General features: G+C 35.0%; 1 protein-coding gene across 1 annotated transcript; it reads right to left on the bottom strand.

Annotated features, from left to right (window-relative positions):
* Positions 1-129,579: 129,579 nt before the first annotated feature.
* LOC150107729 (zwei Ig domain protein zig-8-like) lies at positions 129,580-270,998 on the bottom strand. Its single transcript, XM_090392178.1, has 5 exons — positions 270,749-270,998; positions 246,778-247,007; positions 149,015-149,225; positions 135,441-135,737; positions 129,580-129,704 (listed from the first exon to the last, which is right to left on the bottom strand). Exons 1-5 carry the CDS (start codon positions 270,996-270,998, stop codon positions 129,580-129,582), a joined length of 1,113 nt encoding a protein of 370 aa, XP_090248304.1.
* Between the last annotated feature and the right edge of the window lie 17,360 nt (positions 270,999-288,358).

The raw sequence follows: 288,358 nt of genomic DNA, 5'->3' as shown, positions 1-288,358 counted from the left end.
GCCAAGCTATGAAGGAATGAGAGTACTTAATTGTTCTTGATTGCCTAATTTAGGTAAGATAGGGTTGTGATCGGAGGACAGCTCATTCAGTGATTGTACCTGGTATTGGTATGTGACGTATTGTTGTCCTACAGAACGTCTAAATCATCTGATCTACCAACAGGACTGTGATGAGTAGACTCAGTAGGATCAACCATTATAAAAAATGACAAATCACCAACTCACCAACCAACAGTAAAGTTTTAGTTGGTGAGTTATAAGCAGCATAGAATTTGAGCTTACCATCAGTGTTGGTGTAGACTTCAATGACTGTAATCTCTAAATTTGTGGTTGGTGGGTTGGTTATTGAATTGTTTAATGTAGTTTTTAATAAATAAAAAAACGGCAATGCCACCGCCACTGTAATCCAGTCTGCCATTTCTATAGGGCAACTATCCTCTCAATTTCGAATTATCTGCAGGTCGTAAGTGAGTTTCATTTATTAGAAAAATATCTGGATTGTATCTTGGTGAAAATTCTTGAAGTTCCATATCCAACGGCCTATCCAACAAGACTATGGATAGTCTTGTTGGATAGGCCGTTGGCATTCCAAGCGGCAATTAAAAGGAAGTTGGGAAGAAATTTATTTCTAATCATAAGTAAGTGCTGTTGAGATAAGTGAGTTTCTTGAAGGAGTCTTTTTGTAGAGATTACTGATAGGTTTGATTTACTGAAATCTTGACGCATAATAGCTAGAGAAGCAGTAATGATCGCAGTCAGGTTAGGGTGTGTTTGATCCTGGCATGTTGCTTTCATGAGGCGCTTCACTTCGGCGTATGTTTTGTTCTTTTGATGAATATCTGCTTGCTTTTTTAATTTTGTTTGAGTTTGAGGAAACGCTGCTTCCTTTAGTTGTGTGCCAGATTCAGAGGACGTTTGATTGTTTTTATTGCCAATCTGTTTTTTGGACATTAGCTACATCCTTTGTAATGCCGGATGAGGGCTATTGCAGTTGTTGCAATTGGCTCATTTGGCTGGTGTGGTTCTAGACTTGGTACAGGTGTTGGTGGCGTGGTTCTCTCCACATTTCAAACAACTGTAATCAGCTCTACATAATATTTGAGCATGGCCATATTTTTGACATCTGTGGCACTGTCCTACTGATGGTCTTTTTCTTAAAGGTTCAAGCGTTATGCTGAGCCCACAGATCGATGTTAATTCATAAATAGCTTATGGGAGTTGTGAATTTCGACCACGTGGTTTCGGTCTCTTTTCAGTTCTAAACATTCTGCTTACTTTGACCGGAGACAGCAGAGATCTGTCGCTATCTTCGGTACTCCCCTCTTTGAACTACTTTCTGAATTTATTTCGAGCTGAGGGAGAATGTGTGATATTGCACGTTGAGGTTGTCCATTACCCTGGTTAGATGACGATTGTCTCCCACTGTGGTGGGACGAATCTTTATGCTTTCGTCTGTATTTTTAACCCATGAGTAGGCAATATTTTGATCTTTTATGATCGATATGAGCATTGTTCATTTGCTTTTGTCTCATAGATGATTGGAGTCACATTTTCTTGAACAGTAATTCAAAGGGTGTCACCATCCATTTTCTCATCTCTGGGCACCTCTTCAGTTCTGCGATTTTTACACGCATGTACTTCTTTAAATTCTTTAGGTGGGGGAAACCACCAAGTCTACCTATTCGTCGTCTGTTCTCGTGCCATCACCTTCTTGGTCCCTATTTTTTGTCACTGAGTAAAGGTTAAAGTAACCTGGCCACTCGATTTCAAATTTCTTTAATAGTTTTCGAAGCAGCTGAAGTGCTAGGTTTTTACCCAACATTTGGATTAAGCCATCAGTATCAAGATTATCCATACTCCAAGTAAGCAAGTTATCTGTGAAACAGCTACTACTCCTTCCCACAAAAACTAGAGTAAAAATATCGACGGTCAAATCTCCACTTAGTAGTTAATCATTCAATAATGAAATCACTATTCACAATCCATCACCTAATTTCGTTGATATTCACAGAAATACCCGAGCCTCAGTTAGAACTTCATTGTCTACAGCACTGCCAACCATTACCCTCCAAGGGTATTAATTACCACATCTCAGGGTCGATCTCTTCAATCACCTAATTTCGTTAATAGTCCTTATAAGGTCTGGCTTAAAGGTGCAAAGCAAGAATGCTTTTCATCTTCCCCGTTATCTGTAGAGGACAGGGTAGGGATAAGGTGTTATTGAGCTATTAAAGCTCTGATCATGGCAGGAGAGTAATAGCAATAGCCAAGCCTCAGTTAGAACTTCATTGGCTACAGCATTGCCATCCATTACCCTCCCAGGGTATTAATCACCGCATCTCACACACACACACACCACTTGTCCTAATTGCGTTAAGTAATAAGACAGATTATATAAAACAAAACCCAATAAAAGTAAAAAGGGTGTAGAATTTCTTCCTTAGTAAATTCCTTATTATAATTGAAAAATAACTCTGAATTTAAAATTTAAATGGATTAATTAATTTATAGGTTATTTTATATAAATCGTTGCCTCGTATAACGCTTTATTATTGTTACTTGAGGATAATTAATGATAGCATATTCTTCGCTCTATATCGTTCATTTCTCTGACTAGTATCCACTAACGTATAAAAAGTTATTGTAATTTTGCGGCGAATTTTTCTTTGATTTGCAGTGACGACTTGTGTGCTTGTAGTATTAATTATTAGATTTTGATTATTTCTACTTGTACTTTTTTCGTGTACTTTGTCTTTAGAATATACATAGGATAATCTAAGGGTGAGGCGGGGGAGATCACTGAAAATGACTAATTATTATTATTACGTGACACCTCCAGGGAGTCCAAAGACTCATCGAGGGAGGGCACCCACTCCACAACTCTGTCTCCACCGCCCAATCCACGAACTACAACGCCATCTACCGCCCATCATCATCGCTAGTATTTTCACAGACAATTACAAACATCCATGCCCACGGCGAGATTCGAACCCGCAGCCTTTTGGCTGGAGAGCGGATACGCTGACCACTTTTCTTAATAGTGAATGAGAGTTCGCTTGATTGTACTAGAAAATATTTTGATCTTGATATTAAACAAGATAAAAAGGATCTAAAGTTCAATAAATCGAATTTTCGACAAACAAAATATTTGTAAGCTTTACAAATTATATATATATATATATACACATCCTCCGAATTCCATGGAGTTATGCACTCTGATAAGAGATGTTCACCGAGCATCCGCCACACCAGTCTATCTGCTCGGTAGAGGGTATAGCGTGATTCATTGCTTACCCTCTACCGAGGGTAGAAGCTTTCCAAGTTTCCACTTCCACTGTACATGTTCTTTGCACCACTCAAGACGATGCCACATGTTATTTAAGGTAACGTGGGGATTGCATATTGTGGTCCTACCATGGAAACCCATGTTGCGAGCCCCGATTCTAAATATTTTTGTACAGATTTCTGTTTCAGTAGATGCGCAGAACTCCGCATTCTACGTGTTGGTCGAAGAATGGTGGATTTTTCGTATTATCCTTCATTGCACACTATGGTCACATTCGGTGAGTGTGGTGGGTCTTTCACTGTGGGTAGCACTTGCAGTTGACTCCCTGCGCTTCAATCTCAGTATGTTATCATTACTTATTGACTTGGGATGGTCCAATTTGTCAAACATTTGCCGAACAGATAGGCCTGCAACTTGACATCCTATCATCACGCTTCTTTCAAACTCCGTCAGTTCCCTTCTCGCAGCGATTTCATCTGGACACAGTTACACTGACTTGGAAGCATAGTATTCATCCAATTTATACTGGCTACAAACACGTGATTCGTTAGTTGCACAATCTACTTTTCTCATGTGGGACTGCCCGTTGTCTTCTTTCCAAGCAGTGTATATAAGTCCTACACACGTGCGGTCCTAAGAGCTATGACATCGATTCGTGAGGTATAAATGGTTAGAAGGAAAAGGGTAATTTGTTCATTTGTCTTATTGAAAACCCGAAGGTCTTAGTCATTGGGTGGAGCAGACTTCCTCATACTGTTTTACCTGACTTTGACCTGTTTTCATGATTTTGGAATTGACCTGTAAATGAGTGACTGAAAGCTGCTTGCGTTCGTGTGTGAATACGGGAAAGTGGAGAGATGGTAATGGGCAGTTCAGAAGAGAAGCATCCATGCAATACGTACAGTTTTAATTGATTCTCACTCACAAAAACTTGTAAGCTTATAAACTTGTAAACTTGTAAGCCCATTAGGGTACATTAGTACCCTAATGGGCTATGGTTTTTCTATTTTTTAAATTTATTTTATATAGTCCGGAACTTATGCTCTAGCGACGAAGCATGATCTTTTTACAAGCCACTTTAGGAAGTGGCGTGTAAAAAAGAAATTCCTCCAATAAACAGGGTGGGGGTCTCATAACGGGCAATGAAATTCCTCTCCCACGTAAAGATAATCCCAAACATCCATGCCCACGGCGAGATTTGAGCCTTTAACCTATGGGTTGGAAAGTAGATACGTTAACCACTCAGCGAACCAAAATAGCAATTTCTCTCTCTCTCTCTCTCTCTCTCTCTCTCTCTCTCTCTCTCTCACACACACACACACACACACACACTCACTCCGTGTCTGTCTGCCTATCTGTCTTTCTCTCTGATTCTGCTTCAAATCCGTTCCATCTACTATTGACCATCAACATTATTCAGTGCGTGTTGAAGCAAATCTCCCAAAGTCATTTTGTATTCTTCTCTTGTGTTCTAGATACTTGAGCATATCTATCGTTTTCTTACTTTCGTTTCTACAGGTAGTGTTACATGCATGAAGATTTCTTATAATCCATTCAATCACTTCCTTGTCTTCTTAAACTTGATTGATTTTTATGAAAAACTTTTCCGGTGCGATCACCAGATTCCCATCAAGTCAAAAACAACAGATTGTAGTGGATCTCCATATGCACGCACGACACACCGGGGATTGGATAGCAATGTAATAACGTAGATAAGATCTGACAAGCCCATCTCTCTTCCATCACTTCCCTAGAGTAGCCGTCAACGATGTTTAGTCAGACCAAGTACTACAATTACTGGCAAAGAAAGCAAACACTCCTTAAGACAGCGCCAGGATGATCAAAGGATACATGACTCAGTAAGATCCCAAAATATGCACTAGCAAAACAAGCAACATCTGCGATACAAGACCAACGCATTGACACTTTTTGTGACGTATGTCTCACATATGTTACTATGGAAACCATGAACATTTCACACGTGAAAAACTCGTTGACAGATGATAATAAATTCTACTTTGTATAAACTGATGTGTTTTCAGTCAGCAGATACCAGTAGCTAGAAAAGAGAGAGAGAGAGAGAGCTTTAGTCGATAGATGGCTTTATTATTATTATTATTATTATTGTAAAACACAGTTTCAAACACGGATTAGAATACTCGGTAAACAAAGAAATAGTTGGAAAGTTATTTTAAGGTCTTCACATCCAATATTAACAAGATTAAATCTTCTCAATTCTCTTTCCTTCTACGCAGCACTAATTCATTGTAGATGGAATAATCTCACGTTTGGAATTACATAAAAAGGGAAGAAAAAAATTAAAACATTACGTAAGTCATCTTGGCAACATTCTGTTGTTATATTGTTATTCATAAAACAAATTTAATGCAGTTGATTGAAATTATTCACAACACAATACGTAATTTTAAGAATAAATTATAATCTAAATTGCTTTTAAGTTGTAATTGAACGAATCGTGGATCATGAAATTATCGCAAACATTACATAAGTTAACAGTTACAAGAACTAACCGCAAACAGTTTGAATGAGATATTTTTTCCGGTACAAAGCATGTTTATTATTATTATTATTATTATTATTATTATTATTATTATTATTATTATTGTGTGGGTGGGTGGGTGGGTGGGTGGGTGGGTGGGTGGGTGGGTGGGTGGGTGCGTGCGGGCGAATTTCTCAATCATAGATTATCTCAATCGTAGCTTCCCGACACAGCAAAAAACAATACATAATAACCAACTGGTGTCATCTTCAGATAAGCTTACATTTAAGCTTCGAGGATGAAAGCAAAGAAATTAGTTCTCATCCAAGATGTATCATATGTAACCAAATGCATGTAATGTACGTATTACATGTAAACCAATCTATGTAATGTATGTATTACATGTAAACAAATGTATGTAATGTAAGTATCATATGTAATCAAATGTATGTAATAGCTGTAACAAAAGTATGCAATATAGAGTGATTATATCCATTGATATTGTATATATAGAGTGTAAAATGGCAAAAAAACATCTGTCATAATCATCATTATGAATATTATAATAATATACGTTGTAAACAGTTATTGTTATTATTATTATTTTAAAAAAAACTTTATGTACGAGAAAGTATTTGTTATGCATAATTGTGTTCATATAATGTATGTAATTTATTTGAGAAATAATAAAATGTTAAAAAAAAATATTTTATTATTACGTTACACCTCCATGAAGTTCAAGGCCTGATCGCTGGATCTATAGTCTACATATGCACGCAGGACATTCAGAGGTTTGAGTAGCAATGTAATAATGCAAAGTAATCCACACCATACGTTCGTTAACAGTATTTTTGTTAACGTGTGTTCTTCGGCCGATTTTCCTGTATGTGAGAGATGACAAAATCTGAGTTTCTAGGAGAAAAAATCTGCTCTCTCCATATAAGATAGGCTATCCCACGTTTAATTGCTATTGTAAAATTGTAAATATAAGATTCGTCTCCTCATGATAAGAATTGAACTCAAGGCTTTTGGAATCTGGCGAAAAACATGATCAAAACAAAACAAAGAGCACTTAAGCATTAAAATGACTGTAGAGGAACTAAAACCCAACGGAAAAAATATAACATTAATTCCATTTGAAATTTGGAAAATGTTGGAAGCATGCACAGATATCAAAGAAAAACCAATAAAAATTGACATAAAATCTCCAAAACTTTCCATAAAAAATGGCAACAGACAGACCTGATCGTCTATGGAAAAATGCCTGAAAAAATCAAAAAACAACGTTTTGCATCTTACTTGGATTTTACTTTAAAAAGACACCCCCACCCCTCTCTAGCTGAGCATTAGCAAGTAAAGTGGCCAGTCCTCTGCCAGGGAATTCATGAAAAATTGTAAACAATGTCCTTCTCCAACTACAGTAGAGCATATTAGCATCTATTTTTTTATGATTATGTGATTCCACGGCAATAATGTATCCCATCCTGTCTTTGTTAAACTTTTAGGCCTAACAGTTCAATAATTTCACTTTCCTTAAGCTTGATTAACGCTGTGGCCTTTATTCCTATTATTATTATTATTATTATTATCATTATTATTTTCTCTCTCTCCCTCACACACACACACACACAAAACCTATGACAAATCCGTCTCAAAAAACACCACTACAAGGATACAAACAAACATACCATGTTCAAATCCAACCCTACTTGCAAAAAAAAAGAAAAAAAAGTTAAACTGTAATAGCAATTGAAGCTTTTCAAGCACGTACCAACACACAGTAAAATCAACACCTGGCTTGCGACCAGTATAGAAACATAACCACGAAACCACCACCATCTATTGTCTTCCTCAGATAAGCTGTGCAGAGTTTCGAGGAAGAAATCAGGAATGCCTCCCAAACTATTATTATTATATTAGTTATTCACTTAAAAAAAATCTGTATAATCATCACTGTTAATATTAGAACACTCGTTATAAATGCACAATACAGAGGCAAAGAGTGTTATTAAAATTCTTAACTGAAATCCAATGTAGAAACATTTTGTAAAATTATACTCAAGATAACTATTGTATATATATGTGTAAATATTTTAGCAACGAACAAAAATATTATTTATTTTTAAAAAAAATATTATTTCAACGTGACCCCTCCAAGGAGTCCAATGGCTCATCGCAGGAAGGCACTCTCTCTCTCTCTCTATTCCACTGCACATCTCGCTGTCATACTACTTAATTCTCCAATCACAACACCACGATACTATTACCATCAACGCCAACAACAACAGTATTTTTTTGTCTGCAAACTGGGTGTCTTCTTAAGGCCGATTTGCCTGTACACGGGATGAAAAACTCCAGAGTTTCCGGGAGAAAAACCCTACCGCCTCCATATGAGATTGGCCAACTCACCTTCAATTGAAAAGTCCATACAAAGATTCCTTTCATCACGACAAGAATTGAACTTAGGTCTTTTCCAATCGAAGGGTTCAGTTTATCTTCCAAGTGCGCCAGGGAGGCGATACAAAGTCTCCAAACTCTTCTTTTCTCACGTTCCTGTGTGCATATGTATACATATAAATATTTAAAAATCAAATCACACAGAAAACAAAAGAAAACATTTTATATAGCCTTTACGTCAACAAAACTCTCCACTATAAACTATACCTAAAAATTGTCCTTCATGATAAATGAAAATATTTTATATTTTGTTTTCTCCATATCTTAATGGTCTATTGTGATTGTAGATAAATTTGGCCAGCGAACCGTTTCACTTTTACCCTGCATAGTACATGTAATTTGCTTTCATAATTCAACTGTATCTTCTAAAGTATGATAATTTTCCATTTAGTTAATATAATATAAAAAATAAATTATATTAATTTATTAAAACTGCTAATATACACTATCATTATTAGTATTCAAAAAGTATGGTTATACTGAAAGATTCGTATCAGAAGGATAAATATACAGAAAAAGAAATAAGATACTTAAACATCTTTTGAGAAAAAAATGTATCTTAAAAAAATAAATTACCGGTAATTATGAAAAATACCAGGAAACGATTATGCGTTTTATACATAAAAGTATTGAAAAAGAGTACAGCAGTCTTTATAAACAATGTAGCCAAAAAATTAAAAAGTATTGAAATAAAAAGTGGTGGGAAACCTGGTAGGTTGAATGGTTAGCATATCCGATCAACCACTTACAGGTTCAAGTCGGCAGCGGACATGGATGAAAGTCTAAAGGTGCTTTTTAAAAGTTCCGATTAAAATGGATTCCCATATTATATTTCATCAAAATTCGTAAATTATTTTGCCACGATTTGATACTGCATACATATGTAAAGAATTTCCCCATTTTAAAAAGACTTACAATCAAATAATCACGTACACCATCCTTCCAATATTCCTAAAGTTTCAACCAGACTAAGAAGATAAATAATGTGGAATACAACTCGGTATTTATCTAAAGATGTTGTTCGAGCTAGACACGTATTCAGATGTGATGGGAATTCGATATTTGTATTGTGTTTTGATGTAGACATGTCTGGATTTCTCTGGTTTTAGAGCATTTCGATAAACACGTTATACAAGAAGCAATTTAAAATCGGGCAATTCCTTCTTATCTCACAAGACTAGTAATACACAAATGTAAAGAACGTAATCCGTTTTCACTCAGACAAATTACATCAGTTAGAACGAATATCCCATGGTAGTATCATATACTAAGAACAATCCCATTCGCTTTATCTTAGGAAGGTAAACAAATTTTAGCAAATATCCAAAAGTGGTTACGCTTTCATATCCATTTATCCATTATCCTTTTAGTTTTATATCTTTATATGATATCTTACCTTTTTTTAATACTCTTTTACCATATTGTAAAAGAGTATGAAAAAGCTAACATAAAACTAAAAGGATAAAGGGATTCATGGAGATAGATGTACAATAGAAGGAGGAGAATTACAGTAGTATTTACATTTTTTACGATGAATGCTCATATTTCTGTATCCATGTTTATTATGAAAATTCTAAGCCTTTCTTCGACCTGTTCCCGAGTTTGTTGATCTCTGGCACGGGCAAGTGAGTTTATCCCTCCTGGAAACTCGGGTTTTTTCATCCCGTAGACTCAAGAAAATCGACCGTAGTACCCACATTATTTTTTCAGACAGTGACATATCTTGTTAGGGTTAGGTACCAAGAGATGACAGCACTTGTTTGGCAGCCTCTTCATCGGTGGCTGCTATAATTAGTTATAGACATGGGCAAGCTATCTCTGATTGGCTTCCGGTGGAGATTGAACTGCCCACTCAGTCTCCAAAAAGAGCTAGATAGAGTATAAAGGCCTCGTCTACTAACTATTTTTATTCCCTATAAGGGAATAAAAGGCGTTAGCTGCTTTTTTTATGATTTTTTCATATTTATATTTTCTTCTTTTTTTTTATTTCAATTTGCCTCTAATATTTGTTACTTCTTCATTTTTATGTATTTTTTTTGCATATCAACATTGGACAAATGTGCATATAAGCGGTTGGTAATTAGATTCATCTGTAATGGAGAATTAATTTATATTTTTAAATATGTGATCAATTCAATAAAGGTTCCGAACTGGATAGATTATAACGATGTCAATCGCGCGTTCATTGTAACGACGTTGTCCAACATGTCTGTATATGAATAATTAAGCAAGCAAAGCTACAGGATTAACTATGTGTACAATTAATGTGTTGTGGTGAGCTAATTGCAATGTGGAGATTTTCGATGTCTGTAAACCGTTGATTTCAATTGTTTTCTGTTACCATGGAAACAACTAATGCCAGAAAGCCAGGTATCTCGTTTCCGTAAATCAAATGTATTCTGTCCCATTTTGTCTTTTTTATGTAATGAAAATCTCGAGTTTTAGGGAGGAAAATCAAGCCGCATGAGACCTTCTATCTCATATTTAACTAGAAATCCATTATAACGGTTATCCTCTACCTAGATGACATTCAGACCCAATATTTTCCATCAGTAGACATCTTTATTGCCGATTAAGCTAAAGGATCCCATGTTAGAATAACTGATATATGTGGTATTAAATTTTGTGTTACAATTGGAAAGATTCCTGACTACATATCCAGCACTAATTCTTGTACTTGTCAGATTTAGGTCTTCTTGCTCTTTTTAATTTCCGAACTTCAAAACAATTTAAAAGCTGGAAAACCGATAACATAAGTGATTAAACAATTGCTATGATTACATTATCTTTAAGAAAAAAAGCATTGCGTACGAAGCAGCTGGCAAGTGTGAAATGTGTGGTCATCTTACACGGCAATATAGCACAAAATAAATAAATAAAAATATTACATTCAGTTGAAAAACAAGCAACCCTAATAGCAATGAAGACGCATGAAGTTCGTCAAATTCATATGCGGAATAAATAAAATATATGAAAAAGTAACTGCTCCTATCCTTATATAAGAACAAAGCAATCCGTTCAATAAATAAATAAATACGTCAAGGAGATACCATTTCACCCAAGTTATTCAATGCAGTATTAGAATATGTCCTAAGTGAACTAGATTCGATTGAAAAAGGAATTAATATCGATGGTTAAAAAATAAAATAATAAATCCTTTACGATAACGCTCGCTGGCCTTAATAGCACAATCCACACGCAAAATGATGCGCGCCTGATTTTCAAACATGTTTGAACTTGTTGCAGCATTTAAAACCATTCCAGGCTCATATTAATTTTAACTGGTGTTTTGCGGAATGCAATTTGGGAAACGCTGTCCTATACGAACACACAGAAGCTTGAAGATGACTTAGTCGAGATGTTGGCTCCAAAAGTCTTCAACAGAGGAAGATAGAAACAAATGGGGAAAGCTTATAATCAAAATTGCTTATAAAAATGGCTTAGAAGACAGGGAGCAACTAATTCGATGAAAAGTACAAACAAATAAAGAACATTGTAAATAACATTATAAATAGCATTTTTATACAAATCAGATTATTCGTGCAGTAAAGAATGCTAAGAGAATTGGTTGTCATGGCAACAACTCGAGCAGAAACGTGCGTGTTCAAGTGCAAAATGTCTGTCTTTCTTTAGCATTTTTTTAGTATATTTTTTCTTTTCGATTCTCTCTCTCTAAATCCACCGTTGTTTTCATTTCCTCCAGATAATTCTTTTATTGCGCATTTTTGTATCTTATTAGGAGTTACTTCAGTTTTCTATCGTTATAAAAGGATCAGTAGAATCGATTAATCTCTTTCATTCATCAAAAGCCAACTGAAGTTTATTTAATATTCGATCGTATATATTAACACCTTAAATGCAAAATTTTAAATTTTCCCCTCTGACCTTTCCGCTACATTTGTGTTTGTTCTTTTTCACGAGCAACACAAACCCGCAACTTTTACTTAGAAAGAGAGAATTCGTACATTCAAAAAAACATTCTTTTGAAAAACAATTCTTTTTTTTTTTTATCGAAGCAAACTTTGTTTAGAAGTGCTCTTTTGTAATTTTAATGGTCTTATAAGAAAAAAAAATGAGTTTGTGGATCTGTGCAGAATCACTTACTATGTTGGTGCCATGAAAAAACAAGGGGGGGATGGGGGGAAGAAAGAAAACTATCATAAAGATGTGTTAAGTATCTTTTAATCTACACTTTTGAGTATTTTCAACTTAGTGGACTAACTGGAAAACACTTAGAAATTTACGATGTATCAAACTCATAGGCGTGAGATGCAGTTAATGATGTTTTCTTGTTTCATAGGAAGAAAAAATAGCACGAGTATGTTTTGTTTCATCCATCATCTTGTATGAAAGCGGATAACGAGCCTACACATCGCTTGCCAGTGTAAGATTTGGCATCATTCGGACCATAGGATGGTTTTTGTCATTCTATACCCGGAATTAACGTGCAGGCGAGATATGTGTCTACTAAACAAAAGGAGTTTGCCAACGTTGGATTTGTTTCTAGACATGTACATAGTGATTTATTAAGAGCCGATCGTATTTTCCTTAGTAGAAAAAAATGGACAAGTCGTGCGAATACTGAAACCTGCACTGCTCGATATATTAAAGCAGTCATGAAAGATAATATTCTTAGAGTCAATAAAAGCAAACATTTTGTTCGTATTTTAGTCTCAAAGGTTAGTTACTGATTTTCAGATAAAATCATAATTACGATTGAAGCATCACTAACAAAAAGTTTCTAATTTGTGATGATTGTTTTTTCTTTTGTTTGTGACATATAATCCAACCAATGAAAGGCTAGGAATCCATGGCATATTTAGTTCGTTGATGTGCTAAGGGATCCTAATACTTTTACAGACCTATCTTAGTTTTTAAGTATTTTAGTCTAATGATGAGGTTAATGGTTCCATACCGAACGGTTTAAAATTATTTATGACCAATTGTTTTTAATTATTATTATTACTAAAATCAAGGGAAGGGGTTGTAGACTAAATATATGAATTCTGTCCAAGTGTAACTGGGATTAATCGTGATTAGGAATGGAAAACCAATTCGTTAATACCTTTCCATCAAGGAATGAGGAGCCAAAACATTATCTCACGCATAAAATGATTACCAAGAATCTTGTCCAAGTTAGACACCGATTGGACAGTTCCCGATGGCATTTTCCGACTGCCATGAAGATTATGCTCCAAAGTTGACTCTTGTCCTATGTCGCTTTTTGTGTCATCCAATAAGGAGTGACATAAAAGGCGTACCATCAAACTATCGCTCTCTCAACTGAGATCTTCCAAATATCATCCACACCCAACTCCTACTCGTCTTTGAAGGCAGCAGCATCCAATTAATAAACTACCACCAATAGTGTTTCCACCTCTGCCAAAGAACAGGAGATTTGCTTACAATTATCACCTATCTCTGAATTAGTTCCATGGAAAGGCTTGGCGAATCGCAAGTTGCTGCATTCCACATCTGCAAGGCAATTGATTGGGTCTGGCACGAAGGCCTATTTAGTAAGTTCCCAAGTCTATCTCACGACTTCTGCAACTGGGTTGTCAGCTTTCTGAATAGGCGTACACGATATATGTGGGTGATAAAGGGATCCTTATTCTCCAGCTATGCAACTAATGCTGGAGTTTCAGAGGGTTCTGTTCTCTCTCACCCCACTCTATTTCTGTACATTAACAACCTACTCTATGTCACATCCCAAGCGAATACCCATTACAGAGCGCATTATTCTGATTTCTTCTGATCTTCAAAGTGGCTATGATGACCTTAGTTATACAAATCACTAATCCACCCACTTTCAGGCATTTAATTTGTACTACATGCACTTCTATAAACACTTCCATGGCAACTGCTTAACTAGGGCCAACAATTCTTCACGTGCTACTAAATCCAATGAAAAGCGTGCAGTTACCACCAAACAGCCCTTCACAGTTTCAACTCGAAACTCACAGAATCATTTGCTTCTCTTTAGTTCCTTCTACTGCTGAATTCTGAATTCAAAACAAGGTATCCGGTCAACCAAACCTGTTATCAACAATGCTGCACGTAGATGATTTGATTATACTGTATTACAATATAATGAAGACGACTTGCAAATATCAGTTTGTGAATTAAATAAAATAAGCCAACAATACAATTTAAATATTTCACAAAAGAAAAGTAATGTCGAGATCGCATTAGATCAAAAATAGTCATAGAGGAGAAAAGGATAAAACAAGTGACACGGTTTAATTGTTTAGGTGGTTGCATGAGAATGCATCTAAAAGACAAAGATATAGTTGAAAAATAAATAAATTTCAGAAATCTGAAGAACAACTAATCGGTTTTGATCAAAACTGAAGATCAAAAAACATGATGAGATACCCATAAAGTAATAGTCATTCTCACGTCTTTATATTGTTCATAAATATGGACTCTCAAGAAAGAAGATTTTTGAGAATGTTTTAGACCATACAAAAATGAAGACATTGGATTATAAAGATAAAGGAATAACGTTTAAGTAGGATGAATGTTTTTAAAATCGTTATTTTATTTCTAATTTATTATAATTGAAGTTTAATTGAATTCAAAATATTTGGAAAAAATCTTTATATTTTTATTTTCTCCTAATAAAAAGTATAATAAATTAATACACCTTAAAAAAATTAGATAATAAGAATATTATAACACAATATTTGAACTTGGAGTAATGCGGTGATCAATATCCTTGGAGGGTAATGGATGACAATGCTGTAGCCAATGAAGTTCTAACTGAGGCTTGGCTATTACTGTTACCCTCCTATCATGATCAGAGCTTTAATAGCTCAATAACACTTTATCCCTACACCTCTACAGATAACGGGAAGATGAAATGCAGTCTTGCTTCGCCCCTTTAAGCCAGTCCTTATAAGGGCTATGGAGTAGTTTTTTTTTCTGAATATAAAATAAAATAAAAACTTAAGAGAAGTGTTTGATGTCTAAGTAGTTTTGTTGCTTAACACAAGAATTTTCATTTGCATCTGTAAAATGATAAGTAGAAGTAACGGAAATGTACTCCCACAGCATTCGTTGTTTTTTCGCAGTTCACTGTTTCTTTTTTTGGGGTGTGTAGCAGCCTAGAATTGGGTATGTCCTGGGGGTACTGTTGGGGTACTTGGGAAATAGAAGTCTTGTTTGTCATTTGCGATAGTGGTATGACAATTCTGATTGCATGGCACCTTGAGGGAGCAAACGAACAAGGTAATTGTCTTTATACGGACTGTGCACGGTGCAATATTCTGCTAAAAACAACACAAGATGTGTTTCGTTCGCTCAACAAATAGATAATACAATTTGTACCGCCTCTTTGCACTCTAAATAACGAATTTCGATCTTTTTATTTATATTTTTTTATTGCGCTTTGTGGAAGGTGTTCTCAATTGACAACTGAGCTCGGAGTTTGCAAACCAGATTATTTAAACGAACGCTATCGAAAAAGAATATCTTCAGGGACGGGGAACAAGGAAAGGTTTTCCGTTTAGTTGTAGCTGTTCTAGAATTACATTCTCAAAGTGGAAAAACGCGACTATGTTCGGAGACATAGTAGCAGTCACCCCCCCCCCACACACACACACAGAACTCCAGCCTATTACATCATCTACAAGATGTATTGATAAATACTACAACGCTTCACCTCCATAAATTATCGAACCAGTTTAGTTAGAAGTTAAAATTTTAGTAAAGAGCTTTAATGTATGAATCATCAGTTCACTCCAACATGTATAACACAGAAGTCAGCATCAGTTATAAGGAAACTGTAGGATGAATGTTTTTAAAAAACTGGAATTTTATTTCTAACTGATTATATAGGATTAGAATTTAGGTTTAATTTAATTGAAAATATTTGGAAAAATTTTAATATTTTCATTTTATTCTAATAAAAATTACAATAAATTAATACACCTTGAAAAAAATTAGATAATAAGAATATAATAAAGCAATGTTTGGAATGTAGAGTAGCTCCTTTTTAGTAGTTCTTTCACTTAGTAGTCTTAGTAGTCCGCGATTGTTTTATTAGTCTCATTTTGAAAATATTTATTAATTGTTTATTTTTTCATTATTATTGTTTTTTATTAATTGTTTATTTTTTCATTACTATTGTTTTGTGTAGCAGCTTAACATTGTATGAATTTGGGTAGAATGAAGAGTATAATAACCTAAAGTTAGCTCATATTAATCCTACATAACATTGAAAAAACGGAAAAAAATTGCTTGTTTTAGACAACATGCGCAACTTGCTTCTTCCTTTTCACATGTATTATTATTACACTATTATATTACACCAACAGGTCCCCCAGGATACACGCAATTCTAGGCTGCTCTGCAACCCCCCCCCCCAAAAAAAAGAAACAGGGAACTGCGGAAAACAACAAATGCTGTGGGAGTGCCTTCCCGTTACTTCTACTTATCATTTTGCAGTTGCAAACGAAATTACATCAGATACCAACAGAACTCAACAACCTACCAAGAAATTTAAAACACATAGATAACTACAGAACATTAAAAAACGAACTCTGGAAAATATACTAACAAAGTTAATACACCATTAACACTAATATCTTTTTCTTCTTCTTCTGCAGCTTTCACCACTTAAGTAGGGTCGCTGTTTGTGGTGAGTCTCCTCCACAACCTCCTGTCTTGGGCTGTAGCCACATCCAAGTTCTTCATCCTCAAGTCCTCCTCCACCATCTCCCTCCATCTCTTCTTTGGTGCTTCCTCTTCCCATACATCCATCTGCATGACCTTTCTTCAGACATATTCTTCCTCCCTCCTCATCACATGACCAAACCATCTCAACCTTGCCTCCTGTATCTTTGCTCCTAAGTTAGTAACTTTCACCTTTCCCCTTACATAAACATTTCTCAGACGATCCTTTCTAGTCACACCGCACATCCACCTAAGCATTCTCATCTCCACTACCTCCATCCTGCTGATGTTATTTTTCCTCAGGGCCACAGTTTCCATAACATACGTCATAGCTGGTCTCACTACTGTCCTGTAGATTTTGCCTTTTAGATTGATCGACACCCTCTTATCGCATAGCACTCCAGCCATCTCTCTCCAGTTCCTCCATCCTACTTGTATCCTGCATCCCACTTCCTTCTCAGCCTCACCATACTCTTTCATTGTTGAACCTAAGTATCTAAAGTCAGGGACCTTCCTGATGACATTTCCTTCCAGCTCTGGATCTGTCTCCTGGCTGCCATCCACTTTGCAACACATATACTCTGTCTTACCTCTGCTCAGTCTCATACCTCTCTCTTCCAGTACTTTCCTCCAACTTTGCAGTTTAGCTGCCATTCTTCTCTTGATTCTGCACACAGCACGATGTCATCTGCATACAACATAGTCCAAGGCGCGTCTTCTTTCACCTCCTCTGTCACCACCTCCATCATAATATTAAACAGGAACGGACTTAATGCTGACTCTTGATGCAAGCCAGCTGTCACTGGAAAACTTTCTCTCCCCTAGGCAAGTTCGAACTCTTGTCTTCACATTTCTGTACATCTCCTGCACCATCCTAACATATTTCTCCGGTACCTTCTTCTACCTCAAACACCTTTAGATTTCTTGCCTTGGCACTCTATCATAAGCTTTCTCAAGATCAATAAAAACCAGATGTAGCTCCCGTTGCTTCTCTCGAAACTTTTAACACTAATATACACATCACAAATCACCAGGATCCAATGCCTACAGCCCATGCATAAACAGAAACAACAACATAAATAATGAAGGGTAAATCCCACTCTCTTCGTAAAAGTTAACCCAAGCTTCGAAGCAGGTGGGATTAACTTGCCTCACCCATCTACACGTAATCCTTATAATCAAAGAATGCAGATTATGTAACAAAACAGTCAGTAAATTACATAACAATAAAGAAGATACTGTAGATACTGTTTATTATGTGATAATATCATTAATATAACATTACTATGTAACATGAAAAAATAATGTAATTAATTATTCTTATTATTAAAAAATTATGTAAATAATGAGTTTACATTGTAGTATGCTTGTGAGAATTAGGAAATATAATATTTTAATTGCATATGTGTAAATACTGTTGTATAATCACACTTTCTCAAACTTTGAAAAAAAAAATAGTAAACTACAACATATAATTATATAACTTGTGTAACTCTGAACTATATAATTTTAAATTATTACTGTAATTGTTATTGTAAAAGATAGCAAAAAAAACTATGTTATCATCATTATTATTATTGAAATTTCATTATATGTAGCACTTAGTGCTGAACCTTGTAAAATAATATATGGAATGTTACTCAAGATGATAATTGTATATATGTAAATATTTGAGAGATGAATAAAAAAAAAATAATAAAACTTTTGATACCCTGTACTGAGGAATAAAAGCAGTTTTTGGATTTTAATATCAAAAAGTGATGATTCAAAAGGTGTTGTCGACTCTCTTTTGGGGAAGTCACAGGATTTATTTATTTATTATAGTGAAAATATGGTATTAAAATATCAAATCCTTTGAATGCTCTAAATGCTTGTATGAAAATATTATAACGTTTCTGACCTAATGCAAAAGAAAACCGTTATGTGCTCAAATTCTAGTAGTAGCAGAGTAGACAAACTTTTCGAGTTTTCTTTTTAACTGGCAATGAGTTATATAACGTAGAAAAGATGGATTATTTCCTCCTGGAAGCTTGATTTTTAACTGCATACTTAAAAAAATCAAGTAGAATACACTTTTTATATAGTATGAGCAGCTAATATTTACGAAGAAGAGATGCTAACAAGTGTATTTTGCTCTCTCCCTGTAAAACTCTTCAAAATCAATAGTAGTTATGAACTCAACAATCAATTACAATAGTTATAGATTGAAATCAACTACGCACGGATTTTCAAAACATTTAGTTACAATTTAAAAATAAAAGTGTTTTACGTAGTAAAAATTTAAAAATAAAAGTGTTTTATTTCCTTAGGAAATAAAAATGCTGGTAAATTTATTACATTTTATTTATTCAAAACATTTTAATGAAAAGTGTAAGTATTGTTTTTCTTGTATTGCATTGCTAAACGGATATGCTGAAGGAATGACGTTTGTCTATAAAATTCCGTTGCAAATTTGTAAAGGCAATAAAATCTTATAAAATATTAAAACATTAAAACAAGAATTTGGAGAAACAACGTGGAGTAGATCTACGATCTTGTGAGCTACAATCCCTTTTGGAAAAAAAGTCAGATCCAAATGTCTAATCAATGCTGTTTTCTTTCTTTGTTGCTGAACGTCTGATAATCAAAAAAATCTCTTGTACTCGAATCAGGATGGCACGTTGCAATCCTATCTGTTCGGCAAAACTGTTGACAAATTGGGTCATCCCAGGTCAATCATCAGTAATACCATACTGAAATGGAAGCACATGGAGTCAGTTGCAAGTGCTACTGGACAATCCACCATACTCAGAGAACGTGACTGTAGTGTTATGAAGGATGATATGTATAAACCGACTTCGTCGGTCGATACGTTGAATACGAAATTCCGGGCATAGAATGGAAGAAGAATCTACACAAAAACATTGAGAACCGAGACTCACAAAATGGGTTTTCACGGTAGGACTGATGCAAGATCCCCTACATTACCTGAACCAACAAGGAGCTTCGCTTCAGTAGTGCAAAGAGCGTGTACAGTGGGACAGGGAAGCTTGGAAAGCTGTGTTGTGGAGCGAAGAATCACGCTTCACCCTCTACCGAGCAGATGCACGTCGACTGTTGTGGGTGTGTAGCGGATGTCCGGTGAACGTCTATTACCAGAGTGCATAACTCCAACTATGAAATTAGGTGGTGGTTATGGTGGTCCTGCGTTTCCTAGTTTGGCCTCAGACCTCTGTTTCTGGTGCCACCAATAGTGAGCTGCAAGAGGCATCTGAACATTCTGGACAATGCAATGCTTCCTACTTTGAGGCATTTTCTATGGAACTGAACCATTGTTTGTTTCAACAAGACAATGCACCTGTCATAAGGCTGCTGTTGTAACTGCGTGGTTTGTGGCCACGACAGAGCACTGATCTCAGCCCAATTGAACATTTGTGGAATGAACTGGAGCTCCTGGTGAGGTCAAGGGACGTCTGCCCCTCAAAAATTCAGAAAACCTTATTACATGCCTACAGGAAGAATGTTCCAAAATTCCCATTGAATATATATATATATATATATATATACAGTAAGGCCTCTCCCCCTGCGAAGAGGGGAGAGGCCTTCACCTCCTTGTCTTCAGCTTGTCTTTTATCTCCTGAATTTAACCAGGAAAATAAATGGGATTAGTTTCGAAGTAAGTCTGGTTAGAATAATGGCCAGAATTATTGCTGAGATTAATCAAGGCCATGAGATCGATATCAGCATTACATCTTGTCAACAGTGTTTATATCGAAGTCGGTTTCTTTATTCTGTTTGGGAGAAAAAAATTCGAGTTTCCGAAAAAACAACTAATTCAAAAAGTCAGTAATTTAGTTTGGTCTGTGAGTAGCTTATTAAGTAATAATAATAAATAAAAATACAGTCGCACTCAATTATGAAGATTTGAACATATTTACTTGTAACAATTAATACTAGTTGAATTTCTTGACAAAAAATATACCTACAGAAAACATTTGTTTACTGTTGTATTTTTGGTTTACCTTGAATTTATATTTATTTTTTTTTAAAAAAATCTTACTAAAAACTTTCTCGGAAACTCGGGTTTTTCATGCCGCATACAGGGAAATGACCAAGAGAATACACGCAGTCAGTTTACAGAGAAAAATCCTAATAGTGAAGAGCAGATGGAATGGTGTGTAAACGGTGGTAGTGCAATAGAGAATTAATAATTGCGTATTAAGAAAATGTGTGGAGTAGAATGCTGTCTGCGATGAGTCCTTATCACTTAATAATAATAATAATAATAATAATAATAAAGATTTTTGAAAAATAAATAAACTAATATTTTTCCGTTCTCAGTTATGATGTCCGTACGTCGCAGTGCATCTTACAGATTTATTGGACACGTCTAATCCCCCCTAAAAAACACATTCTTCAGAAGTAATTATTGACATTTCAAGAAAAAGTAAGAAAATAAAGATAATATTGATATTTTTCTCACTATGTAATTAAATATTTTTCTCCAAACATTATTTATATTTTAATATTATTTAAATTTCACTTCCCATCTTCCTCAAAGTATCACCATAAATACCTTGTTATTGCAGAATAACTTGACTTCTTTTAATAATATATTTTTTAAAAACAAAATTAGGATACGACTGTAATCCTATATCGATACTCTGCTCTTTCGATTTAGATGCATGCTCTATAGCCGGTGTAATGTTTTTTGTGAATCGAAAACAGCAGATTGGGAAAAACTACAGATCTCGACAGTCTGTTGTATGAGTCTCGTATAATATGACTAGAATATTTAAGTGTTTGCAACTCTAGGTTAAAAAAAAGTTTTGTTTTTTAATCCAAATCTTCCATTCTACTATGGTACCTTGGCTTTTATTGTATTCCAACATTAAATTGACGGCCTTGGTCCAGTGATTAGCGTATACGCTCTCAAGTCAAAAGAGGTCGAATCCCGCGTGGGCATGGATGTTTGTGACTATCTGTGAAAATGCTAGTGGTGGTGGTAGTGGTGGGCGGTAGATGGCGTTGGTGTAGATGATAGTAGTTTCGGTTTGTTGTAGGTGGTGGAAACAGAGTTGTAGAGTAGGTGCCCTTCCTCGATGAGTCTTTGGAATCGTTGGAGGAGTCACATAATAATAATTAATTTACGTGTTTTTTTTTAAACGAATATTTTTTCTAACATGAAAATTTATTTGTTAGGTTTTAAGGGTTTTCTAATATAAGAATAACATGCTAGTAGACATTGCGAGTGCGTCTGTGTAAATACCCATATAATAATAATAAAACTGCTTATTTTTTAAACCTCTTTAATTTTCAAAAATTATTAGAAACTATCTGGCGCACACGTTCTTAAACTTTTCTATCCGAAATCTCTTTTCAAATGAACTCACGTTTATTAATGTTTACTAGAACTCCCAGAATTTTTTTCTCAAGTCGCAGTTAGAGAATCTCTGATGAGAAGAATCTGATAAGATTCTTCTCATCAAGTCTATCATGCACTTCTAAAAGTGTGCATTTACTTTTCGACCATACGTGTAATGTGAATACTGTTACGTCTCGGGTAATGTAAGTAAAAACAAATATTTAATTATCAAAGCACATAAGTAGGGCATTTAAGTTAGGTAATAAGCAGGCAACTACACTCAATCATTGATATATTATGGATTCAATATCGTGTATTAATTACCCTTTTTAAGCTAAAAAAATATATTATCAAGTATAATGATTTAAATATTACACTACTCGTAAAAGACAATAAATTATAATAATAAAAGTTACTCTCATTATTGCAAGACTAGTTTCACAATGCCTAGAACTGGAATCTAACAAAAGTTTTAGACTAAAAAAATCTATTCGTAATATTTTCTTACGAAAAAAATAATAATTTCTACGCGTTCAAAATGATGAGTTCGGTCAGGTAACTTTTCCAGACACAAAACAGAGCTTGAGATATTTTTAACAGATGCCCAGATAGCACTGAAGTAGCCTGCAGCGCCTAAGAAAACCAATGCATTCTTGGTTGGCGTTAGAGATATGAGGTGTCATTTGCCAGGAAATGGCCAGCATTAAAAACGAAGAAGTCATAATTCCTTGTCTTCGAAGACACTATCCAAGAGTCTGCAGGGTTTTTGTAAAATTTAAAGGCATAGATCAATATTTGATAGCTCCTGGGCTAAAGCAGAAGTTAGGCTGTTGTCTATAGTGAGGAATGAATATGTGCTTTAGCCTTCAAGTACCGACAGTACCTCTATCAGAAGTATGTAATGAGAGATTCGTGTAAGTATTATGTCTGTCTCTCTTTCTCTATATAGAAACAAAGAAAGTATATACAGACATCGGAAATGTATAGAAACATAACATATATATATGCTCTTTATCACCCCAGCGGTATTAGGTGGAAATAAACAGATATTCTGTTATATGGCTTTGGTTAACATTTCAGGGTACAATTTATATCGCCAACATCGATAAAACTTTATTGCTAGCACTATTCAATTGCACTGAAATTTTCAGTAATAACACACCAGCTGGCGATAAGAGCAGTCGAACGAAAATAACTGACATGTTCTTCTTCTCAATATTATTATTATTATTTTGCTTAACGAAACTGACTTCCAATTATTCAAATAATAATAGTGGATGACAATACTATCAATTAATAATTCAAATAATGATATTTAAAAAATAATCATAATATACTTATAGTAAAGCAGCTATTGTAAACACTTACGAGGGGGGGGGCAGAACCAATGATAGAAGATGGAAACCGATGAAAGAAAAAATTATTCCACTATAAAATGTCTACTCTGAATAAAAACATGATTGTTATTACCCATTTTCAGACTAAAGTATTACTTTAAAATAACTATTATGATAACGTAACATATAAAAAATTAGGACAGTCACATATATTCAAAATGAATTCCCAATTTTTTCTTCAGATTTACAATGGTGATATCAGTCGTGATAAACGCATCACAAAAATTTTAAAAATAAAATGTTCTTAATTTTTTCCTAATAATAAGTTAATTTATTGTTCGATCGTCAGTTGAGTGCTTATCTTAATGTTCAGCCTGAAGGTAGATTTACTTTCCAGAGACCTTTTTGATCAATATTTGAATTTTTAATTGCCTCCAAATTCGGTTTCCAACATTTTAATCTCTATATTAGTTTCCAGATATTATATCTAGCCACCAAATCCAGGTCATACCTCATACCATCCTCTCGATCCAGATTCTACTTTAGACAATCTTCTCAATCCATCTTTAAGGTAGAAGCTGGAGACAATTGAGAGGATTGTCTCAATTTCAATCCAAGTTACCAATTCCTGGACTAATTTAAACAAATCACGGAACCTCATATTCTTATGGACCCAATGCATACGCTGAGTTTGCCACTCTAAGCAACGGACCGGTTTGTCTGTTTTGACGTATAACCCTGATTATCTGGAAGGAACATCCTGCCACTCTAAGTGAGATCGGCAAATTCATCATTGGTTCATATGGTTCTTTTATCTCAGATAAATATTTTCCGCAAATTAGCGAACGTAGGTCTTTTTAGTCAAAGGAGTTTGCTAACGGAACTAAGAAGTATCAAAGTGTGCTAGTGGAAATTACAATATTTTTTTTTTAATTTTTAAAAAAAAATTAAGCATTTTTATTAAGTTCTTAATGAAACTTTCGAACTTTTCACTGATCACGAAGTTCATAAAGTAGTAATTAAAAATAACAGTTCATATCTTGTAGCATTGGTAGTTGAGCATTACTTTTACATTCAAATCGCAGCAAGTAAGTTCATAAGTGTCACAATAATGAGTGCAGTATTTTTCTTTAATTTAGTTAAACTAAATAATTCATTACTTAAAGCTCAGAAACTAGTTTTAATACTGAATTCATTTTTCTTTTTGTTTGTTTCTGTGAATGTAACTATTTTAATCAGATGTTCTCCAAGTAATGAAATATTAGGTAGGGTTCTGCTAGACTTCCTTGTTAAATATGACGTGCTAGTCTATAGAGAGGAATGGCGAAAGACAAAAGGGAGTCCGTTGTTCTTAGTATTCTATTAATCTTGCTAATCTCGGGTCATCAGCTGAATTCTTCTTGAAGGTAAATTAACATTTCGACTTGTGGATTTATTACATGTGTAAAGATGGGCTAATTTTATTTCAACTTTGTTTATACCTTTGTAAGTAATGGGATTTTAACTTACGGATTTGAGAGCTGGGTCAGAAGTAAAACACTTGGCCAAAGACTAGAGACAGCAGCCATGAGAGTTCTGAGAAAGACTAGAGACGTGAACAGATGGCATCAATGGCAATAAAATATAAAAAATAATAATTAGGATATTAGGAAAGAACTTGACATTGTCAGCATCCAGGAATGCGTTAGCAGAGCTAATCTCAGGTGGTATGGTCACTTAAACAGAATGGGCGAGGAAAGATTAGCAAAACAAGTTTTCTCAGTAAGGTTGGCAGGAAAACGACCCAGAGGAAGACCAAGATATAGGAGGATTGATACTAAAAAGTGCCGAAGATAGAAATATAAAATCTGATAATGTTGGAGTCTTGACAAGTAACAGACTGATTTGGAGGAAAATTGTAGATAGGACGTTAGTAGTGATGTACGTTTTTTCATGAAGTTCTATCATATCCTGTACACCCCCTCGGACGGTATATATCAGGAATTTGATAATGAAGTAATGTGATTTGATTAAGTAACCAAAAATATCTGTTTTTTTTGTACGAAAAGATTGAGTTTTGTATTCTTATTTAGTCTTTTCCCAATCGTTTTGAGTTAGGAATGTTAATTTTGATTTGGTTCTGCTAATTTGGTCACTCACTGCTCAATATTAAAAAAGCCACTTACTAGCCAATGGACAGTTACATGTATTCTCACCTTGCCTGGGAGAGCGTGTGTTTGGGGAGGGGGGTAGTATTTAGATAGTAATTATAGCTATTTTGTTGGAAGGAAACAAACTTCAAACAGAATCAACTGATAGTACCCTACAACATTACATTTAAAATTCACTTCCGAGCTATTCAGTACAGGGATAGAATTTGAACTCGTGCAGCACACTCCTTATTATTTTATTATTATTGTATAAGTATGTATATAATAATTTGGTAATATTATGTTAGTGTTGAAAAATAAAGTCTATAATTCGGTAATTTGGTCATAAAGTATAAAACATTGAGAATATTATAAATCCTTTGTTATTTTATATCTTTATAGCTTTGAATTCAATTTTTGGTACATAATTTGGTACATGGAGTACATATAATTATAATATAATTATAATACATACTTGGTACATATATTAGTTACATTGTACTCTTTATGAAGTACTAAATCTTTCAATAAAAAAATTGTAAATCAGTGGTGAGCTATTAAGCACTCTTCTAGTTAAATTATTAGAAAAGTAATATTAGGTAAAAAAAATGTAGAACATTATCTATGAGTCGGGTATTTCTGTTCAAGTAAGTAAAGGTGTATAAAATTAATGGGGTAATTTAAAAAAATAATAAATAAAATAAAAATTTTAAAACTCATTGATAGCTAACAATCTGTGGTCAGTAAGTGTCACCGAGCATACCCTAGTTCACTGTTTCCCAAACTTTCTGTATTCGCTTATCCCTTTTATAATTTCAGTAACACAGGCGTACTCCCTCTCAGATGAAGGTAATTTGTATGTATCAAAAGTTCGAATTCAAATAGTTGGACCACGCTGTCGGAACTTTCGGCTAAATTTAAGATACGAATGATTCCGACATTTAGCGAATCAAATTAAAGAAAAAAATCAGGATCTTGTAACCCCAAATACCTTTCGTGTGCCCCTTGGGATACGCGTACCATACTTTGAGAAACACTGCCCTAGTCGTACTATAATTTAATATTGCTCAAATTACAATACTCTTAAATTATTTCTGTGTTAAATGAATCCATTCTATGTCACAATTACAAGACAGAATGGAGGAAGAATTATTTTTATGTCCTCTTTATATACTCTTTATGTATTCTGTATTTCCAACAGAAAATGAATATAGATCGATTAGGCTGTAGTTGAACTGCATAGAGATGGTGAAAAAATTTCAGATTTCATAGATTTTGAGGAGTGCAGGGATTATGGATGAGAGTTCAGTTGGAGTGGCAAGGAGCTATAAAAATACATGAAACGGAAATGAAGACTCCACATGGAGTGAAGCAGTAAGCAATGAACTTGTAGTTAACAATATTTCTGTCCTCGGATGAGAATTAATGATTTGATTTTTGTGGCTGATTTTTTGTACGTTGCTTTAAACGTGTAAATAGTATTCTTCTGAGATATCGGGCACATTTGGGATTTATACCTGGGTGTTTATGTAGTAGCTCTTTTGAACAACGCCCATTGTAAGTATTTATTCAAAAGTAAAACGAGTCCAAGCATTGGAATCGTTGTTTTACTTTTATATATTCCTCCTCTTGGGCGATTTAGAGTATATTTTTATAATACTTTTGGTACTATCATAACAAATACTCTCCAAGTATTATAATGACAACGGCATAAAATATATTTTATTATTAATTTTAATTATCTTTAACTTCTCTTATTTATTAAATCTATCTTCTGACAATTCGTTTGTCTATAATTCCACAGCAACAGCTCTGTTTATCAGAAATGTACACGTGATGGCCACTGAATTAGAAACCTTTATGTAGATGTCAGTAAACGTCACTCATGCAGCGTATATAAGCAAAATAATTGATCAAGTGCGTCACCACGTGTTTTCTAGGCAACTATTTAAGAATGCTGTTGGCCAGTAACAGTCAATAGCGTTGATCAAAATGGGAAAACATCGTTTGAAAACAGCAGAGCTAACTGATTTCTGAAAGGGAGAGATATCCAGGGTGTTTAATCAGTGCAAAAATAACCTACACTGGTTGCCTAAGAGCCGCAACTGTAGTCCCAAGACAGTCTGTCAGGAATCGCAGTTTTCTGAGAAGGCTTGTACGGACAAACAGAACTTGTTGTGTGCAGCAATTTACCGAAGCAATTAATGAAGGCTGTTCCCGATCCATATCTTACCGAACTATGCCCAGAGAATTGAAGAAGATCGCTATTGACAGTCACATGCTACGGAAATCACTGTTTTCTGCGAAGAACCGGAAAGTACAGTGGTGTTGGGAACACCGTTACTGGACACTGGAAAAACATCATGTGATCCGACGAGTCACGGCGCAGTTTGTTTTCTACTGATGGTTGGTAGAGAGTTTAGCTGGAGTCCCCCCCCCCATGAAGCCACGAACCCAGTATTCCTTGTCAATACAACTGTAGGTTCTACAGGCAGTGTCGTGGTGTGGGCATCTTCTGTTGTTTTAGAAGATCGGGCGTTATTCAAGAGATATCTGAACATTGTTACCGATCTGGTCCCTCCTGCAACGTTGAATTTTTAACCAGCAGGTGCCAGTTGTTTCATGGACGACAATGCTACTGTCCATTGCTCAATACTTGTTCAGCAGTGGTTCAGCGAGCATGACAGCAACTTCCACCATCTTCCCTGGCCACCAGAAAGCCCAGATCTGAACCCCATTGAGAATTTACGAGACATGTTAGATAATTAGATCAAGGAGCAAAGTCCTTTGCCGTCAAATCTCAGTCAGTTAAGGACTGTCTGCATGGTATGTTGTAGATTTAGATGCAATCCAATATCTTCTGGAATCTATGCCAAACGGCATGTGAGCTACAATTCGGGCTAAAGAAGGTCCAACACAGCATTAAATAAAAATTTTTAATTCAGTGTCCGGTATGTGTACTACTTAGCACACTTGTATTCTCGCAGTCCATAAGTATATATAAATTCATCTGGACAGATTTTCGTGAAATTTTATTCAGATATTTAATAAAATTGGCTGAGCCATAGTACTAATATCAGGTCAACAGGCAAATATGAAAATCCTAGGAACATTGCTCACCCCAAAAATCAAACAAACAAAAAAAAATTCTTCTGTGATAATGAATCACTTCGCTATATGAGAAGGATTAATTATTGACCCAAGTTTTGTTTATCATTCACTTAATATTAAACTATGAAGAAACATTTTGGAATAATTAAATGAATAATCAAATCACGTGGTTGACTCAACAGATAAGTTTTGTTTTTTTGTTTTTTTTTTATTTTACTTTTATATATAACATTTTCAAGATTAAATCATGAATAACAAATCTTAAGTGCTGTAGGTGTGTTGCAAGCATTGGCTATACAGCATTAGTGTTTGGACATCCTCCTTATTTTTCTACGAGCTAAGGAAATGCGTAGCTATCGAAGCATTTCTGCAATGTATTTTCGGCGGTTGCCATGAATATAGTTCATTTACATGTTAATGAACTCGAAAGTGACATTTTGATGAAAATTTATCGAGAAAAGAGGCAAATTGAGGAAGCAAAAAAAGATCTCCGAAAGTGGAATACTTATCAGGTCCCACTCGGGGCTCGACATTGAGAAATCCGTGATAACATCTTAATGCAATGAGAGCAAATGAGAGTGATCACACCCAAGAAAGCAGTGCGAGTACAATTCAAGCATGCAGCGGTAGGCAGGTGATTAATGTCGTATCATGCAACTAATGGGGTCCGTGCGCTTTGTTTTATGGAGCAAAAATACCCTGAACATCGTTAGTGTGAGTTCAGAACGCTTCTTGGGTGTCACATGGAACAATCCCTTGTGATTGAGAATTTCGGGGGTACGCTATAATGGCCCCGCAGAGAGAGAGAAAGAGAGAGAGGGGGGATAATGTATGCTCCTGGCTACAACTTAAGGTTGATGATGGCAGTCGGAGTAAACACAAAACTCTGTTTACAAGGACGTGATGGGAGGGTGATAATTATAATAACCAAAGGTAGTTAAACCCTACCTCGAGGGAGTTTTAATCACTTGTGAATATGTCATTCATCTCGTTCCACTTACAACACAACCTTTTTATCTCGGAGATTCTAATTGGACTGCTCTGCTTCTCTGCTATTGCACGAATGATTGCTTGGAGAGAGTCTACTAATGAATACAATCTGTGTGATTTATGTTATATATGTTATTCGGCCTTTCTTTTATTCGTTCTTTTTTATTCAATCATGCAGTATTATTTTGGATTGCATTTCCTTCTATTTTATTTTCTCTATCTCTCTGCATTTATCTGTTATTTATTCTGTTCATCTTTCATCTTTCGTTCGCTTTGTCTTTTTATTTCACTATCACATTTTTTTGCTAAAAATCTTTCTTTTTTCTTTCTTTTATTATTGCAATAATTTATAAACGATGTAACTTTCACTCTTTTTTCTTTAAAATTCTTCATTCCCTCTCTCTTTCTATCGTTTACCCATCCTCTTTATTTTATTTTAGTCATCTACTTTTGCTCGTATTTTCTCTAGCTATTTATCTTCTTTTTTTTTTCTTTCATTCTTGCTTTTAATTTCTTTTTCTACTGAAGTACGTTACTGTTTGATACACATTCAGTTCTTTTGTTCTTTTTTTTTAACCTGAAAAGAGTTCGTTAACTATTTATTCTTCGTGTGGAAAAACGTAGGTTTAAATCGTGCTTGAGAAGACGAGAATCTCGATTATGAGTTTTCTAACCGAATTCGAATTATTCTGATACACAGATGGCAGATTTGGCTTCTTGATATTCAAGGTTTTCATCAGGTAAAACAGACGAACGAATTTTTACTAGATGTTAGAGTTCGCAGAGGATATGAAATAAGCAGTGACAACTTCCTTGTTAAAATAAATATAAAAACGTTACTAAATGCAGCAGCAAATGAAAGCTTAGGAAAGACCAAAAAAATTCAATAAAAGGAAACAACTGAAGATCTGGGATGATACAATCAAAGAAATAATCAAAAAGAAAAGAGAAGCCTATCACAAATGGTTAAGCAGTAAAAGATTAGAAGATGAAATAGAATATAAAAGAATAAGAGCCATAGCTAAAGGAAAAGTCAGAAAAAGACATAGAGAATCATGGAACAAATTTGTTTCTAATTTAGAACATGATTTATATAAAATAAGACCCAATGCATATAAGATTTTGAAACACTTAAATGCAGATACCAAAGAAAACACAAAATTAAACACCGAATTGAAATTAGAAGAATTTCTAAATTACTACACAGAATTGTGGACAGATAAATATTTTAACAAACAAAACTGGCAAACAATTAACGAAAATGAAAAGGAAACAACTAAAGAAGAATTAGAAATCAGCCTGAAAGAAACAAGAAACTTTAGAAAAGGTAATAGAGATGACCCTAAAAACTATAGAGGTATCAGTATACTAAATTCCTGTTACAAAATATATAGTAGAATCTTAAATAGCAAACTAATGAAATATTCCGAAAACTTTATTTTAGAAGTACAGAATGGATTTAGAAAAGGACGATAATGTATAGACCCGGCCTTTTTTGCCTAAAATTAATAATAGAGAAAAGAAAATAATACAATTTAGAAACACATATTGCATTTATTGACTTTGAGAAAGCATTTGACAAAGTTAAAAGAAACATATTATTTAACATACCAAATAATATCCTAAAAGCTATCACAAGTATATATGAAAATAATCAAATACAAATAAGATTAAATTACGAGCTATCATATATGAGAGAGATAAACCAAGGGGTCCGACAGGGATGTCCCCTCTCAGCAACTCTTTTTAATATTTACTTAAATAAAATAATAATAAAATGGAATAAATTTTACATCAAGGAATTAAACTTTTACCTACAGTTAACTTAAACACTCTCCTCTTTGCAGACGACCAAATAATAATTACAAATTCTGAAGATAACTTACAGAAAGCTATTTTAGATCTTAATGAGATATCCAAAGATTATGGTATGATAATATCAACAAAAATATAACACTATGGCCTTTAAAGGACAAGATCCAGCAAGAACTAAAATAGTAAGAAATAACAAGATCTTGGAACAGGTGAATTCATTTAACTACCTAGGATGCATGATCACATATGAAAATGAAAAAGATATAAACGTAAAAATTGCAAAAAAATATTTAAAAATAACAGGTGTAATTAACTCTATATTTAAACCAAACCTAGTTCAAAAACAAAACAGACTAAAAGTATACAATACATTAGCCCTACCAGTCTTAATGTATGGAAGCGAAATCTGGACAATAAAACAAAAAGACAAACGAAGATAACAACAGCAGAAATGAAGTTTATGAGAAAAACTGCAAAGTATACCCTATTTGATCACAAAAGAAACGAAGAAATTATGAAAGAATTAAACCAAGAACCAGTAATAGAAAAAATTAAAAAATATAAACATAAATGGATGGAACACGTTCAAAGAATGAAAACAGAAAGATTACCAAAACAAGCCTTAAAGTACAAGCCATTAGGAAAAAGAAAACCAGGACGTCGTCTTAAACGATTCAACGATGACTTCTAAGGCCGGAACAGGCGACGCTAGGCCTAAATCCTTGATACGCATGATGATGATGAATTACAAAAATAGAAAAAACTTTGCCCACTCACGATACTAATGTACTTTAGGCTTACAAGCTTTGGAACAGTTGCAATGTGAAACTGTATAGTTGCATGAAATTCTTTTACACTTCCCATCCTCTCTCTCTCTCTCTCTCTCTCTCTCTCTATGTATCCATTCTTTATTTATTTTACTCTTTCCACCTTCGCAAACCGAACTCCTGTCTTTTATGTGCAACCGCTGACACTGACACTCGGCGATCTTCAAAGAAGAATTTGTTGACGAATGAAAATGAAAAGACAGCCCTGCTTAAGACTAAATTTATGAGACAACTGAATGAATCCGCTCTGCCAGTTGAGTATGGCTGAAAAGTGCTTGCTGTTCTGTAGCCAAATAATTCATTCTTAGTGGCCCGGAAACAATTGGAGATAAGAACAGCGGACCAATCGATAGCTTTTCAAGAAATGGGTGGCGTTGATGGCTCGGAGCCCCAATAGAAAGTTCTACCTTCGGGCACATTCCAAATGCACACTAACACACAAGCAGTCACAGACGAACGAAATTCTTTGATAAGTCAACCGAATAAGATATGTAATGTTCCTCATGAACAACCCCTTAACGTGAGGTTTCACTTAGATTACGTCCAAGAACAGTGTTATGGTGTGTGCTTGTGTGTCGTATACATCTGTTTTCTTTTGGAGTTTGTCCATTAATTAATACTTGTTGTGTAACCATGGAAACACTCGAATTGTTTGCTTCGTTCTGAATCTACAGTGCGATAAATTCATTTTGTGTATTTTTACGAAAAAAAAAAGTATTTTATTTGCAAATAAATTTCTTAAATAAAAACGTGCTTATTGAAGAGAGCATCTCAGTCGTAAACTTCGAGAGAATCATAAAAATCGGTACGTGTTTCGAAGCTAAACGCATTTTCAATAAATTACTTATTTATCCTTAAATTCCATTATGCCATATCTAAAATAGAAATAATAGAGTTGTTATTAGTATTATTATTAACTACCTTAGGAGATGATGAAAATATAATGATACAGAGATCGAGAAAGAGAGCGTCGGTTAGTAACCTGAAAAACAAATTATATGTTCTAAAAGTAATTATATAGTTATAAAAGAAATGAAGTAAATTAGAATGCTCCCACACGTCGATTTCTAATCACTAATATTGTAAGAAATGAATTAAATTAGAATCGTACCAAACTTATTGATATGCGGAATGCACGAAAGTTGAACTGAAAATCCACTATTTTTAAGAATAAATTAATAATTGATTACTAAATTGAAAATCCGAACCAATCTATTCCCATTACCAACATACAATTTCAGAAACTCGCAAATTAACAACTAAATTTTCGAATGAAAATGACTATAAACATAAATATCCTTATCCTTATAAGTACTGGCTTAAAGGGGCGAAGCAAGAATGCTTTTCATCTTCCCCGTTATCTGTAGAGGACAGTGTAGGGATAAGGTGTTATTGAGCTATTAAAGCTCTGATCATGGCAGGAGGGTAACAGCAATAGCTGAGCCTCGGTTAAAACTTCATTGGCTACAGCATTGCCATATGTTAAAGTAAAGCCGTCTCTAAAAATTCGGACGATCCCTAGGCCACTCAATCGTGGGCAAAAGACCGTCCATCTCAGCGTTGGCTCTACTCAGTGATGGCCTTCCACCCACACACCACCACCGAGCAGAACCGCTCATATTCCGAAGAAAAGCATTCACCGACAAAGCCCCTCACCGGAGAATACTTTACCCGGAGACTTAAATTGCTTACTTAAGACAAAAACCTTAAGAGAGCGAACTCAAACTCTCGAATCTCAGCGCCCCTGGGGGTAACAGCAACAGCCGAACCTCAGTTAAACTTCATTGGAACAGTACTGCATTCCATTACCCTCCAATGGTATGACGCTCCGCTCATATTCATATTCATATGAATATGAGTAGTGTGAAGAAGTTTTTCATAAAATTCTGAAAACTTTTTTCTGTTTTATTAAAATCTCATATATGATTAATTATATAAATATATATAATTAAATATATATATAATTTAATTAAATGTATCGATTTTGCTATTCGTATGATGAAATTCTCATGCACACCAATAATAGTTGGTACGAAAACGTTTCAAGCATAAATATATGTGTTATGTTTACGTGACTAGACGGTTTTCAGTACACTAGTACAATGGTGTCCAAAAGCTAAGGACAAACTATATTTTTGCCTACATGCAAAACACTGCTCATAACGATAGTCAAATGTGGACGTAAATTTCTTGCCGGCATACTAATAAATTATATTACACAAAAATTGGATGTTTGTGATTGTCTGTGAAAATACTAGTGGTCGTGATGGGCGATAGATGGCGTTGGTGTAATTGCGGTTCGTTGTACTTGGTGGATTGAGTGGTGTAGAGTAGGCGCCCTCCCTCGATGAGTCTTTGGACTCCCTGGCAGCTGTTACATTATAATACTTTTTTTTAACATTTTATTATTTCTCAGATAAATTACGTACATTACATGAACATAACAAATACTTTCTCGTACATAAAGTTTTTTTTTTAAATAATAATAATAACAATAACTGTTTACAACGCATATTATTATAATATTCATAATGATGATTATTACAGATGTTTCTTTGCAATTTTACACATATATATACAATATCAATGGATATAATCACTCTATATTGCATACTTTTGTTACAGTTATTACATACATTACATACATTTGATTACATACGATTCATTACTTACATTTGTTTACATATAATACATACATTACAAACATTGGTTTACACGTATTAGGTACATTACATGCATTTGGTTACATATGATACATCTTGGATGAGAACTAATTTCTCTGCTTTCATCCTCGAAGCTTATATGTAAGAAAACTATGCGGAGAGACATTTCAGTATGGAATATGTCCACGCCGAACTGCGATGCAGCTCTCACAACGTTTTGCCATACTTAGCAACACGTTTTCAGGCAAACTGGCCGACTCCTCCATCAGAGCAAGGATAACGCTTTGTTTGGTTTCTGGAGGGGAATTTCAAGCAGCGATGTGTCTCTCTATTGCGTCCCAAACGTGTTCTATGAGATATTGAGAGTGTGCTGGCCTCTCGATTTGATTAATACCCTCGGTCTCCAAAATATATTTCACTGCTTGTTTAAGATGTGGTGTGACATTGTCATCCATAAAAATGAATTCACCTACAGCACCAAGGAACAATCGAAAATGACGAAGAACTTCGTTGCAATATCTCCCAGCAGTCATAGTTTCTTTTTCTGGCACTTGGAGATCGGTGCGTACATTAAGTATAATGCCTCCTCAAATTGTGATCCCAGCACCACTGTATCTATCCCTTCCAAAAACGTTCTCGCGATGGGAAGCAGTATCACTTTCAATCCAGATCAAGTGTCATATAGAATCGGCGAAAGACTAAAATGACTCTCTCATCTATAAAGAGTACATTAACCCATTGGTGTCTTGTCCAATTTTATGGATATAACACCACGAAAAGGCGCTCTTAGATGAGCTCTGGATAAAGGGATGCAGACCACAGTCCTTCTGGCGTATGGGCCTACTTGTCGCTGAGATCTTGCCACAGTTTGCCCAGATATTCGCGCACCTGTGCTTGAATGGTGCCGACTTGCAAACTGACCTGCCGTGGTGCTTCGATTAACATGTTTTTGTTATAGCCAAAAATATATCTTCATGCTCCGTTTTAGAGCGAAAGCTACCTATTAGCATACGTCTGTAACACATTCCATTGGTTTGAAACGCTGCCCAGGGACTGGATACAACGCTATATGAGATTCCAAGTTCTCTGGCAATATCAGTAATTCTGGGGTCTTCTTCAAGATTTCCAATAATTCTTCCCAGCGTGAAATCATCTAGACCAGGGGACCTCAACCTTTTCCAGTGGAGTAACACTATATTTAATTCAAGATATTAGATGTAACAGTAAGCAAATCTGTTTTCGTACCACCCAGCAGTGGCTCACGTACCACCAGTGGTACGCGTAGCATAGGTTGAGAATCCCTGATCTAGACCAATTACAAGGCATCCAATTTTCCAACTTTGTTCCTTCACGAAAAGAGCTTCTTTCAAACACAATCAGATGATGGCCGACCGAGAAGGCATCATCTTAACAAATGCGTATAGCTGGACGGTCAATAGATGGCACCACCTCTGAAAAAAAATATTAAATACGTATACTATGATAACATTATCATTACGTGACACCTCCACCATTTACCGCCCGCAACGACCACTAGTACTTCTACAGACAATCATAAAAATCCATGTCCACGGTGGGATTCGAACCCGCAAATTTCGGCTGAGAGCGGATACGCTAACCACTTAGCCAACCAGGCCATATGAATATAGCTATATTTGAGCAAATAAACTATGTTCAAACTTTATTCCTTCTTTTTTTTTCGATTCAAAATAATATTCATAATGCGATTTGAACCCGAATGTAGGATAGAATGTATAATACTCCAAAATAATGTAATGCACTACATTGACGCTTGTTCCAGTACATTCTCCTACCTACATATTAACGGAACAACTGTTGTCATGGTAACATTCCTTCGTATCCATCTTTGAAGCGAACCAAACGAAAGCATATTATTATATAGAAAAAGTTTGAATATTGACAATTTCTGTAGTTGTTTTCAGTAATATAATTGAAAAGTACATTAATGAAAGTATTATAATACTTTCATTACTATACTTATTTGTAGTAATCTGCCATATTTCTTGTATAGAAATCGCGAAACATAACATTATATATTCAGTCGAATTTCTTGTACATCACTGAAAACGAATACATTGGAATTCCTCGAATTTGAAAACGAATAGTTTTCAAATTCGAGGAATTTCAGTCGCTGGATATTAGTAAGTCCTGTTGTTTGAAATGGAATATTGGAAATCCTGGAATAATAATTTTCCTGTTGTTTCAGTTTTATTCTAATAGCCGTCATAACTGTACACAAGAGAAGGCTTCTCCTGCTTCATCTTCCGAAATATGTCACGTTTTTTGACGGCATCGAATTCTAAGCGAAACTTACCCGAAGAAGTTTGAAACGAGAACTTAGATAAGGTTCGTATATTTTATGCATGAGATCGGATTAAATGTGTTATTGCAGTAAAGAGATGGAGAATAGTAAGCAGCTACTGTCCAGACGTAATGCATGTACATAAATATCTTAAGATGACAAAGCCACGTAAGCCTGTCTCTTTATTGCGCATGCAAATAGAATTACCAAAAATTAGTGCACAGAATAGTAGGAAAGGTATATGAAATATTCAGTCGTTCCATTTGTCAAATAATGAGCAACCACATGCGGATCCTCTCGGGAAGCGATTTATTGTGTGGAGAATATCTTTCGTACTACTGTGAGAAGAGGAGAATGGATCTAAGTGAATGCATAAAATTCCATATGAGCTTGTTATGAAAGAGCATGTTCAGTTGTATACGGAGGTCACCAGATACGTCTATCAATCCTCCTAGGATTTCTATTTTGTTGTTTGGTCATATCGGAAAGGAGTTTTAACAGTAATAATCCATAATAGTCCATGTGCTGAATAAAATGTCATTTGCTCTCATAAATGTAAATATTTTATTATCGAACTTCGTCTATGGTAGTTTTCAGTTTAGATATGAAGAACAAACATAAAAGGAGTTTGTGTAAACATCCGTCTACAGTTATGTAGACGGATGTTTCACACTCTTCGGGTGATTAAAATACTGTGTGTGTGTGTGTGTGTGTGTGTGGCACAAAATTCTTCCTAAGATCTGATGACTCAGCTATAGTTTGAAAAGGCCCGATATTGGATTCAATTCCACGTTTTCAAAATCGAGGGATGTCATCAAGGAAATTACTATGAAAGTAATGTAGTATCATATCGCTATCGTGTGAGCATTTTCTTTTTTGAAAATTGCAACTATCCTTTGAGATTGTTTTCGTTCTATCATAAAAGCATTTTTTCTTTCATGTGTGAATGAGTTATATGCACTATCTACCAATAATTGTTTGGACACTCTAGCAATTTACAACTGATATCAGTGGGTGAATCCTATTATCGGGCCACCTTTGGCTTTAATCACCTCCAGCACCCTTTCAGGGAGGCTTTCCACAGGTGTAATTTCTCTCCATTCCTCGATCAGAGCAGCACTGAGTTCAGCGACAGATCGAGGACGTGCTGCTCTGGACATCAATCGCCGTTTCGTGCCACAGATGTTCGATGGGATTGAGGTCAGGACTCTGCGCAGGCCTGGGCAATCGTTTAACACCAATCTCTTCATACCATTCCATAACAGCTGCAGTTTTTTGGCATAGGGCATTGTCGTCTTGATAGCAACACGGGTCCGTTCCATAAAACTCTACAGTGTAGGCAGCATAAGGTACCGAGTTACCTTCATGGAACCACGGACAACGACCAGTTGTCCATGGTTCCATGACTAGCTAAATGCACCCCACACCATTACTCCTCCATCACTAAACTTTACTGTGAGTACAACATACTATGGTAACAAGCGTTCACCAGGCTGCCATCAGACTGAAAACCGGTGAACCTTGATTCATCGCTTCAGAGTACCGTTTTCCACTGGTCAATTGTCCAGTTCACACACACACTTTGCACCAAACCAGAAGAGCTGCCTTGTTCTTTGTTGTTATATTAGGCTGGTGTGTGCGCTGCTATTCCATGGAAACCCACTAAGTGGAGTTCTTTTTGTACAGTATTAGTGCTCACCATGGTGTTCCTGGAGCTCTAGAACTCATCACGGATGATCTGTGCCAATTGTAGCAGGTTTTTTCATGCCACCTATTTTAACCACGTGGCCGTCAATATGGATAAAATATACCACTCCTTTACACTTCGTATCCATCATATATTTCAATGTAATATCAAAGGTATTACAATTTTAATATGCACTTCGCATCCATGGTAACTGGACGTATATATACGTCTTGGCCGGTTGGGTAGTTAACATCCTCCTGTCCCTTTCAGTCATTTTCGGCGATCGCCCTGGTGCTTTCCTGCACTAGTGATACCAGAACGTCTCTATTAGTTGATCACATCGGACCCATCGATTTTGGATGCTCCAGTTGAGAGGAAATGGGACGTATGGGCATGCCACTAGTGTGGTGGCCCACAATGACACCTCTCTCGAGCACCCCGTGAACACACATGGATTATAGTTATGAATACGTCCAAGCCATATGCCGGTCCTGAGCCCAGATAAAATTGGGGGGGGGGGGGAACAATGGTGAACTATCCTCTAAAATTCTCACCAAGAACACTTTGTGGCCAATGCCTACAAACTGATCTAGGGTCGGAAACGACTGAAGGGATAAACTACCATCTGTACACCGGTTTTTATGTTATTAACAAACCTGGAATGTTCAATAACTACAATTATTGGTAGTAGTGTACGCTCGTAAACACAAAACAACATAGCTTCATTGCACAGACGAAAGGACTTCTATGAATTGATTAAAAAAACTGGTTCGAATGCTATTTAAGAAGTCAGAAATAGAAGGTTTTTTCACATATGAAAATATTAGAATTTTTTTCCCTTTCGCCAATCAGACCAACCAGCAGAAGAACACATCAGTAATCCATTAGTTTCAGCTGTCATTGCATGACGAAGAAACAAAAATAAGCGATTTTTTAATTCTTATGGACCATCCTTCAGCTTGCCTGAGATCCAAGTTCAGTTTTTCGGGCATCTTTAAAAATCTAAGTAACGTAATCATCCACTAACTCAGATTAAAATTTTGTGAATAATCCCCCCCCCCCCTCTTGATGCACATCCCAGTTCCTTAGAGTACACAAAATTAGATGCTTGAACTTGAATTGCTGTAAATCAATTTATTTTATGTCGCAATTTTGTTAAGTGTCCTTTACTAGAGGTCTTCATGTATGTTTTTCTGCTTCCTTTATAAAAAACCCAAACTTCTGAGAATTAAAACAAAAAAAGTCATGCCGCTGCCATACGAGATCGTATAATTCACCTCCAGTTGGAAAAAGCGTTTGATTTCAGATAAATGTTATCACATCATTGATAAGAACTGAATTCAATATTTTCCAAACACTTATTTTAAACTTTGATTCAGTTTTTCTAAAAAGTTTATTTTCCTCCTGGTAAAAATAAACTATGAGCTTCTGTTGCTCAGCTGGTATAAACAAGCCCTTGGGTCGAAAGACCCGGGTTAGAATTCTATGATGATGACGTGATAAGCGTTTATCGGGTGTTTTCTCATACAGAGGAAGAGGGTTTTTCCCTCCCGGAAATTTGCGTTTTTCGTCCCTTAGAACAGGCAAACCGCGTCCCCACGAACAAACAGATCTACAACCATAAATATTTGACCTTAGAGGATGCAACAGAAGAGTAACAAGCCTGCTGCATTAATTCATCGTGAGCCCTTAATCAAGGGACTCTACCCGTCCTAAGGGACGGACGGATAAATTCTGATTTGGGCATTTAAAAAAAAACAATCATTATCATGCATTATAACTTAGAGCATTATCATCTTGGAAAACCATCCTCTCACTATGAGAAGAAGAAGAAGAAGAAGAAGAAGAAGAAGAAGAAGAAGAAAGAGGAACTGCATCGCGCAATGCCGAGGATCCCTTACGAGAAGTCAGTAGTGTAGCGCGCTTGTATCCTTTGCATTTCTTTATTCAGCTTGAAAATTGTTTTTCATTACACTTGGTGAGATCTAATTAACCATTCCTAAATGTTTTTTTCGTTTTTTTAAAGAAATTTTATGATTTTTTGCACTGAATGAATTGAAAATGATTCTAATTAAAGTCGTTTGTTATAAACGGTGTTTTTACTTACACCGATTAAAAATAAAGAAATGGGTTACATACCCAGCCATAAATGACCAACCACTGGAATGTATTTCACAGATGCATAACCACAGTGGATCTCCTAGCCGATTGGCGAAAACAATGATTCAGAAGAGTTTGAGCATCAAAGTGAAATGGTTGTACGTAAGAGGCTTACTCATCAAAGTCCTATCTATTTTTTTCCTTCTTTGCAGTTCAGTTGAGAGTTTCTACGATGATAAGTTACTTTTCGCCCATCTTATTTCTCCCATATTTCAATGCCGTTTGCTCCCAGAACGCAAATGGATAAAATTTCAACTCAGTCCCTATTCTTGCTAACTCATGTAACAAACATTGCTGTGCCGAAACATCCCAAATATCAAACTATGTGTTATTTTCGGAAATAAAGACATTTTAGTTCACTTCCTTTACTTTTTAGTTTTCTTCGCGATAAGCTCTTCAGCATCAAAAATTTGTTCTCTCTTTCAAACTTCACATCAACTACACTGAACACATCCCAAATTTGTTCAACTTTAGAATCTTGTTCTCCCATTCGTATTCTGCTATTCTTTAGATTCACGCTCATACATTCATTTTAACAATTATCTCACCGACGTTTGTCTATTTTCTAAATTCCACCTTTCTGTACCATCATTTTGAGTTATGTAGACCACTGGAGACATACATATGAGAATCCCGAGAAAGATTAGAGGCGTGAACAGATGAAATCAATGGCAATATCATATTAAGAACGAAGATATTAGGAAAGAACTTCACATTGTTAGCAGAGATAATCTCAGGTGATATGGTCACTTAAACAAAATGAGAGAGAGAATAGATTAGCAAAACAAGTGTTCTCTGCCAGGTTGGCAGGAAAAAGACCCAGAGAAAGACCAATATATAGGTGGAGTTATACCGTAAAAAGCGCCTTAGAAGATAGAAATATAAGATCTGGTAACGTTGGAATGTTGACAGATAATCTGTAAAAATTGTTTATAAGAAGTTTGTAATGATATAGTACTATCATAAGGTCCTGTATATCCTCCTAAGAGTGTATATCACGAATTTGATGATGATGATGATGTATTTTTAAAAATATTTCCGTCGGTGTTATTCCACTATCTATAATCCATACCCTCAAATTTCTGCTTCGTCTACAATAATGCGAACAGTAAATAAAATCCTTTTACATCCAACTAGAAACCTATCTAACCTACTTCTTCTTGTCTTCACTCATTCTTCTCCCCCGATATTCTGTGGCACACTTCTTTTTATCAGTTGTTCCCAGTCCTTATAGTCCTTATAAGGACTGGCTTAAAGGGGCGAAGCAAGAATGCCTTTCATCTTCCCCGTTATCTGTAAAGGACAGCGTAGGGATAAGGTGTTATTGAGCTATTAAAGCTCTGATCATGGCAGGAGGGTAACAGCAATAGCCGAGCCTCAGTTAGAACTTCATTGGCTACAATATTGCCATCCATTACCCTCCAAGGGTATGGTGGTTCTGTCCAGTTGTTCCTAGTCCTTATAAGGACTGGCTTAAAGGGGCGAAGCAAGAATGCTTTTCATCTTCCCCGTTATCTATAGAGGACAGTGTAGGAATAAGGTGTTATTGACTATTAAAGCTCTGATCATGGCAGGAGGGTAACAGCAATAGCCGAGCCTCAGTTATAGAACTTCATTGGCTACATCATTGCCATCCATTACCCTCCACAGGTATTGGATTGGATGAATCCTTCATCCCTCCTCCAGTTGTTCCTATTGACTGTTACAAGCTATTCAAGTAGAGAATATCTGAAACATTTCTTGGGTGGATTGATACAAAAATCTTATCAATCCCTTGCAGTGCACTGAACCGTAAACGAGTTGGGAACTGAAAACTTATATAAATATGTTGCCTTAACTTATTTCCAATGGGTCAATGGAACCAGTCCATATCAAAAGAGTGAACATCCAAAAAACACTAATGGGTTTAAAAATCACAACTCCTACAACGATTATCCTGCATTTTAATATAACCATTTACACAGCGAAAGAATTTCCACAAGATATCTTAGGTAGCCATATTTACCTCGTTTCCATATCCAATGTATATATGTTTATATACATTATGTTTCCAAACACATTGGTAATCAAATCCAAAATAAAATAAATAAAAAATAAAAAAAGTAATAAATACAGAATAAAATCCCTAGTTTATCCACGGTAGTAATGTACTACATGTTTACACAAAATCTTTTGTGGATAGGAGCCAAATAAAAAAAAAAAATATATATATATATATATTTATTTATTTATATAGTAGAAATGGATATTTTGTTTGCTGGTCGCTTGTCCATTAGAAAGCGTCGGCCTATGCCAATCATTTTCCGATAATACTTCCTCCATATTCGTGATGCATTGCAGAGAAAACGCTCATGTCGTTCTTTAAGTATAAAAATCGCTTACTTCGCTCCTAATTGAAAGTTTACAGATCGGACTGCGAAAATTACCATAATTCGGAGCATCGTTTGATCTCTTGTTAGTTTCCTGGATGTCTCTCTCTCTCTCTCTCTCTCTCTCTCTCTCTCTATATATATATATATATATATATATATATATATATATATATATATAAAACGAGAATTTCCCAATACGGTACATTTCAACGTCAGGTATTTCTCATCATAACACATTAAATTACTTCCGTCGAATATTTACATTAAGTCAATAAATGTAATAAATAACAATTTTGCTTATAAAAATTGAAATAATAAAATATTCTAAATAAATATTCAAAAAAAAATAAATAAATGTTTTAAACTTTTTGAAAAAATTTATAAAATTATTGCATACTTATTATTAAATTATATAATTTTTATATAAGAAATACGTTCGCAGGTGTATGGAGCGTAAAGGTGACAATGTTAACCCATCAATACTTCTGAAATAGTCTATTCTATTTAAAGGAAAAGTCCTAAGAACGTAAAAATATTAAAACAAAGGTTAACAGTAGAAAATAACATCGCAATGTGGATACTATGTGGATAATGTCGCCTTATATATACAACTGAATATACACCTGAATACAGTTCCGGCAGGAACTGTATTCATATTCAGTTGTATATATAAGGCGACATTATCCACATTGCGATGTTACTTTCAACTGTTAACTTTTGTTTTAATATTTTTACGTTCTTAGGACTTTTCCTTTAAATAGAATAGACTATTTCAGAAGTATTGGTGGGTTAACATTGCCACCTTTACGCTCCATACGTCACTGATGACAGATTTGAATTTACAGAAAAGTGTGTCTCTACACCATCCATCTTCTCATCAATAGAAACCGTATGGTCACTCAGATGCTTGGTGATGTGCCACACCAATCTTCGCCATGTAGTCCTGTTGTCTGCTTTTCTGGCGGCCTCAACTCTCAGAAGATCAGTCACTTCACACACACACACACCATCCATCCATCTCATCGATGGTCTACCCCTTCCTCTTTTTCCAAACCACACCATCTATTACTGTTCGGAGAGGTTTTCCTTCCATCCTTCATATGTTCAAAGTATTTCATCTTTCTTCTGTGAATATCCTGAAGGTGCCTTAAAGTTCTACTGATCATTTGTATCATCCATCCATTTGTCGGCCTTTTAGTATATGATATCCTCAACAGCCTAAGCTAATATGATTGAGCTAATGTGTGTACACAAACTTATTAAATTGTTTTATCAATTACACTAATTAACAGGTCTTTGTGGTTAATTATATAAGCACACACACACACACGCACACACCTTTAAAATTATTTCAAATAATGAAGACGGGAAATAACAACCAATTCATAAAAAAATAACTAAATTAAATTTAAATTAAGAAACTAAATAAGAAATTACAGAAATAACTTTTAGACACTAACTTGGTAAAATAACACAGTTCTCATAAACCATTTATTGTAATTACTATAATTCCAATAAGAAAAACCTCTGCAGTCCATATTTGGAAAGCATCAAAACAGTTCATTTTTATTATTATTTTATAAATACAAGTTTATAAAAAAACAGACTTTTTTGAAGAAATGTCAAATTCAACTTCTTCAATGTGCTATGTACAATTCGTAAGAGTGCACTTGCTCTCCATGATTTAACTCCTGCTGGAGTATTCTACATTGATTGCAAATGTAGTTTTATTGAACAAATGTTATGATTGCAGTTCAGTCTCATCCTGTAAATTATGTTAAGATATACTGATAAAAAATGTAAGAAAAATAGAGAGAGAGAGAGTGAAATAGATGAATATATACGTTGAAATAACTGGACAGAAATGGGAAAGTGCACATGATGTTTTTTATAAACCGAGAACAAATCCTCAGTTTATAAAGAAAGTGTAGTTTCAACCACATTCGATTAAGTTCGTATCCCCACAAACTTATTCCTCTTTAGAAGATACAAACAGCAGACATTCCTTAGAGAAGAAGTATTTTTAAACTCAAGTTGGCTGTCACATTTGAAGGACCATCGGGCACGCACACATACGCACACTCACACTAAAAAGAAATAGAGTTTAAGCCATTGCAGTAGACATTGTGGTATGGCATACGAGACATGCACTGCTTCCTTGGCTAGTCCCATTGGGAAACCCAAGCTAAAGTAACACGAATATATTGTGACAGGTAACCGCAGTCAAACTGTGGTGGCTACACTGCATCAAATAGCTTCCTTTTACTGAAAGTGGAAAATAAATTGTTCTCATGGATAGTTCGAATGAGATTGAATAAAAAAAAAAGATACTTGGAGGCAAGCAATGACTTTATTCTGCACTTTTGAATCTGGAGAAGTTACAGGAATTCCAATACTGTTCATTCGTATTGCTTGCTTGTCAATATATATTTAATCTTAGTCCAGTTCTGTAACCGTGGATCAGAAACATTACAGAACATCACAAACATGTAAGTTTAACACACACGTATTTCCATAACACAGTGATAAAGAGAAGTCCTCCTTTATGTAAAAAATTAAAAGTTCGTACGTTAATGTTATATTGAAATAAGCGAATTAAATATCAAGTATACAGTAAGTAGGCTTGTGATCGAAAAATATATTAACCATGGCTTTTTGAGCCCCATTTTGTAAACCACAGTCATAACAGATAATGAAAAATTACTTCGAACTTAAATTATGTGGCTAAATTAAGTCAATAAATAAATTAAATTAAATATTTTCTATAAAAAAATAAAATAACTTAATATCTTAAAATAAATTTCTGAAGATTATTGGTAGACTTTTATAATTGTTTTAAATATTCCAGAAAGTTTTTATAATCATTTTATTAAAATATATAAGTTTAAAATAAGAATGCTACATCTAGAAAAACTGTCGAACTTTATGTGTGAAACGTTTCCTGCAGCTTTCTGCTAAATGCGACAATAAATGTTTAGTTGGGAATTTTGTATAAAAAGAACTCATACATAAATTATTTTGGCATCACTGGATGCCTCAAGTAACAGTAGTTGCATTCATGATTTGTTCTGTAAATATCAATAGTCAAAAGATGTCAAGCAACGGTTATCTATAGTAGGATTGCCAAACTTAGAAATTCATAAATTGGGACATTATTTTCTAAAGTTTCTTAAAACCTTGAAGAGGAAGGGCCATAGATAGAGCGAGTTTGTGCCCTTGTATTGGTACTTGAGGGCATTTCGTTATATTTTTTTTTCGTGCAGAAATTAGTGCGCTGCAGCCAGAAACAACAGCTGCCATGTAGTAGAAAGGGCCCTTTTTTGAGTGAATCCGAAATGGAAGGTATTTAGAGAATTTGGTTTTTCATCAATAATAAAAAATCTCCAGGTTTTGTGTTTCATCGTAACAAAGAAAGAATAAAAATAATTAATAAATAAAAAATTATTAAATGAGTCACCCTGTACACCAGCTTAGTTCTGCATTTTTACACATAATTCGCTCAATCGTCCATTCGTAGAAATTAATACCTTATTCACAATTTTATTATAGGTCCTAGTTTACAAAATTCATTTTATTTAACTTTTTTTCTTGAATAAAAAAATCCATTAAATAAAAATTTCCAAATGAACTCTGCATCATGCTAACCACTGCAGTGAGAAACTGTAATATTTAGCTCCGAAGAGCATCTTCATTCACGTGCGTAGTGTCGAGTTCACACTAATGAGGCAAAAATACTGTGGAATTGAAATACAAATATTTATCTCTTTAAGAGAGATCAACTATTATAATGACATCGCATGCAGATATCCTAGTAAGAATACACTCAAAATATTCCATTTTGGTGATGAAATACCTGTGCGTAAATTACCAAAATCAAAATATATATTATTTAATAAATATCACAAATAAATGGAGAATAATGAAGTTATGGAAGTGCTAATTGTGAATGCTTTGCAAGCAGCTAACCGGCTTTGATTCAATATGCGATGTTTTTCTGCAATACAGTTAGTGAGAACCGCAATCAATCCCACCCCCCCACACACAGACTAAAAATAAATAATAAAATAAAATAAATAAATAACTTACTTTTTACTTAGTTTATGGTCCACTCACACTACTATTATGCTATCGTTTCTGGACCTTTGGATGAATATTACTATGAAATGAATCTCTTGTTTTATCAACAAGATATCCAACCCCTTTTTTCTTCTTTCTTTACTTCTACAATTTCTTATATTCTTCTCCTTCTTTCCTATTTTAATGTCTATTTTTATGTCTCTTTTCTGTCCCCTTCTTTCTTTATACTTTCTTTCTTGTTTTTCGTTCTTTCTTTATACTTTCTTTCTTGTTTTTCGTTCTTTCTTTCTTTCTTTCTTTTTTGTCTTCCCCATTTTTCTTTCCTATTCTTTATTTCGGTTTATTCTTCTATCATTTTTCCCAGACTGCAAAGGCATATACCAATACATAACATAATTTTTTTTTGCTTTTCGAAGTATATTTGGTCTTCTAAGTTTGCCAATTTAATGAAAAATAAAAAAATTGTTAATGAAAACAATGAAATTCTAATTAAAAATAAACATACATATGAAAACGAATTCTTAATTAAAATTACAAAATATCTTTAAATAGTAATTAACGAGGAAATGGGAGGAAAAACTCCGAATAAAACTAATGACTCAAGAAAAAAAAAATCTATTTGTAGCAGAAAATTCCGATTGTGAATCGTGGGATGTAATCTAAAATTTGCCGCTTTTAGAGAAGAGGTGAAGGAGGGAGCTTGGATGGCGGGAGGCGGGGGGGGGGGAAATAGCAAAGATTACTTCATATTTTCGATGATAGCGTTTTCTGGGATTGAAGAAATTCGCTTCCACGAGTGAATCACCATAGAAAAGAGCGCGCGCCTACACAGCTACAAAACCCGGGGATATGTTTTCCAGTGGTGTAATTTAATTTGAAAAACCGAAGGTGGTCGTCTACCGTAACGATAAGAAACACTCCGTTGTGATTCCCAGCAGATGGGAAAACGGCAGATGAATGAAGCCATCGGAGGAGATTTCATTTGGGAAAAAATTCCCGCACATTCGCCTCTAAATATCCTACTTTATTACCTCTTCTAAACGTTGCGAACCACAAGAAACAAAAACTTCATTTGGTTGATCTATCTCACAGTCAGAACACACACACAGACACACACACACACACTAAAGGGAAAGAAAGAGAGAAAGAGAAAGAAAAACACCTTTTTACTTTAACAGACCCGTCTTACAATTAACGAAAGCCTTGAATCTCCTTTGTTCAATGAATTTTCTCTCGCAGGATGAATTCCCGCTTCTGGGTAAAGATAATTATCGGGGTCGTCTTGTTTAACGCGGTGTTTTCCAGCCCACCAATAAAGTATGTCCTTCGGTAGGACGTTGTTGTTACCCTAATCTCCCTTCTCCGGTTTAGTAGAAACCCAAGTGACTACACCAACGCTATACTCTCGTTCCCAAACTCTCTCTCTCTCTCTTTCTTTGCTACGCGCGCACACACACACACACACACACACAGACACACACACACACACTGTTACAACCGTTTATTCCCTCTGACACTGCTGACTCTCAATGATAAAGTACCTGATTTCAGAGCGAAATGGACTTTAAGCCATCTGAGGATTACGGTTTTTTGCCTACCGAGGTTCGTTTTAGGACTGATTTCTTGGGAAATGAAAACGGACGTTTCTTGTGTGAGCTGTTTGGAGATTCAGGCCTTTCATTCTCGCGGAGTTCCAGATTACACTTTTTTTTTAGAGATGCTTCTTGAAAGACTCACTGTTTTTTTTTTTCTCCTTTATGACAGAACTTTGCTATCATATCCAATCTGTCTTCTGAAAAGATAATTGTAATATTATAATGTCGAATTTTATCGCATTTACTTGTGTTAAAAAAAAGCAACAATGATAACCTTATCATAATCCATCGTGCGTAGCTGTGGCGCCATCTACCGATAAAATATTAATTCGTCCAATTTAGTACTCACGAATAGAGGCAACATAAGGGTTGTATTTTTTTTTATACTGCCTATAAAATTGCGAACACTCATTTTAGTGGAAATCAGTTTGGTGAAATAATGAATTTAATTAAATATAAATAGTGTTGCTCTTGAAATAAAGCGATGGCTTTATATTATATTATGGTTGTTAACCATTATATTATGGTTGTTAACAGGCCAACCTAGCAGGCCTGATGGGCCGATTGATGATTGAATGAATGATAAAGGCAACAAATTAATTATAAAAAATGTAAAGAAATAAAACAAATAAAGAAAAGATAGTTCAGACTCCGAAGGAAAAAGTGTGTGTGCGTGTACAAAAAGGACTTCTGGACGTACTTAACATTGTTCATCCTTCTTTGTTTTCTGAAATATTATATAAATAGTTCATAAAACAAAAGAAATCGGAGCTCAAGCACTCTGGTCGATAATATCTGGGTCAAAATTATTAACTTCCCGTAAATGCAAATAGTGTCAACTACGATTCTTGTGCTTTTACTGTGGAGTAATAACAAAGGGTCTGTTAAGATCTACCTTTATGTTGAGAGCCCGCATTTGGATTGGGACTGCATCAAGGCGAAAGATAAATGTTTAAATAGGGGTAATTGCTTTTTCCTTTAAAATTAGGTTAAATGCCAATTCGATTAATCATACTAATAATCTTAGGAAACTATTTATGTGATCAATGATCAACAAGTGAGAGATCTAAACTCTAACCGGAAGTACTCCTTGCGAAATAAATGCAAGGAGTACTTCCTCTCAATTCAAGGCCAACGAATGTGTCGGAAAATGAAAAACCATCGTACTCGACTCGCAAGCACTTGTTCTATGAACTCTCTCTCTCTCTCTCTCTCTCTCTCTCTCTCTTGTCGATTTTAATTAAATCGAATTTGGTAAGTTTATAGTTAATTGATCACAAATGGAGGGAGACTGGATATTTCCTTCTGCAAACTTGAGTTTCATTCGACAAAAGAAGCAGAATAACGTACGCAGTTAACAGACAACATAAATTGGCCTTCTTTACCGTGGTTATTTTCGGAATTCAAGCCGAAACCAGTTGATCAAACTGAAATCTAAAATAGGCCAAGAAAAACTGTAACATCGATGAGCTTCCAGGCTCACTGAAACCATTTTTTAAAATTATCAATAATGCTCGATTTGAACCATTTTTTTTAAATTATCATAATGCTCGATTTGCTTGAATCTTTTTAATATAAATCTATCTAAAAGTTAAAAGAAAAATGCTTACTAAAGACTTCATTATTAGGAATGTTTTTCTTAGCATTTAGGTCTGGAACATCCCTGATTAGGGTCCAGAAATAATCTGCCTTCTTTTTCCTTAATAAGTTTTTTTTTTTTTTCATCTGGATACGCCTAATACAATTTCACAGTGATTCTCACTGACTACATTCAGATTCATCTAAAAGAAGCGCAAATGGTAATTCAAAAATGTATCTTTTATCTCATATTACGTTTCATTGACTTCATTTCCTGATCAGTGTTCTTCAGCAGGAAATCATTCGGTTTAACATATTTTTAATTAAATGCTTTTTTCCCCTAAGGAATTCTCCCATTTACTCTTCCAAAAATTCCTCCATGCGGTCTTTCGACGCAGTTCTGACCCCCCTTCATTTTTTTATGTTTCAACATTTTTCTCATTGTCATCTTTAATTTTACTATCGCGAAGTCTTGGAAATTTTATTCAAGTAAATAAGTCTTCTTTAATCATTGTCCGAGTTCCAGTTCGTGCAATGTAAAAATAGCAACAGAAAAACTTTTTGTAGGCTTACCACAAACTGATTTATCACACTTTTTTTTTTTTACTCCTAGGACAAAAGTTTGGTTTAGCGGCCATTTTTGACAAAATAATGAATTTGATTGGTTGACATATTCATCCCCAAAAAGCAACATAACTTTTTTAGTTTTAAAATGCATTTAGTTTATTTAGTTTATTTTAGCTAATTCTTAGTTTATTTTTTACTCTTAGTTTATTTTATATTTAGTTTATTTAGTTAGTTTATTTTTTGTAACTGGGTCATTAACTTTAATTTCAACTTTTTTTTTAAAATCAATGGTAAAAATGTTTATTTTGATTTTATTTTAAATTCTCAGTACGCATAACATAAAAATCGGGACTGTATACAGATGTGTGTGAGACACTTATATGTGTTTATATAATAATGATAAAAAAAAATCCACAAATGTTTAGACCATGTCGACTAAATATGTTACAATTTCTCAAATACGATAAAAAAATAATAATAAAAAATAAAAACCTGAAAGCAAAGCTTGTAGTATTGCTTCCAAGCAGATGAATTTAGTTATGAAAACAGCTAATTATTTCGACCAATGAAAGAGTAGTTCAGATATACTATTTACGTCAGCTGTTGTTTTTACATTTTTCTAAAAGATGATAATTTAAAATTCCTAATACAATAATAATTTCTCTATAATAATTATATAATAATTATGAAAAGAGTTCTTTTGAACTAAATTATTTAAATTTTTATTTTAATCTTGATAAAACTGCTTAAAACATCCAACACCATTTATAAATAAAAATTATTGTTAAATATAAAACTGTGTGTGCATATTTACGAATGTATCAATGGTGTCAATGATATCTCATCGGTTTCAGGTTTATTATTGTTCAATGAACAAATCCCTGTGCAGAAATTTGTATTTCTGATATCTGATACGACGAAGTCATTTTTTTTTCTCTAAATCAACCATTGAAAGTAATCATTTACACTCATCTTCATTTCTAATTGTAATAAAAAAATGATTTCTGACTGATGGTATTTCTACACATATAGTAATAATGGTGTAATTTCTTTCTCAGTGATAAAGCTTAAGTACTTTTCAAAGGACACCCACTCGATTTCTTTTCTTCCAAGCCAAATATATATATTAAAAAAAAAAAAAAAAAGAAATCTTTCATCGCTATGAATTAGATGAGTATGAAGACAAGGTTACAATGAACCGAAATCCAACGTGACACTCTAATCCTTTGGAAAATTCTATAGAATAACGGTGTGTTGTTGGTAAAAGATAAAATCCTTACATTTATATTAATTTCTCTCAAGCTTGGTGTACTTCACTCCACGAAAAACCAAACTGACTTAAACGAAAAATATGATTAATGATGGCAGTGTCATTTTGAAATATGGCCTTCATTTCTATGATTGCATGTTTAAAATATAATAACTTGCCATCTTAATAAAGGTGAAAAGCACTTCATCCTTCTCTCTCTCTCTCTCTTTCTTTCTCTTATCCACTGTTTTTGTGATTAAAATTAATGAGTTTAAGCTTGCTTTTCATACCATACTGTAAACACCAAGGAACTTATTAGTTTTGCTTTGTTTTACACAACAAAGGCCCCCGTATACAATTAGCTGAAAGTATTTGGCGTTACATATAAAATATAGTTTACAAAAAAACACACTTTTCAAACTCATCCAATTTAATATAAAACGATGCATTAAAAATCTGTAAAAGTTTTCTACTTAAGTAGACTTCATATGAGAACAGGATCTGATTTTTATACCATAAGTATGCTATTAATAAAATATATTGCCTAAAAACGAAAGGTAAGTAAGCAAGAAGCTGGATTAAAAATATAATGTTGGCATGCAAATATAAGTATTTATTAAGATTTATAAGATTTAGTAAAAGAGGAATGAATAGGCTTTAAAAACATGGTGGATTCAAGCATTTGGGTGTTTTGAACCAAATTAACGTGAACGATCATATTGATAACGACTCAACTAGTAAAGTTCAGAAGATTTTAAGCTTAATTTAAAATAATACTTCATTTTTTTTGGGGGGGGGGAACAAGAAAGTTATGCTATTGTTATAGTCTCTGATCAGGCTAATACTGTATTATGGCTTTTTTAAAAAAAACAAATCCACCTTTTTCATACATAACCAAGGCTTTTTAGAGCAGGATCATTCACTTTGTACAAGGATTGCACAATATTTATAAGTATCGGTTGGTTAGTCGTAATCAGATGCATTTATCTAAACTAAGATCGTGTACAAATGAATATATACATATTTGATAGCGAGAGATATTGCACTTAGAGGAACCAAGCACTGCTGTACCAGGTCAATGAAGAACATAGTTGATAAAAACGCAAGTTCATTTTTTTTCTTAGAATTAAAAATTAGTGGAATGGTCTTCTTAAATCAGTTAATCAAGCTATGAATTCATGTAACTTTAAGAAAGAATGAGATGCAGGTAGCTTTATTGGACTGAATATATATCAGTCCAATAAAGAAATAAAAATAATATACGATAGAAATTTAGTAAATGGGGAACATATGGAAGGAATGTGTGTACACGCAAAAACCAATCTATAAAATATGGTGACGAATCTTGTTTTATTCGTATTAGTTTGGCCGTTGTAGGAATACAGATTGAAAGAAATGCGATCGTTGTCAGGCATCAATAAACTTCATTCTTTATAGCTACTATCTGCCTGTCTGTTGGCAACACATTGTTGCTAGATCAGAGCGTTCGCAACTCCAAATTAACAATATATATTTTAATATATATATTGTTAATTTGGAATTGTAAATCACGGAAGCTATCCATGAATAAGTTCGGCATTGAAAATTAGTTGGAAAAATCAGTTAGTGCAATACTGAGGCAACTCGTAACAAATGCAGGAGAAAGTCCATAAGCATGTGTAAGATTATAACAATGGGAAACTGTTAGCTTCTTAGACCAGATATTTCTTTGCTTGGTTAAAATATTCGGTTAAATATACGAATAGTTAACATTTTAAGAATCTTTTTTCTTTCAAAAATGCGAACAATATTTTTACTCAATAGGGTATTAACCAATCTTAGACAGCTTAACCTCCATAACGTTTTCATTTCACCTGAAGGTGAATTAAGCGGTCTCAAACGGAGGTGGAAGGTTATTTTTTTCTCCCAGATTCGAGATTTTTCGTCTAGAAGAGTGCACGTAATTTCCAACTATAATACAATAGGTTAGTAACCTCGGTTACTTCGGACATAATTCCAACAATAACAACATTTGAAAATCTTAAAAGTTCTTCATATTCTGCACATGAATTAAAACCCAGCTCTTTTAATCCAAAGTAGAAAACAGTCTCAATTCACGTTATTGTATCACTCCATTAAAAGCCTTTTGCAGGTAGTGAAATATCCAAATAGGAATATTTCACGGCTGCCAATAATTATCGACAGCCGTCAGATTATTGAGCTTATCGGGAGGGTTCAGTTAGCGAAAGAAACTTTGTAAAAATGAGCAGTGGCCGCTCGTGCATAGACACTGCTGAATTGCAGCACCCCAAGTTTTTCTCGATATATAAATATATTTATTAATCTATTAATATTTGCTTGTAATATTTAATTTTATCATCAACAATCCCATACAATTCTCTTATGTTGCATAAAAAAATAATAAAAATCCATCTTGTAGCACTTAGCAGGGCGAAAGACGCCAGCAGCACTGTGTTTATCACAGTGTCATATTGCTACGCGAGTAAACATATGCACGTCATAGTGAGATGCGAGCTATTAGCTTAATGCGGCACTGTCCGTCGCGCAGTTCCACTGTTGTTTATATGCAGTTTGGGCTAGGAGTAGAGTGTTCGTAGTGCTTATCGTGTTTACTCCGTCTCTTTAAATATTTGGGCATTACAATTAACGACATAACATTTGTTATAGTTTTTATTTTAGAACATTATTGGGGTTATGATAATGGATTTTATTTTTAAGTAATTGTGAATTATACCAAACTGTGTAATTTTATCGATAATAAACAATATTTTTTCATGTTTATTTTATTTTATTTTTTTAATTTTACCATAATTTTGATATTTTATCCAAACACATATACACTGTACTTACAGTGTATGTATATTTCGAAAGTTGCAGCACCCCACCCCCACGATTTCAAGCCACGAACGGCCACAAGATGAGTCAAACCACTGCTGTCATAAGAATTAAAACCTGATTTGAAAATAAATCACATGTTTCTCTTCCATCATTTGATAACCTCATTAATCTTTCGCTTTATTTTCTTCTGTCTTTAATTTTTTTTTTTTATTTTGAATCATTCTCTTTCATCTTAGCTTCCTTCCTTCTCTTTTATTTTCACTAATTTTCTTCTATCTTTCTGTTTTTATTTCTTCGTTGTCTTCTTCTTTTTCTCTCTCTCTTTCTCTGCTTCTTCCTCCGTTCCTTTGTTTCTGCTACTTTTTTCCCGCTTTCTCTGCTTTTTTTTTTTATTTTCTCTTTCTGTCTTTCACTGATGATCATTCTTTTTTTATTTCATTTATTTATTCTCACCATTTGTCTAATTTCTTTTTTCCCTTCTTTTGCTTTTCTTCTGTCCTTTCAATTTTCTTCCGATTTCTTTTTTACCCCCCCCCCTCTCTCTCTCTCTCTCTTTTCTTTTCATTCTTTCCTACTTATCCTATTGCGAAAAATGTGACAAGACCCATCTTAGCAAAAGATAATTGCACGTTAAATTTTCCTGATCCATAAAGGAAAAAAAATTCTCGATTTTTTTTTTAATTTGTAACACCAAATGTTATTAGAAATTCGAAATGGAAATTTTCCACATAAATATAAAACGTGGATCTATTAGAATGGATCATGAAGCTCGCACTTTTGAATATTATAATTTTTATAATAACGAAAAACAACAACAACATTGAAAATTAAATTCATCGCATAAAGGAATTTTATTTTATTTTGATTTGTATCATTCTAAACCCATTAAAATGACACCTGGAGAAATATTCTGAATACGAGTCAAGTTTTGCCAAATTTTCGCTTTCTTATTACTTTAAATCAAATGTTCTTAAATTAAGAGATCTTAAGTTTATTCTTAAAATTAATGAAATATATATATATTGATATTTGCGAACTTAAAATCTTCATTTTCTTGAGAATATGAATCAAATTTCTATAAATATTAAGCTGAATAATTATTCTTATAAAACAAAAACATATATTTAAGAATTGCAAAAGTATAATTAATTTATGGGAAGCGATTTAAATGCCGAATAATTTTAAATAACTTCAGTGTGTGTATGTGTGTGTGATTCATGTGGATATTAGCTGATGAGACCCAAATATCAAAACCAAATTTATCATAACGATGCCTCAAGTATCATACCTCTGTTTGTCATAACTATACCTAATGCCTAAGGTATTGTTGTATTTTCTCTTCCCTTTTTTATTTTCCTTTGATGAGGTACCAATATGCTACTATACTAGGGATGAAGCAAGGTAGTTTCCCGTTTTCTTCCTTGCCATACTGTAAGTATTTATGACTAGCAGCGTGACCGGTTTTTTTGAGGGATGAAAAACCAAGTTGCCGGCAGAAAAAACCCTCCACCTTTGCACGAAACCGGCTAAGTCACCTTTAGTCGAAAGAGACTAAATAAAGATTCCTCACATCATGTGACGGGAATCGAACCCAGGTCTTTCCGACCAAAGGGCTTCGTCTATACTGACTGAGCTACGGAGGCTCCAATGTATTATACTATATTTATCATTACTCTGGTTCACTCCTTCTTCTGAAACGAAGAAGGCGCTTCAATCATAGGTGTGATAAATATACCTTACAATTATCCTGTTGTTGAGGTTATAGCCTTTCGGCTGTTTAGGGGAAGCTATATATGCACCACCACAAATCAGGGCCGGCGCTACCATTTAGGCAAACTAGGCAACCGCCTAGGGCGGAAGCCATGAAGGGGCGCAAAACTTCAAGCTATGCTTTATTCATACTTTACTGAAATATAAAAATTAAATAGTGATATGTGATTTAGGTATCGATTCTTTTTCCTTATCCCTCACACATCACACTATTTTACTATTTAACTCTTGGTTCTTTTTTGCTCCTTACCTAAATGATTTGAACCCCCTCCTATCCCGAGATAAACTAATGGAAAAAACCATGCTGTCCACGCCCAAGACAGGATAACTTGGCTATGGCTGAGGAAGATCCTCATGTCGACGACTGGATTCAAACCTAGGGCACTCCTTCCCCAGGTTGCGAAGAACATAACCACTAGGCTAACGTCGTGGACAATTATCCTGTATCTACTTGCAAATAACCGACATTTAGAGAAGTTGGGTTACATTTATGAAAATAAATAAAAAATAAATAAACTTGTAATTAAAATATTAAAATATTAAAATATAATTAAACTATAAAATATTATTAAAATATAAAAATACATAAATAATTAACATATAACGTATTTTTATTTTTAATTCGCTCTGAACTATAAACAAAATGCTTATTACTTCTTTATTAATGTCCATCCCCATACAGCTGAAACATGGCTAAGAGTTATTCTAGAAAAATCATTAATGTTGTTGTACGAATATGAAGTAGTCCAACCATCGTTATTGCAATACGCAGGTCCGGAATTCTTCAATGCATCGCAATCCAGTTCCCTATACAATGAATCAATCTTTTATATACACAAAGGACCCCAATATAAAGTCCGTGTTATTCCCTATCGAATATTTGAGTAACTCGGCTATACTCAAACAGTTGTAAGGGTGAAAAGGCAGCATCAGATGATCTCTGAGACTTCATTGTGAGTTGTGTTGACCTTATTGCTCACCCATTCATGCATCTCCCAGCGGATGCGTACTTCATCGGTCTACCGAACTGATCTCTTTTGCTAGATACATGGCATCCGGGTCTCCAACAGTACACAAAGAAGGGAACTAGAAAGACGTAACGTTGCACTTCCCTTATATCTCTTCTCCACCCCACCCCCAATGCATATCTTCCTTCCCTACTCTTTCAGTTACATACATCCTTCATTTATCTTACACTTATTGTCTTAAGTTAAAGGTGCACTTATACGAGGCTTTGCCAAATAACAGATATAATAATTTCAGCTTCTATAGTCACCGGACCACAAACACCCACCCACTTAACTCTATTCTGATATTGTCCAGACTCTCTTTATGTCCGTATTAATCTCGTCTCTTAGTTCAGGTCGATATAATAGAACTCCCTGGAGTACGTACTCACAGAGAGGGAAAGAGCCAGAGAAAGAGATCCTTTTCTCCATCCATAATAATGAAGACTGCAGTAGATTAATGTAAGTTCGTTTGTTGTCACAAGCCTAATATAAATGGACGAGTTCCATTCTCATTTCGAAATTACATGTTGAAAATTAGCAACGAATTGTTTCCTTAATTCTTGTTTTGTTCAAGCTGCCGTATTACAATATCCAGGTCTCTTGACAGCACTCATAGTAATGAAAACAATATGTTTTATTTTAGGCTAGATAATAATCGAATTATTTAGAAAATTAAATGAAATTGTATAAGCATGTCAGCGCAATTGGTTATGTTCAAATAATGAAATAAAGTGAGAATTAAACCAGGTGGCGCAACTTGTCTGATTGGAGATAAAGCATAATCATTGAAAGCTATGAGTTTCAGCTGTCACATTCCAAATCGTTTTTTTCGTTAGTATGCTTTTAACAAAAACCTGACCCGTCTTCTTGTGGAAATAGAGGAAACCTATATGGCAAGAAAACTGTTCGATCAGTTTCTTCTTTCTGTCTTGTTTTCCGATAAACCATCAAAACGTATTCTATTCTCTGAGACTTTTATCAATTTACTCGTGGCGCCATCTGTGATTAAATATTAAAACTATTTTATTAATTTATTAATTTATTCAAACTCGTAGGCAAAATCCATTTTAAAATAATTACAATAACATTATGTTGATAATACGCTTGAGTTAACTGGAATAAAAGAAATAAAAAATCCAATTTTTCAAGCCGTAACGAGATCCTTTGGAAAACAGAGAACAGTACACTTGTGTGTGTGGGGGGGGGGGATTATGGAAGAAATGAATGAAAATACAGAAATAATAAATAAAATATAACTACTTAAGAATAAAATTAATGACCCGAATCTTGACACGAAGAGAGAAACAGAGATATAAAGAGAGTAAAAGAAATAACGAAAGAAAAACATAAATAAAATATATAATAGATTTAAATTTTTAAAAAGATAAAAGGAAAGAACACAAGGGGAAAAAATAAGAAAAAGGATAAGATGCAGAAATCATTGGAAAGTAGCTAGTTACCCTGGTTTATCCTAGAAGTTCAGCAGATTCATAGTCGGAATAGTCAAACGAAAAGTGACGCCAAAATACCGAAGACAACTGCTGCCATCTCGTGTTCCTAATTCTAACTGGTTTTATATATATCTATACTATGTATTCTACTGATTGATAATTTTGATTTGTGGATTTAAAGACTTTAATTTAAAGTCTCAAGTTTGTTCCGGAAAAAAAATAGAAAACCCCTTTCCCTGCGCCGAAGTGTGATAAACCCAGAAGCTTGCAAAAAAGTCTCTTAAAATTTACTGTTATTAGAATCGAACGATTAATTCTTGCTTCCACTTAAGGCCACATAAGCAACTAAAGTAGAAAGAGAAAGAAAAAAAAGAAAAAATAGGGAAGAAAGTCAGAGAAAGAAACAAAGAAAGTAAAGAAAAGAACGCATGAAAAACATTATTTCAAGAAAGCAAAATTAAAACGGAAAAAAATAAATAAAATCTAGCTAAGGAGGGGGGAAAGGAAGAACTCGGTGGTTTCGTTCAGGGTTCAGAACGATGGAAAAGGGACTTATCGTATAATGTCAATTATTCAGATGATGTTACCGTGGATACGAGATGTGTGCCAAGAAAATTTACTTAATTTACGAATAAGAAGTGCGGGACAGGTACGTGGAGTGGGTATGTTTACGCAGGAAGAGCAGAGGAGGTTTCAGCTAACATCGAAAGTCAGATCACGTTCGGAAGATTTAGAGTTAAAATCCCAGGACGAATTTGTCGGTAATTCCACCGTTTCGAAGCAAAGAGACAATTGCTCTGCCACACACAGCTGGAGAGATAGAAAGAGAGAGAGAGAGAGAATAATGGGTGTAAAGGTGATGGGATTCTTGAGTGAGCTGATGGGCCAAGAATGGATGTCGACGAAGGAACAAAAAAAAAAAAAAGAAATCTTTCCCGTCGCATTCCAGTCCAACATACACTCACGCCTAAGAGACTTCTAAGAAACGGCAACCTCCTAACAGACAAGGATTTTCTCACGGCACTGAACGCATAACTGTTGTTTTCCACACTTGGAACAAATCACAGGCGTTCTTAAGCAAGCGATCACGACGCGTTCGTGTCACTCCAGGACGGACTCCATCTCGATCAGGTCAGGCTTAGAGAAGAGGCATCCATGGAAATTGCTCGCCGCTACAAAGCGCGTCATATAAAGATAGAAGTCGTATTACGATGTTAACACTGCGCGCGAAAGGGCTTTTCTTTTTCTTTCTTTTTTTTTTTTTTCTTTGTCTGTTTGATACTACAGGATGCAGGAGAGCTATATAAAGTCCATTTGCCATTAGCACACAGCTCGGGGTATTTTGCCAGCATCACAAGTGACACAAGTTTGCACCGACTTATGGAATGTTTTGGTAGCTATCCCGAAATGGAACCAACTTTCATCGGACAGAAAGAATCCATAAGAGCATACTATAGTTAACATTTGCTGTTAAGAATCTATTCTATATATATATAGAATAGATCCTTTTTCTTTTGTTGTGTTTTTTCTTCCTTGTATTTGTTAATGTTTCTTTTCACGGTTTCATTCATATTTTCTTCTTATTTCTTAATTTTGTTCTTATTTTTCACTCCTTTCTTTTTCTTTCCTTCGTTCTTATTCATTTTTTTTTTCTTAAGAAGATTAAAATCGCATCTTGAACATGAACATAGACATTTGCGGATGTCTTTGTAGGAGATAAATTCAATCGTTCTATGTACGACCAAAATTCTGTTTATTGGAGATCAGAAGTGGCTTGATAAAGTTCTATTTGGTTCCTAGAGAACTGTTCCTATGTTAAAAATAAGTAAAAATAAATAAATTACTAAAAAAAAAAAAAAGACTCAAAAATTCCTGAGCTCTCTCTCTCTCTCTGTATACTAATGCACTATAAGTATAAGATGTTTTGCTGTGTGGAAAACCTTAATAAAAGAAACATTTTAAAGGAGATATGAACACAGTTCCTTCTAGGGTTTAGTCCCTATTTTAATCAGCTAAAAAAGAAATCAGCTAACACCTTTTTTTTAATTCCCGTATAGGGAATAGGCGAGACCGTTTTTAGCCCTATCTAACTTTTGGAGACTGAGTGGGCAGTTCAATCTCCACTGGTACCAATCAGAGATAATTGGCCGAAGTCTGTCACTAATCAAGCACGCAGTGAAGAGACGACTCAACAAGTGCCGCCATCTAGTGGTCCCTAACCCTAACACAATATATTTAATGTCTAAAATAATGTGGGTTCTAGGGTCGATTTTCTTGAGTTTACAGGACGAAAAACCCGAGTTTCCGGGTGAAAAAATCCCCTACCTCCGGATGAGATCGAAAAAGGTTCTTCATGTCTTGGACAGGATTGGAACTCAGGACTTTCTGACCAAAGGACTTCGTCTATACCGACTGAGCTACGAAAGCTCTTATAATTTGTCTACGGATATAAATATTTGAGTCTCGGGTATCTCAGTCTGTATTGACGATGTTTTTTGAGCAGAAATATCTGGGTTCGAATTCCATCTAGGACACGAAAAACCGTTATAAGGATTTTCCACGTGAAGGTGACTTAGCTGGTCTTATACAGAAGTTTCGGGGATTTTCTCCTCCTCAAACACTCGTGTTTTTCATCCCACAAAATAGACAAACCACCCTGAAGAATATTCTCATCTGACAGCCACAATTCACTGAAGCGCCCATCAGTGTACATTTCCAAGAAGCGAATTTTCTTGTCGCTCTGAAAGGCCACCAGAGCCTAACGCCAAAGGGAAACTACGATTTTTAGGACTATTTTCAAGTGAAACATTTTCACATGCATATTTCTGTACTAGTTATACGCTGTATAAGACACCGATCTCTTACAGTCCACTCTACCTCTGTACACGCTCAATGATAGTATATGGAAAATAACTTATGGACTTGAAAAGTGTGGTATCAAAAGATGACAATGGCTTATTAGTTGGTGCTATTGATAAAAGCCAATGTTGCCCAAAATCAAGGCAATAGGATCAACTGACAGGGAAGGGAGAATGACAACTCAGCCAAAACCACACAAGATTATTACACTAGTAAAAAGCAAGAACGTCTACCAGGTTCAAGTATGTAGAAGAACAATACACATGTGAAAGTGTTAAGATATTTCTCCTGGTATGAACTAGAACCTTTCGTTGTAGTGACTGGAATTTTTAGGGAATAGACCCCATCAACGCGGCATGTAACATTTCATGCTGAAGCTACCAATGTGACACGGTCTAAGGAAAACGATGCAGGAAAAACTAACTGAGCTGCAGTTTCGATCTCAATATCTTTTGGAGAATCTATCATCTTCAGTGTTGGACAGAATAGTACTCTCAACAATACGACATGAATATTTCGTGAATATTATCACCAAAATATCAGAAAGTGGTAAACAATAGGTCTAGAAAAGTGTGGTCTTGTCCAGAAGTCGACCCGCTGATGTTTCAATTTTTCGTAATATTTTCTAAAAGTCATTGACTATGATCAGCTGAACTGGCTTGTTCGCTGGATAAATTTGAAATGCAAAAGGTTTTGAAAACAACCGGTCATGAAATACACTTCTTGGACCAAGTATGACCAGAACAAACTCTCAGAACTAAAGTCTTTCAGTCCTTTTTGAAGTTCATTATAGAACTGAAGAAAGGGTAATTATTCCAATACGTCCTAATCAAGGATTATTACACCCAATGCTACTATATTTCGTATAATCCAGTACACACATCTAAACAGGGTGGTGTTATTAAATGCACAACCATTTCAGATAAATGCTGAGTAGATGCTCAGGAAAAATGAGTATATAAGTTACAGCCAGCTATAAAATGAGCTCCAATTAGCCTTATAAAATCCAAGTAGTAGTCTACAGGTACTACATTTAAACATAGCAGTATTCCTCGAAGTCACGCAGTCAGAAATCCCCATTCAGATTTCCATATAGAGAAGGACAACTTCAATTTACGGTGATAGACTCTTACTCTATCATCCTATGAGTATTTATTTATTAATCTGACATATAACTGATTTACGAAATATTTCTGTGAGCAACCAGCATCTCTTGAATGGACTAAATAAGCTAGCAATGACCTAGACCAGGATAGCACTTTTTCACCTTTTTTAAGTAAACTGTTGTGCTGAAAAACATTTTAACTGCTGTATCCAAATAATCCCAATTTTCAACTGAGATATAGTGCTTGAAGAATCACAGATGTCTTTGTGCTGATGACTCCAACCAATGGAACTGGCTTGTACTCAAAGGCGTAGCTAGTGGGATGCGGAGGGATAGGTCCGTCCCGGGCGGCACTTTGAACCTTTTTGAACTTTTGCAGTTAATTCTAAAATACAGTCTCGAGAACTCATTTCCAAATATTGTAATACTACTGCGAATTTTCCTCACAATTGCTCGATTGCTGTAAGTGTTACTAGTTGTGAGAGGAGTTTTTCTAAATAAATTAAGAATTACCTACATTACTATGAAATCGACTTCGCCAATGTCATCGACGATTTTGCTAACAGAAAAGCAAGAAAAATAACATTTCAGAATGTTGAAATTAAAGTTTTACTTCAAAAATAAATATAGTCTTTTAATTTATTTTTTTTGTTTTGATAAGTTGTGTTAATAAGTTTTGACTTTTTGTAGTATTTTTGATGTATATTGAGAGGGGCAGCAAACTCAGGGATCGTCCAGGGCGGCAAAAGCTCTAGCTACACTACTGCTTGTACTTCACTATCATGATAATCTCATGATAGTGAAGTACAAGACATTAGGAAAAAGAAAACCAGGACGTCCTCTTAAACGATTCAACGATGACTTCTAAGGCCGGAACAGGCCACGCTAGGCCTAAATCTTTGATATGCATGATGATGATAATAATGAAGTCACATACGATGGCTTTGTCCTCCCTTTCGAAAAAGGAAATAAGTCTGAACTTTACACTGAGCCCACAAACTTTTGCTGTGAAATAAAATCAGTCCCATCGTTATCGAAATCCATTCTTTTGAGAATACATAGCGAAGGAGAAGTCTGCCTAGACTAATGCTTCAGAATATCCATTACTTTGGAATCTGATCTTTCTTTTCATATATTTATGGATAGCAAAAGAGTCTCTGTTTGTGTCTGCATTCAGAAAGAAATATCCTTTATGGACTACGGATGAGTCCAATTAATGAATCTATGAAAAAATAAATCCGCGAGTAGATCAAGCACCTTTTTGACAATCGTGATAATATGCAAAGGAGCTTCATGTTCGATTCCCCATTGCCTTTCAGTGTAAACTAATGTGGATCCAGTTTGCCCATTGTTTCTTTATGAAAATGGCTTACTTTTTTATTATTTTTTCCCTAGTGTCTGCACCCTCTTTCGAGTTCATAAATTATAATTCGAGCTTCTATAGCTCAGTTGATTTTGACGAAGAAAGGTTGGAAAATATTGAGTTCGAATCCGTCTAGGACACGAAGAACCTTATTTAGGACTTCTCATCTGAAAATGAGTTAATCGATCTCATATAGATGAACATGGCAGGGGTTTTTCTCCTAGAAACCTGGATCTTTCATCCCACGAAATAGACAAATTGACCAGTAGAATGCATGCAATTTACATATAAAATATTTTATTGCCATAGGGCTAACCACTCTATCTTGAAATAACGGTTAGGAAATTCAAAAGTAATTCGAAGCTTATGGGCACTTCAGGGTCTACTAAAATCATAAGAAAAATGCTATCATTTGTTAGATTTTGATTTTTGTCACACAATCAATTATCAAACGCGTACCAACAAGCTTATTTTTATAACTTTACCGATTCTCTTATCCAAGATTGCATCGCATTCAATTAGAAGTCCTATTAACATTACAATCACATAGCCCAAGAGATCTCTCAAGGACCTATATGAAGTAAGAAGATGGGTGGTAGATTGACCAATTCTATCGATGATTTATAGAAATGGTTTCTATTTCATGACGCTGGTATTCTAAAACATCGCTGGGTATGTTCAAATAAAATCTAAAAATTAATGTGAGCACCAAAAAAAAAAAGTTATACAGTTGGTCATGGCTTGTGCACAAGGAATTCATACCATTATACATGAAATGAATAAAAATCCGCTAATGTCTTTTATTTCCCTATAGGGAGTACATGAGACCATTTTATCCCTATTAAACGTTTCTGGCGACTGAGAGGAAGTTCAATCTTTACTGGTAGCCAATCAGAGATAGCTTGCCCTGGACCATCACTAATTATTGTCATCCGGCGAAGAGATCGCTGACAAGTGCCGCCATCTCGTAGTCTGACTTTAACACTAATTCTAACTTTAACACTAATTATTTATTTTTGAGATGGTGTGGGCTCTAGGGTCGATTTTCCTGAGATGAAATAACGTATATATATATATATATATATATATATTTTTTTTTTTATCGTAAAAGAAAGAACATATAGCAGCAGCAAATGTAAAATAAGTAGCATCCTTTCACATTTAAGAAATAACGTTCCTTTTCTTCTTAAACATTTCTTTCATTGTTTTTTCGACTGCTTCTATAGCCTTCTGGAAGTTGCGTTTCCATGTTTAACGTTACACCACCTAAATAAAAAAACAGTTACAGTGATAATACAAACATACTTGTTACTGATTAAAATAATCTCGATTGATAAGACCTCACTTGGACTATTGTGCGCAGGTCTGGTCTCCTGGTTTCCGTTGTGATTCTGATATATCGGAGAGAGTGCAAAGGCGAGTGTTAAAAATGATATCAGGATTGTACAATACTGATTATGAAGTGCAGGTTGAGAATTTGTAGATTGCAGACACTAGCAAACAGGAGAAAGAGGGGTGATATGATTGAGAGTAAAAATTTTCTGAAAAGGTCGTACAGGATTTCAATTGATGGAATTTTTCAATTTATGGAGGGTGGGGAAAGGACGAGAGGTCATCCTTGGAAGCTGAGAATGAAGGCCCCCTAAGAAGGGATGAAGGCTAGATTTTTCTCTCAGAGGGTGGTGCTTGATTGATTGGAATTTGGTTGTTGTGAGTGCAAGCAGTGTGATTGAATTCAAGAATAAATATGATAGCTGGTGTGCGTTCCCTCGATGAGTCCCTAACTTTCTGGAGGTCTCTAATAATAATAATAATAATAATAATAATAATAATAATAATAATAATAATATTTTTTTAAACATTTTATTATGTCTCAGTATAAATTACATACAATAATAATATTTACAATATTTACAATAAGGTTTATACAGAATTTTTGAATTTAGAATATAATAATAATAATAATATATTTTTTTTTTTTATAAACGACTTATTTGTTTTTACAATGAAAATGATAAGGTTTACTATCACACAGAGTATCTGCACACACACAATGAAAAACATATTATCTTTTCTGTACAGTACGAAATTTCGATATACAAAATGCAGAGTACATTTTATAAATATGAATATACATTTTTTTAAACTAGCTAAATATGGATTGGCACCAATGTGCACACAATTCACGATACAATACAGTAATGCAGCATACACACACACAATTCAATAATTCAATAATAATAATAATAATATATATTTTTTTTTTTACATTTTATTGTCTCAGTATAAGTTACATACAATAATAATATTTACAGTATTTACAATAAGGATTATACAGAATTTTTTTTATGTCTCAGATGAATTGCATACATAGTTGCTGTAGTAATTATATGTATATAATATTTATAACGCATTACAAGTGTGTATAACAGATACTTGCAAGTTAGTCATTTTCTTCCTCGAAGCCTAGCAGAGCTTATCTGAGGAAGATAATAGATGACAGAGGGTGGTGGTTTCATGGTTGTGTTCCTATAGTGGTCACAAGCCAGGTGTTGATTTTACTGTTTGTTGGTACGTGCTTGAAAGACTTCGACTGCTATTACAGTTTAACTTTTTTTCTTTTTTTTTTGTACAAATAGGGTTGGATTTAGACATGGTGTGTTTGTTTCTTTGTGTTCTTGTAGTGGTAGTTTTTTGAGAGGGGGGGTTGTCGTGGTTTTCTAGACTATTCTTCGGCTTGTTCAAGGCTTAGTCGATCTTTGGCGTAGACAAGAATGGATTTAACTCCAGGAAACTCGGATGTTTAACCATGCAACTTAAAAATTAATTAAAAATAAATAAATAACAAATAAAAGTACTTAAACTTTATTGTCCGCACGTTTATTTTCTTAATTAGACAGGACTTTAAGAAAGATGTCTCAACTTTTCATTACTGGACTTTTTTTTTTTTTAATTATGTAAGAATCTCATTAGTAATGCGTGTCTGTGTTTTGTTATAAGACACCCACAGTGTTTGGTAGGAAACAGTTGAATTGTGTGGATTCTAGTAACTCTAGTAATGACAAAGTTCAAAGAAGACGAAGGTGATAATAATAAAATAAAATAAAATAAATATATTTTATTTTGTTTTATTTTGAAATTACAGATCATTCGGTACATAGTAAACCATAATAGAAGATATACATATGCTGCCATCTATGATTCAACAGCACAACTACTTTTGTTACCTTCAAAATCAGGGTATTTATAAATTACTATTATTACTATTACTATTATTACGGGCAACTCCAGGGAGTCATTAGACTCATCGAGGGAGGCCCCATATCATATTCATCACAACTATCTGACATTCATACAGTATCTATCATACCTCGCCTTAAATTCATTCACTGTCACAGCATCCACTACAGACTCAGGGAGCGCATTCCACTCATTCACTACTCTAAATGTAAAGAACCCAGCTCTAACACCTTTACTAACCACACTTTTGCCCAGTTTCCATGGATGTCCCCTAGTCCTCCCACAACTAGCCCTGTTCTCAAAAATATCTTCTGAATTAATTTTATAGAAACCCTTCAGTAATTTGAATGTCTCAATCATATCTCCCCTCCTCCGCCTATCAACCAATTTTTGCAACCCACAAATCCTCAACCTGTTCTCATACGGTTCATTCCACAGACCTGCTACCATCTTGGTCACTCGCCTCTGGATCCTCTCCACATCCTCCCCATCAAGAAGAAACCTAGGTGACCAAATCTGAGCACAGTAGTCTAGATGGGGTCTTATCAAGGCTCGATAGAGAGGAACAATAACCTGCTTGTCTCTGCTTGTCAACGTATTCTTCAGCAACCAAGTGATTTGATGAGCTGTTTTGGTCACTTTTGCAATGTGTCCCCTAAATTTCAATTCCTTATCCACCAACACTCCTAAATCTCGTGCCTCATCAATTTCCTGGAGCAGGGTTCCACCAATGCAGTAAACTGCCGCCAATCTTTTCACCCCAAAATGCATAACCTTACATTTTGCCACATTAAACTGACATCCATTCTATTATATAAATATATCATTATTGAACATTTTTGCTACATACTTTAAAAATAATTGATTGCATTCATGTTCACAGAAAATTAACTATTAGTCTCTGCAGTTTATAAAATCTATTTTGACAATACTTTTGCCCACAATACAATATAAAAGCAGATTACAATGAAAGATTCGCTGTGCTGCCATCTATGCTTGGATAAGAAAACTTCGCACTTTTTTGCACAAAGGAAAACATTAATCATCACACAATATTCATAATTTATTAATAATTTTTTGCACAAGGAAAAACATTAATCATCATACAATATTAATAATTCAGTACTTAAAATATCAATAATTTATATAAATATTTTATAAAAATATTTTCATCAACCATCTTCATACTATTATAATAAACTTAATTTATTTTAAACATAAATGATGAAATTTAGTAGCTAGGATAGCACCATAATAATAATAATAATAATAATAATAATAATAATAATAATAATAATAATAGATCCATTTCCACTCCTTGCTACTCATACCAAGATTAGAAACAAGAAATTAGAAATTTATATGCTATCTTGTTAGATGGCATATAAATAATGAATTGTGCTGCCATCTATAATGTGAAAATCAAACTAGTAAAACAAATTTTGAAAATTTATATTGCAATATCGAAGTATTATTTTCGCAATGTCTTTTTTTTATTATTTCATATGTGCGTTTTAGTTATTTATCTTATTAATTTGTAAAATATCGCAACAGAATTTAAATATTAACTATCATATCATATCATATTACCATTTTCCTTTTTTCAAAACATTTGTAGAGAAGACGTTAATTCTCTTTCTTGAGTTCACCCACACACAGTTTCTCTCTATTTTAAAACGCAAAAGATGTCAGATGAAACTACCAATTAACTAAATAGAAGGTCGCAGTCAACATTAACATTAACATTTCTGGCTAGATGGGGTGAAGCAAAATTGCTTTTCATATTCCCCTTTGTCTTGTAATGGAAGAACTTTGAATGGAGTGTTTGTGAGCTATATGCTCGCCCATTGAGGGCAGTGAAGTTAGTTGTGTTCAGCTGAACTTAAGATAGACTTTGGTCTTTTATATTTGTTAATTTCTGCTTCATTACATTCCGAGGCTTCCTTCATTAACGGGTTAGGATGAATGCTTGTCTTGGTAAAGAACTTCTCAGCTAGATTTTTGAGAAGGGAAGAGATATAAGGGATATTAACTTCTCTATGGATCTGGGTGTTTCTTATAAACCAAGGGGCATCCAGAATCATCCTCAGTCACTTATTATGTAATCTCTGAAGTTTCAGAATGTTTGTATTCGCGGCTCCATGCGGGGGATGCGTAAGTGATGACCGGTCGAATTACCATCTTGTAAATTGTTAATTGTGTTTGCGTGTTCAATTTACTTTGTCTGTTGATCATAGGGTAGAACTCTGCTAAGACTTTGGATATCTTTGAGGTAATGTAACTAATATGTTTGCTGAGTAGGAGTTTACTATCCAGAATCACTCCAAGATATTTAACTTCAGTCAGTCTTCCATGGAATCTTTACTTCCAATAAATAAATATCCTCCATGGTATGGATTTTCTTTCTAGTAAACAATATAGCTGAGCTTTTCTGGGGGTTAACTTGGATCCTTCAGTCTGCCATCCACTTTTCTAAGATGTTTATGCTAGTTTGGAGTCTTTTAGTTGCCAGTTTTAGGCTCAGTGATCTTGCCATCAGTGCAGTATCATCTGCATATAATTCAGTGAATGTTGTTCTTGGGTTCAGAGGGATGTCCGCTACGTATATTGAGAACAGGAGAGGTACCAGAAGAGATCCCTGAGGTACGCCTGCTGAGATCCTGCGTCTGGTCCTTTTCGCCGACCCAGACTTGCATATATCTGTCTTTCAAGTAAGAATGTATTATTTTTATTAACTTGACTGGCAAGTTAAATTTTATCAATTTGTAGAGAAGACCTTGATGCCATACTTTTTCAAACTCCTTCTCTGCGTCGATGAAGACGGCAGTTAAAGCCTTTAGTAATGCTTTCTACCAGCCGGTACACTTGTTAAGCTGTACTATGGGCTTTACGGAAGCCGAACTGTTCATTAGGCAAAATTCCTCACTTATCTGTTTCTGCTTGAAGTATTGAGAAGATCACTTTCTCTGTCACCTTTCGATGCTGGACAATAATCTCATGGGTCTGTAGCTTTCGGGAAGGTGAGAATTTTTTCCTGGCTTCTTCAGTAGCATGATGGTGGCTGTTTTCCATGTAGTAGAGAAATGCTGGAATCTAAAGATGGCATTTGTAATGTTGACGAGATGGACTATGGTCTTTCTTGGAAGTAGTTTTACTATTCTGTTGGTTATGCCATCCGGTCCTGGAGCTTTTTTACTGTTTAGATGAGAGATGATATTTATCATTTCTGCCGGATTTGTAGGAGTGATATGTTCGGAGTTAACACTGTTCTGTCTTAAGGTTGTCCTAACATGACGATGAATCTTTTACATAAGGTTGATATTTAGATTTGTATGAGATGGATTGCACTGAGATTCTAGGTTATCTACTAGTGCTTCGGCTTTCGCTTCATCTTTGTTAACTGTCCCTTTCTTGGTTTGAATAGGGGGTATGAGTTGCTTTTTGGTGCGAATTGCTCTTAAGAATTTCCATACAGAATGATCTTCAGTATTGATGTTAGCTAATTTGGTTTCCCATTGATGGTTTCTGTGTTTTTGAAGAGCTTCCCGGACCTGCCTGCTTAGATTGTTCAATACTGTTTTATCTTGTGGGTCTCTGGTAATGTGGTATCTCTTTTTGGCTCTATTTTTTGCTCTGAAAAGCTCCATGATTTCTTCAGGGATACGGTTGGTTGGGTGGAATACAGTGGATTGTCTGACTGATTCTATTGCTTTCTGAATTTGTATGGTTAAGTTATTTATTGCTGTGTCAATCTCTTCCTGTTTACTGATATTGGGCACCGGACCAATATGACCAGGAAGAACTTTGGCTAACTTGTCCCATGGTATGAATGTGTGCAGAGGAGAGAATTGATTTAATGAACCTAGATTAAGCACTATGGGACTGTTGTCAGAAGATAATTCGTTGACTGATTCCAATTTGAATTGGTATCTTAAAATTTTAAAGATGACAATGTCTAGTACATCCGAGTTACTTAAAGGGCTGAAGTGGGTGGGCTCGGTAGGACCGGCCACAACAACAGAGTTGAGCATTGCAAAGTTGAATAGTGTGTGGTCTTTGGTGTTAGTTGAAGAGCTATACCAAGCTGTGTGTTTGGAGTTGAGGTCTCCTGCTATCATTATGGAGTCTTTCGGACCAAGTATGGTGTCCAGATCTGTTGCCAGCAGAGGAATGCTTGGAGGGTTATAAGTAGCATAGATCTTGAGACTCCCAGCATTGAAGGTATGTACCTCCACACAGGTCACCTCCAGGTTTGCTGTTTTGGGCTTGTCTATTGTATTATGATTCAAATAACTCTTAATATATATGTCTGTGCCTCCACCTCTTGTGCCAATCCTATCGTTTCTGCACATACGTATCCACTGATGTTTGGGTTATTAGCTGGTCTTAGGTGTGTTTCACCAATTAAGATGATATCAGCACTGAGACGGGTTGCAAATTCTTGAAGTTCCAAAACCTTGTTCATCAATCCATTTGCATTCCATGCGATTATCTTAAGAGCTTTTGGTTTGAATTTATTACTTATGACAGGTGGCTGTTATAATGTTGTGAGTGCCTTGCAGTAATCTCTTTCTGGAAGATGTTGAGAGGCATGTCTTGCTAAATTCCTGCAGCATAGTGGCAAGTGAGGCTGTTAATATGGATATTATGTTGGAGCTTTATAGCTCGAGAGATGTAGGAGGCTTAGTTCTTGCAGCTTCAGCATATGTTTTGGTCATGGTTGTTCCTTCCTGTGAAGTAGAAGGCGATGTGTTTTGGACTGGAGGACGATTTGTTTGGTTGCTAAAAACGTTGTTACGTGGAGGAGCAAGATTGACTTTCTCGATTTTTTGGATTGGAAAGGCATCCCTTGTAATTGGCGGGGTGAGGTCCTCTGCAGTTTGCACAGCATGCTGGAGTTGAGCGTGGTTTGGTGCATGTGATGGTCTAGTGTCCCTCGCCGCACTTCAAGAACTGAAGGCTGCCTTACATAATTTTTGGGCATGTCCAAACCTTTGGCATCTATGACACTGACCTGCAGATTCTCTTTTTCTAAGAGGCTCAGTTGCAATCTTGAGTCCGCATACTACAGTCAGTTCATAGATCTGCTTTTGTGTGTTGCTTTTTTCCACCAGCACCAAAGACATTGGTCTTTTATCAGATTCGAGCATTCTGCTCACTTTTACTGGGGACAGGCCCTGTCTGGAGAGAACAGTGCTCACATCTTCAGGAGTGATGCCTTCGGCTATCCCACGTAGAACTACCTTTAGGTTCTTTTCACTAGGTAAAGTGAAGGTGTGATATGGGACGTTAGCATTGTCTATAAATCTGGTCATCTGTCTGTAATCTGAGACAGTAGTGGGTTGTATTTTAACTCCCTCATCTGATTTTTTGGCCCATGAGAATGAGATGTTTTGTTCTCTGAGGGCTGACGAGACAGGAATCCATTTTTCCTTATCCCTTAATATGACTGGTGGTATCTTTTCTTTAGAACGATTGAGTATTTCTATCCCTGTTGTTTTGGGTTCTTCCACATTGGTGGCGATTTTCCTCTTCTTTTTGACCATTTGGAACTCTATATCTATTTCCAAGATATGATAATTACTGTCTTGGGATGTAGTATCTTCCATGCTTGGGGAATGTGCAAAATCTGATTGCGTCAGAGTTATGGGCTCTTCGCTTATGTCATACACATTGTCTCTTTGTGACTGCTGTGGATGGGAATGTGTCAACGAGCTTGACTTTTCCTGGCCAATTATCACTCAGCAGCTTTCCTAGTCTGAGGAATTCCATGTATACTTCCTCTAATTTGGTCTCATTCAAAAGTTTTGCCATTAGAATAATTTAAAATGTGTTAAGACACAGATGGAGAAAGAGTAGCGATTTCTCAGGTGTCCCAAGCAGGTAAAGATAATCCTGTGGACTTTTGAGGATCCACTAGCAAATCCCGTAAACATTCTTAGGAGTCTACCAGCAATAAAATGTCACTATAAGAAACAATGGCGATACTAGCGGAAGTAGGCCTAGCGTATCGCCCTTGTAATTACAAATGACTTACCTGGATAAACCACTATGGAAAATAAAGTGTCTGTTTATGGTAGCAAGCAATTAACTACTATTACTAATGAATAAGCATAAATCGCTAAAAAACATATCAATCAAATTCACAATTCACCATCAATAATACACGACACGAAACACTAACACACGAGCCGCCATCTTCCACCGATCAAGTCTTTCGCAGTCAACTCTAAAGAGGAATTTACAAATATAGAGTTTCTTGCTTTTATTTAATGGTGTATAAATTAAAATTATTCATTTATGTAAATTAAGGGGATATTAAATCCCACATTGTTTTATAATAAGACCTGACATATAAACCAATTGTTTATATCGCAGAAATGAAGCCTATTGGCTCTTTATATTTAAGTAAAATTATTATTATTTTAAACCAATAAAAATTGAAATAAAATAAATTACTATAAAACACACTAAATTATTGTTACCCTTATCTTATTATACATTTATAATAATTTAAGAGAATTAGACATTTAAATATACTTCTCAGCACTTGAACGATCGTTATAAATAATTCTACAATCACTACCTTCTAAGATTGAAAAGACTTTAATTTATAAACATTGGTTGTTTTAGCATCCAAAACTTCGGAGAGGAACAAACAACCTTTCTGCTTCTTTCTGCTTTTTTTGAATTTTTAAAATTCAAAAAAAAAAAAAGCTTCAAACATAAAAGCTACTTCTTGAACACTGTTGAAAAGCTGTGTATTTCAGTGTATTAATTTTGAATCATTCAAAGAACTACTTCATTCATTAAAGGTTTGTATATGAGGTAGTGCTGCCATCTAGGAATCATTACAGAAAATATAATACTTACAATCAGTATTTTTAAAATTCAAATAGTGGTTTCAAAATAACATTGGTCTGAGGTTACCTTGAGGATAATAAAAATATTTGGGCCTCAAAACGTCAAAAACATTTCAAATGTGAATTTATTTTTCATGAAATTCTTGTTATCATCATTATTATGATCATTTTCTGTATAAATGTTAAACTCTAGCAATATTAATTTACATTTTATGACTATTTTCTGACCAATATCTTTTTTTTTTTAAATTGGTCTCTATTTGTCTTATCTGATTTGATAATCAACATTTCTATCGATTTCTTAAGACACTCCTAACTTAAACAATTACCTTAATATCTTCAGTGACGATCTAAGCTGACTGCACCACTTGGGTCTAATCGAACCACAAAGCAAGAAATTTAAAATGCGATAAAATTTTGAAAGATATTGAATTGAAAAGCTAGAAAAATTCTTGGTCATCTTCTGGGTGTCCGCGCGGTTAGCCTAGTGGCTTTGCGCTTCGCAACCATATGCCTGGGGAAGGAGTGTCCTAGGTTCGATGCCTGTCAACGACGTGAGGAGCTCAAGGATCTTCCTCAGCCATAGCCAAGTGTTTTGGGTGTGGACAGCAGGGTTTTTTCACAAGTTTATCCTGGGGTTTTTCATCCCGTAAACACGCAAACCGGTCCGAGGACACACACGGATTACAGTCAGGAATACTGACCCAGCCATAGGTCTGATTCGTCAGCCTATGCCGGTTCCGGAGCCCGGATAAAATAGAGGATTAAACACAATCCTCTACACAACCAGGAGTTATAATAATTTGTGTGGAGCTGCCCTGAGGAAGCATATTATCTCCACATAAGATGTGGAGATAAGATGCCACAACTTGACGTATAATTCCGTAAAACGTAATTGCCAGAGCAACAAAGGCTAACAATAAGAGCAAAAGTGAATCGTTAATGGCATTGCTTCCGAAAAGCTAACTCTAGCTTCTAAGTCAGTGGGATTACTTCCCCTCATCTCATTATCTGTTTACTACTAATATTAGCGCCCACTCATTTTCATAAATATATCATTTTCATTCCTTTACATTATTCAGGGCCCGTTTAGCTCAATGGAAATGACATGTGCCGTCCAGAGCGCTAGACTGCTAGAAGAAAGAGCACCGTAAGTTCTCTTATAGTTACCTAAAACAGAAACTTTTACTAAGCCTTTTTTGACCGGTTCCCCGCAGAGGTACGCGGGTTTTTTCTCTGGGAAACTCAAGTGTTTCGTCCCGTAAACTCAAGAAAATCGACTGCAGAGTCGACACTATTTTCAGACAGTAAACAGAGTCTTAGGATTAGGAACCAAGAGATGGTGGCACTTCCATGAATTACGTCTTGCCCAGATAAATTACTTCTCCATGCTCCTGATGCCAAATCCTTTCAAGTGTACGCCATCTCTCTCTCTCTCTTATCCAAGTCATTTTTACTATCAAACACAAACGCATTTCTTCCACACAGCCTGCCTATCGATTTATTTGCTATCATATCTCGGTAAAAGAATAAAACTTTTCATTCTCTTCTTCCCGTGATATTTTCACGTCCTCTCTCAAGAATGCTGTCTGAATATTTATTCAGACTAATAATAAATCAAGAATAAATCTTACCTGGAACACTTACTAGGGAAATTTCTCTAAACGTCTCTTTATATAAATTGGTAAGATGAGGATTTTACTCCATAATTTGGCTAGAGTACGCCCACAGATACGAGACCCTTCGACACTTCTGCGCATATCAACAGAAGGAGAATCCATTCCGATAAAAGGGTAATCAATTCGTATTGTGCGATAAGGTTATTTATTATTACACGTTGGGAAATTAACTTCTCTTTTATGACAGTTGGAAAATTTTACCTACAAAGCACGCGAATTTGCGTGTTGTTGACCAATTCGTTTATCGCCCTATTTCTTTCTCCCCTTCAACATGAATTGACTCTTCTTGGCAGTCTGCCAACGAGAGCTCTCGCTTATGTGGTCGGACTATAAGACCTCGCGATCTATTGGATTACTTCAACATCCAGAATGTACTAATCTTTGGGTTCATGTTTTATATTTTTAATGATATTTGATTCATTCTATAGCACAGACAATGTCCCTTTTTTTCTCTATCCCTTTATGAGCATTTCAGTCGCGAAAGAATTTTACAGCATTCCTAATATTTACCTCATATTATGAAGGCGGTAAGAAAGGTAAGAAAGTTACGTGTAAAAATAGCATAACTTTTGCTGTCGTTACACGTCACTTTCCTACTTCTGTATTGTGTATGAACACATAGTAACTTACTTGCCAAGAACTTTCGACATGACTCCCTCTTTTTTCCTGTATTACTCCTTTTATCTTCCTGAATCATGGAGTTCTAATTTTTCTATCTTTACGCAAAAGTTCAGCGCATGCCTGTCTGGTTGTCAATGACAATCAACGTAGGCTAAGAAGTGAGAGACGGGTTTCGTTCTTATTTTAAAATTCCTTCGGATTTTTGTGAATAATCTTTGTGTATAGATCACATCTGAGGAAACATATCACGAGGCACACGAAAACTGACAGAGTTGAAAATAACAGAAGCCTTAAAAATAAAAAATAAAAAATGCTATTTTCTGCCACTATAACAATTATATTTGCGTGGCACGTGTTTGTGATTTTTGACATGTCGATTACAAATTTTAAAGTTCAGAAAAACATTTTTTTCAGAAGAACAAACATATCTGTGAGATTTAGTTGCTTTTAATATTTGTTTTGTACATCAAAAGCCACCTTCATAATATTTATCTCATAAAGGTCGACACCGGTCTAGATGGTAGCCCTTCCCATAATGCATAGCATTATACATATCTGTAAGGATATGTGCGTTGCATTATGGGATACTAAGGCAATTGATGTGAAATCATTAGCCTCTATATACAAGATGTCCAGTTGTGAAGTTACTTCACGCTTAGACTGTTGGTCCATCCTTTGCTACTAGAATACCAACCTTCAATCTTCTGGAAGGCGTTCCATTATATTTTTAGGATTCGTTCTGACTCAACTGGTGTTCACATTCATCCCATGGTGTTCGTTAGGGATCAGGGCTGTCTTCAGTCCAGTCAACTTCTTCAACACCCCCTTTTCAAACGATGTTTGCACACACTTTGCATTGTGGACTGAGAATTATCATGTTGATAATCTTTACTGAACTGTTGCCTTAAATTTGGCAATTTTAAATTTGTCTTGAATGTCATTGTAGGCTGCAGCGTCGTTAAGATTCCCCTTCACCGAACGAGGTAACCTAGCCCGAAACATGAAAAACAGCCCGTCCATGATGCATCTTTCAAGAAGCTGCACAGTTGATGCAATAAGATTGGAAAAGGTAGTTTTCTCCTGACCTCTGCTAAACCCAGATTGCCCGATGGCAAAGCATGATTCATGACTCCAGACAAAGTGCTTCCACTTCTCCACAGCCAGTGTTGGCTAGCTTAATCCACTCCGCTTGTCGTTGTCCAAATTAGGCTTACGTATGGCTATGAAAACGCATGTTCTTCAGCTCCCGACAACAGCTACGGTAGTGCCGTTGCTTTTAGAGGCCATCAGGAACTCGATAGCGAATGCTTCAAACTCGACAAGCAATTTTTCCTGCTACGCGACTCGATGGTCCCGTTCTGTGATTTTTAGGTCGTGATTGCACTCTTGATACACCTGGGCGTTTCCACCTTCTCAAAAACCTCACTTACTGAGTTGTTGTAGCGATGGCATTCCATGAAATTAACCCATACACAGTACTAATGTGCTATAGGTTAACCTACCAACCACTCTTGTATGGGCTCAACACAAAAAAAAAAATTAAAAAAAAAAAAAAAATGAAAGTGTTAAGTCGAAAGCCACTATTTTCAGTATGGCCATTTTATTACTGCTAGTGTTCGTTTGAAGATTGTAAGACCAAGTGCTTCGTTTTATATTTGTATAACACACATATACATTATTATTATTTGTTCATATTAATTTGTAAGCATTAAATCAATAAATAATTTTATTCTACATTATCCTTTTTAAAATTTCTTCATTTTTCTTGTCTATTTTTAAATAGCCTGTTTGGTGGAATCAATTTCGTTTGTCATTTCGTGTGTAGGTCTCTCTCTCTCTCTCTCTCTCTCTCTCTCTCTGTTTCTCTAACTTATATGTCTAAGAAGAGACTTCTCACTTTGTTACTCGTAATATAATATACACATTGACCATGCTGTATATTTTATACGCACTTTTATGTTTACAGGAAGTTAGTTTTATGTTATTATATATTATTGTATGATCTACGATCTCTCGTACTTATTTGTGTTTTGTCATTTCCGGAAAAAGTATGCCTGTTATTTTCCAAACTGGTATTTTTCGAAACCAGATTGTTCAAGGTTACTCAACTTAAGATAGTAACTAACCTACTGAAGCAGTTCATGCACTTCTACACAAATTTATTTCCAAGCACAGTAAGAGTCAAAATGGTCGACAGCTCATCAACGAAAGTTTGGTATTTTACTGAACACAAGATTTGAGAAACTGATTTGTGTGTGTGATAAGCATTTAATCGATGGGGTTACGTGGGGGGAGCATTGCAGGGAAGACCTCTGCAACCCTCTTGACGACCAAAAAAAATAAAAAAAACGCGTTTTTTTATTTTTTTTCCTAAAAAGTTATCATAAAAAATGCGTTTTTTTATTTTTATTTTCCTAAAAACTTATCAGTATCAGTTGGAGGTGACATCACTAAAAGATATCCGCAAAAGATGAGCTCGCTCATCTCCACTAGGCTGAGCAGATATCTTCTGGAAGAGAGGGGCAAGAATAGGGGTTGATGGGGTTAGGTGGGTGAGCATTGGAGGGAAGACCTCTGTCACACTCTTGACAACCTTTTCACTTCCACCACCTAATGCTATTTTTCCCATCCCAATCATTTCAGACATTGAGTGAGAGAAATAGTCACATGGTCTAACATCAAAAACACTTTTTGAGGATAAAATACTTAACATAACAAGGACAAATAATATAGAATACCCTTCGAGCCACAGAGATAAGATTTGCCCTATGATGTCTCAAAGTAAGATAATCTCACATCAACATCATATCCAACAGCATGTAGAAACATGTCCGTGAATCACCTGCACGAAAGTTTCATTTTGGAAGGAACAGTCAGGGTTAAGGGTCAGGTAAACAGTACTATAAGGAAAAACAAACGAGTCAAGTGTCTTTGCAGTTATGGCAATTGGTTCATCCCATGCTGCTATCGTATTGTGTTGTGGTTTCGTATCTATGAAAGTAAAGTAAAATGATGGGTGAGCCACAAAAATCATTGAAATTTTCTTTCTTCAGGAAAATAGCACAAGACAAAACTCTTCTCCTAGCTCTAAAAGGATGGAAACCGATTATTATTTTAGAAGACACGTACATTGTGATGTATTTATCCAGGACCACTTGGGAAAAATTACGCAGGACGTGGTCTGATATCCTCGGCTACTTGAAAGAAGAGTTGACTACGAAATGGACCTCAGTGAGTGTTATATTCTGAAATGCCAAGATGGGGAACTAATGCTTGATGATACAGGAGCTGATGGAAGTAAAGTTTTTTCTATTAGCTGTGAAAAAGCTGAGAGATTTTCACCAAAAATGTACGACATTGATAATCATTTACTATTTTTGGAAACTGAATTACCATCTATTCGTATCATGGGGAAAATTATCCCTAATCATTAAATTCATGGATGGTAAAATTAGACTTTCAGGATTTTATCCAATTTGATAAAGTTTCTTTATTTTGGGACATTTATGAACATTTTACGAAAACTGTTTGTGTATATTTGCTGACAAAAGAATACACGGAACGTTTAGGGAGGCATAGTGTCATTTCCAGACTGACACAATATCAAATGTATGGAAGTATGGTTACCATGGTATCTGATTTAAAAACTCTTTTGCATGACCAGCTATTTTGATGTAACCAAGAAACAGTGAGTAACAAAAATTTTATTCATTGAACTCTTTGGAAAATGTTAAGAGTCTAAACTAAATATTGTGAAATATTTTTTAGGTAATTACATGTTTCGAATTTTTCTCAGTGAATATACTTGTAAATAGTATTTCAGCAAAATGAAATTTGCATTTGTAAACTTAAATGAACAAAGATGTGTGCTTTTGTTGTTGCGTTTTTCCACAGTGAATTTTTTACTCGGTTATGCTGATTAGAACTTGATATTTAAATCCACAACTTTATATCTTAATGCAATTCTGTTTAATTATTGTAAAACAATCACTACTGTGAAATTAATGCCAGGAAGAGGGGAAACAAAAAGTGTTTAAAACTGATATCCATGTATTGATTATTTTAGAAATTGTCTAATGCTACCTATTGACATTATTTGAGTTATCTGAAAACAATTCGTTCACATAATCGAAAATCCAAACTGTTAGAATTTGATTGTTTTACAGAGAGAACAGATAATTAACCCAAAACGTGGTATAGAAAAATGATTGTACTCTCCAGATAACACATATACAAATTTTACCTTTCCCTACACAAAGTAAGATAAAAACAGACCAACAGTATATCCAGCAGCATGTGAAAACATGTCATTGAGTCATCTGCACAAAAGGTTCATTTTTGAAGGAACAGTCAGGGTAGGGGATGGTAAGTGTAAACAGTACTATAAGAAAATACCATAGAGTCCAGTGACTTTGGACTTAAGGTAATCCTTCATCCACTGCAGCTGCTGTTTTGTGTTGTGGTGTATTGTGTTTCATAATGTAAAAATAATGGGAGAGCCACAAATTCTTTGAAAGTTTCTTTGTGAAAAGTTCTAATTGTTTAGAATTTTGTAACAGAAAGTTAACATAAAATATATGACCAGAGCTAATAATCAGTGAAATAATAATAATAATAATAATAAATAACTATTTATTTGTGGTGCCATATGAAGTAATCTAAGAAGAAGAAGAATGAAGGAAAACGATTATGAAAAATCGACAGTGGGGTGAAAAATACGAATTTTCAGTTATCATTGAATAATTGATTGCCAATTTCTTTTGAATAAGAGTTCAAATTTATTTCCTAAAGAAATTTGTGTTTCTAGTGGAATTATTGTAAGATATGCATTGACAAAATCACCTTGTAGTTGGAAAGAATTACCTGAAAGAGTTAAAAAACAGAATTCTTGGTTAATAAAATATAACCATCAGCTGAAGTGGGAAATTGGTTCTCTATCTCTGGACAAACTAAGAAATTGGATGATAGAATCAACATGCAATATCAAATATTACTCGTCAAAGGAAGAGAAAAATCAAAAATGTTAGCGAGGTTAAAAGTGAGGCCTGTTCTTGATTTAAATGAAATTGGATGTCCAAAACGTGAAAACATGACGTGTACTTTTAAATGCTTTTGGAAACATAATGAAAGATTCTGTGCTTTTAATAATTCTCAGAAGTATATATATTGGCTTAAAAAAATAAATATGCAACCCAAATATGCAACCCTTAATTTTACTACACTAATAAATTCGCAACGATCACCAAAAAAAAATTAGCTTTCAGATGAGAGTCACATTGTCAAAAACCACATGATGGCAATTCCACAAGCATGGGAAGAACTTTTGATAGTTTTTTCAATTTATTTATTTTCTGTATTGTTAGATTCAGTAAATACAATTTGTAAATAATATTTCATTCAAATAAAATGTGTAAATTTAAATGAACAAATTGGGTGTCGTAGATGTGGTATACAAATTTAAGAAAGACGATAACATTTTTTATTTATTTTTTCCTTGTGAAATTTCATGCCACAAAGTAACCAGAGACTTTTTTTTGATTCATTGAATTAAAAGTCTTATTTGTTCATGCAAGCCCTCAAATATTTCATGAAACTGTCAACTCTTGGAAGCAAAAGGAATAATCAGGTACTAAATTAATAGCCAGAATTTTAGTGGGGAAGATTTCACCTGAAAAATCACAATACTGTTAGAATTTGGTTATTTTACAGAGCCATTAGATATTTAAAACCAACAACACGTTACTAAATCTCTTAAAAAGATTGCTGTAGAAAAACGCTGCAGAGAGTTCAAAACCTTGTTTGTCTCATATCTGTTACTTAAAATTACTAATGCTAAAGAAAAAATAAATAAAATAAATAAATTAGAGTTACAGAAATAGGTTAAGAGCACAAGGAATCGAAGGTAAAATTAATAGTCATATTGGTTTTTTTAAAAAAATAAATGTAAGCATTAATTTACTACAGAAATAATTTCCCACAGGAACCAAGAGTTCGAAACTAAACACACGATTTCTCACCTATGTACAACAATTTGGCGACCAGATAAGAGAGATATCTTTAAGATAAGACTTAATGAGAAATCTACAGTGTTGGAAAATAAATTTACATACATTTTATATATTTATTAATTTTGCTAAGTTATTCTGTTAGAATATCAATTTTAAAAGTAAAATACAAAAAATAACCAATCAATTTGAAAAAAAAAATAACAATAATTTCACTTGTCAGAATTCCATACTCTAACAGCATTCGAATCCGAAACCGGAAATAACACTTACCCTAAACTAACCGGCGCACAGACTTTTCCACCAAGCTTGGGAAATCATAGCATGAGAAACAGTGGGAAAGAATTAATACAGAGAACCAATCGGATAGTAATCTAAATTAAGTAGTCCACTAGCTTTTCTGGTTATTTACAGAAATATCTTTCAACTCCTATGTTTTGTGTGTTTTGTGGTGTGAATATATGTTAGCCACAGTAACGTATAATGAAAAAGTGAACTGCATTTTAAGACTTGTGTTTGTGTTCTGTGAATAAATATTAAAAATCAACAATTAGGAATATTCAGAAAACCTAGATAGTATCAAGATGTTCCCATTCTGAAAAGAAATGTAAGTTAATTTTTTTTTAAGTTGAACATTCCAATTGATAATTGTAATTTCAATAATCACTGCTCCTATGTTTTGAGAAGCATAATTCTAATACTGAATAGTTTTTTTTTCATAAAAATAATCATACGGTACATATTAGAGTATCAACATGGATACATTAGCGATTTTTCATGTCTAATGTGTGTGTGTGTGTGACACCAGCATATAATTAAATTATTCAAAAAACCTCGAAACAGTGCCGCCATCACGACAGAAGTGTCCCACCAATCACGACACGATTCCTTATCCACTAATATATCTCCCTTTTCTATTCAAAACAATAATGTCACTTATTTACAACTAACAAATGACGTCACTTATCTTCATCTGATAACAACAAACATTCACGTCACGATTCCTTATCTTATCTTGATCTTCATCTGGTTCAAAGTGTCCCACCAATCACAACACGAATCCTTATCTCTACCATCACCCATAATTCCATACGCGAACCAAAATACAAGAACTCACATCACTCACACATACGCCCCCAGGGAAATTCCAAACATTCCAATCTCATGGCGTCACGATTCCTTATATTATCATGATCTTGATCTGGTTATTAGTGACTACACTACTACTGATGTTGACTTAATTGTTTGGCTAATTCTTTTAAGTCTTCATTGGAAAGCGGTTTATCATGGCTCTTTAAGACTTCTTTCACATCTTCAGTTGTAATATCGTCAAATCCCACCTCTCGCGCAAGCTTGGTAACGTCTGCAATAACTCTTGCTCTAGTTCCTCGAAGTCATGCATAAATGCTGGAAGAAATTTTCGCCATGCACCTTTTAAACACTTTGCTGACACTTCATTTCAAGCTGACTTGATGTTGTTAATGCCCTTCAAAAATATCGAATGATCGCCAATAGTTTTTAATATTTTTTTCTGAAGTGTCCAAGACTCTTACCGTTTCCATAAATGTTATACGGAAGTAATAGGCTTTGAAGATCGATATAATACCCTGATCCATCGGTTGCAAACGCGATGTTGTGTTTGGGGACATGTAACTAACCTTGACATCCAATGGGGTTCTTATTTCAGAAAGATTTTGAGGATGTCCAGGAGCATTATCCAAGAGAAGCAATGCCTTGGCTGGCAAATCATTTTCTTTACAGAAGCGAAGCACGGTAGGACAAAAATAATTGGTGTACAAATCTATAAAAACGTCTTGTGTAACCTAAGCTGTCTTGTTCCATTTCCAATAGACTGACAGCATGGCCTTTAGACCCTTGAAGGCACGTAGTGTCTGTGAATGGTACACCAACATTGGTTTAAGCTTCAAAGTTTCGGAGACATTTGCACCCAACCAAAGCTTAAGTCTATCTTTTTCAGCTTTAAAACCTGGAACTTTCTTCACAGGAAATGAAGGTGCGTAACTACAATTTTTTCCAGTAGAGCCTAGTCTCATCAACATTAAAAATGAGATCAGGAGGATAACTTCCTTGTTCTACAGTCTTGAAATTCTTTAGGAAAAGCAGCTGCTGCCGCAACATCTGCACTTGCTGCCTCACCACATAGTTCAAGAGACTTAAATCTCATGAACCAACCTTTGCTTCCTAAAAATGTTTCTTCGCCTCCATCAGTCTTTTTAAGGTCCTCAAAAATTGTTTTTGCTTTCTCAGTTATAACAGCCTGCGTCAGAGGAATGTTTTTCTGATTCAAGTCATCCACCCATAATGATAATAATTTTTCCATTTTTTCATGAAGTTTACCCCTGCTATAATTCTCATGTTTTGCATTTAGTACTGCTGTAGAGGGTTGCTCAGACTGTTTTATTCTATCTGCAGTTTTCATGATTGTAGTAACAGTCGATGGAGGTAAGTTCATAATACTACAAACATTAGCACGTATCTGCCCATCTTCCATTCTTCTAATCACCTCCATCTTCTTTTTCCAAGTGTGATTGATTTCCGTGACTCCTTAACACCAAGTTCTGCTAGCTTATCTGCACTTCTTTTATCATATATGGTATGTAATTACGTACTTTATCAATTTAAATGTGTAATGTATGTAAAAAAAATTAAATAGAAAAATTAGGTAGATTCAACAGTAAAATTAGGTTTCATACATATACCGTCGTAGTCAGTGGCGGCTCATGGCTTGAAATCGTGGGGATGCTGCAACTTTTGAAATATACATACACTCTGTAAGTACAGTGTATATGTGTTTGGATAAAATATCAAAATTATAGTAAATATTTTTAAAAAATTAAACATGAAAAAATATTGTTTATTATCGATAAAAATTATAGTTTAGTATAATTTAAAAATACTTAAAAAATAAAATCCATTATCAAAACCCGAATAGTGTTCTAAAATAAAAACTATAACAAATGTTATGTCTTTAATTGTAATGTCCAAATATTTAAAGAGACGGAGTAAACACGATAAGCACTATGAACACTCTACTACTGGTACAAACTGCATATAAACAAGAGTGGAACTGTACGACGGACAGTGCCGCATTACGCTAATAGCTCGCATCTGACTATGACATGCATATTGTTATGTCCCTATCTTACGATTTTTGTTTGTCTTACAAATTGCCTTCGTCTATATTCTTCTAAATTCTACTTTCAAGACATCACCAAAATTTCTACGAATATCTGAGCTATTGTTCCCCGTAGTATCCCTAGTATTTGTATTTTAACTGCGCCCTTTGGGATATTTAGTTTAAGATATTTTATACATAAACAGAGAAAAGGAGCTCAAATATCTGAAAGTGTAACTATTGCAGTCGTGACACTATTTCTTGTTACTCAACATTAATTCCTTAAACTTCCCGTTTCTTAACATTAATTCCCAGCGTGATTAGGCTCGAATGTTTCTAAGCGGTGCATTGGATTAGCAAATTCAGACAACTATTTTATCATTACACATAATGTTTATTATTTCTCTAAGCATGATACATATCAATCACTGAACTAAATTACTTACACACTAAAATTTGCTTAACACAAGTAGTTGGGCTATGATTCGACAAAATTTACTACGATCATGCCGCCACAAAATTTCATACAAAACATAAATGCACTTAACATGGACAAATTAGATTACCACACACTATTAGATTATTCAACTTCAAGTACACTAACGAAATCATTAACTACTCTAGCACATACTTATGACAATTCCGATTTTTTTCACATCGCACTAGGCATTCAAATTCCTCAGCTACTTAATTACGCAATTCACACTAATCAAACTCAATATTAACAAAACCATTTACTTCATTAACACACAACTATGTCATTAACTTTCCTTTTGCAATGTAGTAGGCACTCAATATTCTTAGGATAATTAAATATTCACAAATTATCAACACTAGCTAGCTTACTTTTAACACTCTCTATCAAATTCTAAAGTCCTATTATAATTTCTCCCTGATCACCTTAACAGTTCCGTATTATGACAATGGTACCTATCACAAACAACTTCTAGTTAACATAAGACAAAATTCGCAATACCTTTCTTTAGCTTCATTTACGGGCCTTTACCTTCTACTGAACGAACTTGCTTGCATAACTTCTTGCAATTCAGGGCTATATAAACATCTGCGCGGTCGGCTGTACTATCCGAAACGAGGATATCGATATATCTTCACTGCTTCCTATGACTCTATGGCATATTTCGCTTTCTACATAGGAATACAGGAATAGCTTTCCCGCTCACCTTCGATTCTTTGTTGTGGCATGAGGATATAAGCCATATCTCTCCACTCAGGAACACTGAGAAATCCACTAGAAAACCAAACTAAAACCACCGCGACTATCCAAACGTTTCCTCTCCTCTCGCAAAAGGCAATAAGGCCTCAAGCCTCCTTGACTCTCCAAACGTCTTCCCCAAAACCCAAAGGAGCCTACTCTCTCCTCGAAAAAAAAGCCTCGAAGGGGGGGTTACCAACCCTTTTATAGCTGCTACCCTAACGGCGCCCTTTCTTACTTCTTTTTCCCGCCTCCTACTTATTTTCCGTCTGTCTACCAATTGGGTAGCATTTTGCCGCCATACGTCATTTTGATCGGCAACTCGCAACGAAGTTTCTATCTGGGTACAGGCCCTAAGCGATATTCCGTTATTTCTCTTGTTAGCCTCTACCTTAACCCCCTTTTAAATCTTTTCTCAGAATTCTACTTAATGCTTAATCTGTAGCCTCTCACATAGCGTATTCCAAGACTCATTCCTTTCCACTTATGTACTTAACTCTTTCATTCTTAATCGCATTACTATATTAATTCTTAGTTAGCTACTTATTTAATACAAATTCCTTGTTTAGTCATAATACATCTTAATACATTCTTTTCTTTTGTTATCTTAACTAAACAATAGACCTTTACATTTTACTCAATTTATACTGGATGCAAGAATATTATATTAATTAAATTATTCCTTTTATGCAGGGGTTTTTATTTATGTTATTTATTTTTCATGTTACACCATGATAACTGAGAATATTATATTCTCAAGATATCAGGTGTAACAATATGCTTGCGCACGTGGCAATATGACACTGTGGTAAACACAGTGCTTCTTGCATCCTTCGCCCTCCTAAGTGCTAAAAGATAGTTTTTTATTGTTTTTTATACAAGATAAGAGAATCGTATAGGATTGTTGATGATAAAATTAAATATTACAGCAAATATAAATAAATAAATAAATATATTTCTATATAGAGAAAAATTGGGGTTGCTGCAGTTCCGCAGTGCCTATGCACGAGTCGCCCCTGGTCGTAATAGCTCACTGAACACTCAAACACTAGAGTGCCTGCTAGCGTCGTTTCTTAGTCCGAACACACTACAGTAAGTAAGCACGTGCAGGCATCCGGCGTTATTGTGAATCAGGTAAATTGAACCGTCGTAAACCGAGGGCTGTCCATACAATACAACATGTTAAATCAGGAGTGTCAAACTGGCGGCCCCCAAAGCAATTTTTTGCGGCTCCCGACGCCTCAAGGAAAGATTTTAAAAAAGGGATGGTTGCTTTTTATAATAAAACAGAAATAACGTATTTACTCGAATATAACTCTCCCTATGATTCACACACACCCCCGTACCCTGATTTTACTTTATGAAAAAAGAAATTAAAAAGTTTTGCTTCGCATACAAAAATAAAGTTTAACCACCTTCACGTCGGGACGATAATTGGCTCCCCACGGTAAACAACATGTTTTCCCCAACTGCCACTATACGGCAGATGCAAGAAAAACAAGTAGTTTTATTGTGCTACTGAATAAAATACAGAGACATTTGCTGTCTGTGTAATATATTTCTAAAAGATTTGGAGAGTGAATTTGAAGGGCTACCTTATTACACAGAGATTCGTTGGTTATCTTATCATAAGATTCTAAAAAGCTTTTTTTTACTTTTAGAGGAGATAAAATTGTTCCTAGAAATGAAAAATCATGATGTTACATTTCTTAATGATCAGACATGGGTACAAGATATAGCATTCTTAGTTGATATTACAAAACATTTGAATGATTTAAATGTCAAATTCAGGGGAGAGTTCAGTTAATAACACACATGTATGATGCACTGACAAGAGAATATTCTAAATTACTTTCCTATGTGAATCAAAGTTTTACCTTTTCTCAATATTGTCCCAAACTAGAAAAGATAAAAGAAGAATTTGATAGGCGATTTAAAGATTTTAAGGCGCAAGAAGTTTTTTCTCTTTATACAGATCCTTTTTCCTTTAATTTCGAAAAAGCTCCTATTTCTATTCAAATGGAACTTATTGATTTCCAAAATGATTCCTTTCTAAAAGCGAAATACCAAGAAGTTGGTGTACCAAAAATATACAATCATTTAGGTCAAAAATAGCCGGAAATAAAAAAGTCTGCAGCAAATATTCTATGTTATTTTGGAAACACCTATTTATGAGAACAATTATTCTCATGTATGAAAGGTAGCAATACAGCCCACAGATCAAGATTATCGACGTCAACCTTTCTGCCATAACGAAGGTCGTATGCTCACAATCTTTCAGTCCAAATTTTGACAGGCTAGTTAATAATAAATGTGGTCAAGTGGCGGGAAAAAAATAAAATACTGAAATTAAATTATTATAATTATATTATGCAAGTATATATATATATATATATATATTTTTTTTTTTTAACCAGAAAATATTATAATTTTTCCCCAAAATATTTTCAGTAACATTTAAAAAATTTCCCAAAATATAGACCCCCCCCAAAAAAAAAGAAGTATTTTATTTCAACACAAACACAAAAAAATTTCAAACTGACAGGGGGCTCTGTAAATTTTTGTGATGGTTATTAATAAGTGTTTGTACTTTTTTTAGAATGTATGAATATATAAAATATTTGATTTATTCAAATAAAATTTTATTTCGGTTTAATATGGATTAAATGCTATCTATTGTAAATATTAATATAATAAAAATATTATTTACATTATTTTTTTTTGAGTTGTCATAATCATTATACTATTATTTTATGTCTTATAATGACTTAGAATAAATAAATTTTTTCTAATTAATTTCCAAATTTATTTATACTCATTTTTTTCACTTCTCTTCGATTTTAATTAGTGCAAATGGTTTTTTTAGCGAAAATTTTTTGCGACCCACTTGAGATACAGTTTTATAGCAAATGGCCCGCAGTCCAATTGAGTTTGACACTCCTGTGTTAAAGGTTACAGTTTATGTTTCGACATTGATTGAATAGTTAATAATTGGAATTGTTCGATTAACGCTTTAGATTACGAGAAAAATGCACTGCGATCTAACGCAGTGTCGGAATTATCATGTTCGGTCAGTTACGGCTAGACTCGCCTATATTTGTTTGCACTTGTCACTGTACGTTAACAAGTGAATCCGACACTGTTCATTGATCAGTGTCGCTACAGATAAATTGTATTCTTGCGCGCGTTATTTCTGTGAGATACGAAGCTTTTATTATTGGTGTGTGTTCTTGGTGAGGGTGAAATATTTTTAATGAAGCAATTTTAATATGTAAATTTATTTATTAATAAATTGGTTACTGATTAGGAAAAAAATGAATTATTTTACTCATTTTGTATATGCAACTTCACCACTTAAAATTTTCGCCGGCCGCCACTAATAAAATACAAGGTACATTTACTGCATCTTAAAGACATCAGAAGAGAGATAAATAACATCTACTCTAAACATTTTGGAGCGTACATGACAAGTGCTGAGTTATTAGTTGAATATGTTTAAATAATAATAATAAAATATAGTCTAACACTAAGCTTGACAATCCCATATTAAAATTTTTACACTTAAAACAGAGTATTTTAAAATTTTATTTTATGCATTTTACTTTGAATATTAATTAAATAAATTAATTTCCTGTCATTCTTTTGTGATATCCTTGAGTATGGCAGATATGCGAATTTGAAATGAAGTTGAAGACGTACGACATGTTCCAATCGAATTCAGTAAGTTCAGAATAATAAACTGACCTCTGGATAATAACGACTGGAGTCTAGCATTCTTGAGACAACTAAGGATAGGATATCGTCTGCAGTTTACTAGCTAGATTTTTCTTTTTTTTCCCCAAAAAAACCTAGTTTCTTGTAAAAAAATCCCTGATGATTCTGTATGTGAATATTAATTCATTTTGCATTGACAAACATCGGTGCGAGGTCGAGTTAAAATGCGATCTCAGGTCTTACAGACCGAAAGCTACGCATACGCCAAGGAACCTTTTACAGAAAGTCTACAGAAATCTCTCCGTTTGTGGGTGGGAAGATGAAAATTTCGGTCTATCTCGAGGAGAACTTTTAGTTCTTGCATAGAGTTAATCACGAATTTCAACTTAATATTAATTAACAGTCGCCTGTGTAGTTGATTTTAGTTCTGAATTTCTACACTCTAATTTTACTAATTATTCAATTTTTCTTTTAATATGACTTCTTTTATCTGCTAACAAACGGATTTTTATCGAGCACAAGGAGTTAAATAAATGTAATTGGTATATGGTGTTCAATATATTCAACTTGACTCCCATCTGTCAAGATTTTTCACTGGAAAAAAATGAAGACGTCAGGAGAATTTTGAAATGTTGTTGTTCGGACAAGGAAAATTTCTCTTATTTTATTCTTTGCTATTTTTATTTTATTAATTTTTAAACTTTTTTTTCTTCTACATCGTCCATACATAAATAGGACTTAGGCAAGGAATCCAAATCAATACGATTAGTTACCACTTTCATTGAAAACAACAACAATAATAAACATAACACAAGACTCTGTCATTTGGACATAATATTTCACTTTTGGAACTTTCCAAAAATTAGATTACTTTTACTAGCTATTAAAGTAGGTTTCAATATACGCTATCTAGCAATAATTGTCCGGACACCCCTGCTGTTTGAATTTATGGAACATTCCAGGTTTGTTAATAACATAAAAACCGGTGTGCAGATAGTGGGAAGCAGTATTTCATCATAGTAGTTGAATACGGGTGATATGGCACCACGACGTGAACTCAGTGACTTCGAGAGAGATGTCAACGTTGGCTGTCACATTGATGGCATGTCCATACGTGCCATTGCCGCTCAACTGGAGCATCCAAAATTAACGGTTGGCGATGTAATAAACAAACGGAGATGTTCTGGCATCACTAGTGCAGTAAAACACCCAGGGCGGCCGTCGAAAAGGACTGACGTGTTGAAACCTGCAACAATCGACACAGGCCACCCGTGATGAGTTCCAGAGCACCAGTAGCATTGCACAAAAATAACTCCATTTACTGGGTTCCAACGAAAGAGCAGCGGCATCACAAGCCGAACATCACAACAACGAACAAGGCGGCTCGTCTGACCTGGTGCAAAGAGCGTGCGAACTGGACAATTGACCAGTGGAAAACGGTACTCTGAAGCTATGAATCAAGGTTCACATGTGTTCTAGTCTGATGGCAGGGTGTCGGTGTGGAGGCAGCTTGGTGAACGCTCGTTACCACAGTGTGTTGTACCCACAGTAAAATTTGGTGGTGAAAGAGTAATGGTGTGGGAGTGCATTCAGCTGGGGAACTGTAGGGAAAACCACTAGTCAACGTCCGTGGTCCCATGAAGACAACTCAGTACCTTGATATTCTGGATAATCAAGTGCTGCCTAAATTGTGGAGTTTTCATGGAACGGACCCGTGTTACTATCAAGACTACAATTCCCCATGCCACAAAGCTGCAGCTGTTATGGAATGTTATGAAGAGATAAACTACTGTCTGAGCTTGCACAGAATCCTGACCTTAACCCACAAATTCCACCTGATGTCCGTCGCACATTGATGGAAAGCCTCCCTCAAGTATAGGAGGTGATCAAAGCCAAAAAAGGACATACCCAATATTAGGATTCACCTGCTGGTATTAATTGTAAATTGCTAAAGTGTCAGGACAATTATTAGTAGATAGTGTAAGTAGAACAAAAAAATTAAGAATTTTGTTTTGGGTAAGGTTTGTGGTATATTTACGGTAAATTATTGAATTGCCGAAGTACAAAGTATGAATATATCTTAAAATAATTTTTGTAATGGATTCGAAGCAAGTTGGAAATGTTTGATAACTTCTAATCCAAAAATTTGCATTACTAATATTGGTTTAGAAAATGACCATAATGTACATATACATGTACACCCTACCTGATATTTTGTCTTAAGCAGACATCATTCAGTTACTGTATAGTGCTGCCCTCTATAGTTGGAAATGTAATATTATGTATCGTACATACAGAAGAGAGAAATACTCTCTCAATATTAAATTTTATTATTAAGCCTTAAAGCGTTATTTAATTCATTTAAAATAAAAATTAATGGAACAAATATTAAAACTAGGTAAATGATATAATATATATATATAGACATGCATATGTAAACACGAAAAATAAGATTTAAGGTCTATTATGCTGTTTTTTTTTCTCTGTATTGATATTTTATATTATTAAATATCGTCGAATATTCGCTTTATATTCTAAATTAGTCATTTTACATTAAAACAGCATTTAATAGAATTTATTTTAAAAAATCGTTTCATAATCCAGTTCACTATGAATATAAATGTCATTAATTTTACGCATGAAATTATAGCAAGCAAACAATGATCAAATATTAACAATTGAATTTTCAATACAAAGTAATTTTTCATGTGATTAAACACAATTTTCTACAATCCAAAACCCTTAAAATGGATAGCCGCAGCAAATACAGCGATGTATTGTGCTGCCATCTGTAGTCAATTAAGAAAGTTACTTTTAAAAGTGTTTAGTTCGCTAGTCAACGTTTTCTTTTCTCAAAATAAAAGTTCAGTAAAAGACAATGAAGCGTGAAAAAATTCATTATTGTTAGAATAACATTAAAATATTAATATTTTATTAACAAGACTTAATCACTTATTAATATATCCACTAGTTTCGAGATTTTTAAAACGAGACACTTTTTTGTATGTACATTAAGAATAAATAAAAATAAATAAATCGTTTAATGCCTTTTATCCGCTAGATGACGTTGGCAAAAGTGTTTTAGAAATAACAAACATTTTGGGATTCTTCGTCATCATCGTCACCGATAGTTGAGTTTATGACTATCACTGATTTCGAAGGTTTTCGGGACTGCAGGATAGCAAATAAATTTTGCTGTCATATTTATATGAGTTTATGAACTGGGATTATTAATTGTGAGTAACAATTAGAAACTGGAACTCCCGGATGAAAAAACTTACCAACCTGGGATGAAGGTCGCCTCTCTGTCGAACAAGAAGTAAAAAAAAAAGCCTAAAAGGTTTTTATAGCGTAAAAAGTGCCTACAGATGCCTTCAGTAAAATTAGAAGCAGTCACTTTTTTCCTACAAATACCTTATTTACATATGTAATTTAATTTGTATTTCAATTACTTTATTATTATATTTTCATACTTATATGTGCACGCATGAAACCAGATTGGAGAGAGAGATTAGCCAATAGGACATGATCACTGGTCGATACTTCACGAGACAATAATAATGTTGCAAAGTTGTTCAGAGAACTGATAATCCGATTAAGCTAAAGGTAAGTTGTAAATTGTCTGCGACTTGATGGTTCATTAGTATACCATTAAATGTCTTGAGTGAGACCATTAGAAAGGAATCCTGATGCTTTATGGTCGCATTTCAGTTAGATTATAATGATTTTCACGGAATGTGACATCCAGACAATCGTGCTGGACTTTGACCTGGCTATTATGGTTGTTCCATCTACGGAGGAGAAGCACTGGCCAAAAGATCTCACATTAATTAACACATACAATCAATTATCAGTAAATTTAATTAATTACGATACTGCTGGAAATGATACTGTAATCGCATTACGATATACCGTTTTAGGTGGTAAAAATTAAACAACAATGAAGGTGCGTGGAATGCAAAGGAATCTCTCCTTTATACGCAGTCGCGAGACAGCCAGCTCAAAACGATACTATTAGGATCAGTTGAAATGTGCGTGAGTGTGATTTTTTTTGCCTTCATTGTTGTATAATTTTGTTAATTTCTAACTGTATTACTGACGATGATACACGTTACGTGAATCGAAATATCTGTAGTTAATCTATTTTAATGAAATATTTTCAACTGTGTCTACCTGTTACTTATTTAGAATAAATAACGTGCAGTCTTTGAGCGAAAAAACTACATAGCGGAAGCAAAACATATGAGTGACAAGAAAAATGCTTCAAATCTGTTCGAGTGAGCGATTGGTTAATCTCATTTGGTTTCTTTTGAACAGAGTGAAGAAAGGGGAGAATAACATGGAATAGGTTTGAGATTTATACAAGTTTAATAGCCATTTCGAAGTCAAGTAGTGCCTGAAGAAAAATAGATGGAAAAAACAGCTTGGATGTTGACATGATGAAAAAAAAAACTAATTTCCGAGAAAGATTAGAATTAATATGGGCGGTAAATTTTATCTCGTGTTAACGTTTAGGTGTAATTAATAATAGGAATATGTGAAACCATTATTTCGCACAAGAATACGAATCGAAAGACGAGTATGGTTTTGTGAAAAGGCATATGCATGAACAGCTCTAGTCTGCCACTAAATTCAATTGTAGTCGCCGATTAGAGAAACTTTTTCTAAGCCTTTCTTTGATAACTTCTCGAGTTCGTCGATCGTTAGCATGGGAAAGTAGTTTTCAACTCCCACAAAGTGGGTTTTCCATCCCGCAATTCAATAAAATCGAACGACCAACTCACTTTTTCAGACAATAATGCGTGATGTTAGCGACAATAAAATGGCGCCGTAGCCAAATCAAGGTTATCAAGTCACAGCTAGTCTTGGGACAGCAATCTGTGATTAATTTTTGTTGACAGTGCAATAATTATCAATGATTCCAAAACAGAATTTGAATGGGCAAAAAGCAGGAAACTTGCAGCCTGTCCTAATGACAGTCATGCCTTTTGGTCTCTTGCGAAAGTAATTGGTCGCAACTTTTGTCCTACACTATTCCCACCTCTATCATACCCAGATGGCTCAAATGCAACATCACTCATAGAAAAAGCTAAGCTCCTGGTTTCACACTTTGCCTCTAATGCACGCATAACTGACAATGGCAAATGTCTCCCCGTCATTCCAACTGCCCAACATACAATGCCCCCTGTATCCTTTTGCCAGAAAGAGATCAAAAACCTGTTGTCAAAATAAGACAAAAAACAAAAGCTCCTGGCCCTGATGGCATTCCTCCAATTGTCCTGTGCAGCAGAACTGACTATATTCAACTCATTCATGGCCTATATTCAACTCATTCCCAAAAAGGGTAACAAATCGCTGCCATCTAACTATCGCCCTATCTCACTCACATCAATCCTATCTAAAGTGATGGAGAAAAACCATCAATTCTCAACTCCTACTCTACCTTGAAAGTACACAGCTATTAAGCGACCACCAGTACGGATTCCGTCGATGTTGATCAACAGGTGACCTGCTCTCATACATCACCCATCTCTGGACATATGCCATGGAAAAATTTGGAGAATCCCAAGTAGTTGCACTTGATATCTCCAAAGCCTTTGACCAGGTCTGGCACAAAGGCTTACTAAGCAAACTTCCATCATTTGGACTGTCTCAGATGGATTGCCAGCTTCCTGTCTGGACGCACACTATGTGTGATGATATATGTGATGATAGCATTAGTTGGGCTCCTACCTTGTGGGAGTCCAACTAATGCTGGGCTCCCACAAGGTTCAGTTCTCTCGCCGATCCTCTTCCTTCTGTACGTCAATGACCTACTTCAGTTGACCTCCACCCCAAAACACAGTTTTACAGATAACAGAACATTGCACTCCTCCCTTTCATTTGATAAACCTTACCCTACACAACTCACTTCAACCCACAGAACATCAACCACAAATTCCCTTAATTTCGACTTCCAAGACATCCTCCGATGGGGCTCAGACAACCTTTTCAACTTCAACGCTTATTTCTGTCTTATTTCCCACAAAAAACAACCATTTTCCCCCAGTATTATTTTTGATAACACTCAAATCCCCAGACAAGATGAAATTTCTCTTCTCAGAATTACCATGACATCAGACCTCTCCTGGCATAAACACATCACAACCATTGCATCCTCAGCTTCCAAAAAACTAGGATTTTTCTTTCGCTCAAGACGTTACTTCACCTCAAAACAGCTGTTAACCTTAAACAAATCACAAATGTGCACAGCTATCGAATGCTGTTCTCACATTTGGAGTAGGGCTCCTAAAAGCTCCCTCAAAATGCTCGACTCAATACAGAGGAGAGCAATTAGACTGATAAATGATCCAAAAAATATACAGAATAAAGAAATCATAACTTGTACAAACGAATATATTTTAAAAGAAAAAAAAATACCCCTTATTAATTATTTTAGAATTAAATTTATATATTTCATTGTATCCACTATTATTAAACTTTGAAAAGAAATAACACTAAGAAACAAGTTTATTCGTGTGACCCTGACAAGTGACACGTAACAGACACTATAGTTGTATGCAGTTACTTCGCTTTCTCGTCTGCTACTAGAGGGCGGATCAATCGCCCTTCCTTCTCAATTGATAATTCCGGTTTTGCTACTTTCTGCTCAACTGTTTATTAAACCCATTACATTATTACATCTACAACATGATCGAATATAGTTTTTTCTTTTTCTTTATTCATTTTATTTTAATTTAATTAACTGAAAAATGTATATAAACAATATTTTTGACACTGCTTGTCAAATTGCGAACGATAGAAAGCGTCCAGATTTTTAAAGACGTTTCGTTTTCTTTAGTCAACCAGAAAAGGAAGTTATATATGTAGCATTTATTAATTAAATATCATAGAAAATATATTTTAATACTTTTTAAAAATGAATAGGAAATTTTTAATAAGAAGTATTATAAATTTTATCTTTTCTGAAGATACACCTTTTTTTAACGTACGTGATTAAAAATAAATAGGCCTTGAGTTAGAGAATTAGCTTTGTGATCTCATATGAGAGTCGTAGTATAGTATGTCGTGAGGCTGTTTGACTTGATTCGAATCCTGTCCAGCACGCAAAGAACATTTATCAAGACTTTTCAACTGAAGGTGAGTTATTCGGTATCATATCATATCATCATGCGGTGATGGCAGGGTTTTAACTCTGGTTTTTCATCGTACAATCAGGAGAACATACGCAATTTTTACATACAAAAATACTTATACTTATAGGCATAGGGCTAACTACTTTATCCTGTAATTATGATTACGAAATCCAAGATTACTATGAAAATGGGTGTGTGCGCTTAAATGCCCCGTTAGAGCATTGATGATGATAATCATATGATAGCTGCGTATCAAATTCATGCCTGTAGCATGAATCTGATAATATGAAAAACGATAAACTGGTAGAATGGAAACAAATTTCGCCCGATGGTTTGGATCTAACTTATCCACCCGTCACTTGCTTCTAATGCTCAGGAACTGTACGTTAATTTTATCATCACTTTGATGGACAACAATAGTATCGAAGGGAAATTTCACATTAGATATCAGTAAAGATGCTAAAAACACCCGAATTTCAGAAAATTGTGTCTGAGTACAGCGTTAATGAGTTGTTGCATGTTGCTGAGAATCAGAAATAAAAATAAAATTTTATTTAATTGTAGTATATAATTTTGTACGATTTCTAACCTTTCAACAAAAAAAAGGGCAATCTGAAACAAAAATTGAAAAGAATGGGCGAAGCTTAGTGTCGTCGTGATATGCCAAATTTCAGCAAAATCTGTCCACTTTAAGAAGGATAATAATAAGTATGCATACAAACGGATAGAATATAGAATAGACTGGAGGAAAAAATATTATAAGCACCCACATATTCCGTGAGAGGACCTAAAATTCTTCTTAGCTCATAGAAAGTTAATTTATAAACCTTATATTACTAGACATTAACTTATAGAAATTTTTTTCCGAAACTAAGGCACTGAAAATTATGTAAAAAAAAAAAAAAAAAAAAACTTTTGGAGTTTTAATAATCATAAAAATATTTTTTCTCACTCAAAAACATATTCAGAATTTTAAAATTCATTTTAGAAATTCAATAGGAAATATTAAATTTAACATACTCTATATGCAGTTATAATCCATGCATGTTATGTGGCAATAAAACAGTTTCTCCTTTTGCCGCTAGAGGACAGGTCGACATCAATTGAAATTTAACAATTCAGAGTTCGCTAGCCAAGCGAGCGAAATGGATAAAACTGTCTTCAAATGTTGTTTTAATGTAAATGTGCAATCCATCCTTAACTTTTAAATAATTTATCATAATTTTCAGATTTTACTGGTTGCTAGCATGTAGAGACTTTGGAACTTTTATTTATCATTGCATCAATACTTAATAGAGCTGTAAATAAATCATTGCCACATTACAGAAAGGCCCCGCTGTGCACTGATTTTCAATATTGCTACACCGGAGACATTCCATCATTGCTTGATGGATTACATTTGCGAATAGTTTCCCAATATGCCAAAATGTCTATAAAAGTGAGAAGCAAAGTTATCGAGCAATATCTTATGCACATGTTACCCTTTCTCGTCAGTGATTTTGAAATACATAAGCTGCAGAGTTAAATCGATCCAACAGCATAATGTTCGACAAGTTCACAAATGAAAATGAAAAGAAAAATCAAAAAGAATAAATAAAAAAAAATTAAATATAAAAATAATCCCTTTTAGATATTTAGTATTTTATTGAAAGTTCAAAAACATCAATTTATTTTCAACTTTTCCTAAATTTATGTTTAAAATGTAATCATTATTTAAATGTTTTTAAATATCGCATCAAAGAGGAGTAATTTTTATGAAAAATCGATAATAACGTCCCTTATGAATGCATTATCCTCAACTAAATAAAATAAAAGACTAATACGTACTCACCATGCATTGTTCTTGATATATAAGTTGAGCATACACTGGTTGGAAAGAAGTCAACGGACACCATAGTGTGAAGAACAAACAGTCATGGCGTCCACCTTAATAACATGTAGGACCTCATATAGCTACGATGACTGCAGTAATCCTATGGGACGTACTTTCCACGAGCGTACGATAGCAATTAATCAGAATTAATGAGGTCCTAGACTGTTGTGAGGCGAACGTCCCTTGATCTCACTCGACGCTGCAGTTCATTCCACAGATGATCAATAGGATTGAGATCAGGGCTCTGTAGAGGCAGTCAAGTGTAGTGACGTCATTGTCCACAAACTATGCAGTAACAGTAGCAGCATTATGACACGGTGCATTGTCTTGCTAAAAGAGACAAAGGTCAGTTCCGTAGAAACCCCACAACGTAGGAAGCATTGCCTTGTCAAGAATGTTCTGATACCTCTTGGAATTCAATATTCGTGACACCACAAACAGAGGTCCGAAGCCAAACCAGGAAATGCAAGACCATTCCATCATACCTCCATCTCCGAATTTCACAGTTGGGGTTACGCACTCTAGTAAGAGACGTTCACCAGGCATCTGCCACATCCACACCCGCCCATCACCTCTGTAGAGGCTGTAGCTTGATTCCTCACTCCATAATGTAACTTTCCAACTTCAACATCCCACTGAACACGCTCTTTGCACCACTGAAGACAATGCTGCATGTTGGTTCGGGTAACGTGGGACTTATTCGGGTAATATTGCGGTCCCACCAGTGAAACCTATGTTTTGAGCATCAGTTATAAATGTTTACGAATTCCTTCGCGGCACATTACGATCACGTTCAATGAGTGTGGTTAGTTTTCCACTGCGGATAGCACTTGTGGTTGACTCTCTGCACTTCCATTTCAATCACTGATGTGACTTGGAATGGCTCAATTTGCCGAACAGATAGCCTTCCACTAGGCATCCTATGACAAGCTTCTTTCAAACTCTGTCAGTTCCATTTTTGCAGCACTTCACAGTAGCACTGACTTGGGAGCATCATATTCTTCAATTTATACCACTACAAACACCCCACTAGTTACATGGCACGATGTAACTAGTGGGGTGTTTCCAAAGAAGTTAACGGAAACCCATGGGGTTTCCGCTAACTTTTTTCCAAGCAGTGTACGTGGAAATGTATTCACAATCGTTTCATGTCAGCCATATAGCCAATTATCACACAATTAATTAAACTAATAATCTATTAATAATTTATAATCATTCACTAATAATAGAACCTCTGTGGGTGAGTCGGTGTCGACGATGGTCACTGGATGGAAAAACTTTGAATCGAGTCCCATCTCACAGGAAGACCCTTTATAAGGGTTTCTCAACTGAAGACGAGATGGATTACGACTTAGGTTTCTTCATCCAACACTTTAGTTCTTTAATACACAGCCACGTGACCTCCGTTGCTTGCTTATAATTCAAAACAGCGTAACTCAACTCGTCTTAACATGTTTAATGATCAGCTATTAATAGTACAATGATTAGGCATTTTATATTCACATGGCTAATTAAAATTCTTAAATATTTTATTACAGTTTAATGCTTTAATTAAAAAAAATATTTTTCAAATAAAGATCAGTAAATTTTAGAAGGCACGCATTTGATATAAAATGTTTTCATTCTTTGAGATAAACTCATCCAACTTTCTCACATTTACAGCTAATAGTTACGAGTGCAAGTGCTACTTGGGAAAATTAAACTTGCTATCGCTTAGAAGTGGAAGATAATACATGCGATTAGAAGATGGAATACATTGCAGCCTAATAACGAACCTTAGGCTGTTAGGTTGCTATGTATTCAAGAACAAGTAAAGACACACCTCTTTAAACTAAATGTAAACAAGTTCCTTCTTATCCATCCACAGTACTAACTGCTATAGGTTACTCAACCTTTTGTGTATGGTATTATCATGAAAAAGTACATAGATGGGATTGTAAGATCCTCCCCCCCCACCTCCAAAGAACGTCTCATCACTATTAATGTTCATCGATCTTCTTCACCCCACTAGCCACCGCGTGTTTCGAAGGGACGGTAACTAATGAAGTATTCTGTAGAGGCAAATACAGTTACAAAAAAGACATTCCTTATAGTCCTTATAAGGACTGGCTTAAAGGGGCGAAGCAAGAATGCTTTTCATCTTCCCCGTTATCTGTAGAGGACAGTGTATGGATAAGGTGTTATTGAGCTATTAATTAAAGCTCTGATCATGGCAGGAGGGTAACAGCAATAGCTGAGCCTCAGTTAGAACTTCACTGGCTACAGCATTGCCATCCATTACCCTCCAAGAGTATTGGATTGAATGAATCAATCACCGCATCTCACGGTCGATTGATTCAATCCAAAAAAAAAAAAAAAAGACAGACATATAATTGTAATTGCAAAGCTAATATAAGACATGTGGAAATAATTGTGGCATATAGTAGCTAACACTCTCCAATAAAATGTTCATACAATCTGACAGCTTTTGAACACATCGTAGTTAAAAAAAAATTTAATTTAACATTTTAAATTAAATTAAAACTTTATAAATCTATAACTGTTTTAAATAAAATAAATACAAAAATATAGAGAGATCGACAAACTCGGAACACACAGACGCACACACACATACACCGACACACAGGATGAAAAAGACCTAGAAAAATTCTTCTAGTAGACAGAATCTAAAAGACTTTTCTCCTTCTAGCCATTTAGTGTCACGGACATCGTTGTTCTTGTCGTCTGTTCACTGTTATTATGTCTGTTCAACATATATGTTAACGACGTTCACAATCTGGCCACACGTAATCAAAAATGTCAATACGCAGACGACAGCGCGCTATTAGCAGCCCCACAGAACAAAATTGAATTATAATCAACAGCAACAAAACGCAGATGTTAATTATGAAGAACGTGAGAATCACATCATATGCCACTCGTGCTACACTGTCACACATACTGCATTAACAGCAACAACAACAACAATACCTGCCACTGTCTCAAAATCACACGCTTAACGTATACTAAATACCTTGGCCTTTACATAGATTGCCACCTTAAATGGACAAAACATATAGAATACATACATACTAAACTCCACACTTATGGCGATATCCAAAATTCTGAGTATTAAAAACCTGAAACTACCTAATACTAAAGAATTACTTCAACAACACCTATCGCAACGACAGCGACACATTTTTTTACACAATTGGACGAATGACTAACTCATACGGTCCAACAGTGAAATCACATCTCATATCCATGCTACTGAACAACCTCCCACAAAATTTAACTTACTGTGTCTATGTGTTTTATTACTGTGAAAGAAATATTAACACAGTTAGTACAGCAGATAACACCTGTATACTCTTTACGAATCACAGAACTAAGCATCCAAAGCCTATATTCCATCTATAAAAATTACCAAGCATAAATAGTGAATGCTAATCCCACTCTCTTCACAAAAACCTAACCCTAACTTCAAAGTTCGGACAAAATCTGGATTAATAAAACAATTAGCTCAGTGAAATCTGTTGCTCTATTCATAGGAACGGTGAGGTAATGATCTGATCCAATGATAAGAGGAAGAATTTATTATGAGGTGCCAATGAAATTTGCTTCAGTATTCTATTCAAGTGACTTTTCCCCTTTATAGAGAATGTTATTGGTGATTATGAATGAGGATTTCGTCAAGAAAGATCTACAAATGACCAGAAATGCCATTTCTTCATAGATATTTACATAGATATGAAAAGATAACATATATAGCATAGACAGATCTAATTTATTTATTGAAATGGAGGAACTAAGTTTATGGGATGGAGGAACCCCATCCCATAAACTTACTGCTCTAATCAAAGCTAAAATGAGAAACAGTCGGCATCATATTAAAATTCAGAACATGTTGTCTGGTCCAATACACACAGTAGTGTCTGGTAAGGAGATGCCTTATATATATAGCGAAATAAATTAATACCCTGTTGGGGAAATACTATGGTTCATTCAGGAGGTTGTAAATCATTGCAAAAGAACATTTGTCATTTGCAGTGATTTAGAAACTATCCTTAAATTCCATTTATGAAGAAAATACATTTTAGTTTGATTAATAGTTTTCCTCACCTTAATATTTCGCAAGTTTTCCAGGCCTGTGTACCCCAAATTTACTCATACCCTTCGCTTCTGATAATTCACTGCATTCTTCGTAAGATCGACCCATAAAAATTGGTGCTGATTGATAGATTCTTTCATTCTCCATGCATGTTTAATGTTTAGTTACCCTCTACCAGTTAATTCTCAAAACTTTTTAATTACATTTTGAAGATTAAAACTTGTGCGATCTAGTAGAAGAATTTTACAAAGATCGTTGGAATATTTTTTGGCTAAATTGGAATTTGCTAATTAAGATTCAAATTCTCCCCTAGACATGAAAAAAAAAATATATCAAATCTGGTCTATAAATTGCTGTAATATCTTTAGGTACATATACTCCCAACAACAACAAAAAAATAAAATAAAATAAAATAAAATAAAATAAAAAATCCCCTACAAAAAAAAATTATGCATCCCCTTCCTCACAAAAAATGTAATTTCTTTAGGTGTATATACTCCCAACACAACAAAAAAATTCCCTACAAAAAAAATAGAATTATGCATCCCCCTCCTCACAAAAAATAAGTCATTTTTATGGTTAAATCATTGAAATATTCTTGTATGATAAGCAGCTAATTCTTCATATCAAAATCCAATAGTCTCCGCACCTAATTCTTCATGTCCTTATAAGGACTGGCTTAAAGGGGCGAAGCAAGAATGCTTTTCATCTTCCCCGTTATCTGTAGAGGACAATGTAGGGATAAGGTGTTATTGAGCTATTAAAGCTCTGATCATGGCAGGAGGGTAACAGCAATAGCCGAGCCTCAGTTAGAATTTCATTGGCTACAGCATTGCCATATGTTACCCTCCAAGGGTATTGGATTGAATAAATCAATCACCGTTCGATATAAAATGGTGTTAACATATTATTTTAAATAATATTCTTAGCAATAATGTTTTTCAAATTTAAAAAATACATTTTAATCTTTGTTATTAAAGATTTAAATTAATTTTAATTTATAACAGATCGATGTTTTTTAACTGGCTTCTACTGTTGAGTGTCCACCGTGAGAATATCTCAGATTCCAAAGTTTTAGTCTGCATTTTGTTCTAAAATACAAAAACAATTGTGCAGTTCTCATTTTGTGAATGGGAACAGTCGTTTTAATGGAAAGCCCAGAATGGTATGTATGTAAATTGGATGCGCCGAAAAGGACATCGTAAGACTACTACTTGAGTGCCAGGCATTATGCGTATGCCCGCGTGGATGTACATATATTGTAGCTTCAGTGCGTTTGCCACTTACTTTTCTTTGTAGCCTACCCTACCTTGTCAATTGTTCTGTGTTTATAATGAATTTCGGCTAAATATCGAGAATGGGTACACTGACATTAAAAGAAAGTATTGAAAATATTATTGTAACGCATGTCCAAACTTGTTTTTCTGCTCTTACAATTTGGGCTATATACAATGTCCATATTCAAATAGAGCAATTGAAAAGAAAAAAAGAAATAGAAAGAATTCACGTTTGTTTAAAGTTTCTTTTTCTTTTAAAGCACTCGATGAATCAATTCGGGTTTGAGAAGATCCCTCCGTATATATTTATACTGATGTATAATATATTTCTTTATGTCAGTACTTCAGTATTTCTGGCCATTTCTAGGAAAGAAATGATATATGAACACGCAGTGTTTAATTATTAAGAATTATGTTTAAAATACAGCATGAGGGAAAGCCTTCGCGGACAGCATAGGAAATTCGGAGCACTAGCATCACTTTATTTAGCAAACATTGAGCTATATTTGCATCAAACTTTTTGTCATATTAAATTGTTTAATATCTGTATAAACTAGAAAATAACTAAAGCTAATTGTTAAATCCTTTTTTTTAACTGTTTCAGACAACGTCTTCCAGAAATTTTATCAAACGCCAAAAACACGAGAATTGCTTATCCATGTCTAAACTCCTTATAGTCCTTATATAAGGATAAGGACTGGCTTAAAGGGGCGAAGCAAGAATGCTTTTCATCTTCCCCGTTATCTGTAGAGGACAGTGTAGGGATAAGGTGTTATTGAGCTATTAAAGCTCTGATCATGGCAGGAGGGTAACAGCAATAGCCGCGCCTCAGTTAGAACTTCACTGGCTACAGCATTGCCATCCATTACCCTGATTAGTAAGTAAAGGGTAAAATCTCAAAAAATCGGACGATCTCTAGGCCACTCCATAGTGGGCGAAAGACCGTCCATGTCTCAGCGTTGGTTCCACTCATTGACGGCCGCCCCGTCCAAGCACCCCGACGGGCTCCCCGTTTAAGCAGAACCGCTCAGCGTTGGTTCCACTCAGTGTCGGCCGCCCCATCCTAGCACCCCGATGGGCTCCCCGACTCCTGAGCAGAACCGCTCAAATTCCGAGGAAAATAATTCACCGACAAGAACCCCTCAGCGGGCCCTGCCGGAGAACACCTTCCCCGGAGACTCAAGGTGCTCCCTTAAGGCAAAAACCCTAAGGGAGCGAACTCAAAAACTCACACCCAGGATAACAGCAACAGCCGAACCTCAGTTTACTTCCTTGGTTCAGCATTGCTATTTGTTACCCTGATTAGTAAGTAAAGGGTAAAATCTCAAAAAATCGGACGATCTCTAGGCCACTCCATAGTGGGCGAAAGACCGTCCATGTCTCAGCGTTGGTTCCACTCATTGACGGCCGCCCCGTCCAAGCACCCCGACGGGCTCCCCGTTTAAGTAGAACCGCTCAGCGTTGGTTCCACTCAGTGTCGGCCGCCCCATCCTAGCACCCCGATGGGCTCCCCGACTCCTGAGCAGAACCACTCAAATTCCGAGGAAAATAATTCACCGACAAGAACCCCTCAGCGGGCCCTGCCGGAGAACACCTTCCCCGGAGACCCAAGGTGCTCCCTTAAGGCAAAAACCCTAAGGGAGCGAACTCAAAAACTCACACCCAGGATAACAGCAACAGCCGAACCTCAGTTTACTTCCTCGGTTCAGCATTGCTATTTGTTACCCTGATTAGTAAGTAAAGGGTAAAATCTCAAAAAATCGGACGATCTCTAGGCCACTCCATAGTGGGCGAAAGACCGTCCATGTCTCAGCGTTGGTTCCACTCATTGACGGCCGCCCCGTCCAAGCACCCCGACGGGCTCCCCGTTTAAGCAGAACCGCTCAGCGTTGGCTCCACTCAGTGTCGGCCGCCCCATCCTAGCACCCCGATGGGCTCCCCGACTCCTGAGCAGAACCGCTCAAATTCCGAGGAAAATAATTCACCGACAAGAACCCCTCAGCGGGCCCTGCCGGAGAACACCTTCCCCGGAGACTCAAGGTGCTCCCTTAAGGCAAAAACCCTAAGGGAGCGACTCAAAAACTCACACCCAGGATAACAGCAACAGCCGAACCTCAGTTTACTTCCTCGGTTCAGCATTGCTATTTGTTACCCTGATTAGTAAGTAAAGGGTAAAATCTCAAAAAATCGGACGATCTCTAGGCCACTCCATAGTGGGCGAAAGACCGTCCATGTCTCAGCGTTGGTTCCACTCATTGACGGCCGCCCCGTCCAAGCACCCCGACGAGCTCCCCGTTTAAACAGAACCGCTCAGCGTTGGTTCCACTCAGTGTCGGCCGCCCCGTTCAAGCACCCCAACGGGCTCCCCGACTCCTGAGCAGAACCGCTCAAATTCCGAGGAAAATAATTCACCGACAAGAACCCCTCAGCGGGCCCTGCCGGAGAACACCTTCCCCGGAGACTCAAGGTGCTCCCTTAAGGCAAAAACCCTAAGGGAGCGACTCAAAAACTCACACCCAGGATAACAGCAACAGCCGAACCTCAGTTTACTTCCTCGGTTCAGCATTGCTATTTGTTACCCTGATTAGTAAGTAAAGGGTAAAATCTCAAAAAATCGGACGATCTCTAGGCCACTCCATAGTGGGCGAAAGACCGTCCATGTCTCAGCGTTGGTTCCACTCATTGACGGCCGCCCCGTCCAAGCACCCCGACGGGCTCCCCGTTTAAGCAGAACCGCTCAGCGTTGGTTCCACTCAGTGTCGGCTGCCCCATCCTAGCACCCCGATGGGCTCCCCGACTCCTGAGCAGAACCGCTCAAATTCCGAGGAAAATAATTCACCGACAAGAACCCCTCAGCGGGCCCTGCCGGAGAACACCTTCCCCGGAGACTCAAGGTGCTCCCTTAAGGCAAAAACCCTAAGGGAGCGAACTCAAAAACTCACACCCAGGATAACAGCAACAGCCGAACCTCAGTTTACTTCCTTGGTTCAGCATTGCTATTTGTTACCCTGATTAGTAAGTAAAGGGTAAAATCTCAAAAAATCGGACGATCTCTAGGCCACTCCATAGTGGGCGAAAGACCGTCCATGTCTCAGCGTTGGTTCCACTCATTGACGGCCGCCCCGTCCAAGCACCCCGACGGGCTCCCCGTTTAAGTAGAACCGCTCAGCGTTGGTTCCACTCAGTGTCGGCCGCCCCATCCTAGCACCCCGATGGGCTCCCCGACTCCTGAGCAGAACCACTCAAATTCCGAGGAAAATAATTCACCGACAAGAACCCCTCAGCGGGCCCTGCCGGAGAACACCTTCCCCGGAGACCCAAGGTGCTCCCTTAAGGCAAAAACCCTAAGGGAGCGAACTCAAAAACTCACACCCAGGATAACAGCAACAGCCGAACCTCAGTTTACTTCCTCGGTTCAGCATTGCTATTTGTTACCCTGATTAGTAAGTAAAGGGTAAAATCTCAAAAAATCGGACGATCTCTAGGCCACTCCATAGTGGGCGAAAGACCGTCCATGTCTCAGCGTTGGTTCCACTCATTGACGGCCGCCCCGTCCAAGCACCCCGTTTAAGCAGAACCGCTCAGCGTTGGCTCCACTCAGTGTCGGCCGCCCCATCCTAGCACCCCGATGGGCTCCCCGACTCCTGAGCAGAACCGCTCAAATTCCGAGGAAAATAATTCACCGACAAGAACCCCTCAGCGGGCCCTGCCGGAGAACACCTTCCCCGGAGACTCAAGGTGCTCCCTTAAGGCAAAAACCCTAAGGGAGCGACTCAAAAACTCACACCCAGGATAACAGCAACAGCCGAACCTCAGTTTACTTCCTCGGTTCAGCATTGCTATTTGTTACCCTGATTAGTAAGTAAAGGGTAAAATCTCAAAAAATCGGACGATCTCTAGGCCACTCCATAGTGGGCGAAAGACCGTCCATGTCTCAGCGTTGGTTCCACTCATTGACGGCCGCCCCGTCCAAGCACCCCGACGAGCTCCCCGTTTAAACAGAACCGCTCAGCGTTGGTTCCACTCAGTGTCGGCCGCCCCGTTCAAGCACCCCAACGGGCTGCCCGACTCCTGAGCAGAACCGCTCAAATTCCGAGGAAAATAATTCACCGACAAGAACCCCTCAGCGGGCCCTGCCGGAGAACACCTTCCCCGGAGACTCAAGGTGCTCCCTTAAGGCAAAAACCCTAAGGGAGCGAACTCAAAAACTCACACCCAGGATAACAGCAACAGCCGAACCTCAGTTTACTTCCTCGGTTCAGCATTGCTAATTGTTACCCTCCAAGGGTATTGGATTAAATGAATCAATCACCGCCATGTCTAAACCCAGTTAACTTAACTTTCTTTTATATCAATTTCATGTTTGATATAAAAAGGTGTAGGTATATTATTTTATTTACATATTCTAATTGAAAACTATATGTACTTGTAAGTTACGTTCATGTTTGATAATGGTAACGCAACAACTTTTATTAATGGATATCGGTAAAATTTTTCACAAGGATCTCAATTCGATCTTTAGTAGTTTTCACCAAATGCGGAAAATAAAAAATAAAAATAAAATAAAAAGTGGATCGTATCATCAGTATATCGTTAACTTCTGAATGTCCAGCGCAAAACTGTTGATTTATTTAAATATCTATATGTGAAAATCTGCACATTATTATCTCAGTCATAGGCTGATTGCAATGCGTAGTGTCTATTCTCAAATCGTCTACTCAACTCGCCCCATCCCCCACAAGATTAAATCCTGAGTGCGCCTCTGTGTAGGATTACACTTTTCTATAGTCGAACAAATTAGAATGTGCATCAACCTGCATAGTTATGTTTATTTAGATCCACTTAATTTAGAATGTGTGATTAGCTGAAATGGCTAAAAAACAATTGATACGATGACAGCTTATTATATGAAAAATAAAACAAATTTTTATTAGAAAATTATTTATTTTTAAATAATAATATTTATAGCTTTTGCAGAAATTAAGTTATTAACTTAAAAATTATTCAAATTTCTAAAAATTACTTATACACCTGAATATTATTTATATGTTATATCATAAATTATCACAAATATTAAATAAATCGTTGATTATGATTATTTAAGTTAAGAGGATATATTAAATCTCACATTTAAGTAAATCATTGATGTTGGCTCCGTGTGGTGGCTGGGATAAGAATAGTCCTAACGTAAATCCATATCCATGCGTGTCGTAAAAGGCGACTAATAAAATAGACTCTGCGTTTCGAGAGTTTTTGCTCTCTCAGATTTCTTCCGGAGTTTCGTTCCCGGTGAGGAGAGGGGCTTGGATTTCGGGAGCTTTGCCTGAGAGTGCATATTGAGTCTCCGGGAAGGGTGTTCTCCGGCACTGCCCGGTGAGGGACTTTGTCGGTGGATGCGTTTCCCTGGAATATGATCAGTTTTGCTCGGTGGTGGGGGAGAAAACTACTAACGGTCTTTCGGCCATTATGGAATGGTCTATGAATCGTTCTAATTTTTATACAGGTCTATACTTACGTATCAGCTCTACCGCCAATCCATGCGTGTCGTAAGAGGCGACTAAATGGACGCAGAGTTTCGCTCTCTCAGGTTTCTTCCGGAATTTTGCTCCCGATGAGGGGGTGGGGCTTAGATTTCGGGGGATTTTCCCTGAGAGAGCATTTTAAGTTTCTGGGGAGGGTGTTCTCCAGCATTCCCATTAGGGGCTTTGTCTATGGATGCTTCTCCTTGGAATATGAGTGGTTCTGCTCGGTGGTGGTGGGGGGGGGGGGATTGTCACTGAGTGGAACCAACGCTGAGTTGGCCGATCTTTCGGCCACTATTGAGTGGTCTAGGGATTTCTGATTTTTATACAGGGCTTTACTTACGTATCAGCCCCAATGTAGCTCATGAATGTCGTACGAGGCGACTAAATTGGGTACCCTGGGAGGGTAATGAATGGCAATGCTGTAGCCAATGAAGTTTTAACTGAGGCTCGGCTATTGCTGTTACCCTCCTGCCATGATCAGAGCTTTATATAGTTCAATAACACCCTATCCTTGCACTGTCCTCTACAGATAACGGGAAAGATGAAAAGCATTCTTGCTTCGCCCATCTAGCCAGTCCTTAAGGATTTTAAGGATAAATGATGTTTTTTTTAAAAAAAAAAGAACTTCTCTTAAGTTCTGGACCCATATTCGCGTAACGTTTTCTAACATTTTATTCTTTTTTATTTTAAAATAGTATTAAAATTATTGTGATATTCATTCTCAACTTTTCAATAGAAAAACATATTAAAGAAAAATAGCTAACTTAAAGATCACAACGTGTGTGTGTGTGTAGAGAACATGTGATAATTATGTATCGATATTGCTACAACTTTACCCAATAACGTCACAAATGTTATTCATAATGAGACAGGAATTGCAATTAAATGATCTTTTAATACTTCGACTAATTTGCTGACGGCCATTTTTACGAACATTAGCAAATAAACACACGCCGGTACTTTTCGACGTATACAGTTAATCTAAAACAAGAAAAAATTTTACTTCGAAATCCTGTATTTCGTCTCTACTTAGCAGACTTACAGACAACAATTACTTGGCTCCATTGTCCTCTCCTTTACTGTAATTCGGATGAACTTTTTAAGTAACATGGCTCGCTTTACTATTGTAGTTTTTCCTTCGAAAGATTTTTTTTTCTTTGCAGTCCCATTGAAAGTTCCATTGAGCCCCTTGGCGCTTGAGGTAGATCAATACTGATTTGTTCTCTACTTACAAGAAAAAAAAGAGAGATGCAACTTGTTCAAATTGGAAAGCAAACTTTAGTTGTGCAAATTCTAACATGCTCAGAGACTACCCTGATGACTCTCATCTCGCAAAAAGAACTCCACCATCGAAAAACAATTGTACGCAAAAATTCAGTTTACATACGAATTACTACTTGTTAGAAGAAATGCAGACGTTGTTTACCGAACCAAATGGCTCGTTTGCATTCATCTAATCTTTCCTATGAGATTTTAGAATATTTGATTAGCTGAAATGGCTTAGAATCAGATGATACGATGACAGTTTTTGTATGAAAAATAAAACATATACTTATATATAAAATTATTTATTCTTAATTAATATTTGTGGTTTTTAAAAATTAAGATAAAAAATTAAAAAATTCTTTAAAGTTATTAAAAATTACTCAAGCACCTTAATGTTATTTATATCTTTTTATTATAAATAAACTCAAATATTAAAGTAAAGCAGATAACTTTTAAGTTGTTTTAAATTTTCAATCACATGGACATTAATATTAATATCTACCACCGCCAACATTACATTATTTTTTGCATGTAAGTTGCTTGAGTTCTCATCTTCTGAAATAATAAATTTTTAGGCCTAATTGGTCAAGTAATAATCATATCATACTCGCTGTCCATCTAATAGGCTGTTGATTATGAATGTCTTCAGGTGAGAGATAAACCTCATCGTCTGAGTCCACCTCTCTGCAGTGGCTTAAAAAAGTTGCATGTTTATTCTCTAGAGAAGCATTTGTGGACTATATCAAAATAAACCAATAAAAAAAAAATCTCTTGCCCTCACACCGTACTACTAATTTGCTGTTGATTTACAATGTTTCGTGGATGCCACAGAGGCACATAAAAATAAAAATATTATTCATAGCAAGCAAGGCCAGCAAATTTAGGAAGTACTAAATCATTGAAACACTTTAAGTGTCTCCGTTCACATTGTCGATTGGGTATTGACAATGTCCTTTTGATGGAAAGACGTAATATTCGTATCCCATTTGTGAAGCAAGTACTTTTATCAGAGATTTTCACGTGCCTGTCTCATATAGAAGAGTAAGATTTTTCGTCTCCTGTAAACTCGGGTTTTTCGTCTTGCATACCGGCCAGATAAACATAAGCATTTACAGTCAACCATGCAGACACGATTCAATGACCTATCACAAAAAGTAATAGGTTTCTAAGAAGCCAAGTCACTTGGTCGTGACATGCCATTGAATGAAATACGAAAGGGAAGATGGAATGGGATTACACATCTTATAGTTTCTCAAAAATTACAAATATGTTTTGTATAGTGATGAATATTTTAAAATGAAGAAATACTTTGATATCAGTTCTGCAAAGTCTTTTGATCAGCCGCAAAGTCTATAGCTAACTAATGCACGTGCGAGTAGTACTCCACAGAAAAAAGTAATTTGCTATTATTATTATTATTATTATTATTATTATTATTATTATTATTATTATTTATTATTATTGCTACATGTATATAGTATTTCTTGGGTAGGCTGTTCAACAGCCTACCTAAGGATTAAAAAAAATAAATAATAAATACATGATACATTGTTTTTAATATCCACAAACTTATTCATTTACTTATCTTTTCTAGTTCCAGAATTACAGATGAATAATATCCACTGCATCACACTTTTTTTTTAAATCATACATAAATCAGTCACTCATCTACTTTTTTTTTAAATCATACATAAATCAGTCACTCATCTACCATCGACAATTCTTGGAACTATATTCATGCATTCTATTTGAAGCATGATTAAAATACCTGCAGATGCATTTCTAATTAGAAAGGCAGAATTTTTATAAGATAAATCGAATGGTTTGCTTGCATTCCTTTAGGCTAATTATGATCTCAAATACCACAAATAATCGTATGAAGAGATTCAAGTACATTTCCATGTATAATATAAAAGAAGTAGTATTTAACATATTTGGATACATTAAGGTAAGTCTAATCTATAATTTTTTTTCTTTAGAATATTGAAGCACTAGTTTTAAATTGTAAAAACACCTTTTCTTTTTTTTTAAATTAAATTAATATATATATATATATATATATATATATATATATATATATATTTAAAACGACATTCCCCTTGTGGTGGCCGGGATAAGAATTGCCCTACTGTAGTCCATGCATGTCGTACGAGGCGACTACAATGGGTACCCATGGAGGGTAATGGATGGCATTGCTGTAGCCAATGACGGTCTAACTGAGACTCGGCTTTTGCTGTTACCCTCCTGGCCACGATCAGAGCTTATAATTCTATATTACTCCATCCATACACTTTCTTCTACAGATAACGGGGAATATGAAAAGCATTCTTGCTTCACCCGTCTAGCCAAAAAAAAAAAAATTTTTTTTAAACGACATCAGTTTGTGACTAAGATTTGAATCCGATTAATAGTAAAATAATTTTAAATTAGGTAAAAATAATAAACAAATAACAAAAGAAAATTGCATATATTATTTTTATTTTTAACTAATAAATTAAATTATAAATAAATATTATAAATTAATAAATTTTAAATAAAAATAACCAAGCACGTAGCTAAATAATAAGATAAGTGAACACCCGACGAAATAATAATATAAATTTGTAAATTGGATTTAATAAAACTATATGCATTTGAAAATTCTTGAACATAATAATATTTAATTCATGTAAACATTAAATATTAAATGGATTAAATATTATGAAAATCAATTAATTCTTGATTCTTAATAGTTTGAAATCTGATTTGATGACAAAAAGATAATTTAAATCTGATTTACTCTCATTTAAAATAATAATTTGAAATGTGTTGGATTTCCTGATAAGATGATAATAAAAGAAATCTCATGTGATGATGTAATGATAATGAAAGAATTCTGATTTGATATGGATTTTAAAAATACGATGATAAGATATGAATTTAAAAATGGCGATTGAAATTTAAAGTAATAATGTCAAATAAGAATTAATTTATAAATTTTAAAGTTATTAAATAACGTCATTATAATAACAATTTTTTAATTTAAAATTATGATTAATAATAATAATAGTTTCATCAAATAATTTGGATACTTCCAGATCAGAATTATAAGGGTTGCATCCAGAAATAGCGTATAGCTAAAGAAAGGTGAATGTTTAACCTGATGCCCTGGTCTCTGACTTTAGATCAAGAAAAAGCCGTCTTGCCATGTTCAGAAAGTCCGATAAATCCTTAAAGCACAAAAATATTTATTTGCTTTAATGCTTTCTCTCTCTCTCTCTCTCTCTCTCTTGTACCTCCTGACGAAGAGAGAGAGAGGTAGAAATTCTCAGACGACGCGGTTTTATCAGAGCTGTGTAGAGAAAACTACGTGTGGCCATCTGTCACATTGGTCGCATGCTATCAGGCGGCCATTGGATTTCACGGATTCTGAACATAGAACGCGCGTCCCATGCCGCTATCTCCGTTCATCAAGATAAGTTTAGCTAGCAGGAGAAGAGCTGATCAATAGTTCTAAGTGTTCAGTGAACGGAGGTAGGTCGCTAGCTGCCTGCGAGATTTGACAATAAGTTAAAGGTATTACCGAAAGTTGGGACGTTACAACAGCAATGCACAAGGCAGCAAATGCGTCTCTTTCTCGATTGCATCGAAAGCATATTTTCTACTTATTAGTTCCTTTACTGTTTTTTTTTTTTTATTCTATCTCTAATTCAAAGTGTGCTTCTGTTTTCTTGAAACAATATTAAAGTAAGATATTTTTCGCTAGCAGAATAATAAAACCCTGGTAAGTTGTATTTCGGCTTTTCGTCACAATGAATTCATTAAATAATTTACTTGGTGGATGAGAAATTCTTAACTACGTTTGGGTCTTGTTATAATAACAAGAAATCAGTTCACAACTGAACAGAAACTCCAACGCCGTCTATGCATCAAGTAGCGAATTACTATGTATTCTATTTATTTATGAGAAGAGGAAATGATGGTGTCTGTCCATTTTTATTCCTGAAAGGACGTGTTAGGCTAAAGAGGATCCCTTAAAGAGTTTAATTTTGTTAAAAGTGTTCCGATAGTTGACAAATGGTCTCGAAGTAATGCAGTTCCGTGATCTTGAAATATGTGAGTTCTGTGGGCGATTTTCTTGAATTGCGTGAGAAAAAAACCTACATTCCTGCGGCGAAAATAGACTAACTCGGTTACTAGAAACCTAGAAAATGCTCCTTTATTCGGTGACTAGATCGAAGCCATACTGCAGCTTTCCTCTTGCAGTCTAGTGCTATGGAGCATGCAATATTTCCACAAGGTTAAACAGACCTATTGTTTATTCTATCATATTGTGTACTGTATAATAAAAATTGAAGGAAACAAAGCCTACAGCGCCATCTAAGTAAAAATAAATAATTTACTTGGGGGATGAGAAATCCCATGATGTTAAATGACTTGGAGGGACAATATGAGTGTCTGTTATCTGGGTCAGGTTTTCTAAAAGTGCAAAAAAAAAAAAAAAAAAAAAAAAAAAAAAAGTATTTATTTGTTGATTTTTGATTTGTAAAAAATAAAAGTTCAAGAGAAAGAAACAGAAGCGAATAAAAAAAAGTATTAAAATATTTTCGTTTACATCTCATAATGAAACTAGAGGCCATGAATCAAAGCAAATTATTGGTACTCTCATCGAAAAAAACAGTAGGTTGTTTTTTTTTTTGGAGCATCAAATCAAACAAAGAAATATCGATTTTGTTTTCATTTTTAAGTCAGAAACTGCTAAAATAAACTTAATCCTTTAACCAAGCCTTGTTCGTTTGATTCTATCCCAGCAAATTCCCGATTATTACTATTAATAGAATCGATGCGTGCACGGGATAGTCAGGCAATCGAATTACGCAATCAGCATATTTTTGATAAGCATGAGAAAGTCAAAGAGTTAGTAGACTGTTTTTTTTTTTTTTGACTTTCATATAAGGACAGAATTCTCTCTGATATCCTTTCACCTGTCCTGATCAAGGGATATCAGAGATATCAATTGCCTGTTCCGTTCTTTATATCGCTTATATGCCTCACTTGTTTTCACGATATGAATTTCTCAACAGTTTCATTCATTGCAAAGTTTTATTCACCCATTTAACTCCGCTTCAATTAATTCTCCTTATATGGAAATGCGTCAATTATTACTTCCTCCAAATATCTTACCTTCCACTCTACTCAAGCATTACTAATTCCTCTATAACACAATTTCTAATACCACATCACAATTACAAGGGCCATTTACAGATTATTATAATTCTCTAGTTCCACGTATACCCCCCCCCCCTCTTAAACATACCTCCCATCAAGTGCATGATCACCTTCACCAATTGGAAGAATTACAGTTATCTCGTTTAGTCAGATTCTCCGATGTTATTACCTGATATTCGTGAGCCAAACATCCCTTTAATAATGTGCTGCTTGAAGAAATCGCTCAATAACACTATAAATTATTACTTTTCCATCCTCTTGTATATTTTTTCCTTCGTCCATTCCATATCCCGATAGTTGAAATCACCAATAATGATACTCTCTTTGAATCCATAACATTAATCTGGTTGTGCGACTCCAGAGTCCTCTTTAGTTGACGTTAGACTATAATAGCCCAATGATTTTTTCTTATGGATAACGGAAAACGTAATTTTTTAAATGCTTTATTTTTTATTATTCTACAAAAATGTTTTGACCTTAATTTTTCCATTTCAACTTCTAAAAGTTTTTTTCCAAACTTTTTGAAAGAAAATTTCAAATATTTCGAAAGAAATTTTCAAATATAAAAGAAATTTTCCAATGTTTCAGCTTTTTGTTATTTTTGGAGAATTTTAATTCTTTGAATTACGAGAAACAATTGATAAAAATTGTAACCATTTCAATTCACAGTAGCGAAAATATAAATATATAAATACGAATGAAATAATAAAAATAAAATAACCATATCGTCTATAGAGAAAAATCTACATAATTACGACATATTTAAAAATAAATTATTCCTAATTGCATGGATAATCTTTCTTCAATTCGTTCAGGATTTGCAGTTAGAGAAATGAATTTTTTCTAGAATAGATTCTTCGTTCGAATACATCATTTTCGAATGTAAAATGCAGTATTCATTTTCTGATATTTCGCTGCATTAACTTTAAAATTCGTTACAGAAATTTGGCCCATTAATTTTCATCTACACCGTGCACCTGATAATAATACGGCTTTGCGTTTCGTACAAATTGAACTCATTACAGCCGAGAATTTTATCAGTTGGTTGGAGCGCAAAGTCGTAAGAGAAGGCGACCTGGCACCGAACATAAAGCACTAAAAGAGTGGAAAATTTCTGTGAAAACTTTGTATTTACGGGAACTTGTAATTGCAAGCGTATCAATCTTATTTTCCTGTCTCGTGTCTTTCTGCTTCGACATTTTCTTGCTTTCTGCTAAAAGGTTTAAAACATGTTTTTTTCTCGTAGATATTAAAGGCTTCTGTTTATGCCTCACTCTTTCTAACAGTATACCGTCTAAATTTTTTTCTTTTCATTGGATTATATACTCTTAGTTGAATACAAACTTACATTTAAACAACTCGTTTGTTATATTTCCCGATTGTGTGTGTGTGTGTGTGTGTGTGTGTGTGTGTGTGTGTGTGTGTGTGTGTGTGTGTGTGTGTGTGATCGCTAGGCAAAAATAATTTTCCCTATTTTATTTTATCTTTTATTTTCCTTCCTATTTTGTTTATCTATTTATTACTTCAATTACATAATACGCAATCCTGTTCTAAAGACTAATCGTCATCAATGCACGCCAGTTCTTCAATTAGCCGAGCGGTGGTTTCACATTAGACGTTGAAATCCATCTCCCACCTAAAATATATTCACAAAATCATGCCAAAACTGGATAGAACCAATGAGCTATTGATCAGAGAGTGCGTAGACTGACTCGTTGGCTCGTTGTGGTCAGCAAAATATTCGACACTTCTACGTTTCCCAAACTGTTTATTTTCAGCTCATTATGTTCCTAACTAGTTGTACTTTCCACTAAATGCTGATGAAGAAACAAAATATTCGATCCATTCCTCATTCAAAACTGCAGTTAGTTCGTTCAGTGTATATGAACGTGCGTGCTAGTCTCATCCAGTACCGTCCTTTTAGCTCTTCCCAAAGGGTTGATAAGGTTAAGATGGGGATTATGTGTGGAGATCCATCCGGGACGATTCCCTACAGCAAATATTGTTCTCCTAGCTGCCATCATCATCATGCATTTCCATCTGGTTTAAAGAAAGCGTATATTGCAATTTGTCCCTGCATACTATGGCTTTCCAAATACAGTTTTTCCAACATGCAACTGGAATGGATATTGTTTAAAGGATCTTCAGAATTTTTAGGAAGAACCAAAAGCCCGATGGAGCCACTTTCAGCTGTATGAAGGATGTTCCACAACTGCAAATTCGATTTCAATGGGCTACAATCACTTAATTTATCCCAGGTGTGTGACAATTTGGTTGTCGCGAGCTAATTTCTTGAGTTCTCTTGATCTCCGACTTATTCGTCGAATTTGGACCTTGTCAGATGCGCAATTTTTCGTTGCTCACTTTGTGATCTGCCATTAATGTTAACTGTGTCATCGTTTTCTTGTTTGTCCTCCCCAACGAATTGCAATAGCTGTCATAAAGAATGCCATTGTTGTTATGGGCCGTATAGTTATTTCCAAATCTTCTTGTGATATCGTGAGCAAAGGTTTTCCATCTCCGTTGTTTTACACACTTCTACAAACTCCAAAGAATCGTCGATTGTTTATGCAACATGAGAAAGACGATTTCGATTGTACACTACTGGATACTAAAGTCTAGAAGAGGAACGAAGGGTAAAAACAAGGCCAGACAGGTTTCAAGGCCACCCCCCCACCCCCCCCACCCCCCCCACCCCCACACACACACAATCGGAAACGGAAAGTAATCTGAGCAGCGTTAGCTCGAAGTTGTAACATTCTGGCGCAACCTTCAACAGTTGGCACTACTCGAACCTAATAAGATCTACTGATTCACAACAGAGAAATTCGCAATCATTTTCAACTCCCCTCTCTCATTGGTAAATTTTGGTAAATTCTTATTGGTAAATTTAAGTAAAATACTTGACTGTTTCTTGGGTTCCATTTCTAGATGTCCCCATCTTTTAATTGTGTCAGATATACTTTATTGTAGGTGTTCTAAATCGCACTAGCTGACTCATGATTAACATGCCAGTCTATGATAGCACTTTGCTATCATATACATTCATATATAGTTTGCAATGTATAATGTTTTTGCAATTAACTTCTGCTATGGCTCGTACTTAGTATTAAGGAACTTAGGATTTCCTTATAATTTTCCAATGTAGTGTACTTCTAGCACTGAAGGAAACAGACACTAAAATCTGTCAGAGATGCTAAATTTAATACCAAAACTGGCTACTAGATCTCATTGACTGTACAATTCTAAAGGAAAGATGATCAAAGGCTATATAAAGTTTGTTGTATTATTTTCAATTAGTGTCAAGTTTCTGTAGGAACTCCCTTCATCTATGAAATGATTGAGCTAAGACTTAACCCAAGTCTTAGCTCATTTAGCATTCAGCAGCATCACAGAAACCAGTTTATTGTGTCCGTTAATAGGTCGGTTTGCCTGTTTATCAGAATGCAAATCCCAGCCACAACCGTCTGAGACCGGCTAATTCACTTTTATTTGCAAAACATTAGCTAAGAAAGAATACATTAAGTTATTCTATGTGTGATTTTTCTATCAAATCAGCATCTGGTTATTCACAGGAAATAAGAGGATGATACTGGTACAGCTCTATTCAGAGAATAAGTTAACTACCTATTGAAGGTACAACAGTCTACCATACAACGATAGTTCTTTGCATTCTTTTTGCACGTCACAACTAATAGAATTTAAGTGTAAACTTGAGACAACTTTCTCCCTAAATTCATGCTGTAAATTACACCTTAAGCTGTGCCACATTTTTTTCTTATCCAAGATTTCGATAAAGTTATGTGTCCGCTCTAGACGTCTTTTTTCTTATTTCAGACCAATAGTCATATTATTATTATTATTATTATTATTATTATTATTATTATTATTATTATTATTACGTGTTACCTCAAAGTCTCGTCGAGATAGGGCACTCTATAACTCTCCTTCTCCACCATTTAATCCACTAACAACGCAAAACGCCACTACCATCATCAGTATCTGCACACAATGCCATCTACTGCCAACCATCATCACTAGTATTTTTTTTGTCTGTAAATTGCGTGTGTTCTCATGGCCGATTTGTCTCTACATAAACCTGATATGAACATAGGTCCGACATCAAATTCGTAAGAAGCTATAGCTGGTTTGAAAAAAAAAAGTGCCATCCGTTTATTTAATCCAAACAACTGTAACTTCCTCACAGTTCAGTATCGGACCCATGCTAATACGAAATTTTTTTAATCGACAAGTAATTTTGAAACTGCCTCTGTAAAATTTAATTAGTCTGACTGTCATCACCAAAAGACTTAAAATTCATTTTTTGTATTTATTTCTTTATTTTATTAATTCTTTTTTATTTTCTATTTTTGGTTTTCTTATGTTATGTTAGTTCTTCCAATGACTCTACAGCCCGAAAGAAACTTTAGCCTTCTGGATTTGATATCTCCAATTCTGTTTGTCCAGGATTATACTTCTCTAGTTTGCAAATTGCAATACGATGTTGTTGTCATGACTAATTGCATTTATCCATCTTGTTCTTGGGGTTTTCCTTTGATCTTTTACTAAGAATTTTACTATTTATAGTCTAAAGGTATTCCTTCTGGGTATTCCTTTCAGAACACTGAAAGTTGTCTGCAGCTTTTTGAACTAAATTATACTGGATATTCTGGGTTTTCTATAGAGTTTATATAACTCATAATCATATCTAATCCTCCGGAGACCATCATCATTCACTGGGCCATATATGTTTCTAAGAATCTGTGAGAAGGCGGAGAGTTCATCTCTTTCTCCCATCAAAATAAACAAATTAGTCCAAACATACCTCATTCACATATTTGCGAGAACTGAAGATAATGGGTCTTTGGAAGTTATCACCGATTGTATGACACTGTTTGTGAAACATTGGGTTATTGTCTGTGTGCAGATGCTTTTATTTCAAAAAGGGAAGAAATGTTTTTTTTATTACGATACTATAAAGTAACGAGTGAATTAACATGAATTTCTCTAAATAAATAAATAAATTTTCTAACTCTTAACATTCTCCGAAGAAAGTAAAGGAGATAGTTTTAAGGTCTATCGAGTCCTATGGAAATCGCGTTTGTTTACTTATCTTCACACCTTATGAGCTCGATTCTATTCTCTCTAACTATTCTCTCTAACTAGGGGCACTTTTTGTGGTCTTTTTTTTTTCACAGCTGGGTTTCTAATCAGTGAGTATTTGTCACAGGCAATATGGTTCCCCTAATCCAGGAAACTCATGATTTGAATCCATAACTCCAGAATATCTACCATGGAACTTACACAATTTCAGACAATGATATATATAGTGTTAGGGTATGGTACCACTAGATGGCGGTAGTTAGCCATATTCTCATCCATGGATACCTATGAATAATTCATAGCCTTTGGCAACTATCATTGAAATCCAAGGATAGAGAATAAACGCTCTGAGATCTTCTAGAAGCTTGTTCGGGCTAAAACAGCCTCACGGCTCGACAAGCATGAATTCAATAAAATTTTTTCAAATGATCTTTCCTAAATTCTTTCGATCCAAAAGGAGGACATTTTCTTCAAAGAAACTGCAAATTCGCTCACACATCAATTAAAATAAGTTGGATGATTTTAATAGTCATTTAGTGTGTGTGTGTGTGTGTGTGTGTGTGTGTGTGTGTGTGTGTGTGTGTTCCTGGTTTCTTCTTTCTTTCAGTCATGTTAATTCTATTACTCCATCTTTTCAACTTGTTTCTTTCTTATTCTATTATTTCTTTCTTCATTCCTTCTTTCTATCTTTCTGCTTTTTCTGGTTCCTTATGGGCGTTTATTTCTTTCTTTTCTTTTTTTCATTCCTCATTCTTTCGTTCTTTCTTCATTTATATATCTCTCGTCTTTCTGTTTTTTTTCTTTTTCTTTGTTTTGGATTTTATATCCTTTCTTTCATTTATTCTTTCTTCTTTTCGTTCTCTCTCTCTCTCTTAATTCGCCCTTTCTTTTTGTTTTTTCCTTCTTGCTTTCTTAATGATTCCTTTCCTGCTTGTTTTCTTTATTCTCTCTTATTGCTTTTTTCTCTCTCTCATTCCTTTCTTTATCTTATCTCTGTCTTGTCTCTTTTCACTTTCATTCTTCTGTTTCTTTCTTGATTTATTCCTTACCTTTTTTCTGTATTTCTCATTTTTCGTTCTTGTATTCTCTCTCTCTCTCTCTATCTATCTATCTATCTATGTATATATATATATATATAAACTGTCATCCAAAGAGTGATAACGATTTTGAACATGTAAATATACATATACATATGTCACTCCACATGCGGAATGTGTCATCATTATACTTATGTAATAATTAATGTGTCACAGTTCCTTCTGCTTACCCAGTAAACTTTCTATCGAACAGCATTCGGATAAACGATATAAATAAATAAAGTAACAAACGCAGGTTTCCTCTTTGTTTCCTCTCAATAGTTCCATGGCTGCAGTGTTTTCGTTTGGCCGGTCAAAAATGCACACATCACTGCGGACTGCAGAGGAAGTTCATGTGTTCGTACATGCATAATAAACAACACCGCTGTTTTCTCATACGCGTACGAGAGAAATGGGAAAAGGGGGATGACGGAGGGTGAAATGGACAGGGAGACATTGTTCAGTTAAATGTCAAGAGCCTGCATACAGATACTATGAAACTTACACGCGGCTGGCTTTTGTGGAATAAGACGCTTGTCCACATGTCACTATCGTGAACTAAGAGTTGCGTTTGGTCGACAGGATGGCGCCTTCTTATTCCTTTGCTACCACATCAAACACTGACAAGATCTGGTACAAACAGATGTCTACTTCTTAGTATTGTGAAGAACTGCGTGTTTTATAAAACCATCCTATTGGATATCGTGGAAGAGTCAGAGGAAAGTGACTGGAAGTGAAAAAAAATGACGTCGGTGAGAGGAAATGGATTAAAAATAGATGTAAATACCCGCAAAATTATTCTCAGTAGCAAGACATCGTTACGAGTAAAGAAAAGAATATAATTTGCTTATAAAAATAATTTTTAAAGTTAAAAAAAAAAAAAACACTCATGGCTAAGGTTCCACTGGTCGTGTTTGATTTTTCTCTCTCTCTCTCTTTCTATATATATATATATATATATAGAAAGTTCTTTTACCTTGGGTGTACTATGCGTTAAAGATACCAAGCGATTTTCTAAACTTGGTTTTAATCCTTTTTCCCAAGTAAGCAAACAAGCAGGTTTGCCTGATGTATTTTCAAGCTTGAGGCAACTCGTGGTAAAGGTGGAGTAAGATCTGATCACTTTCCTAAGTATCTCCCATAAAGCAAAGCACATCTACTTGCGGACATGTATGATGCTATGAATTAAGGGAAGACCGGTTTCGACTTTTATTGAGGTGTCGTCAGTGGGAGCCAGACCCTGAGATGCCAAGATTGAAGTAATGCAGAACTTATAAATTTTACCTATACAAGTTGCCACAAGGTGCTTTGATCTTATTAAATAAAAAATCTCAGGATGAGAGAACTAAGGAAAGTGATCAGAGCTTACTCCACTTTTACCACGAGTTGCCTCAGACCTGAAAATACTTCAGGCGTAAACTTGACTTACCTGCTTGTTTACTTACTTGGGAAAAAGGATTAAAACCAAGTTTATAAAATAAACTTGGTTTTAATATATATATATATATATATATATATATATATATATATATATATATATATATATATATTATTATTATTATTATTATTATTATTGACCCATTATCATTGTAAGTGTTAAATTCCTTTCTAATCAGGGTAAACAGTTTCTTAGAAGATGTTGGAGATTATGTGGTAAACTACAAAAGAAAATTGATTCCAGGATAATAATATTAACTATTATACAGAAAAATACTATGAAAACAAATGTCCTTAATAAAATAAAGGAGAATAAATTCTTTACTTATGCTACATTCGTTCTATTAGCTGATTACTTTCTCGCATTGTTTGTTGGTAATTGAAGCAAAGTCTGACAAAGTGCTGGATATAATCAGTAATTTGCATAACTCTTATAAAATTAGACTTTGATTCCTATTAAGGGTGCCATATGGGGGGCGAATAATCTTATCAGAGCCTTTAAACAACGTGCTGAGAAATATACCTTTTACATAAAGCATTATAACTACAGATTAGCTTATAGAATAGTTCCAAGATGTAATATGAACTGCTGAACCTTATTTGTCTTCGTCCTATGTTAAGCTATATCGTAACGATATTTATTTTCTCGATTTTTTCCTAACCATGGCCAGCTTTGTCCTATGTCATTCATCGGAAAAAAACAGTAGATTTTGTAAACGTGTGTGATTTTTAAAATTATTATTATTATTATCAGAAAGCTCCCTTATTTTTGAACCGGTTTGTAATCAATAGAAGAAAGCGATCCAAATGGAAATTAGACTGAAGTCGGTAAGTTCCTTCGATATATCTGTGCGATGCATGACTTTTCTGTATATATATACAATTTATAAACTCTTTCAGAAATTATATAGAATATCGTATAATCTTCTTTTTTATTTTTTTTGTTTTTATTTAAGCTCCTCCGTATTTTTTTTTAAATAAATACGACAGCACAATACACCCGGCGATTGGGAACTCCTAAAGTGCATAATACTCTGTTCTTCATTATCAGGGATGCGGAATTTTTGGGATGGTGAAACTTTCATGGTCATAAATCCCTCAATAGAAATCACAGTATAATTTTATGCTACAGTAGAAATCATGAATTAGACAATTCGGGAGTTTCAGCTACATTTCCAATCACTGTGAAGCAAAGCTAGACAGTTAGCAGGTTGTCTACAACGTGAACTTCAACGAAGATGAAGAACTTCGTTGCGATATCGTTCATTAATCATAGTCCCTTTTTCCAGCATTTGTAGCTCTGTGTGTCCATTAAGCATAATGCTTCCTCATGCCATGACCACAGCACCCCCCCCCCCGTATCTATCCCTTTCAAGAGCATTCTCACGATGCTAAGCGGTACCACTTTCACGCCAGATCAAGTGTCGTCTAGAATCGGCGGAAAGACCAAAACGACTCTCGTTTGTTAAGAGCACATTATCCCATTGGTGTCTTGTCCAAATTTTATGGATACAACACCATTGAAAACGTGCTCTAAGATGAGCTGTGGATAAAGGGATGCAGACTACAGACCTTCGACGTATAGGCCTACTTGTCGCAGACGTCTTGCCACAATTTGGTCGAGATATCCGTGGACTTGTGCATAAATGGAGCCGACTTGCAAGCTTCAATTAACGTTTTGCTGTTATAACCAAAAATCTGTCTTCATGCTCTGTGGTAGAAGGAGGGAGAACGTCCTGTTAGCAAATATCTGGAACATATTTCCATTGCTTTGAAATACTGCCCAAGCTTGCATTCAACGCTATGTGCGATTCCAAACTCTCTGAGAATATCTGTAATTCTACGGCCTTATTCAAGCTTTTATATTATATTATATTATAAAATTTGGAATGGGGATATAATTTATATTAGATATACATTTAGCATAAAATAAAAGCAAGAATTTATCAGAATAAGAATGAAGCGCGATTAACTTCTGATATCACCAGTAATTATCAATAGTTCTTAAGTTCTTAAAAGAACTGGGCGATGGACTGAGTCCTTGACTCTTTATCCCGTCATCTGAATGAAGAAAATCTGTGTGGATGGGGTGTTATTGAGCTAAAAGCTCTAGTCATGGCTGGGTAACGGCAATAGCCGAGCCTCAGTTGAAACTTCATTGGCTACAGCATTGCCATTTGTTACCCTGCAAGTCCTAAAAAGGACTTTTTCTTTTTTTGTACCAGTAATTATCAATATAATTTTCATAATTTATTTGTATTATTATGATCCAGTACATTTAAAGGTGTAAAATACACTGTAATAGTTTTATAAACTATTTTTAAAAATTAAAAATTAAAAGTTAATGTAAGTTACATTATTATAAATAAATACATTTTATTTATTTATTTTTATTTATTAATTTTTATTTATTTATTTATAAATTATTATAAATAAAATAAAACAATTTTGTGAATAAATTGTTTCAAGTATAGATTATGTGGCTATCTTCTCAAACCAAGTATAAATTAGCTATTAAACAATAATAAATAATATATAATAATAATAAAATAAATAAACAATAATAAATAACCATCAATTTATGGAGGGTGGGGAAAGGACATCATTGATGGCTGAGAATGAATGTCGCTAAGATGAGGATGACGGCTACATTTTTCTCTCAGCGGGTGGTGGGTGATTGGATATTGTGAGTGCAAGCAGTGTGAATGAATTCAAGAATAAGCATGATAGCTAGTGCGTATAGTATGTGACCTCCCTCGATGAGTCCCAGACTTCCTGGAGATCTTCCTTAATAATAATAATAATAATAATAATAATAATAATAATAATAATAATAATAATAATAATTGTTTCTGAAATAAATATAAATAAATAAACGCATCATTGAGTCGTATTAAATGTATATCTGACGTCACTTCCTCCTCAAACCAACTATCAAACAAAATCTATATTAAAAATACATTACGTATCATGAAAGTCATACGGCTAAGGGTGGGACTCTGGAAAGTTCTGATAAATACCTAGAACAAAAATTCATTAATTTTATGACTTCTTATATAACCTAAAAGAAACGAAAAACATTTTTATTTGAAAAAATTATGAACAATTTATTTATGAAAAAAAACGTTTTTTGTTGAACTTCCCAGATCCCTCAATCCTTCACCTCATGTAAGCAATAACTTTGGTTTGGCAAGCACTGGAGATAAAATTCCTTCACTCCAGAAAATGTACGTTTTGGGTTACAAAAAGCATACACACACGCTCAATACAATAATGTACAAAACAATATTTATTTTCACCGTTAATTTTTCTCTTCAATAATATGCACTTCGTAACTCAATTATAAAGAATACCGATATTTAAAAATGAACTAATAAGCTTTTAGTAGGAATGAATGATTAAAGATATACAGAAGACTACACAAAGCCATGCAGTGAACGATCCCATATATGGATCAGGCCCTCTTAATCGAGGAAGTATTCACAGAACATGTGCTAAAATGATGTACTGTTTGTTATGAATTCCTGTTATTTCACTGTAGGCATCTGAAATCCTTCATCTGCTAAGCTCCAAGAAATATCTCCACTGCTGAATATGTCCTATTTGATTCACAATATATATGGGCGGAGTCGCTACACTTTTCATGAGGTTATCGTCAAAGTTATTTAAAAAAGGATCACCTGAATTATTAGTGTTCTTGGGTTTTTTCTCAATGAATTTGTTCTTGCATTTGCAAGAGTCTTCTTCAATCCCTCAATGAAGGATGTATGACATGGGCGCACAAATCCAGCGAGTTTAATAAATGGAAAAAAGATGCAACTTCCGTCTGCACAAAGCTGCTTGACTACGTCACTTCCGGTTAGCTGTGAAAAAAAAAAGGAAATTTCTTTTCCACGTCAAAGTAGCTGTCTCCAAATACAGTTTCTTCTGTTATTGTAGCACTTAAAACAGTTTCTGATTGGTTTTATTCACTCGTCATCTAACTACCAACCACAGCATCAAAGACAAGGTGCAGTACCATGACGAAATCATAAAAGGCTGCCTATGAGAACCAGATATCGATGGATTTCCGTCATGCTGCATTGCCGCTGGTTTCTCTCCTAAGAAAAATTAAGAAATGTATTAACTATATTAATAAAAAGAAAAAATAAATAGTATTACTGAAATTTGTTTCTAAATAAACATATAAACCTTTTTATTTCTTCAGTACTTAGAGACACCTTTTTAAATCTTAATTAGGATGAAATAAATTAGTCACTAAGAATGTCACTTAATAATCACTGTAATTTTGGTTATTAATATAAAAGAAATTCGTTTTCTCCTCAGTCTTACTGCATGTTTTTTTTTATTTTATATTTTTAATTTTTTAATTCACTTCATTAATTTATCTCTTGTGTAATATCGTAAAGATATATCAAAAGGAAAAGACCCTTGGAGGGTAATGGATGGCAGTGCTGTAGCTAATGAAGTTCTAACTGAGGCTCGGCTGTTTCTGTTACCATCCTGCCATGATCAGAGCTTTAATAGCTCAATAACACCTTATCCCTACACTGTCCTCTACAGATAACGGGGAAGATGAAAAGCATTCTTGCTTCGCCCCTTTAACCCAGTCCTTATAACGACTATAAGGACACTAGATATATATGAGAGAATCAATCGACCGTCAGATGCGGTGATTGATTCATTCAACCCAATACCCTTGGAGGGTAATGGATGGCAATGCTGTAGCCAATGAAGTTCTAACTGAGGCTCGGCTATTGCTATTACCCTCCTGCCATGATCAGAGCTTTAATTGCTCAATAACACCTTATCCCTACACTGTCCTCTACATATAACGGGGAAGATGAAAAGCATTCTTGCTTCGCCCCTTTAAGCCAGTCCTTATAAGGATAAGGCACTAGATATATCGAAATTGAGAAAAAAGTCCTTTTTAGGACTTCCAGGGTAACAAATGGCAATGCTGTAGCCAATGAAGTTTTAAATGAGGCTCGGCTATTGCCGTTACCCAGCCATGACTAGAGCTTTTTAGCTCAATAACACCCCATCCGCACAGATTTTCTTCATTCAGATGACGGGATAAAGAGTCAAGGACTCAGTCCATCTCCCAGTTCTTTTAAGAACTTTAAGACTAGATATATCGGTTGTTGATCTTTATAACCTTTATCGTCATGATATGCAAATATTATATACAGTGTTTTAATATTTTAATAACTAATTCAAATTAAATATTTTAATAACTAATTCAAATTAAATATTTTAATAACTAATTCAAATTAAATATTTTAATAACTAATTCAAATTAAATATTAATATTTAATATCAGATGAGATATTGAGTGCATGAGCTGGAAGAATGACTGGATCACTTTTTTTATTTGTATCGAATATTAATATTAATAACTCAATGTTAAATTCAAGGATTTTTATTAATATTAATATTAATATCAGAAGTACTTTCAAAGCCATCGGTAACAATTACAAAACAGCTTATAAATTATAAATATGGATAGCTTTATATATAAATAAAAATACTAGGAAAAAAATAATAAATAAATCCTAGCCGGCTCTAGACAAGCATGATAGCTCTTTGAGTTTATAGGGCTTCTCTTGTATTGTAAAATAAACAAATAAATAATTCAAAGATGTCGTGCATTTCCACATTATTAGAAAATACTATCCCATGTATTACTACTAACTAGCATTCTGCTCTTCAGTTACTATATTCATTGGGATGCTGTATAACCTACGCATCCGATTTGTCATTGATCATACCATCGAATGAATTATTCTTTAGTTCCAAATATGCTTCATTTTGTTTTGAATTTCTTAATGTTCTTTCTTTTGTGTTTTCAATTTTTGAAAATAGTGAAGATATTCGGTTTCCAGTCTGAAGAATAACGTGGGGAGGAGTTTCACCTATCATCATCTTCGGTGACGTTTTTTTTCTCTGACCTTTAAACTTTTCATGCTATCGTACTAGTTAAAATCCCTTTTGTTACCTCACTTGCAAGATTCCTCAAATTCTCTCATATTTGTTGTTCCAAATAATCAGCCATCTGGAACTCTACAGAGCGTGCTTTCCTGTAAGCAGTTGAATATTTGTTGTGGAAGTTTAAAAATGTCTTGACGTACAAGATTTCGTAACGCAGAAGCAAATTAAAAGACTACTCAATAAAATTGAATTTACTAAATAAATAACACAAGAAATACAATATCTTCTAACCTAACGGAGCCTTTGCATAAAGAGCGAAATTTAAGAAGTGTATAAAAAACTATTCCCTAGTAATTCAAATAAAACTGAACTGCTTACCCATTTAAAATATCCTTTCATTAAGAAAGTGATCATTGTTATCTAAAACAAATAAATTGCTCTTGGTAATTTTGGAGCAACACGAGAGTTGAAAAAAAAAAAAAAGATGAAAGAGGGGATACAGGAGTGTGTGCAACCAGTCTTTTTTTTTTTTTAATTTTTGTTTCACAAAATTGAATTATCAGCGACTTCAGATATATTAATTTCCTTTATAGAATGGTTGGTTACATAGCTATGAGTATAGCGATCCGTTAAAAGACTAAAGATAACATTTCTTTTTGTTCTGCAGAGAGGAGGGGGGGAGGATGAGAGAAAGTAGAAAAATTCTTTCCAATTATAGTTGAAGTTGTTTGAGAACGATTTTAGCAAAAGAACTAAAACAAAACAAAAAAAAAACCAGGAAGGTTCGTTTAATTATGTTTGATTCACTAGTGCCAATCAAGAAAGATAATTGCCTTGCTTTTCCTTAAGGGAAAACAATTTACCCCCCAATAGACATGCATGAGTGAAGTTTGCCATTCTTTACTTAAAGAATCCTTAGCGACTTCTTAATTATTCTTATTACTTCCAGATCATTATATGAAGAAGACCCTGCTTGAATAGAAAGAAACTAATATCCACAAAAGTTGTTGGTAATTGAAAGAAAGAAAAAAGGAATCTTGCCTTGTTAATAGCAATGTGGCAGTAACATATGTTCCGCTACTTTTCTTATAGTAATTAATTGACTATTCTTAGCGATGTTCTTGTGTTATAACACTTAATTCATTTATAAACAAGACTCTTTATTACAGAAAACTACACTCTTAAGTGCATGGATAATTTGATTATCAATTTAACGAGTACACATACCCTTATCATTTTTCCCATTTATGATACTGTACACAAAATCCCACTCTAAATGTATTTTAATAACACAAATAAGGACATGCTTTTGAACTACAGTATACTAATAGATTTTCGTTCTGAATTTTCACGTTATTTTCTACGCAAGCGAGTGAATTTTGAAGCATTGCTTCTCTCATTAATAAAAATAATTGATCTTCGAGGCTTTGTACATAGAACTCGTGAAGATTAAAGATTTGATGCACGCCTATTAAAGATTTGATAATCTCTTGGATTTAAAAGGCAAATACCAAAGAACATATATAGAAAACAGAGTAGTACAAAATTATTCTTAATTACAAAAATAAGACAATATGTTCAGCATCAGGTAAAGACTGTGCCAATCATCAGAAATTCGAGTTAATGTTGACCATAAAGTACAATTCTATCATTGTTCATCATAAGGTGTCCCATTTCATTCTTGATGTTATTACTAGAATATTCAGGTTTAGAGAATCTTGATGTTTATTATAAGCATATTCCAATTAACGATATTCTTAAAACACTCTTGTAAATAATGTTTTCTTTAACCATTTGGTATTCCATATATTATCATTGAACAAACTAATTCAAATAAAATAATAAAGTGGCATCTTATTTGTAACAATATTAATTTATTATTATGTAATTTTAAGATATGATATTTGAGGAACTGTTTTATCGATTGGATAAACAAGCTCACTCTCTCTCTCTCTCTCTCTCTCTCTCTCTCTCTCTCTCTCTCTCTCTCTCTCTCTCTCTCTCTCTCTCTCTCTCTCGTCACTCAACAAGTTCTGGTTCAAATCTCACCAGAGGCAAGGATGTTTATCTAAGTTCTTAGGTGGAAGATGATTTTCACCTCCAGGTGTGAAACCACCACCCTTCTTACCGGCGTGAAGTAATCCAAGGCATGTGAACGAGTCTGGCATAGATTCTCCCTCCTGCCCTTTTGTAATGAATTAGCCAGTTTTCCACTTGTGTCATCGTGGATGGTTACTTCCCATCAGATTTCTCCATCAATGCCCGAGTATTCCACGCGTTTGTGCTTTTAGCAACACTCTTTCTCCAATACAGTGTTGACGACTTTCACTAATCCGAAATGCTGTCGATAATTTGCTCGGTGACAGCACACTCTGCTCCAGTTCTTCATTTCAGAAATTTTGTAGCGCTGAAGTGATTCTAGCTCCTCGATCTTCCGCCATAACCAATGACGTAATTACTGATACCCACAACATTCCAAAGTCAAATGAAAATAATTTAATAACTTTCAATGCTACCGAAACGCAAAGCAATTTTGTCTTTTTAAAAAAAAAAAAAAAAAAAAAAAGATCTTACTTCACTCACGCTTTCTGTACGATATTCAACTGTCCACTCAAGATCAATTTTCTCTTGGGTTTTTCCGTTTTCTCACATCTAATCTATCGTGGCACAAGCATATCGAAAACATTGTGATCTCCGTTCCCATAAAAGTTGGTATTCTTTTTTTTTCATCAAAAGTCTATATTTTGGGCCACTCCTAATACGTTAGAAATTCCCTATTCGCCAGATCTCAGCATAATATTCTTACATAATATTCTAAGAATGCTTGATTTAATTCCTGAAGAGTGTCCGACTTAATAGACAACTCTTCAAGAACTCCCTCCTGACTCGGCCTCAGAATATTCTTTATATATGTATTTTCATAAGGGCTGCTCCATCTAACTGGCTTCCATCATTACTACACTTTCCTTTAATTACCTAAGAACATGAGTAGCTAATCATCCATATGTAGTTTGGCTTCAAACGTATCGTCCTCTTCTTTCATTCCATTTATTTCTGTTCGATGGAACTCGCGCATATTCCCAGTGAATACAACTTCCAGTTCTTCAACAAACACATTAGTGATTCCATCTTTCTAACTGATTAATCATTGAAAGATGACACTATTGTGACCTCTCATGTGCAGGGGGTAGGGTTGATATAATAAAAGACAGTGGTAATTTCCATTTAATTAATTATATTGATCATAATAATTGATTCTAATATATCTTCATGTTATTCCATCCCATTTACGAAAGGTAACTCAACTTGGAAATTTTTTGTCCTAAATGGGATTTAAAACCAAGTAAATATAGTATAGTATTCTCTCTCCTGCCCTTTTGTAATGATTTAGGGATAATAAGGGATTTTTATCCCCTTAATAATAATAATTTGTGAGTTCAACAAGCCTTAATTTAATAGTATAGTATTCTTTAAATACCAATACCAACTGAATCCTCCACACTGACATAATAATTTAATAGTAATTTTTATTTTAATAATTATAAGGTGTATAAATTCTTAATCTTTGTGTAATTTAAAAGTTCAAAATATTTTTAAAATTTTACAAATTGCAAATTGTTAATTTATTAAATTACTTTTCTTTTTATTCTATATAAAGTATTTCATTTTTTTGAGTTAATTGAATCTTATTCGGGGAAGGAAGTGTCGTATCCACTTGAAATAAATGCTACTGAAATGACAGATATTTGTGAACAGTTTTTAAATTTATTAGTTAATTTAATCTAAAAAAGCAAATAATAATAGTAAATTAGTAACAATTGTGCATAATTTTCTTTCCTATATTTTGATAGTAGTTTAGACTGTTTTGAGGAACAGACAGTTTGGATTTTAACCCGCTAACTTACCATTAAGAATCTGTACTGTAATGCTAGTTGCTTCTGCATTAGATGGACAGCACGTGTAGTTGCCCGAATCGACTGGTTGGGCGTCCTTAATGAAGAGTCTGCTCACAGCGGTATCCCCTCCTGCCTTGTGAATGGTGATCTGTCCTCTGGAGGAATCATAGTTAATCATACGGTCGTCATGGTACCAGAACACAAAAACAGGAGGCTCGGGACTTTGGGTAATCACACATGTCAAGTTGATAGAGCTGCCTGTCTTCACATATAGGTCAGGGGCGCCCTCTATAGCTGCTTTAGCAACTAAAATTAATGAAGGAAAAATAGTTATTATTTCGGTGCTTGGTTAACAAATTAAGTACAAAGAAACATAAGACGAAGAAATCATGCAGTTACTATCTTACTACCTAGGAATTTCTGCATATTTCTTCATTAGTAAAAAAAAGAAAGAAAATGTAGTGAAGAAGAGAGGATTTAATATTATAGCTGGGAATATATCAGTAATATAGGAATATTTTCTATAAAATTATGAATTTTAATGATTGAAAAACAGCCAAAAGATTTCATTTAGGCGAAGAAAATTAATAGAAATAGGAAAAATTATAAATACATTCCCATTTCATAGTCGAATCTATAGAAACTTAAATAGTTTCGAAATATAGACCAGAGAACTTATGAGAATACAGCGCTAGCATCTCAGTCGCCTTGGCTTGCACTACTTAAAAGACACGAGGTCTGCCTAGGTGGTTTTATTCGCCTTTTATTATGCTTTTAAGTTTAACTGGCCTGGAACTGTTTCTAAGGTTTTCAAATTAATTTAATTTCAAAGTAAAATAATTTTGTTGTATAAATTATATGCATCTTATTTATCAAATGGCATTTATCAATTTTATCTTCAAGATAAAAAAAAAAAATGAAAAAGTATAGTTTTTAGATACAAGTATAATAAGCTTGGATTACGTTTGTTAGGGAAATTTTCAGAATAGAATCATACTGCAGCATAACTATTTGTGAATGTTATTAACCATAATTAATTTCAACGCCCGGTGTATGACTGCAGGCTCTTTATATCGTATCTCAGTCGGTGAAGCATTTTGGATGGAAAGAATTTAGCTGAAATTCTGTCTAAAGAAACTTATTAGGGCTTTTTCAACTGTATGTGAGTTAGCCAGTCTCATTCTGCAGCATACGGAGTCTCATTCTGCAGCAAACATCACTCACGAAGTTTTCACAGAACTTCTTGAGTGATGGTTTTGTTTTAAACTTATAATTAAAAGAAAACAAGAAAAGAAAGATAAAATTGTAAATAAAACATTAGATAAATTGTAATTGATTAAAAATAGATACAATGATAGACAAAAACACTAAATATCAGATAAATTTTTATTTCAATTAAAATATTTTATTATAATTAAAAATGCATAAATGTAAATTATTAATCACGATTGAAAAACTGCACCAGCATTTATTGCTGTTGAGTCCTTAAAAGGAGTGGCTTAAAGGGGCGAAGCAAGAATGCTTTTCATCTTCCCCGTTATCTGTAGAGGACAGTGTAGGGATAAGGTGTTATTGAGCTATTTAAGCTCTGATCATGGCAGGAGGGTAACAGCAATAGCCGAGCCTCAGTTAGAACTTCATTGGTTACAGCATTGCCATCCATTACCTCCCAGGATGAGTTTTTCTTCTACCGAAAGCTCATTATTTATTGCTGTTCTTATAAGGACTGGCTTAAAGGGGCGAAGCAAGAATGCTTTTTATCTTCCCCGTTATCTGTAGAGGACAGTGTACGGATAAGGTGTTATTGAGCTATTAAAGCTCTGATCATGGCAGGAGGGTAACAGCAATAGGCGAGCCTCAGTTAGAACTTCACTGGCTACAGCATTGCCATCCATTACCCTCCAAGGGTGTTGGATTGAGTGAATCAATCACCGCATCTCACGGCCGATTGATTCCCCCAAAATCATCACCAGTCTAGAATGAACCTTTATTGCTGTTATTAGTATTGACCTTCTTTTGGTTTCTTATATACAAAAAATTAAAAGGTGTATTGGCAAATAATTAAATTAAATTTTAAAAAATGATATTTTTATTTATTAAAATTAAATTATAGACTTCTAACCTATAAATTTTTATTTATATTTAATGTAACCATAGAAATCATATAACAATGAGTTAAAGACATTTATCAATAGACTTTTTAGTTTCTAGCAATAATATTTCAGATAATGAAGGGACTTTTCACAAGCTTTCATTAGAGCTTAGTTAAAACTACTTTTGTAAATAATGTTTTACAAATGATTCAAGTACTTGAAGACATAACTAAGCCTTTTAATCGGCGAAAATTTCACCATTCAATTTTAAGAGTATTTTATTAGTTTATTTTCTAAATGGTTCCCGTATTTCACAATCAATAAATTAACTGCTAATTTAATTTTATGATCAGCAGCCATAACGTGTTGTAGTAACAGACATTAAGCACAGTGCAAGTTGGTTGTTTATGAGTTGTTTTCAAACGAATGTAAACTTGTAAACAATTAAGCTAGAGTGCTTTTTAATGCTTGAACAAAATGCATTTAATGAACTTTCCCACGTGGACAACAATGAAAGTCGAAATGTGTTAGATGTAATTTGATTTAATTAATTTTATGGTACTGTGAGAAAATCAAGTGATCTAATGCAGCTATGATGCTCTTGCTCTTCACTTTTCTCTCCAATAGTTCTTCCTTTTTCGTATTAATGTAAATAAATTGCCGGCTCGCCTATTTGTGCATTAAAATGTAAAAGTATTAACAGATAAATTACCTACCGTGCAGAAAGGAATTCTAATTAAGAGTGTCTGTTTTAATTACGCAGTGGCGAACAAAGAATTTATCCCTCTTTTTTTTTTTTTTTAGCTTTCCGAGTTTTCCATTTCTAGAGATATTTGCTTAATAATAAGTTTAGATAATAGGAAACCTTCCTAAGTGAAAGACATTAATTTTATTATAATTAACGGGCAAATATTGCCACCTAAGAAGCAACTGGAGAAGTGATTTAAGAACTTGGGGATTACTTGAAGTGTTTAGCTTCTCCTTAAATACTTTTTTTTTGAGGGGGGGGGGGATTGGCAATGATAAAGTAACATTCAAAATCAGTTCTAAGATTTTTTATATATTTTTCATAATCTGAATCGAAAAAGAAACAACACTCCTGCTAATTAAAAACTTCGTTGGTTTGTTATCTCAATCATCTGTCATCTCTTTAATTCGCGACCTCTATAATTCGAAGCTTAGCTAATAATTCTTTAATCGAGTATCCATAGATTGATTTGGGTTTAACTGAATGTCATAAATTTCATTTACATTTGCTGAAATTTCAGTTTTCTTGTTGTTATTAATATGGTTTTCATTAGCGTTGTAAATTTACAAATTAAATTAATAAGGCATTGAACTCATGATTCTTTCTAAAGCGACAGGTGTGTCCTCCCCCCCCTCCCCCAATACAATCTCCACACAACGTTTAAACCACAATGGCTCTCTTGGTTCAAATGTTTTCATGAATGATGCAACCATGAATGAATTCTATCACAAAACACACTTTCATAATAAACTATAGAAGGAAAGGTGTTTCAAATAATAAAGACATAATGGATGATAAAAAAAAGAAGAGAAGATTAGGTTTGGCAGTACCTTTTTCCTCAGTCAATCTGGCTGAGGAAAATAAGTCCATGGGTTCAGTATACTTCGGTATCTTATATCTGTTAACTGCGTATATTTTCTGGCTGATTATTTTCATTATGGAAATAAATAAATAAATAAATAAATAAATAATAATAATAATAATAATAATAATAACAATAATAATAATAATAATAATAATAATAATGTCTCAGAAGACTACGCCGTTGCTTCTGGCTGGTTTCTTCACCTTCACTTGAAAAGTCTTTCTTAAATGTTCCTTTCGTCCTTGACATGATTAAAACTCGGGTCTTTTCCTCCAGAGGGTATTGTCACTATTCAATACTGCTCTACGGAGGCTCAATAGAAGGAAGAGAGAGAAAGGGGGGGGGGAGGACTGGTAGATGATGTTGAAAGCTCAACTCATTATTGGTATTTTTATAACTTTGGAAGATGTTAAAGGATTATGAATGTCTGTTCGGTTGAGTACCCTCCATTCAAGAAAAGACAGAAACAGTTTATTTATTTATTTAGTCATATGGGAATTTTAAAAAATTTTTTAAACATTCCTACTAAGTTCAGGACAAATATCTCAAACAGACTGCAGAAATTTCTTGCACTTTACTAAACCGTGATTCTTCCAGAGAGTAAGGACAAATTTACGAAGTTCCTTTTTAACTGGTTGAATAAAAAATAGGTTGCATTGCCTTCAGCAGCCGTTAAAGAAGTAGTGGATTCATGTAATTTAAGAAAGAATTAACTAGTTTTTATAGCTGAAGATAGGTTAATAAAAATTATGAGTAATGATTAGTTAATTTAGTAATGTTGAACATGTTAGTATTGCCATATGTTTATAATAAATATGTATAGAAAAACATAAATGAAAACAACATTTTATGACATACTACAAGAGGAGGCTGAGATAATCAAGTACAGAATATACATTTTCTTCTTAACCACTTATCCACTGGACAAAAATCACTGGTATGTTCTGGGAACTCAGATGATGAGGCCAATGTATTACGTATGTTAATTGCGTATGTTCATAGGACGTTTACCTATTTTGGAGGAAAATTCCAACATTCTGAAGGGAAACCATGTTAGCTTAATATGAGAGTTGCCAACTTACCTTTGAAAAGCTCTTTAAAAGGTTTTTGGGTCTTTACAGAATTGTCTTTAAAAAAAAAACAGAGTATCATCGTTGTTGATTAAATTAACTAAACTCGAGATGATGATTTCGCTTTGCGCGATCTGTGATTTCGTTTTGCGCGATCCGTCATAAAGCGGCAAATATTCAGTATTTAGTCGACTTGTTACTGCTCTTTTTTTTTCAGCATTAAGTTCTGTCTCAGACTGTGCTGGCTTCCCTTAGAGCAGGGATTCTCAACCTATGGTACGCGTACCACTGGTGGTACGTGAGCCACTGACTTACTGGTACATCTACTATCTTGAATTAAATATAGTGGTACGCCACTGGAAAAGGTTGAGAACCCTTGCCTTAGAGGATATGTTGGGTTTCGCCACAAACCTTAAACCATTTTGAACACATTTTGAGGTTGCTTGCTACATCGGTATACAAACGAATTTGGGTAATTCATGTCATTGGCAATCTACAGTGACTTAAGTATCTTGATGGAAGGTCGATAGTAATCACCTACAAAAAATGCATGTGCCTACAATCTGCATTAAATTATTACGAGGTTTAATAAATTTGTATTTTTTTTATTGCAGAAAATAAATTCGCTACAATAAAATCACTGGGCAAGAATGATTTAGCATTTTTATCGAACTAATTAATTATAGAATATGTTTATTAATTTATAGCAATTTAATTTTAATTAGTTAAACAATGAAAATATTATAATTAGCAATCTTAATTTCGAACCAAACTGTATTGACAACAAAGAAAAGCAACTTCTATCTTTGAACGACTTTTCCAGCTGTAGTAAAGATGGAGATAACTCAACCTTCAACAGAGTGCTCTAGTTAAAAAATATGCGTATTTTTTTCCTAAATAAATGATCTCACAGAAAACAAGAAAAACTTCCAATTATCTATCATTTCTTGTTCATTATTTTCCCGAACAGAGAGTTGGAAAAAAAGAAGACAAAATACCTGAATCATCTCTGTTTTTTACAGTACCTATAGCAAAATGCAACGCAATTACCATAATAAATCCTCTGTTTTTATATCATTTCAGTTTCTGGCTTCATTCCTTCTAAGAAATATCCATTTAAAAGCTAAGCCATCTAATACGGTGTTTGCTCTCTTCACCCCATAAATCACTCGCTTCAATTGCTCGCATGCCCCACTTGGAACAATTTTGGGTATAAGTGCACCGCGGTTATAAAGCCTACATCGGATCAATACCGAGGCTTCCTTCAGTAAATTCATTCGTTCTCCTATGAAAGATGTTTATCTGAAAGCTCCATTATTCTGTGTTGAAGAATTTTCGGAGATCTTTTACCTCAATAAGGGTTTCCTTATTTTACGGAGTCATGTGATCATGTTATCTGACATTTGCCCTGCCAGTTTCGAGAAGGCGATTAAAATGTAAGCGTTGGATACATTTCTCTTCTTACCGTTCCTCTTGTCTTGTTGCCATGGTGATAAGAACAAACTGAGATATCTTTTTTTTTTTTTTTTTTTTGAGATACTGCGATTGGTACTTATGAAATCGTTTTCGAAATACTTTCAATGATTTGATAATGGAAACTTAAAAGTATTTCCAAAACGTTGCAAAGTTTTATTTTTTGTCTTGTAATTATTTGGTTAGCGAGGTGGTTAGAATTTCAACTCTCTGGTCAACAGGCTACTGGTTCGAATCCTACCATGGGCAATCTCACTTATTGGAGGCTTGAAAGGGTTGTAAAAAGTTCTATGTTTGGTCTCTGGTAATAGGGTTCCAGATTATGTAACAAAATAAAGAAACTAACAAAATTATATTAAAAAATACCAACTAGAAAACTCCTCAGCCCTTTGAACGTACAAAATTATTATAGATGTACAACCTTTCATGAATGTGAATTATATAAAAATTATAGATACGCAAACGCATTTCATATATTTGAAATTATGTCCGGCAGTTCCTGTGATCACATCAGTATTTCGGGACATTTTTCCTGTTAGCTTCAAAAAAAAATAGCCGAGGCTAAAATCAGTCGGACGGATTTAATTAACTTACATAGATTATTTACTAAGATTTACTATTTAGCACCGACCGAGAGTTCGCTTAAGAAAAATACACCTCTCCGACACCCCGAGTTCCTTAGTACTGAACTAGAGTTTTTACTCTCTTAAGGTTTCTGTCTGGTTTCTGAGGAGAACCAACCAGTTCGAAACCTCTGTCAGGCCAGTGAAACCTTATCAAAATGAACCAATAGAAGGCGAATATATAGAATCTTGAGCGGCGCCCATGTCTTCTATATGGTCCGCGTGGGGCTACTCGAAAATGCCGGCGAGTGTATTCCCGTAAGCTCTCTGTTCAACTTCTTTACGAAACTTTCCTAGTTTCTACATTCGGCTTTGAAATAATACTGGATTTATTATCCACTTCATTTATATAATTACATAGATTATCGTTCAGTCAATCCATGAGACATTTTATATTATATCTATTACTCTCATATTTGTTCATATAGCTCATTACATGTAGTCATATAGTTCATACAAAACAAGAGAAGTCAAGTTAGCATATGTCACACATTTGCTAACTACACCCTACACAGGAACAAAACAGATACTCTGCAAGGTGTAGCGATTTCTTAGTATGTCGGCCTCATATTAAGGAATCCAGTGAGGTTATTGGCTCATATGAAATTGTTAATAGAAATCAAGGTTTAATGTTTTTATATATATAAAAGTCGCTCATTATATTACTTCAGACTTCGATTAACCATCACTCAGCGCATGGCAATTCGAGATAGCTCACAGTAAACAAAATCTGTAGCGTGGACTTTTATAATTTATATAATTAAAGACTCTTTTATTGTATCTGAGTGTACACATTTTTTTTTTCATAGGGGTTAACGTTTATACCATTACCATGCAATCCTGATGAATTTATCAGATAATTAGGTAGCGAAATTTTTGTGATATAAACGGCAATGAATACAGCATCGCCTCTAGTTTTTATTCGCATGTTTTCCATACTACTGGCAGAGAATTCGCATTAGATGAATAGTTGCATTATATTCCCTTGAAAGAAGCGATCAACTTCAGATCAAAACTGAATATTATAGGGAGCTATATGAGGTTCCTGTGTAGTCATCCATAGCGCTAAACTACCAGAAGAAAGCTATAAGCGCCATTCGAGTGTCTGACTGTAACTTTTCTAAACTTTTTTTTTTTCAGCCAGTTCTACAATTAGTCAATCTATTGCACAGGCAAGTAGAATTTTTTCCTCAGGGAAACTAAACGTAACCCCAAAACTCAAGAAAATGGGTCGTAAAACTCACACTATTTCAAACAATAATACATATATAACTGTAGGATTATTTATGATATCTATGGTTTATTTTATTTATTATAATTTTCTTATAAATTTGGAGAATAAGTTCAGTCCGAATAAAGATTTTGATTTGGTTATTTGGATTCTGGTTGAAATTAGAGTTTCTTTTATATTTCTTAATATAAATCCAAGTTATGCTTATAAACGTTTCAATACATTCAGATTATTTGATAGAGCTTGAAGTATGGTTTCAGTTTATTTATTTTTTCTTTGATTTCAATTCATACTTGAAATTTTAATGTTTGTGTTTCCTCACAAGTATTAATGACATTCATAATTAATTGATAATTAACATAATTAATTTAATTTAATAAATGAAATGAGGAGATTATATTAAAGTTAAAATAAATTATATTTTTTCACCCTTTTGTTCGATTGTACAAATTAATAATAGATTCTGCGGATGGTTCGATTTTTAATATCTGAATTTTCGTTTATCGTTACTGTTAATATAATTATTAACAATTTTCACGTCTTTTTAATTTCTTTTTCCCCCGTAAATTTGTTTTCCATTTAATTCAAGTTTCGTTGACAGCAAACGTCAACACGATTCATATTATCTTCGTTCCTATTCACTTCCATAAATCTAATTCAAGTGGCATGTGACGTAAAGGTATTTAAAAAGAAAACAAAAGGGGGGAAAAAAACCTTCCTTGATGCACTAGAGACCGCGTATCGCACCTAAGTTAACTCGTGCTCAATTTGTATCTATCCTTGAACCACAGCACACCAAATACTTCCACACAATTTCCTCTCACAGCGTTCCAAAGAATCCCAATCTCTACTTCCGCCTTTGCAAAGCTCTGTGGGATTCCGGACATAAAGAGTCATTTGTAGTTTCCTGTCTGCATTCAGTAAGTTCCCCGGTTTTGCGCTATGGGCTTACTGAATAATTTCACATGAAGACGCACACAATTACAGGGTCATTACCATATGGCTTTCACAACGCTACCAAAAGTTACGCTCCTGACAATCACAAGAGCTCCCCAAAAAGTAAGAAGAAATTGGGCTTTAATTGTATTACGCATTTCGCGCTCCCGCGGTTGCGAAGCAAACACCCGGCAATGGACGTGAGTAAAGATTACCAGACCCTCATCACTTTTCACTCCTTCTGTTGTGTGTTATTTATTCCTCTTAATAGCTTCCAGAGTGTCCTCTTTCGCTGAGTAAAAGAGAGCCGAAATGAATGCTAAAAGTCCCTTTGGCCAGAAGTAGCAGATAAAAAAAAACTGTTTTGTTCAACAAGAGACTGCTAAAAGTTAAAATAACCACAGCATTATCAATGTAAACAGATAAATAAACAAAACGGCCTTTCCACTTAATGAACACTGACTTAAACAAAACAACCAAGTATTTTAGCTTTAAATGTTAAAAAAAATGAAGAGTTTTGAAATATTAAAAATAGGTTAATAATAGTCGTATTTCTTGAATTTTCAATCTCTTTAGACGAGAGATGATTTTCGTCTTGGGTTGTGAAGCCACAACCAATTTATTACGGACCTGAAATAACTTGAAAAAGTACAATATTTCCTCAAATAGGGTATAGATTATTATTATTAAAAGCTTCGAGGATGCAAGCAGAGTCATTATATCTCAACCGAGATCAACAACAACAACAAAAAAAAATATTTATTACATTGAAGTGCTGTAGTTACAACGGTGAAAACATTAAAATCAAAAATTGTAAATTATATATTACTAATTGTTATCCTATAAATGCTGTTAAAAAATGCATTCTTATCCAATTGCAAACTATAAATTACCATCTATAGTAACTATTATCAACATATCGTACAAAAAACGAAAACATTTTATGAAATTCACAGTAAAAAAAAAATGTAATTCATATTTAAAAAAAATACTGTATTCTATACGGAACTTACTCTATACGGATTTTATACGGAACAAAAAATGTAATAGAATGCTTTATTGAATATATGTAAATGGTCTGTATGATGATAAATAAAATCTTATTACAGTTAAAAAATGATTATTATTATAAAACAGGACAGATACCAAAGTCTATACAAATAAGAAGCTCGGAAGATATAGACAGGTTGCCAGAGTGAAACAAAAGACTCTAACTTAGTTCAATAAGAAGATCTCAACACAACAAAAATGAATGTGAACCATCAGATAGATGTAATTACACCAGAATACATCAGTAATTGTACTTTCGAATCTCTTGATGCATGAAAACAAAACACAGTACAAGCGAGAGGTCTCACAATCTTGCATATTAACATCAAAAGCATCCGAAAACATTGGTTATTATTACAGGCTTATCTGAGGAATTACACTGATATTATTGATATATTGATTCTTACAGAAGTATCCATAACTAATGACGAAGTGACTGCTTTCCAAATTCCAGGCTTCCAACAACATAGATCATGCCGCCAAACAAGAAGAGGGGGTGGAATACTAATATTTATGAAACAAAAATTAATAGCAAAAGAAATGGCCTATCAGTTTGAGCATGCTGAAACCCTCTGCCTCGAAATCATTAATACCACGAATACACAGCATCCCATAATACTAAATGCTATTTACAGGCCACCAAACCTAAACATGATAAAATTCTTACACGAACTCAATTGCTGGCTTTCAAGCCAAGAAATATGCTCAACCGAACACCTAATGATAATTGGCGACATAAACATAAATATTGCAAATGAAAACCAGAACAACACTGTACAATACCTAGACACACTATCCATGTACAATCTAATACCAACAATAACATCATGTACTAGAGAAGAAATATTCGGAAATACTATCACTGCCTCCTGTCTAGACCATATAAACGTCCGAGCATCACCAAATAGTTACACTGCATCTGTCATAAAGTGCAAAGTAGCAGACCATTACTTCACCGCTCTAAACTGCACACCAAGACAGTATCCATGCAATGTCCCACAGAAGAAAGAAAAAAAATTTGTATTGATCTCAAAATATTTACTTATATGCAATAATCGTCTTAATTGGCATTCCAAAATGTTATTTTACAAAGTACTGCCACTAAGTGCTGTAGATTATGTAAACCAAATTTACGAGACTAATTTCACTGGATGACAATTATAGGTGTGTCGATATATTTACAGTTTACCCGACAGAGAGATTTACATAAAAAACGAAAATGAGGCGTAGCTATAAAGTAGCGAGACTGATTTTATTGAATGATTATATGGAGTGAGCATGAAACTTGTTTTTCTTCATATCTTTGGACTTGTTAATATTCGACTAAGTTAGGTATTAACTGGATGGCTTTAGAGATAGATGATATGATGTAAAGAAGCTCATGTTCTATAATATTAACCATTTGTTAATTTTAAATATATTTAAATTTAAATTTAAATTTAAAGTTGTATGAAGTTCTGGAAGTTGTAAGCATAAATATTTAAACAAAACTAAATTAGTACATATATGTCGGCATTGTTCCATATTTATACGCATATATAATATACAATATTTCTTTTAAAATTCATGAGAAACTTATTAAAACTATTTAATATGAAAGCTTATCAACCACGGAGAGGGAACCAGTCTCATGCTGAGATGACAGGGCTTCCTCATTTTTCTTTTCTTCCAAAGCAGACAAATTAGCCAGAGAAAATACCCATTGGAAATCACAGAAAACTGTACAGATGGGATCGTACTATCATTGCCAAATTATGTTAAACTAAATAAATGTAGTCTCTTAGGTGAGTCCTATTATTAAACTAAAATCAGATGTTCAGTAATATTTAAATGTACCTCGAAGTTAGAACATAATTTCACGGCTAAATAAAGCTGTTTCGAAGCAGGCTTTAAATTTAAATTTAAAGCATGCTTCGAATATTTATATCTAAATATTTTTATTAAATAATAAATAAATAATAATAAATAATAATAATAATAATCTGAAAAAAATTAGAATTTTGTTTTATTTTCTAAATTACTCATTAATTGTGTGCTAAATTTAGTTGTACACCTAATAATAAATATAATATTAAAATTACAATTAAATTGTGTTTATTTTAAGATGAAATCTGACCCTTGGAAGGTAATGGATGGCAATGCAGTAGCCAATGAAGTTCTAACTGAGGCTCGGCTATTGCTGTTACCTTCCTGCCATGATCAGAGCTTTAATAGCTCAATAACACATTATCCCTACACTGTCCTCTACAGATAACGGGGAATATGAAAAGCATTCTTGCTTCGCCCCTTTAAGCCAGTCCTTATAAGGATATAAAGATGAAATCTAGGTTGGATTGATTCATTCAATCCAATATCCTTGGAGGGTAATGCTGTAGCCAATGAAATTCTAACTGAGGCTCGGCTATTGCTGTTACCCTCTTGCCATGATCAGAGCTTTAATAGCTCAATAACACCTTATCCCTACACTGTCCTCTACAGATAACGGGGAAGATGAAAAGCATTCTTGCTTCACCCCTTTAAGCCAGTCCTTATAAGGATAAAGGTGAAATCTAATATATCTAATATAATGGTCAATAAATCAGTGAGATGGGGTGATTAATACCCTTGAAGGGAAATGGATGGCATTGCTGTAGCCAATGAAGTTTAACTGAGGCTCGGCTGTTGCTGTTACCTCCTGGGGCGCTGAGATTCGAGAGTTATGAGTACGCTCTCTGAAGGTTTTTGCCTTAAGGGAGCAATTTGAGTCTCCGAGGGAAGTGTTCTCCGGCACGGCCCGCTGAGGGGCTTTGTCGGTGAATGCTTTTCTTCGGAATATGAGCGGTTCTGCTCGGTGGTGGCGTGTGGGTGGAAGGCCATCACTGAGTGGAGCCAACGCTGAGATGGACGGTCTTTCGCCCATGATTGAGTGGCCTAGGGATCGTCCGAATTTTTAGAGACGGATTTACCTTTAAATATGCCACATACTAAATTGAGCTTTAATGTTGTTCAAAGTAAACCTTAATCCTAATCTCTAAATGTCAATCAAATACTGTAGAGATAACCTCTAGACTAAAATCAAATTTAATACTCGGACTAAATTTAGGTCACATATTTAGCAGAAGAAATTTAAATCATACCTTAAGGCTAAATTGAAATTATACTGTGAATAGACTGAAATCCCATTTTGGCAATTCAACGTTGTATGAAAATGCGTCGTCTTTTTATTCATCGTTGTATAAAGAAACCCGCAATCTCGCTTCTTCTTTTTTTATTCCCTTTGTGTGTTTTGTTCTTAGTCTTGATACGAAATCAAAAGTATGTAAATAACCCCACAATTGATTCCATCTCTCCTGATGAGTCAGCATCCATCTCTCTATCCGATATCAGCAGCCCATTTGCAATCTAATAACTTTAAGAGCAGTGATCGTAATACCACTAGAAGCTTTCAATCGAAGTAAGGTATCATCTTCTACCCTTATTTATGCGCGAAGAAATGGCAAAGAAAGAAATCTTACCGACTACGGTGAGGTTGACGAAAAAACTAATCTTGGGGTCGGAGCTCACTTGGCATTCATAAAGGCCTGCGTCTTTCAGCTGAGCAAACTTGATCTGCAACGCCCAGTCGCTGGTGTGTTCTATGTGTATTGCTTGGAATCTCTCATCACTGGTGTAAGTCTCCAATCCCACCGTCAATACATGAAAATCTTTTCGCCTGATCCAAGATACCTGCAAAGAACAATAGACGTCAATTGCAACTAGAAATAAAGGGTTTTTGATGTGAAAGAGAAAATAAACAACGGTTTACAAGAATGTTATTGTGCTTACAAGGAAAAAAAATATAAGTTGTCATTTTCACAGAGCAAAATATGAAAGAATATCAAGTATTCCGATCTATTTTTGTCGGGAGGAGACTGCTATAATTTATTAATTCGTTCTATATTTTAAAAAAAAATATTAAAAATGTAAAAAAAAAATATCTGTTTTTTATTGATAAATCATTCATGATATCCTCTGTTATAAGAAAAAAGGATATATTTATCAGTCCTATACTAAGGTAGTTGAAGTGTTTTTATTAAAATCATTATAATGGCATTCATTCAAAAAGTTTTAAGTTATTTCGTGAAAATTAGAAAGAAATGGCAAAAATTTTCTCATACTTTTATGAATTTCCTATAAATTATAATATAAAAAAAGAGATTATAATAAACAAAAAATAAAGGAACGGGAAATTTTTAATAATAAAAAAAAATGAAAAAAAAAATACATTAATATTTTTATTTGATATATTTTATTATTATAAACATTTTTGAAATAAAAAAAATATATTATTATACCCCGTGTGGTGGCCGGGATAAGAATAGCCCCACTGTAGCCCATGGATGTCGTAATTGGCGACTTAAACGGACGCAGATTTTGAGAGTTTCGCTCCCCCAGGTTTCTTCCGGAATTTTGCTCCCGGTGAGGGGGGGGGGCTTAGATTTCGGGGGGTTTGCCTGAGAGAGCATTTTGAGTCTCTGGGGAGGGCGTGGCTCGTGAGGAGCCTTGTTGGTGGATGCTTTTCCCTGGAATATGAGCATTCTGCTCAGTGGTGGGGATGCCCGTCACTGTGGAACCAACGTTGAGATGGATGGTCTTTTGGCTACTTACTCGTATGGAATGGTTCTGGTGATCGTCTTAATTTTTATAGGTGGCTTTACTTATTAATCCCACTGTAGTCTATGCATGTCGTACGAGACGACTAAAATGGATACCCATGGAGGGTAATAGATGGCAATGCTGTAGCCAGTGAAGCTTTAACTGAGGCTCGGCTATTGTTGTTACCTTCCTGCCATGATCAGAGCTTATAGCCCTATGTTACCCCATCCATACATTTTCTTCTACAGATAATGGGGAATATGAAAAGCAATCTTGCTTCGTCGATCTAGCCAAAAAAAAACTTATTATATATTTTATTATATTATAAACATTTTTGAAAACAAAATGAAAGAGAGTCGGTGTATTTTTATAATTTTTTTTCTGTTGCAGATGGCGACCCTGCAGTGGCTGTTATGGCATTCCAGAAATGGAGTTTCACCTGTCCTTTTGCGTACTAGAGGGCCTTCTACGATTTCTGTGGTTCCGAAATGTTACACACACACACACACATACAAAGGATTTTTATTGGATAGTATCTCTGTTTGTTTACCAGACGATAAACTAATAGTAAGAGTATTTGAAATATGAATGGAAGAGGTAACTGACGCGGAAAGGTCTACATTGACTAAGAACTTCAACCATTAAGGAATATTGTAATGTTTTTATAGCTGTAAAGTATTCAATAATTTTAATGATTCTCTTTACGACACAGGAATTAAAGGCGAGGAACAATAAAACAAATTTGTTTTATTGAAGAAAATTTTAAAATATTCCCTTGTATTCTGATAAAATCACAGCACTACCAAATAAGAATATCTGCAAAAACTCTTTACTTTTCATTGTGATCGTTCAAGTGGCTTTCCTTTCTCTTCACAGACCAGAATAGAAGAGAAAACAAATTATTTGAGTCATTCTCCAAGTATTGAGAACCTTCTCTTAACAAATTGTAATCATGATTTTGCTCACTTTCCTATTCTACACAGCGAATTTCACCCAGCCAATCTCAGCCTTGTTTCCTTTGACAGCATTACAGCTTGAAAAAGATACCAAGCAATTTTATAAGGTAGGCTTTAATCCTTTTTTTTCCCAAGTAAACAAACAGACAAGTAAGTCAAGTTTGCGCCTGCACGTAGTACAAGTCTGAGGCAACTCGTAGTAAATGTGGAGTAAGCTCTGATCACTTTCCTTAGTATTTCCCTTAATGCAAAGCACATCCCCTTGCGGAGATGTATGATGCTATGCATTGAAGGCAAGGGCCATTACCCAGACCGGTTTCGACCTTCATTGAGGTCTCATCAGTGGGAGCCAGAACTAAAAATGCCAAGGTTGAAGTAATGCAGAGCTTATAAATTTTACCTAAACAAGGTGCCACAAAAAAAAAGGATTAAAACCTAGCTTATAAAATTGCTTGGTATCTAGTTCGCCCACCGATTAGAGATCCTTCGACACTTCTGCGCATGTCACAAAAAGGAGAATCCATTCCGATAATAGGGTAATCAGTCCGTATTGTCGGATGAGTTGTTTATTATTACAGGTCAGAAAATTAACTTCTCTTTTATGATTATTGTAGTTAACAATGTTGCTTGTATAACAGTTGGAAAATTTTACCTATAAAGCACGTGATTTCGCGTGTTGGCGACCAATTCGTACGTCCTTCATTTCTTTCTTCCCTTCAGCATGAATCGACTATTCTTGGCAAGACGCCAAGCAGAGACCTACAAACCGTGGGCGAAGAAAGAAGATGTAGAAAGTTTTTTACCCAAGATAAAAAACTTTCTACATCTTACTCTCATTCTATAGCATTACAACTTGTTATGACCTCCGCAAATTTTATTTACGCCTATATTCCGTGGACCGATTACTGTTTCTGAACTCTTGATCCAAACACTTGCTTACACCAAATACCTGAAGTAATAATTGCTGGAATGAGAACCTTCCTTCTCCATTCCACAGTAAATCCCAATTCCAGTAATGAAGCCTTGGGTTTCGCCAACAACATTGACAAAACGCATTCATGAATCCCCAATCCTCCCGACCTTAGAATACTGTTCTTATATTTGAGGTGGAACACCAAAACCCTACTGAAGAATAATTAATACTGTCCATAAGAGGAACAGTATGCTTAATAAATCGTCTCTCTCTCTTTGTTGCTTAATAGATGACTTTCTCTCTCTCTCTCTTTCTCTCTCATTCACTCGAATTGCTTTCTGGTAGATATTCTGTTTATGCATTTATGTTCCACCGAACTGGTCATCACACATTCCTGCATTTTCCTCGAAACATGTAAGAGCATCAGCAGTTAGCCAAAATCCATATACAGTTCAGCATCAGACTTATCGTAACACCTTCTCGTCCTGCTCCTTTATACCATCCACTTCTGTTCTTTGAAAAGAGCCTTCCCTAAACTCACTCTTCTCAAGTGAATACAACTTTAGCCTTTTCAAGAAACAGATTTAGATTCCTTGTTTCTATCTTGTGTATATACGATATTGTTGTTTTACAAAGCGTCTAACCTGTCGTATGTGAAATTGACGTTTTTTTTTAAAGAAAATTTCATATTCAGTAAGCTATCAAACACATTTTTATGTAGAACCCACTTAGCCAACTCAGGTGTCTCTACTATTAAGAGATAGAAAAATATAACAAAAAATTATATGTAATATATAAAATATAATTTAATATTTTAAAAAAAATCAATATTTTTATATATTTAGTTAAATTTATAATTTAATTTGAGACACCTAATAAAATTTACAATAATATTAATAGATAAAAGTATATACAGTGTACAGGATAGCATTGATATAAAATGCTGACTAATGGTTAATTTGTTTCGTCTTAGTAGTTTCCTTTTATTCCGATTATTATGTATTTATAATTTTACAATTATAAACAGGGAACCAATCAAAACAAATAAGTAGTCTCTGTACACTAAGATAGGACTTGGAGGTTGTTAACGAGAAGGAAAACCAGACTTCTCTGTCATATGCTAATTGACGGATCTCTGATACAGAGAGTTCGGGGGAAATGGGGAGAATATTGCTGATGTATTTCCAATGTGAAGTTCGGGGTTTGCCTCTTTTTCATCTGTAGGGGCTTAGAGGACCAGCGCATCAAAGGGTACAGAGGGTGAATGTCTGAGTTTATGGCCAAACCATTTTATTTGGTTTCTTTGAACAGTGCTGACCAGAGGATCTTGCTGAGTTTCATCTAATATAGTGCAGTTGGGAATGTGGTCTTTCCAGGAGTAATCCAGGATAGTTCTTAGACAAGTAATTCCAAAGTTATTTATAATATTGTTTGTTGGGATGTCACAGGTCTGGGAGCCGTACAGAAAGATAGACTAGCTGGTGCACTTGTAAAGAGGAATCTTCGTCTCCTTTGAGATGAGGCTCGACTACCATACTTCATTAAGACTTCTGTGGAACTACAGTGCTTTCTGTTTTCTTGTTTTAATATCTGTTAAGGAATCTGAGATGTGTGATCCAAGGTATACAAAGTCCTCTTCTTCTTCAAGGTGATCATTTTGATTTATATAGATGTGCCCATCTATCTGATGTTTCAATATCTTTGTTTTTTTGGGAGTTTATTTTTAGTCCAAATATTTCTGGGGTTCTGTTGAAGTGGTTTTGGGCATCTACACTGTTGGAGTCAATGAAGACTATATCATCTGCAAAGCTCAGGTCTTCAAGGTGCATCTGTATATATGGGTCTTTGATAAGGATTCCAGATTTAACTTGCATTCATTTAAAAATATAATCGATCATTATGATGAAGAGATATGGGGCCAGAGTATCTCCTTGTAGGACTCCTGTGGTGATTGGAAAACTGTCTGTTTTGACTCCGTTAACTAGTACTGTGGCTTGATATCCCTGTAGGCAATGTTCCCTCTAAGTTGTGCGCATGTGCGCTCGCGCATATGTTTTATAACTAGCGCACAAAGCAAAAAATATGCGCACACTAGATTTTCAAGATGAAATTAAAATTTATTTATTTACTTTATTTCTTACTTCTAATCAGATCAATATTAAATACATATAAAATATTTATGTTAGCTCTGTGACTGATGTCACACAACTTACTTGGCGATGGTAATAATACACACACTTAGAATCCTATCTAGTACAGTCGGTATCGTGTTGGCCTCGCATGCGCGGAGTCCCCGGATCGAGTCCTGCCCAGGGCTTGTGAATCGTGATTTCCGACTGTTTACTGGGGAGGTTATTGCCGTGTGTGGGAACACGGTGGGGAGTTGGGGTGACCTGGCTGACGTCCCGTTGACACCAGGAGGTAAAGAGTGAACTAAAATCTTTTAAGTTTTTTGCTTAAATAATCAGTACGGTGACTCGTATGGGTGTGTGCGCGCACCCATACGCGTCATCATACTGAGTATGGGTGCGTGGGTGCAAAATTTGGGTGTGTGCAAAATTTGCCTTCAAAAGAAGGCAAATTGTGTACACACACGCAAATTTATGCGCACACTCACAGCAAAAAATTAGAGGGAACATTGCTGGTAGGGTACCTTAATTGTCCTGATAAGTTTAGGTGGAATGCCATAAAGTTTGAGCGTTTCCCAGTCGTCAACAGAATCAAATGCTTTACTAAAGTCAATAAAGTTCAAAAGCAATGGTAGATTCTTGTCCTTTGAACCTTCTATTACTCTTCTGATGTAGCGAATGTGTTCTAAAGTACCACGTGTTTTGAGGAATTCAGTCTGGTTTGTACGAAGTAATGGAGTTATATATGGTTCAGCTCTATTTAATATCATTCTATTGTAGATTTTTAGTAGAGTAGAGAGGAGTCTGATTCCTCTGTAGTTTTCAGGTTTGTTCAGGTTGCCCTGTTTTTTTTTTTTTTTTTGGAATTGGTATTATTAGACCCGCTTTCCACTGTTCAGAAACTTTCCCAGAGGAAAGTGCAAAGTGATATATGGGTAGAAGTTGTTCTTTGATATCTGTAGAGCAGTGATTTAAAGCCTCAACTGTGATGCCATCTTCTCCGTGATTTTTCTGTTTTTTTTTTTGTTATTCAGACATGTGAAATAATTGTTTTAAAGTAAGTAATGAGAAATATTTAAATCCCGAATAAATAAAATAAATGATCAATATTATGCTAAAATAATGATTATATATCATACAATTTTAGAATTTTAGATGTAATTTAATTTTTATCATGTTCTTTCTGCTTACACCGTTGTAAATACTTGAAAATAAATTTGGAAAAGCAAATTTTTATTTTTGTAGAAGTCAAAGCCATCGTGATTAAAAAAAGAAACAGAAACATTGATGAGTATATAATTATTTCGGACAGAACAGCAGAGAGAGATAACTTGAAGTATTTTAGGAAAAACTAGTCAGTAGAAAGAAGTGTGGAGTTATTTAAAATTACTCCGGAGAATGGTAGTCAAACATTCAAAGGATAAAAAGAAAGGGGAAAAAATAAGAATTACAATCTTCAGCTATGTTGGATAAACATAAAAATGAGCCTGAAGTAATGAAAAAAGAAACTTCTATCAAATATACAATTAGAGAAAGAGATTTCTTATGAATGCAGCGGACTGCATAATTTCTCTCTCTCTCTCTCTCTCTCTCTCTCTCTCTCTCTCTCTCTCTCTCTCTCTCTCTCTCTCTCTTTCTCTCGTTTCTTAATTATTTAGTACGCTTTAGGTAGATCGACGTCATTGGGAAGTAGAAAATACACAACTAATGTAAATAATTCACTCGTATTGTAAACACCGACTTTTGACCTACGATCTAACACTTCCCAAGTTTTCTTTAAAGCTGCTGAACCTATTTGGAAACAAATGCAAGTTGTCCTCCGAAACAGTGGCGCACCTAGAGGGGAAGTCAAAGGTCCCTGGCGCCCTCCCCAAAGGGAAAAAAAAAACTATAAAATTTTCCAAAAATATTTTCTTAATTAAAATTCATTTTTTTTATTTATGTTGTGTCGTGTCTTCCATTTCTATACTACTTATGAATTAGTGGTCACATGAGGTGGGAATACCCTATAGCTCTCGAGAATCACGGCCGCTGTGAGCACAAGCCGAACGAAGCAGTGCTCGAGAGGACCGAGAGTTAATTCGCTTACCCGAGCTCAAGTTGTGGTATAAAAAAAATTTGAAAAACCGTTTGCAATAGCTCCATGCAAAAATGTCATTGATGCAGTTTCGAAGTGTGACAAAATGGTATATCCTAACATCTGTAACTTATTAAAAATATCTGCAACGCTTCCGGTAACAACATGCGTCAGTGAAAGGTCATTTTCCACCTCACTCCTTTCAAAAACCTATTTAAGATCTACCATGACACAATCACGATAGAACGGACTGGCTTTGCTGTATATACACAGAGAGATTAATAACCACGGCTGAAGTAATTCAAGGGGTTTTTAAAAAGAAAAGAAAACTGGATTTTATTCTTTAAATAATTTTTTATAATCACCTAATGAATTTTATCGAATCTGCATTTAAAACAATTTTATTCATTAAATTCGGCTCCCTCCAAGATTAAATCCTGAGTGCGCCACTTCCCCAAAACGTTTTATTTAATTTGTCTTTTTAACGTTTTTCTAATCAGGTATTAATTAAAAAACAAACAAAAAAATGTAACTGATTTTTGTGTTGACTGATCATGTATAAAACTTCGTATGTTTTCTCTATAGTATATAAGAAAAGGAAGAAACAAAAGTGAAAGATGGAAGAAGAAGAAGAAAAACAGAGTTCCTGATAGATAGAAAGATAGATAAAAGTCATACTGAAGTGAGTGAATAAATGAGAGATCGTAATAGCGAGGGGCATATAGAGAAAGATGAAAGCCCGAGTGCAAGAGCGAGAGAGAGAGAGAGAGAGAAAGAGATAGAGTTCCCTAGCATATCCATAGTATGCTATTGTATGATGAAGTGTTCCTTCCATAGGAATGGGAAAGCTGCACCGAGTGAATATTGAGCCACAATGCAGATCGAAGAACCCTCTCTTGACAATATCCCACCTACTGGAGGAAGTCTTACTTATTATAAATCCTCTGCGTTATGTATGGCCCAGTTCTCCATTCTCACAAACCGGACAAACATCTAGATGTATGGCGGAGTGTTGTTTTTCAGACCCTGGTGAGCCTCTGACATGCAAACTTGAAATATGGTTCTTATTTTTAGTATCTGTTGAAGGATGGAAGGCATTTATTACTCAGATGTCTTGTGGAGAAAGAATAGTGCAAGAATACAGGTCGCTAGATATACAAAAACGAAAAAATGAACTATTTTTATATAAAACTAATGTATTATTCTTGGAAAAATAATATTTCATTTTCTATTATTCTTTTAAATTCTTTTCACCGAATTTCTTTTCACATTAATTCATTTGATTGGTAGCCATCTTATATCTTTACCGTGGCTATCAACATCGAAAACCATAAAAAACAAATATAAACAAGCCAACCTATTTTATACGTAGGCTTAAGATATTGTAAAAATGTAACTTGCTCTAGAGATGGATCAATTATGGAATTGTTTCGTCACTTTCAGGCCTTAATATGCAGGTAGGGGTCAGAATCGGGATTTGATAACCATCAGCTTCCTTTTAAAGGTGACGAGTTCATTCCACACAGCTGTTAGAACGTTGGTGTTGTTTTAGGTCATTTCTTTTTGGGTGAACTAAATAATTATGCTGTTATAAAGATTACAGTTTTAAGCAGAGACGGAGTTTAATATGTTAATTAGTCAACTCTACTATTTTATTGTCTGATGTACCACAATTTTGTGAATGGTGATCATTTTTATGTGATCCCCACTCATGAAAAGTTTTAAGCCTAAAGTACATTAATACCATAAGTAGGCTAAGTTTATTTTCTATTTTTTAATCACTTTTTATTTGTTTTTTATCTTGTCCGGAAACCTTGCTCTATAAATCAAATAACTTTTTAAAGCCACTTCAAGCCTCCAATAAGCGAGGCGCTGGTCTCGGACCGGCAATAAAATTCATCTTCCACCTAAAGATAATCGCGAGCATCCATACTTAGGGTGTGATTCGAACCAGCGATCTGATTGAACCACGAGAAAATAAAGAGCTAGAAGATGTACTCCTTTGCTTCAGTGAGGCTTTCTCCACTTCACTTTGCACTGCATCACTGGTTAGAATGCTTTTCAGTTGCTAACTGAACTTTACTGCAATTCACAGAAGAAAATAAACTTGATAGAGTCATTAATGTGAACGAGAAATGAGTTTAGTTTGAAATCTGAAATATTTCAAGTGACCTGTAGTCTTTCTCGTGTTTCCATGGAAACAATCATTGCATAAACTGCATAGATTTTATTTTGTTTCAAGGTCAGTCATCGCTCTATATAATTCCTACCTAATGCGAATAATTGTTCTTGTTATACTAATCGGTACCAAATGAAATCTGTAATAGAGATAATTTCTTTCTGTGTATTCATTTTGTGTTAGAAAAATGCAGATTATTGCTAAAGCTACCATAGAAAATATAACAAGGAAGGAATCCCTAAATTTTGACAGCCTGTATAATTTATCAAAACCTTGACATCTATATAAGCGCTTTAAACCGTCATTTTGTACTGATATAAAATATCCACTGAAGTATCCGGACCTTAATTCCACCTGTCTTGTGTTGAAGAGGGGGATATTCATCATAATGACTAGATTGAATGTATTCTTGAATCCGATGGACTGTCTTTCACTTGATCTAACACTACATAATGAACGCTAATTTTTATAGAGGTCTCTTGAAGGTTAAAAAATGAACTCCGATAATCGTGGTACCCACTAGGTCTATAGCTTCATATGGTGTAAGTCATCAAAGGAGTATGGTAGAAGAAAACGGTAAAGAAACCTCACTAGTAGACACGGTAGCATTTTGATTAGCTTCGAAAACAATACTCTGACATTGATAAATTGCGCCTAGGCTGACTTGACTTTAAAAAAAAGAGAGAAGGAGGGAGTGTATCAAGGAAGAAGACATCAACTCAAGAATATGTTTGATAAGAAATCGTGCACATTCAGTATTCCTTCAAAGAAATAGTCCAGTCTGATTTTTTTGTTGTTTTTCATTTACTAAAGAGTCATTTCCTTCGCTATCATCTGCCTGATTTAACACATATCACTTTCCACAGATGAGAAATGTTTCAAACTAAATTAGCTGCTTCAGATGTTCTGTAACTTTACACAAACAGGGAACATAATGAAAGAAAGAAGAGTTCATCTTTCTATTCTTGTGATTCTCAGAAAGGATATCTGGTAACAAAAAAAAAAGAAGGGGAAAAAATCCTCTTAGATTATTTATTCCGCCAATCGCTTCTACTTATATGTAAGGAAATTGTCCTTAAGAATCCCATCGCGTTCTTTTAATATATTCGCTGACGATATTAATTGTGAGTTATTTTCCTACTAATCTTGGTTAGAATTAACTTTAATTGAAGCTCAATTTAAACAAATACCTTATTAGATTTTCAGCATTAAAGTATTGTAAAAGCCTGGAAATTTATTACGAAATAAATTTCCAGGTTTAAAAAATAAACTAAGAGAATTTCGTTTGTATATAAAATAATATTCTATACAGAGATATGTTGTTATCAGAACGATTCATTGTTGTGCATTTCGTTACTATACAGACGATTACTGTAATTTTATTTTTGTTGCTACAAAAATGAGTTGCTGTAATTTCGTTGTCATGGTGATTTGTTACAACAATTTCACTTAGTTGCTATGGGGATTTAATACGATTATTGTAATGTCATTTTGTTACCATAGGGACGATTACTGTAATTTCATTTTTGTTGATAATGAAAATGATTTGCTATAGTTTTGTTGCTATGGAGATTTGTTGCTATTTCACTCACTTGCTCTGGAAATTTGTGCTGTAATTTCGTTTTATTGCTAGAAGGATTTGTTGCAATAGAAAATTCTTGTTTTAAATTTCCGACATATCGGAATATTCAATATTATAAATACATATTATTAATATAACAAAAGCTTTACAGTAGCATTATAATTACGTCTTGAATAAATAAATCCTATGTACAAAAACAAAAAAGTATGAAACTGAGTATCACAATTCAACATAATTCCTTTAAATTTTTTTACAATACAAACAAAATCACATCCTTTTGTGAATACTTCCTCATCTCAGATCAGCAAATATCTTAATCATATTTTTTGTAATATTCACGTTATGAAGAGAGAGAATTCTTATCGTTTTTCTGAAATGACCTATAAGAATCCTTATCATCCGAACATCAATATGTAAGATCATTTTTCCATACCAAATTCCTTTCAATAAATAATACTTTGCCTTGGAGTAACAGAAGCCATGTGGACGTCCTCATGGCGAAAGACTCTGTGAAATGTCCATACACTGCTATTGATGCACCATAAAAGAGGTCAAATCTGTTGACATGTTGCCTTAACTTTGGAAAATTTTCTTCCTGCCGTCTTATTCAATAGTTGCAGCTGTGTGTAATCATTTGCAAACAGAGCCTGGTGTTTTGTACTATTTAAATAAAAGCAATTTTTGCCGACACCCCATTTATTCTCAGATACTCGATACATTCGCAGATTGCATGTTTCACAAAACACTAAAGTTTACTTGAAATACAAAGAAAGAAAAAAAGAAAAAAAAAAGGCAACGTCTTACTTTTGCAAACTAAAGACACGGATTGCAGGCAATCAATAGGAAACATTCAAAAGAAAGCCATTCTAAAAATAGAATTCAAAAAGATGCTTATTTGGTAATGTGTTTGGAGAGGAGTCGATACAGCAATATCTATTTTTCCATGAAGCAGGTGTGTCGGATTAAGTAAATCGAATTTCTAGTTTGTATGGCGTGATTAGTGTAAAAATACAGCAAAATATTTTAAAATCTTTCAATACATTCGTCGTTTTCTTACAACAGAAAATGATTTTCTATTTAAGTTACAAATTTTAATATGTTGGGATTTCTTAAACGTCTGAAAACTATTCAATTGTATCTACAAATTTATCCGACTACAATATTGCATTCAATTCATATTAATGTCTTTCATTAAAGCAGGCAGATCTTTTTTGCATAAAAGTGCATTTTATTCTGTGCTTTCGTATTTTTTGTGAACAGTCATTACATACGATTGATACAAAAAACTAAAAATGGAATAAAGTTTGGAATAAAATAAAAAAAAAAAAAAAAAACGTTAGCGGATAGCAAAACATTTTCGGTAAGCATGATGCGAAAGAGTTAAAAGTAATCGAACAAACAAATAAAATGCATTTTGATTGTTCCAAATGTCTTAAAACGACCACTATCTGCTTTGATAGTTCAGTTGTTAATAACGCATGCGTTTGCTACAAAGCTTGTGGGTTCGAATCCCGATCACCGCACGAATGTGTTGATCACCTTGAATTTATAAGGACTCTTTAAAAAATTATTAGTAGCTGCCGAAATACTCCTGCACTTCGAAGCTCCAGAAATATTTCACAGGGACCCCCCCCCCCCCACCGTTGAATTCCTATAGCTCAAACAGATTTTCTGATGTAAGGTCCCTGCAGCGAATATGTCGTCTACTATATCTGGAAAGATGCTCAATGGATTGAGGTTTTGAGGTTCAATGTCTAAAGAGTGCCAATTCATTAAAATGAATTCGACATCACGTTGCAGCTAACGTTATAACGACACATTCTGTGATAATGTACAGTATTCTATTGAGTGTCCATCGTACTGGAAATAAATGCATGTACTTGGTCTGCAATTTAGCTTGCTCTACTACCATTAAGTGACCTGAGGGGCGCCTAGAAAATATTTCCCAGATTATCATTCTATCAACAGCACTTTGAGTTATTATTACTTACATATCAAGCATAAGATCTATGGCTGAGTGTTGTTGTCGCCATGCTGGAATTCGTCGCTCCAACTTTCTGTAGTCCACCGATACTTGCAAAAGAATGGCCGCCAGTATTAGTAGTTGCTGATAAACCTGATTTTCATTTTATGAAGTTGACTGCTAATGATGTGACATGAATATGACCCTTGTGGTAGAAGGAATCATGTAGAATGCAATTACAATAGCCAAGATGAATAATGATTGTTGGAGCTGTAAGTTGAGTTTCGGTTAAAAATAGAAGTTTGAGTCTGAATGTCTAGAAAAACTCAGGTGCTTAGTTGAGTTTATGCTTCGAATGTTTGCTGTTATGTTTATTATTATTATTAATATTTCGAGGTATTGTTTGGAGGAAAGTTTTTATGATCTCGGTGATACTATATTTTAGTGGTATATTAGTATATTTTAGTATACTAGTAGTTTATAAATCAGTAGTATAATAGTATATTTTATAGTAACAGGAGACAGATTTGAGCCAAAACATAGTGGCAGTGTACACACCATTCTGATTCTCTCCAGACATGTCTATAAAAGTGGATGATAGCAAGTTTATACAGCAGGAAATCAACTGATTTTTTTTTTAAATTCTCATTATATCACACACAAAAAAAAATAGATTACGCAGAATCAGGCGATATGGATTAATCTAATTAAAAGTATGAGTTCCAAAATACTTAATGGGGTGCTTTAGTTGTAATATAACTAAAGCACCTAACTATAACTGTAATATAAGTAAACACTATAACTCAGTAAGTTTCGAGGATGCTATTTAGTTGGAAAGACTCTAGGGTCGGAGGCTAACTCAACTGAAAGTGAGTTAGCCTGTTTCATACGGGGACGCAAGGATACCCCAAGAAACTCTGATTTTTCATGCCGCAAAACATGAAAACCGGCCAGAAGAATACATCAATAATTATTGTCATCTTATAATTAAGACCGTATAGTAAATTTGACTCTGTAGATCATGTGAAACTGTGGAACGTGTTAAGAACAATGGGAGCATTTCATCATCCTTCTGAGGAATCTTTATTATGAACAAGAAGCTACTGTCCGAACAGATCTTGGAGAAACTGAGTATTTCACAATAGGTAAAGGGATGCGAGAAGGATGTATTTTATCTCCGTACCTGTTTAACTTGTTCAGCGAATACATTTTAAGAATGGTAGGGCCTGGAGGAGTCTTCAGCTAGAATCAAAGTTAGTGGAAGAAATATTAATAAATTGAGGTATACAGATGATACCACCTTGCTAGCAGAATGTAAAGAAGATGTGGAGGAACTTATTATGAAAGTTAAGGAAGAAAGTGCTAAATATGGTCTTAAACTTAACTTCAAAAAGACAAAAGTTATGGAAACATTTGAACTTAATGATTTTGAAGTAGATGGGGAGAAAATGGAAGCAGTTATCAATTTTGTGCTCCTAGGATCCCGAATTGAACAAGATGGTTATTGTACTGAAGAAGATTATTACTCGAAAAGATAGTAATGATAAATTAAGCAAGATCTTTAAGATAAAAATATTAGCCTGGCAACAAAAATCAGAATGAAAGGAACTTTCACATCGTGAAAGGGTTCAACTTTCACATCCGTACAGTACCACAGGGAATATGGTTTTCCCTGTGTTACTGTACGGATATGAAAGTTGAACCCTGAGAAAGAGTGAAAGAAGGAAGATGATGCATTTGAATTATGGGTTTGGAGACGCTTACTAAGAATACCATGGACTGCAAAGCAAACTAATATATCAGTGATAGACAGAATAAAGCCAGATTGTTCCCTCAAGGCTATGATCATCAAGCAAAAATTGTCATACTTCGGACATATTATGCGAGCAAATGACAGTCTGGAGAAGATGATGATGCTTGCTAAAGTTGAAGGAAACAGGAGAAGAGGAAGACCAAGAATTAGATGGGTGGATGGAGTTAGAGAAACAACTGGAATGCGCTTGGAAATTGTGAAAGATATGGCCAGGGACTGATCTGAATGGAGAATGTATGTTCATAGAATCAACAGCAGTTGAAACGACTCAATGGAATATAACAACATCAGCAACAACAGTTGTAAATGAAAGGCATCGTATTAAACTCTTCAAACATATTTTAAAGATACATTGCCGCAAATTTACCATAACTTTGAACTATCCCTTTAACCATTAAAAACAAATAATCATGTCCTTTTTCAAGATTTCCATGAGGGAAATTAAGCTTACCTTAGAGATAATTTATTATCAGATAGAAAATTAAAATTAATATTCAAACAACGTAATTGAAATGTTAATTATCCATGTATATACATCATCTGAATAGAGTGATGAAATTAAAAAAAAAATGAAAACATAATAGAAGACACCCACGTACAGGCTGAATAATGTTCTAACTTCACACTGTACAGAAAAGCATTAAACAATGCGACAGTCCAATACATTACTATCTTTACTTGCTTTCCAGCGCTTCTCTTTGTACGACAAGAGAACCAAAAATAGAGTGACCTTAATGAAAATGACAGTTCTTAATATCACCCATGAAAAATAAAGAAGGAGAGCTCCTTGGAGATTAACCGTTGGGTCTTTTTTGTTGAGAAAAAGTGTGGCTTAATCTCCTACACAGAAAGACTCGAGATGGAGTAAAAAAAAAAGAAATTAATCCCAAAGGAGAGGGGAAAAAAGAGAGAAAAGAACTCTCGCTCTACAATGCCTAAGTGAGTTAGCATAAAGTAATGCTGGATTCTTGTAAGAGGAAGGTTCTTGCATCATGTTTACGTAAATCTTGTTAAAGAAGCTTTTTTTTTATTCTTACGAAAACGACACTGGTCGCGTTTATAGGTTCTCGCAAGAAAAACTGAGCCTACCTCTTCATATTACGTAATATAAAGTAAGTAAATCATTAAATGTGAGAAAAATTGATAAATAATATTTATCAACATTCTATTCTTGAAAAACCCTTATGCAATCCACAAACATTAAAATCACTTTTTATTAGGAATTTTTTATGGTTCAAATTGTGCCATTGTATGGTCTAAAAATACTCCAAGTTGTTATTAAATGTTATTATGAGTCACTTTTCAGCTCCACGTAATGAAAAACCAATGAGAAGAATATGCTAATGAGATTTTTATTTTACATAAACATCACTAAGCCACGAACTGTTGCCATGGAGATCTATTTCAATTGTTGAAAGTATAGAAATTGCCTACACAAAAAATACAGCAAAATACGATGTTTCCAAGTTCTTTTCAGTAGCGCCACCTAATGAAGAAACTAACAAATAGAAAGTGTGACGTCATGAAAACATCACTCGATAGCCAAATATTGCTATGTGAAATATAAACAAATCACAGAATTCTGTTTTAACAAAATAATGAAGGGATAGTTGTTAACGGAAAAGTAGACAGTAATAAATAAAAGAATTCCCAGGTTTGATGCTATAGTATAAGGGTCATTTTTCCTATTTCTGTTTTATATATTGGCATTTTTTTTTCTATCGTAAAGGGATTTGTCATCGGTTAGGACATTGTCGCCTGCTTCTCTCTATCTTCTCATAGAGATATCTTTCGTTCTTCTATAATAGGTATCAAACTTAAAAACAGATCCGAAGGCATAAATGTCTCGTATATAAAAAAAAAAAAAAAAAAAAGTGGGGGTGGATGAGAAAGAAAACCGATCTCTGGAAAAATACGGCTCCTCTGGAGAACACGGTAGTCCAGGCAACAAGGAGATTACATTACTACTACTTGAGTCAGAGAATCTAAGCTTCATTTACAGTTCGTTGCGTCGAATCGAGTGAATGGAAAAGACAAAACGGATTGAAAATGCAACCTGTGGGCAAGATTGCTTGCGTGCTAGGATCATAGGTGTTGCTAGCGATCGGTGCCGGCTCTCAAAAAAAGAGAAAATAAAATCCTGGCACTACGACGAAGAAATCCCCACTGGATTTCGAATCCAAATATTACATTTGGTGCAACGGAGATTGAGTGGCTTTGAAAAAAGACTCCACGAAGATCAAGTATTGTCATGTTACGACTGGGATAACATAAGAGTAATTCAAGACGGATTAACTATGGGATGCACATAAACGAGTGTGTAGAGCTATGTGAAGAGCTAAAATTCTTATAGATTTTATACGTAATCAGTGATCTCTAAAGAATATAATTCTTAGAAATCTTTTGTTCAAATACTTTCGAGTTTTACAATAAAAAAATACTATTTTTAGTTTCTATCATGTACTAGTGAGTACCGATTATTCTCCACAGAATAATAGCGGAAATGCATTTCTAACTGCGTTGTGATGTCGTTTCCGGAATGATATTAATGATATGGAATGTGAAGCGGCTATTATCAGTCTGGCTGGGAGGAAATGAATTCCATCACACCGGAAATAAATCTGCTCATAGTGGAAAAGGATACGTTCATGTCTGAATATTTTAATTATAATTTGCTCGACTTCAAATTTAATACATAAATGTCTTTTCGCGATCATCATAAAATGCCACTCGTGGTAAAAGTGACTTTCAATGTAAGCAGTCGACTGGTCATCGGACAATGGTTAACTCGAGTAAAGCATTATCGATATTTTTATCAGACTTCTTAAGTGATCTATTTGCTTATTTCAGTCAGTTTTTTAATTAATCGTCATGGAAGTGTCGTCAATGGTGGATATGAAATTTCCATAAGGAATGCAGTGTGACAAACAATCTTTTGTAGCGATTTTTTGTCATGTTAGTTATAGTTTAGTGGCTTCCAATGGCATTTTCTTTTTTCTTTCTTTTTTTCTTTCTTTTTTTGTAATGCTGAATAATACTAACTTAAGATGTTTGCTATTAATAGGATTAAGGATTTTGTTTTTATTTTCAATTTTTTATATAAAAAGACTTGTAAAGCTACCTTTAATGCGAGGTGAAAATCTTGCCGTCAAAAAAAAAAAAAAAAAAAAAAAAAAAAAAAAAAAAAAAAAAACTAGAATGTTCGGGATTAATTATTTACAAATTGTATTTTGAATCTCTCTTTACTACCTCACTAAATCTTTCCTCAAAGTCTTTCGTATAACGACTTAATCCCTCTTTTTATGGTTTCTGAGTTCGATTTTTCTTTCTGTTTCTTCGTGTGACTTTTATGCTAGGTTTTGATGCTCCTTTTGTTTTACCATCTCTCTCTCTCTCTCTCTCTCTCTATTCCTTATTCCGACTTCTCCAAATGGAGACAAAGAACTCCATATAATTCTCAGCGTAGCTTGCGCGAGATCTTCTAGCTATCAGAGCGACACCGTTTAAGAGAAATTTACGGCTCCGCCAGCATACCGGTAGACTGGTTTCAGTTAAACGCTGAATTCAGCTAACTGTAAATGGGCACCACGAGACAATAAAACACACCCATTTAATTCTGTCCGATGGTATTCATCGTAGAAGGTTCTGAAACGAGAGGACCACGAGGCAAAAGTTATTCGGGAATTATTTTACAATATCATTCCACACAACCAACATTCACTTTGCATCTTTTCTATTAGAAAACCGTCAGCTCATAAAGAAAAGTGTAGGATGTAAATTAAAGATACCACCAAGCACGAGAGCGTGCGAGGTAGTTGTTGTTTACAGTTATGTCAAGGCAGCATGAAAACAGAGGCGAATGAATTGTTAGACAATTTCGTGGATCCTCAAATGGATTTGTTTGCTGTGAACGAAGGGGGTGGGTGGGAAGCGGGCACTAACTCGTACGAAATCGGTTGATTCAACTTCAGTAGAAAATATTTTTACTGAAGTTGAATTTACTCCCACCTACGCGGAATTCGAATTCAAGCCTTTCCGACCACACACACACACACACACACACACACACACACAGAAAGAGAGAACGAGAGAGAGAGGGGAGAAGAACAGAGAAAAAATGAAAGAATAAAGAAATATAAAAATATGAAGAAGTAGAGAATGGGGAGAAGAGGGAAAAGAAACAATTAATGAATGAAAAAATATAGAAAAGAAGGAAGATAGACAGAAAGAGGAAAAAAAAGCACGCGTAAAGATAATGAAAGAACAAAGAAAGAGATAATATAATAATAAAAAAGTGAGAAAAAGATTAACTGAAAAATTGGATGAAAATGTGTGTATGTGTGTGTACGCGTGCGCGTGCGAGAGAGAGAGAGAGAGAGAGAGAGAAATGGAAAGAGATATTTATTTATGACGGTTCAACTTATAAAATATTGCACACTCACATTGCAAACTTGTCGTACGTTATTTCGATGGGTGTGATAAAGGTTAAAATTATTGGAAACGTGCTCAACGGACCACCATGGTGATTTTTGATGGTGATCTCATACAGGGCGATTTGCCTCCTGAAGATCTCTTCCAACATTCATTCCCACAGAACACACAAACAACCTTGTAACTCCAAAGCGGTGCTTTTATTCACTTGAATCCAGCTCAGAAAAAAAAAAGAAAAGAAAAATTGAGATTATATTCACCAGTTTTTTTTTCCGTTCTATATCACTTCATTATGAATAAGCTTCTTACATGATCATATCAGAAAAAAATTGAGAATGAGATTATATCCGTGACATGAATATCATTTCACACCCAAATCCTTTCAGAATTTTGTCATTTTTATTTTTTATTATAATTTAAAATTACAAAAACCCTCCGTAGTTCAGTAAGTAACAACGATGGCTCTTGGAAAATACTGGGTTCGAATCCCGCTTAGATTGTAAAGGACACTTTATAAAAGTTTTTCAAGCGAAGTACAATTAGCAGATCTCTTACGGAGGTGGAAGAGTTTTAAACTCAGATTTTTATTTATTATTGCATTAATTAGGTTTTTAGGAAGCCAAGTTAGCGGCTCTGACAGATTTAGAAGTGATAAACATGATTCATATCCGAGGCAAAGATGGAATGATGGCGTTTAAAACAGCAGCATTACAAACTTGGATGTTACCCCTATGATTAAAGACTATTGAGAATAACCATCTTATTTCCTTTCTACCCAGTTAAGGGAGCCACTGGATAACAGTTGCTATGCATTTCTTTAACTTTGATGTTGAGGTCTTCAAAGCGATTTAATTATTCGCTCGACTAAATGTACATTGCACACACACACACACACACACACACACACACACACACACACACACACACACACACACACACACACACACACACACACACACACACACACACACACACACACACACACAAAGTAAATAACAAAATAAAAGAAAGGCACCGAAGAGTTTGGTGTTCATATGTAATTCCGTTTCATAAAGACTGCTAAATCTAATGATAGAAAAAAAAACGGAGGCAATTATTGTAAGTGAGTTTACATATGTGAATCATTGCGTTTATTGAGTTTTTTTATCCCACATCGAGGATTTTTCTGATGTTGAGCAACGTAGTTTTACAACTTCTGATAGAGAAGAATGCTTCTCTCTGTGCAAAGTGTTCTTTGACAAGAATGTTTACCGTTGTTGCCCTGGGAATTTTTTTTTTTCATGTCGGAATGAGTTTTGAAGAAAATCACACTTGATGGGATTCGCTTCAAACTAACATTTTTCTCCAAGACTGTCAGAAAATGAACACTTCTTCAGTCTCTACTTGTGAATGGTGCTTTCCTTTTAAATCTACTGAAAACTAAACTCTCTTTCTCTATCTACTTATCTATCTTTATAAAATATAATCTATCTCACTCGCTCACTCCCTCTTTCTGCTGAAATGTTCATGAAATCAAATCTCGCTACTTATCTATCTGACAATTTTAATTTTGACACATAAAAGAAAATTATTTTTATCGAGATGAAATAAAATATATCTGCCCGATTTTTTCTGTGATTCCTACCCACAAAAAATCATTAATAAACCTAGAGTACATTTGTACGGTGGGCTAAAGATTTTTTCCTTCATTTTTTTAATTTTTATGTATATTTTATTTATTTTTATGTAGGCCGGAAACCCTGGTCTAGTGAGATCAAACATGGAATTTTTTCAACCATCTCAGGCTTCCAATAAGCGGGGGAACAGTGGTCCCACACGGGGCTATAATATTCATCTACCACCTAAAGACAATCACAAACATCCGCCGGGATTTGAACCAATGACGTATTAGTTGAAGTGGAAATACGCTAACCACTCTGCCCACCAGGCCAGCAAAATAAATTATTCGTAAACTTGAATTTTCGAACGAAAATATTTTCGAATACCCCATGGTAGAAATCCCATGATAAATGCCACATTTTATTTTTCTGATTATTCCTTCAACTTTTTTTTTACATACTCTATTGTACAGAGTATGAAAGAATTAAAAAAGAGCTATAAGTGGATTACATTTTGAGCAATATGATTTATAGGATATATAATAGGATTGACTATTTCGATATAATCAGCTATTGCAATAAATTATGAAATTTAAATATCCAGTTTAAAAAAAATCAGTTTTTCTTTCAAAATAAAGTTTAATAAACATAATATTTGAAATGTTTAATTATTTTTAAAAAACCAATACCTGATTTCAATCATATCAAAAATGTTATCTACATATTTCTGTATTAATATGTATGTGAATCATAAAATATATCGCTTCTCTAACATGCACGAAATATCGAACGCCTAGTAAGAAATCTTCATTGAACGAATACAAAGGAGATTCCTAAGACCAACCGATGTTCGATACCTCACCATAGTCCCATAGTAATGCTAAACACTTAACAGTAACACAAACCATCTTCAATTTATCTGAGTCCGATAGCGACTTCCAATTATTAAACTAGCAATACGGACGGAGATATAATTTCAGGAGTGGGGGGAAGAGAAGTTAATTACTTACATTAGAGGGACCGAGGGGATAGGGTGTTAGTGTCAAAGTAGAAACCTTAATTAAGATCGTGGCTTAATGACAGTCAGACGACCAATCATTCATACTGTCAACAAAGCAACCATCGATTTTGGTCGCAAATGGATTTTACCCACAATGCCAAGCCGCCGATTGAGCTAGCCCCATAGTTTTTTTTTTTTTCTTTTTAGAAGAGGAAGAGGGAACGGGGGGAGGGAGGAAGACTAGGGAAGATTTTCTTCTATTCATTCCTGAGAACGAATTCATTGAATAGACATGACAGCGAATCGGTCGAAGTCACCTTCAGCCGTCCTTGGAGAGAGCGAGAGAGAGAGAGAGAGAGAGAGGGAATCTTACGAGAAAGCGAAGCTCGTAAGAGTGCCATAAAATGGTTCTCGTGAACGGCGCGGTTGTAGTGAAGATACTCGTCCATCGGAAAGATGTATCGCTGCGACACACATAAATGTCGTTTACTTTTACCCGTCCGCTCGTTTATATTTTGTGACTAAATCTTCGTTTCTATGAAGGCGATGCACGCTCTCTTTCCACCTCTCTTTTTCTGCAAGAATATTTGGACCACTAGGAGGAGGAGAAAAAAAAAAGTGCAACTCCTCCAAGAATATAAAAGTCTATCAATGGATTCATCCTCTTGGGAAAAATGTGAAATCCCTTTACGAAATTCCTTGCAAGATGATTTTCTCTCTTCAAATTTTCGTCTTTCTTACCGACAAGAAAATGAACTACAAAAAATGTTGTGCTTATTTACTTCGCCCAAAATTGAAGAAATCTGTCGACTTATCGTATCATTCACATTTTCGAAAGGGAAAAAAAATGTAAAAGAATTGAAGACAAGATCATGAACACATTTTAGATGCATCCAGAATATAACTCATTTGTTTGTTAGCGTGTTTTAGTATTTAAGTGAATTGGGTAGAAAATAGGAGCCTACAGTAGGATGATATAGCAAAGATCTATTGATTTAATATTTATCAGTTTTTCTCCTGCTGTTACTAACTGTATAAATATATCTTCATTCAAGATTAGGGTTAACAAATAGTCGTATGCTTTGAATTTTGAACCTAAAATATAATAAACAAGCATGAAAAGTACATTCTATAAATGTAACACAGTTAAAATACTGAACATCCAAAACCCATTTATTCGGCAATACAGTTACGAAGTGCCTCTGTTTCACTCAAAATGCTGATATATCTAAGAGAAGAATATTTAAATAATAAATCCGCAAACGATTTTATTGGCCATTTCAACTCCATCCTTCGTATGTTACGAGATTAGATTATATGGTTGGGGGAGAGGGAAGTCAATCTATACTCCTAGCCAATTAGAGATAACCAAACTATTAATGATTTTAAACAATATCTAGTGGGCGTATGGAAGGCAACTGCCGCCATCTTGTGATCCCTAACCCTAACGAAGAGTATTATTGTCTTCGTATATTATATTCTGAAAAAGCGTGTGTTGTACAATGGAATTGTTGAGTTAATTTACTACCTAAAATAAATTATAAAATGTGAATATTGATAACAGTCACTTTAACGCAATTTAGCGTCAGTACTAAGTACGCAGTTGAGGAAAAAGAGCATTGTAATGTAACTAAAATAGTGTTTGAGTAAAACATTCTTGCCATAGTGGATTTTCAGTGCTGATAATATTGGTGACTATAACCACGGATTTAACAGTGCAGCAGCAAATGTTTAATATTAAGGATTCGATTGTTAGTTGAAGAGTTGAATAATGAAGCCAACAGAGTTCCTTTACAAGAGTTCTTATAAATAAAACCCTTAATTAATAAATTGGTCTTTATGGGTGGAAATAACTTTAGAAAATGTGTTTCATGTACATCGGACAATAAAAAAAAAAGGCGAGTGTCTATGCGCCTCGCAACCATATGCCTAAGGAAGGGGTGTCCTAGGTTTGAATCCCTTCACTGACGTGAGGAGCTACGGATCTTTCTCATACATAGCCAAGTTAGCCGAGAACTCAACGCTTCTACAGACATAGGATACACCGGGAAGCATAGGGCTAACCACCTTATCCTTGTGTACAGTTGCGGTTAAATGAATAGAAAACCCTCGACACCACAAGGCAAAAAAAAAGAGAAAAAAAGGGGGAAAAAAGAAAGAAAAAAGACGTACATCAGATTGAAACAGAATTAGACACTCAGAACAAAAACTTCTAAATTCACTGCACGCAATCAAATACTTCAACTAATCATTTTATTTATTCATTAAAGTAGGAGATAGTAGAAACACGGAGGACTGACAAAAGAACTTTAAACTAATCATAAATATATTTTTGGAAAGAAATAATATTTCAGATTCACAATTTTATTTTGCGCATGATAAATATTTTGGTCACACACGTGTCTTTCCAGATGGGCCCCTACTTCTTTCCAAAATGGCGTCCAAATGAGCATGACCTCTAAATTCATTTCGCTGTCATCTACATGAATAGGAAATACTGTATGACTACCAAAGAATAGTTCAAAGGTAACTGCAATGTCGTAAAACGTGATTAATTTCTGCTATAAATTCAGTCACTGAGTTTTATTTTTCGTGTTCAATTTGGACATTTAAACGTAAATATTTAATTCTAGAGGATTTAATCTTTTAAAAATTAAAATTCTATTTATAAGCTAAAATGAATAGAAATTTAAAACTCTTGAAAAATAGGAATGTACAGTTATGTAAGTTATTTTCTTTCAGACACCATAATTTATTTTCAATAAACAATATTTTACTAAAATCTATGAGTAATGTCAGTGAATGAGGCTATCCATCCAGACAGATGTTTTGGGTCTGGAGATTTGGAGATTAATACCCTTGGAGGGTAATAGATGGCAATGCTGTAGCCAATGAAGTTCTAACTGAGGCTCGGCTATTGCTGTTACCCTCCTGCCATGATCAGAGCTTTAATTGCTCAATAACATCTTATCCCTACACTGTCCTCTACAGATAACGGGAAAGATGAAAAGCATCCTTACTTCGCCCCTTTAAGCCAGTCCTTACTATCAGTGAATGAATATTTCTTTCGAATCAATTTTTGTTTATGTTGTTTCCACGTTCTCTATAAAGTGATCAAAATCGAATTCATCGTATTCTTCATGAAGTAGTAAATTTTCTACTGGACTTATCGATTTCATCCTCATCATGCTTTCTGTACGTCTGTGAACTCCTTTCAGCTACATGTTCTCTTTATGTCTGTTCATTTGGCTTTCATCATCTTCTTTATAGAGTAGATCATGAAGACACAAACTTACAAATGTCAGCTTCAGGATTTTTATATAAGATGTCAATTTTAGATTCATTATTTTAATATAAACTGTAAGTTTCAGATTCATGATTCACATAAATTGCAGATTTCATTTACAGGAATTTTTCTGTATAAACTTGTTAATTTTAGCGTCAGGATTTTCTATAAATTTGTCAATTTCGCCGACAAGATTTTTCCTAATACATTTACAAGTAAGTTTAGCTTCGTGATCTCTATACATTTGAAAATTTAAGTTGTGAATTATTAATGATATCTATAAGTTGGTAAATTTCAATTTTAATTTTTTCCCTCAAGTTTGTCAATTTCATTTTCACTATCTTCTGTATAACTTTATCAATTTCAATTCATGATCTTTTTATAAGTTACAGATACTAAACATTAATTCTAATAGCATGATTTTCCAAAGAAGTGCATTAAAAATAAAATAAAATAAAAAAAAAAAGTGAAATTACCGATGGTTGCAAACGAATTAGATTTCACAGTATTTTATACTTCACGGAGAAGGAACAGCGAATGAAAGAAAAATAAAGAATTTTTTTAAATAATAACACCGGATTCTGTTTCTCTTTTCTGCATTGGAAGCTATCCGTTTACAAATGAATAATTTTACCATCCGAAATTGTCGCAATAATTAATTTAAGCTAGCGCAGAAGAAGAAAAGAAATAAAAAAAAAAAAAGAAAATCGCAGCCCAGCAAATAAAAATTCTTTCTTTGATTAAGCATGCCCAAGGCTATAAAAACCCACACAGAAAGACCGGAGATGAACTCGGATCACGCTTCAGCGCTTACTTAAAATTGATTTCATACGGAGGACGGTCTAGCGTGTTAAGAAAGGCGGGAAAAATCATCAACCTATGCCCTGAGAACAGAAGAAAAATGATAGTTTGCAGAGTGTCAACTTCCTCACTGATTATAACAATTGGGTACGTTGTAGAACAAAGATGGGAATAGAGGGAGAGGCTGTCGACAGTTTTACGAAAAGAATATGGTTATCAAACACATTTATTTCCTATACCACGCCTATACTATAGCGGAATAACAGATAAGAACCCTCCGGAGGCCCACAAAACATTCATGGTTGATGGACGATGCGTTAAGATAATGTCTAAGGTGGCAATAATACCTGAGGATTTAAATATTTTCATTTAGTGAGTTGCCAAACAGGCGAATGAGTGCGAAAATATTTAATTGAAGTCCCCGGTTAAATTACTGACACTAATTTGAGTAAGGTAGGGTTTTCTATCTACAGTAATCTCGTTCTGTGTCTTTTCCTTTGCCCAAGAAACTAATCAAGCGGCCACATGTTTGTTCGCTGACACCCGCAACCATCCTTCTTCATTCCTTGAACCAGTTTGGTGTCATTAAACCATGACAGCCGTGTCTATAACGCTACTTCTTAACAGTTCTACTGTTCACTTGCTCTGATGTCTAACTCATGAGAAAGTTTAGTACCCATCCATTCTTATATAAGAAGGTAATACCGAATTTCCGTTTATCGTATACTCTTCTTTGTATTTCTCTTTTGTGAGACAGAACGTTGTGAATACGAGAGAAGTATTTATTGCGCTGTTGCATGTCAGTGATCTCTTTTAATACCAACTGTGTAACGACAACAGTCAGAAAAATTCTTGTGTGCCACGTGGTTCACCATAACTCTCCATTTTTGTGAAAAATATCTTAATGGTTGTCTTTTGAATCGAAAGAATAAGAATAAAACAATCTATACCTTCATATATTTTCAATGTGTTTCAGGCCTTTTTTGTCATACTTTCATACTATTTTCATTAATATTGATTAGCCACAAAGGTTGGTCGATTGGTAGAGCCTCTGCTACTAATGTCTCAGCAAAACTTTAAGCAAGTTTGAGCGCAGTTAGTAGTTGGAAGGAGTCAATCGTTCGATGCTGTTGGCACGCTCTCCCGCGATGAGTCTTTGGACTCCCTGGAGGTGTAACATAATAATAATAATAATAATAATAATAATAATAATAATAATAATAATACTATTGTCTGAAATGTTACACTTACATTCACATTTTCATGTATTTGATTACAACTGGAAAGTTTCGCCTGCACTATCTCCTAGTTTGAAGCATGGCTTCATTCATATGCACTCTTCTATTTTTTCTGTCTTTTTTTCTCTCTTTATTTTGATCGAACAATACTTAATAACGTCAAGTGCAACTACATTAAACAAAAAGCGTTTGCGGATGGTCCAGGATATTCATTCCACTGCAGCGCTACCTAGTGAAGGAGGTTTGTATTATCTGCAGTAATGCCATCTGGCGGTCAGCCGAGAAACGCTTTTCAGTCCAGAAACCTTTTCATTATACTTCTTAACATTTATCAGTAATAATCTCGTCTTCCCTTCAGTGTTAATCTCGATGGCCTGTCATGGCTAAGTAACTGGGCTTCTAGAAACCTGATATTGTTTATGATGGGGCTGTTAATACTCTGAATAATGTTAATACTACATTATCTGTTATATATATCGGCCCTAAGAACATACATTACTTATGTTCTTAGGGCCGATGCATCTCGGGGAGAAAAAATCCGAGATTCGAGAGAGACAACCCTTTTATCTCCCTGCTAACTCACCTTCAGTTGAAAAGCACCAGTAATAACAGAAGGTTGGAAGCTATGGCGCGAGATAAGTGCAATTCTCAATAGCAGCAATATTAAGCGCTCTTGTGCTTTGAGTAAGACAATATCAAGTTACCTCATGAATGTGATAGAACATGCTGCTCTGTATTTTATCGTAATGCTGCAGTTCTAAGAAACGTTGCTCGGTTCGTTAACGTGAAATAGTCTGCCTACTTGGCAAGAACGGATTTCCCATCCTCATGCTAAAATTCTTTGAAACATCCACCAGCACATCTTTCATTGAAATTTTTCATGCGGAATCAAAATCGCCAAATCAGATGGATTAAATAATCCAAGAAACTTGTTCCATAAACTAAATATGAAAACCTTTTCAAGTCAGGCCTTCGGCAAACAGGGGATTAGTCGGAGAGTAGAGATGGAGTCTACTAGTCCAATAAGGCTGTAAGTTATATCGAGTTGTTTCGGATCATCATTGAGATAGGAGAAGGTATTTTCAGATTTGTCTCTTTTTCAGGACGAAAGAGAAAGCTATCACAGACTCTGACAGATGAGCTCGTTCTGTAAGAAAATTAAATCTCGAGGTATTCTGTGGACAACAAGTTGGAATAAGTGTCCTCGCTCGTGGTGTTATATTCGGAGATGAAACGTCTGAAATTAATCCACACATCTGCGATGGAGATGATACCGAATACCATCGTTAATGGTAACTGCTGGACAGAAATTAGAAATAGAAGTAAGTAATCCAAGTATACAGCGCCGTCTATATTCCAATAACGTTTGTCATCTACACCACCGATACTACTGTATGATCACAAAAAAACAACATAGAATAAAATACCGTTGCATTCCGGGTTCCAATTACACCTTTAGAAACCTCTAATGTATCAGAAAATTAAAAGAAAAAAACGTATTATTTAATACTGAGTTTCGTTTTCTTTCTTTCATTTTTTTTTAAATGGCATTTTCTAGAATCATAAATGACAATCAAATGAAGAATTACATTGATAGCAAATAATTAAGTGAAAGAGAAAGAGAGAGAGAGAGAGAGGGAGACAAAGAGAGATTAAGCAGCTTGAAGCTGCTTAATCTCTCTTTGTTTCTCTCTAATTTTTAATCACTTTTAATTAAAAATGATTAAGATAAAGAAAGAATGGCAGGAAGATGACTGAAAACAGTTACAAAGGAACGGAAGAGGGAAAGAAAGTGTAAGGAACGATAGAATGGGATGGAAAGAGGAATAGAGAGAAAATGAACAGAAAAACCCAAAAAGAGAGCCTAATTTTTGTTCAAAGAAATTCAGTAATATATAAACGAAGCGTCCGCGCGGTTAGCCTAGTGGCTTTGCCCTTCGCAACCCTATGCCTAGGGAAGGAGTGTCCTGGGTTCGATTCCCGTCGCCAACGTGAGGAGCTTAAGGATCTTTCTCAGCCATAGCCAAGTTAGCCGGTCTTGGGCGCGGGCAGTAGGGTTTTTTCCGCCAGTTTATCTGGTGTTTTTCATCTTGCAAGCAGACAAACCGGACCCGTGAACACACAGGGATACAGCCAAGAATACCTTGAGGCATAGGAGTGATCATTCTATCCTCGTATTTCGGTTACGAAATCCAAGCATGCTTGGAAGGTTGTGGGCCTTAAAGGCCTGTTAAAGCCATTGGGATAGATAGATAGTTTTTAAAGTTACCTCAGATAACTATATTCAATGAAATGGAAAGTTGCAACAAGACAATTCGAATCCAACACATGAAGAAAACAAGTGAACACCCTTCATTGTACAGTATTCTCCATAAAGTACTTATGACACAACCGACGTGGTTATAAAGTACTTATGCTAATTCCTCTAGAAACATGTTGCAACAAGCATTTCTCTTCGGGAGTTAAGTGTAATACAAAGAGTAGTTCCAAGTACTCCTTTGAAGTTTAACTTTGCTTCAAAAATATTGCCTACAAGTGCTGCATCTAATTTTCCACCGATGTAAAGTGTCACACTCGATAATAAACTACCGCAAGACAAACACGAGCATCCTAGTTACGACAGCTAGAGTTACTAAAATTAATAAACGATCCGCTGAAACTGCCTAATTAAGGGCGTCATCTTACTTTTATTAGGGGGCAAAATCAAGTGCCTATTCTAATGGAAAACAACAACCCTATTAGCAGATGCGCACTCTCGAACCGTAGCTGTCCACACTCGAAAATTGAGGTAGTCTGCGGATAAAATTGAGAAGTTGAGTTTTCTAATAATTGGTCGGATCTGGTGTCTTAAGAAACAGGTGTGATTATACTCCCGCCTACCTACGATCATCTGCTTTCTCTTCGCACCAAACTCAAAAGCTTCGTAAGTACCCGTTCACTCGTATCTTTCCCCCCCTCCCCCTTCCTATTTCTCTCTCCAAAGATTTGCAATTAAATTATGATTGTAAGCCTTGGAACCTACCTTCTGTCCCGATATGCAAATGAAGCAAATAGGTGGATCGTAAAACTATTTCATCGCAGCATCGAGTCATTAGCAAAGACCATAAATTTTAGTTCCTTATCAGGCCACTGGCGGCGTACGTCATCAAATTTCCATCGCTTTTGCTCGCAAACCATACCTGTACTTCTACCGATGACTGTAAGTAGTTGATTAATCATGCCCACCCCCCATTCTGTTCGTTCGCTTCAACTCCCCTAATGCAGTACGTGGACAGCACACTCTGCAAGATCACACACACACATACGGGTCCTGACGCTCTGGAGAGAGAGAGAGAGAGAGAGAGAGAGAGAGAGAGAGAGAGATGCAATTTAGAATGATTAGACCTTCCCCTCTTGACAAGAGAGAGAGAGATGGGAAAGATTAATAAACATGGATCACAGCGACACATACGAGAGAAAGAAACAATCAAGTTAGGAAAGAAAGAATATAAATATATGAAGAAATTAATTAAAAACAATGATAGAAAGAAAAAATATATATATTAAGGCTAAGCCACTGAAACGGATGTGAGCAATAATATTATCGACTAACATAATTAGAAGTTAATCTATCAGTTTTTTTCTGACTAGTCATGATGTTAACAATAATTAAACATCTATTCTTTAAAATATCATTGAAAGAACCTCTTTGTCTTTTTATTTTAAATTACCAGTGATTATGAAAATTACAAAAAAAAGTGCTCTCGTGGTATAAGGTGTTTTGCAAATTTGGAGTCTATTTTATTATTGAAATATTTTGTGTATATAATAAGTTAGTTTCAATTATACGTTAAATAAAAATTAAATTTTTAATAGATGTATTAATATAAAGAAAATATAAAAGATAAACCATTCAAGTTTTGATATATTAATAGTTGATTAGTTTTTCGATTACTTGGTAATTATCATAGTTTCATGAGATGGAATCAATCGGCCGTGAGATGCGGTGATAATTAATTCATTCAAACCAATACCCTTGGAGGATAATGGATGGCAATTCTGTAGCCAATGAAGTTCTAACTGAGGCTCGGCTATTTCTGTTACCCTCCTGCCATGATCAGAGCTTTAATTGCTCAATAACACCTTATCCATACACTGTCCTCTATAAATAACGGGGAATATGAAAAGCATTCTTGCTTCGCCCCTTTAAGCCAGTCCTTATAAGGATAAGGTAATTATCATGAGGAAGAGCGAAAAGTTCTTTTTAGGACTTCCAGGGTAACGAATGGCAATGCTGTAGCCAATAAAGTTTTAACTGAGGCTCGGATATTGCCGTTACCCAGTCATGACTAGAGCTTTTTAGCTCAATAACACTCCATCCACACAGGTTTATTTCATTCAGATGACGGGATAAAGTGTCAAGGACTCAGTCCATTTCCCAGTTCTTTTAAGAACTTTAAGAAAGTAATTATCATGAAGAAGACCATATTGATGAAACCCTGGGAGGGTAATGGACGGCAATGCTGTAGCCAATGAAGTTCTAACTGAGGCTCGGCTATTAGTGTTACTCTCCTGCCAAGATCAGAGCTTTAATAGCTCAATAACACCTTATCCCTACACTGTCCTCTACAGATAACGGGGAAGATGAAAAGCATTCTTGCTTCGCCCCTTTAAGCCAGTCCTTATAAGGACTATAAGGTAATTACCATTTGAATCAACTTACCAAGACCGTTACCATGCTTTTATCACACGTATATTTTTTTTCTTTCAGTTTTGATTGTTATTGCGTGTATATATATATATGCCAGTAACAGGTATCCGGAGTCAGTAACTCCGAAGGATATTTTTTTTAAGTAAAACAGAAAAATATATTTGACATAACTCCCTTTTATACAGATATTTTCCCGTCGTATACTAACAAAGAACTTTCTGCTTCGGAATATGGTTCAGTGTTCATTGCCAATTACGCGATACGAGTTCTCTCCAAACGGCCGATCACGCGTTATCGCGTGGACGTCGCTAACTAAATAAAAAAAATATAAAAAAAAATTGGCCACCACACGAAATTCCAATTTTCAGCTTGGCAATGAATGTGTTGAGAGCAGTATAAATCTTTGTCTCCCAAACGCTGGATGAATAACTCTTAACTGTGCTACATTTGGTTGCTCCAATAGATGCTGTTAAGAAGTTCAACAACAAAAATTCACTGAAATGCAGTAACGAAAGAGAATTAGCAAATATTTCGTGAAAAAAAATCACACGACAAAACAGTTAAATGCTGTTTATCACACTTATTAATAAGTATTTAATATATATAAAAAAGAAAATGGTGTTTTAGATAAAAACATTTTGATGTGAATCTTTATTTTTTTAAGATATTAGTTTTATTTTTCTTAGATAAGTAAAAAAGTAATAAATAAATATTCAATGAATAAATTAAAAATAAATGCTCCTAGATAATTTTAACACACAAAAGCTATCACCGTCAATTTGAACATCTATTTTTCGGTATTTCAAGTATACCGATTTCAAGTCGCGGCATTTTTACTTTCGTGTTTAAATGATATTTGTTTCTATTTTGGTCACACTACAGTAACAGTGCCGTTTTTGTTTTTAAAAAATAAATTTTCTGCGAATTTTTATGAAGTAATATTATCATATTGCATCTCCAAATTAGGCTCAAAACGCAATTGCAACATTTGATATACCAATCAGTTAAGAGAACGTGATGGTAAATTCCAACTAAAATAACACAAACAAAAACTAAAGTAATAAACATGAAGGCGCATACAAACATGAGCTTATATAATCAACGTCAAAATAATAACAAGAAATATCCTCAGTACATTAGCTGTTAATATCAGACTTACGGTGACCACTTTCGTGTTAAAATTGTAATCTGACATATGAAGAAAAAAAAATGAACCATTCAAATATCTACTCGCTATATAAAAGGTTAGCTGAGTTATTTATTTTTATTTAATATCTCATCACGAGAAGTCTGTCGTCCTTCGCTTTAAATTCATCTAATCTTGATGCATATATCAACTCCACCTTAGCCTCCGTAACGCTTCGTCGATACTAAAGGATGTCGGCGTTGCCCTTTGGTTGGAAAAACGTGGGTTTAAATCCTAGATAGGATTTAAATCCATATGGAGAAGAAGACGGGTTTTCGTCACGCAAAACACATAAACCGGACAGAAGAACGCACAAACTGACAGGCATAATACAGTGGCGTCAAAGCCTTAGTTGCTTCTTCTCTAAATTCCAAACGAACACGATCTCCACCAGCAATGCATTCCACTCTTGCAACATTTTCCATGTTAAAATATCAACTGCTCATTCCCCTACTCGTAACATTCTTATATACACCTTCATGCACATTTGTTAGCAGTGCAATCTATATTCCCTCAATCTATCCTCATGATCAAATTCTATAGTCCTGATGTAGCCATTGTTATTCTCCTTTGATCATTAAAATACTTCTATCCGCGTTGCCTCAGCTTAAAGAGCAAAGAATAAGTCTCCCAGGTGACAGATCTAGCAAGAAGACAGTATTATTACAGTAGTTTTCTTATCTTTCATGGCCATTCTGCAAATGAAGAATTCTGGGCGGACACCCGTCTGATGAAATAGGATGCACATCCCAACTTCTCGTGTTCCCCTTGAATGTCTGAGTAGTTCTAGATATAATTAACTATATCTAGTAGATCTCTGCGACAGACTTTTATTGTTATATATAATTAAGAAATGTTTCAAAGATAGGGTAGGAAATAGTATCTCCACAGTCTAAACATTTTAACAATACAACGAATAAACTATGAAACAAAAAAAGTATATTTTTATTATATATTTTATATTTTGACACCTTAACATTAACCTTATTTTTAATCAAAATTAAGGTCTCGTTTTAAATACGTGTAATTTTATCGTATAATAATGCATGTAAACTAGTGCCAGCTATTGATTGGGTCATCCTTCAAATAAATATCCAACCGGAAAGCTTTCGGTGTGTATATTTAGTAAGTTGATCCCTTCATGCCAGACAGTGAAAGTGTCATTTGATCCATCATATTAGCATCATCAGATATATGAGTGTAATGTTTGACTATTACAATGACAGAAGAGAATATACGACATTACCCATACAGAGCCACCAAACAGGATACACATATCCATCAAAAGATAGCTATCGACTCAATGAAAGGCAAAGGATCTGGCAACTACAGCCATCCCTGACACTATGCGATAGCACTAGAGTTTCATTAAGGTGTCGCCATATCACTTGGTGACGGAACAAAGGACTACCAGTTGAATTGAAACATTACAGAGTAATCTCTTGGCTGATTCCCCAAAGGTTGTCAACTATAATGGTTTACCATCAAAAGTTGTCTCTACAATCCATACAGACTGGGAAGATCGGCACAAATCAAATTATAGCTAACCAAACAACTGAATTTATTAAAATGATTAAAGTAATCCAATTCTGTATGCACACACACGCACTCACATCCACATACCAAAGAGAGAGGAGTAGGGGGGGGGGACAGGAGGAGAGAGAGTTTGACCCCAACAATGCATGATTGAATCGTAATGTTACACACACACACACACACACACACAATGAAAGGATAATGTATTCGCCCTCATGCCTTCATTTACATTTAAATTAATGTCTGAGAATCCAATGGCTTCGTAGTATTTGAGTTCTTAGTCATACGATGCATTTCGAATAATGACAGCTGATAATTAAGAGAAAGAAATACACCAATTGAGAGAAAAATTAAGTTTCTGTTCCTAGAGGGGATCATCTCTATTTAATAGGTTTTACGTCGATGTGTGATTTATTGAGTAAACAAGGTTAAGCCCGAGTAGTTCATATGCAATTCTGCATAATGATGGAAACAATTTAAAAAAGGTTGTCTTGAAATGGGGATTTGTAAGGTGTATGTACATCGTCAACGTACCGTACCAAACTTAGCTTTTCTGATGCCTACTGGTTCTAATTGTTGTGGCGAATTTTTTCTACATCCATAATCTCAGTAATAGCCTCAACGTTTAGTTCTCATATTATCACAAAAAAAACACAGTTTCATCAAAGTACGTATGATCATTGAATGCTGTAATTATTTATAAATATGATAATTGTACGTTATGTAACGTCTAAAGAGGTAATATTTAATGAGATTAAACATTTCAAGGTTTACTCTATATTTATAGCATATAGTAAACATAATACGTAAACATCATTTTTAAATACTTTTAAAAATTATAAATTTTAATATAATTATGCTAAAATAATACTGTTAATCTTTTATAAACGTTATATATTAATATAAACGGATATTTTTCCATCTTGCCTAATTGAAATCGTAAGTAGATTTCTATCTTGCCTTAGCACGAACTTACAACTATGTAATTGTACGTCTGAAGGAAATAGTTCAATTTATTTTAGAATCCTACTTTTAAATTTATTTTAGATCGAATAATTAATTATGATCAAATTAAATATCGGATAAAAAGTACACTTTATCACGCACATGGACATAGTGAAGATACCTTGACTAAGGTGTATGATGGAGTTAAAGATATAACTATTGGTAAGATGAAAAACAAGATGATCTGGACGTATAAAACAATAATCTCTGAGTTAAAATATAAATAAAGTAGACAAATGAGGATGAGTTGAATATGTATATTAGTAAAGCACCAATAAGAAAGAAGTTTGTAGAAATAGATATGCAAACGTGTAATTTCACAGAGGAATTATCGTGGGCTAGTAAAGCAGTAAGATAGAGGAAGAAAAGTTTAGAAAAACAAAATAGAAAAAGACGTGTTCTTAGATAGCTTGGCGCTGATCCAACTGCAAACTTTGACCTTGGAAGAAGAGATGAATAAAATGCAATAATGAAACAGTCCGTAGACTGACTTTTTTGTCGACAAAAATTAGTTTACGTGTCAGAGACAATAATCGCTCTCAAACCTCTCTACACGTATTTAAAAGAGTCCAAACAGTTTTAAAGGAGGGACACGTCTACCTCTGACCCCCACAGCCGAAACATATAAATCGTCTCATGAGCACATGCAATTAACGGACAAAATATACTCACCTCATGACCACGATTGTCTCTTGGTGACTAAAAACCCATCAAGAGCGTATGGTAAATAGACATACATATATTACGTTAACTAAATATAATACCTGTAGGTTTACGACTTGCTTATAGTTGCCAGTACATGATGTTTCTTTAGTTAAGTTTTCCAATGCAGTTTCTCATACAAGCACTGATTTTCTCAGCCAACTTCTACTTGATTCGATTGTTTTTGGATATCGACAAACAGTTTGCTAAGATAATAAGGACATTCATGACTGCACTACGCTAGTTTTTTTTCATTCAATTACATGTTAAAATGATCAATAATTTTGAGGGGGGAAAAAAGAGAGAAAAAAAGAAACCAGAAATATTTTTGCTCTAAGTCTTCGAGACTATAGAAGATAATTTTGTTCGTTGATAACAGTTTTTCGTTAAGAAAAATAAGAAATGAAAACCAATCCTTAAGTGAAAGACAGAGAATCAAACAGCAAACCAGTTCAGTTTCCTATTGAGTAGACAATAAATGAAAGAAATACTTTCAGTTAGAGGGGGGAAAAAGCCCCTACTTTTCCCTACTATTGTTCGATATCAACTGCTAGCAAGTATTTAATGACGAAAAAATTGAAAAAAAAATTATACTTTAATCAGTGAAAAAAGAAGTCTAAAGAAAACCGCAAATCTTCTAGAGATGATGACAGTAGAAACGATGCAGAGTTTTACTTTATACCGGAGTTTTCTAAGGGGGAAAAAAACTCACTGAAAGTTGCCGAAGAAGCAAAAACATATACTGACATGATATCGATATTCTACAAGCAGGGAAAAGAGAACTTGTTGGAATATGTTTTTGTTTCTTCTTATTGTTCGCATAGAAGTACAAAGAAGAATGCTTCTCAAAGTATTACTCCATTCAAAATTGAAGGGGGCGCTGTGATCATGGAAGGTATGAAATACATATATATATTCTAAATACCTCAAGAGATTTTGTATTTCCAGCATATGAAAAGAAAATTAAGTGAATATATATATATATATATATGCGACATCGATTCATTTTTTAAAAAATAAAATTGTTAGTCGAAATATAAACATTTTTGAGCGGTGCATCATAGTCATCTTGTTATTTCTGAAAACCCTGGTGTAAATCTTAAAAAGATAAAGAACGTGTTAATAATGATATTTTCTCTGGCACGGGCAAGCGGGTCTTATCTACCGGAAACTTAGGTTTTTCGTCCCGTAAACTCAAGAAAATCGAACGTAGAACCCGCATTATTTCATACAGTAACGCATCCTGTTAGGGTTAGATACCGAGAGATGGCAGCACTTGTTGCCAGTCTCTTCATTGGTGGCCGCCTATAATTAGTGATAGACGTGCGCCAACTATCTATGATTGACTACCGGTGGAGATTGAACTGCCCACTCAGTGTCCAAAAGCTAGATGGGGTTTAAAGGTCTCGCCTACTCCCTATAAGGGAATAAAAAAAAGCTTTAGCTTATTATTATTATTATTATTATTATTATTATTATTATTATTATTATTATTACCTTATGAATATTCATATTTTTATAATAACAGAAGTTAATATAGAGTTAATATTTATGTATTTTATTGCCAGTATTCTTCAAATACCTCATTGTTCTTTGCGGTCTCATTGGCCGAGTGATCAAAACTTCAGATTCGAATTTTGCAGTAGGCATATATGTTAGTGATTGTCTTTAGGTGGAAATGAATTTCACGGTGTGAGACTAGTAACCTATTTATTGGAAGCTTGAAGGAGGTCCTTGTCTCGTCTCTAGAGCAAGGCAGTATTCTAGATTATGAAAATAAATAAAAATATTTTTAAAAGTCATTTAGCCACCAATTAGTACTAATGTACTATAGGTTTACAGCATTTCTTGGATGGAAGTCGCCAAAAAAAAAAAAAAAAAAAAAAAAAAAGAATCTTGAATGATGTTTGTAAGTTGCGTGTTCTTCTGGCCAGTTTCTCGTTTTGCGGGATTCAAAACCCTAGTTTCCAGGAGAAAAAAAAATTCTACCATCGCTGTATGACATCAGTTAACTCACCTTCAACTGAAAAACCCTGATTTGACAGGATTCAAATCCAAGTCTTTCCAACCAAAGAAAATCGTTCAAATGAGTAATATAAATATTAATTTGCAGTATAATTAAATGCTGTCTTAAAATCAATCAGTTATTTTTTCATAAGCATAATTAAAATTTTTATTACGTAGTCATTCTATCATTTTAAATTTCGACCCATTCTTGTAAATTTAGCGCAGACTTTTATTGTTGGTGACAGTTTTGGAATATTCTTTTTTATTCTTTTCCAAAGTAAGCCCACCAGATTCCCTGTTCGTCCTGTTCTCGATGGAATTAACGAGCGCACAAGATAAAGAAGAAATTGCACACCAAGAAACAAAGACAACGTCAGCACTAACCGAAAACAAAGAAATAACTTCTTACACGAAGCATCTCCGTAGAAAATAACACTGTAGGCAGGCTATAATCGCCTCGTATTCCTTTTGAAACCTTTGGTATTGTTTGCCTCCTGTAACGACAGTTGAAAACAAATTTTACAACGAAGATGTGCTTTAGTTCTTTTTTCTTCTTTTTTTATGTGTTGCTTGCCCTCTCTCCTCTCAGTTTTCAAACTACCTCTCAAAGGAACAATTTGTCGCTGCCTTCCATTCTTCCATTTTTTTTTTTATCGATACTCCTTTAATTTTTGTATGGGAAGTTTAGAAGGATTTGATCCTATTGTAAAAACTAAAAATGTTTGGATACGGCATCGTTTACTACATTCAAAAATTCACGTGATATTGTTAGTCATTTAATACATGCATACCGTTGTGCTATAACCTATTCCAATCTTAGAGTTGCTCCTCTCAATCCTTGCACTTCTTTACTTAGCGGCAAAATAAACATAATTAACCGACCATCTAACTAAGAGAATGAAGTGTGTTAAGTTGGGCCATGCTACGAAGGGAAAATTAGCGTTCATTGCTTTGTTTACATTGCACGGACAGAATCCTCGATAACTGGCGAGGCAAACAGGCATGTAATATGAGGAATAGAATTAATTTAGAGAACATCTGAGCTTCTAATAATGGCTGTAACAAATCTCAAGGTTCCTTTCAACATAATCGCCTGTTTGCATTGGGGGGGGGGAGAATGATAAGGACTTGGAAGAGGGAGTACAGATTGAAGATTTTTATTCCTTTCACAATGACTGCAGAAAATATACAAAAGGACTCATTAATTTATGGAACTTAGCTTCATAAGTGGATGGAACGGGGAATTTGTTGATAGAGAGCAATAATCCAGGACAAATATTTAAAGTTAAGACAACCTCTCTTTCGATGCTTTATTCTGTTAATTATTCCAAACAATTCAAGTATATTTATCTATCATATTTAGGGCACATCTGCTAATCTAAGTTCCATAGAAATAGATGATATGTGAACATTAGTTTAGTGTCTCGTAAAGTGCACTTTTCTCTTTCTCTCTCTCTCTCCCAAATAATGTGAAAACCAAACTACTGAACTTATAGAGTCCATCCAATTCTCCTTCAAAAGAGACTTCTAGTAAAAGGTCTAATGAATATCTTCCTTTGACAAAGACTTCAATTGGGTCTCTTTATCATACATTAATTTGTTTTCTTCTTCAGATGTTAACTGCTCATACTATTATTGGCCCCGATTTTTCAAAAAAACAAACAAACCATCTTTCTTATCCTTATTATTCATAGTACAGGATAGATAAAGGTTTACCTAGTCCTTTGAAATGCCGTTTTACATCCAGAATGCTAGACCACCGAAGAAAGATCATTCTATAGAGGGACTATTTCGAATCTAGTCACTACTAGACGTAACTATTTTTTTCTAAGCCTTTCTTCGATTAGTTCTCTACTTACTCGATCTTTCGTATGGGAAAATAGGATTTTTTTTCGCCCGGAAATTCAAGTTTCTAAACCGGCAACTCAGAAAAATCGACAGTTGAACTCCCACTATTTCAAACGAATATATTACACTGCTTGGAAAGAAGTTAACGGACCCCACCATCTGCCAAGTGCTGCGTGCCATGTAATGAGTTACTTGTTTGTAGCCAGTATAAATTGGAGGGATATACTCGTAATACTCCAAAGTTAGTGCAGCTGTGTCCGGTGAAAAGGCTGCGCGAAAGAAACTGAGGACTTTGAAAGAGGCATTGTGATAGGATACCATGTTGTAGGCCTATCTCTTTGGAAAATGGTTGACAAATTGGGCCATCCCAGGTCAACAATCATTGATACCATACTCAGAGGGAAGGGCAGGGAGTCAACTGCAAGTGCGACCAGCAGTGGACGACCCACCACACGCACCGAAAATGACCGTAGGTTGCTACGAAGGTTAATATATAAAAACCGCCGATCGTCTGCCGACACGTTGAATGGAAGCTGGAAAGCTGTGCTATGGAGCGGCAAATCACGCTACATCCTCTACCGAGAAGATAGACGGGTGTGGGTGCTCCGGATACCCGCTGAACGTCTCCTACCAGAGTGTGTAACCCCCAACTTTGAAATTCGAAGGTGACAGTGGTCTTAGTGAGTCACGTACTTATGTTTGTGGTGTCACGAACATTGAACTCCGAGGTATCTGAATATTCTGGACAGATACGTCTAAGTTGTATCTGAACATTCTGGACAATGCAATGCTTTGCGGCGTATCTACGGAACTGATCATTCTCTCTTTCAGAAGATAACGCAACCGTATCATAAGGCTGCTGATGTAACTGCGTGGTTTGTGGACACGAACGTCAGCACACTTGACTGTCCTCCACAGAGCCATAGTGTCAACCCTATTGAACATCTGTGAGATGAAATGGAGCTTCGGGTGAAATAAGGAACGTTCGCTGCAGAACAGTCCAGGAACTGTTTACATGCTTACAGAAAGGATGATCCAAACGGTATCGTACGCTTGTGAAAAGCATGCCCGTTAAGGATTGCTATAATCATGACAGCAAAAGGAGATTCTACATGTTATTAGGATGGGCGCCATGGCTGTTTATTCCTTACACTATGGTGTCCGTTGACTTCTTTCCAAGCAGTGTTTACGAGGGGAGGGCGGAAAAGTTCTGATAAACACCTAGAACAAATTTAACCATTAAACCCCCATGTTATTCTAATAATAATAATAATAATAATAATAATAATATTAATAATAATAATAATAATAATTCCTTCATGGGGATTATCACAATTTTTCAGCACCCCCGTCCTCGTAGTTGGTGTTATGGACTATGAGATGTCAATACGTATCTGCCATATTCTCTTCCTAGGATGCAAATTAAAGTCATTGTAGTCTTGTGACAGCTATCAGTGATATCAAGAATAGGATGTTACTTGCTTGCATTTTACTCCTTCCTAATTAATTTATGTACTTAACATAAATAAGTACGAAATGATAATATAAATTAAACTCTACAAAGTCAAGAACGTAAACAAAGAGAATAATATGATAATTGTAAGTTAGTTATTCATATGTGACGTCATTTTGATGACACATGGTCACCCGTTTTGGGTGAATTAGATTTTGGGAGTGAAGCCCTCTGGTAAAAGAACGTGATAGAGTCGCAGATACCCTTTCCACAAAGATAATCACAAAATAGAATAATCACAAAACATCCCTCAAGATTCGAACCCACGGCCTCTTGACTGGAGAGTAAATACGCTAACTGCGTATTTACTCTCCAGTCAGGAGAGTAAAACGCTGGCCGAACATACGCTGTTCGGCCAGCGTTTTAAGAAAAAAAAAATTCAAAATACCCAAAAATTCGAATTAAATAAAGCTGAAGGACGGGTTCAGATTGATTTAAAAAATGAGGACGAAATCAAAATTCAAGGAATTAGTGATAAAAATTCAAAATTCAGAACCGAAGAATTTTAACGAGATATAATTTTGAAGAACTCCAAAAATTGTAAATTGTATATTTTTACTAAATTTTTTTTTTTTTTGTGATTCCCACCCGGAAAAGGCTATAAATGTCGTGAATTGGATAAGATCTTTTTTTGTTTGTTTTTTGTTTATATTTTTATCATTTATTAATGTTTATACATCATTCGAAAACGGTGTGCTGGGGGACAACTATGCAACTCTCTCAAGTCAACTTCAAGTCTCCATAAACTAGGAAAATGTTCTCATTGAGGAGATGAAATTCATCTCCCACCTCAAGACATTCACAAAACATTCATGACCAAGGCGGGGTTCAAACTGAAATTGCCTTCATCTGGTACATCTAAGCAATTTCGAGGTAAAAGAAATTGTGTTTTTCCAGAATTGCGGCCGAAGCAGCCGGCTTCTATAAGGTGTATCTTCTGGCTTGTTGGTCTGTTTTGCCGGATTAAAAACACGAATTTCCTCTAGGAAATTCGTGTTTTTAATCCGGCTTCCACCTCTTTATGAGACTACCTAAACTACGTTCAATTTGAAGACCCTTATAAAGATTATAGAATGAGAGAAACTTTCAAAGCTGAGTGAGTCACTCCTACTCGGAAATATAATGGCAGAAGCATATGATTTAAGTTTATACATCGACATTAAGACGCAGTAAAGTCTTTCATGCGAGGAATATTGAATACACAAGTTTACATCAGTTATATTGGTATTCAAGTCTGATAATCGTGCAAAAGTTATTTCTTCAAGGAGTAGAAAAAGACTTTTTTCAACAGTAAATGCTGCTTGACGCAACTCTCTCGTTATAATAAGCAAATGTTCCGCAAAAATGGTTTTAAACTTTTACAACGGGTTCAAGATTTTATAATTAATCTCTGTAACTTAATGAAAGTTCATCTTTTAGACTGGAATCGATACAAGATCTTTTAACTAAATAGCATGGCCGATACTGTCTGAGCTATGCAGGATCCTAACACAGACTGCATGTATTGTAAAAGCCGTGGCAAAGCAATGAATGCAACGAAAAACTGTTGTTAGAAATGCAGTGCAGCAAGTAATGTTTTACTAAGAAATGAGGAAACACCTCGCCGTACTAAATAGTTATTGAATTAATTTGTTTTGTTGAATAAATAGGAACAGCATTAATATCTAGTGTCAGTATAAATATCCTTTTAGACCGCTTCCATCATTTTTTATAATTGAATCTGCCCAAAGGCTTCTTGAATATATTTTTATTAGAGTATTAAAAATATTTTTATCTTTAAATCCATTGAAAAATACGAGTGGTTTTTTTTGTTTAAAAGAAGATCCAACAATATTATTCTTTCTTCCTAATCTAATCGTCCATTCAAGGATTTGTTTAATGTAAAATCTATGTTATTAAACACGTTATTTTAAACATTGTGTACATATTGGTTTCCATATTATAGTAAAACGATAGATCCATAAATGTTCCATGATTTGTATGCAAAATATTGCAGTGGTGTTTGACACTACAGAAATTTCCCCTTATCCGTGGGTTCGCTATCGGCGGTCAACCTCGGTCCGAAGATATTAAACGGAAAACACCGGAAATAAACAATTTATAATTACATCTCAGGTCAACTTAAGTTGACCTGAGCGCTTACGAGAATACAATCATAGGCATTCCCTAGTTGCCTTAGCTACTTACGTGTGCTGAGGTTGCTAAGATTCCATTCGCATTCAGATAACTTTATTACTTGTTATAACCGTTCTATTTTATTATTAATTATTGTTGTTAATCTCTCACTCTGCCTAATTTATAAATTAAACTTTATCATAGGTATGTATATATAGGAAAAAACATTATATATAGGGTTCGGTACTATCCCCGGTTTCAGGTATCCGAGGGATCTTGGAACTTATCCCACGCGGATAAGGGGGGGGGGGACTACTGTATATAATATTCTCAGCTTGTGAGTGATTTTGTCGCCTGAACAAATGTCGACGAGGTCCACTATCTACATGTGCTCTGCGACAAATGATTAGTCATTTTGAAGAAATGGGATCGTTGGGAGTTAGACCTGGCAGTGGTCGCTAACCAAGCAGTTCACGACAAAGGAATGAAGTTGCTACTGTCCTTTTGGAGCAGGCCATGAATAACTGCGTTGGTTCCTGCAGTTTTCACGTGCTGTATCTCGACACATGGATGTGTCTTACACAAATGGAAAATTCTATCGAAGCTTTTGCATTTCTACCCATTCAAGATAATCCTAACACAGAAGATGCACCTGCAGGACTTTGAAAGTCAACTGACCTTCGCTTTAACATTCCTTGCTCGAGTGGAGTAAACCCATATGGAATCTGGTTGCAGACTGAACCTGGACTCGTCACTAAAAAGTGCACGAGTCCAATCCTCATTTGACCAATTGCGGTGATCCTGTGCCCAAATCCGAAGAATTTGGGCACAGGATCTTTGCATTCACCTAAAGTTATTGTCTTGGGTGGATTTACAGCTTCGTTTATCATTGAACCATTCGTCTTTGAGGACAATCGCTAGTCGGATCCTGTGACCTGCTCAGTTACCAAGAGGTATCGCGATACGATAAACAATTTTGTTGGCCACAGATACAGTAGCGCCTGTGCATGGATTCAATTATTTTCATGTAGGATGTGATCCCTCCACACATTGGTCGATCCGTAGGTTCTTCAAGAACATTTCACGGAAGCCAGAGTGATCAGCCGTGCGTTTTCTACGTATCGTTCACCTGATCTGCCCCCCCCCTTGTGTCGTCTAGCTCTGGGGATTTCTCAAAGACAGGGTTTATCGGATCATCCTAATAACTTGTCAGCGCTGAAAGCCAGCTTACCGCAGCATGTGCACAACATGAGTCCCGACCAGCTACGCTCTGCCATTGAACACGCTGTGCAAAGGATGCAGTTTGTGGCATACCGGAAAGGTATGCCACACACAGTACATTGAACAGTACATCCCGCGAATGCATAATGGAAGTAAAAAAAAGTATTATTTATGCTTGTGTCGTTTTTCTCCTTCATACACACAGAAAAATTACTACATCTACATTCGGTACGTCATACAGCTCCCGCTGGTGGTGAATTTTGAAACTACTTTTTTTTTTCTCTCAAATATCGTTTCGGCATGATGCACAATGTATTCTTGCAAAGTTTCGCAGCATTTGAATCATTGCGTGACGCTCCACAAGGCCTTAAACAATAATACTTTAATTTTGATCACCCTGTATATAAGTGTTCATATACTTTGGAAAGATAGTGTATGTTTGAATAACAACATAACTTGAAAAAATAAGTAAAAGATACATAATATGCCGAAAAAATGAAAATGCGGATTCTCAAAATGCTTCCAGCTATTATTCATTTCCTTAATTTTTCAACCACTTTCCAGATATCTGCGTGACAGACATAAAATATGACTCAAGTAAATCAGGTACGTACCTAACTCCATTACTTCACTTCTACTTTCGGTTCTTGTTTTTTTTTTTTATCTTCTTTTTTTTTAATTTGTACTTCATTTTATGAAACTCATTTCCCACCTTGAATAGAAGTTGCTTAAAGAAAGCCATTTATCTTCCTGAATTAACTAGAACTTTGGCATTTATCCACTGCAATTAAGAAATACGTCTAGAAACAAGGATAGGGTGGAGTTCGAACACCCATTTTATGCCTGAGATGATGTAGTGATCTTCGTTGAAAGATATATGCTTACAGGTCATGCAAAAAATGGTGCTATACGAACAATAAAATTTAAAAAAAAAGTCGCAGAGGCCTTTGAAAAGTGATATCACTCTGGAAACTTTAAAAAACAGTCGCTGCATTGAACAGTTTTTATTTAGAAATTCAGCCGAAGTTAAGAATTAAAATAGTCTATAATTATTCATAATAATAAATTAATTAATATATGCTAAATTAATAATAATTTGATAAAAAAACAGAAATTATTATTATTAGTGCTTGAACTGAATATAAAATATATATGTTGTTATTATTGATACATTTTAATAACTAATTCTCAGAATAAATAAAATATCTAATTCTCGAAATAATCATTCTACACTGTTTTCAAAAAAATTAGGGATATTTTAGTTTCTGTCGGATAATTATAAATTTTTGCAAATAATTATAACTATTGGGTACTTTATACATGAATAAACATTTCTTACTTCTGTAATTGATTAGATATTGTTTAAATAATCGATATTTATTACAAATTTAATTTAGAGTGAAATAATTTCAACGAGAATAATAACAAGAATAGCCAAAAACGCTTTTGTTAATTTTTAATAGGGCGTATGGTCCCCACTAACAACAAAAACAGCGGTACATCTTGATTGCATGGGCCGGATAAGATCATCAAACAGTTCTTGTGTGATATTTCCTCCACTCTTCTGTGAGAGCAATTTCGAGCTCTTGAAGCGATCGTGGTGACACCAGTCGAGCAGAAACGCGCCTACCTAAAGCATCCCAGGCATGTTCGGTTGGATTACAATATCCGGTGAACAAGCAGGCCAGTCCATTCGTTCAATACTTTCTTCCTCAAACCACTCTTGTACCAAATTTGCACGGTGTGGACGAACATTGTCATCCATGAAAACCATTCTTGGCCAATTGCAGCAGCATATAGACGAATTATAGGTTACAAAATTTCATCGCGATACATTTGGACTGTTACGGAACCGTTTCTGATAAAATACAGATCAGTATGGACACCTATATTTATTCCAGCCCATAGCATCAAACTTCCACTTGATGTTCAGGTCTTTCACGAACAAACTGTGGATTATTTCTTGTTTCACTTTCACGCTATATCAAAATACGTCGGCTATCTGGTTGCAGACTGAACCTGGACTCGTCACTAAAAAGTGTGCACGAGTCCAATCCTCATTTGACCAATTGCGGTGATCCTGTGCCCAAATTCTTCGTGCTCTTTTGTGATTTGCAGCAAGTGGAATGCAAACCATTGGTCTTCGAGTCTATAAACCTATGGCATAAGGGCGATTTCGAACATTTCCTGTCTCCAGAAAGCGATTCCAAAGTCGCGAAATTACGCTTTGAGATACACGACACGCTTGAGCGACAACTTGCTGCGTTTGTCCAGCTTCTAATCGACCAATGGTTCTCCGAGCCATGGATTCCGGGTTATCATGTTGTTCTGCAATTTTTAACAAAATAATGGGTGGTAGGTGACACAAGTTTACAGTTGAAGTGATAATTATGCACTGTGGAAGTGAGCGCAACAAGCCACGCTTTTATAACCCCCCCCACACACACACACATGCTAATACGGCTAAGACGCGTTTCGACCAGTTTTAACATGATTTTGTACGTAGTTGGGTGTTCTACCCTGTTGTGTATTAAGAATATTTTAAAATATTCTTAATACATATTCTTAATAAATATGTAAATTTGTAAATTATTTTTATAACTTTATAATTCGCAAGAAAACCAAAATATCCCTTAATTGTTTTGAGCAGTATATTTCTCAAAATGTATAACATTATGAGGGATTTGAAATATTATTTCACAACTGCTGAAACGCGCCCCCAGTGGCAAGAATCCATACAAATTATAAGCCAAACGATAAACATCAAATGTAAATAAAGTAGTTCAGTACAATATAATAAAATGTATTATTCCAGTTTATTAATAAAATAAAATGTAAGTTATCCAATAGTTAGATGTTTTATTATTTATTTATTTATTAATAGAGTGCTCAACATTTCTGAAAAGGCATAATTGATTTAGTTAAAAAACAAAATATGATAAGATACGAGGAGTCTGGCCTACACGTAAATAATTATGAAGTTCATTATACTAACTAAAAATAATTAATATTGATTCTTTAATTATATAATAAATGTTACTTTGGAAGAACAAATCGCGCGCTAGGTACGCGTATTCCTTGTGTATGAATTCTCTTTAAAATCATGTTCATCGATTTAATCTTTTTAATTATTAGTATTTACTTCATCACAACTACGCGATTTATGCGAATACCTTTTATTTGCTATTCTATTAAGATAGGCGTTGAATGTTTATTAAACAGAAAACGTATGCAATCCAGAATTCGATTTCCAATATAAGCATTTTGCATCATATTTTAAAAATCAAAATTATCACTTTGAAATCGTCTAGTTTCGTAGTCAGTACTTAAAAGAGGGCGCTGACAATCTAAGTGACTAGTGGATTAATGGCTTTCGTCTTCCAGGCCAGTTTTAGACCATTAGAAGGCAAGGCAGTTTCTATTCAACACGTTCCGGCTCTGGCATTTTGAATATTTATAGGTGGCGTGATCTCTGCAAAGCTCTTGGAATAAACATTGCCTGACGCGCGCACATAGACTCCTCGCGAATTGGTGAGGAAGTCATGCTGAAATGAACATTTCCGAACGTGCGCATTCAACACGTGTTTCAAATATCGTATTCTAAACTGACATAACCTCGTTATGGTTTGTTTATGATAGGAAATATCGTCTCTCAAATTTATTATTTTTTTTTCAGAGTTTGCATAACTGATTGATAGACAACATAAGCGGTATGGAGAATTTTAAACGAGATTATTTTATCCCATAAAAAGCTTAACATAATTAAATATCGTGATATGAAGAGCTAAATCAAATAAAATATACGTGGCTTGGAAAATCTTTAAAAAATAAATAAATAGCGAGCTAAGTTAAGTACGCTTGAACATTTAGTAGATTTCGTTTCATTAGTTCGCTTGAACGTAATGTTTCACAAACATGGGGTATCTAATTTAAAAATGATTAAATTAACATGTGACGTAGCCCTTCATTAATAAAATTTATTCTTAGTATAATCACATACATAAACTAATATTTCTTTTATTATCACTCTTATTGTATTCTTTGGAATAAATAATTAATTTGTTTACTGTATTTCTCTCGCTGAAAAAAAAAAAGGAAAATATGATGCTAAATCTTAAGATTAAAAGGATCCTATTAAAATATGTGTCAAAACCTTTCCGCCTAATTTCAAAGGCACATTTTTCTAAAAGTAGGTAATTAACATATTATATTTTCAACCAATTCTATACTTGCTAAACACTATCAGAACAATCGCTGCTTCAAATCTCCGTGAATTGTTGCAGGTCTTAATTTTCTTCACGCCAGGAATCTTCTTTGATTCTTTTTAAACACTTCTCAAGAAGATAATTGTTTCTCAATTACACAAATAAATTCACGAATAAAATTAGAAGTTAATTTTAGCGTCGGAGTGAGGGCAGCTAATGAATAAGACCATTAGGCTTGTCTTTTTGGCTATAGAAGCGTTTCTTTACCTGCTAGGAAGAAAATTAATTATCCTTTGAAACACTAACTCGCTCATAAACAGTCGGTTTTAATTGTTTCACAGTCAGATGAATAAATGATGAGGATTAAGCTATTATATGTGTTCTTGAGTTCTAGTTAATGTAAATAATTTTTTAATGGAAGAAAGAGCTTTCAAAATGAAATCAAGATACACGGGGAGGGGCTCAGAAAAAATTTTTATAATTGGTTAAAGATAACAGCAAATAAAAATAAATGAAAATAGAAATAGTACATATCACAAATTTGGAAATTTAATCTCGCAAATCATGCATACTGTCCAGATTATTAACGGACATAATACACTAGTCTCATACCATTAATTAGCTTGGTCGTAAATCTAACCAAACCTAACGTAAACTGGAGAACACGTAATTAACAGCCAGAAATACTTTTGTTGGACAGTGTCCAACCAAACAATTTTAAATTTAATTGTATATTATAACATTTTACTACAAATTAAAATTTTCTTTATTAGCGAGTATTTTTCTACTGTTTATATTCACGCATAAAGTATAAATATCTTAAGCCCACTAAAATCAGTTTCGTGGGCTTGAGATATTTATAACCACCAGGAAGATATCAGATATTACGTATTTTTCTAGTTAAATTCCTTACTAGTGCTGATACATTATTAAGGAGTATTTCCTCCTTCCACAAATATACAGTGCATGATTTTAACTTCCTCCTCCCAATGAAAGCCTACAGGAGTATATGGAAGAAGGGGATCATTTCATAACTTGGAGGATGGATTTAACAGACATAATACGCTGGCATCATAACCTTTGTTGTTTCGACCCATAATTACAACTAAGTCAAAAATGAAATCCCATATTATATGGATACTACGGAAGCATCTAAACTGTGATGAATATATTAGGTGTGTTAAATTTATGGCTGTTTTTCAGACAATATGCCTGTATAGTAAAACGGGTTAACTCAGCTTCAATTCGAAAACCTTCAGAAAGGTTCCTACTGTTCTGGACAAGTTTCTAACCCCCCCCCCCCCGGTCATTCAATTGAATTTTCGGGCAGAAGTTATGAGTTGTTTTGATGGAGAGGAAGAAAAGTCACGTTAATATTACAAACATATAACACTACGTTTTGACAGATATGACATAAATTTAAATTCCTACGTCAGTATTACCAAGTACCTCCGAATGCTGCACTGGATATCAGACTATGCAACATGCTCTTGTGGGATTGAAGTTTTGGATGTTATAATAGTTCATGGATGATCTACGATCTATTAGCAGGCGACTGTTTCAACAACTCATCGTGTTAATACCTTGAATCTTTTCCTGACACCGTCTTTAAAATACTTATAAAGCATTCCAAAACACGTATTGAATGGGGTCTCAATTTGAATATTTTAATTTTAAATCAAAATAGAATCCAATATTTAATATTTATCTATAGATCAGCAATACAATGGAAATACGCTCACACTAAAATTACATTTATTCCCCCAACGACAAATGAATAAACCCTGAAGTGACTGCAAAGGATAATCTCAAAAGTAAAACAGTTAATTAGGGTCACAGATCAAGACACTACGACGAAGAAAATAACTAGAGAATTACGCCTATTCCAACGGTTTATTAATTACTAATTTGTCTTGCAAGGTGAAGGAAATGTGACAGCCAGAAATTGAAAATTTTCCTTTTCTTTTCTTTTCTGCAAACAAGAATTCCCCCTTGTTAACGCAGCCCATTAGGTAGAGGACTGTGCTAAACGGAAAAGCTGCTGACTGGTCTACGTAATAATTTATGCAAACAGCCAATGTTCATTACAAGCGACACACGAAATTATTCCTGTTTAGGCCCATCTGTCAAGGTCCCTATGCATTATCCAGCCAGCGAAGCCTCTTTTATTAGACTTAATGAGTGTCCTTGGTGGAATTGTTATTAGATTAGAGGATGCAATTTGAACTGTTAATGCTAATGCAAGCTCGATTTGAAGTCTACGAAACCACGGGAGACTCAATGTCGCGAGCCATCTTCCTTCTCATCTACAATCCTAATCATTCTAGTCTATCTGATACTTCATCTGTTAAAGTGTATAAATAGCGCTGTGACCGATTCCCCGGATAGATAAAAGTACGAATTTTTCATGATATTATTAAGTGATGTTCTGTATACTTGTGCCTCACAATTTTTGACCAGCGAATGAATTTACTATTTTCGAGTTAAAATTTTCAGTAAGCCTGTAACTATAGAAACTATAAATCCGATAGCTAGCATTAATTCCATTACAATTAAAAGATTTAATTGTAATGTCCAAAAATTGTAAATCCATTCCTTTAATTACAATTAAAGGAATGGATTTTATTTTTAAGTAATTTTGAATTATACCAAACTGTATACTTTTATCGATAATAAACAATAGTTTTTCATGTTTAATTTTTTTTTTAAAATTTTTACCATAATTTAATATTTTATCCAAACACCTATACACTGTACTTACAGTATTTCGAAAGTTGCAGCACCCCCACGATTTCAAGCCACGAGCCGCCTGTTAGCACCGTTTTTGAAATATATGGATGCTGTAACATTCTCTAACACCTTTTCATTTGCCAAAGAGAGTAGACAGCAATATTACCGCTGTAACTTTTTTTTTTCATCTCCATCTCTCACAATCACTATGGTTGATTGCATCCCACGGTATGCTAGAAAGGGGCGATGTTTCCTAATTTCTGATTTGCATTAATGTATGCATGGATTCTTGCGATATTCTACGTTCATTTTTTTTCTGAGTTGTTCGATTAAAAATCCAAGTTTCTTCCAGAAAAAAAATAAAAAAAATAAAACAAAAAAGTCACTTGTCTGTTCCACAGCTCTACCAACTGTGGAATCGGCTGAAAAGAAAAAAAATCTAGACAAAGTTCCTGCAGGCATTGATTAGAGTGATTTACAACACGGTTTTTCTTTTCCAGATAGTGTCATGGAAATTGGAACAAGGTTGCGCAGGCGTCGTTGCAATATCACCTTGAAAAATTCTATTTGATTTCTACAGGATATAAAAATATCATACAAACTAAGAAGAAAATAAGAAAAGGATAGATATGCCGACTTTGTTGACTGCATGGCTAGGGTATCCGCTCTCAACCAATAGACTGCAGGTTCGAATCCCGCTGTGGGCATGGATAGCTGCGATTGTGTTTAGGTGGACATGAATTTCATCGCCTGGTCTGAGACAACTGGGACTTGTGACTAAATGTTCAGTCCACCTTACATTTCCAGCTGTTAAGTATCTGCTTGGATGCTTGACTAACAAGGATGAACAAGAAATTCAGGACATAACCGAACAAATTTTATTTTGTATTGGAAAAAACTGCCTTTTTCTTATGTTTCTCCCACCCACGAAAGGTTTTTTTGTAAACGTATAGTACATTTTATAGTACATTTGCACCGTGGGTGGGCTAAGGATATTTGTTTCTATTTTTATCAGTTTTACATATATATATATATATATATATATATATATTGTATTTTTAATTTATCTTTTTACATAGTCTGGAAACGCTGCTCTGGAGAACAAATATGGAACTTTTTTGGACGCCTCCAATAAGCGGGGAGGTGATCTCACACCAAGCGATGACATTTATCTCCCACCTAAAGACAATCACAAATATTCATGCCCACGGCGAGATTCGAACCCGCAGCCTTTCGGCTGGAGAACGGATATGCTAACCCTTCAGCTAACCAGACCGGCAATTTGTATTTATTTATATAACCTAATCTGATAAATGCCGTCTTGGGGAATCACCTTTTTTATAGAAGGCTCTCCCCATCTTCAGAGAACGAAGCCAAGCATTAAAAAAGTCAGCTACTGTAACCACTTCAACGATATTGGACTAGCAAAAGTTAGGATAGCAGAGGAACAGCAAACGAAAAAGAAAAAAAAGCTAAAACATTTCAGCAAACGAAAAAGAATTAAGAAGTGAAGTGAGGGATTTTTTTCTTCTTCTAAATGGTAAGATATTCACACAGTAGAAATAAGACCAAAGAAGTAGTAGTTATAGTATTCAACGTAAAACTCGAACTTCTTGGATCGGAGGTCGATTTAAGTTGAGCGAAGGGTGCTAATTTCAAACTTGGAAATTAGACGATGAGAGATTTTGTGCTTGTGTTTCTTCTTTTATGGAAGAAGTTTTCGAGTCATTACGTATTAATAGCCGACATAAAGGAATAAAAAAGAATGTTCATTTTATAGACCTGAAATTAGAGAACAAAAAATGAATATCATATTTCAGAAATCATTTCGTACTCTGTTTTGGAAAATATGGGGAAAAAAAGGACAGGAGTAATATATAATGTACCTGTTAGACCGAACACACTGAATGATTATTACTAGCACGATACACTTAAAAATATTGATTAATTCATATGGAGAGAGAGAAGATACGAAACCAGAAAAGTCTTATTAACAGTGTTGTTGCTGATAGCGATGTTATTGGTCTAGGATATGAGTATACATGGGATTTAAAATAGGAATGGCAATCACACTGGTTTATGATAAAGTAGTATACAACAAAATTGAAATGCGAAGTCAATGCTGTTTATTTTTAAGGAGGACAAAAATGAATATCGTATTGAAGAGTGATACGAATATTATTCTGGAAAAATGAAAAAAATTGCAAACTACAACCAAACCTTAGAGACTGAATGGAAAACTATGAACCAAAGTTTGATTGAATTAGCCAAAAAAGCAAGGATAAAAATATAAGAATATTAAAGAAGAAATCCATGAAAAAAACCACATAGAAAATTCCTGGATAATAAGTGCACACGCTGTTCTTGGAGAAACTTGTAGAAAAACTAATTTATTTTCTAAAGTAGAATTGGAAAGAATATAGAAGTAAGTTTCACAAAGGCGTAAAATGTGTAGAAGCTAATAAGAATATTTAGAAGTCGACGAAACAGCACAACAAGTAGAATTAAGACAAAAGCCATGATATAAAACGGGCCATAAAAGTTGAGCTATTTGCAACAAGTGGCAATTTAATGATCTCCACCCTATATTGATAACGGAAGAACTCCATTCACCCTATGATTTTCTTTTTGCTTCCTGACCGCTGTGTACGGTCTGCCATTGTCCTGTGAAAGAGTACTCCGTTCCACTGGCCAGTGCCTGCTAGTGTTCGTGTAAAGTCATCATGCATACCCTCCTTGTTGAGAAAAGAGGTCGTCGACATTGACAGCTGACTATTGTGGAACACCCTCAAACTTCTAATAAACACAACAAAATGACTGTGTTCTCCAGCCGATTTAATGACGCTAGAAATTTTATTTTATCAGGATTGCTATGCTGATTTCACGAGCTGGATAGTTGAAGTTAAATGGCATTGCCTCGCTGGTAGCAGTTTACATATTTGATGACAAAACGTTTCGCCTTGAAAATATATTGCATGCTGCTATAGACCAGGTGACAAAATAGATGGTGGAGATAGTATTATAGTATCTTAGGAGATTGCTTGGTTCAGTGCCGTGGCATGTAAAACTGCAAGGGTTGGATGTTGATAGGACATGGAAAGTGGTTAAGGAGCATTTACAGGAGGTTATGGCGAACTGTATACCTAAAGTCCGAATAATAAATCAAGTAAGAGTTCAATGGATGAATAACACCATTAAACTTGAGTTGCAAAAAAAAGAAACAACTGTGAAAGGAATTTAAGGAGAAAGGTGACCTGCAGGCACATGAACGGTATAAAGCGCAGGCCAGAAGGGTAACGAGTGTGGTGAGAAAGGCAAAAACGGATTATGAAAGGAAATTAGCCATGCAAGCTAAAGAGAATCCCAAACAGTTTTTTCAATATGCTGCTAGTAAAAGAAAAACTGTAGACGGCAGAATGATTTTAAGGAACGCCGATGGTAGGGAGGTCACTGAATCAGTCGATATAGTGGAATTACTGAGTGAGCACTTTGTAAGAGTATATCATCCAGGTAATGACATTGAAAGAATGAAGGAGCCATTAGTTTATACGGGAATTTGATGAAAGAAGTGGAGGTGAATAGTCTATTACAGAACCTTAAAGTGAATACATCTGTGGGATTGGATGGTATATCAGCACGGGTATTATGTGAAGCGACTAAAGAATTGTCAGTGCCCATGACCTTATTGTTTAATCTGAGTCTCAAGTCCGGTTTAGTCCCGAAAGGGTGGAAAGAGGGGAAAATAGTTCCACTGCATAAAGGAGGATCCAAGATTACTGTTGCAAATTACCGACCGATCAGCGTATCAGGAGTCATTGTCAAGGTCTTGGAGAAAGTAGTCAAGGGTAAAATACAGGAATGGATTGATGGGATACTGTATGGGGGATAGCATGGTTTTGTGAAGGGTAGATCATGCCTCAGGAACTTTCTCAGATTTTATAACACACAGACGGCTGAACTGGATAAGGGTAATAGGTTTACAGTGATACTGCTGGACCTGGCTAAGGCCTTTGACAGGATACCACATGGAAGTCTAATCAGTAAACTTCAACATGTGGGAATGGATATAGGGTTGGTGAGATGGATAGGAGAGCGGTTGATGGAGAGATACCAGAGAGTAGTTTACTCAGGAGTAGAGTCCAAAAGACGGCCTGTGACCAGTGGCGTGCTGCAGTGGTCCAAAAACGCAGGGTTCTTTTTTTGGATCACTGCTGTTTAATTTGTTCATTAACGATATTGGGAAGGATCTGAGAGGAACGGTTCATTTGTTCGCTAATGATGCTAAGTTGGGTAGGGCAATAATGAATGCAGAAGATGTCGAAATTTTGCAGATTTGGATAGATTGGAGGTATGGGCTGAGGAGAATGGATGACAATTTAATGTGGCAAAATGTAAGGTTATGCATTTTGGGGTGAAAAGATTAGCAGCAGTATATCACGTTGGTGGAATTGTACTCCAGGAGACTGATGAAGCCAGGGACGTGGTAGTGTTGGTGGATAGGGAGTTGAAGTTTAGGGGAAACATCGCAAAAGTGGCTAAATAAGCTCATCAAATCACTTGGATGCTGAAGAATACTTTGACGAGCAGAGATAAGCAAGTTATTGTTCCTCTGTATCGAGAGCCTTGATAAGAGCCCGTCTTGATTACTGTGCCCAGATCTGGTCACCTAGGTTTCTTCTTAATGGGGAGGAGGTTGAGGGGATCCAGAGGCGAATGAGCAAGATGATAGTAGGTCTATGGAATAAACCTTATGAATACAGGTTGAAGATTTGTGGGTTGCAGAAATTGGTTGATAGGCGGAAAAGGGGAGATATGAGTGAAACATTCAAATTGCTGAAGGGTTTCTATAGGATTAATTCGGAGGATATTTTTGAGAACAGGACTAGTGGTGGGAGGACTAGGGGACATCCATGGAAGCTGGGTAAGAGTGTGGTTAGTAAGGGAGTTAGAGCTGGTTTTTTGCTTTTAGAGTGGTGAATGAGTGGAATAAGCCGCCAGAGTCTGTTGTGGGTGCTAGGACGGTGAGTGAGTTCAAGGCAAGGTATGATAGATACTGTGAAAATGTCGAATAGTTGTGATGGACATGATGTTTAGGGCCTCCCTCGATGAGTCTAAGGAATCCTTGGAGTCGCCCGTAATAATAATAATAATAATAATACTGAGCACTTAACCACTGATTTCGATGCAATGCTGAGCTTATTCTGATATGAGGGTGCACAAGGGCAAGATCACATTCCTGATACTGTCGTTCTTTAATAAAGCCCCTATTCAACCCTAAACAACCCCCCTAATAAAAATAATTCAAAAAAGTCAACTGAGATGATTGGGATACAACTTAGACATCTACCTTCAGCTACGTTTAGCGCTCTTTCTCTTTATAGGCCAACTAATGGACACAGAGGAAGACTAAGAAACTGGTTTTGGCAATATATATAAGTAAACTTCTTTTTGAGGATGAGGTTCATGAACCATATGACACATTTACCATTCGGCACTAAACAAAGCAACTTAGCTTACTTTTATTTAATAGACTTTATGCCCATTAGTTGTTGTTATATGAATATATTTATGTATTTCATATTCATATGAATAAATGATGATTATTATATCAGTTCGCTTGGAATAATATTCAACAGCTTTGCTTGCTGTTACCAAGCTAATTAATACGATGTAGCACAGTTTACTAGAAATACCAAGTTTGGCTTACGATATCTTGGTGCTTGAGTTCGGATGGGCATAGTTAGCGATTTCATTAAGATGGAAGAGTTTTGCTTCAAGAAACTCGGGGTTTTCATCTTGCAAAACAGACACACTTGACATAAGAGTAGATGCGATTAACAGACATGATATACTGAGTGAGTGGCCTTGTAATTTTAATTTCTTTGACTATAATTCAGGATAGGCCAACTCGAAATCTTCTGAAGTAACCATTCAGAGGTTCGTCTTGTACGATATGTCGACTCACGAGTCCTGAACGTCTAAAAATCACGTAAACATTAAACTAAACGACTTATCTTATCTGCTAGAAGAATAGTCTTTTTTTTATTTTATTTTGCCATATAGAACGGATATAATTAATTTCTTATGTTATTAATTAAAAGTGTGAAAATAAAATACAAGTAAATAAATCTCAGTTACGTTTTGTCCATCCTTATAGGGATACCCCCCCCCATCCTCTACGTATGTTATGTTAACCCTAAGAACTGCAAGATAAACGGAAGACAAGAACTAAGTTCGCTTCGTAAAAGAAATGCAACTGACAACGACTGAACGAAGTGTGCAAATACGGAGGAACAATATATTGTAAGCATTTTAAAAGCTCGCAAAGAAAAGAAATTGTCTTGATTCTGCGTTTGGATAAGCTGATGAGCTAAATTCTTCATTTGTTTTCGTGAAGCGTTTGAATTCTAACGGTTTAAGCACTGATTGATAAGAGATCTTTACCTTCAATGAACAGGAAAAGGAAAAAATACGAAAGAAATTAATTGAAATAACACATGATATTTATTGAGGTCCTGTTCAACCGTTTACAATTATTTTGGGAGTATTGTGTTTATTTTCCTTATTTCCATTTCTAAAAATACTATTTTTTTCGTCCTCAATCTAGGACTTAAAAGAAGTTCTTTTTCATTCGTTAGATGACGGGTTCAATTCCCTATGTGCGAATATTTGCCATCTGGTTCTATCTCTGACCATTTCTCCCATCTCTCTGAAGTTATACATCTATAAATTTATAAATCAAACTTTAAATCAGAAATTTGGTATTTCTATACTTTTATAGATTTGATTTCGGAGATATCATAAGCATCAGGACGTGATCTTTTGTTGGTATTTTCTAGAAAGATTCAGGTCATAAGCATAGCAGACAAGGCTCTCTCCCCAGATCCATTCAGTTGTTTAAGCACTCTTAGTCCAGGTTCTAGCCATATCAACCCTTAATTCTAGTCCTACTTGTTTATTTGGAAACAGTCTTTCCTAGATCCAAATCACAACTTAATACGCTACGTCACTAACCCCTCTTCATTCAAACCACTTTAGGCGGATAGATAGGATTCGGACCTACTTCTTTCAAACAAAAGGGTTTGAAAGAAGTTCCACAGTAAGAAAGTACGAAAATTGCACATCAGTGTGCTCTTTCATCATCAATTAATTGAGAGACATGATCCCACTGGCCTCATAGCCTTAACTACTTCAGCCAGAATTCCAAACGACAACAACAGTCAGTACTTTTCACATTTTATAACGAGAAGAGGTTGTATAATGGCATTTTATTATCGACAGAGTTGATCATAGAGTATGTAGATTATTTAACATTGATTTTTATTATGGCAACTGTTCATACATGCTACAAATAACAATTCACTCAAAACTATATTGTGAAACCTATTCTAAGAATTGCCATTGCTATTGTATGCATCTAGAAAAAAGGATAGAAACTACTCTCTTTTCTTCTTACATCTAAAAACATCTTATTTCAGATTTCAGAGTCGGCAGAAATATCAAAGGATGTCTTACACTACTTCTCCCCCCCCTCTGGGGGTTTAGAGTTGCATGATAGAGACGAAATAAATTATTGAAATCTGTTCAAATATGTTTTTTTTTCTCTCTTTTATTATTCTTTTTTCATTCTCCACTAGCTTCTCATGGAATAGCCAAGCTAGTTTGATGCGGATATCAGTAAGACATCGAAAACCCAGTGTTTGGCTTGCCACATTTAGAGATTTAAATCCTCCGGGATGTCAAAACGCAGCATGTGCAAGGAAAAACCATCAGAAGCAAAGAGAAAAGACGTTAGCCAAGAATGAGAAATTCGCTTCCGCGGACCAAATGAGATGTGTCAGAATTGGGTGAGCGACATACCCGGGAAAGGAGAGGGGGAAACTACTGTCTAGCTTCTAAAAGAAACAAGGAAGCGAACTCTGTTTCTTTTAGTCTCTAAAAATGAGAAAAAGGATACACTAGAGGGAACTAGTATGCAAATAGCACTGAGAGGTTTTTCTTAGTAAGCTAAGAAAAATCACATGATAGTGAAGTTTTCTTTTCTTCAAACATATCGCTTCGTAAATAGTTCTTTTACCATTCAGAGAAGATTTCTATGCAATGACTTCTATTTTATCGATTAAAATCGCTATTTTATTTTTACAAACTTCTCTTTGAAGCGCAATGTATGTTTATTTTCTAATCAATTTGAATTTTGCCTATATCTCAAGTCAGTTTTTTTCTCCAACGCTTCAGCATGAAGATAAGGCTATGAAAGATTTTCCAATTAATAGTGTAATTTATTTTTCTCTTTTAGATTGGATGTTTTCTTTATTCAGGGAATATTTACCTATACTGTTAACATAAAAATAAAGAAAATGATTATGAATATGCGTGCTGGGAATTTTCTATCGTATTCTTCATGCGTGTTTAGCAATTACAGGGAGTGCACTCCACCGCAGCGATGGTGACAGATGAAGAATTGGCTTCTTAACAATTTCCAGCCTTTCAAAGTGCCTAATTTCGGGAGAACGAAAAGGCGTTAAAGGATTTATGTAGTCTGATGTAATTTTTTTCTCTATAAAATAGAAGAAATTACAGGATCACGAGACTGTTTTCTGCTTGTATTAAATCTTTCTACGTGCATTGTCTCTTGGGTCTAACTCTGGTTCATTCACAATACCAAATATTCGATAGCCTTACAATCTTCATTGACTTGGAACAAATTATTATTATTATTATTATTATTATTATTATTATTATTATTACGTAGCACCTCCAGGGAGTCCAAGGACTCATCCAGGGAGGGCATCTACTCCACAACACTTGTCTCCACCACTCAACTACGTTCATCATCTACACCAACGCCATCTACCGCCGACTACACAAATGATTTTACGAGTGAGAAAAAAGACTCATTTTGAATAAAATCAGTTTCTTAAGAGAATGCTTTAATTAACTGAATACCTGAAGAAAAAAAAGCTATAAAGAAGGATAATCAAATAAAGTATTTTAATGGAAAGAAGAGAGAAGATAAGGAAACGATTAAAACGAAGGTGTTGGTATAAAACTTGGAGCAATTAAACCAGAAAGTAAAACTACATAAAAAAAGCACGTGGTTGAGAAAAAAGTGGAAGAGTTAAGATATAAAGAAGACTAAGTGAGAATATTTGGTAGTGGGGGCGAGGGAGGAAGTGTTAAAAGTTCTCTTTCCCTTTTTTCTTTTCAGAATAGAAAAAAATCCTTAACCTACCGACTGTATTAATGTATCGTGAGTAGGTGTACAACCTTTCCTGGTTGAGGAGACATAAAAAATAAGAAAGAAGAAGCAAACTAATAATAAATAATTGAAATGAAAGTGATGGGTAAAAAATACACGATTATAATATAAAATGGCAATTACTTGTTGCATTATGTGGGGGGGGAGCAGTATAGAAAGTTTAATTTAATATCATCTCGTTTACCGTCCTTGAAACAATATTCATCTCCCAAAAAACGTCATGGTATAACAGAATATTAAATAGCTTATAATTGCATATTAACTAATGGAGTTCTATTTAATAAAACTAAATATAATATCCGGTAACTGACTGCAATATAGTTTCATTTATTTTATTATTTTTTTATTCGTTCTAAACTCGCATTTGTGTAGTGTAAGTGCAATTGAATTTCAGACACAGACTCCGGCAAACTTATAAACATGACCCCAGTTAATTTTAGTGTGTACTCATGCGCGAAACTAAAAGTCGGGAAAGATCCGCTGTTTGATTACAGCAAGTCATGTATAGATAGGTTAGATTATAGCTGAATTAGCTTCGAGGCGATGGTTTCATGCTTGTTTTGTCCTATCGATTGTTGTTGTCCTTGAGTGTAGCTAAATAAGACACTGGACGCTACATTGAGAGAGAGATGAAGAGTTTCCATTATACTTACGGTTTCCCCTGTAACGAAGGAAGTTGTTTGCGAGCAAATATAGTAACAGTGGTCACGTGGAGTTGTTCCATGAGGGTCTTGTGTTTATCGGATTCAATATCTAAGCAGCGAACGGCATAGCCGAATAGGACGTTGAAGTCTCTGCTGGGTCTGGAGTCGAAGAATTTTGCCGTTTCTCGTCCCATGGAGAATTGCAGGCCTTCGAGCCAACCAACTGATGGCTCGGTCAAATCGATCAGCCGCGGCTATACTTATACCCTTGAGGAGAATCCATCGATTGGCTGAGATAAAGCGGGCAACGCTAAGCAAAAGGCTCTTGTGTACCCCCTCCTATAGCGATCATTTGATGAATTGACGGAGAGATTCCTTTTGCCGCTATACAACTTGCGAACCTATCTGCAGGTCTGGAGAAATAGCTGTAGTTAGAAGAGGTCCAACGCAAAGGAGGAGGATGAATGCGAGAAAACAGCCTTAAAAAGGATGAAGCAAAGTCTCTTTGAACCTTTATTTTCATGATAGTTTCCTGGCAGACAGAGACACTATTAACACTTATTGATGGGCAGTTCCAAATAAAGGAACAGTCCGGTAAAATTAAACCTCCAACACCCTCTCTGTTCATTCAGAAATATCTACAGCTAACTCTGCTTTGTAGATGAAATTATGCTTGATTTTCAGATCATGTAATGATCATAAAACTTGCTTACTTCGACGAAGAAATTCTGATTTAATTTGGAACATATACAGTAATTATTAAACTGTGAAAGGTGTGTAATATTATCCAAGTTTTCTGAATAAATGAACACTTGAGATTCATAAAAATTCTAAGAATATTTCGCAAATGTTAACGACATTATTCGTTAGCAAGCTGTAGCAACTAAAGCCGTGAGATTATTGTATTATGTATGTTAACTGCATGTGTTCTAGGGCTGGTTTGGCTGTTTTTTCTGGATGAAAAAACGTTATTTTCGGAGAGATAAAAACTAGGGCACAGTTTACATCTTTCCGAGTATAATGATAATTCTATTCGAAAAGATAATTGAAATTGCATACCATTTCTCTATCTGAAGGACAATATTAGGGGTGGTGAAACTATCAAGTATTATTCACTTTACGAACAAGCAAAACATACAAAAAATATAAAAATCAATAAAAATAGAAACAAGTCCTTAGGCCACTTACTGTACTCATGCTTTACAGGTTTACAACCTTTCGTGGGTGAGAATTACATAATAAATAAATGAATAATTTGAAAGTACTGGACTAACCAACCTACAATATACAGATTTACGTACATACATACGAAGAATTAGTACAATTCAACTGCTAGAATCCTTCATTGTGTTTATTTCTTTTTCGCAATGCACATTAAGTTCACTTTTTTTTTTCAATTTTACGCAAATGAAAGTATCATTTTATATTAGAAAATAGAAAGAAATTAGAAAAGATTGCAAAGCAGACTGTTAGATATCCAGTTTGTTTTCCGCCTACCTGCAAATCGTTACAATATTAATTTAAATCTGATGATTTTAGTACTTAAAGTGATTCAAAATTAATGTGCAATATTGTATACTAAACTCCACTTTTAATGTATAACTGAAAGCGAGCACTGTAATAATAATAAAGAATTCTCTGTCTTAAGGTATTAAATAAAAACAATCAGTGTGTCCCCTAGCTTTGATATAGCAATGTTAAGATGATAAACAATAGATGAAACTACATAAAAAACAGTTAAGTCATATGTTGTGATTCCGTGAGAATCACATTCATACTTGATATTTCAAAAGAGACATGATTGCTGATGCATAACATTTATAGACTTATTACGTTTTTCTGCAAGTTTTATTTTATTTTCCATCGCAGATTAATTTTACACAATATATATATGTGCCTTTAGTTCGTTTAACCAATCGAGTGCACACCAATTCTAAACGAATGTTAATGTTATATAAATAATACTTTCTGAAGTTGGGGAAGGTAAAGTCCCCGTGTGGTTGCTGGGATAAGAACAGCACCAATGTAGCCAATGCATGTCGTACGAGGCGACTAAAATTGGTACCCTTGGAGGGTAATGGATGGCAATGCTGTAGCCAATGAAGTTCTAACTGAGGCTCGGCTATTGCTGTTACCTCCTGCCATGATCAGAGCTTTATAACTCAAAAACACCTTATCCTTACACTGTCTTCTACAGACAACGGGGAATATGAAAAGCAATACTGCTTTGCCCTTTTAAGCCAGTCCTTATAAGGACTATAAGGGAAGATAAAGGAGAATGAATCAATCGACCGTGAGATGCTGTGATTGATTCATTCAATCCAATACCCTTGGAGGGTAATGGATAGCAATGCTGTAGCTAATGAAGCTCTAACTGAGGCTTGGCTATTGCTGTTACCCTCTTGCCATGATCAGAGCTTTAATAATAGCTCAATAACCTTATCCCTACACTGTCCGCTACAGATAATGGGGAATATGAAAAGCATTCTTGCTTCGCCCCTTTAAGCCAGTCCTTATAAGGACTATAAGAGGAAGGTAAAGATCATTTTTGCTTCGCCCCTACTAAAGGAGAATAGTCCTTTTTAGGACTTCCAGGGTAACGAATGGCAATGCTGTAGCCAATGAAGTTTTAACTGAGGATCAGCTATTGCCGTTACCCAGCCATGACTAGAGCTTTTTAGCTCAATAACACTCCATCCACACATATTTACTTCATTCAGATGACGGGATAAAGAGTCAAGGACTCAGTCCATCGCCCAGTTCTTATAAGAGGGGAAGGTAAGATTTCGAAGGAATCAATCGACCGTGAGATGCGGTGGTTGATTCATTCAATCCAATACCCGTGGAGGGTAATGGATAGCAATGCTGTAGCTAATGAAGTTCTAACTGAGGCTCGGCTATTGCTGTTACCCTCCTGCCATGATCAGAACTTTAATAGCTCAATAACACCTTATCCCTACACTGTCCTCTACAGATAACGGGAAAGATGAAAAGCATTCTTGCTTCGCCCCTTTAAGCCAGTCCTTATAAGGATGGGGAAGGTAGAATATTGCGAGGGACGAAAGAAACCCTTGGAGGGTAATGGATGGCAATGCTATGCTGTACCTATGGAGTTTAACTGAGGTTCCGCTGTTGCTGTTACCCCCCCAGGGGCGCTGAGATTCGAGAGTTTTGAGTTCGCTCTTTTAGGGTTTTTGCCTTAAGGGAGCAATTTGAGTCCCCGGGGAAAGTTTTCTCCGACACGGCCTGCTGAGGGGCTTTGTCGGTGAATGCCTTTCTTCGGAATATGAGCGGTTCTGCTCGGTGGTGGTGTGTGGGTGGAAGTCCATCACTGAGTGGAGCCAACGCTGAGATGGACGGTCTTTCGCCCACGATTGAGTGGCCTAGGGATTGTCCGAAGTTTTAGAGACGGCTTTACCTTTAAATATGGCAATGCTGTAGCCAGTGAGGTTCTAACTGAGGCTCGGCTATTGCTGTTACTCTCCTGCCATGATCAGAACTTTAATAGCTCAATAACACCTTATCCCTACACTGTCCTCTACAGATAACGGGGAAGATGAAAAGCATTCTTGCTTCGCCCCTTTAAGCCAGTCCTGATAAGGACTATAAATATCATTTTGATTCTAACATAGCACTCGAGTTACGTCAGATATTTTAATCCATCACGTAGTTATTGCATAACGTTTAAAATTTCCCCATAGAGGTCACAACTGCATTTTGCCACTACTCTCGGCAGATATTGAAATCATGCGCTTGCAGTTGCTGAATAATTGATAAATTTTCCGAATCCATTTATGTCGAGTATATTGTCGCTAAATATTTCATAAAATAACCAACCTACCGAATATATATTTATAACATTTGCAACCTGTTGAAGAAAGTTAAAACATTCATTCAGCTTAATGCATAAACTCTATCGAGCTGATTTCGTTTAAAATATTCATTTAGAATTTTGAAAAGTGTACTCTATTTCTTGCTAAGAAATTATTTGGAAACAAATATTTATTAAAACAGAGATAACTACTTATTTTCTGTAAGGTAAATGTGACTAAACATATATAAGGAAATAAATTTTGTCAACATTCACAGAATCAATACTTTTAGTTATTTTGGTAAAAGGTCCTTTGAAATTAGATTTGGCGGTGGCTGAAAAAAATGTCGGTATAAAGAATACCAGTTATTATTATTTGTATTTCCCTCCAATGACTCATAGCGGATTCAAGTGAATTGCACATTTATTTGCTGCTATTTTACACTATATTTGCAAAATCAAAGAAATTACCTTATTTTAATAAATAGAAATTAATAATTTCAACGTGCTAGTAAAAATGACGTGTGTGCATTGTTCTAGAACTAAAATAAATTTACCATCTAAACCTAACAGGTAAAAACAAAAATTCAAATAGTTAAAATAATAAAATAAGGCAAAAGTAATAGTTAGAAAAATTAAAAGTAACTAATAAATAAACGCAATAGTTAAAATAGCCTAAAAGTAAGAACTAAAAGCAATAGCTAAAATAGTTTAAAGTAACAGTTTAAAAAAATTTGAATCTTAATTACAGAGATATTCATATTGATTGTATATGCTGCACAGTTTATTTCTATCCCAGTGGAAGGGTTAATTATTATTATTATTATTCAGAGAAAACGACTAACATAATTCGATAGTAATGGATAAACAAACACAAAGAATAAAACTGTAAACTTGATTTTAATTTCGGCCACTTACTGTACTCAAACGATTATATTCGTATGGCATTTATGATTTAGATGTCAGAAAACTGTGAAAAGCGTTTGTCCTTACTGAATTAATGAAATGTCGACGCCTGTTTTAGTGAAAAATATTGTAATGTTAGCCATAAGGATATTTTTCACTATAACTAACATTACAATGAGAGGACACAAAATTCTCGTAAAACCAGAGTTCTCATTATTGCAATACTTGTGAAGTCAGATGTGTAAGAGTAAAATATTTTGGCAATAAGTTTTTTCCAAAATAATTTTTTTCAAGAAGGAATCTTAAATGTTTCAGGTTGGAAATATTTACTCAAGGATAATTCATATTTATTCACCAAGGACAAAAGATGAACCTTTGCACTAAGAAATCAAGTGATCTTGTGCTATTACAGATAGCATAAAGGACTTTCTTCACCTTTTCCAAGGGATGATTCAGTATTGCACTGTTTAAAAACATAACTGATTTCAGAATATTTGCTTAACGCAAAGTATGCGGAGTTTGTGCTTAACCACAGAAGAGAATGAATTTAAAAGAATAGGTCCAGAAAGTCATAAATATGTATGTCAAATATTTCCATTTTACATTCAGATGGTTTTGTTCAAGGATTATAATCCCAAGTGCATCTAGTAAGTAGTAAACGTTGTACGCCTGTGTACGTCGAGCAACATACTAAATTTCGATTTCTGAGTGTAAATGTTACTCAGGCATAATCTGGTCATCTTCTCCTTACTCGTTTATACTCAATGATCTGTCATGGTTCAGTAATGTGGTTTCATAGAAACCTAAAAGATATAATGTTACGATTAATCCTATCTGCAAAGTCTACCAACGTGTTATCTCTGTCAAGGGGGATGAAAAACCGGATTTTTTTTCAGTAAAAAACACTGTAACCTCCATATGAGACCAACAACCTCATCTTCGGTTGAAAGTTTCATATAAAGATTCTTTACGTTCTACACTGGATTCGAACCCAGATTTATTTCCCCACAACCAAAGGGCATTTTCGTTACCGAAGATTTGGTTGTTAACGCCATATGTTAATATAGATACTTTAATTTTCTTGATCATATAATTAAAATCTAGATTTTTTTTCTGGATATCATTCCAACGAAGCAGTTTTGATGACATTATTTTGAACGTTTAGCGTATGTTTATTTTAACATAAACAAAATGTTCAAGATAATTATAAAAATTAAGAGGATATTAAATCCAGCATTATTTCAAAGCTGAATACAGAAACTATAAAAGTTTCGTATGAAAGTTGACCAGAGAGCTTACGGGAATACACTAGCCGGCATTTATGAGTTGCCTTAGTCGGACCTTATAGGAGAGATGATTGCTATGCCCAAGCGTTCATATATTCCCTTCCTATTGGTCCATTTTGATAAGGTTTCACTATGTATAAATATATAAATGTCGGCGAGTGTATTCCGGGAAGCTCTCTGGTCAAAATTCATACGAAACTTTTATAGTTTCTATATTTCGGGCTTGAAATAATGCTGGATTCAATATCCACTTGATTTTTATAATTTTTGCATCGCCTAAATGAAGCCTTTTGGCTCTTTATTTTAGAGAATGTTCAAGATAATGGTTATAAAAATGTATTTTAAAAAAATTTATTTTAAAAAAATTTATTTTAAAAAAATTTATTTTAAAAAAAGTAATAATTTAGTAGAATAAAACCGTCTTCATTTTATTACAAAAGGGAGAAAACTCGAAGCTATATATCAAGGCACCCCCGTGATCTTAAAAAAAAAATCAGATATGCCCCTTGCTTCTACACAACACCTAGCCTTTGTTATATGAAGTTATCCTCGTGTCTAGAAAGAATATGGAAATACAGAAACTGTTATGGTCAAAGGTTTCAAGCTACAGAAGAAAGAAATGGTGATAAATGACAGACAAACGTATAAAAAGAGACAGCAATGATGAATGATGAAGTGGTCAAAAGTCTATATTTCTATGACCTGCGCATCTTATTTAAGCTATCTTTCCCTCTCAAAAAGGAATAAATTTCCATACTGTTTCCTAACGACTTCATATACCTTCAAGTGAAGAAAACTGTTATATATACATAGATATAGTCATTCCAAATAGATTAAGTAAACAACAAAGAGCTATGGGCAGGCCGGGGAAAAAAAAAAACGAAATTTGCTCCAAAGTGAAAACCGCTATAGTATAGAAATCTCCAACGCTAATGCAACATTGAGAAACCTTCCTATGCAGGCCTAGAATTTTTCTTTAACTCATTCAATAGGAAATGATGAAGTATTTTTCAATGGCTCTTATGCGTTTTCTTCCACTGATTCATTTTATATTAAAAATAATCCACGAATGCGGTTTGTATGAAAAAGACATTATCGATAGGATCGCCACGGGCGACCAAAAAGAATTATCTTTTCTTCATACATCAATTCCGGCATTTATTTTTATATTTTTGATTCGGACACCCATTGCATTTTTTGATATGCATTATTTTAGTTCCCTGGTATTTCATTCTGTCGATAACGTATTGGACAATTAAGCAATTGTTGAACTATTGCTGTGCTAATTTTGTTGAGAATGACATATGCAACTTAGACTAAGGCTTGCGGTAACTTCTAGAAGCTATTTTATATCCTTAGCTCGTACTTATAAGCATATTAGCTGAAGGAGATAGATAAGAAGATTTTGTGGCCGTCTTGGATGATTATATTAAACTTCTTTGGGTTCATTAGCTTGACTTTTTTTTGCCTTGGAAGGTAAGAGCAATTTTAATAGGTAATGAGTATAGCACATAATAAGTTTGCTACATACATCACCTCATTAGAATAAGGTGCCAAGGAAGTACGGATAAAATCACCATTCAAGTTTGAAAAGAAACTTTGTCACATTTTTTTCCTCAAAGGAAAAATCAAATTGAACGATATAATTTGAATACAAAGAATGAATAATGAGAAAAAACAAAAGAGAAAAATAAGGATGGTAAATTATATATATAAAAAAATGAATATAAGAAGTGGTTTGTGAAAGAAGGAACAAAGAAATGTGAAGATAAAATGTGATATAACCGAAGAAATAAATATATGAAGAAACACTTGGAATAAGAATGAAAATAAAAATATTTTTCCTCGAATAGAGAGAAAATATATTGTAATAAAATTAGTGATAAATAACATTATATAGGAGGTCTGGCTATTAAATAATTATTATCTAATTATTAACTATTGGAGAGGCTAATTATTATCCCCTTCAACATACTCCTCTCCTCTATCTATACACCGTTGCATATGAATTTTCCATTGTCGGAAGCAAGGCTACAAGTCATCGGGTTTTATCTGCTTCAGTAGCGCTGTCATTTTCTGCTTTACCTCATCCACTGACTGAAAATGGGTGCCCTTCAATGCGAATTTCAACTTTGGAAAAAGGTAAAAGTCGCATGGAGCTAAGGGCGAGTAAAGGTGGATGGTCCAACACTGGGATCGTCTTATCAGCCAGACACTGCTTTACAGACAGTGCACTTGGGCTGGAGCGTTGTCCTGATGGAAAATCCAAGCGTTGTTCTTCCACAGATCGGGTCTCTTCTTCCTCACTCGTTCTCTCAGCTTGGCCAGAACCTCAAGGTAATAATGTTGGCTAACTGTCTGACCCTCTGGTACCCATTCAACCATTATCACGCCACTGATATAAAAAAAAAAAAAAAAAACGATCAGCATTGCTTTCGGTTTTGACTTTCTCATTCTTGCTTTTTTCATCCATCATTATCACCATCCACCATACTCGCCGGACGTAGCTCCATGCGACTTTTACCTTTTTCCAAAATTGAAATCCGCATTGAAGGACGTCCATTTTCAGTTAGTGGATGAGGTAAAGGAGAAAACGGCAGCGCTACTGAAGCAGATAACACCCGATGACTTGCAGCACTGCTTCCGACAATGGAAAATTCATATGCAACGGTATATAGATAGAGGAGAGGAGTATGTTGAAGGGGATAACAATTAGGTTGTTCAATTGCAATAATAAACCACATTTTTGCAACCAGTCTCGTTATTTAATAGCAACACCTCGTAGAAGAAGAAAAAGTGAACAACTGTATTAGCGAAAAAGGAAAATGAATGAATTTGAAGAAACGTTTATACTGCCAGTAGGTCAAAACTTAGATAACTTGGAAATTCTTCTCTATAAACAAACATAAAACTTTTTTTTTCAAATACACTTAAAAAATAAAAAAAAAAGAACTGAGAGAATGTTTACTCACCCGACAAAGTCAGTATGGAACGTAATGTAATGCAGTATACTCAAAGGTAACCTTCATTGTTAAACGTTCCTTATATTCTGGATGTGCGATGTATTTGATCATTAAAAGCTCTGCGCATGAAAGAGAATTCCAAAGATTGCTATCTTAACTAATAAATTACTGATAAGAATCAAAGCCCCAAGCGTCACCGAAAGCTTCAAAAATGTTCGTTAAGTGTGCATAGTTGGATTGTTTGACTTGGCAGCAACAACGTTTAGATAAGTGCAATCCAACAACGTAAAAGTTGTTGCTGTCAAGTCCTTAACTCATCCCTGAACACTCGTGGAAATTTTTAACAATTCTTGGAACTTAAATTCATAGTTTTCTGAACGATGTTTGAATTTTAATAATACTGCATTCTATACTGTTTGTTTCTTTATGTTTTCTGGGATCCTAAGTGGTATTATGCTAAATTCCAAGTATTTTCTGTTCGCAGAAAAAAAAAATTAAAATTTGATATTTGTATGTATGTTCTCCTTGTCTCGAAACCGCCAAATTTGATATCTATAATATGTTTGGGGGATATACTATTCCTAAAAAACACCATTTAGCATAGTGTGTATATGCACAGCTGTGCACCTTTAGTGATTGACCTATCAAACGTTCCATTGCTATAGGGAATCTACAAGTATTAAGCAACTGACGATACCTGACAGACAGAGCTGCATTTGCGTTCAAGTGCGTATACTAATGGTTAAAAGTCACCTGATCTACTTCGAATTAGAGAGAAAGCTACTAAGATTATCTCATAAGCAGTTGTCCTACCAGATAGATGCATGCAATATGTTTAGGGTGTGCCAAAAATAGAGTATAGACAGAAAGTATTAGTCATTATTGGGTATGTTATACCTGTGTCCAAAAAGAAACTGAACTTTTGAAAATAGAAGAAGCTAGTGGCGCCACCTGTTGTATATTTTTGTTGTCGAAAGCGGCAACCTTCATTAGTGTTGTGTCAAATTGTTTATGACATTTGTTTCATTAAAAGCTGAGTTATAGTGGCAAGAGTGACAGTGTGTTTTGACGAACGGTCCGTCGTCACGATATTCATGCCGTGCGCGATGAATTCTCGCTATCAATCGCTTCAAAACTTCGAGATAAACTCACCATTGACCGTTTTTACAGGCAGAACGAATTCTTTGTGGATAATGCCCTTGGAATCGTAGAAACAAATCAGCATTGTCTTTACTTTTGATTTCTCCAAGCGACTTTTTTTTCGGATGCCCCTCTTCTAGTGGTTTCCACTCAGAACTCTGGCGCTTTGTTTCGGGCTCATACTCAAAACACCACGTTTCGTCACCAGTTTCAAGACAGTTTGATGGAGTCAAACTTCCTTGAAACTTCGTTTCAAAGAAGGTTGACTCCGTCCTTGCGAGCGGTTTTAATGAGGTCCTTGCAGTGTTCAATTCGATACATTTTTTGGTCGTCGGTCAACTTGTGGGGTCAACACAATATTTTGACCAAACTCTCGGTCAAATTATTGTGCACCGTTGATTTTAGAAACCCCAATTCATCTTCAATCAATCTCACGGACGATTTCTTTGATGAAATCACGCACTTTTTGGATGTTAACTTCGCTCAGTCCAGTTTTTGGACGGCTCGACTTTTCGTCGTCCTCAAGCGTCTCACGACCACTTTGAAATCGCTTAAACCACTCGCAAACTTGAGTACGGGATAAGCATTCATCACCGTATGCTTTTTGAAGCATTTGATGCGTTTCGGCAAAATTAAAACTTTTACTAAGAGTTTATCACAAAAGTCAATCGTAGTTCTCTGTTTGAAACTCATTTTCCGACCGTTGGTCAAAACACACTGTCACTCTTGGCACAATAACTCGGCTTCTAATGAAACAAATGCCATAAAAACAGTTGACACAACACTAGCGAAGGTTGCTGCTTTCGACAACAAAAAGATACAACAGGTGGCGCCACTAGTTTCTTCTATTTTCGAAAAGTTCGGTTTCTTTTTGGACAGAAGGTATAATTAGGCTTGAAAAAGGATTTTGATTATTATCATTTATTGTTTGTTTGTTTTTTATTTATTTTCATCGGTGGAGCAGGGGAGAAAGGCATTTTTCAACTGCATCAGTAATTCTTCATGATAATACTGTCCCACATAAAAATATAATTGCATAACATTTGGAATAATTTGAATAATTTAGAAACCAAATATTTAGTTTAAAAAGTGATCCGGGGAACACATTTTAGAAAAGATCCCAACTGCCAAATTTTATCAAAATAGGTCCAGTTGGGAATGCTCTACAAACGGATGGAGACAAAGCAATGCCGATAGACAATTAAACGCACTTGCCTGCCTAATAAAATACATAAAACAAAAAATGCTGTTTTTTGTGTTATTAAAATTAAAATCACGTCTTATTAAACCATAAAAATTGTCCTAAATAACATTATTATGAATTAGTAATTATTCCATGCACAATATTGTTACGTCAATCGTAATGAATAGCAATACGATTAAACTTATTTAGATTCACTTAATGATTAAAATATAAAGCCAATGAATACTGAGTTCCGTATTCACCTCTAATAATTTCACATTTCTTCGGCTAAGTTACAGAACTCTTAAATAATTTAAATAGTGAGCCATTTGGTTGTAGATGAGCCACCGCCAACCTATGCATGCCAAGTGATTTGAAAGATTGACATTGCCATGTTACTGCACTCGAAAACATCCACTTTTAAAACAATACGTAACAGAACATGCAGTGGAGTGAACACTATTGTTTATGTAATACTGCATGAATTCAAATCGTGCACATTTATTTTGAAAATGTACATAATTAAACATTAACATAAAAACACTAACAATGGAATTCAAGTTTATGCGTTCTTTCTCATTGTGATTATAACTGTTCCATGCATGCAAGATTAATTTTATTGTGCGCTTACGATACATATTATTTGATAGTCGATTCGTTTTGATGACTGCTAAAAGATTATAGATAAGATTATAACTCACTGAATCTTTTATTTATTATATTTATTTCACCATTATTTTGATAGAAGATATCAATGCAGGTCAAAGCAATCTCCCTTTCTTTTTTTTCAATAGCGATCTATATTGGCATCTAATTTCAGAAGGAAAGTTGAACAGTTCGGAGAGAGAGAGAGAGAGAGAGAGAGGGAGAGTATGTTTGTAAATTGATGCCTGCACATTCCAAAGAGAGCGTATTCCATTCCATTTAGTCCTAACCTTTGAAAACTGTGAAGCAGCCAATCTGATAGCTGGCCCACGACTATCAGTGATTTTAATTGGTATCTGGGAAAGAGAGTATACAACTGTCGTCGTCTCGTGGTCCCTAAAACTAATGGTTATATATTGTTGTCTGAAAATGCTGAGTTCTATGGTCGATTTTTTTGATTTGAAGAAAAAATCCTCCCTACCTGTGCTAGAAATTGGCTAACTTGGGACCTGGAAGAAAGATATAGAAAAAGTTCCTCTAGTCCACGATCATAACCGAACGGTCTTTCTTTGGCTAACCTAGTGCTACAGATGAAATTTTCATTTCCACAGAATTACATAGGTGTTATTTAAATTTCTTAAATCTTCTTTTAAGATTTTGTTTATATTATATTATTTTATTTATTTTAAGAAATGAAATAATTATTTACTAAAAATATATAAGTGATGAACAATAATATGTTATTTGCGGGTGAAATATTATAAACAAATATAATCTTCTAAAAATAATTGATAATAAAACAACATGACCTCAGAACTTTCTTCTTATCGTTATTTATCATAAGATTTTGATCTCAAAGTTTTAGAATTACAACATTAAGCCTTTGCACATATTACAATGATAACTTGATGTTGTTTGTTATTGAAATTCGTCCTATTCTTAACGGTTTGAAATATATTTAGCAATAAAATTTCTTGAGTCTCATTCTAGAGTCACTAGATTAAGATTTGTCAAGACAGAGGCGATTGTATTTTCTTTTGGTTTCTTTTCCGATTAGTTCTATCAGTGTTGATGAGTGTCTTCTGATTGTTAAGTGTTTTCTTCGTTCCTTAAGATACGTTCGTCCCATTTGGCTGTTGTCTGTCTGACAGAAGTGAAGTCATAAACATCAAAGAAAATTCCTTTGTAGGCAGAAGTAGCTCACAAGAGCTGTTAAGTGTATTCGACTCCAACCCGCTTTAGTTGTCGAGCTGTGCAAATAGATAATGACACATAAGTTGGCCACGAATCACGCGTATGCAAAGTACCCGCATTAACACAATCTGTCATGTGTCAGCCTACTCTTGTCCCCTTTCGAAGAAAGCTCTGAAGATTCCTTTGTCAAAGGTACAAACGTAAGTCGATTGAGAAAATTAACCGATGATAAATTCCGACAGAAATTACATACTGCAGCGACAAGGGAAGAGCCGGTGGGGAATTAAATTGGACAAGCAATGTCATATTTTATCGCAGATAACGATTTTCACAGACAGAAACATGTACTATATACGGTTTTCCAACCTAAATTTAAGAATGCAAAAGCTCATAAACAAGCTATTCTTCCTGCGAACATCACATCTAATAAATAACACAAATTCACTTTGAGTTCAGGATTTCTATTATAGCTCAAAATAAGTGAAAAAAAAGATTGGAGAAGACTTCATTTCCACATTCTACAAAATGTACAAACAATATTGGTCTATTAAAAAAGTCTCTGCATTGATTTTTTAATAGCAAGTTTTATTTTGTTCCCATCTACCTAAAATAAGATTTTATTTAAATCTTATCTTCGTTTATGATCTTCTTTTTTTCAAATAAGGTCTTCCAAACAACAGTGGATACAATTTTTTAACATAATATCTAGAATAGTGATTGTCTGAAATCCGATCTCTGAATCTGGATCTAATGTTAGGATCTCGATTTAAGATATTGTCATCTGGATCATGACAGTCTTGATCTTCTATTTACCAATACCTTTCCACTCCTGCGTGATGTTTCCTTTTCAGTAAGATGCTGAAATTGCACGAAGGCCTAGTGAGTATAAGAAGGGTCTTTGGCCAAATACGATAGCCAAATAAAGACTTGCAAATTCGAGTATTGTCATTCTGCAAACAACATACCAGTGTCGTGACGGCTCCTTCTGTCGTGTTCTAAATCTATCTAGTTTCAAGTCACTTTTATGAATAATACAACTAATTACGAAATGATCACCGATCCAAAAGTAGGGAAATTTATATTTATACTGCGCCACCCTATTCTTAGATTAGTCTATATAAATAGTAGGATCAGTTCTAAATTAAGTTAACAGTCATCTCATTAGGCCGAATCATCTATTATTATTTTTACTTGGGGTTCCCGCAAGATTCGAATGTTTATGAACGGTGCAATAATAAGGAATTCAGGCAAACACAATATTTAGATCAACAAAATAAAACATTTAATATATGACATGGTTAACAAATACAAGAACTCTATTTTGAAATGGAACTATACAATTAACTTAACACTTCTTCTTAGGTCACTGATACTAATTCAATGTTCTAACTTTCATATACTATTCACAGTCTCAAAAACACAAATCTTCTTATCTCAAGTTAATATAACAATTTCACATTTATTCAGTCTTCACAAATCTTTCAGCTCAATGTTTATATTCACAGCAGGCAATAAACTACGTAAGCTATATTCCAAGCAAATATATTCCCGGACCTTGAGCATCGGAGATATATTACAGTTAATGCTAGAATAGAGAAACTTATACAACTACTCTTACCAGACAAATTCTTCAATACATCAAATTATTGAGAGAGCACTTATGAATTAACTCAATTAACATTAGCGGAACACACATAACAAATATTCTCCATAGTTTAAACTGTATTACTGTAAGTCGCACTTCACTATTCCAAACAACAGTAATTAGGTACTAATATCTTTTCCTGTTCACTTTTCTCCAAGTAATCAATATAACCTTTTCCTAGGGCAACATAGAATTTAATCGTAATCCAGATTAACTAGAACTAATCAGAATTTTCGCATTGACTGTCCAGTTTCCTTTTATCTGATTACGGCATCAACCTTTCTTCATAACAACAGCAGATTTCGCTTATAACATTAAACTTTTATGTTTCACTACTTATAGGTTCACTTCCGAACACCATACTCATAAATTTCTGCCCTGAGGATTTTATAATCTTGGTTCCGCAAAACTCTCTCCTCACTCCTTAATAATAATTCTTCTCTATATCCCTCTATATATGACCTTCACTCCCACCTTACGTTCGAACGCCACGCTCTACTCCACTCGTGGTTGTTTACGCGTGCGTCTCCATGACAACAGACTGCACGTAAACATTTCGCTAATGTAATGTATGGTCTATTATTATTCATGAGTGATTACATAACATTAAATATTTCACAAATAAAAACAACAGAATATTTAAGCTACTTCTTTAACCTTTTGATTACGTATACAGTTAAATATAAATTAACACTTTACGTTACACCATATATATTTAGTTACACAAAATTCTAAACATATTATTATTTTATAAGTTAATAGCAAGTCAGATTTTGAGTAAATATTTAATTAGTAATTCTTAATTAAGGAATAATAAACAATTTTATATAAACCATGATTAATATTTAATAAGCCATGTTAAATGTGAATGAAAAATAATAAATTACATAACATAGCTTCATTCACAATTTAACACCAGATACTAAAATGCTGGTTTCATTCAGTGAAATTGCAGTAAGTCAAATTAAACACCATAAATTGTTTGTAGATGCTTCACGTTGACTTTCTTTTTTTCATGTTAGAGGATTTGTGGTCTATATTCATCGTAATCAGTTTTTGCAGTCTTCTTTAGAATATTTAGACCACTCGAAAGCAGTTGAAAGAACCGCAGTGATATATCGTACGTTTTATTTATTTTTATTTATTTATTTTTTTTTTTGCCATTTCCCAAAATTGACAGTTGGACATCTCTCATTAGGTGTTTGATACAAAAATAAGAAAAGTGTAATAAAAGAGAAAATGACTTATTCTTCTCATGTAACTTTCTCGATAGGGGTGAAAAATCCAGATTCGATTCCCATCGGATAAGAGAGAAACATTTATAAGAAATTTCAACTAAAGATGAGTTAACCGGTCTCATATCGACACGAACAGAGTACTCCTCCCGGAGTTTTAGATATTTACTCATGAACCAAAACATTATGAGCACCCAGCCTGTTTCTGGCAAACCAGACCGGCACAGTTCACCGGAAACAGGTAGCGGCATGGGGATCGTTCTCATGAACATCTTTGGGTCTTTTCATCTCCACTGCACATACCTTGACCGTTAATTCTTACATGGGGATTGTTCCCGACTAGGTTTTGCTCTACATTATGAGAATGTGGCCCGAAAGATTTGAACTCTTCCAGCAAGACAACGTTCCTTGTCACAAGACTCGCATTTCGCAAGCGTGGTTCGAAGAGCATCTCTAAGCATTCCTATTTCTCCACTGATCGCCTAATTCTTCTGGTTTGAATCCCACTGAACATTTATGGGATCATGTGGAACCCAGCATCCTCAGGTCGACGTCAGAGTCTTGTCCGGTCGTTGATCTCCGGGAAGCTATTCTGCTTAGATGGTCCAAAATGCCTCGGAACACCTTAGGTGATCTAGTGGAGTCAGTACCAAGACGGAAAGTTATTATGGCCCTACCCGCTACTGGGTAGGTGGTCATAATATTTTGCTTTATGAGTGTATATCCTGCAAAACATTCAAACCAGTCAGAGACGCATAACATTATGCTTGCCACGTAGATTTAGTTACTTTGCTGTAATCCAAACAATCACTGATGTTAAGTATTGCTCAGCTAAATTCTAACTAAGCAGATGGGATCTAAGAGCTTAAATTTTATACTTTTAAATATTTATAGCATGAAATGTAAACCGATTACTTTTAAAAATCAACGTAAGAGCTATTTTAATCCTTCTGTCTATTCGTTCGATTCTTATGGTGCAATTAGCACGTCACTAAGTCCAAAATATTTGCAAGAGTGGATACCAAGGTGACGAGCTGAATTTATCGAAGAAAAATATCACCAACACGCACGCACACACATACGACTTCGTTCGACATGCAGGACGTCGTGTCGTCTCACATAATTAAATTATCGCTTCGAATCGCCTTAGAGAAAAGCAAGTATAATGAAGGAAAATATACCCTGGATTATTTGGCAGGCGCTTGAGGAAGTTAAATACGAGAAAATTCTCGAAGACATCTCAAATGAATAACGCCTGTTCAATTTTAGCCTCACATAATTACGAACGATGGTGACTTAATCGGGAGAATTCATCCAAGAAATTATTAGCGGTTAGTCAAGGAGGTATTTTGATAAGTCTAATTAAAAGATGGCAATCTACGTTGCCGTAAGCACTTACTGCACCCCCCCCCCTTTTCTTCTCCAAACGGAAAAGATCCACTTGGATGGCATATGAATTAAGAAAGTTATTAATATAACCTCTCTGCTTGTTTGTATTATTTGACTTCAATTTAACTAGTTCAGATGATGGAAACTTGGTGTCAGATTCAATATAGGTTATTAGGAATACCGCTCTGTTGATAAGTGGCCAGGCTTCAAATCCATGAACAAACCAAGCGATCTTCCACAGCAGTGTGCTATTTTAGGCACAGAATTTACCTTTAGAAAATTATCCATACTCCTATGAGCCTACGTACACAATTAATAATGCTACTCGGGACCAAATATTGTATCTGATCTCAGTAATCACTTACCACATTTAATAATACCCTGAAAAGTTAACAGAGCAAGTTGTAATATACTGCTTATTGTGACGTCATAATCGGTTATATTATCTCACTATACTACAAGTTAATTATACTCGATCTTCATTAACTAGAATCTCACGGAAGACAAAGTTGGAGTTATGGAAAATTCTTCTTTTCATATTTGGTACATAATTAATTTTAGTATTTATATGAAAATGAAACGTTTTAAGTAAGGTATAAGAAACAGGTAGTTATAGATTATTATGTTAGTTATAGATATCTATAACCGAACTGTAAAAGATTACACCGGTTTCAAAAATATCAAATGCTAGAAATTTCTGCAGAAATCTCATTTCTGTTTCTTTTACATCGGAGATGTGCCGAGTGGTATTATAGCTTTAATTATCTTGATGCAGATCACGTTACACTCTTTTCTTGTCTTAACTAAAATTTATTTCTGCATAGTAAATACAGTACTGAGTCTTTATCTCAAACTTCCATTTTAAAAAATCAAATTTCCACTTCTATATTTTCCTCGAGATATAAATATTTCTTAGTTATAGAAATTCAATTACATAAATAAATAAAATAACACACACACACACACACACACACACACACACACACACACACACACACACACACACACACACACACACACAAGGGATTAGGTTCTTTATATTTACGGCCGAAGCATATAAGGCTTTTAGGAGATCACTGTGTTATGTCTGTGCGTTCTGTGGTCGCTTTGTTTGTTTGATAGAAATCCTGAATTTCGGAAAATAAATCCACTTACAGCCTTTCCCAACACTTTTCTCTGAACTAAACAGAGAAGCAGTTCAAGGTTGTATATAGTCAATGCACTCTGGATCTCTCGTTTCAGCTTATAACGCATCTTACTGTGATTTGCACTGTTTGCTGTCGTACCCTTTTTTTAATAATCTTCAATGTGAGAAAGTTCAAAATTATCTCAGAGAAAGATGAGCATCACATTTTTTTTCACTGAATGTTGTGATTTGAACTTTTCATCAATACAGCACGCCTTCTTTCAATTCCGAACTTCGTCTGTTATCTACCATTTGTAGTTAGACGGTGACAACTTCAAGAAGTTGCATTCCAGCCCTACTTCAGCATATTGGTTCAGAAGATAGTTGCCATCATCCTTTTAAAGTTGCTTTTATACCAATTTTGTACAGACTTCATAGAAGTGATGGCTCTTGGTGGCTTCCTAGAAGCTAAATAATTTTCAGATGGTTTTCCACTTCGTAACTTAGCGCGAAAATAATGTAACGTTTTTTTTTTCGATATTCTTCATCAGTTGATGATGTGGATTACAACTTAAGATCATGCTTAATCAGAACAACCTTTTGGGTCTGCTTTTCTTTTTCTTCCTTTACTTTTCTTTCTTTTTGGTAAGTCTTTAATGAATTTGTACATCTCTAAGAAAAAAAGAATAATCTATTACAGGAATAGATTATTATTTTTTTTAATAATAATTAAAAAAATACTAATCTGTGTTTGAGCAGATAATTCGGTGTTTAGTCACTAGAGCAAGGTTCACAGATTATCTAACCCTTAGCTTGACCACAGTGAGATCGACTTCAAAATAATAAATAAAACACACAAGATTTTTTCTGACTTTCTCACACATTTTTAAGAAGCAAGAACTCGTGAGAATAGAGCTTTTAGATTTATCAAACTGTTCATCCAGTAGAGATGAGTGAAATCGATCATCCATTTAACAATCTTTCTCCATTCTTCACTAACAGAATTCTGAACATCAAACGTGTTCAATGTTCCTCAAGGAACTGACGCAGTTTACTTGAATTACAAAGCAACATCCAGTTAAAGCGCCTAAGAGAGAGAGAGCCTCTTTGAGAGCATCGATCAGCGTCCTTTAAATATTGACAGAACAGTTGATTCATTATTTGTACGATACCTAATTCTATGCAGTTACTAAAGGATAAATGGCTGCGACAGATTTTAATTAGAGATTAGCTTCCACTGATTAATGATTATGATTCTCAAATCCTATAGAGTTCCCTGAAGATACGATATTTATTTCCTGACAAGAATTCAACAATCGATCCACGAAAACCTAATCATATCATAACAAGTATTAAGTGTGAAGAAAATATAAGAGACTCATTGGAGTTATTATATGGTGTCGTTCATTTCGGTTAATTTTATTTATATTATATTGATTATTAATTCTTATAGTTTTAGATTTCATTTTGTTTTATTAATAGTATTTAATTAAAATAAATAATTGTATTTTTTTCATATTTTTTCGGTTACGAATTCAATAAATATACCTACAAACTCCTCTCAAATGTAGTACAGTATACGGAACACATAGAATGGTCTTAATTTTGGAAATCGGTGGTATTGGTATCGAGGTTATTTCTATGTTGGCTGGCTACGAGAGTATGTTAGACACCTCCTATCCCTTAGTTGTATTATTGTTATAAATGATATGAATAAAAGTCTAGGAGGGAAGTAAAACGTGCATTTAGTTTTTGACTAAAATCAACCTTTTGCGATAGAGTATCGCGAAAATTACCAAACGAAACATAGACACATTATACAAAGCATTATACAAAGTTGCAGTTATTCCACCTATTACTTTATATATCCACACTTAATAATTATTTATTTTATCATGTTTGTTTGTTTGTTTAAAAAAACAACAACTCAGAGCTAGTAATACTATCCATCTCTCCTATCGTGAAATCTTTGTATTAAAATCGGTTTATTCACACTTGTAGTGAAATTCCAAATACCAACTATTAAGACATTATTCCGTGCATCGCAGGTTTAATAGAATGCGAATGAGAAGTGCCTTTTGTTGATAGTAATGCTGAAAATCCTTTATCCATCACGAAATAATTATACCAGAGGTATTCCACTATGTTCGAGTCGATTTATTGTACTGCAAAGGAAGTTTTCGGATATTAAATGAAGCCACACTACGTAAACATAGAGAATTCCCGAATAATACACAAACTGGATCATCGGAAATAGTTCTGGACAATAGATGCTGTTGTTAATACGTTAACAACAGCAATAGCTTCAAAGCATTCACGTCTGTCCGACCACAAAATAGGATTTGTGTTCAGGCAGTTTATGAAAGAGAACATAATTCATTTTAATCATTCGACTTTCGCAAAATTGCTTTACGTAATATTTTAGGATGATATAAACCTAACGCCCATTCATTCAATACGTAGTATTAATAGAAACAAATCAAATTACAGTATTTGTTATTTCACGTTTGATCGTCAAATTCTGATAAGAAAAATGTATTATCTAAGGGGGACTGTAGTTGCTTTGTGATAGGTTAGCATAAATTTCCATTTCATAACAATATTCGGTTGCTTAGCAACATAAATGGTAGTTTTCTTCGATATTGATCAACGGCTATTACTGAATATATGCTTATTTTTGTCATATTTTAGATATTTTTATGTTTATTTTCATTTTATTACATTAAGACATGCTTAAGTGGGGGTGCCGAAATAATTAGATTCACTCGTATTTTGCTATATATATATATATATATATATATATATATATATATATATATATATATATATATATATATATATATATATATATATATATATATATATATATATATATATATATATATATATATATATATATGGTATAACAGTCAGAGATGTTGGGAACTGGCTTGATTAAACTTACAGCTAAGGCAACAGGTCAAACTGAAGCTACGAAGCCACTTTATTTACCATGTTGTTTAACTGTTTTCTCGTGCTAGAAACATGATAAATAAAGTGTTTTGGTGGCTTTAGTTTGACCTGTTGTCTTAGCTATAAGTCCAACCAAGTTAAAGGTTATTCGCGTTTTTAACTGAATAGTTAAAAACGCGAATAGAACTCCGTCATAAAACTGACAAAAATGCGAATAACCTTTATAACATCGTATAAGATAGACTAACTCAACTGATGATCTGCAATAAGGCAAGGTAATAGTATCATCACACCAGGTTATGAAAATCACCTACTTTTAGTCAGATGAAATTTGCTTTGAGCTAATTTAGGATTGATTTGATCTGATTTATGTTTTAAAAAGCGATTTATTTTCTTAGCTTTTCTTCCATAAATATGATAAGTCGCACAGTTTAAGACATATCTTCATGTATTTAAGGCATATTTATACCATTTCGCACTTCTGTTATCTATTAGTTTTAAAAATGAAGAATTTTTAGGAATCCCAGTTCTTACAGAGTTGCAAGAAATTAGTAGAAATCATTGAAAGGCGAAGCAGCAGTCGCGTTTATGCTTTATATAAATATACTTTATATAAATTACTCAGGCTTTGAAGCTAGTATATTATATCCGTTAACTATGGTTATTTTTATATCCAGTATGTCTGTTTTGGGGATAAAAAAAAACCCGAGTTTCCAAGATGAAAAATCCTTCCACCTCCGCATGAGACCAACTAACTCATCTTCATTTGAAAAGCCGTTATAAAGATGCTTCGCATCCTAAACGAGATTCAAGGCTGTCTTTCCAACCAAAGGGTATCTTCTATACCGAATAAAGTCACAACTTTTGTAGGCTTTAGACAAACATTTATACACGAATCCATCATCACACAAAAAAGTTATTCAAGTTTACATTCTCCGTTTGAAATTGAAATCCAATGAGAAATTTTATTGGACATTACAAATTACTAATTTTTCAAATATGCAGCTAGCCAAGGTAATTTGCATGCATATGAGTGATAGTTGTAATCAGTGGTTAAATTCAGCCGGGACTCTCCATGGCTCGGCCTGGAACTTTTTTTATACACCGAGCTCGTACCAAGAACATTTTTCTGTTTTGTGACTTTTATCCCTTTATAGTAATTATGCCTACATTATTGTGTTATTATTCAGCATTTGCTGGCCATTTTGAATGTGTATATAAAGTCAAAAGCAAATCAATTCAAAGAAGTTCCCTTGAAAGTATTTGGGTGTAGGAACAACACAATGGAAATAAATAAAGGACAATTTTATGAGTATAAAAACAAATTTCAGAAGTCAGTGCATGACAGATAAGGGCACAAAGTGCTCAGAAATAATGAAAGTAGTTTTACCTGAGTATTAGCGGATCATATAGCCGTGGACTACGGCGAACAAGAATTAAAAGATCTGTATGATTTGTTTTCTCTGTGTTATCGTGAGGTCATTCAATCTTATAGGGATTTTAAGCAGAGTGGAGGTACGCATGGGTCAGATGCCATGAAGAAACCTCTGAAGTGTGTTGAAACAATACCGGCGAGCAACGCAGAGTGCGAGCGGGGTTCAGCATTATGAACAATATTGTGACACCAACAAGAAATTTGCTCATGGCTGAAAATGTCTCATCTTTTCTGGCAGTAAATAGCTGTGGTCCACCAATTTCCCAGTAGGATCTTCACTGTTTCTTCATAGAAAGAAACAGTGCCCTTGCTTATTGTAAGAAGAGACTTGATGCTGAGACAGACAAATCGAAGGAAGCCTTGTGGAAACTATTGTACACCTCCTGCAACTGTCAACTAAGGGAAAGTCACGATATTTTTGTGCACTTTCCTGTACATTTCACTAGTTATATTTCAAATTTAATTTACTGATATGAGTAAACGAATATGTTTGTCTAACTTTTTCTTTAAAAAGTACAGTATTATTTTACATTTTACAGCATATTCATTCAAATATCAATAAGACCATAATTGTTCAATGTTTCTACAGTCTAAATAAGTTAAATTAGAAGTTTACTAAGGAATTTGAGTTATTGCTTTCATCATTATTATATTTCCATTTTTTTTTCTTTTCTGCATTTACGTAACGTAGATACTTAATCTTAAATTTAATTATCTTTTAAAGTATTGTATTAATTTGTAATTTTGTATTTGTATCTGTATTTAATGTTTCTGGTGGTGTGAAAGAGAAGGCCTAATGGCTTTAACTCTACTAGAATAAATAAATAAATAAAATTTAAAAAATGTTGCGATAATCTAGCAATAGCCTCACATTTATGATCCTTACTTTAAGGATCCCGGAGCTTATTCGTTTAGAATTTAACCACTGGTTGCAATTCTCCCATTAAAATAAGTTACAATCTGTTTATAAATTTTAGGAAAGATGTCGAATCAAAATCTGTTCAGCCAAGGAAGCTATGAAATACGATGACAATCAAACTATGATCTTGATTAGGTGATATTTCCATATTTATTGTAATTCGGCATTTTTTGATAGTAGACTCATAATAATGTAGTCTAGCTTCCTTATGTCTTCAACTATGGCACTGACCTTATTATATTTGCTTAACTTTATATATATAAAATAAGTTTTTATTTGCATGTTAAAATTATGTTGGGCCTATTGAAGGAAATCTTGGAATGAATCCAACAGCTGCCCAACTCCATATTAATATAGAACAGTGCTTTAAAAATAATGTTGCATCACACCGATACTGTATTATAGATAATGTTGAAGTCTTCGGAATTGGCATCGAAGAATTGTTTGTAATTAATAGAACGAAAAATTAATAGAAGGAACTTAACAATTCAGAACCATGATCACAACGACACACACCTTTTTCTGACATCTCTCAAGACGAGTAGATAGACTGCGGTAGGCCTGCTGTCCACACTTTTAGCAGACTAGCGACGTGGTAAATGAGAATGTCCTCTCTGTGTACATTAGTCAGTTTCTGACAGCCCAGCTAGGAAGATGAACACTACATGGCCCCCGGTGAGGGAGAATATGTGGAAGTCTATGACTACAGTACACCCTAAAGGGAGGAGGGGGAAAGAAGAGAACGCGAGAAGCAGTAGGGTGTCAAGAAAAATGACAGATACATATGAGTCATCAAAGGCTGTAGACTCAACGAGGATCTTTGGGTTTGAGTGAAAGTGAGTGGATCTCCATATAGCTTTTGTCCTCGTCAATGGGCCAAAGAGGCGGTGAGCAACGTTTCATAAAACTGGCAGGTTAAAGGGCTCTGTAATTACAATTCCCCTAAGCCTATCCCGCTGTTTATCCATATTGAAGATTTTTATGCCACACACACACACAAAGAGGATTGAAAGAGAAAGAGAGAGAGAAGGATATTCTATCACTTCGCCACAGGGTGTAGACAAGTTCTGTTATGAGGCGAAGCCATTGTCACAGGGGAAAAGACATATTTTATGACGGAAACGTATACGTTTTTAGGATGGTGTTTTGTTTGGCGTATTAATACAAGAAAGGCACTTTTATATACTGTTAGCGAAATATTTTATTGTCTCTTCCGTTCATAATCTTCATTTATAAAGATGGTTTTGTGATGATACCCCAGCAAGACTTTTTACATATTTAATGGTCTCTTAATATCATAAGCCAACGAGTTTTTCCCTAAGGGAAAAGTGATCTTTATAATATAGCTTATTCCGCAGACAGAAAATTTATGACCAGTGATGAACATTAAATGTGCATTAAGCTCATTCTAAACACCCAACCCTGACATCGTTTCATTGTAACCATCAGAGTATCCCCTCTACTCACTGACTTGCATTAAGCTAACAGTCCACGCATTAGACCAGCGGAAAATGCGACTAAATATTAATCTATTAAGATAATGAAAGTAGGCAATCTGTAGACTCTAGCCTGTAGATAAGTAAAATGAATTACATGTGGAGGTAGATATGGAATGGTTATATTTGTAAAGTGTACGAAAGAAATAGGCACGCTAATTATGAAAACACTTATTTAGGAAGTTGTTTAAAAGTAGTCAACGTTATCGTAAATTTATCTCATATTTCTGAGAAGAAATAGCTTACGTTTTATCTTTAGAATGAACAGTTTTACAGAATAAAATTGGATTCCATTTTTTAAATGAAAGCTAATAATTTTATTTTAAATTCATTTTGCCATTGTTTAAGGTTTTTTTTTGCAGTTGATTCACTTTGTCTTTGCACACATATCCTTGCAAATTGTCAAATTTTGAAGAATGTTTAGTTTTATAATACCTCTTGATATTATATTCCTTGAGAACAGATATCTTTTTACAACATCATAACTGATATGATTTCCGTCCTGAACTCTGTGTTTTCTAGATTTTGAACTCGTTGATTAAGCACAGAGTTCTCTTTGTAAAAAAAAAAAAAAAAAAAAATTGTAAAGACACAATTTTTTAAAAGAAAAAACTATATTACCATTATAAACTTATAATTTGCTCAGGTTTTGAAAGAACGTTTTCCAAGATTCATTTAATTTTATTGAAATAATAAAATGGTGTACTAAAGTTTATCAAGAAATCTAAATTTTAGTTTAATTAAACTGCTTATGTTTGCAAAATTTGAAACAAAATTTATATTTTTGCATTTATACAGAATAATAACTCTGTTTCGATTGTATAGCTGTAATTAAGTAAACTTTAGAGTTTAGTACCTACAATGCATCTGTATATGTCTATTTTATACAATCAGATCGTGGTTATTCGCAAAAACGAGTCGAAATAATAGTCGTAATTAAATTCTGATTATTAACATTTAATGAGATTAGATATTTTAATTTTTCGACTGAAATTTAAAATATATTTCAATTACGTTTTAATTGAAATACACCTGGGATAGATGAGTTCTCTTGTAAACGCAAACTATACTTGGGTTAGCTGGTGTTATATGGAGATGGCAGGGGTTTTTCTTCATGAAAAGTAGACAAATATATTTTCCAGAATAGCTTTAGTACAACAGCAGTATAAGTGTTAGAAAAGCACTATTTTGTGACTCTCTGGATTTACTTCGTCACTTGTTTTTCTGCTTTCCTGAATATATTGCAACATAAAAAAGGCAAACTTTTTGATAAGCCTTCGTATATAGATTATAATAAACTGACGTTATTTATGAAAACTTTTCTTAGTCCGATATCGAAATAATTAACTTAAAAACCATCATTATTTTGATATTTCAAACACGCTTAAACTTTTCGATGCATGACAAACGGGTTAAAGTGTTTTTTTAACACTTGAAAACTGAGAATCAGTGTTTAGAAAAATGCTCAAGAAAGGACTTCCTGCAGTCATTAAATATTTCTTTAGAAAGAACATGACACCAAAGAAAATCAAACAAGAGCTTGACAACACTTTATTAGAGTCTTCTTTGTTTTTAATTATAACCATTAAGATGTGGTGCGATTTTAAAAGGAGAAGAAGGTTATGGGAAGACGGATATCGATTGAACGGGTCCGTCACGTTCGGAGACCACGTGACTAAAGTCCATGGCACGAGCTGCTATGCTGACAATTGCTAATGCTCTCCTATAAACTAAAAGGAGATGCGGAAAATGCAAACAAAAGAGAATTTGTTCGACACATAACGTAACCAACCAAGACAACATTCGGGGTTTTAAAAGGGATCCTGTCGGATGATATAGATTTTCTATTGTGACAAAAATGTTATGTTAAAGCTGCATATTAGATATAATACTTAAAGACAAATGGTTATAACACATAAACTCCGTGAACTTGGAAATAGCCAATTTATAGTTTGTAAGCCATATAGCGAATCATTAGATGCTGTTGTGTTATTAGAGTCAGAGGTGGTAAAGTAGATCTGTTTACGCGATTAATGATGCGTATAAAGTGATAGCTAAATGCAAATCACCCAGTAAATCCAGATTGTAAATGCTGCATCGGTGATTTTGTATAACAAGCTGATAGTGGGAATTCGTTTATTTTTTCGAAAGAAAAACTACTGCCCAAGATAAGAAATGAGAGAGTTCCCTGAGACTATGGAAGATTAGGGGGGAGGGAGGAGGGAATAAGAAAGGTTGTACCAACTTAATGAAATCCTCCAGCCTCAGTAATTCCCCTGTCATTTACGTTCGCCCTTAATCAGCCACAATCACAATCGTAATTCTCCTGTTGTACAGCTTCTCGGTAAGCATCACTGCTCTATGTAATCCTCTGTTTATCCTCCAGTAAAATGCCTAATTAGCTGTTTGAGTATGCGCGGCAAACAAAATCAAACCGTAGATTAAAGTCGTAGAAGTTTTATTGGAGGAGAAAGAATCACTAGGGAGAATTAAATCGGAGTGTACGAACAGAAACAAGTAAAGGTTCCTATCACAATAAAACGAACAATTCACATCGAGAAAGGATGCCAGTGTGGTGTTTCAAAAATAGTATTAATTTTGTCCTAAATGCTTTGAAGAATATTCACAAAATAATTTTAGATCGAATATTAATTATTTTATAAGGACTTTTCAGCTGAAAGTGAGTTAGCCAGTTTCATACGGTAACGAAGGATTTTTACCTCCTAGGAAACTCAGAATTTTTTTCATTCAGCCAAACAGACAAAACTGGCCAAAAGAATTCATAATTAATAAATGTAAAACATCTGCCTCATAGCCTTAGCTGCTTCATCCATAACTCCAAATAACGCAACATAAATTACCCTTTAAAATAGGATAATTGGTTTTAATGCTCTTCTACTCAATCGTATGTCATTTTTCATTTTTCCTTGTGTGTCGTCGCGCGAATCTGTCACGGCGAAGTAACTTAGCTCCTTTCAAATCTAATTTATACGCTGACAGACCGTTAATTCTATGTGCATAGTGTATTATGGCTGTCAATGGCGTGTGTTCTTCTGGTTGGTTTATCTGTTGAAATCAAACCAAGGTATTTATTATTATTTATTATGTGACACCTCCAAAGAATCCAATGACTCATCGAGGGAGGGCACCTGTTCCAAAACTCTCCGCCTCTACCCCTCAATCCACCAACCTCAGCGAAACGCATCATCTCCACCAAGCCACCTACTCTCCACCTCTCGTATTTTCACAGACAATTACAAACATCCATGCCCATAGCAGGATTCGAACTCGCAGCCTTTAGGCTGGAGAGCTAATATGCTAACCACTCGGTTAGCGTATCCGCTCTCTAAAGCCACTTCTTACACTTTTTTTTATAATTACCAGTACACAAAGTGGGTAGTCTAAAATAAATGAATCTAATATTGAGTTGTCTAATTCTAAACCTAGAAGTGTGGATAACTACTTTTATTTTCCCTATTTATTCTAAATTTCAGCAAAATTTGTCTATTCGGAGCACTGCTAGGAATGAACGAATCTCTCTCTCTCTCTCTCTCTCTCTCTCTCTCTCTCTCTCTCTCTCTCTCTTTGCACATATTCAAAATGATAAGAACGAACAGAAAATTAAAGGAAAAAAATTGAGAAAGATAGAATGAGAAGAATAAAACGCCGATCTTAACTATTAAAGAGGTGATAAATAATAGAAGTGAGAAAAATAAAGATAGAGAAGCACTGGAAGAGAATGACATCAGACAAAAAAAATAAAATAAATAAATTGCTATCTGTAGCTAGTAAATATAAATATCACCCAACCGTCAGCTGCTCTGATCCTTAAAGCATCTGAAACTGCCATCTGCTTAGACATCCCACGATGCTATAGAAATGGGAGATTGCGTGACTATAATGAAAATGACTGCAGCTGCAAAACATTCGTGACACAACTGCAAAACATTCGAAACCGTAGTGGTGAAAATACGCCCAAAGAAAATCATTACTAGTTTAGGCTTGTATGGTTCGTAGGTATTTCTCAAAGTCTGTGATAGAAAGCTTTATGCTATTCAGGGTAATCCCTCAAGCAGACTAGGGCAATATACAATCCGCTGGAGTTGTCTTCATATTGTTGATACTTGGATTCTTGCCAAGTTTTCTGTACATTAATAGAACACAGTAGATTGGCTCTGGCGCCATCTTTTATCCATTTCGGGATGCTGTAGAGAGAGGTGTTGAAGCATGAATCAAGTCGTAAATTGCCACTATGTTATAGCGAAATAAATATTTTGAATTATATATGAAGATCGAAAGAAACTACTAATAAAATAAAATATAACACAAAATATAAAGTTATAATGGTGATGAAAAAAGTAGATAACTTTCGTAGGCTGCTTGTAAATAAAGTTGGTTAAATATACACCAATAAACTTTTCAGTTCATTGGCGTATATTTAAATAACAGCAATGCGGTGATTGATTCATTCAATCCAATCCAATACCCTTGGAGGGTAATGGATGGCAATGCTGTACCAATGAAGTTTAACTGAGGTTCGGCTGTTGCTGTTACCCCCTTGGGTGATGAGATTCGAGAGTTTTTGAGTTCGCTCTTTTAAGGTTTTTGCCTTAAGGGAGCAATTTGAGTCTCCGGGGAGAGTGTTCTCCGGCACGGCCCGCTGAGGGGCTTTGTCGGTGAATTATTTTCCTCGGAATTTCAGCGGTTCGGCTCGGTGGTGGCGTGTGGGTGGAGGGCCATCACTGAGTGGAGCCAACGCTGAGATGGACGGTCCTTCGCCCACGAATGAGTGGCCTAGGGATCGTCCGAATTTTTAGAGACGGCTTTACCTTTAAATATGACAATGCTGTACCAATGAAGTTTAACTGAGGTTCGGCTGTTGTTGTTGCCCCCTTGGGTGATGAGATTCGAGAGTTTTTGAGTTCGCTCTCTTAGGGTTTTTGCCTTAAGGGAGCAATTTGAGTCTCCGGGGAGAGTGTTCTCCGGCACGGCCCGCTGAGGGGCTTTGTCGGTGAATTATTTTCCTTGGAATTTGAGCGGTTCGGCTCGGTGGTGGCGTGCGGGTGGATGGCCATCATTGAGTGGAGCCAACGCTGAGATGGACGGTCTTTCGCCCACGATTGAGTGGCCTAGGGATCGTCCGAATTTTTAAAGACGGCTTTACCTTTAAATATGGCAATGCTGTAGCCAATGAAGTTCTAACTGAGGCTCGGTATTGCTGTTACCCTCTTGCCATGTTCAGAGCTTTAATTGCTCAATAACACCTTATCCCTACACTGTCCTTTACAGATAACGGGGATTATGAAAAGCATTCTTGCTTCGCCCCTTTAAGCCAGTCCTTATAAGGATATAAGGAAACATAATTTTGAGGGGTCAATCGACCGTGATATGCGGTGATTGATTTTATATGAGATGCCCATATAGGGTAACGGATGGCAATGCTGAACCAATGAAGTTTAACTGAGGTTCGGCTGTTGCTGTTATCCTGGGTTAATGAGTTCGCTCTCTTAGGTTTTGCCCTAAGGGAGCACTTTGAGTCTCCGGGGAAAGTGTTCTCCGGCACGGCCCGCTGAGGGGTACTTGCCGGTGAATTATTTTCCTCGGAATATGAGCGGTTCTGCTCAGTGGTCGGGGAGCCCGTCACTGAGTGGAACCAACGCTGAGATTAGAACGGTCTTTCGCCCACTATGGAGTGGCCTAGAGATCGTCCGTATTTTTGAGATTTCACCTTTACTTACATAGTCGGTGATTGATTCATTCAATCCAATACCCTTGGAGGGTAATGGATGGCAATGCTGTAGCCAATGAAGTTTTAACTGAGGCTCGGCTATTGCTGTTACCCTCCTGCCATGATCAGAGCTTTCATAGCTCAATAACACCTTATTCCTACACTGTCCTCTACAGATAACGGGGTAGATGAAAAGCATTCTTGTTTCGCCCCTTTAAGCCAGTCCTTATAAGGATAAGGAAAACATAATTTATATATATAGACGAACGTCTGTATAAATTATGTTTTTCTATTTTTTCTCAGCTCAGCTCAGCTCAGCTAACGCCTTTTTATTCCCGTATATACGGGAGTAGGCGAGGCCATTTAGCCCTATCTAACTTTTGGAGACTGAGTGGGCAGTTCAAAAATATTTTTTCTCTTATATTTGTATTAATTTGTGTATTTAATTATTTCATTTAATTGTTACTGTTATTTTATTTTTTTGGAATTCCGATGTCTGGTTGGCCAAATAGATATCTTCTCTCTCTCACCACCTACGATAATCCTTAATAGGGTTACAGGATTATATAAGCTGTCCAAAAACCATTTTATTATTATTATTATTATTATTTCTTTTCTGATATGTATTCTTAAATGGTGTAGAGGCTGTTATGAGAGTACAATACTACATGATTAGCGTCACATTTAATAATGTAATTCCTATCAACAATTGTCCTCCAAAAGAGGCTGTTACTGCCAGCATTCCAATATTATCGTACGTAACATGTCAGTCTTCTAAAGCACTTCTGAGTCAATCCACCTAGATCTTGGTCTTCCTTTGGCTCTTTTTCCTGACATCTTGGCATCCAACACCTACTTTGCTAAGCTTTCTTCTTTCGTTCTGTTTAATTGACCATACCACCTTATATTAGTTCTGCTTATACATTCTTAAATGGTAATACAGTCAAATTCCTTCCTAATATATTCAGTTATAATTCTACCATTTATGCCATCTGTTCAAGCCCCTAATTTTCATATCTGTGGTCTCTAATCTTTGATCTTTTTCTTCTTCCTCTGCGCGTTTATCCAACTTCCAGTGGAGGGTCCGCGTGTTACATTGATGCGACTTTTGTTAGTACAATCCCAATCGGCCTGTCGTCTAGCCTGCCGCTGGGGGGGGGATATTTTTGACTATATCCCTATGTTCACGGGGCCGGTTTGCCCGCTAATGGGATAAAAAAAAAACATGCTGTCCACGCCCAAGACCGGCTAACTTGGCTATGGCTGAAGAAAATCCTTAAGTTCCTCACGTCGTCGATAGGAATCGAACCTAGGACACTCCTTCCGCAGGTATATGGTTACGAAGGGCATAGTCACTAGGCTAACCGCGAAGACGGTCTCTAATCTTTGATCAAATGCTTTATTTCATCCACATCTCCGATCCATAACTTAAATAATATTTAAGTTATGGATCGGGGATGTGGATGATATAATAATCATAATATTTTCATATTATTGTTGTTTGTTTTATGACTTTAAAGTGTTAAAGAATAAATGACTGATTTCTTTAGGCCTATCCAATATTTAGACAGGAAAAAAGACATGCCGAGTCTGTTTCTCGTGTAATACGTGTCTCTATATTTCAGTTTGTTTGAAGGAGAGTATTGCTGATGTGTACAACAGATGTCATTGCCGATGTGCGTCCCTCTTCTCCTGCTGACGAGGTGTAATATTGTCACAGAATCCATCACCCTACTATAGCAATGAGACAGATCTGTTATTAGAAATGGTTCTGCAATAGTGTACGTGTCATTTGTCGAGACTTCTATGACAGTCTTATTATGAACGTATTCATCTGTACGTCCTTCCATTCTGTAGCAACAATCTAAAACGCCTGCACAACGATTAGAAGCCTCTTCCTTTGTCTGTTCATGCTCTTGAGTCCTCGAAAGAGACGGCTGATCGATACAGAGAAAGTGACGTGGCAGGAGCGACAGATGCTGTGGAGTGACACTCTATGACTTCTTGCTGAACTCCAGTAAAATAACGGCGTCGTTCCTGTTGTAATCCAACATGCATTCGGGCGAAAACAGGGAAGCATATTCTCTTCCCGAAATATTTCTGTACGTCCAAACTGCTTTTTGAGTAGGAGAGAAGACGGGAAAACAGACTGAAGTAATATATAAAAACAGTACTGCATGTAGCCAACAAAGATAGATGTCTAACATAACGGATAATAACCATAAGACAGTTTCCTTTTTTGCTGACTGTTCTTTCCGGTACTAAATCAGGCAGACTTTAAGTTTTTTTTTGCAAAATTACAATAAAAAATAAATAAAATAAAATAAAAAATAGCCATTTTTTATTGAAAAAAAGTATGATTCCATTCCGTGATTAAAAAAGTGTCAATTTCTGTAATCAACAGTTATACACCAAAAATATTTCCATGTGATATCCTTATATTATATGTATTTACAACAATCCGCTTATTGCTAAAATTACGGAAAACTCATAAATTTCTGTTTCTGGTTTGTTTACACAGAGTAGAAGTAAATAAAATTGAATTGCATTTTTTCATAATAATAATATAATATATAAACCGTCACCGATCAATCTTAATCGCGTTATTCAACCTCCTACCACCAAATGCCAATTCACATGCCAACAAATTTTATTTTATTTTATTTATATTTATTTATTTTTTTTACCTTTATAAAATCTGCAATAATAAAATATTTGAGGTATTATTTCTGGGAAAGTTCCCACGTTACTCCTCTAAGATAAACTATTCTTTTTATGGCTAATATAGCCATAATTTTCGTAATATAGGATTCTTATCCATTTAATATAGCCTACTTTCGTTTAGAGTGTCCCTTTTTTACAATGTCATTGGCTCTTTACTCAAATCTTAGGGCACTACTGATGTGTTATAAAACTAATATATGAAGAATAATATAGGAGGAAAATTCGCATACCTTTTTTTTTTGGATGTTGTTGGCTGTCTCTCCTTATCATTATCTCCTTAACAGCATACATCTGCTGTTAAGCTGTTAAAGGAAGGGGGTTTGGAAATGTGGGAGTAAAGTAGTATGCGGGAATTATTTGAAAAAATACCTGATTTTTTTACATGTATAATAATAATATTATTATTAAGGGTGGGTAGAGAGTAGGATCTTCTTTATACTGTAAATGAAATGATTGTAAAAGCAAATTGCATAAATACACACATTTTCTAGAGTTGTAATTACTACTCTTGTAGCAACGCAATAATCAAATTTCTAGCGATCGGGAAAAAATAAAAATACAGTAGCCCCCCCCTATCTGCGGGGGATACGTTCCAAGACATCCGGTGCGAATACCTGAAACCGTGGATAGTACCGAACCCTATATTTACTGTTTTTTCGTATACATGCATACGTATGATCAAGTTTAATTTATAAATAGTTACAGTAAGAGATTAACAACAATAACTAATAATACAATAGAACAATTATAACAACGTACTGTAATAAAGTTATACGAATATGAATGGAATCTTAGCAACCTCAGCATGTGTGTGTACCTTTCCCCACCTTTGCAACGAGTTGGACTGGTGTTGGACTACCTCTGGGATCAGCCGAATTGTCTATGACTAAAAGAAAGAGCCATACGGCTTCATTTCGGTGATGTAAAATTGCAAAGGCAAAGTAGATATTAGATACAACATTATTTCAAAGCCGAATATTTGTATAAACTATGAAAGTTTCGTAATTTGACCTGAGAGTTTACGAGCATACAATCATCGACATCCCGGAGTAGGGAATTCCGACGATTGTATTTCTGTAAGCTCTCAGGTCAAATTACAAAACTTTCGTAGTTTCTGCAAACATTCGGCTTTGAAATAATGCTGGATCTTTAATATCCACTTTGCCGGCGTAATTATAAATTGTTTATTTCCGGAATTTTCCATTTAATGTCTTCGGATCGGGGTTGCCCTCGGATAGAGAACCTGCGGATAAAGGAAAACTACTGTAATACAGTGCTCTTTGATGCATTTCGTACATACGTAACTACGTATTAAATTTAATTTGTACGTCTGTTCGTACCCATGGTTTTCTCGATTTTGTTTTGTATGAAATTTATGGCTAAATGGCCATAAATTTCATAAATTTGCCCCTGTAAAGGGTCAGATTGGCCCTTTACAGAACAAAAATGTTTCGACATTGTATAATTCTTCTTTAGTTAGATAAAATTTTTAAAAAATTGGAATTTAGGATGTTCACTAAAACATGCCTAATATGCTCACTTTTTTTTTGTCAGATTATTTTTATCAGTAAACGTAAAATTTAGAAATGGTGCTAATCATTATTAGCACACTATTCAGAAATGTTTCTAGTCAGAAATAATTATTTTCTGACTAGATTGCTTTAAATGAAACCTTATATTTAGGATCTTGGTCACAATTTATCGGGTAGCTTCAGTTTTGATTTCGGTTGGTCCTTGTAATATAAAAAGTATGTCAAGAAACCCTCGGTGTGTAAGTTGCCTTGGATTGCACTACTAAAAGATACAAGCTCTGCCCAAGAGCCTGTATGTTTCGTTTTTGATTGATGCTTTAATTAGATTTCATTGGTCTGAAGGTTATTTCGAACTATTCGTGCTCATCAGAGTCGGTCAATTTCCAATTTAAAGACTTTTGGCTCTGTATTTTAGCAATACGTCAATAACATTTGCCAGAAACAGTTCTGGGTTCATTTGCTGTGATAATTGTTCCCCTATACAATACTATTACGCTATTTATGCTATTACACCGAAACGCACCATTTTAAGGATGGATTGTTTTGCAATCATTTCTGTACTTGTAAATTTGCAACATTGCTTTCTAATATGCCATCTTCGATATCAGTTTTCAATTCCACGGTTTTCAATTATTGTATATATATTTAGTTTTGCAAGAATCAACAATATTATTTGGAACAAAGCAACGATTTAATCTTAGGCTTACCATTTTGTCCCCTAAATTGATGACAACACAATGCAGATACGCCGTCTGTCCTAGCTGAGTCGTGACATTCCTGGCCGTGTTATTATCGAATGTGGGAAGCACATGAATTCCTAATCCCCAGTAGTCTTCTATGGACTCAGATTCCAGAAGCCTGTGCTGCTTGAGGTTATCTAGTAATACAGAGGAGAGTTCGGTACCCACAAGTTTATCACTGTTATCAGACAATCCCCCTGTCAGGAAGAGAAGAGAAAGAACTTTATGGAAAAAAAAAGAAAGTTCAACATATTTTGCATTGACACTATTAAAGTATTCACTAATTATTTAAAATAATCATGGAAAAATAAATGTCATTCTTAGTTAAATATGTTTTTTCTTTAATTTCGGATGCAGCAGACACTTTTTATAAAAATGCTTTGAACTGGTTTAGTTTCAAATATTGTTGTGTTCTCTAGTTGGTTTGTCCTTTCCATAGAATGAAAAATCTTTCCACCTCATTGTGAAACTAGCTAACTCATCATCAGCAGCTGTAAAAACCGTTATAAAGTATTTACTAAAATAAAGAGCCAAAAGGCTTCAGTCCGGCGATGCAAAAATTATAAAAATCAATTGGATATTAGATCCAGCGTTATTTCAAAGCCGAATGTAGAAACTGTGAAAGTTTCGTAAAGGTAAGTTCACCAGAGAGCTTACGGCATTTACGAATCGCCCTAGCATTCTTTAGAAAACATGAACGATGCGCAGGTGTCCGTATATTCGCTTTCTAATTTGGTCCATTTTTTGATAAGGTTTCACTGGCCTGACAGCTGTTTCGAACTGGTTGGTTCTCCTCAGAGACCAGGCAGAAACCTTAAGAGAGCAAAAACTCTATTTTTATAATAAGAATACTAAGGAACTTGGAACGTTGAAGAGGTGCATTTTTCTTAATTTTTATAATTTTTGCATCTCCGTACTGAAGCCTTTTGACTCTTTATTTTAATAAATACTTTTGCTCACCGACTGAGAGTTCGCTTACAACAAATACACCTCTCCGATGTTTCAAATTCCTTAGTACTGAAAGAGAGTTTTGGCTCTCTTAAAGTTTCTGCCTGGTCTCTGAGGAGAACCAACCAGTTCGAAACAGCTGTCAGGCCAGTGAAACCTTATCAAAAAAAGTGGACCAAATTAAAAAGCGAATAAATGGACGCCTGGGGAGCGTTCATGTTTTCTAAAGTGGTCGACGCTAGGGCGACTCGTAAATCCCGGCGGGTGTATTCCCTTAAGCTCTCTGGTTAACTTATTTTTTGCGAAACTTCCATAGTTTCTACATTCGGTTCTGAAAGAATGCTGGATTTAATATCCACTTGATTTTTATAATAAACGTTATAAAGGTTCTCATTCATTCTATTTTTGAACATTCTAACCTTCTTTCTTTTCTAATTCCTTTAAGATATGCTTCAGATCATTTCATTAAAGGCATTTAAAATTATTAAATTAAATTAAAATGAATTAATTATAATGATTAAAATTATACAAATTTAATCTTTTTAATTTCGATCTATTTTTCAATATTTTAACACTAGTTACTATAGCAACGTACTATTATCATAGGATAAAAGTTAGACCAGAAGTTGATTTTTATTTTGAAGTGAGTCTCGAATTCGAATAATTCGATAACAGTCCCCTATAAATACATTCTGTCATGCAGTCATCCACGGTTCCATCCCATATTAGTCAATACCTAAGGTTGTTTATTTATTAACAAAATTAGACTGGGAGGGATGATAGAAAAGCATATATGAAGACAAATATAGCTGTAGTTAATCACTTGAGATTCTCTTTGGTTGCTGGGAAATTGAAGAGCGACTGGCAATGACAGCTCATCATGAAGCTCAAAGGAAGAGGAAAGGAAGTAAAGATCCCGGTGAACTGCATCAGCAAATCTAATTTCAGAAACCAACGAAAAGGGGAAAATTAAATAAGTGATCCTTTTGAAAACAAGATGGAAGAGAGCGTGTAAAAGTTACAGTTGTTGTTTTTTTTTTATTTATTAAACTCAGAGGAAGAAATTTTAGTTATCTACTTTCTTCAACTAAAGAAGCATTATATACTCAGTGTATTTTGTTTATTTTATATCATTTTGTATACAAAATAATCGTCTTTTAATAATGCTATCGTAAATTTAAAACATGTATTATATTTTCTTTTATTTTTTAAAATAATATGCTGTATTTCTAATACATGGTTTGTATTAAAAATATTAATAATATAAATAGCAGTCTACGTGGCTAATAGTCTAGGTGGTTAATGATTCGTAACTAATTGCCTACAGCAGTTACTAATTCGTAACTAATTGCCTACAATAGAACTTCATTGCCTACAGCAGTGAAGTTCTAACTGAGGCTCGGCTATTGCTGTTACCCTCCTGCCATGATCAGAGCTTTAATAGCTCAATAACACCTTATCCCTACACTGTCCTCTACAGATAACGGGGAAGATGAAAAGCATTTCATCTTTAACACGTTCATTGCCAATCGCGCGATGCGAGTTCTCACCAAACGGCCGATCACGCGTTATCGCGTGGACGTCGTTAACTAAATAAAAAAAATTAAAAAAAAGTTGGCCACCACACGAAATTCCAATTTTCAGCTTGGCAATGAAAGTGTTAAGCCAGTCCTCATAAGGACTATATAATAATTCGTACGTTTCGCATTAGCAATCTACTAGTGGTTAGTTACTAAAATATAGTTTAAAGTATTTTAACGAGATTAGTAGAATCTGCGGGCATACGACCAAAATCCTTTGAGTAAGAGAATCTAAGGTTATTATTAATTGGTAATTTGGCTGGACAGCCAGAGCATAACAAGATCAATCAAAATGTTACATTTTGATAAGAGATATATACACTCACCTTTAGATTCTATAAAAGCTAAGATAAACTTTCTAAATACTTTTGATAAAGTCTGAGCAATCTCCGTTCTTCGTGATTCGGTGAGAAATAATGAATACCGTCTAATAAATACTATTTATTACAACCATGATGTGTTTATATACTTATAAGCATATAAAAAAAAGTTTTCTATTCATTGAAAAAACGAAGTCTTCCTCCAGGCTAAATTCACATGTTAAATTATAAACGTAATTCGATTTATGATTATCAAAATTCTGCATGCATATTGATTAATTCATCAATCATGTTAAGGTTTTATGCATTGATCTTATTTGTATATCTTTTTAAAACGTCGTTGCGAACTTAAATTTAGAATTTCGACATGTAGATTAAATCCTTATTGTTGTAGTTATTTGTGGTTATTAGAATTCGAACGAAATGTTTCTAATATTAAAGAAAATAATATTGAGAAAATCTTCTAATGATACGATTGACCTTAAAGTGCGTAAACCATTTAAACAATTGAGTAGCTTGTAAACAGGTAAAAAGCACAACAACAAGAGTTCTCCCAAAATACGAAAGGTAAATGACAATACTGGCGATGTCTTATGCTAATTGCCTCTACTTCTAGACAGTTGCTGTAAGCGATATTAACAAAGTGGTTAACACACCCAAACAGTCAGTCCAGTTCGTGTGTGTGTGTGTGTGTGTGTGTGTGTGTGTGTGTGTGTGTGTGTGTGTGTGTGTGTGTGTGTGTGTGTGTGTGTGTGTGTGTGTGTGTGTGTGTGTGTGTGTGTGACGGCCACTTCTGAACACACCCTCCTCATCTTTTGAAATAATACAAACCATTTGCAACATTGGTGTCAAGAATTCAGATTTTGAACTATGAATTGACTGAAGATTTTTGCTTGAACAAATCAAAAGTTGTGGTAAGCCATCATCACGCGATAGCAAAGTTTAAATCAGTTACATGAGAATTTAGTTAACGTGCATTGCTGTCTCTACAAGTTCATAATTATATCTGTTAGCAGATCTCTCATGAACTGATGAGGACCATTGGTTGAAATGTCTCGATTATTGTGTAATGACACATCATATCGGAACCTATAATGTCAATAATCCGCCTACCAGAGTCTAAGAATAGGCTGGAAAGCATGGTAGTAGCTTCCGATACATGTTCTGTCCAACATAAACACCTCAGCTAATTCCAAAAGTCGAACACGTCGAATATTCTTCAGATGCATATAAAACAAATTAACGAAATTCCTTTTGTATTCTCTCATTGAAGGGTCTAAAAGCGTGTTAGAGAATTAATTTGTACGAATTAGAAGCATACAATAATTACACACAATTTGATTTGCTGTTGCTGCTATCTTACAATTTTTAGATATATTTTGCAAATTTATATTTTGCCATCTTTCCCATATTTCTTAGGCCGATTGACCTATTACCGCTAATTTTTTTTATAAATTCGGCAGTTATAGGGTATCGAATCCTGTCTTCATATTCTCCAATGTAAATAAATAAATGGTCAGTGTTTTAGCTTTTCAAGAAATAAAACCTGAGATTTCGGTAGGATAAACTCATCTATCTCTATATGAAACTCGCTAACGTACTTTCTGTTGAAATGTTCCTCTCCTCCTAGACTGGGTTCGAATCCAATTGTTTGCAACTAAAGGTCTTTGACGGAGATGTTGCATTTTGCAACAACGAATAACCTAGGTTAATTCTCCTCAGATCCATCTGTCTATATCTATTCATATGACACTACTCTGATTGGACTAATTTTAATGAAATTCAGTATTCGATGTTTGCTAAACTTTTTCTAGTATTCTTGATTTTGGTTTTCAATCTCACCATTTAGAAACAAATTTATTCGAAACGATTAGCATACAAATGCAAATAAATAAACTAAGCCGGTAATTTATAAGCCAAAAGTGGCTCAACGGCCTGATTCAGTCGGTATGATAATGAAAGACACTCTACAACAATGATTTTGAATTCATTGAGGTTTCTTCAAATGGAGCGAAATCAATATTCTAGCATTTATTTCATAACAGCTACGGATTAATCAATAGGCTAGCGACATTGGTCAAATCCTTACTGGTATACCAAGAGCAACGCATTTCATGTGTTGACGTATTCACAATGTTTGTAGCCTTGTTCTCATACTTGTATTTATGCACCGTGTACGTTTGGAGAGTTTATTCAAATACATCAAATTTATTGGGTGATTCCAGTGTGTGTGTGTGTGTGTGTGTGTGTGTGTGTGTGTGTGTGTTCTCTCACATTATCATGCAAACAATAGGCCCAAATTAGCCATACTTTTGTATTATTCCATTATCTATTTTATTCGCCTATAAATTTCGGCCTCTGATTCCTTCATAAGCACTTCTCTTAATTATTAGTCAACCCATCTTTCATTTCCTGCGATATCCTCTTGAGATTACGTTAATAATAGCCTCATCAAGATAATACCGTTAAAACAAATAATGCATAAAGCAATATGAGCATTTTCGCATCTTAATAACGACTACACTCCAACTTTCATTGCCTTCGTCTGAACTTTTCGGAGGTCAAAATTACCGTAATCTGCACGATGGTGGACTTCGCTTGCCTGGTGATTTCCAGAATCATTCTTTTAATGGGGGGAGAAGAAAAGAAATGTGTAGAATTATGTTACTTGTAGTAGCTGTGCATAAAGACTGAATTAATTTACTAAAAGTCAGCTTCAAGCGAACGAATAAAAGAATGAGGAACAATCTTTTTCTCTTTCTTTCTTTCTTTTCTTTTAACATATTGTTAGAAGTTCTTTTTTTTTTATTACAGAAACACCGTTAGAATAAAATGCATCCAAATTTAAGTGTTATGAGCTGCTTGTCTAGTACTGTAAGAATCATAAACACAAATTGTGAATTATCCTCCCCACATTGAAATATTCATTAAGATTGGAGACGGTTTAAGAAAAGTACTTTTTAAGGACTATTTGTAATCGAACACTCAGACTTCTTTCGAGGTGAATTAAGGAAACAAATACGTTGACAATATCTCATAAATCAGAATTTCCTTGAGGCCATTATCATTAAAGATCATTTTAGTTTAAAACGAGATATACTTTGTTATATAATCAAAGTTGTATACGTTTTATAGATGCTACGCAAATAATAGAATATGAGTACAGCATCTTTTTCTATTGAACCCAAAGTTAAAAGTAGCGGAAAACACTCCCATTCCATACTAACAGAAACAAAAATGTATGTTAACAATATACAACTTGACTTATGAGCCAAGACATTATGATCGCTCAGCCGATTACAGGGCTAACAAGACTGCATAGTTTGTCGGAAATAGGCCGGATGCCGGTATCCTGGTATGTGGATTGTTCTCGTGGATATCACTGGGTCCTCTCATCTTCACCGAACACATCTTGACTAATAATTCTTATCTGGAGATCGTTTCAAACCAGATATTGCTCTACATGGTGACAACATTTGGCAATGGATCTGAACTTTTTCAGAAACAATGCACAGTGTCACAAGACTCACATTATGCAGACATGGTTCGAAGAGCATATCCGGGCATTCTGTGTACTGCCCGGATATACTCTTCGTTAGAACTGCCTAATTCTCCTGACTTCAATTCCATCGAACATGTGTAGGAACATGTGGAACGCAGCATTTGCCAGTCGATACCTGTATCTCTCGGTCTATGACCTCAAGAGAGTTCTGTCTAGTTGGTCCAGAATACTCATGACACCTTTCCTGGTCTAGTGGAGTCAATGCTGAGACGAATGCAAGCGGTTATCTCGGCCTATGGAAAGCCCAGCACGCTGGTGGTCATAAGAGTTTGGCTCATCAACGTAATTTTTCATCGTCCTTTAGTTGACGTAGTACAAGTACGTATTTAGAACTGCTGCAGTCGAAGTACTTGTATGCAATAGAGGTAAGTAGGTCGATCCTGAAAAATCAGATTTTGATTATCGATCCATATTTTCTTTATCAATTTTTATCAATGCATTAATGTGCTTTGAATGACTTGTAGGTTGAAAAACCTATGGGACTGTATAATTCAATTTGTCGTGAATTTTCTCGTGTTATAGTCTAAATTTGGACTTACATGTTTCTCAACCAAGACGATATTTCCAAACCGATTGCGATAATGAAATAGTGGGGGTTGGTGATATCGATAATTTAAATAATAACCAACAAATATGGTTATTACTTACTTAATATTGGCAATGTTTATAATTATTTGGGGTGATTTATGAATTTCTTTCAAAACTAATACCAGTGTCACATGTGAAAACTCTTAATATAATTGTTGCTCCCTGATATATTTTTTTCCTTAATATATTTTAACTGTAGTATAAAGTCTAATCTTTAAAAAAAACTTTTTTAAAAGCTTTAAGTCTCGCTATAAGTGATTTACCATTATTTTCTCTCAACATATGTGCAATTTGCATAGGCCGGCATTGCACATTGCTAATAATAGTAGTATTCGATATTAATTAGAACAGCAACCTCTTATTTAGTTTGGGGAAATATTTATGAAATATTGAGTTCAATCATAATTAAATATATTAAATGAAATTAAATGTATAATTTTCTATTAAAAGTACATCTTTAATCATAATAATAATTTAACTTTTAAATTAAAAGCATTCTAGAATAGCATTTTCATCTCTTTTTAATAATTAAAAAAATAATAAATAAATAAATAAATCAGACTAAGTTCTACATAACGAGTAAACCTTTTATTTTTTTTTTTACTTCCTATATATTGTTTTTTTTTATATTTATTCGTGATTAGTTTTTTTATGCATTGGTAATCTACATTCAGTCTATTACGCCAATGTTTATTGGTGTGTATAATTGGATGTAAAATCCGTATTACTCGTTTTATCTCAATTAAGTTAATAAAGCAGTATTAGAAGCTGTGGGAATAAGAACCGGTCTCTAAGTTAAAGATAATGATAAATTAAGGATATAAAAGCAAAAGAACGACATTAACACTAAAATAAATGCAACAATACACACAAAGTCTGGAAGCTATCTAAGTGAGCCATGGACACTTTTAGATGCCCTGCAGTACTCCAGAGAGTCGTATTCATTGATTTAAACCCTCTCTTTACCTCGCTCACTAAGACCAATATATGGAAAAAAAGCCCATGTTGAGAATTATTTAAAAGCTAAGTAAACATCCAACCCCAACCGAGACTTTATTTTTCTGTTAGATGTCTCGTTGGATCTGTTTAGAGTGCCGATGCACGCCAACCATGCTCGGGTTTAAATCAAGGGATCACGGCTCATTAGCTAGAATAAAACCTCAGCAAAAGTAAATACACAAAGGAAATAGGAAGGAAATGCAACAGGTTGATCAGTTGTAAGAAAAACATCTGAAAGTTCCGCTTGGTTTCAAACAGTTTCCTATTCGTTTGGTAAATGACTTGAGGGGAGTTAATGAGAACCAGTAGAACGAACCAGACAATATCCAAATAAATGATTTGCTGGATATTGTTGTAATATCAGCCTAATGTTAAAATCGTTTTGGGAAATGATGCGTAAAATAGTAACAGTTATCAACAAGAAGTTTGGATGAGTGCATGCTGAAATGTATAATGTAATGTATTTTAGGGAAGTTGCAAAATAAAATGTATCACGTGCTTTGTCTATCTCTCTCTGCGCAACTAATCTGAACCTTGAACACATTGGGTATTTTGGAACATTACTGTAAATTACTGAGGCCGTGTGCTTTGGATAATCGGATAATTTTGACCTAAATATGAATTTAAGTCTAATTTTTCATTTGTTATTTATTGTTACGGATTCGTTATAGTGAGTTAGAAATATTAAAAGTAAAATAAATTAATTTAAATTCATAAGAAATGAAATCTTATTTATTATTTGTGCTTATAATGCTACTTTTTTTTACTCAGAAAATAAACCAATGATACGAAATCGAAATTAAATGTTTATATACCAACTAAATTAAAAAATAAGAAATCGAAATGAATGAAATAAAGAAAGGAAAATATTAATTGATTATAAATTGCTTTGTATTGAAGCAGGCTTTCCAGATTATTAACTAGGAATTTTCTAATTTAATATAATTAATTAATTAGTAAATTTGCAATACGTAATCAAAATATGAAATTTTCTCCAAGAACATAAAAGTAATAAATTGAGTCAAGTAATTATGCATTATCAACAAAAGATTCATTCAATGTCAAATTAATAACAAAAACCGAATAAAAAATGAAGTACTAATAAAATAATTAATAATAAAATTAATATAATTAATAAATATATTTAATAAATTAATATAATAAATTAATATTAATATAAATTAATATTAATAAATATAATTTAATATTAATAAATATAATTTAATAATAATAATTAATTAATAAAATTTTGTTAATTAATTCTGTTTTATATGATTTTTAACTAATGATGCAAATTATCCTCATCAAATCGAAATGAATTATTCATACACCAACTAAATTTTAAAATAAAATATTTTAAATAAAAATCAATTAATAATAAAAGTGAGCGAGTGGAAAAATGGCGGCTCGCGTGTTAGTGTTTTGTGTCGTGTGTTATTGATGGTGAATTGTGTATTTGACTGATAAGTTTTCAGAGATTTATGCTTATATTCATTAGTAATATCAGTTATTTGCTTGCCGCAATAAACAGGCATTTTACATTTTATTTCCCATACAAGGTAAGTCAACTGACTTCGCAAAGGCGATACGCTAGGCCTACTGCCATTAGTGTCGTTGTTGTATTTTAACATTTTGTTGCTAGTTGACGCGCCTATGCTTGATATTGCTGGTAGTCCTTTGCGGCTGCGGGATATTTTACAAAAACTTCTGCTGGCAGGTCTATAGACCTGCGGGATATTTTATTAACTCACATACGCAACTAAATCGATATGAGCGTGCCTGACCTGGACGTATTTGCTGATCTGCTCGAAAGAGAGCCAGCTCTTGAACTCATTGATAAACTACAAAAGAAGTTCAAGTTGACATGGCCTACTAGCATGATTGACCCCGACACTATTATTGAGTCACTCGATAAAAAGCTAGCACTCAGTTTTATTAAAAAGCTCCTCAAAAAGTTTGAACGGGATTGGCCCGGCTACTTAAATTTGTATTCCTCACCTGAAGTTGAAGTTGAGGAAAATGAAGACTCCCCACAAGTGGAGGAAAAACTCAATCTAGTTGTCTCTACCTCTAATCCTTCTGATCAAGAAGAAACTCACGCACGTAAGAAGAGAAAAATTCTTGCTGCTGAATCAACAAATGTTGTTGGTATGGAAGAGGATGTTCCCATTTCAGATCCCTCTGTTTCCCACAATGAAAAGGTGCCACCGATTATCCTAAGGGAAAAGCAGAGATGGACAACACTCAGAACCATCATGGCAAATTCACAAATTCATTACACATCTGCTAAAAATGCAGACGAGGGAATACGAATTCAGCCCACCACGGTGGCTGACTATAGAAACCTTACAAAGGAACTGGATACTAGAGGAACCCAATATCACACATTTTCACTTGCCTCTGAAAAAAATCTGAAAGTAGTCTTACGAGGAGTCTCTGAGGATATTGACACAGATGAAATAGTTACTGACCTTAACCTACAGGAACTACCCCCCATAAAGGTCACTAGAATGTTTAGATCAAATAAGACACCTATGCCTTTAGTCTTAGTAGAAATTCATAACATCTACAAAGACATTTATAATTTAAAATCAATCTGTGGACTCAAAATCACCACAGAACCATTGAGAAAGAAATCATCTTCTGGGCAGTGCCACCGGTGCCAAAAATTTGGCCATGCCCAGAAGCTATGCAAAGCTCAGTTCAGATGCGTAAAATGTGGCGAGAATCACCCCACAAACACCTGCGCCAAACCAAAAACCACCCCGGCTAAGTGCGCTAATTGTGGGGGTCCCCACCCTGCTAATTATAGAGGGTGTATGCATCATCCCAAAAACAGATGGAATGATCCCAGTCATCAATCTACCTCGTCATCTAATGCGAGAGTTCCTGAAGCTCAGGCTACTCAGTTCTCCAAGAGTGAGAACATGACAACTGGTGCTCGCCCATCATTAACTGAGCCCCTTAAGAAAACGAATCTTCAACATCAAGTAAGAACATATGCTGATGTGGCCCGCTCCAAACAGATAGTACAAACCCAGAACCGGAATACTCCACACTCAAATCTATCAGCTGTTATCACCTCTTCTCTTGCAAACATGCTCCAGGATTTCAGCAACTCAAATCCATCCTTAAGTGTCACAAAAAGATTCCTACAGCAAACCCAATCCATATTATCTGCACTCTCTGATGCATAGGAAAAAAATCGTCCCAAACTCTCTTAGGATTATCGGTTGGAATGCCAACGGTATAAAAAACAAACTATTAGAAATCCAGGAATTTAATAATAGATACAACCCAGATATACTGCTAATTAATGAAACTCACCTGAGGCCTGCTGACACCCTGAAAATCAGAGGGTATCAGATTTACAGAAACGACAGGCTTGGGTATAGAGGTGGAGGTACAGCCACTCTTATCAAAAGCTATATCAATCATCACTCAATAACCAACCCTACTACCACCAACCTCGAAATCACAGGAATCAATGTTCTCACAAACTCAATTGGGAACCTCAAAATTTTTTCTGCTTACAACCCTCCATTAAAGACATTATTGACCTCAGATCTGGATGCCATCCTTGGAGTAAAAGGACCGATCATCATCGCTGGAGACCTCAATGCAAAGCATCCTGCTTGGAACAGTAAATCCACTAACAAAAATGGTCGTATCCTTTCTAGCTACACAGGATTAAACCATGCTGTTGTGGCTGGACCTACCGAACCAACTCATCTCAGTACATCTGGCACTGCTGACATCTTGGATATAGCCATCCTGCAAGACATTAAACTACAGTACAGCCTTACATCACTAAACGAGCTGTCGTCGGATCACAACCCAATTCTACTGCAATTGGGAGAACAAGAATGCCTGTCTCCTCCTCATTCAGGCATATCGTGGGAGAGATTGTCTAAAGCACTTCGGGATCAAATAGGACCCGTCCCACACATATGCACACCAGAAGATGTGGATTCTGCAGTGACTAGCCTCACCCAACAGATTAAGTCCGCTATAATGGTTGCAACCTTCCAGAAACCTGTTCCCAAGCCTGATCGTTTGCCTGAGGACATTATGGACCTGATCAGAGAGAAGAACAGAGCTAGGAAGAGATTTCGTAACACTCGCGCTCCTCAGGATAAGACAGTGCTTAATAGATTGAATGGAGCAGTAAGAGATGCACTTAAAACGCATAGAAACGAAGTTTGGGATAAAAAGTTAGCCTCTATCTCACCTATTGATCACTCTATCTGGGGCCTACTGAGAAACATCAAAAACAAAAACAGATCCCTCCCCCCTATAATCTCAAACCAGGGCCTAATCCACACAGATGCAGATAAGGCAGAAGCCATACTTAAAAATCTTGAGGATCAGTGCAAACCATCTTATAACAACATTGATTTCAATCATCTGTATAAAATCCACAGACAGGTTAGACATGCACTAAACCTCCCGGATACCAGTGCTGATCATATTGCACCCGCATCACCTGTTGAATTATATGATATTATTAAAAAACTTAAGAACAATAAAGCTCCTGGACCAGACAGCATCTCAAACAGGGTGATCAAGCTGCTGCCTCGAAAAGCTATAGTGCATCTGACCAGTATAATAAATGCAATCTTAAGACTTCACTATTTTCCTTCCACCTGGAAACTGGCTGATGTGATTCCTATACATAAGCCAGGCAAAGACCCACACTTACCGCAGAATTATCGTCCAATCAGTCTCATCTCCAACCTGGGTAAGATTGCAGAGAAGGTCATCCTCTCACGACTCCAAACCTCAATAAATGACCTAAACATCCTCCCTAAAGAACAGTTTGGTTTTCGGCAACACCATAGTACTACCCAGCAAATCCATAGAATTGTGGAATATATCATCACCAGCTACAACTGGCGCCAGTACACAGGAGCTGTTTTCCTAGACCTATCTAAAGCATTTGATAAAATCTGGCATTTTGGACTCCTGCACAAACTTATCTCAGCCGGCATCTCACTAAAAATGGTTCATCTAATCCGTTCATATCTTCAGAATAGATCAATGCAAGTTAAAATTAACGGTTCTATATCGTCCCAGCGCCATATCTTTGCTGGAGTGCCACAGGGATCTCTACTGGCTCCATTGCTGTTTTCTGTATACATGTCAGACATCCCTCACAATCCGATGACTTCCATTTTAGCGCTGTATGCGGACGATACGGCAATACTAACCAGATCCCTCAGACCCCACTTCGTTACTAGAAAGCTTCAAGAAAACATTCTAAAGCTGGAGGGTTGGTTCTCTAGGTGGAGATTGGAAGTCAACCCCCTGAAAAGCTCAGCGGTTCTTTTCTCAAAAAGGCCAATGTCTCCTGCAGGAGATGTGTTACTATTCAATACTAAAATTCCCTGGCAGACAGAAACAAATTACCTGGGTGTAATTCTCGACAAAAAGCTATCTTTCAACCAACATATCAAGTCTGCATGTGCAAAAGCATCTAAAGCCATAGCTCAGATTTACCCGCTAATTAATAGAAATAGCAAGCTCAGCAACAGAATCAAATTGCAACTTTACCAGATGACGATTCGTCCCATAATCACCTATGCCTCTCCAGCCTGGAGCCACACCTCTAACGCTAACATTATCAAGATTCAGCGTGTGCAGAACAAGTGCTTGAGAATGATTCTGAACGCCCCGTGGTATGTTAGAAACAGCCAGCTCCATAGAGACACAAATATTCCATATATTCTCTCTTATCTACAATCCTTAGCTTCCAAGTTTTTTCTAAAGACGTCCACACACCCCAATGATTTGATTCAACAAGCTGCAGCATATGAGCCAACGGACATATTCAAATATAGAAGACCAAAAACTATATTAGCCTCCTATAACGATGCATAATCTCCATGCCATTCAGGGCGAGCAAACTGCTCGTAAATTTTACCCTCACTGTAACCACGACAGATAGCGGGGAATATGAAAAGCATCTTGCTTCACCCTTAAAGACATAAATGTCAATTGTCAATTGTCAATAAAAGTGAGCTATAAAATGAAGGAAAATATTACGTAATCAAATTTGATTACGTACGTTGTTTTGTAATGGAGCAGGTTTTCGAGATTATTAATTAGGAAATTTGCAATACGTAATCAAAATATAATCAAAATATTCGCAATACGTAATCAAAATATGATTAACTAGTAAATTTGCAATACGTAATCAAAATATAAACTTTTCTCCAAGAACATAAAAGTAATAAGTTGAGTCGAGTAATTATGCATTATAAACAAAAGATTCATTTCCCATGTCAAATTAATAAAAAAAATCGAATAAAAGAATAAAGTACTAGTAAAATAATTAATAATAAATCAAATTTTTAATTACTTCTGTTCCATATATAGAATTTAACTAATGCAGCAGATTATCCTTATCAAATCGAAATGAATTATTCACACACCAACTTAATTTAAAAATAAAATATTTTAAATAATAACGGAGGGTGAATCCAAGCAGTGATGAGGAGAAGAAGAAGAATGGTTGAATGGATCCATCGACCGTGAGATGCGGTGATTGATTCATTCAATCCAAAATACCCTTGGAGGATAATGGATGGCAATGCTGTAGCCAATGAAGTTCTAACTGAGGCTCGGCTATTGCTGTTACCCTCTTGCCATGAGATCAGAGCTTTAATAGCTCAATAACACCTTATCCTACACTGTCATCTACAGATAACGGGGAAGATTTCATAGTTCAGAGATACTTATAAGTATCTCTGAACTATGAAAAGATTTCAAACAGAAATCAGTTAGTGGTGGAAAAATATATTTCATAGTTCAGAGATACTTATAAATATCTCGGAACTATGAAAAGATTTCAAACAGAAATCAGTTAGTGGCGGAAAATATAATGGAAATAAATCAATGGTCTAAACTAAATGTATATCATAAATTATAACAGATTGTGATGTCAGTTTATTTTTTCCTAGTGATTCTGAATTCTAAAGGTTGGAATTTCTTTATGATTAAGCTAACTGGTGTTTTCCTTACTCTGAACCGCGCGCCAACTGTACGTCTATCATTATGACAACTGATTACCTTGCCATGAATAATTAGATATAAACAGAAAAAAAAATCAAGTTTAAATTGCAAATGTTCCGCTGTCCTATTTATTTCCTTTCATCTTGTGGAATATCATTAAAAACATAGTCTTCTACTTATGCAGTATATTTACAAGTTCGTGAGCATCTGTTTGAAAAATATTCAACTGAGACTGTCCTTATTTATATTCTCTGGAGAATTTTGGAAATTGTAAGGAATGTGCTCGCATCCGGCAAACCACACGTAACATTTTTAGAGATAAATTGATTCTTCCTTCCAAGGTTATGAAGAACAACCGGGATCGTTATTATACGAAGCTTCATGACAAACCTTCTTCATTTATGATCATGTTCATCTTCTCCTGCCTTGAGTCTCTCGTCTTTTAACCGAGCAGTCTTAATTTATTTCTTGTACGAACCTCGTTTACATAATAAGTAGTTTCAGTGGATGATTTAAGACGGATTGTATTAGGTAGAAGCGAGTGTGCTGCAAGTGGGTTCTTTTTGCATTTCCTGCGAGTTTTAGTTAACTTATCAATTCCACTTTTATTAAGACCTCATTGAAGTACCATTTTCCGGTCTCCTATATTAAATTCTAAATATCCCACAAATTCGAAAAATAAATACAAGAATATTATCTTCAAATAAAAAAAAAAAATTCTCCTTGAAAAAAGAAACAAAAAAAGTCGGGTAATATCGAAGTCCGATGTAGCTGACATGAAACGCGGTGTCAAAAGTTCACCAACTGTAGCGATCAAAACGCCATATGGCAAGGGAAGGGTGTATAGAAGTAGTAATTAAGCACATCTGTCAGCTAGTGGATAGCAGCAAGGATTGCTGCCAATAAGCACCACGTACTAGAAGCAAGAAGGTCAACAGGGTTACCAAGTGGTCATAACACGCTACTACACTACAGCTAGAGATCATCATCGAGACAAGAAAGATATTTAGTCTTGCTTTACTGCTTCCAAGAACAAAAGCGAAAAATGATATGAAGACGACAAGCCAAAAGAAGATCCAAAAACGGGTTTTAAACCTAATTTATGGCTTTTAGAAGACAAATGTAATAGAAAAAATATTATAATAATTAAAAGGTGTTAGAATCTTTCTCGAATAATTAGCAAAACCCGTCCTAATAATTTAATAAATCTCTAAAATTTGACAATATTTTTAATAATTCTAAATAATATTAGAATTCGATTCCATCAAAAATGTTGTTTTCAGTACACTTTTTAATCTAATGAAAACAATTTTCTGTTGATAGCTTTTCTCGCGAGACTACTTTTGATCTCGTGAGATATTTAAATTCCAAACGATACCATTTGTTTGTAACCAGCGATAGTAATTATATTAAAGGCAACAGCAAGTACAGAATACATTAAATCAACCTCCATAAAATAAAAGATATTGTATTCACGTAGTCACCCTTCACGCGTCATTTAAAACACAATGCAATTCACGATGCTGTTGTAAAAGCGAATTTCTCTATTTTTAAGCTGCTTGCTTATTCACCGATTTCCTGACTTTCATCCACTTTTGACTGTAACCCTTTCTAGACCTTTGTAAGTTGCTGACAATCACTCGCAGCTAATTAATTCATCGCTTTCCAAAAATAGCAGCAAAGTTCTAGTGAGAGAGTACGAAGTTAACCATTATTTCCTGACATGAGTAGTAATTTGCATTTTAATTCTAGGAACTTGTTTCATGTTGTGCAGAAAGTGTAGCCAGAGGTACCTTGAAGTGGAACTGATATAGAATCAAATACGCCTTGTACATTCGCTGCTATAATCGACTTAAGCCCTTCAAATAATCGTAAAGCTTCCATCTAGTGACCGAAATAAATATTCGTTGTTAATAATATTGTTGTAAATATAGTTAGACGCACAGAAATGAAATAATTAATTAAACTTTTTAAATAAATTTCATGCTCAATGTATTAATAACGTAATTGCATTTCTAATTTATAATCTACGTTTTATTTCATTTAAGAAAAATCTGTATGTGTGATTTTTTCATTCCATCCCAAACTACTAAGACTGCAATAATTACAAAAACCTGTATTACATGCAGTGAGTGGACCACGGTAATCTAAGAACCCTTCTCACTAGAATGTGTATTTCCTGCTTACCATTTCAAATTATGTTGATTAAAATATCATAACATAGTTTTTTCTAAAATAAAGAGCCAAAACGCTTCATTTCGGCGATGCAAAACTATATAAATCAAATGGATTTTAAATCCAGCATTATTTCAAAGCAGAATGCAGGAACTATGAAAGTTTCGTACGAAATTTGACGAGAGAGCTTACGGGAATACACTCGACGCCATTTACGAGTTGCCCTAGCGCGGACCTTATAGAAAACATGATCGCTTTCCAAGCGTTCCATATATTCGCCTTCTATTGGTCCATTTTGATAAAGTTGCACTAGGTATAACAGAGAAGATGAGAAACAGAGTTCGAAAAATAAGGGTCATGTCTCATTATTTTGAACATTATTCAAACTTCTTAATCTTATCTTACATTAGTTCATGCCACTGTTTACAGTGGAATCACTAAATCTTTGCTACATGAAATTTAATGTAACCAAATGTAAGTCACTGTTTATTTATTTTATTTTTTTTTTGCTAGATGGTTTTTAAGCTAGGGTGTAATTGAGCTATGAGCTCTGATCAGGGCAGGAGGGTAACAGCAATAGCCGAGCCTCGGTTAGAACTTCATTGGCTATAGCATTGCCATCCATTACCCTCCCTGGGTACCCATTTTAGTCGGCTCGTACGACATGCATGGACTGCAGTGGAGCTATTCTTATCCCGGCCACCACACGGGAAGCAAGTCACTGTAAATATTTCACAAAAATTTGTAAGAATTATACATAGGTTTCCAAATGATGTATTTAACAAATGAATTTTATATTCGCTTATTATTATTATTATTATTATTATTATTATTATTATTATTATTATTATTATTATTATTATTATTATCTAAAGATTACATTCTATTTTCTTTTTAAAGAAAATAGAATTTTCTTTATAATTCCATCATAAGTTATGCACAAATTCCTATCTTATGATAATTCCATTGGATTCTATTTTATGCAGGTTTGATTACAAGAATGTCAATCGAGCAGTCTTGCCTGGAATTACAGTAAATGATCTAACTAAAGTTATGTGGGGGACAATTACAAAATTGCTGATGCGTTTATGTTAGCGGAAACTAATGATCTAAAACTCGAGTTGTTTAAAACACTATAGGAGGATTTTGGCATTTATATTAGCTTCTTACTCGAGGGATAAAAAGGTAAATTTTATTACTATTATACCGTATTTGCTAAAGAAGGACTCTATGTCAGAGTAATGGCAGTTAATTGAATTCTAAGTGGGCTATGAGCGATACTTGAATGTAGATTTTTTTTTAATTTATGGGATTAATTTGTAAAAAAAAAAAATCAGAAGTAGTTTGGCGGCGATGATATCCGCATAAATACTAATGGATCGAATGAGCAGAATAAAGCTATAAAAACTGTAACGTATTTAAAAGACTTAGAAACGAGACCTAAGAATATTTATGGTAAATGTGATTGGACGTATATGTGAAGTGGATGTATATATTCCAAGTGAAAACAGGAATGGGGTTTCGTATGAATAGTAATTATAATGTTGTCAGAAGAGACCGTATAGGTAAAAGAGAAGGGGGTATCATTTCTTATTAAAGAAGATTTGAAATATCGTGATCATTCAATGAATTCTTATTCAGGAAAAGAAATTAAGACAGTGCATAATAAGTATGAAGTCTAATACAGCTGAGGGTGGAAATATATTACCGTAGTGGAGGAAGTAGTATTTATATTACGTACCAGTTACTTAAACAGATAAGGACATGTAAAGAACTATTAATAGGAGAATTTCGTATGGAATTTCATATCGACTTCGAGAATGAAAAAGATGATCATGAAATGTTTAATAGGAAAGACGCTAACACAAAATAGATAATACGGGACATCTTGCATAATGCTTAAATTTATTCCCAGGAATAAGACTCTGTAATAGTGTGTTGAATTAATAATCAAGTTATTAAAGAAATAGGATATAAGAAAAGCTATGGAAAGGGTATCGATTTGATAAAACAGTTATTAAGAATAAGAGACAGATAGCATCAAGTAAATTGTTAATTAAAGATCGAAATGCAACTGCATTGGATTGAGGGATAAGAGTTACAGAATGATGAAATAGAAAACACACACACACACACACACACACACACATACACACACAATAAGAGCCTGAATATTAGCTAATTCATTATTATTACATTGATTTCAGTTTTATGCACTTATTCTGAATAAACTCTCATAGAGAGGGGAGAAAACAAAAAAGAAACAAAGTAGTCATAGAGTTCATCTGATTAGGGATTTCTTAAACTCCCTAATCATATTTCTGTATTAGGCTTTGTTGACTTCGTTTCTTATGAAAGGAATAGGTTATTTATTAACGCTTTTTGATGGTAAATAAGTATACTATTCCTGTATCTTTTCTTTTTATGCATTTGGCATTACTTCTTTTCTATCTACTTTTCTGGTAAGCAGAATGTTTACATATTATCAGATTTTAAGAACAGAGTAGTCTTCCATAGATATTAACTATCTAAGTGATAAAGCATTTTAACTGAAGGGGGATGAATTTTATTAGTTCCCTACGTTGGGTTTTATTTCCCGGAAACTCAGATTTTTCGTTCAGCAAAACAGACAAACCAACCAAAAGAACACACACACACATACCATTAACAGGCATAAATACACTGGTCTAGTCTCATAGCCATAGCTGCTTCTGCTGGAATTCAAAACAACCACTGCATAAGCTAAGCTGTTTTCGGACATAATTCAAACTAATTCAAACCTTATGTTCACAATTAAAAGTCAAACCAGGCCGATTGTAAATTAATTTCCGAAAATACAAATAAATCCTAAATTAGCGCATGTGGCGCTAATTTAGGATTTATTTTGCAACATTAGGATTTCTAATGTTGCAAACATTTAGAAAGGTCAATATTGCAAGTACTGGTTGACCCTGCAAGCTTATTTAAAGGAAGATATAGACGAAATAAACATTTTAATACTGACTGAAGTATCTACGACAAACGAAGAGGAATCCTCCTACCAAATGCCACACTTCCAACAACACAAACACTGCAGACAAACAAAATGAGGCGGTGGTATAATAATATTTACCAAACATAAACTAGAAGTAACAGAAATAAACTATAAATTAGAATATGCAAAAAACATATGCATCGAAATTAAAAACATCAAACAAGAAAACTCCCTGATATTAAACGCAATATACAGACCACCCAACTTAAGCACCACAAAATTCCTAGAAGAACTAAACAGATGGCTTTCAGCCACGAAAGTAGGCACCTCAAAATACTTGATAATAATAGGAGACATTAATATAAACATTAGGAACATAAATAACAACACAGAACAATATCTAGACCTATTATCGGCATATAACATAACCCCATCCATACAGTCGTATACACGAGAAGAGATAGTCGGAAACACAACAACCTCAACCTGCATTGATCATATAAATATAAGGGCCCCTCCAAACAGCCACACAGCAGCCGTCATAACATGCAAACTAGCAGACCATTATTTCACAGCATTGCAGTTACACACTGAACCAGAACCCATAAAAATCACTGAGACTACAAAGCAGTATCATAGCATTGTAAACGAAGCAATAGTGAACGATGAAATCAGAAAAACAGACTGGATGCTGATAGCATCTTTAGACTCTGCTGAAGCTGTATATAATAATCTTAAACTTGCATTTAACAAAATATATAACAAAGCATTAACAAAAATAAAAATACGCCCCCAAACGAAACAAAATCCATGGATAACAGACAACATACTAACAGACATACAAAGAAAAGATGCCCTATGGAAACAACTTAAGAAGTCGCCGAACAATATCGCCTTAAAAGCTGAATACAAAAGAAAACGGAATCTCCTAACAACCCAGATTAGATCGGCAAAAAGAAACTATTACAGCAACAAATTAACAACAGCTCAGAATGACATAAAGGAAACCTGGCACCTGATTAATGAAATGCTGGACAATATACACAGAACCACTGCCTCAGAAACAATACAACACAGCTTTGCCTGCGACCCCAAATCCCTCAAACAGTTGGCAAACAACTTTAATCAGCACTTCGTGAACTCTGTCCAAAAGCTACAAGAAACAACCTTTCCTCACACAAACGAACATCCTCCACTAGGTCCACGAGAAACCCAGTCGATGTGGTTCCCCACAGTAACAAAAGAAGAACTATCACTGGCAATTCAACAAATTAATCCTAACAAAGGATCGGGGATAGACGGAATCAGACCAAAAGACATCAAGAAACACTCAACCGACCTACTTCCAATTATACAAAAACTGTTAAATAAAATCTTCGAAACGGGACACATACCTGACACACTGAAGACTGCATTAATCACGCCCATACACAAACAGGGAAAAATAAACATAATAAGTAATTACAGACCTATCGCCACGCTGCCTGTAATCAACCAAATCACGGAGCGCATTGTACATCAGAAACTCTCCACATACGTTGAAAAATTTCAAATCATACCCAAAACACAATATGGCTTTCAAAAAAATAAAGGAACAGCAACACTCCTGGAAGATTTCACACATCTAATAAACGCTGCATTGGATAAAAACAGAATAACATTAGTGGTATTCATTGACCTAACAAAAGCATTTGACACACTAACACATAAAACCTTGTTAACGAAACTTACCCATATCGGAATTGGAGGTCGTCTACTCCAGTGGTTTAAAGCATACACGTAAAACAGAAAGCACATCACACGTATAGGATCAGCACACAGCAAAGAGGTACATGTAACCTGTGGAGTACCGCAAGGAGCTGTTCTATCTCCCATTCTATTTAACATATACACACACGACATAAGCCGACTCCCCTAAAACGTAAAATCTTCCAGTATGCAGACGACACTGCCATAGTATCCATTCACAACAATGCAAATATCGCTTACAAAAATATGCAACATGACATCAATCAAATCACTAACTGGTTAACCGAAAACGGCATATATATAAACCCTGGAAAAACAAAGCTAATGATATTCAAAATCCCCCAAACCCTGCCCATAGAAACTAAATATCTCACTATCAAACATTCATCCTCCTATACACAAAGTGCAGAACCTAAAATCACAACCATCACACAGGTGAAAACAACACGCTACCTTGGACTTCACTTCGATGCTGATCAAAGTTGGAATAGCCATACAAACTACCTACATACCAAGCTTAGGATAATAGCAAGCAAACTATACAGATTAAAAGACAGCGCCCCAAACCACATAAAAATACTAATCTATAAAGCATTATGTGAAAACATTTTAAGATATGCAATCACATCATACGCATTCTGCGCAGACTACAGACTTAACAGGCTACAATGGTTGCAAGATAAAATGATAAAACTGATATTCTGGGAACAACCCACTCTTATGCAGGAAGCACGGACAAAACACAAAATATTTAAGGTGAAACACTTACGCCACTACACAGTCATGTTAAAACACTACTACAGCCCAACATATAGAGTAACCAGAACAACATATCAAATAACAAGACCACAGTCAACAAACTACATAACATATAAGTATCATAATCACGACGGCAAAGTCACCCGAAACTTCTATGTACCTGACATGATAAACAAACTGCCGTTCGACAACAGAAACCTAGGAACATACAGAGAGCTAAAACAGGCACTATATAAATATTATAGCGAGAATGAAAATTAGAGCAATTCCTGTTTCTCTCTCCCCCACCACACATGCACACACACACAAACCCATGACAACCCCCCCCCCTCTCAAAAACTATCACTACAAGAACACAAAGAAACAAACACACCATGTCTAAATCCAACCCTATTTGCACAAAAAAAAAGAATAAAAGAAAAAAAAGAAAAAAAAGTTAAACTGTAAAAGCGGTTGAAGTCTTTCAAGCACGACCAACAAACAGTAAAATCAACACCTGGCTTGTGACCACTATAGGAACACAACCATGAAACCACCACCCTCTGTCATCTATTATCTTCCTCAGATAAGCTCTGCTAAGCTTCGAGGAAGAAAATTACTAACTTACAAGTATCTATTATACACACTTGTAATGCGTTATAAATATTATATACATATAATTACTACAGCAACTATGTATGCAATTCATCTGAGACATAAAAAAAAAAAATTCTGTATAATCCTTATTGTAAATACTGTAAATATTATTATTGTATGTAACTTATACTGAGACATAATAAAATGTTTAAAAAATATATATTATTATTATTATTATTATTATTATTATTATTATTATTATTATTTCTTGAATGACTTTTGATTTTGTTGACTGCTGTAATTATATAATGTAATGACCTGTGTAGGTATTCACTCAGTTTGGTAACTAAATGTTTACGGTGAATCGCACAGTGTAGAGTGAATACATTTGGCACCGCCTCTTTGAAATATGCAATAAAATCACGATAGCGCCCTACCATCGCTGGAGCACCATCGGTAGCAGCTCACAAGATATTATTCAGAGGGATTTCTTTTTTAAAAAAAAAAAAAAAAATCCTTCCAATGCTTGAAATATCGATTCTCCTTTAATGTCAGTTAGCATTTTTTAGCAAATAATTCTTGGCAAAATTTTTCTTCTTTTATGTATCGTACTCATGCTAAAAGTAAGGCTTCATTTCCTGGTAAAGTAGACTCATTAAGTTGTATACAGAGCTGGGTATTTTTAAATACTCACCTAATGAGTCTTCCACATACTGAGTCATTTCATCAATTCTTCGTTGCATTGTATTTTTGCTCAAAGGACTTTTCTTGATAACATCAGAGGCTGACTTGTGCAGAACAGTGCGCCTAACCTCACTAGCAGCTGGTAGGATTAACTCGTCGCCAACATTATGCAGTTTTCCAGATTTAACAATCAGTAAGGAAATGTTGTAAGAAGCGCGCAACCCATCATCATCATCTAGTTTGGATGCTGCTGAAAACATACCTGTCAATGTTGGTTGTTTCAAAAATAGTTCGTTAAGTTCTTGAAAATACCATAAATCCTTATTTTTTTTTTTTTATCAGCATGAACTTTTGTCAAATGTTCCTCTAGTCTTGAAGGCTTCATAAATTCATTTGAAAAAACGTTTTGACAAATCAAGCACATCGGTAATGTTTCGTTTGTAGGCGACTGAATAAAGCCGTATTTCAAATATTCGATATTATATTGTCGACATTTCTTCTTGGGTTCAGCCATGATATAGAGGTTCATGAAAATGAGGTTGAAGAGCTCTTGCATAACATGGATAATAATTTGTCAATAGGGTCAGATGGAATATCAGCTCGTTTGCTAAAAAAATGTTCAGCTGAATTGGCTAGGCCTTTCAGTTATACAAATAGGCCTTTCACACATTTGTATAACTTGAGTCTCAGCTCAGGAATTGATACCACAGGAATGGAAGGAATGTATGATAGTTCCATTGCACAAGGGTGGTGCAAAAACCGATGTGTCTAACTACCAACCTATTAGTACTTTTGGAGTGGCAGTGAAGATTTTAGAGAAGTTAGTAAGAACTCGCATACAGAAATGGGTAAACAAGCATTCTATACTCTGCAGGGAACAGCATGGGTTTACTAAAGGAAGGTCATGTTTTAGCAATTTGCTCATATTTTATAACAATGTTACGGCCGAGTTGGATAAAGGAAATGGATACACTATGATAATGTTGGATTTTTCTAAGGCATTCGATAGGATACCACACGATAAGCTGTTGCGTAAACTGGAGAATATGGGATTGGAATATAATCTATTGACTTGGATCAGATGATTGACAGACAGATATCAAAAAGTGGTATACATGAGTGCGAATCTGCCAGATTTAAGGTAACCAGTGGTGTACCTCTGGGTTCAGTCCTTGGGCCATTATTATTCGATCTATACATTAATGACATCAAGCAGGGTCTATCATCAGATTGGCAATTGTTTGTTGGTGAAGATGCGAAGATAGGCAGGGAAATCAGGGATGCTACTGACATTCAGCAATTACAAAATGATTTGAATAGACTGGAAATTTGGGCAAACGAAATTGACTGTCAGTTTAATGTTAGTAAGTGTAACGTTATGCACTTTGGCGTGATTAGAGTTCCAGCGGCATTTAATATTAGCGGGGTTATGGTAGAAGAAACTGAAGAGGCAAGGGATCTTGGTGTATTGGTGGACAGGAATTGAAAGTTCAAAGGTCACATAGCAAACGTTGCAAACACAACTCAGAGGATAATTGCTATGTTGAAGCGAATCTTGACATATAAGGATAAGGAAGTAATTTTGCCTCTTTATAAGTCTTTGATAAGACCACATCTGGATTACTGTGATAATGGATTACTGTTTCCAAGGGGATAAATAAGCTGTGGAAAGGGTGCAAAAAAGAGTTACAAAGATTATATCCGTATTATGGAAGGCGGGTAGAGAACACGGGGGCATCCATGGAAGTTAAGGTTGTTCTCAGTCAAGAAAGGGGTAAGAGCTAAGTTTTTCTCTCAGAGAGCAGTGAGGTGAGTGGAATAATTTCCCCTTAAGGGTAGTGAGTGCATCTAGTGTAAATGAATTTAAGGGAAGGTATGATAACTGGGATGGGTAATTTACAGCCTCCCTCGATGAGTCCTTGACTCCCTGGAGGTCTCAGATGATAATAATAATAATAACAATAATAATAACAATAAAGATTATCTGTAAAAAAAAAAGTTAAATTTACAAAATTGCTAGAATGCAATTTCTCACGTACCTTAACCAAATTATTTTTACAACAAAAGGTATAAAATACTCAAGTGATACCTGCTGTTTTATTGGAACAACAATAATTTGTTTCGTGTGTAATCCGTGTAAGGTACCAACTAGGTATCGAATATGCACTGAATTCACACAGTTCAGAAACAATCTAAAACTGATTTCATAGGCCTCACGTATTTATAGTATTATACAGTGAACAAGTCATAACATGCACACGTTCCTGCCGATGCGTACTGGACTTGTAAAATCCCGATCACTTGAAAGGGCCCGCCCGATAACACTTTTCTAGTTAAAAGACCTGTCGTCGGACTTCAACGCCGATCGGCTGTAATTTGCATTTTGTACGTTTCCTTGGAAAATAAAGCAACCATTACGACTTTTACTTTATACCATCAACATTTTTGATGATAAATTTTTTCAGTACCTAATTTTTGTCCTTTTTGTTTTCACTGCCGCCTTACTTCAATTCAACGCTCCCTTTTGCTCATGAGGCCACTACCTCCCCCCGGTTACAGGAAAATTCACCGAAAAGCCATTTCATCGAAAAACAATTCACCGAAAATTTAAAATTTCGATAATGTTATGGTAAAAGTAATCCATTTAAAACAAAAACTGAACTATGCAGACAGCTTCTTGTACCAACAACTTCTACTAATTCCGCTAAGTCAGAGAGATTTTGTAATACAGTACATAATTTGGACACGTTATTTCTTTGTCGCCCCGAATATAGCTGAACTGAAAACTGGAACGGTTCGACATTTTCTTGTAAAAGTTTCAAATACCGAATCTGAGTAAAATTCATCCCAAAATAATTGCTGTATTGAAGTCGCATATTACTACTAGCAGTAATAATAATAATGGAGCTTGCGTAGTTTAGTCAGTATAAACGAAGCCGTTTAGTTAGAAAGACCTGAGTAGTTGGATGCCATTTAGGCATAATTTTTATCAGTCCTGTTCTGCTAAAGGTAAGTTAGCAGGCATAATATAGATACGGCTGGGCTTTTCTTCTGAAAACAGGCAAATCAGTCCCATAAGCAGACATGAAACAGTTATCTGACAAGAAAGACTATAAGAACAATATTGTTCTATAATTTTTCCCTATGAAAGTAGCATTGTAATCTCTTTATTCACGGTTCAGGTTTTGTTCTAAATGGATCCATTTTCGAAAATTTTAAATTTTCGGTGAACTGTTTTTTCGATCAATTGCATTTTCGATGAACTGCTTTTTTGATGAATTGTTCATTCGATGAATTGCCTTTTCGATGAATTGTCTTTCGAGGAATTGCCTTTTCGATGAACTCTCCGGATGCCCTCCCCCCCAGATCGTTCCAGCTCCCCCAAGGGAGCGGTACTACCCATTTCGTCTATACTATAGATGAAGCTCTTTGGTCGGAAAGACCTGAGTTCGATTCCCGTCAGTGACGTGAGAAACCTTTATCTGGTCTCTTTCGACGAAAGGTGAGTTAGCCAGTCTCATACAGATATGTAGGGAATTTTTTTCCTCCGGAAACTCGGGTTTTTCGTCCCCCAGAACAGGCAAACCGTCCCTGTGAACACACACGGATTATAGTCATTAATACATCCCAGCCATTTGCTGGTCTCGAACCTATAAAATTGGAGGGGTTGAGGAAAGCAATGGTGAACTACTCTATAAAAAAATCTTACCAGGAACACTTTGTGGGTCATGCCTACAAAGTCACCTAGGGTCGGAATATATATATATATATATATATATATATATATATATATATATATATATATATATATATATATATATATATATACATAAATAACGTTAGTACTCAATAAAATACAACTGTGAATCTCTAATTCCATTAAATGTAATTTAAAAATAGCGCAGGTTACAAAACTGCATTCATTTTCTGACAATAAGATGTACCAAGTTATACTAAAATATTCATTTCAAAAGTTTGCAATAGAAACCAATCAACGTATTGAACAACAGCAGTATTGTGAGAACATTAAAGGGGAAAAAATTACATTATCTCCTAAAGGACGTAATTGCAAGTTTATTCTGTTTTTGTTGCCATTAATTTAAACATGCAATTTTATATTCTACTTTTTCCGTTTTGTTTTTCCACACATTTTATTTACACACATATTCATTACACACATATTCATTTCATACATCTTTCACTTTTTACATGGTCAGAATTTATATAATTCAAAAAGAGGTTTATGAACAAACATGACTTTTATTTATTATTTTTTTAGAAACAGCTCATGAAAGTAAACTTTTCTGCAAATAATTTATACTTCGCGTTACAATTAAGAGAAATAAAACAAAAATAAGATCTTGTCAACATAGATTTGCATACAAATAAAAATATGAAGACAAATTAGACCATCAAGTTATGCGAGATAATTTAGCAAAAATAAATCTCTTTTTTTTCGAGTTCTCAGATTAATTACTTGACTAAAAACATTCTCGCAAAGTCTGCCATAGTTGCGAGAATGTTCGTGTTATGTTAGAAAATATTGCAATTATTTCACGATTAAAAAAAATGAAATTAGTACGCCAATCTAATTAAATGTTTTTCAATAGAGGTTAACATTTATTAGTGCAAAATCCTATACTCTCACTTGAAGAGACTAGAAATCAACAGTGGCCAAATACATACTAATTTTATACATACTTCATATAGTTTAGCCAATAATAGACTATTTGCATCAATTAATCACTTTGATGAGTTACCCTTGATAACGCGCTGTAGTGTGAAACGCATTCTGATACCGAGATTAAGGAAATATATAATTGGCTGAAATTAAGCACACGATCTTTCAAACAGAACAGACACATTTCCTCCCGCTTCGTCGCTTATTGTTTTTCACGAATGTATTTTCATATACATGTATAGAAGAAAGAGTGCCATCTGGCGGAGAAAAAGGGAGAGAAGAGATTATTCTAGAAAATATTAATGGAATTAATGAAAATATTAATCCTGAAAGCTCACGAATATGAATCATACAATTGAATAGTTTATTTATGTTTTTTTATTTATTTTTGTAGTACGCTGACTGATTCGAAGTCTGAGAAACGTTTTTATTTTAGTTGTAAAACGTCTTTTTTAATTATTAAATTTTAATAATTTTAATAAATTTTAATAAGAGTGAAAGAAACAGAAGGAAATATAAATAAAATATGATAAAATTTAGAAAACAAACAAAAGAACAGTGAGGGTACACACATGCACGCAAGTAATATATATACACTCTGTTGACAAAAGTATTTGGTCGCCTTACGTGCCATACAAATTTCCGATCCTACCACATGCAAATATTCAGGGAGCGTCTGAGTAAGACTGGTAATAAAAGATGGGATGTGCTGCATGTTTTGCACTGTACTCAATGTCAACATATCACGTTCAGCTGAACTGACAGACTTCCAACGTGGGATGGTAGTTGGGTGTCACATCAGTGGTCTTTCTGTCCGTGACATTGCCATCGGTCTCAATTTTCTGAAATCCGCCTTGCAGTAGCTTACATCATTCATAATGGAAAGTCGATGGTGCTACCACAGCGGGAGAACGACTTGTAAGGCCATCGACACTCGATGACCAAGATGGACGAGCTCTGTCTCGGAATGTTCCAGCATCCTGCAGGTCATCAGCGGTGGATCTTGCAGTCAACCTGGGACATCTGTGAGCACTAGAACTGTCCGCAGAGAGTTGCATGCCTTAGGTTACCACGGCAGAGCTATTGCGAAAAAAAGTCATACGTCATCCTCTCCTGCTCAACGCAAATGACGTTTGGGCTGGTGTCTTCATCAATGAGGATTGGTCCATTGATGGGAGTGCCCCAAACTATGACGCCTATCTGGACACCTGCACAACTTCATGCTTCCGATGCTGTGGAAGTACTTCGACAGCGACTCTTGCATAATAACATGCAATGCATGCCCGAGATGGCTTTCCACAAAACAATGTTGAAGAGTTGGACTGGCCAGCTTATAGTCGACACATGACCTCATCGAACATCTTTGGGACGAATTAGAACGGCGAATTCACTGCAGATCACAGTGGCCATCATCAGCATCAGCAATGGAGCTAGCTTTGCGCGAGGAATTGAAGAATATTCCTGTTGCAAGAGATCAGAAATGGGTTAAATGCATGCCCTAAAAAGTAGCTGCTGTCATTCAGACCAAAGGCAGTCACACTCGGTACTAGAAATGTAATTAACATGCATTTTTGACCACAACTAGGTGTACAAATACTTTGGTCAACATAGTGTATATACAGACAAATGCATATATACAATGTACACCGCCCCCCCACCAGAATTTGACAAGGAAGTGATCAGAAGTATATAGAGAGAAAGAGAAGGATAACAAGATGGGCAAAGAGGGAGGGAGGGAGAAAGGGAGACACAAAGAGAGAGAGAGAGAGAGACAGTTACGAGAAGGAGAAATTAGACGGATAGAGAGAGAGAAGGATAGTTTTTTCCTTCTTTTCACATGACCGTCACTGAGCAGTGTGGGGTGTTATGGAGTGCCACCATGTACGACACGTGCTCACCACCTAAAGTCCGCGGTGTGTAGCTCAGGGGAGTCATTTTGCAGCTTTCCTGAATTACCGACAGTGTGCCCAATGGGCAAGTAGCGCCGTAAACTGGTGTTTTGGAGCAGGCGCCGTGCACTCATTGGCCTGTATGCTCCTCGGCTCGACTACTTCGCCTTTTCTGCTTTAATTTATCTGCCTAATCCCGTCGCTCCTCGAGACTCTCGATTCCTCTTTCTTTCCTCCTCTATTTCCCGTCGCCCCAGAGGCATTTATTGTCACGCGCTACTTCCTGCCACCGCCTTTCTCCTGAGAACTTTGCACTAATTACACATTTTGTTTTATTTACATTCCCCGTCTACGACAAACTACGTTTCGGCTCGTCTTACGTTCGCCGGAAATGAGAAACCACATACACATGTTTCGGAAGAGAGAGAGAGAGAGAGAAAGAAAGAAGAATAGATGCACAAAGACAGAACAACAGGGAAAGTAAATTAAACAAGAGTAAACAGCTTTTCTCTCTTAATTTTCTCGTCTCTCCATCTTCCTGTCTTTCTTTTTTTTCCCCCTTCCTTAATTCCGTTTCTTCTCTTTCCCTTGATATTTCTTGTCCTTTCTTTATGTTTCTCTTCTTCTTCTTCTTCTTCTTCTTTCTTTTCTTCTACTCTCACTATTCCTCTCAACTTTTTTACTTCGTGCCTTCTGCTTGTCCGATTTACTTGTTCTGTGTGTTCGAATCATTGTGTTGATTTCTCCTTCTCTCTCTCTCTCTCTCAAAAATACAAACAGCACACATTTTTTTCTTTCGTTCTATGTGTATCTCTTCATTAATTCACCGATTAGTTTAGAAGATTCCGTATTTTGTTATCTGAACTGCCTTGATAAATGCAAAGATGTAAGCTCGTGGTATAATCAGCAAGAAAGAAAAAAAAATTGAGAAGGGGGGGAATAGAAATAGTACTTAGAAAATGGCAAAACATTTCCTCTCAATTTTTGTCGCAGAACTATTTTCAGCATTCATAGAGATCATACTGAATGAATAAAAGAAGAGCATTGCAATCGTCATAACCCCTCACTACACTGATTTACAAAACCAAACGTTTATCCCTTCTTTTTTTGTTACAATTATAACCAACATATTAATCTAAGTCAAATCACATTCTGCGACAAAGCATTAATGATCTTCGTAATAAGCATATCTATGTTCATTTAGCAGAGAAACCTATTGATCAAAGCACCATCTTATTGGTTGACTTCTGTTCTTTTTAATTGGATGGACAGTTTCATCTGTGGTCGTTCACTCCGTGTCGTAATCATGGTGGATGATTTTCTCTCTTTGATTTCCACCAGTCGTGGAGTCATCCACTGCTCCAATACTCACGCCACTCTCTTCCTTCAAACAATAAATGAACTTCTCCCACTCATCCCGATTCCTATCTTGCTGATGACAGTAAATTTTTTTTTTCCTTTTGATTTTACAAACCTTGTAGTGTCCAACCATCTTAACTTGTCGATCTTCCAAAAGCAATGCTTAAATTAAACCATACCGGTACTTGTCAGACTCCATTATAGGTGAGAAAACCCTGCCAATTTGAATGTTACCAAAATACTCTCCTGTCTTATTTCATACAAGGATGACCACACTTCGCTTCTCTTAATTTTGATAATATCCAGATCTGAGAACGTCGGAGTTCTCTTGGAATGATCTGCACTAGCTCTTAATGGCACAAACACGTCGCATCCGGATTCTCCTCAATCTCCAAACAACTAGGCGTCCTTTTCAGCTCAATACAAGTTTTAAAGCAATATAGAAATCGAGCTAATCAGATACTTTCACATTTAGAAAGGTGAACCAAAGATCTTCCAAAAAACACTTCACACTATCCACGAATAAAATAATCTGATAATAGATGACTCCGCTTTCAAATATCATGGCCACAACTGGTTTATCACCATTCCTTCATTTTCCTTTAACTCTATAAATACACGAGTATCTGCAGATCAACATCCTTCACTGTCCAACTTCAAAACTTACACTACAAACTTTACATCCTCCTCTTCTATTTCCATCTATCTATTCTCTGATCAGGCTGTTTTTTCGTAAAAGAATTATGATCTCCAGCTGTTCAACAACCCGTCAAAACGTTCCTTCTTTGTTTTCAGTCATGTTCTTAATCATAATATTAATTTTAATTCGTAAATGAATTGTTTATTCAGTGTTATAATAATACTGCAAGTGTTTACAGATAATGAAACGTTTAAAATCCGTTTCAGGTGTGCTGTGGTTGGCAGAAGTGCTGGTCATTGTTTTGCTTCACACTTCCATATCAGAGAACAGGATGAAGTGCTTATGAAAAATCCACGCATGCGTACAATCACAAAGCAACGTCGATGTTTTACTTTAGAATGACAGCCTTTAAAAATATAATTTTGTTTTCAGCCATTCTTTGCATAAGAGAAAAAAGAAAATATTATATTGAAATCATTAATAATAAAATACTATGCCAAGCTTTGGGGTCAATCAAATGACAGAGCACACACACACACACACACTCTTCAGATTTTATCCGTCCGTCATCAAAGAATTTCTGCAGTACCCACTACTACAGGGAATTCGGTTGTTTGATGTGATCTGTCACAGAGTGCTACTCCGTCGATAAAACTCTTGGGGGATTAGGGACTTAAGGATCCACTTGATAATGCGTGATCAAAAGACTACATGTGAAAAAGGACGCTGACCTTCCCCATCTAATAATGACGATCACAGGCTTCTGATGGAGTCGATACACGTGTTCGTACATTATCGACGAGGGAAAGCGGCCAGTTGGAATACGAGCCATTCCCACCCCCCATAATCTCTTATCCTCAAGGGATCTGTTGCTGCGCGTGCGTTGGCAACTGTTTCGCTGCTAATGAGTAAAAACAACTGAAACCACTCTATGTTTCATAAGTACTCCATAAAACATTTGTTTTCTTTGTCTACACAATATAAGATAATATGTTTCATAAGTACTCCATAAAACATTTCTTTTCTTTGTCTATATCTACACAATATAAGATAATATGGTTAGTTATATTTTTTCGAATAAAACATAATTTTTTAAACGAATAAAACATAATTTTCATTCAGAATTAAACAAATTAGTGCTTCTGCATGCCCAATTTACTTAGAATTTTATTATGCTATTTTTATACAGATGTTGGAATATTTTTTAAATAATATTTTTAAAATTTAGATTAAAACAGTATATTTTTTATTTTTATTTTATTTTATCTTATTTTATTTGATAATATATATATAATATAAAATCATAATAATAATAAATAATATAATATAAATATAATAAATGAAATTATCTGTTATCCATAAGTTTACTCTTTGTGTAATTTTCCAAAACCTACTTCGAATAAAAGGGAAACAGTATTTATTGTAATAGCACAAGATAGGACATCAAACAATTTACAATGGAATATGTTGAGTTGTTTTAAAAAGAAAAATAGCATCTTCACTCTTTGCTTAATGACCTGTTCGTACAGTAGAATAGCAATTATGGGAAAAGCATGGTACGAACTGTCAATATACATTCTATTAGCTCGTTTAGTGTATGCTATCATGTTGCCGATTGGATATTGAATTTCAATTTCTGAGTCATCTCTACTTAAGCCTAAAAAAAAAAAAAGAACGATAAATGCTCCATAGAGCAAAAGCCAGCAATATTTTAAATTTGATCCTTCTTTTTCCAAGACATTATGCATACGCCTTAACAGACATCGTTATTGATCTTTTGGCCAGCCACAAACACAAAAAAACGACGCTTTGGGTTCGAGGTTAAAGACATTATGAAGCTGAGGGAGATTGTAAGTTAAAATAGACTAAACACTGTAATTCGTTTACTTGAACCAAAGCGATTTCTTTGTGTGTATAAGAAAGAAAGAGTCGATTAGCGTAAAAACTTGTCAAACTGGATAATTAATTTATTTTCGCTGACGACTCGGGCATTGGCGGAATTTGCAGTTAAAAGACAGCATCGAAATCAGTTAGAGCGGTAAAAATGGAAATACAAAGTTTCGATATATTTTTGATCATATTCTTCGTTTTTCCTCCACTAGAGGGAACTAAAAACTGTCTCAGTAAAAGAGTAACCATGGTAATGGCCACGTGATCACAATGCACAATGCATGCCTAATTGTAAATTGCAAGTGGTTAAAAATTATTGATATTGGGAAAATATTAAACTTAACAATACTTTAAAAAAAAAAAACTATTGCCGATCGTTAGCTTTGAAAAGGAGTTAATTTCGCAATGCTCGAACTAATTTAAATGATAATCTAGTTCTGTTAAAAAAAATAACTGAGGAAAGGGAGTTTCCGGACAAAAACTCAAACCATCTTTGTAAGAAAACCTCATATGCCTTTTACTGCAGAAATAAACAATTACTGAATCGCCTAAGAAAGCTATTAAAACACAGCGCAGTGTTGGCAGTTAGTTATTTCTTTATCCCCCCAAGGCATATGCACACGCAGGACAGGTTGTCAACTTCATAAGCTACGTTCTGTTATCGGGTCCCGATGTACAGTAAAGTGGAGCGCCTTACTTCATCCATCACGCCACCTCACGATGTCACAGGCGATGGGTGGAGAGGACCGCCACGAAATGATCGATTGCACCAACTAAACAACAAAAATAAAGGACTCACTACTGTTCTTCGCCGAGAGTTTTCAAAATAACGTATTTTCTTCAGCCTACTGAACTAGAAAGAGTAACACTTAATTAGCATTTTACACGACACCAAATAATCTCTTTATTTCGGTCATTATGTGTCAGAAGCACGTCCAGCTACACCCTTAATCCCCTAACGTTGTAGACCTGTTTGGCTCGGAAACTAATGAAAAATCCCTTCAGCTAGTTATATATTTACATGCTTTTAATATTTATAGCCGCTCTCTCTTTCTCTGTCATCATACAGACTCCCACTTTCTGCCTTGCTTTGTCTCTCATTACAAGAATGCCTTTTCTCTCCTCGTCTTTCACTTTTGCCTCACTTCTTCTTACTGTTTCTGTCTTATTTTCTCTATTTCTTTGCCAGTAACCATCTTTCTTACTTGTATCTTTTCCCCTTTCTCTTTCAATTGTCTTTTCTCTCTCTTTTCTGTTTTACGCTCTTTTTCTTTCTGTCTTCTTTTTTTCTGTTTCTTTACAATCTCTCTCTCTCTCTGTCCCCTTCTGTCTTATATTCTTTCTTTTTCTGTATTTGTTTTCAATTTCCTTAACTTTCCTGTTTTTATCCCTCTCTCTCTCTCTCTCTCTCTCTCTCTGTGTGTGTGTGTGTGTGTGTGTGTGTGTGTGTGTGTGTGTGTGTGTGTGTGTGTGTGTGTGTGTGTGTGTGTGTGTGTGTGTGTGTGTGTGTGTGTGTGTGTGTGTGTGTGTGTGTGTGTGTGTGTGTGTGTGTGTGTGTGTGTGTGTGTGTGTGTGTGTGTGTGTACATAAACCTTCTCTCTCTCTCTCTCCCTCTACATAAATCTTTCTCTCTCTCTCTCGTCCTCTCTTCCCTTTTCGAATATTTTTCACTAGGCTTTTATCATTCTATTTCTTTCGTTCTTTCTCACTACTTAAATCTTCTTTTTTCTTTGTTATCACTGTTCTGTCGAATCATCTTTAGTTTAAAATATGAGTTCATTAATACAGTTTTTTTGCTGTTTTGCATTTAAGCTATTGTGAATGTTTCTTTTCTATCTACAGTGAAAGGTTTTAATTGCATTTTCAGTTTGACAAGTAATCTGAAAAACAACATATAAATATCCATAACATACAATCGAATCGAGCATATTAAAAGAAAAAAAAAAGTTAACTCTCAGAAAATTCTCTTTATTCTTCACCAATTGCTCGCCAGAATCATATTTGTAAACAACAACTAAAGTATCCCATTGGAAAAAATTGTACATCCATGAAAAACAAAAGGAAGAAAAGACATGGACTCTAAGACTCAGACGCTACAGGCATTCTTAAATATCCTTTACATTAAATGCACGCTCTGGCTCTCCTCAATGAAATAATGAGAGAAAGAGAAAAAACTCGGAATTATTTTTTGGTTAAGTTCTGAAAGGAATTCATGCAAGTCTGTGATAATAGTTTTCTGCAGTTTTTCTGCTTCACTGCCTCCACTGAAGCGAAATTCTAAAGTTAATCAAGTGTAGGACAAGATTTTTATGACATCTTTCTCATGAATTTTTACCATACTCGATTTTTACTTAGTTTCATATTTGAACACACTCACGTCGATTCCAGATGGAAAAACAAAGACAAAAAAAAAAAAAAAAAAGAGTCAGAATGTATAAGTTTTGAGATGGTAAAGATAACTTGTTTTTTATTTTCTTGTTCGTTTTGTGCAGTGACAGTCATCGTTGAATTCCCAGCATTCATGGCAAATATACGTAAACGGTCAGTATTATTATTATGAATTCTTCGGCTCCGTTAAAATTGCAATTTGCCTTATTCTTTCAACAATGGATAGCATTTAAGAAAGAACGTCACTTGACCTGTACCATATTTACTAATTTACATGCGATTGTACGAAGTAGAATCAGTCAGGTGTCATCACTGCTGCAGTTAGTACAAAGCTCCTTCCCTAGGTGTACCTAGAGCAGAATTCTGCTTGATTATGTGACGTTTATCTAAAAATTATGTTTTGCGTTGCTGAAAATACAGGGTGGCGATAAAATAACGTTCCCTCTTTGGAGGCATCTGTAGCCAAAACCAATAAACGGAATGAGACCGAATTTTATATTGATACTGTTCAAGGCATGGGGAGATGATTTCCGCGAGAAAAAAAAAGTACCAAAAGTCGCCGATAGGGAAAATTTTGGCGCTGGAGGAGCCGAAAACAAGCAGATGATTACATTAAAGGCAGATAAAATGGAATAATATTTATAATAATAATTATACGGATAGAAGCGAAGCATTCTCCGTAAGATTTTCCAGACTGTACCATAAGCCATATCAAGTTTGCGTGTTAAGGCACGAGCGCTTGGGCCAGTATTGCTCCCTGTGGCTTCGAACTCCGCAGTAGCAACGTCTGTTACTGTCTCTTCTTGCACTGCTTTCCGTCTTCTGCCAGGTCTAACTCCTAGTGATTCAGTTTCTTCAAACTTCTTAATCATAGCTATCAGTGCTACAGTTGACATAGGACTTGTACGCAGGTTATGAAGCCTTCTAAATTCCCGATGGGCCGCTACGGCATTGCACTGTTTAAGGTAAAACAACTTAACAAGTAAAGCACGCTGAGGCAAAGTAGTCATTCGAATAACTGCCAGAATGTTTCCAATCCCTTTTTAAGTGGAATTGGTGGCGCTGCTGTCACGTACGCACAGTAAAATTTGCATAATCCTTTTTACCTGCGTTTACTACAAATATCTGACTGCTTTCGGCTCCTCCAGCGCCAAAATTCCCCCAGTCGGCGACTTTTGGTACTAAATCTTTTTTTTTTTTTTTTTTCGAAGAATTCATCTCCCCATGCCTGCGAAAGTCTCAATATACAATGTGGTCTCATTGCGTGTGTTAGTTTTAGCTACAGATACCTCCAAAGAGGGAAAGTTAATTTATGGCCACCCTGTGTATCATCAGACTGAATGGATAATTGTTTCCATTGCAATATTCAGCACATGAAAAATAAGTAATACAGAGTTATTTCAAATAAAGGAATATTTAGTGCCCAAAACGACACGACTATACAGTAGTACTCTCGAGATCTAAAACGTGCCCTTTTCTTATGAATTAAGCCGTCGCTGATGGGAAGTGATAATGTTATTCCAACTCAAAAATAAAAAAATTGTAATTCTTTCAAGACTTTAGAATCTCTTGTAAATGCTCTGAACAATGGCGCGATCCTTGAGCTCATTGTATTGAGCCACTGAGAATGAAACTACTTCAAAGACAACAGCATAGAACAACGGATAAATACCGATGTCTTACAGATGACGGAACTCAGAAACTTTGTAAAATATTATGTTAAACTTGGAAAATATCACACAAAAAATTACAGAAATCTTCAGAAGACACATGAAAACTCTTTAGTACATGCATGTTTTCAAGTCACTTAAAATTTTTTACTGTTCGCTTGCTCCCTTGGAAGTTCTTTGATACATTTAGGCGTTAATGAGCACGTCACATTTTCCTTTGGTAGTTTGTTTGAAGAATACTTTACGAATTATCAAAGTAAACCCAAAGTATTAACATTAGCATCGTTTCTATAGGCTTTTCAAACAGTCCAGTGCAACATTATTATTCACTAGGAAGTAAACGGCTTTCTTAATCAACACACACGTTATTGTAAACCATTTAATGGGGTGTGTTATGCTTCTGTGAGATATTAAAGCATCATTTGACACCTACTGTTATCAACAAAGAAGCTAGCAGACGAGTGAAGAGCTGGTAATTACCATTCTTCTCTGTGATCAGCTTCGTACAATGGTTACTGGTATCCATAGCTGGCAGCTGACAGTGACATGATTTTTGTGCCAAACAATAAACTGAAGGACTTAATTGCTAACTACGTCGGTGTCTCTGGATCAAATCGCCTTTGCTAAATACAAAATAAGAAGAAAATGACCTGCGGTATGTTAGCATCATTGTAGAAATTCTCTGCGAGGAAAAGTTCGATGGCAGAACTAACTTCGTTACTAATTGCACTACTTCCCCAATGCTTTGAAACAAAGTTATTGATCAAAGTTAACATTAATACAAATGGCACAGTGTCTCCATCTAGCGAACTGTGCATTACTTACTCATACTGAACTAATATATATCATCTGATGTGACGTTTTAACTGTCATCCCGGTATCCATCATCTGATGAGATCTAATGATGGCGAAACAAAATTTCTAATTCTTGTTGGTGTACTGTGAGATAAGTCGTAATTTAATATTGCTCATACTGGACATGTGGGTTGTTACTTCCAACGATGGAATCGTTTCTTGAAGGTGTAATGGGGAAATTTACCTGCTGAAGAATCTAGGTTCCAATGAAGGAGCTTTTTTTAAGGCCTAATGAGGGGTATTATCTCCAAGGTAACGTAGTTTCCAAAGACGAGTCTTTTTCCTAAAGATCTAATACAAGGCGCTTACCCTGAGAGTAGAGGCGGAGCCAGCTGGCTACTAGCCAGCATAATGCCAGCCTGGTTGACCGAGTCGTTAACGCTACTATCTGCTCTCCAACCAACAGGCTACAGTTCGAATCCTGCCACGAACAAGGATGTTTGTGTTTGTCGTGGAGGTGAATATTTCATCGCGTTACAAGACCACTTCACTTTTTATAGGAGGCATGAAGTGGCTGAAACTACTTTCAGTTTGGAGACATTGATTGAATTTCAATTCTGTTTAGAACGTCAGGAAGAATCGTCATGTTATTTTACAGCCATTGAATTAGTCGGTCTCATTTGAGTTGGTCCAATGGGAGTGCAGCTGATATTCCTCTTTGGAATCACAGATTTTTCTGTCAAAAACTACAGAAAAAAAAAAAAAACCGGAACATCTGAAGAGCACGCAGTTTCCAAATAATACACGTGGTGGTTCAAGTCCTTAGTTGAGTGCACATCATACTGTTAAGTTCTGATGGACGTCTTGAGAGTTTTGAGATGTTAGTCATTCCTCTGGTAGCATTCAAAACAAGCTCTTTTAACAAATAATTTTCAGATGATAATTACTTACAGTACATCTCTAAAAGACACGTAACCTTTCAAATAATTAATTCAAGTACATCCACTAAAATCTACCTATTAATTCTACACACACACACACACACACACACACACACACACACACACACACACACACACACACACACACACATACACACATAGCACTAACAAACTTTACATTAAGTAGGGATTGGTTTATATTTTCTGCAAAACGATAGGTTTTTTCAAGGATTGGTGCAATTAACATGCTATATATAACGCATATAAGCTCTCCCTCTCTCTCTCTCTCTCTCTCTCTCTCTCATTAATGTACAAATTAAACAACAGAGAACCAAGCACCGCCCCCCAAGATATACCACTAGTGACCAACCTTCTCCTGGACTCAGCTCCTCCATAAACCACTCTTTGATATCTCATAAGCCACTCTCTAATCCAAATCACCAGCTTCTGATCCATACCCATTTGCTCCAATTTATGCAACAGAGTTCCGTGTGGAATCCTGTCAAATCCCTTTGCAAAGTCCAGCAGCATCACCGAGTAAGGATTTCCTTTATCTAACTCCACTGTTACTTTATTATAGAAAGTAAGTTATTAAGGCAACACCTACCCTTCACAGAACCATGTTGCCCCTTATAAAGTATCATATTTCTGTCCACCCAGTCTCGAATTCTAATTTTTATCCATTTCTCCAAAACCTTAACCACCATTCCAGATATACTGATTGGCCTGTAATTTGCTACTTCTGTCTTGGAGCCTCCCTTATGCAGTAGAATTATTTCCTCTCTTTTCACTCTATTGGAAATTTACCAGAATTGAGACTTAAAATAAGCAAAAAAAATGTCTAAATATTGCATTGTCATTTTTTTCGTTAAATAATCTAGAAACTAAACAATATACATATCGTTTCTGCGTTATGTTTAACGCTGATCTATACTCTCAACTGTCAAATAAATTAATTCCCTCATTGCGTGACAGAAACTAACCCAATTCTTCATTTCTCATTTTGGCAAACCGCGTTGCAACAATCGAAATATTTCCCATTATTTTTTTCTCCAAGTAGTTATGTCCGGCAATCGAAATACGCACTGTTATTATGTCGTAGGAAGCAGTTTGTCAGTTATATTTGATAGATAACATGGAATTAACTATTTCTTCACAAAATAACCATGACATCAATGACAATGTAGATTATGATAGTTGATTTATTGTTCAGCTTTAAACACATTTTTTTATTAAACACTTCAATGAAATGTTCTTTAAATGTTTCCTAATCCTTATAAGGACTGGCTTAAAGGGGCGAAGCAAGAATGCTTTTTATCTTCCCCGTTATCTGTAGAGGACAGTGTAGGGATAAGGTGTTATTGAGC

Source organism: Typopeltis vanoorti, chromosome 4 (genome assembly GCF_054136105.1).
Source record: "Typopeltis vanoorti isolate ZY-2024b chromosome 4, IOZ_Tvanoo_1.0, whole genome shotgun sequence".
Taxonomy (NCBI): domain Eukaryota; kingdom Metazoa; phylum Arthropoda; class Arachnida; order Uropygi; family Thelyphonidae; genus Typopeltis; species Typopeltis vanoorti.
The sequence above is the reverse complement of the archived record's forward strand: the minus strand, read 5'-3'. Positions and strand labels throughout refer to the sequence as shown.

What these genes read in the sequence shown, in the direction of transcription:
- LOC150107729 (XM_090392178.1), bottom strand. Translation starts at nt 270,998, where the DNA reads ATGTTTTCAGCAGCATCCAAACTAGATGATGATGATGGGTTGCGCGCT. An exon ending in GTATGTGGAAGACTCATTAG is followed by an intron (nt 247,008 to 270,748) that starts GTGAGTATTTAA and finishes TCTTCCTGACAG; the next exon opens with GGGGATTGTCTGATAACAGT. An exon ending in TCAATTTAGGGGACAAAATG is followed by an intron (nt 149,226 to 246,777) that starts GTAAGCCTAAGA and finishes TGTTCTTTGCAG; the next exon opens with GTATCTTGGATCAGGCGAAA.